Raw genomic sequence first — 247,916 nt, 5'->3', positions numbered from 1 at the left:
AAAAAGAAAGAAAGAAATGGCGTGGGGTCTCCTCCAGTCTATACCAGGCCCTTCGGGTCTGGTATGGATTTAGAAGGGTACCCTACGGCAAAATCTTTTTTTAAAATGGCGTGAGGTCCCCCCCCAAAATTCATACCAGACCATTTTCCTGGGCATGCAGCCTGGCAGGTCAGAAAAGGTGGAGGGGGCGAGCCATACCAGGCAACATGCCCTTTAACATGGGGGGGGGGGGCAGGTGCTTTGGGGCAGGAGAGCCTCTTTCCGACAACCATGGGCTGTGGTTGTTAGGGTCTGAGAGCGGGGAGCTTATCAGAATCTGGGCACGTGACGGCAGAAGGAGGCGGTAGCACCAGGTGACATAGCCAGGTGGCCCTGCCTCTTGTCTATATAATACATATCAAAGGGCAGGAGGCCTCCCAGGAGGCGGGAGTGTTTTTAATTCTTTTCTATTTTTTGGGTCAGCGAGCGACGTGATTGACAATGGATTTACATTGACGATGGATTGGTATCAGTAGGAGGACTAGTGCCCGTTCTGTCCACCAGACTTCTGTTCTGATTACTTGTGTTTATGTTGCTTAAAATAACATGTTGGGCTTTCTTGACTCACACAAGTTAGTTTTATGCAGAACGCAGGCGCCATCTACTGTTCCTTTCTGGTATAGCTTCAACTGTTCTGCAAAAATTGTAAACTCAGAATGTGTTTAATAAAGTTGTTAGGGAACCAGGGCTTTCTGGGTAGGATTTCTAAAGGAAGTGAATCAACCACCATTTTGAGAAGGTACAGCATGGCAGCAAGACATGTTTTCTCAATCTTTTGCTATCACCCCTGAGAGAGCTTAAAAAGTGGGTTCTTGTTATATCATCCTGTATTTTAACTCATTGTTTTTTTGTTGCATGCTATTTTGTACTGATTGATGTTTATTTTTATCATTATGTTTATTTATAATTTGTAGTTTCACCTGGCTTGTTCTAAGAAATTTGAGATCAAAGAAATATGGTATCTGAAGTTTATGGAGCAGGAAAGTTTAGCTCTCTGTCCTAGAGACAGAACAGTGCCCCATCATTGGTGTCAGTGGGAGGAATAGTGCCCCAACATTGGTATCAGTGGAGGAATAGTGCCCCATCATTGGTGTCAGTGGGAGGAATTGTGCCCCATTGTTGGTGTCAGTGGGAGGAGTAGTTTCCCATCATTCAGCTTCGGGTGTGGCTGCTGGAAGGTTCTCTTGCTGAGTGTCTGGAGCTGCTCCAGGTGATCTGTGAGTGGGGAGTCTGGAAAAATCTCTCCCAGCCCTGGCTCCTATCTGGGGAGGCCATGCAGGCCAGCGGGGCCTCTCCTGCTGGAAGCTCTCAGCCATCCCCTGGGCGGATGGATGACATGCCTGCTCCTGGACAAGCCATGGCTGGGGATCTCTCTGCCCATGGTGAGGATGAAGATACCGAGTCCATTCGGGAGCGAGTGGTGGCCGGGATCAAGGTCCTGAATAGGGAGAGAGACCAGCTCTACAAACTGAGAGCGGAGTTGAAGCGTCTGCGAAAGCAACGTGAAGGTTTGTACAGCCGCAACCGTGGATCTATGGATTCGGAAATCCAGTTGGCAAAGGTCCGGGTTCAACACCAGGAAACCATTGTGGCCATGATGGAAGGCAGAGAGGGGCCCTTTAAGGAAAAGTTTTGCAATGACAGGAGATTCGCAAGGATGGCAAAGATGGAGGTGGAGGAGACCCCCAGTTCTGACCCCCTGCCCCCCCAGGGTGAGGTAAGCAGCCCATTGTCTTCTCAGGGCTCAGGAGGCATGCTGAAAGTGATCCAGGCAGTGGAGTCTCCATTACGGGCGGATCAGTTGGTGTTTGGTGAAGAGAACTTACCTGATAATGTGCCTGATAAGGTAAAACCTAGCAAGTCACAAGTGACTGATAAAACTATTTTTGTGCCATTTAACACCTTGGCTATTGCGGATGTTTTGCTCAATGACACCCAGGCTGGTAATTTCATATCCAGCAATACTTTGTCTGCTGATGTTTCCTCGCAGGAAAAACTGTGTTTAAAAAAGGACATTGCAGCAAAGGAACTACAAGAGCCAGAGCAACCCATTAACCCCCCTTTTGCTGAGCCCAAGGCTGTTTGTCCAGTCACAGCTGTTGTTCAGGACTCTACACTGCAGCATCAGGCCACCTGTGGTACTACAGCAGACACTGTGATAATGAACAATCCTTGTGACATTTCTTCTATTTCAGGTGTTCTGAATAATCCTGCCAATATGTGTGTAATGGACAATCCTGCTGGCTCAGTACAAGAAGTTAGTAATAGTGATAATAATAATAGTAATATACCGGCTAAAATTACATCAGTGTGGGGGCCTTGGCCTTGATAAGTCTTCTTTTGCTCAGGTGGTATGCTCTGCCCCTGGTAATATTATTAAGCCAGGGCTGCAGCCAATGAGGAACCCTGCTTCCAGGCATAGATTTACACCACAAACTGCCACTGCCACTTTGAGCACCCCTGGTTCCGGTCTTGGGTCTCTGGCTTCTGCTGGGGGTCCAAGACGAAATGTGGTTATTCTCAAATGGGAAGGTGGTGCAATCCCTCCAGCACGGCGTGTGGTGGTGGATATGATTTTGGAGATGGGCTTTGGGGCAAAAGACCTTTATGCCCTAATACATGTAGCTGGGAGCCGGGAGTACACAATCAGCTTCACCAGGCCAGAGGGTCTTGACCTGTTCTGGGAACGATATGAGGCTCGGTGCAGGTCAAGGCCCGAATGGGAAGATCTGGCACCAGTTGCTGTTTCGCAAAAATCAACGGTTAAAAAAATAACCATCATCCTCACTAACGAGAGTGTTCCTGCTCGGGACTTAGAGGTCTGGTTAAGGAACTATGGTGAGGTTTTGACAACGCCAAATAAAATCCTTGATGAACGTGGCATCTGGACTGGGGTTGGTCAGTAACGGTCAGGTTGGCCAGGGATGGGAATGTTGTCCGTCACCTGCCCTCCTCGGCTTTCATAGGGAGGGATAGGATGACTGTTTTTTATCCTGGTCAGCCAAAGCTGTGTCACCGCTGTGGAGAAAAGGGGCATTTTAGCTCCTCCTGTTCAGCCTTAATATGTTCGGTATGTCGGGGACAGGGTCATGTGGCCAGGGACTGCACCCAGGCGATAAGGTGCAACCTGTGCTTGCGCCTTGGCCACCCCTACAGCCGATGTCCGGAGGCCTGGCACAATATGGAGAAGGAGGTAGTAGATGAGCTGTTGAGGCTGGACAGGATGGAGGATGAGGCCCCTGGTGTACAATCCTCCTCTGCGGTGACTGACCCCCCAGGTCCTGTTCAGGATCCCTCCCCAGTTTCTGTGGCCAACCCTCCTGTGTCTGTAGGTATTCCTTCTGTGGCTGTCTCTGTGTCCCCCCAGCCTACTGTACCCGCTCCTCTTGTGTCAGAACCTTCTAAGTCTGTGCCCCCCGAGTCAGTCTTGCCCCATGAGTCTCCTAGGTCTGACTTAAGGGAAGGTCCCCCCCCACCTGGAGCGGTGGCATGTGCCAAAAAGGGTGCTGCTGCTTCTTCTGTAAAGAAGTCTTCTGCGAAGACTTTGAAGAAAAAAACAAGAGATGAAAACATCTCGGAGTCTGACCTGCAGTACCTGGAGGAGAGAAGGAGGGTTGTGAGGCGGAAGAGACAGGCGGTGAGGACGGAACAGGGACAGGAAGCCCCAGTGTCTGTCCCCAACCGTTCTAGGGCTTCCGCTTGGGATATTTCCTCATCTGGAGCTTCCTCTGAACAAAATTCAGATTCAGAAATGGAGTTGGAGGAGGCCTCAAGAAAAAGAGAGGCTTCTGGTGATGAGCAGCAGAGGGGAGCTAAGAAGCAATCCACCCAATAACCCAAATGGCGGTTCCCCCTCCATTAAAAGTGGTGACAATAAATGTCGCCAGTATTAAGTCGGTAAGAGCTCGTTCTATGGCCTTCTTTTTGTTCAGCCAATTAGATGCTGAAATTTTATTTTTGCAGGAGACTAGGCTCACCTCCTTGGCAGATATTCATATGGCCAAGAGAGAGTGGAGGTATGGTCCATCTTACTGGTCTCTTGCGGCCGAGCCTTACAGCGGGGTGGCGTGTTGTTTAAAACCGGCATGGTAACTGTCCGGCGGGTTATTGAGGTGGAGATTGGGAGATGTATGGTCTTAGACGTCCTTGTGGGAGGGCAGGACCTGCGCCTAATTAATATTTATGGGCCGCACACAAAGTGGGACAGGAAATGCCTTTTTACAAGGATCAAGCCATTTCTTTTTACATCCCGGCAAGTGGTTTTTGGAGGTGACTTTAATACTGTGACTAGGCCCAAGGACAGGAAGGACTTCAATGACAGGCTGGGATATGATAGCGTTTTTTTAAATAGTATGGTTAGGGATGCTGGTCTTGTGGATGTGCACATTAAGCACCTTCCGGATGACACAGGGTTCACCTTTCATCGAGGTAATAGTCAGAGTAGGATAGATAGGTTTTTTCTGAAGGAGGCCTCAGAGGGGCAAAGGCATCTGGAGATTGAATTTGACTCTCCTTGAGGAAGAACATGTTAGACAATCCTTTGAGGAATTCTTTCAGGCACAGGTGACCATCCTGGACTTTTGTAGCAGCAAGGCTGAGTGGTGGGAGCTGACCAAAAAGAGGATTGCTGGATTCTTCAGGGGCCTAGCCAATAAAAAACAGTTTAATAGATACATGACCTACCAACGTTTGCGGAGGAAGCTGGATATTCTTGTCTCGAGAGGAGGAGATCCTGGGGCAATCTCTGAAGTGAAAATCCTCCTCAGGAAGTGTCAATATGATCGGCATACCTCTTTGGTTCTGGAGCGGGACTATGGGAAATACCACTCGCCTGACCCTTACCAGAACTGCAAACAGGGTGTAGCTGTTAAGATGGTCATTGGCCTTAAGGATAGTACAAGTTCCTTGACAAAGTCCAGGTCAGGGATCCTGGAGGTCGTGAGGTCTTTTTATGCTGAACTTCTTGGGAGGAAAGAGCTTGACCGAGACAAGAGGGAAAGCTTTTTTGACTCTACTCCAGGTCTAAATGGTGGAGATGTCCCTTTGATGAATTTGACAGAAGAGATCAAAGTTGAAGAGGTGACGAGGGCAATTGAACAGCTTGCCATCAAGAAGTGACCTGGACCGGATGGTCTGACGGCTGAGTTTTACAAAGCCTTTAAGTCTATTCTGGCCCCACATTTGGTAGAGATTTTTAACAGTTGTCTTGCTGAGGGGGTGCTTCCCCCTTCCATGAGACACTCAGCTGTGATTCTTCTTTCAAAAGGTAAAGATCCTTCGATGATTGAGAATTGGCGCCCCATCAGCCTTCTCAATGTCGATAGAAAGGTGCTGGCGAAGATACTTTTCTGGCGCCTATCGGCAGTAGCAGAGTCTTTGCTTTCTCGCCATCAGCACTGTTCGATCCAGGGTAGGAGCACCTTCACAGCGGTTTTAGCTGTCCGGGAGGCCTTGGAGCAGTGCAGGGCTGCAGGCTGGGGAAAGTATTTACTGGCATTGGATCAGGCAAAGGCTTTCGATCGTGTCAACCATGAGTACCTGTGGTTGCTCTTTAGTAAGTACGGTCTGCCGGGTGGTTTTGTCGATTGGTTAAAAGTCTTGTATAAGGGGGCAGAAAGCTTCCCTCTTGTTAATGGTTGGGTTGGACAGTCCTTTGAGGTTGGTTCTGGGGTGCGCCAGGGTTGTCCCCTGAGTCCCCTGCTCTATGTGTTTGCAATCGACCCCTTCATCAGGAGGCTAGAGAGCAGCATGTTGTGTGGGGTACCAGTGGGAATCCCGGGTGAGCCGCCTTTGAGGGTTGTTGCCTATGCGGATGATGTGTCAGTGATTGTCACTGGGACAGATGAAGCAGAGGAGGTGGTCTCTCTGACATCACGGTACTCTGAAGCATCAGGCTCCAAGATCAATCAGGAAAAGAGTAAAGTTTTTTGGATGGGAAAGGAAGGTGAGGGGTTTGATCTCCCGGACACCTTTCCAATGCCCCAGGAAAAAATTAAGATATTAGGCATTGAATTCGGACCTGGCGATTATGGCCTTAAAAACTGGGAAGGCAGGCTGGAAGTTGCCAATACTAAGGTGGTCAGCTGGAAGAGATGGAAGTTATCTCTGAGGGAAAGGGTTGATCTGATTAAGACTTACCTGATACCGATCTTCTTGTATGTCAGCCCTGTCTGCATCTTGCCAGTGTCTCTCTATGCTAGGATCTATAGTGTGTTCTTCCAGATGCTATGGGGGAACAGACTGAACCCCATCAAGAGGAATGTCACCTATCTATCCAGGAGGGAGGGTGGCTTAGGTATGGTCAACCCCGTTCTTTTCTTTTCACTGCTATTTCTCAAGTTTAACATTGGTAGTATGCTTGCAGTGGAACCTCCTGGATGGGCAGGCATGTTTAGATCTTGGTTTAGGCCTTTTCTGCGACTTTGGGAAGAAGGTGGCCAAGTGAAGAATCTCAGGGGTCATCGTGGTCAGCTCCCAGCCTATGTCGCTCCGTGTCTGAAGTTGCTGCGGCAGTGGCGACTGTCGGCTGAAGATCTCAGATCTGCTCTGAGGAAAGTCCTTATGAGCCGAGTCTTGAGCGAAGTCTTTCATGACCCACTGGCCTTAAGGGATTGCCCAGGCCCAATTTTGAGGGAAGGGTTAAGATTGATTAATTTGGCTAGAGTCCCCCTTAAATTCAGGGATCTGGCCTGGTTGTGCTTCCATGGGAGGCTCTATGTTCGGGGCAATTTGAAATTCCGCAGTGGGATGGATCGTGGTTGTCCTCGGGAGAAATGTTCAGGTGAGGAGGAGACTATGGACCATTTTCTGCTTCGTTGCCCTTTTAACATAGAGGTATACAAACAGGTGGGGCGGGCCCTCGGTGTTCCTTTCCTCTCCAGGCTGGGTTATGCTGAGTGGGTGTATGGAGCATTCAATACTGGTGGGGGCTTTTGTTTGGATACACTTTTTTTAGTTAGCTTAGTAGTCCGTTATTACACCTGGAACGCACGGTGTCAGGTCACCCTTCGGCGTAAAATCCTTCCTGTTCAGGTGGTGGTGTGTGACATTCTGCATGAGGTGGGGAAGATTCGGGTGCTTGAGAGAGACAAGTGGGGTCAGAGGGCTTGGTTGAAGGCGTGGAGGGGTTTCAAGCCTCCCTGACTGCCAGTAGTCTCTGTCCTGGGTGTGGCTTTCTGTCTCTTATCACCCTAGATTTTTTCTTAATGCTCAGTTTTTGATAAATGGCTGCATACATAGGTGATGGGTTGTGCCTCTTAGGCCCTCTCTGCTGCTTTATGTAAATAGTTTTCTAAAAATGTTGGAAGTGGATTATGTATATATTGTATATATTCTGCACATGGATGTGTATTCCTTTGTTTTCTGTTGGAATATTGTACTATAGTTATGTTTTTTACTTTTGTATAAAATATGTTGCTTGATTCTTTTCAATAAAAGATCAATAGTGTTCCACAATTAGTGTCAGTGGAAAAAATAGAGCCCCATCATTGGTGTCAATGCCCCATTGCTGGTGTATAAGGAATAGTGTTTTGTATCAGTAAGGGAAATAGTTTTCCAAAGGCCTTGTAAAATCAAGTAAAGGGCCACATTAGGCCCCTGGGCTGCACTTTGGACACCACTGGTCTAGGGGGTCAGTAACACCAGGAACAAAGGAACCCAAAAACCAGTAGCTCCTTCGGGAGTGAGCTCTACATGAATCTTAAGAAAATACACAGCAAAAAAATAGTTGAAGTTACTTTATTGAGTATCATAAATGGATTGGATGGTATTTAGTTAGCGGCAAGAGTCTGGTCCACCCAGGATCTGAGGACGGTGACGCGGGCGTAGACTCCGGGAGAAGATGTAGCACAGGAAGAGCTGCCCCAGGACACAATACCGGCCAGTCTCCAGGCTCCGCTCCTCTCGCACACAAGGGGTCCACCAGAGTCACCCTGAAAGAACCAAACCAGAGATTAGAAGAATTCTCATGTTGATGAATGTATGTGTGATATCAATGGTCAGCATTTCTTACAGAACGTTGGAGTCATGAAATAATAATAATGTATTCATTAATTCAACAGGACATAACTAACTCCTACCTCAATGGGGATTCAATTCATTGTAAATTAATGGAACCAGTAACACTTTAAAAAAAAGCTGTACATTTTAATTACAGTCTTTGTACCCACTGGGGGGATTCGCTTTCTCCATTTGTACTAAAACAGAAATTGATGGGAAATCCAACATTTTAGGGCCAGAGGGGATGGGAAATCCTCCAATGGGGACATAAGTTCCTGTGACAACTCACTGGCCTGCATTTCTTGCAGAACTATGGAGTCAAAAAATAATATCATCTACAATCGAGTGTAGACTCAATCCGGTATATTTGCAACATAAGTGGAACCAGTATTTGGATTGCAACGTAATTCCAAAGATTTTCTTTGAGGTTAAAGTGGTTCTATAGGCTCAAGGTATTATTACCTTCTATGCATTAAATTAAAAAACCTTCCCTGTGCATCAGCCCCCCCCCTTCCGCCCAACCCCTAATACATACCTGAGCCAGATCTTCCTCCAGCGATGAGCATGAGATTCTCTCCGGGACCTCCTTATTGGCTCCCGCTGCTTTCAATCACAGCCAGTGAGCCAATGAGGAGGGGGGGGGGGGAGCTGAGCCACGACTCTGTGTGTGAATGGAACAAGCCTTCTTGGGTGCCCCCATTGCAAGCTGCTTGCTCTGGGGGCACTCGGCGGGAGAGAGAGGCCAAGAGCGTGGCGAGGCACCCGAGAAGAGGAGATTCGGGGCTGCTCAGTGCAAAACCAACTGCACAGAGCAGGTGAGTGTGACATGTTTGTTATTTAAAAAAAGAAAGCCTTTAATATTAATTTAACATACATTTTAAGAGAAGCCGTAATTTGTGTTTATTATTATATTGGGTCTCATGGGTGTTAAGGGAATGTTACAGAAATGTGTATGGTTTTTATTGCTGTCTTTGTACCCATTGGAGAGAGTCACCCTTTATTTTTGTCCCTGAAACAGAATTTGATGGGAAATCCAATATTTTAGAGTTGTCACCAGAGCAAGAGGTGATGGGAAATCTTCCAATGGAGACATAAGTTCCTGTGGCAACTCTCTAAGAAGAGAAATCCATTCACTTTGATGAGATTTACTCTCACTTTCTGCTGTATCTCTGTAACAGAAAGTGAATGGAAATCTACCTAGCAAGACACAGACAACAAAAAATTATCCAATTCATCAACAAGTGACCTGATCTGTGTTTGAACTTGTAAGGGGTCCATTGAACCTGTTACCAGTTAAATCTCATGTCACATGCCGGTCAGCCTGTAGGAGGGGTGCGGTGGCAATAACTCACACAGCCAGTTGCAATAAAAAACATATTGAAGTAAGGCAGAAACAGTTCACACTGGGACAGCTACCCAGCCGGGCACACTCAGTGTCCCATACCGTGAGATGGTAGGTTCCAGCCGAACCAACAGCATCTGTTAAGAGGGGACAGAATGTAGCCTGACTGTCTAGTGCCCAATCATGAAGGTATCCAGAGAGATGTGACCCTGTGCTTTACCTCCTCACCAGAAACCTTTCCCTACCGCTAGTACTGTCCCTAACAGATGGGGTACCTTTCCCTACACTACCCAATCGCATAGAGCATGCCAAACCCAGGGGCCAGGGTCTTATATAGACTCTGCCACACCTAAGATGGCCACCAGAGTCACATGAATGGCCCACATCCAGTTGGATCGCTACCCCAGTGTCTCAGGAAACCATGGAGGAACCCTGTTCCTCATTAATTCCTCTCCCCCTGCATTGCCGCTAAGGTTGAGCGCCACTTGCAGTGGGGACAGTAGACTGCACCTGCCTTCAAGGCAATAAGTAGACCAGTAGGCAGTTGCATGGTACTTAAAGCATATGTCAAGCCATTTTATTACTTTTTCATAGGGGAAGGGGGGAGGATTTGACAAGATTTTACTGCTATTCAGAACTACACTAGAAGGATTTCGCCTCACTCCTGTTCTGCTAACAATGTTTCACCAGACAGGAAGTGAGGGGAACTCAAAAGGGACACAGAAAGAGATAAAGTCCTAGTCTCTTCCTGCTCTCCTGGAAAAAGTGATTTTAATTCTGTCGGTGTTGGAGAGTTCCCCTCTCTTCCTGTCCAGTAAACTGTCAAGACTGAAAGTGAGGGAAGACTTAATGAAGGGAGCCATGGATAGCTGTAAAATACTGACAGGGCTTCTAATCTTTCCCAACTCTTTACAGACTATCAAAAGAAAATGTTGGATGTGCACTTTAAGATGGCCTTATGTCATGATTGCCAATTTTTGGACTTTGTATAATCCACTTAAGGTCATCTACCTCATGATGGCACTGCTCAACCACCATGCCAAGCTTAATGCCATCTTATATATTCTTTACAATAAAACATCAACGTGTCTCATAGAAGAACTTGAACTTTGGAACAAATCATAAAACACATATATAAACAATTAAAGGGTCTAAAAGAACCCCCACTGGTCATAAGAAAGTGTGTATGTCATCGTACCATGCAGGAGGAGGCACCGGAGGCACCAGCGCAGATCATGGTGTCCCTGATTTGGGATCCCCAGTAGGACTGGCACTGAGTGTTGGTCAGAAGAGGAAGAGCCACCTGCTGGAGTTTAGCTGGCTTGGCTTGTGCTTAGGAGAGAGAGGGAGAAAAAATATTAACATTAAAAATGCACGGCAACTAGCATACTTAATCTCTAGGTTTGCCAGACATGCAACTTAGTAATTCGTACTACTACTCATCAATGTAGTTAAAAGTGGTCAAGGAGACATTGACACCTCATCAGATTTATCATTGCCAAAAAAGTAGATGTCAAACCAGGGACAGAAAGCCAAGGTTCCCAAAGCTTCTTAAATGTATCAGAGTATCCCTGGGCTGGTATATCAAATGCTCTTTAAGAAGGGTCAAATTGACATGTGCTAGCCAGTTCTCTAAAGGAGGTGGATATGGAGGTGCCCAGTTGAATGCAATGATTTTTCCACCGAGAAACAGAATCCTGGATATTGGCACCCCTATCTCATTAGGATACAATTCCTCGTCTACATTCCCTAGGATACACACCCAGGGGAACAACTTGTGCTTGATAGCTCTATTGGTGGTATCTAAAATAGACTGCCAGTACATAAATAATTGTGGGCACCGCCAAACTATGTGTACAAAGGTTTGCCAGGTCCTTGTCAGGTCCTTTGATATCTCATGCAATTGGGGCTTTCCCTCCGACCCAATTTAAATCATTTTGGTATAGTATAATATGTTCTATTGATAATAAAAAAGCTGTGATGATCTCTGCTTTTCCCATCCTTTTCTGTTAGGGATGGTAAAGGCTTCTAGGTAACTTCCCAAAAGGGCTTTATATTTATATCTTTGAAATAAGGCTCCTTATTTTATACTTTTATACTTTTCTCTCATCTCTGTATCCTTGAGTGGAATCTTTGTCAGGGAAATGTCACTTATATTGACTTGTGATGTAAGCACACGATGGAGCTGAAGATACTGAAAGAATCTTTGATCAGGTTTATTATACTCCTCCTGTAAATCACAAATTGCCTTCGGAGTGTTTCCAATATACAACTGATGAAGATACATAATATGGTCATATTATTTGTAATGTATTTTCATACCACACGCCAACCCTTGAAGTCTACATTATGGCCATGCCACTGTGACGCCTGTTCATACCAGACTGACAGCCCACCTTGGAAGTCCACATTATGGCCATATCATTGTAATGCCTGTTCATACCAGACTGACAGCCCACCTTGGAAGTCCACAGTATAGGCCATATCATTGTAATGCCTGTTCATGCCAGACTGACAGCCAACCTTAAAGGTCCACAGTATGGGCATGCCACTGAGATGCCTGTTCATACCAGACTGACAGCCCACCTTAGAAGACCACATTGTGGTCATGTCATTCAGATGCCTATTCATACCAGACTGACAGCCCACCTTGGAAATAAACATTATGGCTATATCATTGTAATGCCTATTCATGCCACACTGACAGTCAACCTTAGAGGTCCACAGTATGGGCATGCCACTGAGAAGCCTGTTCTTACCAGACTGACAGCCCACCTTGGAAGTCCACATTATGGCCATGCCACTGTGATGCCTGTTCTTATCAGACAGATATCCCATCTCAGAAGTCTATATTATGGCCATATCATTGTAATGCCTGTTCATACCAGACTGACAGCCAAGCTTAGAAGTCCACAGTATAGGCCAAGGTACTGAGATGCCTGTTCATACCAGACTGACAGCCCACCTTAGAAGACCACATTGTGGTCATGTCATTGAGATGCCTATTCATACCAGGCTAGAACTGACAATTTCCCCCATTTTCACTTTAAAAGTCTAAGAGTTTTTCCAACTTATGAAGCTTCTCTAGGTAATTCATCTGCTCACCAATATTTAAAGTAATAATTTACTCCACCAAAAAAACCTAGCATATTCCAAAGCATCCAGTGGAAGGGCTACACGTCACCAGATGTTTTTTATTTCTGTCAGGGACATGCAACAGTGGCCGGCAGCTTACCTTCTCCTCCATGTCTCCATTAGAGGCCTGACTCTCTTTCTGGCTGCCTTTTATCGTCTCTACTCTCTGTATGGCTCCACCCCAGGCCATTCCAGGAAGTCTATATTAACTAGTGCACTGCAGGTCTGCTTTGCTGTTCAACTTTGTTTGTTAGCTTGTGTTCCTGTCTGCCGTGTGCTACGTCTACCTTGCTGTGTACCGATTTTTGGCTCATCCCTGACTACTCCTGTTTGCCTGTGACCCTGACCTTTGGCCTGTCTCTCGGTTTCCCTCGTCTGTCTGTTTGCCCCGACCTCGGCTGACCCATCACTATTCCTTGTGTCCTAAGTGGCTGCTTCCCCTCTCTTCCTACGGAGCATGACCTGGGGGACTCCAGGGACCACGACCTGGGTTCAGCTGCAGTGAAGCCCATCCTCACCATTAGAGGCTCTGGTGTACACCTGCTGGGCCTTAGACACCGCGCCCTGGGGAATATTGGGTTCACGTTTCCTGTCCATCCGCAGCAGTCAACTATTGGGTTCACTACCTTGTGGTGCACCCCTGTCCCCAACAGGGTTCACGTGTCACCTGGCCACAGGTGACCTGACAATTTCTTTCTCCAACATTGTCTATATTTCACTCTTTTCAAAAAGAATGACCCTGCTCCCAAAATAACTGCTGGATCTCACCAACTAGATCTGCAGGATGGCCACAGCAGGAGAAGAGGACCAAAGCATACAAGGTATGCCCTAAAAATTTTGATGGAGGATTTTTAGGGCATGCTTCTTTTTCTTGAGGACTTTAACTGGTCAATATTGTATTTTTTAAAGAATATCTAATCCACTTACTGGCAGCATTGGTGTATCCCCATCCGGTAGTGACGCATCTTTCTCCTCCATTGAAGACATCAGAGGAAGCAGCAAGACACACGGGAGCCACACGGTTATTGAGGGTGGCAGCACTGGAAAGCTTGATCAGGGTGATGTCATTGACGATGGTAAAGGAGCTGTACTGGGGGTGTCTGAAGACCTGAGAAAAGTTATAAGGATTAATGTTTTTATAGATTTTAATAAATCAGAATCTACTACTGAACTTGTAATAAATGTCCCTCTTAATCTTCTTTGTAGTTGAATCTGCTTACTTGTCATCTTATAATCTACTATTAACATTATACTGAAAGTTGTCTCCACCTCAAGCCGCCATCATATGTTAGGGACCCAAACAGTTACTTTGGACATACTAGTGCTTTTACACCTGGGAGTACACCTGCATGCTAATTATATGTGAGAACCTCAGTGGGGGTTTCCTCCATTAACTGTGGGAAGCAGCCCTATTGAAAGCAATGGGAGGCTGCCTGCTCCTGCACCTAATTGGGACCAATCACGTGTAATCGCTCTTATAGCATTCACCCCTGCTGTGGATCTCACATCTAACCGGCAAACAGGTGCATTCCTAGGTGTGACTGTACCCTTAAACAGGGGTAGACAACCTTGGCACTCCAGCTGTGATGAAACTGCAAAATCCATGAGGCATTGCAAGACTCTGGCAGCCACAAACATGGCTCCCAGAGGCTGGGGCATAATGGTATTTGTAGTTTCATCACATCTAGAGATCCAAGGTTGCCTAACCCTGGGCTGTATGATTTGGATATTCTTCAACCCATTTATGAGGCAGGCTATATCCGACTTGCTGCAGCTTTTATGTAAATTGTGAGAAGCTCGCAGTGTGCAGTGAAATCAGAGTGAGTCGTTTCAATGCAGGAAAGGAGCCTGTAAAAGTAGAATTCTCATGTCTAATATTCCCTAAAAAATGAAAGTAATAAGAGCTTACTCTGCCGATAGTCTTGACCTGGATGGGCTCAGCACTGGAAGACTGGTCGAATTCACCCAGGATCACACGATGTGCAGTTCTAGATGGAAGAGAAACATGGCAGATCATTGGTAAATGGTTAGGGGTCGTGGTGACTATGGTTTTTAGACTCAATCCTATACCCACAGTTGATCCAGAGGAAGGTGAAAAACCCCAGCAAAGCATGATCCAATTTGTTACAGCAGGGGAAAATATTCCTTCCTAAACCCCCGAGAGACAATCGGATATTCCCTGGATCAACTTTACCTATAAATATTAGTACCCAGTTATATTATGTACACCCAGGAAAGAATCCAGGCTTTTTTAAAAGCAATCTACTGAGCTGACCAGAACCACCTGGATGGAGAGATGTGAAGCATTGCAGTGAATGATGATTTTGTAGTAGAATATTATCATATAAAACTTACGTGACTCCACAGTGGGCAGCAGTGACAACCCAGAGACTGTTTATAAGTGAACCACCACAGAAGTGGAATCCAGTGTTGTCCTGTGGAAGAAAAATCATGAGGTTATTGTGTTATATACAGATGACTTCACCTAACCCATGGAGAAAAGTACCAGCTGTTTTGGACTCTGACACTTCCCTTTACCTTCATATCACATAACTAATTGTCTAAGCAGTCAGACATGCTGGTAACACCGGAAGAATCCCAAAGCAGCACCTTCAGCTCTCCTGTTGCTATTATTTATCTATGCCAGCAAGACTGTAGAGTTTCCTTTTCTTGTAATATAGGTCAGTTTAAGGGCAGATTTACACTAGATGCGGTGTGAATTCACTTTGAATTCACTGCAAATCTGCACCGCATCAAAATCGCAACCTGTTCATGCAAACTGATTGCAGAGTGTAAGCTAACTTAACTACACCCAGCAATCAGTTTGCAAACTGCAGCGCGATTCCGATTCCGGTGCGAACAAAAAAAGGGTCCTGCATGAGTTTGGTCTGAATGCGATGCGAATTCAGCCATAAAGTTTGCACCCCTTTACTGAAGGTGAATAAAAACCAATGGAGGGATTTGCAGAAATGGGTGAAGGATGCTAAATTGAAGTGAAGGGATTGGAGAGAGTGGTGGAGGACACTGAATGGAAGCCAGTGGAGGGATTGGCAGAGAGTGATAGAAGACACTGAAGGGAAGCCAGTGGAGGGGTTGACACAGAGGGCTGGAGGTCAGTAGAGGGGTTGGGAGAAAGGGATGGAGGACACTTAATGGAGACCAGTGGAGGGATTGGTAGAGATGGGTGAAGGATACTGAATGGAAGCCAGTGAAGGTATGGGCAGAGAGTGGTGGAAGACACTGAAGGGAAGCCAGTGGAGGGGTTGACACAGAGAGGTGGAGGACACTGAATGGAGGTCAGTGGAGGGGTTGGTAGAAAGGGATGGAGGACACTTAATGGAGACCAGTGGAGGGATTCATAGAGATGGGTGCAGGATACTGAATGGAAGCCAGTGAATGGATTGGCAGAGAGGGGTGGAGGACACTGAACGGAAGCCAGTGGAAGGATTGGCAGAGAGAAGTAGAAGACACTGAATGAAAGCCAGTATAGGCATTGGCAGAGAAGAGAAGCAGACATGGAATGGAAGCTAATGGAAAGATTGGCAATGAGGGGCGAAGGACACCAAATGAAAGTCAGGATTGGTGGACAGGGGTGGTGGACACTGAGCAGTTGTTAAGGTAAAAAAAGTCTGGCAATAGCATTCATGAAAGATTGAAGAGGGAGCCTATGTGGAGGCAGTCCTATGAGAAAGCCATTGCAATATTCAAGGTGAGTGATATTAAGGGAGTGATTAATAAGCTTTGTTGTTTCATTGGTTGAGAAGGAGTAGATTTTGGAGATATTTTTGAGGTGAAGTCAACTAAATTTGAACATTGATTAGATTAGGGGCTGAAAGGACAGGTGAGAGTCTAGGATTACACCCAGTACTCTGGCATGAGCGGTTGGGACTGATACTTCTATTATATTGTGAGCTCAATTTTATAAAGATGGAGTTTGAAGTAGTGATGTGACATCCATGCTGATATATCAGTTAGTAATTTAGTAATGTGAGAGGAGATTAAAGGGGTGGGGTGGGGAGTATAGAGATAGATTTGAGTGTCATCAGCATAGAGGTGGTATTGGAAGGCATGGAAGGTTTTCAAGTGACCAAGGGAGTGGGTGTGGATAGAGCAGAGAAGGGGTCTGAGGACAGAGCCTTGGGGGACCCCTACAGAAAGTAAAAAATGATCTTACCTGAAGAGACACCTGCCATGGCCAAGAACCAGAGACGGCATTTTCACCATTCACAACCCTGGCGTAGCCGGAGATAACAGGCTTGATGGCGGGAACACCACAGCCTGAGAAAAAAAACACATTCTTAATACATTGTTACACACTACCATATAATAAACCAATGTGTTGGCTTTTCATTTTTTGGGGTTTTTTTTTAACGTCTTTGCACTTTGTCTACATATCATTGTTAATAAGGTAGATTTTCCTTTTTTTTTTTTTAATAGTTAAATAGGCGGAGCCAGGCTATCCCAGCCATATATTGCTCAGTAGTTTGCTTGCTTTATTGTCTTATACATATTAGATCAGAAGTTAATTCTGAAAACTGAATTTAAATTAGAATGGTTCATCGTTGTGATTAATAAGATGCAAATTGCCAACAATTTTCATTACAATCAGTTCAATATTCTATGTTTTACGTACGTTCTATCAATGTATGTGTCTAAAATGTTTGTTATATATATTTAGTATGTGCAAAAAATATATATATATATAACTGTTATATATAATACAAAGTGCCACAAACACACAATATGTGTACTCACCATAGGCTCCGCTGAGCAAGGCCAGGCAGGACAGGACCCACAGGATTGCCATTTTCTGCTTTTCTTTGCTATAGTGGTAATTGTAAGGTCTGATCAGCTTATATACGCTCAGTCAGCCAATCAAGGGAGAGCTTCAGGCTTGTGATAAGGACAATTTTAGCACACCTGTCCGGAAACTTGAGCATTTTTAGCACGCTTATCAGGAAACCTGGAGCAAATTTCACAAACTTGACCTAAAGGAAAAGATAGGAGGAAACAGGTGTTACAGGAGAACGTAGATTGTCAAGACTTTCATTGAGTGATGAAATCTATACATATTCCATATATTTCAGAATAGAAATGACACATTACTTTTATTAATATTATTATTATTATTATTATTATTATTATTATTATTATTATCATCCAACAGTTTTTACATAGCTTTACGAAATCAGAACAGGATAGGCCACTTTGAAAGGATGAGTTTTTAGAGATCACCTGGAAAAGGAGTAGGTGATAGTTGGACAGATTGGGGTAGGAAGTTCCAGAAGATGGGAGAGGCTCTGGAGAAGTCCTAGAGAAAAGCATGGGGGGAGATAACAAAGGAATTCGAGATCAGGAGGTCTTGAGAGAATCAAGGAATATGGTTTGGTTGGTATTTTGAGATGAGGTTGGTGATGTAGCTTGGTGATGTTGTGGACAACTTTGAAGTTTGTTGTTAGTATTTATAATTGTATTAGTTGGGTGAGCGTAAGCCAATGTAAGGACTGGTAGAGAGGGGTGGTGGACATTGAACAGTTGGTAAGATGAATGAGTCCTGCAGCAGCATTCATGATGAATTTGTAGGCAGGTTGAACTGTGTTTGGTTCTAGTGAGTTAGCGGCTGGCCCAGGCCAGGGGAAGGGGTTAACTTGTGGAAGTTTTGTTCTCAGGCTTTTTGCACCTAGCCACCCCCCCCCCCCCCCCCCCGTGATATAAAAACAGGCAAGGCTGAGGTCCTGTGCTCTTGTTGAGGTTTTCCTTCTTAGTTAAATCTTCCTAGCTGTCGGTACATGGAAGCAGGATTGAAGACACTGGGATTTTCGGAGCCAGCCAAGCCATGGACAATGCCACAATGGACTTTGCTTCACAAAGACATGCCTGGGCAACCACACTACTATAGTAAGAGTTGGAGAAAAGACATCGCTCATATTGAACTCTCATGCCGCACTTGTTCAGTAAAGTTATATTAATGGCTATGAGCCTATTCTGAAGTTATTCAAAGGGGTGCATGTTGGTTCTGGTGTATCTAAGGAACCAGGGTGTATGAAGTACTATGGGGTATGAAGTAACACCAAGACAAGAAGAGGAGTGTAGTTGCTAAGACTAACCAAGTACAATTTCAAGACACCAAGCAACCAATTTTTAGGCATGGTTCCCTTGTAAGGTGACAGGTCCTCCATTAGCGACGGGGTCATTGTTTGGCTCACTCCCCAACGGTCGGTATCCAATAGCAATTGGATCTAAACCCACATTACATTGATACAAGTGCATTCATGAGGTCCATGCTATGTGCATGGTAGGACCACATTCTGTTACCTGGGAGTGAGACAACAGAAGTACACTGGACTAGTGGACTGGGCGCAGGCTGAGCACATCCCTCTAAATGCAAACATACAAGTTACAGTGTGTAGTGACATGGGACAAGCCACTTGTCAGAGAAACTTGGCATTTATTGCTGCACACAGTGAAGGCTCATCTGTAATAGGGATGATCGAACGGTTTGGGTCGACCAACGGTTCGACCCGAATATTGGCTGTTCGAAATTCGGCCGAATTCCGAACTTTTTGCGGAAAAAGTTCGTAATTCGGCAACCAGAACCGCCCAAAATGCAATGGGACAGAAACTGGGCTTTAAAAGCCCGTGATTGGACCAGAACCATCAGTAAAAGCCAATTGAGGGGGCAGGAGGATGCTAGGAATGTGATTGGAGTGACTAGGGGGTCCAGAGGCCAATCAGTAGTGAATACGCTCCCCAGTATGTAACATAGCCCTGCAAAATCTCTAGCACTGTAATACAGGGATGTGGAAGAGAGTGGAAGCAGTTCTGTTACTCCTGCTGCAAAAGTGTCATTTAGCAATTATTAGTGTGAGGAAAGGGATATCTAGTGTAGTTAGGGTACTATATACCACTATAGTTAGATTCAATAATCTAGTTTCTGTAGGGAAAGTGTTAAGTGTCAGGGTGACCATAATGTAGTGTAGGGTGAACTGACTCTGACTGCTATGCCAGGGTGACCAAACCCTTCCATGTCAGGGTGACCGCCAGAGAAAAAAAACATTTTTTTCTTAGAATTATTAGTAGAGCAGGGATGGGGCTCCGCTACTTTCACACCTGGGCGTTTTTGTTTCAGGCATTTATTGGGCTTTTTTGTGGACGGTGTGATAGGAGCGGAACCCTATGCCTGTGCTAATGAAATTATTTTCAGGGATGGGGTTCCGCTCCTATCACACCAATATGTGTGCATGTGTATATATACATATATGTGTGTGTGTATATATACCCCTATACAGAAGTTCAGATGTCATGCCTGCCTCCCAAGACGCCCAAAAAATGCCCAATAAACGCCTGCAACAAAAACGCCCAGGTGTGTTGTTGCAGGCGTTTATTGGGCATTTTTTTTATATATACACACACACATATATCATCCAAAAACTAGATGCTAGATCCAGGTAGAAAGATATCTATTGCTTTAGTTGTTTTTCTGGGGACCTGCAGAGACAAAGAAAAGGAGATGTGAGCTGATAAAGCTTATGGAAAATGAACAGATGGGTGGAAGGAGGAAGTAGACTTGTGCAGAATGGAAAAATGAGTTTAGTTAAGGATAAATTCGTTATGTTACTAATTTCGTTTCTTTATGGAATTTGTTTAGTTTGGTTTCGGAATTCATTCAGTTTCGTTTTGTTTTCCCTAAATTAATAAAAAATGTTAAAATTTGTTTCATTTATTAATTTTCTAAGGAATTCCAACTTTTCAGAATGGTTAGAAATCAGATTGGTCGAAAAACAATCAACCTATTCAAATTCTGTGTGAGGAAATAGCTGGTTGTTAAGCAGTGGGTTGGGAAGCAAGCCACCCGCGTCCTTAACAACCTTGAGTCATCACCTGTCAGCGGGCTTCCCCACCGACAGATGAATGTAAAGAAAAGAATGCCGGCATTGCTCAGCAATAGAGAAATGTTATTTAAAAATAGCGTATTACAAAAAGGGCGTGGGGTCCCCCCCCCCCAGAATCCATACCAGACCCTTATCCAAACATACAGCCGGGAAGGTCAGGAAAGGGAGGGGATGAGCAAGCGCCCCCCCTCCTGAACCATTCCAGGCCCCTTGCCCTCGACATGGGGGGGAGGGTGCTTTGGGGCAGGGGAGGTTCTCACTGTCACTGGGAGTGAAAGACAGATACTTAATGGTTTGGATTGCTTCAAATGGGGTCTGTATTTACACTTATGCTAATGTGTATTATACTTCAATGTCAGACAGGCTCTCCCTATTGTTTGTGTAATGAGGTGGGATGTGTATTCTGTCCAGACAGCTAGATAATTAGTTCAGGTTAATTATATTTCTGTATACAATTTCATATGCACATGATAATGTAATCAGGCAGAGGGGAGGGATTGTGTACACTATATGGGAGTGACTGAGTGTAAAACTCTGTTTTTATTGGATTGTGAATTTCATGTCCTGTTCCCCACAAGGTCCACCTGGGCGGTAACCTTGTGGGGGAAAACTGTATAAAAGAGCAGCTGTACCATTAAACCTTGAGTTGTACTTCACCCTTAATCTAGAGTCCTGTCTCTTATTGAGGAATCTGCTACAAGGGATTGCTATGCTCTTCATACTCCCTTGAATTAGCACTAAGCTCTTGTAAGAGCTTGTTCCTGTTCCTGTTCCTGCTGTACTCTCTGGGGAAAGAGAGGTTCACCCACTGGAACCTGGAGCTTTGTCGTAGGTCCAGAGAGGGTAGGAGACAGCGAGACCCCAACCAAGCTGCGGCGGTTTGTGGGGTCTGAGGTGGTTATGGTGTCTGGTGGAGTGCTTGGAGCCCTCAGGAAGCACTAGGAGCATCCGTCAATGGAGGTACCCAGTCGGGGTGCCAGTTGATTCGTTACATAGCATAATGTAATCAGGCACCTGACCTGGTGGGGTAATCTGATCAGGAGAGGGCTGTCCTCTTGTGTGGTATATATTGTGTGTGAGTCTGTTCAATAAAGTTCCAGAACTTATACTAGCTAAGTTGTCAGCTAGCTTTGTATGGGGGGCAGCATTGATATCTGATATCTATATTCAAGACTGAAGGAAGCGGTACACTGACATAAGCCCACAAGAGCAGTGTGGGTCGCGGTTCCGTTACAATGTGAAAATGTGGAATAGACTCATACCTGGATTCTTTACTAGATACACATAATGCATCTGGGTACTAATATTTGTAGGTAAAGTTGATCCAGGGAATATCTGATTGCCTCTCGGGGGATCAGGAAGGAATTTTTTTCCCCTGCTTTGCTGGGGTTTTTTGCCTCCCTCTGGATCAACTGTGGGTATAGGATTGTGTATACAGGATTATACATGTACACTATGTGTGTATTTTCTTTTCCCTTTTATTGGTTGAACTAGAGGGACTTATGTCTTTTTTGTTGGCCAGATTACCTATAGCAGTGATGGCAAACCTTGGCACCCCAGATGTTTTGGAACTACATTTCCCATGATGCTCATGCACTCTGCAGTTTAGTTGAGCATCATGGGAAATGTAGTTCCAAAACAGCTGGAGTGCCAAGGTTCGCCATCACTGACCTATAGTGTCACTCTAAATAACAAATAAATGATTATATTGGTGGAGTAAGGTTCTTGTTGCTGTCTGTGTCCCCACTCCAGTCATCTTAGTGACCATTATTATTGGGAAATGTACAATTTTCGGTGTGTCACCATAGTGAGCAGTGATGGGAAATCCTCCAATGGTGACACCTGTTCCTGCGATAATTCTCTAAGGTAGAAGTTCTGTTCCCTTTATAGACTTTATAGAGATTTCCTCTTGTTTACTGTTGAGTGTCAAGGACAGGAAGTGGAAAGAAACTCTCTCTAGCACAACATTTGTAGAAAAAATTAGATTGGTGAGGATTTAACCATTCCCTACTCTATCCAAAACTGAAAAAAAAATGTTTTGACGTAACACTTTAAATATAAAGTATTAGGATGCTGTTTCCCCACTTTTCTGTGTTTTCCTATGTGGTCACTTTTGTTTTGTAATATGGGAAACCGGATTTTTGTGCTGGGTGCCGCCGTTATCTATGGCATCCTGTTGTGGGGATGTGTGTCTTTGGGGGCCCTGGTGCCTGTTGGTCTGGTGGCTGGAATCTAGGCAGTGTCGCATACAGTAACACCAGTGGTGGAAACAGCATCGTTTCTCCTGGGTCCAGTGGTGGGGCAAGATGGTGCCGTCAGTATGCACTCCAGCTTAGAGCACATCGCAAAGTGGCACATGAGCCCCAAAGCCAGAGAAAGGGGTAATAGCATGTTGGTTTCTTGGCACCTATCCAGAGCTGAGCTAAGGGATTAGAGACCACGTGTCAGCTGAGAAACTGCCCCAGAAATGATGTTGCTTCTGGGGCAGGTTCCCACATGGGGGGTTGGTATATAAGCCCCATGGAAGAGGACATTAAAAGGACGTTAGTCATTTCTGCAGGGCTTGAGAGAATAACAGCACAGGGTGGGATGTTTGAAGGCTTCTCTTTGGCATGGAGGAAAAAAAAAACTTCTGTGCATCAGCCCCCCTAATACTAACCTGATGAGGCGGCACTGATAGTCAGTGATGAGGTGGCACTGATGGACACTGTTGATGAGGCACTAATATGTAACACTGATGGGCACTGATAGGTGGCACTGATATGCAGCACTGATGGGCACTGATAGGTGGCACTGATGGGCACTGTTGGTGGCATTGATAGGCACTGATAGGTGGCATTGATGGGCACTTATAGGTGGCACTGATGGGCACTGATAGGTGGCACTGATGGGCGCTGATGGGTGGCACTGATGGGTGGCAATGATGGGAAGTGATGGGCAGCAGTGATGGGCACTGATAGATGACACTAATGGGCAGCACTGATGAGGCACTGACAGGCATTACTAATGGGCACTGATTGGAATCCCTAATAGGCACTGATTGGCATCTTTAATTAACACTGATTGGCATCCCTGGTGGCCATGGGTTGGCATTGCTAGTGGCATGGGTTGGCATCCCTGGTGGGCTCTAGTGGGCATCCCTGATGGGTCTGCACAGATAATCAATGCACTGATTATTAGCGCAGTCTCCCTGTCAGGAGTGCCCCCGATTGGCTCTTCTCTACTCGCGCCTTGTCAGTCCAAAAGAAGGGAAGCTGATAAACGGCACTTCCTATTTGTGACCAGCTGTGATTGGTCACAGCTGATCACATGATAAATAGCCTAAGTCATAGGCTCTTTACCGGGATCAGAGATGCGGTGTGTCAGAGTGACATACCGCACCACTGATCGCCGCTCTGTGTCCCCTCACGGGTGCCTGCGAGCGGCTTATCCTGCTGGACGTTATTTGACACCCAGTCAGGATAACTTAACCACTTTGCGGCCGTCATTCTGCTATATGGCGGGCGGGAAATGGTTAAAGAGTCATTGTAATAATTTGATGAAAACTTTTCTTTTGTTTGTTCACTTTGCCACATTTGAATCGAAAAAAAACCCCAAAAAAACGAAAGTTTGCGATTCGACCGAGTCAGAATTTATTGATTTGAACGTTTCGAATCAGAAAAATCAGTGGATTCGAGGAAAATCTGAAAAAAACATAAAACAAATTCCGAATATGAGTCCCGAATACGAATTGAGCGAATTAACCGAATTTAACAAAACCAAATAATGTAACTAGATTAACTAATCTAAACAAAACAAAACAAATGTTTTCGTCATGCACATGTCTAGATAAGGCTGCACTGATAGGCTGCACTGGTAGGCAGCCCTAATGGGCACTAATAGGTGGGGCATTGATAGGTGACACTGATTGGCAGCACTGATGAGTAGGAATGATAGAACTTTTGAAAAGTTTGGTTCGACCAGAACAACTGAACTTCCTGAAAGTTTGGGTCCGGATTCCAGAACCCCATTGAAATCAATGGGTCCCGAACTTCGGTAAACAAAAAACACAATTTTGAAGCCCTAAAACCCAATAAATGCCCCTAAAAAGTGCCTAGGGTTCTGGGTCATGCCCCAGGGACTATTAATCACACAAAAAAAAGCTCTTAAAAATTGTCGTTTTTGATAGAGAGACAATTATTGAAAAAAATTATTGAAAAAAAAAAATGAGATTTCTTTGGATTTAGTGTCTGGAGCGGAGCCCTATGCCTGCAAATTATTTCATTAGCGCAGGCATAGGGTTCTGCTACTTTCACACCTATATCTGTGTATGTGTATAGTTACATATATGTGTGTGTGTATATATACCCCTACACAGAAGTTCAGATGTCATGCCTGCCTCCAAAGACATCCACAAAAAAGCCCAATAAAACGCCTGCAACAAAAACGGCCAGGTATAACAGGAGCGGAGCCATATCCCTGCTCTACTGCAATTCTAATACAAACAATCTTTTTTCTCTGGCGGTTACCCTGACATGGAAGGGTTTGGTCACCCTGCCATAGCAGTCAGAGTCAGTTTACCCTACAGTCCCCCTGACACTTAACACTTTCCCTACAGAAACTAGATTATTAAATCTAACTATAGTGGTATATAGTACCCTAACTACACTAGATATCCCTTTCCTCACACTAATAATTGCTAAATGACACTTTTGAAGCAGGAGTAACAGAACTGCTTCCACTCTCTTTCACAGCCCCTGTATTACAGTGCTAGAGATTTGGCGGGGCTATGTTATATACTGGGGGGCGTATTCACTACTGATTGGCCTCTGGGCCCCCTAGTCACTCCAATCACATTCCTAGCATCCTCCTGCCCCCTCAATTGGCTTTTACTGATGGTTCTGGTCCAATCACGGGCTTTTAAAGCCCAGTTCCTATCCCATTGCATTTTGGTCGGTTCTGGTTGCCGAATTCCGAACTTTTTCCGCAAAAAGTTCGGAATTTGGCCGAATTTCGAACAGTCAATGTTCGGGTCGAACCGATGGTCGACCCGAACCGTTCGATCATCCCTACTGATGAGCACTGGTTGCCACTGATTGTAAAGTGCTAAATCTCAAATCCAATATCTCATACATCACTGCACAAAAAATAAGCTCTTAAATCCTAAAGCTATCTCTGACACGTTTGCAGACTATTACAGTTCTTTATATAATCTAAAGGATGATGCCTCTACTCCCCGACCTTCTGAGAAGGATATACATGATTTCCTAACTAAGCTACAGCTCCATACCTTAAATGATGACCAATTAGAAATGCTCAACTCCCCATTTACTACCCCCGAAATGATTGAAGTCATTACCTCCCTTCCCGCTGGTAAATCTCCAGGGCCAGACGGGTTCACAAATAAATATTACAAACTATTCAAGAATATCCTTAGCAATATTCCAAAAAGCAGTGTCTGGTCGGTCCGTTTCCGGAAGAAATGCTGAAAGCATATGTGGTCACTCTTCCAAAACCTGGCAAGGAACCTACATCACCTGCAAGCTTTCTCCCCATATCTCTACTTAACACAGATGTGAAAATTTATGCCAAATTGCTTGCACATCATTTAATTGATATTATCCCCACCTTATTTAAACTGGACCAGATGGGCTTTACCTGGTCGGTTGGGATCTCCACCATCAAGATGCACATTGGACCACCCCTGGGACAACCTGTCACTGGATTCCTTGCCACATCCTATGATGAGCCCAGTTATTTTAATGCTGGTAAGTGCATTTTTATCCTTTGGCAATAAAAGTCTTTTGTTTCCCGCACTAAGAGGTGCCTTTTGTTTGTTTTCTTTGTACCAAAAATAGACACAGACTACAGATGCAACCAGGCGCAACATCAATATTCTGCACCTTGTAGGGAAAACTCAGAAGCCTTCTCTGCTTCTATCTATAGATACAGAGAAGGTGTTTGACAGTTCATTGGCGCTATATTCAGCTAGTGTTAGAGAAATATGGTTTCCAGGGCCCTATCTTCTCCACTATCCTCGCTTTATACTCCCAACCCTCAGCCCAGGTTTATTTGTCTGGCCTTTTGTCTAAATCATTTAAAATATCAAATGCCCTCTTTCTCCATCAATATTCAATCTAATAATTGAACCCCTGGTGGAAGCAATCCATTCACAGCCCTTAATCTCAGAGTTTCGCGCACGCACCACCTCCCATTTCATCAATTTGTTTGCAGATGATGTAATCCTTCTACTCACCAAACCCCTGATATCACTACCTGCAACTCACTGAATTCTAAGCAGTTTTAGCAAGATTTCCTATTACAAAGTGAATTTCACAAAGTTCACGATACTAGACCTAGGTGTCCACCAATCTATTCAATGACACTTAACGAAACAACTACCCTATGCACGGGCTGACCATAGCATAGCATACCTAGGTATACTTATTACATCATCTACTTCTGCCTTAGCAGAAACCAATTACAAACCTCTTAAAGAGGACATTGGCAAAGAGTTCCACCGACTATCCAGATTTGAGCTCACATGGGCAGGCAGGGTAGTCACCCATAATTCTACCAAAAATTCTGTACATGTTTTGCACTTTACATTTACTAACAACAAGCCTCTATAAATCCATTTACAAAGTTTTAAATATGGAATAGGATATTCCAAGGCTTTTAAGGAGATGCGTATTTGATGTTTTTGCTGAGAGTAAAGGGATCGCAAGAGTAGCTTCCTCCAGACTAAAAGAGTGGCTTGTATGGGACGAGGAAAGGACCCCAGCATTAATGGTTTCCATGCATCGGCCAGAAGGAGTAGAGTTAGGTCAGAAGTCTCCGCTAGATATTTTTAAACATCAACCCATAGGACATCTAAATGAGGGTCATTCCAATCAAACCTAGACTTTTACGTTCCCTCTCGACATTACTCAGAAGATTCGTTTGGCAACGCAAAAGGGCAAGATGCTCCCATGCGCACCTAATCAAGCATAGAAATTCAGGAGGCATCGGCCTGGTGAACATCACAGATTATTATATAGACTCCCTGTTGACGCAGGTAAAATATTGGTTTACCCCTCATTTAGATGTGGGTATTCTAAGTCAATAGCTTTAATGACATGTCTGTTGAATCTAAGGTCCTGAAAAGTGAAGGTTTCTATGACTCTACTTTCCCCAAAAATTCTAGCGAGAACATTTCTCAGCCCAAAAAAACGAATCCCATAAGATCTATCATCACACACAGAGAACCTACTTTGCCGGGTGCAATAAAAGGATGTTGAATCCCCAAGAACACTCTATTATTCACAGTCTGGCCTTCTTTCAGTCTAGTCTTGACAAGCACTTAGCCCTGAGTACCCTTAAGGGACAGATTTCTGCTTTACCCTTTCTTCTCTAGAAACCTCTTGCTTTGCAATCCTTAATCCAGAATTTTCTTCAAGGAGTTGCTCATATAAATCCCTCAGTCCAATCCTGCATCACCTTTGGATCTCAACCTGTCCTTTAGAGACCCCCCCACCCTTTGAGTCTGTAGGAAGGTGCTGTCTACTTTTTCCACTGCAGGTGGCGCTGTTCCGCAGCAGCAGTGTTGTTGGAGAGGGAGCCAAGAGGAACAAGGTTCCTCTAAGATTTCTTTGGTCACTTGGGAAGCTATCCTATTAGATGCTGCCACCCCATGTGACTCTAGCAGCCATCTTGGGTCGGAGAGAGCCTATTTAAGGCCCTGGCTCCCGGGTTTGGCACACATTTTGCGAATTGGTAGAGTAGGGACTAGAACCCAACCTGTTAGATACAGCACCAGCGGTAAGGGAAAGGTTCCTAATGAGGGAAAGCATAGGGTCGCTACTGCTTGGACATCTTCTCGCTTGGGCACAAGGCGGCCAGGCCTAACTCTGTTCTCTATACAGATGCTTTCAATTTGACTTATACCCGCTCTCTTCACATTACTGGAAACAGTGATTGTACCCAGTTGGGTGAAATGTTGCTGTGTTATTTCAATACAAGTTTTCCATTGCACCTGACTATGTGAATTATTGCCGCCATACCACGCTGCACTCCACTTATAAGTTGATTAGAGATATTCCCTTGTAGGACCTCACATGTAAGTTCGCCTTGCTGATGGCCATTACATCTGTTAGGCATGTTCCTGAGTTAGTCGCTGGGCCTTTTTTTGTGTTACAAAGGGACAAGGTGGTCTTAAGGGACCAAGACCTTCTTTTCTACTCAAGGTGGTCTCTTTCTGTCACCTCAATGAGGATATTGTCCTTCACTCTGTTCTACTCAAAAATGGATGTTGTCAGTGATGTTAGGGTCTACTTGGCAGCCATGACTTCTATCAACAAGAGTGAGTCTCTTTGTCTTGCCTGTAGACTCCCATAGGGGACATCCTGCTTTTCAGGTTGAAAAGACAATCCCTTTCCAGGGCCTACGCCCTCAAGGAAAGCGTTCCTCTTTTCCCTATCAGAGCTCATTCTACTTGGTCTGTTGGTGTCTCTTTCCGGCATTAAGCACCTGTATTCCAGAATTTAAAGGCCACCACTCTGCCCCCTGTTCACATGTTCTCCAGGTTCTACCAGGTGGCTTCTTGGGCCTCAGCTGATGTATGCTATGGATGCAAGGTGCTTTTTTGTGGGCCTGTTGGTGAGTTCTGATTCCTATGTTGTTACCCATTCCTCAGGGTATTGTTTGGGGATGTTACCCTTGGTGTTACCCATCCCTCAGGTCATTGCTTGGGGACATCCCATGGTCTAGTCCAATGGACAAGTCCTGTGTCCTGTACAATTAAGATAATGATTTTGACTTACCTGTGTTTAGTTTTGGAGTATGGTATAGGACATAGCCCCTTCGGTGACTCATTTTTGCTTAAATAAAAACTGGAGTCTCATAAAGTGGGTGGTGTTATATAAGTGTGCATTTTGGGTGGCCCTAGCAAATGTCCAAATGAGCCTGCATATAACCCATGGTCTATGTGTCCAGTTCTGTACTGTACTCCAAGATAAGAAATGTGCAGATAGGTCAAAATTCCTTTTTTTTTTCCAACAATATATTTAATTGATGAATCTACAACAAAATAAAGGGTTCAAAGATACTTTATTGAGTATTAAAAATTGATTGAATTGTCTTTAGTTAGTGGCAACAGTCTGGTCTATCAGGGCTCTGAAAGCGTTGACGCGGGTGTAGACGGCCGGGTAAAATGTGTTGCAGGAAGAGCTGCCCCAGGACACGATACCGGCCAGGGTCCAGGCTCCGTTCCTCTTGCACACAAGGGGTCCACCAGAGTCACCCTGAAAAGAAGAGAATAGACGTCACAGGAGAATTCCCACATAATGAACTTTTCACTTGATGCTTCCTTTAGGAGACTTCAAAAGGTCCACGGAGAATGCCTTGGGCTCAGTTACATAGAATGGTAGCATTTACAGAACTTGATTTTGTAGCCGTTTATGGATACATTGCTATTATAATCAAACAAAGTTTCTAAATGAAATGTTGACGACTTTTAAAAAGGGAAGAGGTCATCTTTAGTGTCAGACAGCCAGTACCTTGGTAGCACCTGGAGGGAAACCTGGATGCTGTCCATACAGAGGACACTGGCTTCAGCTTCAACTCTAATCTAAGCCCCACACACTAGGTCCAAAGCCCCATTCTCCCATTCAATAATCCAGTGCCAGATCCTTGGATTGAAGAAGATTCTCTGGTATTGTAAATTTAAAAAATAAAATAAAATTGAACAAAAGCCATTATTTTTTCCTATTAATATTGCTATGATGTAGGCAGGTAGAGGAAGCAAAGAGTTAATTGGGTTTTTCCAGGGTTTTCTTCTTGATGAGTTTTGCTGGGTCCGGCCCACTGGTTGCGTGTATTGTACACATCCGTGTACATGTTCTCCAGGTTCTACCAGGCCTCAGCTGACATGAGCTATGGATGCAAGGTACTTTTTTGTGGGCCTGTTGGTGAGTTCTGCTTGCTATGTTGTTACCCATCCCTCAGATTATTGTTTGGGGATGTTACCCATGTTGTTACCCATCCCTCAGGTTATTGTTTGGGGATGTTACCCATGTTACCCATCCCTCAGATTATTGTTTGGGGATGTTACCCATGTTACCCATCCCTCAGGTTATTGTTTGAGACTGTTACCCATCCCTCAGATTATTGTTTGGGGATGTTACCCATGTTACCCATCCCTCAGGTTATTGTTTGGGGTTGTTACCCATCCCTCAGGTTATTGTTTGGGGATGTTACCCATGTTACCCATCCCTCAGGTTATTGTTTGGGGATGTTACCCATGTTACCCATCCCTCAGGTTATTGTTTGGGGATGTTACCCATGTTGTTAACCATCCCTCAGGTTATTGCTTGGAGACATCCCATGGTCTAGTCCCATGGACAAGTCCTGTGTCCTTTACAATTAACAGGGGGGCTGCGCCCATGAGGGGAGGGGGAGGAAAAAGAAAATAAAAGATAAAGGGAATAGGATGTAGCCTAGTAATGTGGGGGTTGGAACGCTGCTATGCTGTTTCGGAATTGCCAAAATCTAAGTTAAACCCACTATGAACTCATTCAAGAATGTTAGGAGGACATTTTTGGACTGTCATTGTCATTATGTTAATTTATTCAGTAAAGCTTTGAAACTTTGCTTTGCCTGGTCTGAAATTATTAAAAGGCGTGAAATGCAAGTAGCCGGCACACATGGTCTACATCGTGGGTCAGATAAAGCAAGCTGGGGTATGAAGACAACAATGCAAGAGTTCATCCAGTGTATTGATACAGTGGTTACCAAGGGTAACAAAGGTTTCTCTAGCAGTCTGTTGTTAGGCAAGTACATGTGACAGGTGAGGTTGCAGCAAGGGAGATGTTGTCGGCACTCCATGGGCCACAATCCAACTCCCATTGCAACAGGAGCAGATCTGCACCACCAGGCCCCTCTCCTGTACATAGGTAGGGAAGGTGAAGACTGCATGGCGGGACCCTATACTGATACTGGGAGTGAGGTAGCGGTGATACATTGGGCATGTGGAGAGGGTATTGACTCTGCATGTCCCTCCTAAATGCACAAGTAACCGTGGTGATGCTTAATACATCAAGAGAGTTTACTAGAGTTCATTCATGTTTGTCTTCTACTGGGTCGTGGATGTGGCTCAAGAAAAGGTACTCCATGTGTTGGGCAGTGACCCTGTACAAAGTGCCTAGCGTAGCCCAGAAGATGGGGTAAGCCTCTCATGTGACCCTGGGGTAGGCCTCTCATGTGACCCTTGCTTGGTGCCCAGTGAGGAGGGAAACATGGAGGATGTGTCACCCACCTACCTTCCCACCACAAACAGTTTTCTTTCAGTAATAATGTACTATATTGGTTTTTAGTGATCCCACGCACTCTTTCAAAAGTCTTAACCAGATGAGTATGGACCTCTCATTATATTTTAATAACAGAATATATCTGAGGATAATGCACTAGGCTGGTGCGCCCTTTGTTTGTTTTATAGTTGCAGATGGGTATGGACCCCGTAGCCATGGAATTAGTTGTGCCTAATGCAAATAGTAAGAATGGATGACCACACCCCATCAAGTCATAGCTAAAAGCCCATCTTTATTTCCATGGATTAAAAACAAGACACCAGCACACACTGCAAGGTTGACGCGTTTCACGTCCTACTGAGGTTATGATTAAGCACCAGTAAAAGGTGAAACACGTCAATCTTGCTGTCTGTGTGTGCTAATGTCTTGTTTTAACCAGTGAAAATAAAGAAGATGGATTTTTTTCTCCTCCCTGGGTCAGCTGATGGCTTGGCTTGGCCCATGGCGTCCAATACCATTTGACACCCAAATCTATCTCTCTACCGCTCAGTTAACCCCATCACTTTCCTCACATATTACTGATTTACTAAGAGACATATCTGACTGGATGTCACACCACTTCCCCAAACTAAATCTATCCAAAACCAAGCTCATAATATTTCCTCCCCCACGTGCCCTTCACCTGATTTTTCTGTCAAGATCAATGGCACAACTATCAGTCTATCCCCACATGCCAGGTTTCTAGGGGTAACCCTGGACCCTGAACTCTCCTTTCAGCCCCACATCCCTGTCCAAATCATGTCGCCTCAACCTCCGCAACATCTCCAGAATACACCCCTTCCTAACCAATGGCACCACAAAGCTCCTCAGAACATGCCCCTTCCTAACCAATGACACCACAAAGCTCCTCAGAACATGCCCCTTCCTAACCAATGACACCACAACACTCCTAATACACTCCCTGGTTATCTCTCACCTCAACTACAGCAACTCTCTCCTCATTGGGTTACCTTTACATAGAATACCCCCCCTTTAATCCATAATGAATGCTGCCTGCCATCAGACTCATCCACCTTACCAACCGTCCAGTGTCTAGTAACCCTCTCTGACAATCCCTCCTTTGGCTGCCACTCACCCATCAAATACCCTCCTCAAAAAAATGAAGGGAACACATTGAGAACACATCAAATCTCAATGGGGAAAAATCTCATGCAGCATATCTATACTGGTATGGACTGGGTAATGTGTTAGGATCTATACTGGTATGGACTCGGTAATATGTTAGGATCTATACTGGTATGGACTGGGTGATGTGTTAGGAACTATACTGGTATGGACTGGGTAACGTGATAGGATCTATACTGATATGGACTGGGTAATGTGTTAGGATCTATACTGGTATGGACTGGGTGATGTGTTAGGATCTATACTGGTATGGACTGGGTAACGTGATAGGATCTATACTGATATGGACTGGGTAATGTGTTAGGATCTATACTGGTATGGACTGGGTAATATGTTAGGATCTATACTGGTATGGACTGGGTAATGTGTTAGGATCTATACTGGTATGGACTGGGTGATGTGTTAGGATCTATACTGGTATGGACTGGGTAACGTGATAGGATCTATACTGATATGGACTGGGTAATGTGTTAGGATCTATACTGGTATGGACTGGGTAATGTGTTAGGATCTATACTGGTATGGACTGGGTAATGTTTTAGGATCTATACTGGTATGGACTGGGTAATGTGTTAATAGCTATACTGGTGTGGACTGGGTAATGTGTTAGGATCTATACTGGTATGGACTGGGTAATGTGTTAGGATCTATACTGGTATGGACTGGGCAATGTGTTAGAATCTATACTGGTATGGACTGGGTAATGTGTTAGGATCTATACTGGTATGGACTGGGCAATGTGTTATATCCATACTGGTATGGACTGGGTAATGTGTTAGGATCCATACTGATATGGACTGGGTAATGTGTTAGGATCTATACTGGTATGGACTGGGTAATGTGTTAGGAAGGAAAGGATGCCACATCGTTTGATGGAAATGAAAATTATCACCCTACAGAGGGCTGAATTCAAAGACACCCCGAAAATTAAAGTGAAAAATTATGCAGCAGACTAGTCCATTTTGGTGAAATTTCATTGCAGGAACACAGAATGGTCCTCAGTAGTTTGTATGACACCCAAGTGCTCGTATGCATGCCTGACAACGTCGGGACATTCTCCTAATGAGACGATGGATGGTGTCCTGGGGTATTTCCTCCCAGATCTGGACCAGGGTGACACTGGGCTCCTGAACAGACTGAGGTGTAACCTGGTGGCATTGGATGGACCCAAACATAATGTCCCAGAGGTGTACTATTGGGTTTAGGTCAGGCGAGCATGGGGGGGTCATTCAATGGTATCAATTCATTTATCCTCCAGGAACTGGCTGTCTACTCTCGCCACATAAGACCGGGCATTGTCATGCACCAGGAGGAACCCAGCACCCACTGCACCAGTGTAGGGTTTGACAACGGGTCCAAGGATTTCATCCCGATACCTATTGGCAGTCAGGGTGCCATTGTCTAGCCTGTAGAGATCTGTGCGCCCCTCCATGGATACGTCTCCCCAGACCATCACTGACCCACCACCAAACCGGTCATGCTGAACGATGTTATTCGAGTATAACATTCTCCACGGCTTCTCCAGACCCTTTCATGTCTGTCACATGTGCTCAGGGTGACCCTGCTCTCATCTGTGAAAAGCACAGGGTGCCAGTGGTGGACCTGCCAATTCTGGTGTTCAATGACAAATGCCAATCGAGCTCCGCAGTGCCGGGCAGTGAGCACAGGACGCACTAGAGGATGTTGGGCCCTCAGGCCACCCTCATGAAGTCTGTTTCTGATTGGTCAGAAGGTCATTTTGTAGGGCTCTGGCAGAGCTCATCCTGTTCCTCCTTGCACAAAGGAGCAGATACCGGTCCAGCCAATGGTTTGAAGACCTTCTACGGCCCTGTCCAACTCTCCTAGAGTAACTGCCTGTCCCCTGCTCTTGAGACTGTGCTGGGAGACACAGCAAACCTTCTGGCAATGGCACGTATTGATGTGCCATCCTGGAGGAGTTGGACTGCCTGTGCAGCATCTATAGGGTCCAGGTAATGCCTCATGCTACCAGTAGTGACACTGACCCCTCTATAGGGTCCAGGTATGGCCTCATGCTACCAGTAGTGACACTGACCCCCTCTATAGGGTCCAGGTATCTCCTCATGCTACCAGTAGTGACACTGACCCCCTCTATAGGGTCCAGGTATCGCCTCATGCTACCAGTAGTGACACTGACCCCCCTCTATAGGGTCCAGGTATGGCCTCATGCTACCAGTAGTGACACTGACCCCCTCTATAGGGTCCAGGTATGGCCTCATGCTACCAGTAGTGACACTGACCCCCTCTATAGGGTCCAGGTATGTCCTCATGCTACCAGTAGTGACACTGACCCCTCTATAGGGTCCAGGTATCTCCTCATGCTACCAGTAGTGACACTGACCCCCTCTATAGGGTCCAGGTATCGCCTCATGCTACCAGTAGTGACACTGACCCCCCTCTATAGGGTCCAGGTATGGCCTCATGCTACCAGTAGTGACACTGACCCCCTCTATAGGGTCCAGGTATGGCCTCATGCTACCAGTAGTGACACTGACCCCCTCTATAGGGTCCAGGTATCGCCTCATGCTACCAGTAGTGACACTGACCCCCCTCTATAGGGTCCAGGTATGGCCTCATGCTACCAGTAGTGACACTGACCCCCTCTATAGGGTCCAGGTATGGCCTCATGCTACCAGTAGTGACACTGACCCCCTCTATAGGGTCCAGGTATGTCCTCATGCTACCAGTAGTGACACTGACCCTAGCCAAATGCAACACTAGTGACAAATAATCAGAAAAAAATGAGTAGGGAAAATAAATTTCAGTGGCCTCCACCTGTAAAACCATTCCTGTTTTGGAGGTTGTCTTATTGTTGCCCATCTAGTGCACCTGTTAATTTAACACCAAAGCAGCTGAAACTTATTAAGAACTCCCTCTGCTACTTGTCTAACCAGATCAATATCCCAGAAGTTTAATTGACTTGATGCTATACGCTGATTAAAAAGTGTTCCTTTCCTTTTTATTGAGCAGTGTACATTTTAAAATACTAACAACTTACAACACCATCCACAACTCCCCAGCCCCCAGCTACATCACTAACCTAGTCTCAAAATATCAACCAAACCTCTCTCTTCGATCCTTCCAAGACTTCCCTTATCTCTAGCTTGCTTGTCATCCCCCCATGCTCGCCTCCAGGACTTTTCCCGAGCCTCTCCCAGCCTTCAGAACTCCCTACCCCAATCTGCCCGACTATCTCCTAATCTATCCTTCTTTAGATGATCCCTGAAATCCCTTTTCTTTAAAGAAGCCTATCCTTCTAACTAACTAACACACTGCATTTTTTACTTTCTCCATCAGCTCATCCCCCACAGCTATTACCCTTTGTATCACTTGACCCTCCCTCTTAGATTGTAAGCTCTAACGAGCAGGGCCCTCTGATACCTCCTGTACCAAATTGTATTGTAACTGTACTGTCTGCCTTCATTTTGCAAAGCACTGAGCAAACTTTTGGCGCTATATAAATCCTGTAGAATAATAATTGTTATCCTTTGCGGTATGTTCAGCATAAATCGGACCTGCACCCTGTGTTGTTGCTGGGTAGCAAGCAGTGGCGGCTGGTGCATTGGGGGCGCAGGCATCTGGCCCCCTAATCTACATGCGGGGAGCCGGGTGCCGAGTTCAATGGGGTTTTTTTTAATCCCCTGATTAGAGCCAGAGGCTCTAATAGGCTTCAGAAAAGGGTGGACCAGGGGCGCAGAGCTGTGCGCCCGAGCCCACCCATTGTGTGACACTAGCAAATGAAAAGTCGCTATTGTCATACGGATCCTCCTCCTGGCCAATCAGGAAGCGGGTCAGAGACCCGCTTCCCGATTGCCCGAAAGGCGAACGCATGCCACTGGCCGAAGAGGAGGGGGGAGGACTCGAGCAGACGCGGGGGACTGAGGACAAGCCGACACTGCAGGTAAGTCTCTCTGCATTTATGGGTGCATGGCAAGCTGGTCACTGCATTGATGGGGGCACGCTGGTCACTGCATTGAAGGTGGCACGCTGGTCACTGCATTGATGGGGGCACGCTGGTCACTGCATTGATGGGGACACCCTGGTCACTGCATTGATGGGGGCACGCAGGTCACTCTGCATTGAAAGGGGGCACGCTGGTCACTCTGCATTAAAAGTGGGCACGCTGGTCTCTCTGCATTGAAAGGGGGCTCGCTGGTCACTCTGCATTGAAAGGGGGCATGCTGGTCTCTCTGCATTGAAAGAGGGCACGCTGTTCTCTCTGCATTGAAAGGGGGCACGCTGGTCACTGCATTGATGGGGGCACGCTGGTCAATGCATTGATGGGGGCACACTGGTCACTGCATTGATGGGGGCACGCTGGTCACTGCCTTCATGGGGGCACGCTGGTCACTGCATTGAAAGGGGGCACGCTGGTCACTGCATTGAAAGGGGGCACGCTGGTCACTCTGCATTGAAAGGGGGCACGCTGGTCACTGCATTGATGGGGGCACGCTGGTCTCTCTGCATTGATGGGGGGGCATGCTGGTCTCTCTGCATTGAAAGGGGGCATGCTGGTCACTGCATTGAAAGGGGGCACGCTGGTCACTTCATTGATGGGGGCACACTGGTCTCTCTGCATTGAAAGGGGGCACGCTGGTCACTCTGCATTGAAAGGGGGCACGCTGGTCACTGCATTGAAAGGGGGCACGCTGGTCACTCTGCATTGAAAGGGGGCACGCTGGTCACTGCATTGATGGGGGCACGCTGGTCTCTCTGCATTGATGGGGGGGCATGCTGGTCTCTCTGCATTGAAAGGGGGCATGCTGGTCACTGCATTGAAAGGGGGCACGCTGGTCACTTCATTGATGGGGGCACACTGGTCTCTCTGCATTGAAAGGGGGCACGCTGGTCACTCTGCATTGAAAGGGGGCACGCTGGTTACTTCATTGATGGGGGCACGCTGGTCACTCTGCATTGAAAGGGGGCACGCTGGTCACTCTGCATTGAAAGGGGGCACACTGGTCACTCTGCATTGAAGGGGGCACACTATACATTGATTACTGAAGGCCCCTTTCACACTTTTGTGACCTCAAAGTCACGCAATTTTTGACAGCGTTTTTTGCCGCAAAGCAATGCATATTGCATTTTTATTTTTTTCTTGTCTTTCTAATTGCAGCTAATGCTACAAATCCATAAAGTTATATTACCATGCAGGAGGAGACACCGGAGGCCCCGGCACAGATCATGCTGGGCTGAATACTGGATCCCCAGTATCTCTGGCAATTAGCGTTGCTCAGGATAGGAAGAGCTGCCTGCTGGAGCTTCGCTGGGGTGGTTCTTGCTGAAAGAGAGAGAAATTTTACAAATTAGCAGCGGCATTATCATGGCGGTGGTTCTCTGTGGCATTTTGAACCCCCCAAAGTCCCAACAGAATCCCAACACCCCATCCTTGGTCACTCATTGCACAAAGGTTGAAATAAAGATTTCATTTTTTATGAACACTTTTTGGTTCTTTGTATTTACAGGAGAATCTCATAAAATCAGAATATCATCAAAAAGTTACTTTATTTCAGTAATTCAATTCAAAAAAAGGTAAACTCCTATATTTTCTATAGATGTGTTACACACAGAGTCAGAGATTTCCAGCATTTCTTTCTTTTTATTTTGATGATTATGGCTTCCAGCGAGTGACACCCCAAAATTCAGCATCTCAGAAAATTAGAATATTACATAAGATCAATAAAAAAAGGATATTTAATAGTGAAATGTTGGCTTAGTGAAAAGTCTGTCCATGTACAGTATAGGATGCACTCAATACTTGGTCGGGGTTCCCTTTGCATGAATTACTGCATCAATGCGGCGTGGCATGGAGGCGTGGCATGGAGGCGTGGCATGAAGGCGATCAGCCTGTGCCACTGCTGAGGTGTTATGGAAGCCCAGGTTGCTTTGATTGCGGCCTTCAGCTCCTCTGCATTGTTGGGTCTATATAGGAGTTTACCTTTTCGATTTGAATTACTGAAATGCTGTAAATTAACTTTATTCTCCCTGGAGAAGAGATGCCTGAGAGGCAATTTATAGCAATTTATAAATATCTCAATGGTGATCTCAGCATAGAAAAAAAGCTATTCAGTCGAAGGGATTGCATGAGGACTCGAGGGCACACAATGCGATTAGAGGAGAAGCGTTTTAACCTCAGGTAACGAGGGGGGTTCTTTACTGTTAGGGCTATAAGATTGTGGAATTCTCTACCACAAGAGGTGGTTTCTGCGGGAAGTATGGTGGCTTTCAAAAGACTCTTAGATGTAGATCTCAAGAATCAGAACATTCAGGGCTATGTGAGATGATTACGGCCACAAACACCTACACAGGTTGAACTGGATGGACTATTGTCTTTATTCAACCTCACCTACTATGTAACTATGTAACTATTTGATGATATTCTAATTTTATGAGCTGCTCCCGTATATCCCCAACCCCACAAAACTGGACAAAATTTGTTGACTGCTTAATTGATTCCCCCTTTTAGGTAGTAGATTGCTGTAGATTGTCGCTTTCAACAACCACCGGTATCATTTTCTTCCTTTAGTTGTAATAATCAGATAAAATATGACGTTTGGTGACCTTATTCTCGGTTATTTCATTCCCTTACTGGTGGCATTGATGTATCCCCATCCGGTGGTGACGCATATTTCTCCTCCATTGAAGACATCAGAGGTGGCAGGAAGACACACGGGAGCCACGCGGGTGTTGAGGGTGACGGGAGTGGCCAGCTTGATCAGGGTGATGTCATTGGTGATGGTCTGGGCGTTGTACTGAGAGTGTTTTAGGACCTGAGAAAAGTTATGACGGAATTAACTTTTTGGAGACATAGCTGAACCCAACAAGGGGACTACCAAGTCTACCAAGTCTTCCTATGACTCTACCAAGTCTACCAAGTCTACCAAGTCTTCCTATGACTCTACCAAGTCTACCAAGTCTTCCTATGACTCTACCAAGTCTACCAAGTCTACCAAGTCTTCCTATGACTCTACCAAGTCTACCAAGTCTCCCTATGACTCTACCAAGTCTACCAAGTCTACCAAGTCTTCCTATGACTCTACCAAGTCTACCAAGTCTTCCTATGACTCTACCAAGTCTTCCTATGACTCTACCAAGTCTACCAAGTCTTCCTATGACTCTACCAAGTCTTCCTATGACTCTACCAAGTCTACTAAGACTTCCTATGACTCTACCAAGTCTACCAAGTCTTCCTATGAAGAGCTTCTACTGTTATCTGTGTTTTTCTTTCTATCCATAAGGGCTCATTTACACTTTGCTTCTACTTTAACACACATTAAAGTGCCCACCACTCCAACATGCTTCTTTGGTATGTTTTTGGTGTTTCCGTGACGCTTCTGTGATGCTTTTTTTCAGCTTTATTCAAGCTTGGACATGTGGAGATTTTCTATTTGCTGTAAAGGTGCCCAGTAGAACCGTAGCTCAGTAGTAACCCCAGATAGCAGATTCCTATCTCATTATGACCCCTGTTCAGCAGATCCTCCTATTAGTACCCTTGTTCAGCAGATCTTCTAGTCAGTTGTACCCCAGCTCTGCTTATACCTTACTTAGTAGTACCCCCAGCTCTGCTGATCTCCTGCTCAGTAGTAACCCCCAGATAGCAGATCCCTATCTCATTATGACCCCTGTTCAGCAGATCACCAGCTTATTAGTGCCCTCGTTCAGCAGATCCTCTACCCCAGCTCTGCTGATACCTTGCTTAATAGTACCCCCCCAGCTCTGCTGATCTCCTGCTCAGTAGTAACCCCCAGATCTGCCGATCCCTCACTCAGTAGTAACCCCCAGATTTGCTGATCCTCTGGTTTGCTGATCCTCCTCTCTTTCCGGTCCCCGCTCACCTCCCTCTATATTGCTGCCATGCTGCTCACCATGTGTAACATCTGCTAGTTTCTCCTGCTCTGGTCCCCCACCTTTGCTGATCCTCTGGTTTGCTGCTTCTCCTCTCTCTCTGGTCCCCACTCACCTCTCGCTATATTGCTCCCATGCTGTTCACCACCTGTGACATCTGCTAGTTTCTACTGCTCTGGTCCCCCAGCTCTGCAGATCCCCCCACTCAGTAGTAACCTACAGATCTGCTGATTTTCTGGTTTGCTGAGCCTCCTCTCTCTCTCTGGTCCCTGCTCACCTCCTGCTATATTGCTCCCATTTTGCTCACCACATGTGACATCTGCTAGTTTCTACTGCTCTGGTCCCCCACATCTGCTGATCCCCCACTCTATAGTAACCTACAGATCTGCCGATCTTCTGGTTTGCTGATCCTTCTCTCTCTGGTCCCTGCTCAGCTCTCGCTATATTGCTCCCATTTTGCTCACCACGGGTGACATCCACTAGTTTCTCCTGCTCTGGTTCCCCAGCTCTGCTGATCCCCCCACTCAGTAGTAACCCCCAGACCTGCTGATCCTCTGGTTTGCTGATCCTCCTCTCTCTCTGGTACCCGCTCACCTCCAGCTCTATTTCTGCCATGCTGCTCACCACGTGTGACATCTGCTAGTGTCTCCTGCTCTAGTGCCCCAGCTCTGCTGGTCCCCCCACTCAATAGTAACCCCCAGACCTGCTGATCCTCTCATTTGCTGATCCTCCTCTCTCTCTGGTCCCCACTCACCTCCATCTTTATTGCTGCCATGCTGCTCACCACATGTGACATCTGCTAGTTTCTCTTGCTCTGCCCCCCCCAGCTCTGCTGATCCCCCCTCTCAGTAGTAACCCCCAGATCTGCTGATCCTCTGGTTTGCTGATCCTCCTCTCTCTCTCGTCCCCGCTCACCTCTAGCTTTATTGCTGCCATGCTGCTCACCATGTGTGACATCTGCTAATGTCTTCTGCTCTGGTCCCCCTGCTCTGCTGATCCCCCACTCAGTAGTAACCCCCAGATCTGCTGATCCTCTGGTTTGCTGATCCTCCTCTTTTTCCAGTCCCCACTTAACTCCTGCTTCTAAGCTGCTCACCACGTGTGACATGTGCTAGCTTCTCCTGTTCCGGTCCTCCAGCTCTGCTCATCCTCTGCCACTCAGTCCTTTCTCCAATCCCCACTCACTTGCCCCTATAGCATTCCCATGTTGCACGCCAGATATACTGACTGATAGTTGCTCCTCTCCAGTCCAGACCCCGCTCACCTTCCCGCTGCCACCAGATGTGACGTCTGCACCAGACACTTCGAGAATATATACACATGGGCCGGAAGAGACTGCTGATTACATTCTGGGATATCTCAAACCTGCAATACCTCCAAAACACAGCGACCCTAAAGCTGAATAAAAGCCCCTCAAATGCTGCAGATGCTGTTAGTGAACATTGTCATAGACTTCTATGGAGGCCTTGGAGACACTTTGAAGCACCAAGAAAGCCACACGGGGTATAATATGTGTAGCTAAGCAAACACAACGTGAAAACGTGACTGTAAGGTCACCATTTTATTTAGAGAGAGAAGCTTTGTTTGGCATTCAGCGCGCTTTAACAAAACGGCATTCAGTGCCACATTTTGAAGCAAGTGTGAACGAGGACTAATAGTCGATGACTGACTGTCTATCTTTAAGGAAAAAGTCCAGCAGGATAATTACCATTTACAGATTGTTATCTCATTGTTACAAAAAAAAAGTTCTTACTTTGCTGATCGTCCTGATCTGGATAGGCTCAGTCTTGGAGGAGAGGTCGAATGCACCCAGGACCACGCGGTGGGAAGTTCTGGATGGATGAAAAAAATATCATCTTTATTTGCCATAAGGCTGATTTGATTTTTCAGATTTCACAATAATTTTCAATCTCAAAACTTACAAGAATTTGTTTTTATGTATATTTAGCACCCCCTAGCTAGGTGCTGGTGTACATATTTTTTTTCTGTTAGTGTGGGTAAATTTGGACTGACCAGCAGCCAAGCCTGGGTTAAATCTGGGTCAGGGCTGAGTGACTCGGGGAGGCTGGATGACTCAGCAAGCAGCATCTCTGGTAACTCCCCCTGCTTTCTGGAACCTTTAAGAAGCTTCCAGAAGTAGAGGGTGGAGTTTAGGAGGAGCCGCTTGGCATATTTATGAGGGCCTTGGCCAATCTCCAGCAAAATGGGCTGGCAAGGAGCAAACTCCAATCATAAATGTGCATGAGTCATGGCAGTGGGGCAGTCGGGTGGAAAATGGAGGAGTTCTGAGGAGACTGTCAGTGGCTCTTGAGGGTGCCCCCTAGTCTGAGGGAGTGACTTCGAGCCTGGGGCTCGGGTGTTGGCGGGACCTTCTAAAATATGTGGAGGACGTCCTTCTTGGAGGCTCGGGAGCAAGTGTGAGGAAAGCAGGAGCAGGTCAGCACGTCCAGGCGTTCTCTAGGAGAAGTCAGCTAGGTTGGCTGGGTAGTGTGCAGTCTGGGGAGACTGTGGGAAGTAGCCAGGAGGGCTAGTGAGAGAGACAGCTGCGGCCAGGCGGGCTGACAGAGCCTAAGGATCAGTAGCCACAGGGATGTAAGCTGGACACAGGGACCTTTTCTCTACACACCAAAGGGACCCATGGTTCCTGCCTGTAAAGGGCTTTTGCTTGATCTGGCCAAATACCTTAAGTGTCCCATCTGAGTCTGTGTTTTCTGCAACCAAGTGAAATGCTGGAGGAAGAGGAGTGTATATAGGCTGTATATAGGAGAGATGTCCCTGAAGTTTCTGAAGTCGAGTGGGCATTCCATAATACCCCTACTCCCAGACCAAGCTCCAATCCCCTCAATAAAAATGTAAAAAAAAAACAAGCACTGGACTGTTTCCTGTCTCAAGTGAGCTGTGAAAATTCGCTGTGTCGGGCTGTGCAGGGTGGGGGATCCCATTTCACCAATGGCTCCTACGTGAGGGGCGCTGCAGATATTTACTATAGATAACTTTACTAACATCTCTGCATACATAGTTCATCCGCCAGGCTTTTATACTTGTTCAGCAGGAACTGCACATTACGTCCAGTAGCAGTATTTCTACTGTTAAATGGCCATATTTGGGTAAGGACATCAATTGGGAGCCCGGGCTTCTTTGTATATCTAGCACCCTCCTAGGTAGGTGCTAGTGAGGACTTGCCTCGGTTTGGTGGGGGGGGGGGTGAGTGTAGCACCCTCCTAGGTAGGTGCTAGTGAGGACATGGCTCGCTTTGGTGGGGGGGGTGAGTGTAGCACCCTCCTAGGTAGGTGCTAGTGAGGACATGGCTCGGTTTGGCAGGGGGTGAGGGTAGCACCCTCCTAGGTAGGTGCTAGTGAGGACATGGCTCGGTTTGGTGGGGGGTGAGTGTAGCACCCTCCTAGGTAGGTGCTAGTGAGGATATGGCTCAGTTTGGTGGGGGGGTGAGTTTAGCACCCTCCTAGGTAGGTGCTAGTGAGGACATGGATCGGTTTGGTGGGGGGGGGGGGTGAGTGTAGCACCCTCCTAGGTAGGTGCTAGTGAGGACATGGATCGGTTTGGTGGAGGGTGAGTGTAGCACCCTCCTAGGTAGGTGCTAGTGAGAGAGTATAGTTTTTGGCTCTGTCTGCCTATCAGGAGAGCAGCAGGCAAATCTATATTGCTTTATGCTTAACAGAGAGCAAGATCTGTAAGTTAGGGCTGCAAAGGGGGCTCAGTGTGTGATTCTTCTGGTCTAGGGGTTGTTTCACACTGGTCCAGTAGGGAGGCATATTGGAGGAAATCAGGCCAATGGGTACACAGGTTTTGATACAGCCTCATTGATTGGCACAGACTGGTTGTCTCGGTGCATTCTGGGATGTGGTATAAAAGCCAGGAGCACATGTGCTGCAGGGTCTTTGGCTGGAGAGCAGAGTCCCGGACGGAGGGTGACTCCTCCTCTGTAGCAGGTGGCACGTGGTCACAGGCGGTCGGCCTGGGGACCAGAAGGAAGGAGCTGAACCCAGAGGTCCAGGAGAACTGACTGGAGGGGTAGAGACACTGGAGACCCTGGAAAAACAGTATCATAAGTACAGGGGATCGTGTCTAGGGGCCTGACCTGAGAGGGGGCCACCCCGGAGTAATATAGTCAGAGGATGGGTTGTCAGCTGGTGGAGTGAAGGGGGGTGCTAGGTGAGTACCCTGAAGATAGTTACTCAATCAAGTCATCTACTCAGAGGCTTAATCCTAAACTTCATCTAGTGGCAAGATGAACCAGCAGCATGGCTGAATCTACAGATAGGAGTCCTCATCTTCTGTGAATAGTTCAATTCTGGAGTATCCCACTCTTCCCTTCTCCCATCCCTATTTAAAATAAAAACACAAAAACAACTACAACCCCTAGACTGATCATTGACTGAGACAGGAAGAAAAGTGTTAAATTGTGCATGCTGCAGTAACCCAGGGGGATCCCAAGGTGCAGATTCCAGCAGTCCTCAAGGGGGCAGTGCTACATATATGTTTAGCAGCAGCGCCCATTCAGGAAAAGTAAGCCATGAGAGTGGATAAGGTAGACAACCGGCAGGATTTTCTTCTTTAGGGACGGCGGGCGTCATTCTCTGTGATCGATGTGGATCTCCATTGCTGGACGTTGTGAATAATGATGGATTTACTTTGTGGGACGTTTTTGTTTTTTTTTTATTAAAGGATTTGTCAAAAAAATGCGGCCCTATTCTTTTCTGTTTATATTTTTTTATGAACCCCTTACCCTTTTACATGGATGGGGGGGTGGAATTTGAGGGCCCCCCATATTTTAAAGGGGGATTCCAGATTTTGATGAGGCCCATGTCCACAGAACCCTACATCCAATGGGCCAGGGATGTGGTAAAGGGGGTCCTTGTCCTCATCACCATTAGGACAAGATGCTTTGCCAAGGAATCTCCCCTGGCAAGATATCCTCCATGTTGAGGGTATGTGACCGTTGTAGTTCAGGTCGGAGAGCGCATGCTTGTCCCCCCTTTTTCTGGTCAGCCAGACTACATGCTAGGATCTGGCCTGTAAACCAGAGGCTCTGGATGGACAGTTGGATAAATGGTTCTATATTTAGGATGTATCCGGTCTATAAACCAGAGGCTCTGGATGGACAGTTGGATAAATGGCTCTATATTTAGGATGTATCCAGTCTATAAACCAGAGGCTCTGGATGGACAGTTGGATAAATGGTTCTATATTTAGGATGTATCCAGTCTATAAACCAGAGGCTCTGGATGGACAGTTGGATAAATGGCTCTATATTTAGGATGTATCCAGTCTATAAACCAGAGGCTCTGGATGGACAGTTGGATAAATGGTTCTATATTTAGGATGTATCCGGTCTATAAACCAGAGGCTCTGGATGGACAGTTGGATAAACGGCTCTATAGAATTATTAGAACACAGTAGACACAACATAACTGTACAGTCTTTGTATTGGAATAATATCATGTAAGACTTACGTGATTCCGCAGTGGGCAGCAGTGACAACCCATTGACGGTTGATGAGGGAGCCGCCACAGAAATGGAATCCAGAGCTGGTCTGTGGAAGAAGAGTCATCGGGTCAGCATTTTATCTGCCATTGCCTTCCCTATAAAGAAAGGTCTCGCCCATACGGGAAAACACTGCGGCTGATGGTACAGGTCAGATCTCTGGGTTAGTATGCTCTGTGCTTTACCCGTCCCCCAAACCCCTAAATGTAGCATTTTGGGTAAATTCTATAGGGTACGGCAATGGGAACCCACTCAGCACCAAAACCACATTTTGAAGGAATCCTAAAGAGCTGAATGCATATTTTGCTTAGTCAACTGTAGGGTCCCGATAACAAATAAGGCAAGGACAGTTGTCCTTGGACCACCAACAGAAGTATTATAAAGTGGACTGTTAAAGGGTATGTAAAGACAATTTCTTTTCTAGTTTTATAAAGAGATGTAAAGGGTTTAACCTCTATCTGGTTATTTTTTGCTGTGATTTTCCTTCATTTCCAGTATTGAAGACACAAGAAGAAATGAGAGGATATCTTTCCGCAGTGGACAGAATTTCCAGGTTTGGAATCCCCCCAACAGAGACACATACTGCATTAAAAACTTGACGAAGGTCCTAACCCTTCTCCAGGGTAGCCATCAGAAATTTTACACAACTTTAGGCCTGGGCCCCCAGGACCTGACCATCAGGTTACATCCTCCTCCTCTGCAGGGGCCTGTGAATGCATATGCTTGGCTGCTAGGACGCCAGGCGGTCCTAGCAACCAATAATTTTGACAGCGGTGACCAGAGGCAGGATGGGAGTCAGGAGCCAGTGCAGCGGGTGGCACCAGCGGGAGTCGGGACTAGTCAGTGTAGGGGTAAAAAGGAACAAAAGGGGAGGTGCTTACTTGGAGCCTGGAGCATCCCCGAGGGACTGGGCCCCTTTGGACGCCTGGGCCCCCTACATCTGTATGGGCTGTACCCCCCTGATGGCTGCCCTGCCCTTCTCCACTTCATCTGAAACTGAGAAGAAATTGCCTTTACATAGACTTGAATTGTTCATTCTCATGCCGGGAGGCCAGATCTTCGTTCCTGGCGTGGGAGCGCTCGATAGTAAATAGCAAACATTTAAAAAAGTGGAAGCCCCCCTCAAACATGACAAAGAGATTCAAGAAGCCGTTTTTATCATACCTGAAGAGACACCTGCCATGGCCAAGATCCAGAGACGGCGTTCACGCCATTTACAATTCTGGAAATGCCAGGTACAATGGGACTGATGGGAGGAAAACCACAGCCTGGGAGAAAAAATATGATATATTAGAATGTGTACTATACACTGCAATATAAACAATGTATACTATATTGTCAAAAGTATTGGGACGCCGGCCTTTACACACACATGAACTTTAATGGTGTCCCAGTCTTAGTCCGTAGGGTTCAATATTGGGTTGGCTCCGCCCTTTGCAGCTATAACAGCTTCAACTCTTCTGGGAAGGCTGTCCACAAGGTTTATGAGTGTGTCTATGGGAATGTTTGACCATTCTTCCAGAAGTGTATTTGTGAGGTCAGGCAGTGATGTTGGAGGAGAAGGCCTGGCTCGCAGTCTCCACTCAAATTCTTACCAAAATTGTTCTATCGGGATGGGGTCAGGACTCAAATTCCTCCACCCCAAACTCGCTCATCCATGTTTTTATGGACTTTGCTTTGTACACTGGTCCAAATCATTTGGTGGAGGGGGGGGGGGTTATGGTGTGGGGGTGTTCCTCAGGGGTTGGGCTTGGCCCTTTAGTTCCAGTTAAGGGAATTCTTAAGGTGTCAGCGTACCAAGACATTTTTGACTAATTTCATGCTCCCAACCTTGTGGGAACCGTTTGGGGATGGCCCCTCCCTGTTCCAACATTGTCCACAAGGTTTAGGAGTGTGTCTATGGGAATGTTTGACCATTCTTCCAGAAGTGTATTTGTGAGGGCAGGTGCTAATGTTGGATGAGAAGGCCTGGCTCGCAGTCTCCACTCAAATTCTTTACAAAAGTGTTTTATCGGGTTGAGGTCAGGACTCTGTGAAGGCCAGTTGAATTCCTCCATCCCAATTTCACTCATCCATGTCTTTATGGACCTTGCTTTGTGCACTGGTCCAAATCATTTGGTGGAGGGGGGATTATGGTGTGGGGGTGTTCCTCAGGGGTTGGGCTTGGCCCCTTAGTTCCAGTGAAGGGAACTCTTAAGGTGTCATCATACCAAGAACTTTTTGACTAATTTGCCTTGCTTTATGCACTGGTCCCAATCATTTGGGGGAGGGGGGATTATGGTGTGGGGGTGTTCCTCAGGGGTTGGGCTTGGCCCCTTAGTTCCAGTGAAGAGAACTCTTATGGATTCAACATACCAAGACATTTTGGACAATTTTATACTCCCAACTTTGTGGGAGGAGTTTGGGGATGGTCCCTTCCTGTTCCAACATGACTGCGCACCAGTGCACAAAGCAAGGTCCATAAAGACATGGATGAGAGAGTTTGGGATGGAGGAACAGGACTGGCCTGCGCAGGCCAGTCGAATTCCCCCATCCCAATCTCAATCATCCATATATTTATGGACCTTGCTTTGTGCACTGGTCCCAACTCCCAATCATTTGGTGGAGGGGGGATTATGGTGTGGGGGTGTTTTTCAGGGGTTGGGTTTGGCCCCTTCGTTTCAGTGAAGGGAACTCTTAAGGTGTCAGCATGCCAAGACATTTTGGACAATTTCATGCTCCCAACTTTGTGGGAGGAGTTTGGGGATGTCCCCTTCCTGTTCCAAGATGACTGCACACCAGTGCACAAAGCAAGGTCCATAAAGACATGGATGAGCGAGTTTGGGGTGGAGAAACTTGACTGTCCTGCACAGAGTCCTGACCTCAACCCGATAGAACACCTTTGGGATGAATTTGAGTGGAGACTCTGGGCAGGCAAGGTCCATAAAGACATGGATGAGTGAGTTTGGGCTGACACCTTAATAGTTCCCTTCACTGGAACAGGGGGCCAAGCCCAACCCCACACCATAATCCCCCCCCTCCACCAAATGATTTGGACCAATGCACAATCAAGGTCCATAAAGACATGGATGAGCGAGTTTGGGGTGGAGGAACGTGACCTCAACCTGATAGAATACAACATCAGTGCCTGACCTCACAAATGGAAGAATGGTCAAACATTCCCATAGACACTCCTAAACCTTGTGGACAGCCTTCCCAGAAGAGTTGAAGCTGTTATAGCTGCAAAGGGCGGAGCCAACTCAATATTGAACCCTACGGACTAAGACTGGGATCCCATTAAAGTTCATGTGTGTGTAAAGGCCAGCGTCCCAATACTTTTGATAATACAGTATATATATATATATATATATGTAGGACAGAAATACGGGATTTGTACTCACTTTGACCGTAGGCTCCGCTGAGCAGGGCCAGGCAGGACAGGAACCACAGGACGGCCATTGCGTTAGATCTACCCAACTTGGAGATGCTCAATCAGCCAATTAGAGGAGAGCCCTGGACCTGTGATAGAGAAAATGTTAGGTCACTCCATGGAGACATCTTGAACAATTCTAGAAGTTCCACCACTTGGGCTGGAGGAAAAGACACGAGGAAACGTGTTACAGGAGAACACCACATGCAGGACTAGGACAAGGGGTGGGGGGCGAGAGGAGCACCTGCCTGGGGCACAATGTGCTAGCATGGAGAGGGGGGCGCAAGTGGGCTGCTACAGTGTCAGTTATTGCTAGGACTGGAACTTGTCTCCAGCACAGCAATTGTCGATTACTGTGGGGGGAGGGAACTTTCCCATAGCCTCCTTCTCAGCTCTGAAATAAGAGGAGGAGGATCCTGGGAATAAAGAGATCACTTGGCGCTGAGGTCTCAGTCTGTGCTGGGGGCAGGAATAAGAAGAGGGAAGGGGAGATTTATGCTGGGGGGGGGGGAATTTGGAGGTGAGAGCATTTATTTTTGGAGGAGGGGGATAGGATCTGTGCTTCTAGGGGGGGGGGGGGTTGGGGAAGGGGAAGAGAATTTGTGTACGAACGAGGGGTTTGGGGGGATTTATACTGGAAGAGGGAATATGGAGGGAGGATTTGTGCTGGGAGGGGGGGTAGAGGGGAAGGGGTTGTGCTAAAGAGGGGATTTGTGTTTAGAGGGGAGATTTGTGCAGGAAGGGGTTGTATGAGAATGAGGATTTGTGCTGAGAGGGGGGATCTGTGCTGGGAGGGGGGATTTGAGAGGGTAAGCGAATTTGTGTAAGAAGGAGAAGTTTGGGGCATTTATACTAGAAGAGGGGGTATGGGGGAGGACTCGTGCTGGTAGTGGGAGATGGGGGAGGATTTCTGCTAAGAAGGGAGATTTTTGCTGAGGAGGGGACGGGGTGGAGGCAAGGGATTGTGTTCAGGGGGGATTTATGCATGGGTGTACATGGGAGGTTTTTTGCTGAGAGGAGGGATTTTTGCTGGGAGGGGGGAGTTGAGGGGGTAAGAGAATTTGTGTAAGAAGGATGAGTTTGGGGTTATTTATACTGGAAGAGGGGGATATGGGTGGAGATTTGTGCTGAGAGGAGGAGATGAGGGAGGATTTGTGCTTAGAGGGGACATTTGTGTTGGGAGGGGGATTTGAGGGGGTAAGATAATTTGTGTAAGAAGGAGGAGTTTGGGGGTATTTATACTGGAGGGGGGTATGGGGGGAGGATTTGTGCTGGGAGGAGATGGGGAGGAATTTGTGCTGAGGGGGAAGATGTGTGCTGGGAAGGGAGAGATGGAGGCAAGGGATTAAGTAGAGTGTGGATTTGTGCTGTAAGGGGGTATATGGGAGTGAGGATTTATGCTGAGAGGGGGCATTTGTGCTGGGAGGAGTTTAATTGAGGGGTAAAAGAATTTGTGTAAGAATGAGGAATTTGGGGGTATTTACACTTGAAGGAGGGGATATGGGAGGAAGATTTTTACTGGGAGGAGGAGGATTTGTGCTGAGAGGGAAGATATGTGTTGGGAGGGGGTATTTGAGAGGGTAAGTGTAAGAAGGAGGAGTTTGGGGGTATTTATACTGGAAGGGGGGGGTTTGTGCTGGAAGGAGGAGATGGGGGAGTGGAATTTGTGCTGAGAGGGAAGATTTCTGCTGGGAGGAGGGAGATGGAGGCAAGGAATTGTGCTTGGTGGGGATATATGCTGGAAGGGGGTATATGGGGGTCAAGATTTGTGCTGAAAGGGGGGATTTGTGCTGGGAGGGGGGATTTGAGGGGGGTAAGAGAATTTGTGTAAGGAGGAGGAGTTTAGGGGTATTACCACTGGAAGGGGGACATGGAGGAGGATTTGCACTGGGAGGTAGAGATGGGGAGGATTTGTGCTGAGAGGGAAGAGTTGTGCGGGGGGGGGGAGATGAAGGCAAGGGACTGTAGTGAGTGGGCATTTGTGCTGGAAGCTGGTATATGGGGGGTGAGGATTTGTGCTGGAAGGGGGTATATGGGGGGTGAGGATTTGTGCTGGAAGGGGGGGATTTGTGCTGAGTGGGGATATGTGTATGAATATCTCATAGATGGTTGGGAACTGTAGTTACAGCTTTTTTGAACCTTACACACCGGCCCATTCTAAATCCTGATCCTGGCTGGTCTCCTAAATACCCGTTACCAGGTCCCTCCCCCATACCATGATGAGGGACTGGCACCTTCTGGGCTGAGTCCCCCCCTCCGGTTGTCTATTATAAAGGGTTCCGTCTCGTATTATTTCTATCCTTGCCATTGATCCGGTCCTTCATTTGCAGATGTCTTCCACCCATCCAGGTTCTTCCTCTCCTGGTGGGAAGTTTCCCTCAATCAGCCTCTAAATGCCGAGACCTCCATTACAGCCGCCTTGTTCTGGAGATCCTGAGGACCAAGAACCGTGATCTGCCGTGTGTGCCGCCCCCGTACAATGCCTGGCAGCGTTTCCTTCCAGGGTGGGTCTCTAGGTGGCCTCTGGAACATGGGGGGGGGGGTTGATTTAATAAAGTTGGGGAGCGCAAAATCTGGTACGGCTCTACATAGAATCCGGGTTTTTGGTCTTTTTCATAGCTTAACCCCCTCCCGCCCGCTGTATAGTGAAATGACGGAGGGCGGGATCCCCTCTCATGTGATGTCACCCCAGTCTCACCGCTGTCCCGATCTCGGTAAAGAGCCAATGCCGCACCTCTCTGTGTCCAATCACATCCGATCACATGTAGACGTAGAAGTGCCAGCAATCGACTCTCCTTGCCCACATGGACAGAGTGTGAGGAGGGCAGAGCCAATCAGCGGCATCTCCTCACAGCAGAGATCTGTACAAAGCACATGTATCAAAGCACTGATCATCAGTGCAGCCCCAACAGTGCCCATCAGTGACACCAATCTGTGCCCATCAGTGATGCCAATTTTTGCCCATCAGTGATGCCAATTTGTGCCCATCAGTGACACCAATATGCACTCTTCAGTGATGCCAATTTGTGCCCATCAGTAACGCCAATCTGTGCCCATCAGTGATGCCAATTTTTGCCCATCAGTGATGCCAATTTGTGCCCATCAGTGACACCAATATGCACTCTTCAGTGATGCCAATTTGTACCCATCAGTAACGCCAATCTGTGCCCATCAATGATGCCAATTTGTGCCCACCAGTAACGCCAATCTGTGCCCATCAATGATGCCAATTTGTGCCCATCAGTGATAACAATCTGCGCTCATCAGTGATGCCAGTTTGCACTCATCAGTGCCAATCGGTGCTATCCATCAGTGCTGTCTATCCATGCCGCCTACCATTGTCCAAAAGTGCTGCCTATTAGTGCCCATCATTGCCCATCCATGCCATCTATCCGTGCTGCCTATCAGTGCCCATCAGTGACACCAATCTGTGCCCATCAGTGATGTCAGTCAGTGCTTATCAGTGACAGCTATCATTACCCATCAGTGCCGCCTATCATTACCCATAAGTGCCTACTATTGCTTATAACAATGATCATCACCGTTATAAGCAATAACAGTGTATATAAAAAAAAAAATCCCTCATCACCCCCCAGAGTAGTATAGTAACACTGATCTGATGACAGTCTGTACAAAAAAAAATTGTAAAAAATTTTTTAACAAAACAAAAAATGTAAAAAAACAAAATGAATAAATAATTATCTAAATGTTTTATTTATTTATTTATTTTGACATACTGTCACAAGTCAGTATGCCTGATAACTGCCACACCAGTCATATTATGATACTGTACTGCCCTGGTGACGGTATGTAAAAATAAAAAAAATAGTAGAAAAAAAATGTTAATAAAAGGAAAACAAAATGCAAAAAAAATAAATAAATAAAAATGATTTAAGGCCCCGTTCACATAGGGGCGACGCTACTTCGCACCGCGACCTCCGAGGTCACGGTGCGAGCAGCGCGCCGCGACCTCGGAGCGGCTGCCACGGACTTCATAACATTGAAGTCTATGGCGGTCGCCCTCCTGGTCGCCCCAAAGAAGCTCCGGACCCTTTTTCTAGGTCGGAGCGACTTGTGTCGCTCCTATTAGAACGGGTCCGCAGCTTCCCTATGGAAGGCGACCTACGGCGACCTGTGAGGCGACCAGGTCACCTCACAGATCGCCTCAGTGTGAACCGGGACTTAAAGATTTATTTATGTATTTAGTCAGTATGCCTTCCTAGTCATAGGATGATGCTGTACTGCATTGGTGAAAATATGAAAAAAAAAATGTGGAAAAAAAAAACAAGTTTTATTTAATTTCTTAATAAAATTCTTAATTAAGCATTTTACCGCAAAAAAAAAATTACAACTTCAAAAAACTTGCTTAATACTCTGGGTTGTGTAACTTCCTAAAAGGGGTCATTTGGGGGATATTTTTATTGTCTCAGCATTTTAGGGCCTCTAGAAATGAGAAAGATCGATATCATAGCTTGTAGACGCTATAACTTTCACACAGGCCAATCTATGTCTACAGTATATATATATATTGGGATTTCTTTTTTTTTACCAAAGACATGTAGCATGAATATATTTTAGTTTACATTTATGGTGAAGAAATATTATTTTATTGGATATGTCTTATAAAAGAAAAAAATATAGGGGTTTTTTTTTTCAAAATTTTTTGGTCTTTGTTTATTAATATAATAAAAAAGAAATATTATTTTATTGGATATGTCTTATAAAAGAAAGAAGAAAATATAATTTTTTTTTCAAAATTTTTTGGTCTTTGTTTATTATTATAATAAAAATGAAATATTATTTTATTGGATATGTCTTATAAAAGAAAGAAGAAAATATAGGGGTTGTTTTTCAAAATTTTTTGGTCTTTGTTTATTAATATAATAAAAAATAAATATTATTTTATTGGATATGTCTTATAAAAGAAAGAAGAAAATATAGTTTTTTTTTTCAAAATGTTTTGGTCTTTGTTTATTAATATAATAAAAAATAGATATTATTTTATTGGATATGTCTTATAAAAGAAAGAAGAAAATATAGGGGGTTTTTTTCAAAATTTTTTGGTCTTTGTTTATTAATATAATAAAAAATAAATATTATTTTATTGGATATGTCTTATAAAAGAAAGAAGAAAATATAGGGTTTTTTTTTCAAATTTTTTTGGTCTTTGTTTATTAATATAATAAAAAAGAAATATTATTTTATTGGATATGTCTTATAAAAGAAAGAAGAAAATATAGGGGTTTTTTTTTCAAATTTTTTTGGTCTTTGTTTATTAATATAATAAAAAATAAATATTATTTTATTGGATATGTCTTATAAAAGAAAGAAGAAAATATAGGGGTTGTTTTTCAAAATTTTTTGGTCTTTGTTTATTAATATAATAAAAAATAAATATTATTTTATTGGATATGTCTTATAAAAGAAAGAAGAAAATATAGGGGTTTTTTTCAAAATTTTTTGGTCTTTGTTTATTAATATAATAAAAAATAAATATTATTTTATTGGATATGTCTTATAAAAGAAAGAAGAAAATATAGGTTTCTTTTTTCAAAAAATTTTGGTCTTTGTTTATTAATATAATAAAAAATAAATATTATTTTATTGGATATGCCTTACAAAAGAAAGAAGAAAATATACTTTTTTGTTTTTTTTTTTTCAAAATGTTTTGGTCTTTGTTTATTAATATAATAAAAAATAAATATTATTTTATTGGATATGTCTTATAAAAGAAAGAAAAAAATATAGGGTTTTTTTTCAAAATTTTTTGGTCTTTGTTTATTAATATAATAAAAAAGAAATATTATTTTATTGGATATGTCTTATAAAAGAAAGAAGAAAATATAGGGGGTTTTTTTTCAATTTTTTTTGGTCTTTGTTTATTAATATAAGAAAAAGAAATATTATTTTATTGGATATGTCTTATAAAAGAAAGAAGAAAATATAGGGGTTTTTTTTCAAAATTTTTTGGTCTTTGTTTATTAATATAATAAAAAATAAATATTATTTTATTGGATAAGTCTTATAAAAGAAAGAAGAAAATATACTTTTTTGTTTTTTTTTCAAAATTATTTGGTCTTTGTTTATTAATATAATAAAAATTAAATATTATTTTATTGGATATGTCTTATAAAAGAAAGAAGAAAATATAGGGGTTGTTTTTCAAAATTTTTTGGTCTTTGTTTATTAATATAATAAAAAAGAAATATTATTTTATTGGATATGTCTTATAAAAGAAAGAAGAAAATATAGGTTTTTTTTTTCAAAATTTTTTGGTCTTTGTTTATTAATATAATAAAAATGAAATATTATTTTATTGGATATGTCTTATAAAAGAAAGAAGAAAATATAGGGGTTGTTTTTCAAAATTTTTTGGTCTTTGTTTATTAATATAATAAAAAAGAAATATTATTTTATTGGATATGTCTTATAAAAGAAAGAAGAAAATATAGGTTTTTTTTCAAAATTTTTTGCTCTTTGTTTATTAATATAATAAAAAATAAATATTATTTTATTGGATAAGTCTTATAAAAGAAAGAAGAAAATATATTTTTTTTTTTTCAAAATTTCTTGGTCTTTGTTTATTAATATAATAAAAAATAAATATTATTTTATTGGATATGTCTTATAAAAGAAAGAAGAAAATATAGTTTGTTTTTTTTCAAATTTTTTTGGTCTTTGTTTGTTTATTAATATAATAAAAAGAAATATTATTTTATTGGATATGTCTTATAAAAGAAAGAAGAAAATATATATTTTTTTTCAAAATTTTTTGGTCTTTGTTTATTAATATAATAAAAAAGAAATATTATTTTATTGGATATGTCTTATAAAAGAAAGAAGAAAATATAGGTTTTTTTTTTTCAAAATTTTTTGGTCTTTGTTTATTATTATAATAAAAAATAAATATTTTTTTATTGGATATGTCTTATAAAAGAAAGAAGAAAACATAAGGTTTTTTTTTTCAAAATTTCTTGGTCTTTGTTTATTAATATAATAAAAAAGAAATATTATTTTATTGGATATGTCTTATAAAAGAAAGAAGAAAATATAGGGTTTTTTTTTTTTTTTTTTGGTCTTTGTTTATTAATATAATAAAAAATAAATATTATTTTATTGGATATGTTTTATAAAAGAAAGAAGAAAATATAGTTTTTTTTTTTCAAAATTTTTTGGTCTTTGTTTATTAATATAATAAAAAAAAAAAAAACAAGGGGCGATCTTGATTAAATACCATCAAAAATGCTTTTATCTGTGTGGAAGAAAAAAAAATGATATCAATTTTATTTGGGTACGGTGGGGTTGATTTATTAAAACTGGAGGGTGCGAAATTAATCAGCTTCCAGGTTTTACGTTCAAACCTTCATCGAACGAGCTGAAGTTAGAAGCTGATTGGCTGCCATGCACAGCCTCACCACATTTTGCACTCCCCAGTTTTAGTAAATCTCCCCCCCCCCCCCCCGGTGTTGCATGACCGAGCAATTACCAACATCCCCTTTCCAACCCCATATCCCCCCAACTCTTCCAAAGATATTTAAAATATTGACTTCAGGCATGCTTTGGTAGGAATTGTCCAATGGTGGGACAGTATGTGAGTTCTTAGACAGGCTGTGACTAGAAAAAGACAAGGCCGAGTTTCTCCTAATCAATGTATCGGCGCTTTCTCTGAGTATCTTTATCAATAATCCATTAACACTGAAAATACACGCTATATTACCAAAAGTATTGGGACGCCTGCCTTTACACACACATGGACTTTAATGGCATCCCAGTCTTAGTCCGTAGGGTTCAATATTGAGTTGGCTCCACACTTTGCAGCTATAACAGCTTCAACTCTTCTGGGAAGGCTGTCCACAAGGTTTAGGAGTGTCTATGGGAATGTTTCACCATTCTTCCAGGAGAGCATTTGTGAGGTAAGGCACTGACGTTGCACGAGAAGGCCTGGCTCACAGTCTCTGCTCTAATTCACTCCAAAGGTGTTCTATGGGGTTGAGGTCAGGACTCTGTGCAGGTCAGTCAAGTTCTTCCACCCCAAACTCGCTCATCCATGTCTTTATGGACCTTGCTTTGAGCACTGGTCCAAAATATTTGGTGGAGGGGGGATTATGGTGTGGAGGGGGGATTATGGTGTGGGGGAGGGGGGATTATGGTGTGGGGTTGTTTTTCAGGGGTTGGGTTTGGCCCCCTAGTTCCACTGAAGGGAACTCTTAATGCATCAGCATACCAAGACATTTTGGACAATTTCATGCTTCCAACTTTGTGGGAGGAGTTTGGGGATGGCCCCTTCCTGTTCCAATATGACTGCACACCAATGCACAAAGCAAGGTCCATAAAGACATGGATGAGCGAGTTTGGAGTGGAGGAACTTGACTGGCCTGTACAGAGTCCTGACCTCAACCGAAAAGAACACCTTTGGGATGAATAAGAGTGGGGACTGTGAGCCAGGCCTTCTTGTCATATTATTAGACTGGCCTGCACAGAGTCCTGACCTCAATCTCAGGGATGGGTTGATCTTTGGGGTGAATTAGGGCGGAGACTGTGAGCCAGGTCTTCTCGTGCAACATCAGTGCCTGACCTCACAAATGCGCTTCTGGAAGAATGGTCAAACATTTCCATAGACACTCCTAAACCTTGTGGACGGCCTTCCCAGAAGAGTTGAAGCTGTTATAGCTGCAAAGGGGGGGGGGGGGGCAACTCAATATTGAACCCTACGGACTAAGACTGGGATGCCATTAAAGTTCATGTGTGTGTAAAGGCCGGCGTCCCAATACTTTTGGTAATATAGTGTATATTAAGATGTTACTGCTCACTAATGCTCATAAATCAATGAAAATGCATCAACAATCCAACAAATATAAAATCCATACTCTTTGGATACTATGAGGGTCATCATTTAAGTCTAAATAGTTGAGGGTGAGAAGGTATACTGCACCTGGAATCCTTCTACTCACCGATCCGACAGGTAACTTTGTAGCGGTGTATGGACGATCCTGGAGATGAGGAAGCCCAGCTCTTCAGATGATGGATCAGTGAATAGTCTGAGATTCTATCGGGGATCCTTCTACTGTCTTCTGGTGGTGGTTGTTGGTAAATATATACAAGACGTCACGGATGAGAGAATCCATACTATGCAGTTCATCCAGTGGTGAGATGACGAGCGAATCCTACAAAGACTACAGAAAATTCCTTTCTTGGGTCATCAGCAACTTTTTTTTGTTACCCACGGAAGTTTCTAAATCTGATTATATTGTAAAATAAAAAATGATGGTGGAACATCAAAGCTTTCTTGAAGAGTGAAGGAGAACGTCGACATATTCCGATTTTTTTTCTCTCCTAATATTTCCAAAGTTGGTGAGAGTTTCCATCCCTTTGGGAAGAAAAATGTTGAAAATTGTAGTAAATAGATGATGAAAATTCTGGGCGACCGATATAATGAACAGATGGAGGGAGCGGAGGAAAGGATTCATAAAGGGTTTTTTCTTTTTAATTGGAGCCCTTCAAGAATCTGCCCACTACCACCAGGAATCAGCCCCGCCACACATGAAAAACTCTGTATCTCGTTATATCTATATTTATCTGATTGTTTACATTTTCATATCATTTTTAGATGTTACTTGATCAGTGTTTCAGATTTAGACATATATGTTATTTTTCGATATTATTTATTTACTACTTTGGTGTGGCTAGAATATTTTTTCTTCTATATGTACATACAGTCTGTATAATTTATTGATGGTATTATATTTATTTTACGACTTTGAGTTTTTTCTAATAGGTGACACTGATAGGCACTGATAGGCAGCACTGATAGGTGACACTGATGAAAAGGGAATGATGGGCACTGATTGGCAGTACTAATGGGCACTGATAGGTGGCACTGGTGGGCACTGATTAGCAGCACTGATGGGCACTGGTAGGTGGCACTGGTGGGCACTAATTAGAAGTACTGATGGGCACTGGTAGGTGGCACTGGTGGGCACTGATTAGCAGTACTGGTGGGCACTGGTAGGTGGCACTGTTGGACACTAATAGGTGGCACTGGGGGGGACTGATAAGCAGTACTGATGGGCACTGGTAGGTGGCACTGGTGGGCACTAATTAGAAGTACTGATTTGCACTGGTAGGTGGCACTGGTGGGCACTGATTAGCAGTACTGGTGGGCACTGGTAGGTGGCACTGTTGGGCACTGATTAGCAGCACTGGTGGGCACTAATTAGAAGTACTGATGGGCACTGGTAGGTGGCACTGGTGGGCACTGATTAGCAGTACTGGTGGGCACTGGTAGGTGGCACTGTTGGGCACTGATAGGTGGCACTGGTGGGCACTGATTAGCAGTACTGATGGGCACTGGTAGGTGGCACTGGTGGGCACTAATTAGAAGTACTGATGGGCACTGGTAGGTGGCACTGGTGGGCACTGATTAGCAGTACTGGTGGGCACTGGTAGGTGGCACTGTTGGGCACTGATTAGCAGCACTGGTGGGCACTGATTAGCAGTACTGATGGGCACTGGTAGGTGGCACTGGTGGGCACTGATAAGCAGCACTGGTGGGCACTAATATGTGGCACTGGTGGGTACTGATTAGCAGCACTGGTGGGCAAATGTTGGGACCGATGTCCCTTTTACAGAAGCCGGTTACTGGTTTTATTCTTTTCTACTCACACTGACAGTGATAACTGGCTTCTGTTTTCATTGGCTGACAGCTGATCATGTGATAAAGGGCCGTGATTGGCCCTTTACCCTGATCTGTGATCAGCCGAGTCCAAAGGACTCGCGTTCACAAAGCACGCTGCTCCTGGGGGTGTACGGGTACCATGAGCACGAGAGGACATCCATGGAAACCCTCCCGGCATTTTACACCCTCCCGTTCATGGACACCCTCCCGGTATCACTGACTGGGGAAAATTTTGCATTTCATTTGGAAATGAAGGTCCCAGAGTCTGGAGGAGGAGTGGATAGGCACAGAATCCAAGTTGCATGAGGTTACATAGTTACATAGTTAGTGAGGTTGAAAAAAGACACAAGTCCATCCAGTTCAACCCATGATGCGTGTGTGTTTGCTTTTAACCGTACATTGTGTACCCCTGTATGTTGTGGTCTTTAAGGTGTACATCTAATAGTTTTTTGAAACTATCTATGCTCCCCGCTGATACGACTGCTTGTGGAAGAGAATTCCACATCCTTACCGCTCTTACAGTGAAGAACCCCTTACGCACTTTAAGGTTAAACCGCCTTTCCTCAAGTTTTAGTGAGTGGCCACGTGTCTTATTGTATTCCCTTTCTCTGAATAGTTTGTTCCTTATGCTAGGGTCGCCAGTACAGTATTTGTACATTGATATCATATCCCCCCTCAATCGTCTCTTCTCCAGAGAGAATAAGTTCAGTGCTTGTAGTCTTTCCTCATAGCCGATGTCCTCCATTCCCCTAATTATTTTTGTTGCCCTCCTCTGGACTTTCTCCAGTTCCAGCACATCCTTCCTGCGGACCGGTGCCCAGAACTGGACAGCATACTCCAGATGTGGCCGGACCAGAGTCTTGTAGAGCGGGAGAATAATCTCTTTATTTCTGGAGTGAATCCCCCTTTTTATACATCCCAGTATTCTGTTGGCTTTGCTTGCGGCGGCTTGGCATTGCATGCCACTGCCAAGCCTGTTGTCTACCAGTACCCCCAAGTCCTTTTCCATCCTAGACTCACCCAGAGGTTCACCCCCTAGTGAATAGCTTGCTTTCTGGTTTCTGGCACCCAAGTGCATTACTTTACATTTTTCTACATTAAACCTCATCTGCCATGTGGTTGCCCACCCCGTTATTTTGTTCAGGTCTGCTTGCAAGATTTCCACATCCTGCATAGAAGATATTGGCATGCCTAATTTAGTATCATCTGCAAATACTGAGATTGTACTAGATATCCCCTCCTCTAGATCATTTATGAATAAATTAAACAGGATTGGTCCCAGGACAGAACCCTGGGGGACCCCACTTTCCACACCCGCCCAATCCGAGTACTCCCCATTAATCACCACCCTCTGGACTCTCCCCTGGAGCCAGGTCTCTATCCAGGTACTCACCTTATGATCCATACCTACCTTCCTTAGTTTGTACAGTAAGCGTTTGTGAGGAACGGTGTCAAAGGCCTTTGCGAAGTCCAGATACACCACATCCACAGGCTTACCTTTATCTAGGTGGCAGCTCACTTCATCGTAGAAGGTTAACAGATTGGTTTGGCACGAACGATTTTTCATGAATCCATGCTGATTTCTACTTATAATACCATTTTCATTACTAAAGTCTTGTATGTGGTCCCTTATCATCCCCTCCAAAATTTTGCAGACTACTGATGTTAGGCTGACCGGCCTATAGTTACCCGGGATATATCTCGGCCCCTTTTTAAATATTGGTCCAGTGTGAAGTTTCCACAGTCAGTGATGATTTGGGGAGCCGTGTCATCTGCTGGTGTTGGTCCACTGCGTTTTATCAAGCCCAAAGTCAGCGCAGACTTCTAGCAGGAAATTCTGGAGCTCTTCATGCTTCCCTCTGCTGACCAGCTTTATGGAGATGCTGATTTCATTTTCCAGAAGGACTTGGCACCGCCCACACTGCCAAATCTACCAATACCTGGTCACATGATCATGGGATCACTGTGCTTGATTGGCCAGCAAACTGGCCTGACCTAAACCCCATAGAGAATCTGTGGGTTGTTGTCAGGAGGAAGATGAGAGACACCAGACCCAACAATGCAGAGGAGCTGAAGGCCGCTATCAAAGCAACCTGGACTTCCATAACACCTCAGCAGTGCCACAGGCTGATCGCCTCCATGCCACGCCTCCATGCCACGCCTCCATGCCACGCCGCATTGATGCAGTAATTCATGCAAAAGGAGCCCCGACCAAGTATTGAGTGCCTCCTATACTGTACATGGACAGACTTCTCACTAAGACAACATTTCTGGATTAAAAATCCTTTTTTTTTTATTGGTCTTATGTAATATTCTAATTTTCTGAGATACTGAATTTTGGGGTGTCACTCGCTGGAAGCCATAATCATCAAAATTAAAAGAAAGAAATGTGTGAAATCTCTCACTCTGTGTGTAACATCTATAGAAAATATAGGAATTCACCTTTTTGAATTGAATTACTGAGATAAATGAACTTTTTGATGATATTGTGATTTTCTGAGATGCTCCTGTATGAGGTATTTGTTTGTTACGTGTTGTTTTAGGTATTGCATTCGATGTATAGTTCCAGGCAGGGTCAGGCGCCCCTATGACCTTCTCTTTCACTTTCCCAGGTATCCTTTCTTGTGCTGGCGGTTGTAAGTAAATATAACCCCGAGCCGTTGGATGGAAGAATCTGAACTATGCAGTTCAGTCAGACGTTGGATGACAGGTGCATCACTGATCCATATACAACTGGGTCCTGTATGGTTCAAGTCTCAGAAAAGCAGTAATGCTGATAGGGGTTTAATAATAAAAAAAACATGGCTTTCATTCCAAGTCACTCCATGGGTGACGTCACTCAACATTAGAGCGTCACTTTTCTACAGGCCGGCCTACTTTTCTCAGGAAAAGCTGTGGGCTGACAAAGATTTGCATAAAATGTATTCCTCTTCCTACTGGGACCCCTAGGCCTTCACCAGTCATGTGAAGGTCAAACTCTTAAAAAAAAAATGCATTATTCCTCATCCTTTAACCACTTCACCCGGGTTCAGGTCATATGACAACGGGGGACTTGAAGTGGAGAAAATGTTGCATTTCATTTGGAAATGAAGGTCCCAGAGTCTGGAGGAAGAGTGGAGAGGCACAGAATACAAGTTGCAGGAGGTCCAGTGTGAAGTTTCCACAGTCAGTGATGATTTGGGGAGCCGTGTCATCTGCTGGTGTTGGTCCACTGTGTTTTATCAAGTCCAAAGTCAGCTCAGCCCTCTAGCAGGAAATTCTAGAGCTCTTCATGCTTCCCTCTGCTGACCAGTTTTATGGAGATGCTGATTTCATTTTCCGGCAGGACTTGGCACCACCCAAACTGCCAAAACTACCAATACCTGGTCACATGATCATGGGATCACCGTGCTTGATTCAGACAAAGAGAATATATGACCGCGCTCAATTTTAGTGAACTCAGTGCCAAACCAGACACCTATAGAATCTTTTGTATACCCGTGTATGCCCAAGCCGCTCCATGGGTGACGTCACTCAACCAGTAGAGCGTCACTTTTCTTCTATATGAAGATATTGCTGACAAATATCACTGTCCCATCTGAAGCAATTCAAACCATTAATTATCTGTCTTTCACTCCCAGTGACGGTGAAAACCGTCACATATCTTCCCCCCAAAGGTAGACAAACCAGGTACCAGACCTCCAACTGGTCTGTGCCTGAGTTAGTCGGGTAACAAGTCCCAAAGAGTCAATCCATCATGGCAGCTTCCTTGACAAAGTTCCACATAGTTTGTAAGTTTGTCCTGGCAAGGAGCATGGAGCTCTCATAGCCAATCAGTCTGTGGAAGTCTGGTTTGGGCAGGCTAGACTGGGCTTCTTAGTCACCTTGTGTCCCTAAGAGACACAGGATGACTTAGACATAACAGGGGCCTAGGGGGCTAAGAGAGCGATTTTCCACCCTCTCCAAAGTAGGTTGTGTTCCACGGGCCCTTCCAATGTCTGCACCCACCCAGTATTCCAAACAAATTGTCTCGAAAACAGCGTTGCTTACCCAGCCAACCTCTGCCTCTCTCGTAGAACATACCCGCCGCTGGGATAAGCGTGGACTGGCCCTTCTCCTGGGAGTCCTTTCAGCCACTGGAGAGAAAACTGGGTGGTGGGGCTCACTTCATCAGGGTAATGGGGATCTAGGCCGACTGTCCAACATCCCTGGGATATAATCGTGAAGACTGCAGTCCCATACACTACTACAGGAACTCCATCTTTTGTATGTTAAGGGCAGAGGCCAACTGCACTGTCAGGCCAGTTTGCTGGCCAATCAAGCACAGTGATCCCATGCTCCATCTTCCTTACCCTCATCTGGCGGATGGGACAACCTTTCTCTGGTACTGTCTCCCAGATGCACAGATCCTGGTTGGGGAGGGAAGACAGTTTCCTCCGCTCTGACTGACTGTTGGGAAGGGAGGACAGCAACCTCCTCTCCCTTCTCACCCTGGGCCTCCGGAACTGCCACAGGTGTGGGGCAGAGGCCGTTGACTCTCTGTCTGGCTGCCAGCGCTTCAGCTGGGTGTAGAAACTTTACTTCTTCAGCTTGTTGCTGTGGCAAGGGGCAGATTTCCCCAGCTACCTGGAACTCTGTAGCTTTTGCGGGTGCTTGGCAGAGGTTGGTAGCACTCTGCCCTGTTGCCAGCACTTCTGCTGGGTTGGGGTCGGTGAATACTACCCTCAGGACCTGGTTGGGGGTCTGCTGTAGAGAGGAGGGATCACTTACTGGTATTCCTGCGGGGTAGGTTGGGGATATGGAACGGCCGTCCAGCATCCCTGTAGGTCTGGTGCAGAGACTGTGGTCCCATCTGCACCATTGGGGTCAGGGCTGTTGTCTCCCTGTGGTTGGGGAGAAGGATTAGTTGTCTCCTCTCCCTGGAAGGTACACTGCTGCTGGGGAGGAAGGACAACACCTTTGGCTCCCTGTAACTCTGTCTGCCGCTGGGGAGTAGAACAGACCGTCTCTATTCCCAGTAACTCCTGCTGTAGCTGGGGATCTGGGCCAGCTGCTCAGCCTCCCTGTAGGGCCGTTAGAGAGACCTCGGTCCCATCTCCCCCTGCCATCGGTGAGTCTTCCCAGTACCAGTCTATAATGTCTCTCTGACTGAAGGGTTGTGGGTCTGTATCTGCCTCCCAGAACTCCGGCTCTGCTTGCAGGGTAGATTGGGGTGGAATGGAGCAGAGCAGGCATTGGTAGTCCTGCTCCAGCTCCCACTCCATTCTGACCAGATGAATCAGGTCTGACCCCAGGTCACCCGCTCTGGGGAGACCCAGTAGGGCTTCCCTGGTGTCGTGGATTTCCCAGCGTTGAAACTCTGCTGAACATCCAAAGTCATTGCTTTCCTCAAAGTCCTCCCACAGCAAGCCCAGGCCACTATAGTCCTCACCTTCTGGCATATTGTCGTCAGCCATCCAGTGGTCGCGCCGGGTGGTGTACCAATTTAATGCCCGGTAAGCTTCATCCAGCCACAACTCCTTCCAAATCAAGTTCCACAGCTCCGTCACCCACTCATCCAGGGGTTGCTCTCCTAGGAAAGGTAACCGCAGGGCAACGTATACCTGGAACTGCTCTTCTTCACTGGGAAGGCTCTCTCTCCGCCTCCACTGCACATCCTCTAAGGCCTCATACCACATTTCCTTTCAAGTGACATCTCTCCAGTCCATTTTGAAGAGATATTGCTAGAGATGAAGTGAGAGGCACCACATCCCGTAAATTGAGTAACTACAATAGAGGGGGGCAAGTGGGACTTTAACGGTGCTAAATGATGGAGAAAAATCTGAATTCTCAAAAATTGTACATTTTATTACACATAGAAAGTGAGGACAAGACAATACATCAATATAAAATGATAAAATCAAGAAAATGCACTCAAAATATCAACTCTACATGTTTCGCCATCTTCATAATAGCTTCTTCAGGAGTTTTCATAGACATTTCTCGAGAGTGAACATTTCTAGGTAACAAAGGGAAAAGACATAAAAAACATGACATGTGTATGTATATAGGGCTTATCTCAACGGTCCTAATGTTGAGTGCCCAATTGATTTGCATAATTGTAAAGACAATGATACCAATAAAGTACCTTAAAATGACCTGAGCCCTTTCTTATGCCGAAGGTGGAGGTAATAGAGGTGACGCCACCAAAGCAAGCACAGAGGGGGAGGGGAGCCGAGACCTTCAGACTCCTAGAGTTGACCCATAGAGAGGGTGACAGCCAGGCTAGAGATGATAGATAGAGATAGTAAAACCAGAGCATAGAAATACATTTCAACCAAAATTGCTATGTCTCCAATTGGTATGAGGCTAAATATCAGGTAAAAAAGTTACCAAGATAATCACCTGATTATGAGTAAATGTGCAGTTGATTCCCTAGGTACCTCAATGTAACAAAGACAGGAAGGGAAAATGAAGTCCCCTTAATATCCCCCAAATGGGAGGTATCCCTTGAAACAAAGAGAAATGGAATTTGTTGAAGATAGTAATAAATATAATGAGGATCTGTCAAGTTTTGAGGGTATAAGCACTTACCCAAAATTGACAAGATTCAGCACCTAAATTGTCATGCAGTATTCAAAAGTTCACCGCCATTTCAATTCAGCAAATCTTCCAGTAGTACACAAAAAATGAAGGAGACTGCATGGGAAGAGAAAGAAAAAAGCAAGGAAGGACATCATCAGCGTTAAAATCTACCAGAGATGTATGGAGAGAAGCAAGGTTTGAAAGATTTCATTTACCGCAAATGGTCTCAAAGATCATGTATCGTTCCCCGGTGGTCTAGTGTAATACTGACCTTGTGGCGCCGGCATTTATACACCCCCTCCACTCCCTCGCCGTCTGACGTCACCGAGGGAGTGAGAGCGAGGTACGCCCAGTGGTCCAATGGAGGCCAAAAAGGAAGTGCGTCATTAAGACGCGACCGCATCACGTGATTCCACCGGAACCGGAAGGTCGGGGGTGACAACATCCGGTCCGGACAAGAATGTAAGCAGAGGAGGTAACAGATTGCCGAAGGGCAATCTAAAAAAGGATCCAAGATGAAACTGACAGCATCGCCAAAGACCGGATTTCAAGGAAATATATCCGCAATGCCTATAAAGTGGGGAAAAAATTCCAAAGACACAAAAGGGTCATAAAAAAAAAAGGAAAATTGCCCCATCTAATAGATGAATCAGTGTATGTGATAAAGATGACAATTAAATAGAAAAGATGTTAGTAAAAACTCCATAAAAGGACAACTGGGCATTTTGAAGCGGTGCTGCTACTAACCAGGTTGGACCATTTTTCCTGGAAAATAAATGTAGGGCACCGCGGGTGCCCATATGGGCAACCATAATAGAGGCTGAAAATAGGCTCGAATCCAAGGGGTCCCCCAATGTGCCTGCCCCGGGGTGTGCCACCTACAATCGCCTCCACACAACGGCGGGGGTCAGGAAAAAATATAATGGACAATTCACAAAATATTCTTGTTCTTTAAACGGTAATTGAACCACATCTACAAAAAATAAACGCATGTAGGCAATTTTGCCAAAATATATAAGCTGTGCCAATAAAGGCACCTAGAAAGAGAGGACTTTGTAACATTGTAACAAGAGTACAAGATCCAAAATGCTGACCAGCTGCAGGAATCCTGTGCTGAATCAGCAATAAATACAAATGACATTATCTAGCCTAGAAAGGGTTTGAAACGAATGGATTCGTTTATACCTGGATACTGAATAGCTGATAAGTTAAATATCCACTTGGTTTCACGTTGCAATAAGTTTCTATCTACACTTCCACCTCTTTCATTCAGTGGAATGTGTTCCAAAGCAAAAAAAGTCATCATCCTATCATCAAAGCCATGGTATAAACCCATATGTCGGCTAATGGGACTTACGAACTTTTTGTTTTTGACAAGTTTGACATGGTCACGAATTTGATTAAAGAAAGGCCTTTTTGTTTTGCCTATATAAAAGGCTTTACAACTGCAATACATTATATAGACAATTCCTACTGTTTGACAATTCGCATAGAAATTCGGTCTATACAGTTTTCCATTTGGGAGAATGATTTCACTTACATTAGGTAGATATCTGCAGAAATTACATTTTTTGCAGGAATATGTGCCTGTGAGTATTTTTTTGGGTTTGTTTGAAGGAGCATAATGACTATGAACCAATTGGTCCCTTAAAGAACGAGACCTTTTAAACGTTATCTGGGGGCGGACATCAATAAATTTGGATACCTTTTCATCTGCCTCTAGGAGGTACCAAAATTTTTTAAGAATTGACCGTACCTGGTCATGTTGACCAGAATATCGTGTAATTAGACGTACCCCATCAGTATTGGTTTTATTCTTCTTCTTGCCAAAAATCAAATCAGTCCTATTCCATTTTTTCGCTCTATGGTAAGATTTTTTCAAACAGGCCCTACTGTAGCCTCTTCCCAAGAGTCTCCTCTGTAAGCTCTTAGCTTCTCTCTCGAAATCCTTAGATTTCGTACAATTACGTCGTAATCTTAAATACTGGCTGTATGGTATACTGGACACTAAAGATTGAGGGTGGGAGCTGTCTGCCCTCAATATAGTGTTGCCTGCAGTGGTTTTGCGGAAGAGGGTGGAACCCAAAATGCCATCCTCATCTACATAAATAGTAATATCCAAGAAGTCCAAAGACCTTTGGCTGTAAGTGTGGGTAAATTTGAGATTGAAGTCATTGGTTTTCAAAACCTCAAATAATCTCAAAAGCATACTCAAAGGACCTGTCCAAATCATAAAAATGTCATCAATAAATCTTCTCCACAGGAGTATATAAGATAAAAAAGACTCCAGGTTAGCCCTGGAAAAAAGATCACGTTCCCATCCCCCCAGGTGCAGGTTGGCATATGAGGGGGCACACTTGGTCCCCATAGCCACACCCTGCACCTGGAGGTAATGGGAGCCATTAAACAAGAAGACATTGTTGGACAAAATAAATCTAAGAAGTGAGATGACAAAGGCATTATATTCCACTGAAGAACCTCCTCTTTCTGATAAGAAGCCCTCCACAACTCGGACCCCACAATGATGTGGGATGGAGTTGTAGAGGGCCTCTACATCGATACCCACTAGCCACGCCTCCTCAGGGACCTGGATGCCATCAATGGCTTTGATGAGATCACTGGTGTCCCTGATATAGGAAGGTAAAGCCAGTACATGGGGACGCAGGTAATCATCCACCAGTTGACTTGCTCGTTCCATTAGGCAGCCGTTGCCCGAGACTATTGGTCTCCCAGGGGGTTTTTTGAGATTCTTGTGAACCTTGGGTAAGGCATACATAGTAGGGGTTTTGGGATCTTTGATGTTCAAAAATTCCCAAGTTTTCTTGTCTATCAGGGCTCTTGAATAGGCTTCAAAGATAAGCTGACGATATTTGATGATTATTCTTGCTAGGAAACTTTCAGAAATTTTTCTATACCAATCTTTGTTATTCAAAATATTCAAAACCATAGCTTCATAACCTAATGTATCCATTACAACGACATTTCCGCCCTTATCTGAAGGTTTAATTGTAAGGGAGGAGTCGTTTTGAAGTGATTGAATAGCCCTAATTTGGCTATCACTGAGGTTGGAGGAATTCACATCCTTCCACTTAGTCTTCTGAATTTCCCTAATCACTTGTTGGGTGAAAGCCCAAATGTTAGGGTTAGATTGCAATATAGGAAAAAATTGGGATTTGGATTTGTTGAAATGTATTTCTATGCTCTGGTTTTACTATCTCTATCTATCATCTCTAGCCTGGCTGTCACCCTCTCTATGGGTCAACTCTAGGAGTCTGAAGGTCTCGGCTCCCCTCCCCCTCCCCCTCTGTGCTTGCTTTGGTGGCGTCACCTCTATTACCTCCACCTTCGGCATAAGAAAGGGCTCAGGTCATTTTAAGGTACTTTATTGGTATCATTGTCTTTACAATTATGCAAATCAATTGGGCACTCAACATTAGGACCGTTGAGATAAGCCCTATATACATACACATGTCATGTTTTTTATGTCTTTTCCCTTTGTTACCTAGAAATGTTCACTCTCGAGAAATGTCTATGAAAACTCCTGAAGAAGCTATTATGAAAATGGTGAAACATGTAGAGTTGATATTTTGAGTGCATTTTCTTGATTTTATCATTTTATATTGATGTATTGTCTTGTCCTCACTTTCTATGTGTAATAAAATGTACAATTTTTGAGAATTCAGATTTTTCTCCATCATTTAGCACCGTTAAAGTCCCACTTGCCCCCCTCTATTGTAGTTACTCAATTTACGGGATGTGGTGCCTCTCACTTCATCTCTAGCAATATCTCTTCAAAATTTACGATTAGGGATTTTATTTCCCACTACCCCTGTATTGCTGGAGAAAAATGTGTATTCATTATATTAATCAAGTTTAGCTTGTTCTTGTTATATATATTTACAATTTTTGCTTTCTCTATGAGGTATTTTGACTTGTAGACATTCTTTAGCTACGTTTTAGTGGTATTGTGACTTAGAAACCTCTCCCCCAGTAGCCCCGGTTCTCATAACCATGGATGGCTACTGTGGGAAAGATTTCGATGGATTAATGGACAAGTTCCATCAGGCTCAAAGTTCATCAGTGGGAGGAATTACCCTTGACCACTTCTTCTTGAGATTGCGTAGATTATTGGAAAAAAAATCCAAGATATTTTGGAGTAAAAAATATATTGATGAAAAATTGGTCCCTTGGGGACTAAGAATTCAGATTTTTCCCCTAATTAAAACAGTCAATGCCGAATTAAAAAGTGAATGGGAATCAAATCTGCATACTTGCTCTTTAAAAATGATGAATTTATTGTGCTCACAATATACCAAAGATTTGGAAATTGTGAATAACGATATTAAACAACTCTACTTAGATAGTGCAACATTATTAAATGATCCCTCCTTTTCTCAGAGAGATAACAAAATGCAAAAACAATTAGAAATTTTCGTAGGCAATTTGATTAAGACCAAAGAAAATAAATTTGCCAGAGATAAGCAAGCATACCAACAGGATGAAGCTTATCACTGGACCAGAGAAAGAAATAATAAACGTATAACAAAAAATACATTTAAAAATCCTCACTCTAGCTCTTTTCATTCACAAACTAACACCAATGATGTGAGTGATTCGGACTTATCATCCCAATCATCTACATCATCTTCCCATACTAAATCGCAACGTCACATTAAAATGAATGGCTCTCACAAACGTAAAATAGAAAATAAAAAAGAATCCAACACTTCTTCTAAACGCACCCCACTTTTCCCTTCGGAACATCACCAACAATTTCACCAATCCCCTTCCCATTCATCACAAAATCTTGGTGAGTCAGCCATTGAAAATTCAGCTGCTACCCCAAGTCTTAATGCTACACATTCCTTTAAGATGAATCACAGCACAGTGGTGAACAATGAAATTCGCACTGCACCTATTTTTCAGCCCTCAAAAAACCCATCTAGTTAGCAACTATTCTCTGAGCTTCAGACTTCAGATTCTGATGCCTTAAAAGTTATCAACTTATCTAGTAAAAAACTTGATGAAACTCAAATATATGTTTTATCTCTTGGTCTAACTTTCTGTCCCACGCAAAAAATTGATACCTTCGAGCTAATTAAGGATGTTCACTTATTTGCTCGTAGGTTGATGTTTAAAGTAATTTATGACAAAGACAATCAATCCATAGCAGATCAACTGACCAAATCGAATTGTCTACCTGCACAAGACCAGGAATTATCTCTGGCCGAAATGCAGGCACTCAATGATTTGATGGAACTCTGGGAAGAAGGAGACTCATCAGGTTGGCCGTTTTCTGATGAACTAATTGATCAGATGGCCACTTCAGAAAATTGTGAAGTGAAATCCATCTTTCCTCCTCCATCTTCATACAAATCCAAATCCCCATTTTTTCCTATATTGCAATCTAACCCTAACATTTGGGCTTTCACCCAACAAGTGATTAGGGAAATTCAGAAGACTAAGTGGAAGGATGTGAATTCCTCCAACCTCAGTGATAGCCAAATTAGGGCTATTCAATCACTTCAAAACGACTCCTCCCTTACAATTAAACCTTCAGATAAGGGCGGAAATGTCGTTGTAATGGATACATTAGGTTATGAAGCTATGGCTTTGAATATTTTGAATAACAAAGATTGGTATAGAAAAATTTCTGAAAGTTTCCTAGCAAGAATAATCATCAAATATCGTCAGCTTATCTTTGAAGCCTATTCAAGAGCCCTGATAGACAAGAAAACTTGGGAATTTTTGAACATCAAAGATCCCAAAACCCCTACTATGTATGCCTTACCCAAGGTTCACAAGAATCTTAAAAAACCCCCTGGGAGACCAATAGTCTCTGGCAACGGCTGTCTAACGGAACGAGCGAGTCAACTGGTGGATGATTACCTGCGTCCCCATGTACTGGCTTTACCTTCCTATATCAGGGACACCAGTGATCTCATCAAAGCCATTGATGGCATCCAGGTCCCTGAGGAGGCGTGGCTAGTGGGTATCGATGTAGAGGCCCTCTACAACTCCATCCCACATCATTGTGGGGTCCGAGTTGTGGAGGGCTTCTTATCAGAAAGAGGAAGTTCTTCAGTGGAATATAATGCCTTTGTCATCTCACTTCTTAGATTTATTTTGTCCAACAATGTCTTCTTGTTTAATGGCTCCCATTACCTCCAGGTGCAGGGTGTGGCTATGGGGACCAAGTGTGCCCCCTCATATGCCAACCTGCACCTGGGGGGATGGGAACGTGATCTTTTTTCCAGGGCTAACCTGGAGTCTTTTTTATCTTATATACTCCTGTGGAGAAGATTTATTGATGACATTTTTATGATTTGGACAGGTTCTTTGAGTATGCTTTTGAGATTATTTGAGGTTTTGAAAACCAATGACTTCAATCTCAAATTTACCCACACTTACAGCCAAAGGTCTTTGGACTTCTTGGATATTACTATTTATGTAGATGAGGATGGCATTTTGGGTTCCACCCTCTTCCGCAAAACCACTGCAGGCAACACTATATTGAGGACAGACAGCTCCCACCCTCAATCTTTAGTGTCCAGTATACCATACAGCCAGTATTTAAGATTACGACGTAATTGTACGAAATCTAAGGATTTCGAGAGAGAAGCTAAGAGCTTACAGAGGAGACTCTTGGGAAGAGGCTACAGTAGGGCCTGTTTGAAAAAATCTTACCATAGAGCGAAAAAATGGAATAGGACTGATTTGATTTTTGGCAAGAAGAAGAATAAAACCAATACTGATGGGGTACGTCTAATTACACGATATTCTGGTCAACATGACCGGGTACGGTCAATTCTTAAAAAATTTTGGTACCTCCTAGAGGCAGATGAAAAGGTATCCAAATTTATTGATGTCCGCCCCCAGATAACGTTTAAAAGGTCTCGTTCTTTAAGGGACCAATTGGTTCACAGCCATTATGCTCCTTCAAACAAACCCAAAAAAATACTCACAGGCACATATTCCTGCAAAAAATGTAATTTCTGCAGATATCTACCTAATGCAAGTGAAATTATTCTCCCAAATGGAAAACTGTATAGACCGAATTTCTATGCGAATTGTCAAACAGTAGGAATTGTCTATATAATGTATTGCAGTTGTAAAGCCTTTTATATAGGCAAAACAAAAAGGCCTTTCTTTAATCGAATTCGTGACCATGTCAAACTTGTCAAAAACAAAAAGTTCGTAAGTCCCATTAGCCGACACATGGGTTTATACCATGGCTTTGATGATAGGATGATGACTTTTTTTGCTTTGGAACACATTCCACTGAATGAAAGAGGTGGAAGTGTAGATAGAAACTTATTGCAACGTGAAACCAAGTGGATATTTAACTTATCAGCTATTCAGTATCCAGGTATAAACGAATCCATTAGTTTCAAACCCTTTCTAGGCTAGATAATGTCATTTGTATTTATTGCTGATTCAGCACAGGATTCCTGCAGCTGGTCAGCATTTTGGATCTTGTACTCTTGTTACAAAGTCCTCTCTTTCTAGGTGCCTTTATTGGCACAGCTTATATATTTTGGCAAAATTGCCTACATGCGTTTATTTTTGTAGATGTGGTTCAATTACCGTTTAAAGAACAAGAATATTTTGTGAATTGTCCATTATATTTTTTCCTGACCCCCGCCATTGTGTGGATGCGATTGTAGGTGGCACACCCCGGGGCAGGCACATTGGGGGACCCCTTGGATTCGAGCCTATTTTCAGCCTCTATTATGGTTGCCCATATGGGCACCCGCGGTGCCCTACATTTATTTTCCAGGAAAAATGGTCCAACCTGGTTAGTAGCAGCACCGCTTCAAAATGCCCAGTTGTCCTTTTATGGAGTTTTTACTAACATCTTTTCAATTTAATTGTCATCTTTATCACATACACTGATTCATCTATTAGATGGGGCAATTTTCCTTTTTTTTTTTATGATCCTTTTGTGTCTTTGGATTTTTTTCCCCACTGTATAGGCATTGCGGATATATTTCCTTGAAATCCGGTCTTTGGCGATGCTGTCAGTTTCATCTTGGATCCCTTTTTAGATTGCCCTTCGGCAATCTGTTACCTCCTCTGCTTACATTCTTGTCCGGACCGGATGTTGTCATCCCCGACCTTCCGGTTCCGGCGGAATAACGTGATGCGGTCGCGTCTTAATGACGCACTTCCTTTTTGGCCTCCATTGGACCACTGGGCGTACCTCGCTCTCACTCCCTCGGTGACGTCAGACGCCGAGGGAGTGGAGGGGGTGTATAAATGCCGGCGCCACAAGGTCAGTATTACACTAGACCACCGGGGAACGATACATGATCTTTGAGACCATTTGCGGTAAATGAAATCTTTCAAACCTTGCTTCTCTCCATACATCTCTGGTAGATTTTAACGCTGATGATGTCCTTCCTTGCTTTTTTCTTTCTCTTCCCGTTCAGTCTCCTTCATTTTTTGTGTACTACTGGAAGATTTGCTGAATTGAAATGGCGGTGAACTTTTGAATACTGCATGACAATTTAGGTGCTGAATCTTGTCAATTTTGGGTAAGTGCTTATACCCTCTAAACTTGACAGATCCTCATTATATTTATTACTATCGTCAACAAATTCCATTTCTCTTTGTTTCAAGGGATACCTCCCATTTGGGGGATATTAAGGGGACTTCATTTTCCCTTCCTGTCTTTGTTACATTGAGGTACCTAGGGAATCAACTGCACATTTACTCATAATCAGGTGATTATCTTGGTAACTTTTTTACCTGATATTTAGCCTCGTACCAATTGGAGACATAGCAATTTTGGTTGAAATGTATTTCTATGCTCTGGTTTTACTATCTCTATCTATCATCTCTAGCCTGGCTGTCACCCTCTCTATGGGTCAACTCTAGGAGTCTGAAGGTCTCGGCTCCCCTCCCCCTCTGTGCTTGCTTTGGTGGCGTCACCTCTATTACCTCCACCTTCGGCATAAGAAAGGGCTCAGGTCATTTTAAGGTACTTTATTGGTATCATTGTCTTTACAATTATGCAAATCAATTGGGCACTCAACATTAGGACCGTTGAGATAAGCCCTATATACATACACATGTCATGTTTTTTATGTCTTTTCCCTTTGTTACCTAGAAATGTTCACTCTCGAGAAATGTCTATGAAAACTCCTGAAGAAGCTATTATGAAGATGGCGAAACATGTAGAGTTGATATTTTGAGTGCATTTTCTTGATTTTATCATTTTATATTGATGTATTGTCTTGTCCTCACTTTCTATGTGTAATAAAATGTACAATTTTTGAGAATTCAGATTTTTCTCCATCATTTAGCACCGTTAAAGTCCCACTTGCCCCCCTCTATTGTAGTATCTCTCCAGTCCAGTATGCCTTCCCCTGATACAGGCCCATCCTATTAGGCCAAGTGATGCTGCAACCTCCAGAGAAAAACTCCTCCTCATATGTGGACACTGCACGGGTGTTAGCTCACTCCATAACGTTACCGGTGTCACCGAGCTGCTTCTCCTCGCACTAGGACACTATCCCACCGCTTGCCACCAATGTAACTGATCAACCGTCAGCCCGACCTGGTACCTCCGTTGACAGATGCTCCTAGTGCTTCCCGAGGGCTCCAAGCACTCCACCAGACACCATAACCATCTCAGACCCCACGAACCACCGCAGCTTGGTTGGGGTCTCGCCGTCTCCTACCCACCCTGGACCTATGACAAGGCTCCAGGTTCCCATGGGTGACCCTCTCTTTCCCCAGGGAGTGAAGCAGGAACAAGCTCTTACACAAGTTCTTACAAGAGCTTAGTGATTATCCAAGGGAGTATGAAGAACTCTTTATTGAACAAGAATCATACTTTTATACAGTTTTCCCCCACAAGGTTACCGCCCAGGTGGACCTTGTGGAGAACAGGACATGACATTCACAATCCAATAGAAACAGGGTTTTACACTCAGTCATTCCCATACAGTGTACACAATCCCTCCCCTCTGGCTAATTACATTATCATATGCAGATGAATCTGTATACAGGAACAGAATTAACCTAAACCAATTATATAGCCATCTGGACAGAACAATGTGAGGTCATTAACATTTAACAATGAGACAGGCACAATCCACACTCCATCCCAATACACAAACAATAGGGAAGCCTGTCAATGACAGACAAGCACACAGAATACACTTTATCTAGAAGTCAGACTTCATGGCAATGGTCTATAACAGTCTAAGTCTCCCAGTGTAAAGTAGTATTAAATCTTTATATTTCTATATGAAGATATTGCTGACAAATATTACTGTCCCATCTGAAGTAATTCAAACCATTAATTATCTCTCCTTCACTCCCAGCTATATGCTGTACTATGTACTGGTATATGGAAGTCTCCTATTCCCCCCCCATCCCCCCCATCCCTCCCCTGATACGCGGCTGCTGTACCATGTACTGGTATGAGGAAGCCTCCAGCCCCCCCCCCGCCCACTCCCCCTCTGATATGTGTCTGCTGTACCATGTACTGGTATGAGGAAGTCTCCTGCCCCCCCCCATCCCCCCCTGATACGCGGCTGCTGTACCATGTACTGGTATAAGGAAGTCTCCTGTTCCCCCCCATCCCCCCCTGATACGCGTCTGCTGTACCATTTACTGGTATGAGGAAGCCTCCAGGTCTCCCCCCCCCTGATATGTGTCTGCTGTACAATGTAATGGTATGAGGAAGTCTCCAGTTCTCTCCCCCCATCCCCCCTCCTGATATGTGTCTGCTGTACCATGTAATGGTATGAGGAAGTCTCCAGTTCTCTCCCCCCAACCCCCTCCTGATATGTGTCTGCTGTACCATGTTCTGGTATGAGGAAGTCTCCAGCTCTCTTTGTATTGATTCCTTTATGTGAAATCTCTGATGATCCTGCCAGTCCCTCTGCTTTCCTATTAAAAATGACCACACTAAGCAGGAGAGCACACCGTGGCCAGTTCCCTAGCTATGCTGGGAACTCAGTGTACTCTCCTCCAATGACCAAACTCAGTGTGCTGTTGCTTCTCCTCCCCCCAGCTCTTATGCAGCTGAGAACAGAGATTATGTGATCACTTATACATAAGGAAAATAAAGGTATTTCAAGTGCTTTGAAAAAGTCAATACTTTGTAGAACCGCCTTTCCCTGCAATTACAGCTGGGAGTCTTTTTGGGGATGTCTCTACCAGCTTTGCACATCTAGAGAGGACATTTCTGCCCATTCTTTGCAGAATATCTCAAGCTCTGTCAGATTGGATGGAGAGCGTCTGTGAACAGCAATTTTCAAGTCTTACCACAGATTCTCAATGTGATTTAGGTCTGGACTGTGAATGGGCCATTCTAACACATGAATATGCTTTGATGTAAACCATTCCATTGTAGCTCTGGCTGGATGTTTCAGGTTGTTGTCCTGCTGGAAGGTGAACCTCCGCCCCAATCTCAAGTCTTTTGCAGACTCTAACTGGTTTTCTTCTACTATTGCCCTGTATTTGGCTCCACCCATCTTCCCATCATCTCTGACCAGCTTCCCTGTCCCTGCTGAAGAAAAGCTTCCCCACACCATGATGCTGTCCCCACCATGTTTCACAGTGGGGATGGTGTGTTCAGGGTGATGTGCAGTGTTAGTTTTCCCCACACACAGCGTTTTGCTTTTAGGCTAAAAAGTTTAATTTTGGTCTGATCTGAGCAGAGCTCCTCCCCCCACATGTTTGCTGTGTCCCCCACATGGCTTCTCCCAAACTGCAAACAGGACTTCTTATGGCTTTCTTCTTCTCACTCTTCCATAAAGGGCAGATTTGTGGAGCGCACGACTAATAGTTGTCCTGTGGACAGATTCTCCCACCTGGGCTGTGGATCTCTGCAGCTCCTCCAGAGTTCCCATGGGCCTCTTGGCTACTTCTCTGAAGAATGCTCTCCTTGCCCGGCCGGTCAGTTTAGGTGGACGGTCATGTCTTTGTAGGGGCCCGGGTGGTCAGTTTAGGTGGACAGCCATGTCTTGGTAGGGGCCCGGCCGGTCAGTTTAGGTGGACGGCCATGTCTTTGTAGGGGCCCGGGCGGTCAGTTTAGGTGGACAGCCATGTCTTGGTAGGGGCCCGGCCGGTCAGTTTAGGTGGAAGGCCATGTCTTGGTAGGGGCCCGGCCGGTCAGTTTAGGTGGAAGGCCATGTCTTGATAGGGGCCCGGGTGGTCAGTTTAGGTGGACAGCCATGTCTTGGTAGGGGCCCGGCCGGTCAGTTTAGGTGGAAGGCCATGTCTTGGTAGGGTTGCAGTTGTGCCATACTCTTTCCATTTTGCCATGATGGATTGAACAGCGCTCAGTGAGATGTCCAAAGCTTGGGAGATTTTTTTTATAACCTAACCCTGCTTTATACTTCTCCACAACTTTATCCCTGACCTGTCTGGTGTGTTCCTTGGCCTTCATAATGCTGTTTGTTCACTAAGGGTCTCTAACAAACCTCTGAGGGCTTCACAGAACAGCTGTTTTTATACTGAGGGTAAATGAAACACAGGTGGTCTCTATTTACCAATTAGGGGACTTCTGAAGGCAATTGGTTCCACTAGATTTTAGTTAGGGGTATCCGAGTAAAAGGGGTTGAATACAAATGCCCCTCCCCCCCCCCCGCACTTTTCACAGATTTATTTGTAACATATTTTGAAAACGATTTATCTCTTTCCATATTGATATACTAATTGCTGTTAAAAGGGGAAGAAGGCAATGCCCACATCCCTAGTAGCTGAACTGTACAGACATAACCCTCTAGTGGGATTTTAAGGGCATCAATTTCAACATAATTTAAAAGTTTTTACAATAAGCTTTATTGACATAAATATATAAAAAGACATTATTGTGCAGATAAAATACCAATGCGGTTACAGAAGTAATTACTGCAGTATACAAGGATAACCACATTTGTCTGCCAGAAGACTCATATAGACAGAAAAGAGCCCAATGCGTTTCAAAAACTTAAAGTTTCTTCTTCAGGGGTTTGTGGTTATAATACAAAACCTTTCCTGTGGACACAAACTTATCTTATGGGAGACCGCCTCATTTAAAAAACACAAAAGTTTGTTTGCCTCTGCATAATACCAAAGGTCAAACTGATGGAGACACTGGGGGGCCCACGTCAGTCTACTCACAAACAAGGGGTTAAGGCAGGGGCGTAACTACAGGGGTTGCAATGGCAACCGGGCCCCATGCTCCAGGGGGCCTGTGCGGCTCCCCTGTACACCTGGATAGGGTAGGATAGGATGACACAATAGAGAACTAGGAAGGGGTCGGTAAATATGTAATTTACCAGCTCCTTCCTTTTCTGAATAGACAGAGTCATAGTCAGTGACATTGTAAAAATAAAATAAAATGATAAAAAATAATACGATTAAAATACCAAAAAATAAAAAATACTGCCACCAGTGGATGAACTAGCAGGATCGCAAGGTCACACTTGCAACCGGGCCCTGGCATTCCACCACCGAGGGGAGGACCCAAGATGGCAGGAAGGGGGCCCACTGCAGAACTTGTGAAAGGGTCCCGCAACGAGAGTAAAGGGCCCAAGGATCAGTGGGAGAGCCCGAGGCTTGAAGGGAAGGGCGCCAGCCAGGGGTCCGGGGGGCCCTTCATGGTTTCTTGCACCGGGGCCCTGAAGGTTCTAGTTACGCCTCTGGGTTAAGGGTAAACCCAGAGATGCCACATCTTAACAGCCAAATGACCAATCTGATCTCCACAGTATTAGAGCCTGCCAGACATTCTCCGCGAAGAGGGGAGGGGGGGGGGACACCAGTCAGGGTACACAAATCCAAAAGGTAAGTGACTTTGATGGGATATTTTAATGTTGAACATCTAGATGGATCTCCCACATGGCAGGAAAAAAATGGCGGATTGAGACTTCTAAAAACAAAATTTGTGGTCACCTCAAATACCTTGGTCCAAATTTCTGGTGTCATCCAGTGGAGCTTGTGGGCAGTCAGATGAGCAGCTTCAACCAATCATTTTCTATCCACTTCACAATAATGTGCCACTTTATGTTGGTCTATCACAGCGATGGCGAACCTATGGCAAGCCTACCACAGCTGGCACGCAGAGCCCTCTCTGTGGGCACGCGAGCTTACAGCTCCATCGCCGCCAGGGTAAGGAGGGAGAAATCCTCCAGCCAGGCAGTCACTTGCACTTGCGGTGCTGGCATGGAGGAGCCGATTCACATCAGTGCGATCGGGCAGTGGGGCGGGTGTTGTCAGTAAATCCCTACCTGCATGTAGCCCAATGAGAAGCATTTATATTCTAAGCATAAAGCACTCCTGATCCCTGCATTCTAAGCTTAAAGTGCTCATGATGCCTGCATTCTAGGCGAAAAGCGCTCCTGATCTCTGAATTCTGAGTGTAAAGCACTCCTGATCCCTGAATTCTGAGCGTAACGCACTCCTGATTCATGCATTCTGAGGGTAACGCACTCCTGATCCCTGCATTCTGAGTGCAATGCACTTCTGATCCCTAAATTCTGAGTGTAACACACTCCTGATCCCTGCATTATGAGTGTGATGCACTCCTGATTCATGCATTCTGAGGGTAACGCACTCCTGATCCCTGCATTCTGAGCACAACAGACTCCTGATCCCTGCATTCTGAGCACAACGGACTCCTGATCCCTGCATTCTGAGCCTGACGCACTCCTGATCCCTGCATTCTGAGCACAGCGGACTCCTGATCCCTGCATTCTGAGTCTGACGCACTCCTGATCCCTGCATTCTGAGCACAGCGGACTCCTGATCCCTGCATTCTGAGTCTGACGCACTCCTGATCCCTGCATTCTGAGCCTGACGCACTCCTGATCCCTGCATTCTGAGCACAGCGGACTCCTGATCACTGCATTCTGAGTCTGACGCACTCCTGATCCCTGCATTCTGAGCACAGCGGACTCCTGATCCCTGCATTCTGAGTGTGATGCACTCCTGATCCCTGCATTCTGAGTGTGATGCACTCCTGATCCCTGCATTCTGAGTGTGATTCACTCCTGATCCCTGCATTCTGAGTGTGATGCACTCCTGATCCCTGCATTCTGAGTGCAATGCACTCCTGATCCCTGCATTCTGAGCACAACGGACTCCTGATCCCTGCATTCTGAGTGTGATGCACTCCTGATCCCTGCATTCTGAGTGCAATGCACTTCTGATCCCCAAATTCTGAGTGTAACGCACTCCTGATTCTTGCATTCTGAGTGTAACGCACTCCTTAACTCTGCAATCTGAGCATAACGCACTCCTTTGAAAAAGCACAAAATGTTTTTTTTTTTGGCAGAATCGTACGTTTTTGGTCTCTTAGGGCTCATTCAGAGGGGTGATCAGTCCCATTCTCTGTACTGAGCCGCTGGCAGGTTTAATTCAGTGTTGGCACTTTGAAATAAATAAGTTGGTTTTATGTTGCAGTTTGGACACTCAGGCTCAAAAAGGTTCGCCATCACTGGTCTATCATATAAAATCCCAATAAAATACATTGATGTTTTTGGGTGTAACATGACCAAATGTAGAAAATTTCAAGGGGTGTGAATACTTTTTCAGGACACTGTATACAGGAGCATCTCATAAAATTAGAATATCATCAAAAAATTCATGTATTTCAGTATTTCAATTTAATAAGTGAAGCTCATATATTTTATATACATGTAGCAAGGTTTCCAGGCCTATGGCCGGATGTGGGTCTGCTCTGCCATAGTACCGGTAATCCCTCCAGCCCATGTGAGCTGAGTCCCTGGGGGTGACAACTGAAGCAGCGACAACTCCGGCATCTTTGTTTGTGGTTTATTATTGGAATTAGAGGATGGGAGAAGGGAATGAGTGGGATACTCCTTACAGCTCAAATTAATTACAATTGGGACTTTTACTCCTGAAATGCCCGTTGGCGCTTCCGTGACGCCAGCTTGCGCCAGCCAACGCTCACTGACACTGAGAACACTCTGTAGAACAGAATAAGTGCTGAATCCTCGACTTATAGTCCAGAAGATCCAAGACTGAGAACTGTAGAACTCCTGACACTGATGTACTATGAAAGTCACTGAATACTTTCCCCCGCCTGGCACAGCTTGAGGTAGTATATTATAGAACTCTGTATAGCTGTCACTTTAACTGGCACGCTCTGTGCAATTCAGGGCCCAGACCGCAGGTGCCCCCTTTAACCTTGAACTCTTCAGGGTTCACTGACTATGCACCCCCCTCTGTAGCTTCAGGGTCCTCAACCTAGGTACCCCCTTTACAGCTAGCTGACACTTGATCCCAGAACCTCTTCTGAAGTGGTCCCCTCTAACTTCAGGCAGACCCCCAGGGGCAATCCTCAGTACTCACGACCTGTGTAGGCTTTCCTGGGACTGGACCCCTCTCGCTCTCCGCAGGCTCTCAGCACACCGGATCCCCTCAGCTCAACTCAGCACTCTCTGGATTCTCAGGCGACACCCAGAGACATCCGCCTTCCTCAGACAGGAGGAGAGACAGCCACACTCTCCTTCCTGGGACGATTCTAGAAAAATATCCCCCCGGACAATATCCCCCCCGGGACAACATCCCCCTGGACAATATCCCCCGGACAATATCCCCCTTGGACAATATCCCCCGGACAATATCCCCCTTGGACAACATCCCCGCGGACAATATCCCCCCGGGACAACACCCCCCCGGACAATACCCCCCCGGACAACATCCCCGCGGACAATATCCCCCCCGGGACAACATCCCCCTGGACAATATCCCCCGGACAATATCCCCCTTGGACAATATCCCCCGGACAATATCCCCCTTGGACAACATCCCCGCGGACAATATCCCCCCGGGACAACACCCCCCCGGACAATACCCCCCCGGACAACATCCCCGCGGACAATATCCCCCCTGGACAACATCCCCCTGAACAACATCCCCACGGACAATATCCCCCCTGGACAACATCCCCACGGACAATATCCCCCGGACAATATCCCCCCTGGACAACATCCCTGCGGACAATATCCCCGGACAATATCCCCCCTGGACAACATCCCCCTGGACAACATCCCCGCGGACAATATCCCCCCGGGACAACATCCCCCCGGACATTATCCCCCCTGCACAACATCCCCGCGGACAATATCCCCCGGACAATATCCCCCTGGACAATATCCCACCTGGACAACATCCCCGCGGATAATATCCCCCCGGGACAACATCCCCCCAGACAATATCCCCCCGGACAATATCCCCCGGACAATATCCCCCGGACAACATCCCCCCAGACATTATCCCCCCTGGACAACATCCCCGCGGACAATATCCCCCGGACAATATCCCCCGGACAATATCCCCCTGGACAACATCCCCGCGGATAATATCCCCCCGGGACAACATCCCCCGGACAATATCCCCAGACAATATCCCCCGGGACAACATCCCCGCGGATAATATCCCCCCGGGACAACATTCCCCCGGACAATATCCCCGGACAATATCCCCCGGGACAACATCCCCCCGGACAATATCCCCCGGACAATATCCCCCCGGACAATATCCCCCCTGGACAACATCTCCGCGGGACAACATCCCCCCGGACAATATCCCCCCGGGACAACATCCCCCCGGACAATATCCCCCGGACAATATCCCCCCGGACAATATCCCCCGGACAATATCCCCCCGGACAATATCCCCCCCTGGACAACATCCCCGCAGACAATATCCCCCCGGGACAACATCCCCCCGGACAATATCCCCCGGACAATATCCCCCCTGGACAACATCTCCGCGGACAACATGCCCCCGGACAATATCCTGCCTGGACAATATCCCCCTAGACAATATTCCCCCTCCAAACCTAACCCTATGTCCCGGGGGATGTTGTCCCGGGGGGATATTATCCAGGGGGATGTTGTCCTGGGGGGATATTATCCAGGGGGATGTTGTCCTGGGGGGATATTGTCCTGATACCCCTCGGACTCTGCTCCCGCCAAAGACGCAGTGCCACGCACTTCCCCCAAACGTATACCCACTCCCAGAATCCTTTGCAGCATAATCTGCCTTCTGGGGTAGTTACAAGCTGGGATGTGTCCCCTGATTGGGCTTCCTCCACTGTCCTATGAGAATCCTCTCACAGGAGCCAATGGGGATACCTCTCCCTGGAACCCATGACACCCTGACTAAACAAATCACAGCCCTGCTGTTAGGCAGACAAGGCCCACTATACATTTACCCTAGCACCTACCTGTAGGGTGCTACATACAGTATCTCACAGAAGTAAGTACACCCCTCACATTTTTGTAAATATTTTATTCTATCTTTTCATGTGACAACACTGAAGAAATGAGACTTTGCTACAATGTAAAGCAGTGAGTGTACAGCTTGTATAACAGTGTAAATTTACTGTCCCCTCAAAATAACTCAACACACAGCCATTAATGTCTAAACCGCTGGCAACAAAAGTGAGTACACCCCTAAGTGACAATGTCCAAATTGGGCCCAAAGTGTCAATATTTTGTGTGGCCACCATTATTTTCCAGCACTGCCTTAACCCTCTTGGGCATGGAGTTCACCAGAGCTTCACAGGTTGTCACTGGAGTCCTCTTCCCCTCCTCCATGATGACATCACATAGCTGGTGGATGTTAGAGACCTTGCGCTCCTCCACCTTCCATTGGAGGATGCCCCACAGATGCTCAATAGGGTTTAGGTCTGGAGACATGCTTGGCCAGTCCATCACCTTTACCCTCACCTTCATTAGCAAGACAAATAGAGGGGAGTTTGGGGTCGTTATCATGTTGGAATACTGTTCTGCGGCCCAATCTCTGAAGGGAGGGGATCATGCTCTTCTTCAGTATGTCACAGTACATGTTGGCATTCATGGTTCCCTCAATGAACTGTAGCCCCCCAGTGCCGGCAGCACTCATGCAGCCCCAGACCATGACACTCCCACCACCATGCCTGACTGTAGGAAGATACACTTGTCTTTGTACTCCTCACCTGGTTGCCCCCACACACGCCTGACACCATCTGACACCAAATAAGTTTATCTTGGTCCCATCAGACCACAGGAGATGGTTCCAGTAATCCATATCCTTAGTCTGCTTGTCTTAAGCAAATTGTTTGCGGGCTTTCTTGTCCATCATCTTTAGAAGAGGCTTCCTTCTGGGATGACAGCCATGCAGACCAATTTGATGCAGTGTGCGGCGTATGGTCTGAGCACTGACAGGCTGACCCCCCCCCCCCCCCCACTTCAACCTCTGCAGCAATGCTGGCAGCACTCATACGTCTATTTCCCAAAGACAACCTCTGGATATGACGCTGAGCACGGCACTCAACTTCTTTGGATGACCATGGCAAGGTCTGTTCTGAGTGGAACCTGTCCTGTTAAACTGCTGTATGGTCTTGGCCACCGTGCTGCAGCTCAGTTTCAGGGTCTTGGCAATCATCTTATAGCCTAGGTCATCTTTATGTAGAGCAACAATTCTTTTTTTCAGATCCTCAGAGAGTTCTTTGCCATGAGGTGCCATGTTGAACTTCCAGTGACCAATATGAGAGAGTGAGAGCGATAACACCAAATTTAACACCTCTGCTCCCCATTCACACCTGAGACCTTGTAACACTAATGAGTCACATGACTCCGGGGGGGGGGGTGGCTAATTGCGCCCAATTTGGACATGTTTACTTAGGGGTGTACTCACTATTTAGACATTAATAGCTGTGTGTTGAGTTCTTTTTAGGGGACAGCAAATTTGCACTGTAATACAAGCTGTACACTCACTACTTTACATTGTAGCAAAGTGTCATTTCTTCAGTGTTGTCACATGAAAAGATAGAATAAAATATTTACATAAAAGTGAGGGGTGTACTTACTTCTGTGAGATACTGTAGATGTGTTACACACAGAGTGATATATTTCAAGCATTTCTTTATTTCATTTTGATGATTATGGCTTACAGTGAGTGACACCCCAAAATTCAGCATCTCAGAAAATTAGAATATTACATAAGACCAATAAAAAAATAAAAGTATTTGTAATCCAGAAATGTTGTCTTAGTGAAAAGTCCATGTACAATATAGGATGCACTCAATACTTTTGCATGAATTACGGCATCAATGCGGCGTGGCATGGAGGCGTGGCATGGAGGCGATAAGCCTGTGGCACTGCTGAGGTTTTATGGAAGCTCAGGTTGCTTTGATAGCGGCCTTCAGCTCCTCTGCATTGTTGGGTCTGGTGTCTCTCATCTTCCTCCTGACAATCCCCCACAGATTCTCTATGGGGTTTAGATCAGGAAAGTTTGCTGGACAATCAACCACAGTGATCCCATGATCATGTGACCAGGTATTGGTAGTTTTGGCAGTGTGGGCGGTGCCAAGTCCAGCCGGAAAATGAAATCAGCATCTCCATAAAGCTGGTCAGCAGAGGGAAGCATGAAGAGCTCTAGAATTTCCTGCTAGAGGGCTGCGCTGACTTTGTACTTTGAGGGCTGTGCTGATATTTGCATTTTAATGAGTGAAATAAGTATTTGATCCCCTATCAATCAGCAAGATTTCTGGCTCCCAGGTGTCTTCTACACCGGTAACAAGCTGAGATTAGCAGTACTCTCTTAAAGGGAGTGCTCCCAATCGCAGCTTGTTACCTGTATAAAAGACACCTGTCCACAGAAATAATCAATCAATCAGATTCCAATCCAAGACCAAAGAGCTGACCAAGGATGTCAGGGAGAAGATTGTAGACCTACACAAGGCTGGAATGGCTACAAGATCATCGCCAAGCAGCTTGGTGAGAGGGTGACAACAGTTGGTGCGATTAATCGCAAATGGAAGAAACACAAAATAACTGTCAGTGTCCCTCAGTCTGGGGCTCCATGGAAGATCTCACCTCATGGAGGTTCAATGATGATGGAGAACGATGAGGAATCAGCCCAGAACTACACGGGAGAATCTTCTCAATGATCTCAAGGCAGCAGAAAAAAAAAAGCATGCTTTTGGGGTGTTTTTCTGCTAAGGGGACAGGACAACTTTACCACATCAAAGGGACGATGGACAGGGCCATGTACCCTCAAATCTTGAGTGAGAACCTCCTTTCCTCAGCCAGGGCATTGAAGATGGATCATAGATGGGTCTTCCAGCATGACAATGACCCAAAACACACGGACAAGGCAACAAAGGAGTGGCTCAAGAAGCACATTAAGGTCCTGGAATGGCCTTGCCAGTCTCCAGACCTTAATTCCATAGAAAATATGTGGAGGGAGCTGAAGGTTGGAGTTACCAAACAGTAGCCTTGAAACCTTAATGACTTGGAGAAGATCTGTAATAAGAAGTGGGACAAAATCCCTCCTGAGAGGTGTGCAAACCTGGTGGCCAACTACAAGAAACGTCTGACCTCTGTGATTGCCAACAAGGGTTTCTCCACCAACTGATTCAGAGGAGAAATGGGTGAAAGTGTTGTGGTCGGATGAGACCAAAATCAAGCTCTTTGGAATAAACTCGACTCGCCATGTTTGGAAGAGTAGGAATGCTGCCTATAACCCCGAGAACACCATCCCCACCGTCAAACATGGAGGTGAAAACATTATGCTTTTGGGTGTGTTTTTCTGCTAAGGGGACAGAAAAGCTTCACCATAACAAAGGGACTATGGACGGGCATCAAATCTTGAGTGAGAACCTCCTTCCTTCAGACAGGGCATTGAAAATGGGTCGTGGATGGGTATTCCCGCATGACAATGACCCAAAACACACCAAGGCAACAAAGCAGTGGCTCAGGAAGAAACAAGTTAAGGTCCTGGAGTGGCCTGGCCAATCTCCAGACCTTAATCCCATAGAAAATATGTGGAGGGAGCTAAAGGTTCGAGTTATCAAACATCAGCCTTGAAACCTTAATGACTTGGAGAGGATCTGCAAAAACGAGCATGATAAAAATTCCTTTCTGAGAGGTGTGCAAACCTGGTGGCTAAATACAAGAAACGTCTGACCTCTGTCATTGCCAACAAGGGTTTTGCCACAAAGTACTAAGTCCTGCCAAATACTTATTTCACTCATTTAATCACAAATCAATTTATAACTTTTTTGAAATGCATTTTTCTGGATATTTTTGTTGTTGTTCTGTCTCTCACTGGTAAAATAAACCGACCAATAAAATTATAGACTGATCGTTTCTTTGTCAGTGGGGCAAACCTACAAAATCAGCAGGGGGGATCAAATACTTTTTCCCCCTCACTGTAATGTTTGAGGGTTTTAACTAATTTTCAGGAGATTTGCAGATTAGGATGTATTATGAACAAACCCTTTGTCATCATTGCTGCCTTTCTTAGCCCTGAACCGTAGCAGACCTTAACCTGTATATGAATCAAGGAAATGCTCTTCATTTATGGTACCTGCGGGCTGAACTGCATAGTTTCTGTTCTGTCTCCATGGGAAGGAGGAATTATTGACTTTCACCTACCAGCATAAGTGAGTAGGAAGTTCCCGGCACCTTCAAAGTACTGAAAACTCAGACTGACCGTCGACTGACAAACCCTCTATAGAGTCTGGATTCCTTATGTCCCGGACTGTTGATGTATTTGCACACAGTTACACGCATGAGTGAGCATCTTAGCACGGTCTGTGTGTATGTAGAGTCATGTGAACGAGGGCTCACCTTTACATGAGATATATTTAGAAGTATTCCAGTCCTGTTACCGATTTAGGCTCAAACTGGATGCCGATCTACGTAGTATCTAAAGAACATTCATTTTTTTTTTATTTCCTGTATAACTAATATAGTAGGATTTGAATAGAGTTAGTTCAGTTTGGACTGGTTTGTTTTCTTTGCTTCAGTCCTCAGGTCAGGTGCATTCTGGACTTTGACTGATCCTAAAACTCTGTTAGAGGGCAGATCTCTGCAATCCCTGTCTTATTCAATGTCCCTTACTCATCCAATACTTTGATGGGGGGCTGCTTCTGAGACTCGAAGGAGAGCCAAGACTCTCAAGGAGGGGTATATTATTTGCTCTGGACTTCCTTGCCGACTCCAGATTAGATCTCTTTTCAGTCCAGCTTGGGTAAAGACTGAGCGATGAAGACATGCACTCTAAGGGCCATCTCTTCAGCCAGAAAGTTTGCCAAGATCAAAGCTGTAGGCTAAGAAGGATCCTTTGGTGACTTTCAGGTGTGATCCCCTCCAGTCCAGTTGGAGTAAGGATTGAGCCATGATGTCAGTCTCTCCAGGGCTACATCCTTACCAGGAAGCTTAGCCAGAGTCAGGGCCTTAAGGTACCTTGACAGCTTACTGCTCCAGGTGGAATCTTTCAGTCCAGTTGTCAGGTCACCTGTGGCCAGGTGACAACTGCACCCTGTTGGAGGCAGGGGTGCAGCGCAAGGTAGTGAACTTGATAGCAGACTGCTGCGGATGGAACGGAACGTGAGCCCAAGATTCCCCAGGGTGCGGAGTCTAAGACCCAGCAGGTGTTCACCAGACCCTCTAGTGGTGAGGATGGACTTGGCTGCAGCTGGGTCCAGGTCGCGGCCCCTGGGGTCCCCCGGGTCACGCTCCGTAGGAAGAGAAGGTAAGCAGCCACTCAGGACACACAGAATGGTGATGGGTAAGCCAAGGTCGGGGTAACAGGCAGATGAGGGTAACCAAGGGACAGGCCAAAGGTCAGGGTAACAGGCAAACAGGAATAGTCAGAGACAAGCCAAAGTCGGTACACAGAAAGGTACAGCACACGGCAGACAGGAAACAGGAAACAACACTGTTGAACAGCAAAGCAGACCTGCAGTGCACTGGTTAATATAGACTTCCTGTGATGACCTGGGGTGGGGCAGGAACAGGAAGGAGAGGTGATAAAAAGGAACCAGAAGTGAGGTCTGACCTCTAATACAGACATGAAGGAACAGGTAAGCTGCCAAACACTATTGGAAGTCCATGACACCAGTTTTGAGTAAAAAGGCAGTCATAAAGGCAGCCTTTCTATGGGTTCTTTTTCCTCAGTCAGGATGTTTGCCAGGATCTGGGCCTTGTGCCAAGAGGGATCCTTGTGGCTTTCTGCCCAGTATGGGTAGTGTTTATATCCAGTGCTGTATCTTGGCCTAGGCTGACAAGGCCCAGGCCTAGGGTGGCACTTTGCAGGGGGGCAGCAAAAAAAGCTGCACCCCGCATTAAAAATAAACAGCCTTCTCTCGGCTCCTGCATGAAAAGGGTCCCCACCTGCTTTGCGCTACACTTTTAGTATAGTGCCAGTCTCATGGGGCAAATTAGGCCGGAGGGCAGGGTCCAGGAGGCAAATCAGTCTGGCGGCCCTATAAGGCGGTCACACTACTACCTGCCGGTATGATAATACTGGCCGGTCAGGACATTCGGACAGACCGCAGGCTGCCAACCGCACTTAATACAACTGGCCCGACACGGGTGCTAATAAGTGTGGCACTGCAGCCTAATGCTCCTCCCCTGGGTATGGCGGGCATCATGTCAATATTATCATTTCATTTCTTTAAACATTCTTGTCCTTGAGTGAGAATACTGAATTCCATCACATACAATTAGGACTTTTAATTGTATATGATGGCCATAATATTGTGGACCTGCTGACCTCATATGTGCTATCGCAATATGTCACCAGATTAGTAAGATTACTCCAATTTTATAAGATATTGGACTTGTGTTTGTTGCCACTGATTATTCCACTGATTTGTATAATGACTCCGGACTTCCTATTTATTATACAAATACGTGAAATAATCCTATGATTACAATCAGTGGCAGCAAACACAAGTCCAAATATCCTAAAAGAAAGGAGCAATCTTACTAATCCTGTGACTTAAGGCTGTACTAATTGGCACTGATGGGCACTGATAAGGCTGCACTGATGGCCACTGATGAGTTGGTACTGATGGGGCTGCACTGATAAGGCAGCACTGATAGGGCAGCACTGATGGGCACTGATATGCTGCATTAATGGGCGCTAACAGGCTGTACTGAGGGGCACTAATATGCTGCTCTGATGGCCACTGATGAGGCGGCAATGGTGGGTACAGATAAACTGCACTAATGGGCACTAATGAGGCTGCACTGATAAGGCAGCACTGACATACTGCACTGATCAGCACTGGTGAGGCTGCACTGATGGGCACGAGGCAGCACTGATAAGCTTAACTGATAGGGTTGCACTGATATGTTGCCCTGATGGGCACTGATGAGGCTGTGCTGAAGGCCACTAAAGAGGCGGCACTGATAAGCTGCACTGATGGGGCTGTACTGATAAGGCAGCACTGATGGGCACTGATATGATGCATCGACAGGCTGCACTGGTGGTCACTGATGGGGCTGTACTGATGGCCACTAATGAGGCTGCACTGATATGATGCACTGGTGGGCAGTAATGAGGCTGCACTGATGGGCACTGATAAGGCTGCACTGATGGACACTGATGAGGCTGAACTTATCGGAACTGATAGGCACTGATAGACTGTGGTTGTGGTCTCTGGTTTACAGATGACAGGGTGGGTCATAAACAGGAAGTGGTGTGACCTTTACAGGAAGAAGTGGGTCATATTTAAATTAGGGGGTGCCCAAGTTTATTCAGGCCTAGAGCAGCACAAAACGTAAATACACCACTGTTTATATCCATATTGGGCAGCAATCTGGGGTGGCTTCGGCATTCTATGAGAACAAAAGATTTGCTCCTCCCATAGGCAGGACCACCAAGGATAACTGGTTCCATGCCATGGATATTAGGATACTCCGAGCATGCTCTCACGCTACAGCTTTGCTCAGAGTTTTAGGACATTTTTGTCACTCTCTAGCAGAAACAGCGGGATGGAGATGTCATCCAGAAATTTCTCTGGACGGGTCATTCCAGCTAGCTATCAGGCTTATAAAGCTTAGGGCTTGGTTCTTACAGAAGCAGTCAACACACATTCATCCACAGTCTAAGGAGGCCTTTAATGCACACAGAGCTCTGGAAATGGAAATTCTGAGGAGGAGGCCTGTAATGCATTGCACACAGTGCTCTGGACGGTGGTCTGAGGAGGTCTGTAATGCACAGTGCTCTGGATGGGAGTATGCGAGGCCTGTGATGCTGCACATGGCTGTGGCTGGTGGTCTGAGGAGGCCTGTAATGCTGCACAGTGCTCTGGATGGTGGTCTGAGGGGGGACCTGTAATGCACAGTGCTCTGGATGGTGGTCTGAGGGGGGCCTGTAATGCACAGTGCTCTGGATGGTGGTCTGAGGGGGGCCTGTAATGCACAGTGCTCTGGATGGTGGTCTGAGGGGGGCCTGTAATGCACAGTGCTCTGGATGGTGGTCTGAGGGGGGCCTGTAATGCACAGTGCTCTGGACGGTGGTCTGAGGGGGGGCCTGTAATGCACAGTGCTCTGGATGGTGGTCTGAGGGGGGGGAGGCCTGTAATGCACAGTGCTCTGGGATGGTGGTTTGACTCTGAGAGACCTGTAATTCTGCACAGTGTTGGATGGGGTCTCAGGTCTGAGGAATGGCCTGTCAGTGTGTTAGTGTCAGCGGGGCCACGGGCAGCTGAGCGGCACCCGCTACACACTTCCCCCACCAAAGAACGCCTGGTCTTCCAAAGGCGGAAAAGTCCTGAACCTGTTACAAGCTTGAGCAGCACCCGCTACAAGAATATAAGGAGGGTGTGTAGGGAATGGATCTCCATTGAAACCCATTCTTTGTTTCGGTAATATGGTGCAAATAATGTACTGTGTTACGTGGACTATTTCTGCACTTCACATCAACTGCCGTTCTGCTATAACACCTGTGTCCTCGTATCTTTTCTCTAGGCCAAGTTGGAGGAATATCTGGACTTGCTCAAGGTATCCTGATAAGGCCACCGAAAATAGTCCTTTTCATAGGCCTTGAGCTCTTCCCTGATTGGCTGATTTAGGGTATAAAATCTGAGCAGGCCTTCAGTCATCTACTCAACCGAGAAAAACAGAATGACAACCCTGTGGATCCTGTCCTGTCTGGCCCTGCTCAGCGGAGCATATGGTGAGTACACCTACTTTTTGTGCTACATTGTAATATATATAATATAATTCATAAAACTGTGCGTTTTAATACATATTTTTGCAGATAGAGTTATACACATAGATTCATAGAGTGCATGGAAAGCCTAGTTGGTTGATCTGTTTCTATCAAGGATGTGTGGAGGATGAAGTCTAGGGGTGGTCTTTTAAAGTTTTGTTGCCAGTAGAACTTGGGGTTGGGGTTTATGAGTGATGTTGGATGCTCCAAAATGTCAGATATTGTTGGCAGAGGACACTTCCCTCACAGTAGGAATAGCACTAGTGTAAGAAAAGCTGGAGCAGTCTACAATTCACAGCTGGGGATTTGGAAATTATTGGAGCACAGGTAAAGGCAGACTGGAACAGTGCACGACTCACGGCTGGGAATCATGAAGTAGCTTGAGAATGAGTAAAGAGGCTCTACTCATAGGATCCTGGAGCACAGTCAGTCCATATGTGTCACCTCTGGTAAAGTAGTCCAGTATTCAGTCCAAGGGGCAAGCAATCTCCTCCTTCCTCGCCTCTCACAGATCCATCCACTCAGAGGAAAAGAGACAATCTCCTTAGGGTTTCAGGCTATTTAACAGCAACCCAGCCACCATCTGGGCACACCTCCCCATAAATTAGCTCGGCACTGCAGAATACTCAGGCTGGACATTTTAATTCTCCCTCCCTAATTTCCAGAAAGTCTTTTAGAGACAGGGGAAAGCAATCAAGCCCTCTGATTACAGAGCAAGCCAAAAACTAAATTAACCTAACAGCCAAACTAAGTGGGTGCTACAGTTAAATAAAATGCTAATTATGAATGTAAGTAGACAAGATAAAGACTTAACATATATTGTGTTATATTGTATAGTGTATTGTATACAGTAAATTGTATACATTGTTTAAATATATGTTTTCTTCAGGCTGTGGTGTTCCCGCCATCAAGCCCATTATCTCCGGCTATGCTAGGATTGTGAACGGTGAGAATGCCGTCTCTGGATCTTGGCCCTGGCAGGTGTCTCTGCAGGTAAGACCAAAAGTTATTTGTTGTCCCTTGTCATTCTGGTCCAGAACCTTATTATACAATGTAAGAGAGGAACTAGGAAGGGTTTTGCAGCCCTACCCTCTGGATTTATAGATTAGATACAGACTCTGCAGGTACAACCAAAGCATCACTTTCATAGTCTCTGATTTCCGATAGGTCATTTTACAGAAACTAGACAGCATAACATTATATCATTATTATACCAAGTATCTGACCACCATGTTTGATGTGACCTTCACATTTTTAAATGTTTCCTCTTTGCCATCCAATACTCTGACTGCAGCTTTGGCCACCCAATGTTGGGCTAAACTTATAAAATGTTGAGGCTAGTGTTCTAAGTTTAGATGAAGTGGGAATGGGTTTAGAACCTTTGTCAAGTTTTTAATTGCAATACGAGACAGAAAGTGAGAAGAAATAAAAAAAATTGGAAATGGTCTCCATGGGGGGGAATCCGCTCCCATGACAGCCCTCTAGAACGGGAATTCTGTTTACTTTGGGGAGACTTCCTTTCATTTCCCACTGTGTCTCCAGGACACACAGAGAGCCATTATTAACCTAATAGGAGTTTAACCCTTCCCTATCCTAAAAAGTGCATAGACTTTAACAGTCTAATTTTTTAATAAATCTGTTGATGGTCACAGGGCAAATGTCCTTTCTCCATTTATTACCATGACTCTTCTGTGGCTGCTCACTTTTATGATGGGAAAAGTGTGCATTCACAGCAGTCAACTTTAGGATTCTTTCAAGCTTTGGTTTTCGAGTTGTGATAAGGTGTACCAGGTAGTTGCCCATTACTGCCCCCTATAGATTGCACCCAAAATGCTACAATCAGGAAATTGGGGCACAGAAAAAGCACCCAAAGATCTGACCTGTGCAATTACCTACAGTGTTTTCCTTTATGTGCACTGTGCAGGTGCAGTAAAAGCAAAAACTGCAATGATCTGGTCTGAGCGAGGCTTTACTTCCTAGGGAAGGTACAATTATCAGTAAAAAAAGCAATGATCTGACCACTCTTCTTCCACAGGATAACACTGGTTTCCACTTCTGTGGCGGTTCCCTCATCAACAGTCTCTGGGTTGTCACTGCTGCCCACTGCGGAGTCACGTAAGTCTTTTGTGATTATATTCTACTGCAAAGTCCACATTCACTGCAATGCTTAACTGGTAATCTGTCCATCCAGAGCTCCTGGCTTATAGACCGGATACATCCTAAATATAGAGCCATTTATCCAACTGTCCTTCCACAGCCTCTGGTTTATAGACCGGATACATCCTAAATATAGAACCATTTATCCAACTGTCTATCCAGTGCCTCTGGTTTATAGACTGAATACATCCTAAATATAGAGCCATTTATCCAACTGTCCATACAGAGCCTCTGGTTTATAGACCAGACACATCCTAAATATAGAACCATTTATCCAACTGTCAATCCAGACTTTCCGGTTTATAGACCAGATACATCCTAAATATAGAGCCATTTATCCAACTGTCCATCCAGAGCCTCTGGTTTATAGACCGGACACATCCTCAATAATATGACCATTTATTCAACTGTCTACCCAGAGCCTCTGGTTTATAGACCAGATACAGCACAAACATACAGCCATGTGTCCCCTGTCAGTTCATGCAGTTGGTTTTTGGTACAAATACAACTTACATACAGCTTCTAGTTCATGGCAGTCCATGGCATGTATAGCATGGCTTCTATAAAGTTGGGCTTTTTGGGAAATGAGACCGGATAAGCAGACAGATGATGGTGGTGGAGCCTGAAAGTACCACAATGAGTACATTGTTTTGTACAAGAAAGGCAATGTCAACTGTTACCATGGGTGTGTATATGTCAGTAAAGGTTTCTGCAGTCAATGTATGAATCCAAAAATATTTTCAATTTTCAGTTATAAATTTAGAAAGTTCTGGGAAGGGTTCTGGTCTATGAAAAGTTCTGAGATCAAAAATTAGAGCCGACATCTGATATCAGCCTTATGGCAACTATTGACCATTATTCTCTTCCATCCAGAACTTCCCACCGTGTGGTCCTGGGTGCATTCGACCGCTCCGTATCAACTGAGGCCACCCAGAGAATCAATGTCGGCAGAGTAAGTTTTTTCATAATAAATAAATAAAACATAACTGCTCTACTTGTCTTTTTGTCCTTTAAGCCAGGCGTGTACTATAAGGGATCACATGGGCAATAAAAAAAAAACTACAGGGTCTGTGTATGATGATTGGTTGGAATTATCTGGTTGGATTCACCTACATTTCCAGGAAGTTGATTCTAATATAACTTTTCTTAGGCCTTCAGACATCCCAGTTACAGCTCCTTTACCACCGCCAATGACATCACCCTGATCAAGCTGGCCACTCCCGCCACCTTCACCAACCGCATTTCCCCTGTGTGTCTGGCTGCTACCGCTGATGTCTTCAATGGAGGAGAGAGATGCGTCACCACCGGATGGGGATACGTCAGTGCCGCCAGTAAGGGAGTTTGATTTTGTTTAAAAAAAACATAATGCATTGCAATACATCCATGCACTGTAAACTGTAAAAATGTTCTAATGATTTAAGGGCTTTCTGTTCCATGCTGACCATGCTAAGCTTTGCACAGTGTGCCTGTAGTTCGATGGTCAACCTGTGACATCAGAAGCTGACAGGTCCCCTGCCCAGCCCTACTCAGGATGGATTGGCAGTGTCTCCTGGTAGGCGTCATGCTGTCCAAGCAGCTGAAGTTTGTGTGTAAGCAGAGGGGGTGGACAATCAGTAGCCAATCACAATTCAAATCAATGGCCGGATCCTTCAGCTGTAACCCCAATCCTCCACCCTAAAGAACATTGCAGAGAAGAAATTGTTTGCGGCCAAGTGACCTCTATATGCTACCTGATATATCAGGTGCTTGGCAGATTTTTTTTTTTTTTTTTTGACACATTGTAATGGCATTTTAAATAATGTGGAGTGTATATTATGTGATAGCTGTGGCGGCTGGTGCTCAAAATTTTTGGGGGGGCGCAAACAGAAAAATGTAATAGGCATTGCTTTGCGGCAAAAAAAACGCTGTAAAAAATTGCGTGACTTGCAAAAGTGTGAAAGGGGCCTTCAGTAATTAAGGTATAGTGTCCCCCCTTTCAATGCAGAGAGACCAGCGTGCCCCCTTTCAATGCAGAGTGACCAGCGTGCCCCCTTCAAAACAGTGACCAGCATACATGCCCCCTTCAATGCAGTGACCAGCGTACATGCCCCCTTTCAATGCAGTGACCAGCGTACATGCCCCCTTTCAATGCAGTGACCAGCATACATGCCCCTTTCAATGCAGTGACCAGCGTACATGCCCCCTTTCAATGCATTGACCAGCATACATGCCCCCTTTCAATGCAGTGACCAGCATACATGCCCCCTTTCAATGTCGTGACCAGCGTACATGCCCCCTTTCAATGCAGTGACCAGCGTACAGGCCCCCTTTCAATGCATTGACCAGCATACATGCCCCCTTTCAATGCAGTGACCAGCGTACATGCCCCCTTTCAATGCAGTGACCAGCGTACATGCCCCCTTTCAATGCAGTGACCAGCGTACAGGCCCCCTTTCAATGCATTGACCAGCGTACATGCCCCCTTTCAATGCAGTGACCAGCGTACATGCCCCCTTTCAATGTCGTGACCAGCGTACATGCCCCCTTTCAATGCAATGACCAGCATACATGTGATAGCCTGCTTGTTTGGTGTAGACTTCACAAGGTTTCATTTTGACCTTTTTTGCATATAAGCCCAATAATGACCATTCTCTGCTCCTCTAGTGCAAAAATAAAATAAGGCCAGGGATTGTAGAAGTTAGATGTGATGATAATGCTGTTACACATTTTTGACATTTTTGCATTCTCCCTTTTCTCTCTTTCAGCACAAACCACCCCATCTAAGCTCCAGCAGGCATCTCTTCCTCTCCTGACCACCGCCAACTGCCAGAGCTACTGGGGATCCAGAATCCAGGCCACCATGATCTGCGCTGGTGCCTCCGGTGTTTCCTCCTGCATGGTACGATGATCTTTGGATTTCTATTAGAAACTATCGCTCAGCTGGAGAATCAGAATCCATACCGAATGATTCCAAGGCCCCTTAGGGTAGGACTACCCGCTGGTAGTCTCTAGGTTCTTTCCCCAAACTAGTGTATCAGCAGCCAGGCACACAGCTTCAATTACTCTTCTGGTTCAATGAACAGTTTAGGGGTATCCTTTCTGATGCTTTATTATTAGTTGAACTTGGACAGGGTGTAGGGAAGCTGTGGGATACTTCAGTAACACAATGCAGAAACCCAATGAGACTTCTTACCTTCCTAAAGCTTCTTAGAAGGGTCATTGCAGCAGCAATCAGGGGCAGACTGGCAACTTTCAGCCCAGGGGGCAAGTACAAACCAGAGGCCCAGATGAAGCCTTGCTCCAGATACTCTCTACTTACCGGATGAATCCGGGTTTCCGACCTGGCCATTAGGGGGAGGTTGGGAAGGGCTGGGACGGGGCAGCAGAGTCTCCAGTGGGGCATGGAACTGGCCTCAGTTCAGACACAGTTTACACCATCCATGCTGGGGGGGGGGGGGGGCTGTGCTTTGTCCTTGCCTTCAACTTGCACTTAGGAATCCTTTAGGCATGTCTGTGGCAGAAGTGGGGCAACGTTTTTATAGGGCATCAGAGCAGCCCGGGGGCAATTGCCCCCCTGCCCCCTGGCCCAGTCCTCCCCTGGCAGCAATGAAGGGATTGAGCTACACTAGAACACCATAAGAATTGTCCAGACTTGAGCATAATCTGGTACTGAGGCGTAAGAGATAGTAGCAGCACTCACTAGGCAGCAGCAGTCACTAGGATCGTACGCACAGTTCTGTACTCACAAAAGTCCCTGGATACTTGGGATGCCTCCTTCCAATATCAGCCAGACATTTCCCCCATGATCTCACCGATCAAATCCTCAGTGAAATCCCTCCATCACTTTAGAATAGGCCCCATAGAGCTAACAAAGCTGGGACCTCAATGAGCACAAGAACAGCCCCCCTCGGTCTAGCCAAGCTGGGACCTCAATGAGCACTAGAACAGCCCCCCCCCTCGATTTAGCCAAGCTGGGACCTCAATGAGCACTAGAACAGTCCCCCCCCTCGATTTAGCCAAGCTGGGACCTCAATGAGCACTAGTATAGCCCCCCCCCCCTCGATCTAGCCAAGCTGGGACCTCAATGAGCACTAGTACAGCCCCCCCCCCTCGATCTAGCCAAGCTGGGACCTCAATGAGCACTAGTACAGCCCCCCTCCTCGGTCTAGCCAAGCTGGGACCTCAATGAGCACTAGAACAGCCCCCCTCGGTCTAGCCAAGCTGGGACCTCAATGAGCACTAGAACAGTCCCCCCCCTCGATTTAGCCAAGCTGGGACCTCAATGAGCACTAGAACAGTCCACCCCCCCTCGATTTAGCCAAGCTGGGACCTCAATGAGCACTAGTACAGCCCCCCCCCCTCGATCTAGCCAAGCTGGGACCTCAATGAGCACTAGTACAGCCCCCCTCCTCGGTCTAGCCAAGCTGGGACCTCAATGAGCACTAGAACAGTCCCCCCCTCCTCGGTTTAGCCAAGCTGGGACCTCAATGAGCACTAGAACAGCCCCCCCCCCGGTCTAGCCAAGTTGGGACCTCGATGAGCAAATACAAAAGTGCAGCTGAACTGCCCAGAAGGGCAGCAGCCCTTCAGGCCAGGAACTTTTTTTTCACCTGGAAATGAAACCCCTTGCTCCAGGCCTCAGACTATTAATGCAGTCCCCCAGCCACCTATTGGGCACCCTCCCCCAGGGACCACATAAATATTTTGGCTGCTGATTTGATTCTCCCAGCCAATGACATTCCAGAATCCTCCAGAAGGTAGGAGGAAGCAGCCAAACCCACAATCAGTGAAAACCAGAGCAGCCCAAAGTAATCACAAGCTGTGTCACTGATTACAGGGGGGCCAAGAGAATTACATTTACTTAATGGCAGCTTATCTAGGAGGGGGCTACACTAGTATACATTATTACCTCTCATGGACATTAATAGGGAGATATAATGGCTTTTGTACAATTTTGTTTTATATTGTTTTTACATTTTATTTAGTCTAATACCAGAAAGTCTAAATCCATCTAAGGACATGGCACAGGGCTACTGAGTCATGAGGGTGGAGCTTAGCTCTAGGGGGTGGGGTACAGATCAGCGCCCTCCTTATATATAGCATCCAAGGGTTCTCTAGGCAGAAGTATACATTTTATGTGTGTAGCACTGCCCCCTAGCCCCTAGAGGACTGCTGAGAATTGCACTTTCTGGATTCCCCTGGGTTACCCTCAGCAACTGATAGCAGACAAATGGCATTAAAATTTCTTGGCTCAGCTAATAATCAGTCCAGGGAATTTGGTGCTTGTGTTTTTTTTTAGAACTGGGATGGGAGAAGGGATGAGTGGGATACTCCAACTTTGAACTATGTACAATTTTGAGGACAACTGTAATGGATCATCCGGCACCCTGACTGGGTACCTCCGTTTATGGATGCTCCTAGTGCTTCCCGAGGGCTCCAAGCACTCCATCAGACACCATAACCACTTCAGACCCCACGAACCGACGCAGCTTGGTTGGGGTCTCGTCGCCTTTTACCCATCCTGGACCTACGACAAGGCTCCAGGTTCCAGTGGGTGAACCTCTCTTTCCCCAGAGAGTGAAACAGGAACAAGCTCTTACAAGAGTTTAGTGATTATCCAAGGGAGTATAAAGAGCATAGCAATCCCTTGTAGCAGATTCCCCCAAACATAAGTCGAGACTTCATGAAGGGGTAAAAACAGACTGTTTATTGAACAGACACACACTCAATTTATACACACATGAGCACCCTCCTCATCAAATTACTACACACAGGTCAGGAGTTGAATGATTACATTATCACATGCAGATGAAATTGTATACAGAAACTGAATTAACCCGAACTAATTAGCTGGCCTTCTGGACAGAACAATGTGAGGTCATTAACATTTAACAATGGGACAGGCACAATCCACATTCCATCTCAATACACAAATAATAGGACAAGGCTGTCTTTCACTACCAGTGGCGGTGAGCACCGTCACAACAACAAGCTGTAGTGTGCGGCAAGGCCGCTGCTTCACCTTGCCACAGAAGTGAAGATAGATAATGTGATCCTGTTTGATTTATTCTTCAGGGTTCTAACTTGGCACCCCCTTTCTCACTTGCTGTGTGCACTGACACCCGTCCACTGACTCTCCACTGGAGCGGTCCCTTTTCCTGGCTTCCCGACACTCACGGACACTGTTTTTCCCAAGGTTGCTCTGCCTCAAACTCCACTTGCCAGCTTCCTGGACCTCCAGGCTCAGCACCACACTCTTGGCTCACCAGGCCGACCGCCTGTGACCACCTTCCACAGGAGGAGAGACAGCCGTCACCCTCCTCCTGGGACCTGGCTTCCTGCCCCGAAGACACTCTGTCACATGTGCCCTTGGCTTTTATAACCTATCCCAGGATGCACCACTGTTTGTGCCAACCCACTGGGACAGTCATAAAAGCCTGTGTGTCACTGGCTGGGTTTCCTCCACTGTCCAACAGGCTTCCCTATTGGATGCAGTGGGGGACACTCCCTCAGCCCAGATGAATCACACCCTGAGCACATGTAACAGGCCTAACTACTGATCAGGCTCCCCTGATAAGCAGATGGAGCAGACTATGATTTACCTGCTACTCCCGGGTTAAGCAGGCAGAGGAAATTATTCTCCTTCCTAGCCCCTATCTAGGGGGGTGCTGCATGTGTTACCAAGGTACTGGCTGACTCTAAGAGTCGGTTCACACTATGACGACAAAACTTCGGGGGCGATTAGTGAAGTCGCCGTGCACCGCGACTTCGGCGCGACTTCCACGGACTTCACATAATGGAAGTCAATGCAAGTCGCTCCGACTTCGGTCAAAAGTAGTGCAGGAACCTTTTTCTAAGTCGTAGCGACTTGAGTTGCTCCTATTAGAACGGTTCCCATAGCACAGAATGGAGCATGACTTGTCAGGTGACCAAGTCGCCTGACAAGTCGCGGTAGTGTGAACCGGCAGTAAAGGTGACATCTTCTCCTTTTTGAAAGCCATAACATCTCCATTTATGATCTTCTTGTTCTATTATAACAACACTGTATAGTTATAAGAAATTTCCAAAATTACTTAAAAAAATTAGGATACATTTTTTTAAAAAACCTTTTTTTTATTCAGCTGAGACCGGGAAATTCTCAGAGGTCTCCAATGGGAAGCGCCATACCTTTCTCTGCTTCCATATCTGATCCCAGCGCCCACAGTCACTGCTGGGTTAATAATTATTCTGTGTCCTTGTCATAGTCAGAAATAGCTGTCAGCAGATGGAACTATTTCATGTTTGGATAATTGGGGGGGGGGGGGGGCACAAAGCTCAGACCAACAAATGTTCTTTAACCACTACTGGACTGGAAGGATTTCCCCCTTAACCACTTAATCAATCCAGGGGATTTGGTTTTTGTGTTTTTTTTTCCAAGGGTTCTCTAGGCAGAGGTATACATTTTTTGTGTGTAGCACTGCCCCCTAGAGGACTGCTGAGAATTGCACTTTCTGGATTCCCCTGGGTTACCCTCAGCAACTGAAACAGCAACAGAAAAATAGCATTAAAATTCATTGGCTCAGCCAATAATCAATCCAGGGGATTTGGTTTTTTGTGGGGTTTTTTTAGAACTGGGATGGGAGAAGGGATGAGTGGGATACCCCAACTTTGAACTATGCACAATCCTGAGATAACGCATCAACCGGCACCCCGACTGGGTACCTCCATTGACGGAGGCTCCTAGTGCTTCCCGAGGGCTCCAGCAGGCAACCGCTCCTGGGAGAATCGCCGTACATGTACGGCGCTCGCTCTCGGGAGTCAAGGGGGCAAACGCGCGCGCCGCCGGCGGAACGCTCCCGCCCCCCGCTCGTCAGCGGGGAAGCCGATGCCTGCGTCAGGCGGCTCTGATTGCAGCCTGACACCCGCGATCGATCCCCGCTGAGAGAGAAGAACGCTCGGCTGATATAAACACATCCGACCGTTCTTCTCTCTGGAATGATCACAGAGCTCCTGTGATCCTTCTATACAGAGTTGTATAAAGTACTCGAAACCCATACTTGAGTAGAAGTGGAAGTGCTCGATCAAAAAGTGACTCGAGTAGAAGTACTAAAGTATTCAACATTTTTTGTACTTAAGTATTGCAAGTAGTTTTTTTAAAAATGTTGCTACTCAAGTACTGAAAGTAAAAGTACAAGTACTGTGTTATGTAGTTATTAAAGAAAGAAGTCAAAAGTTTGAACATCATATTGTTTTTTATTATTTCAAATGCAGCTTTTATTTATACATACAGTAGCTTTTATCTTCGTATGCGCTGATAATACACAATGTTTTGAGCTTCATGAAACCTCCATCTACTGTTCTGGTAGTGGTAATTTTTATAATAGTAACGAGTAACTATGCAGCACAAAAAAAAAAAATATTGGAGTAGAAGTATTGAAATCATCGAAAAAATGTAGTGAAGTAAAAGTGGAAGTAGGAGAAAAAAATTCTACTCTAGGAAAGTACAGATACCGCCTTTCCGTACTTAAAGTACAGTAGTGAAGTAGTTCTACTTAGTTACTATACATCTCTGCTTCTATATAGGATCACAGGTCTCTATGGTCATTTCACAATTTCACAAGCCACCCCCCCCCACAGTTAGACACACTCCCCTAGGTACACATTTAACCCCTTGATCGCCCACAATGTTAACCCCTTCCCTGCCAGTGTCATTAGTACAGTGACAGTGCATATTTTTAGCACTGATTACTGTAGTAATGTCACTGGTCCCCCCAAAAGTGTAAAAAATGTCAGTTAGGGGTCCAATCTGTCCGCCGCAATATCGCAGTCCCGCAAAAAATCGCAGATCGCCACCATTGCTAGTAAAAAAAAAAACAATAAAAATGACAGAAATCTTTCCCGTGGTTAGTAGACGCGATAACTTTTGCGCAAACCGATCAAAATACGCTTATTTTTTAAACAAAAATATGTAGCAGAAAACAAATTGGCCTAAAATGTTAAAACATTTTTATTTTTTGAGAATGTCATATAGCAGAATGTGAAAAAGTAATTTTTTTTCAGAATTGTCGCTCTTTTTTTGTTTATAGCACAAAAAATAAAAAGCGCAGAGGTGATCAAATACCACCAAAAGAAAGCTCTGTTTGTGGGGAAAAAAGGACGTACATTTTGTTTGGGTACAGCGTCGCACGACCGCGCAATTGTCCGTTAAAGTAACGCAGTGCCGAATCGCAAAATATGGCCTGGTCAGGAAGGGGGCAAATCCTTCCAGTCTTAAAGTGGGTAATGACCAGGCCCTATTTTGCGATTCGGCACTGCGTTACTTTAATGGACAATTGCGCGGTCGTGCGACGCTGTACACAAATAAAATTGACGTCCTTTTTTTCTCACAAATAGAGCTTTCTTTTTGGTGGTATTTCATCACCTGTGCGATTTTTTTTTTTTTTTTTGCGCTATAAACAACAAAAAAAGAGCGACAATTCTGAAAAAATATATATATATATTTTACTTTCTGATATATAAAATTCCCAATAAAAAAAATTTAAAAATCGAATTTTTCATGATTTTAGGCTACATATTTTTGGGGAAAAAAAAATCCCAATAAGTGTATATTGATTGGTTTGCGCAAAAGTTATCGCGTCTACAAACTAGGGGCAAGATTTATGTAATTGTTATTTATTTATTTATTTAATTAGTAATGGTGGCGATTAGCGATTTTTAGCAGGACTGCGACATTTCGGCAGACAGATCGGACCCCTAACTGACATTTTTGGAGGGACCAGTGACATTACTACAGTAATCAGTGCTAAAAATATGCCCTGTCATTGTATTAATGACACTGGCAGGGAAGGGGTTAACACCAGGGGCGATCAAAGAGTTAAATGTGTCCCCTAGGGGGTGCTTTCTAACTGTGTGGGGGGGGGGGGTGGTCTTGCTGAATGAACACAGAGACATGTGATCCTAAATAGGAGGATCCCAGTGTTCATAACTGACACAATAGCGGTCTGCCGTGTTTACAATGGCAGACCGCTATTCTGTCTCCACGGGGAGCGATAGGGGGTGACTGGCAGCAATCACGGCTGCCAGACCCGCTGAGTATCTCCCCCCCTGCGGCCAATGGGCGCATGCGCGTGCCTCCAGCGGTGTGCGCGCGCCCCTACTAGCGGTTTTGCAGGACAGAGCTGACCATATGTACTGCTGGCGGTCGGCAGTTGGTTAAAGTGAAACGTTTGTTGTGTTGGAATTCTCCTGTGACGTCTCCTCTTTTCTTTTCAGGGTGACTCCGGTGGACCCCTTGTGTGCCAGAGGAACGGAGCCTGGACCCTGGCCGGTATTGTGTCCTGGGGCAGCTCTTCCTGCTCTACATCTACCCCCGCCGTCTACGCCCGCGTCACCGCCCTCAGATCCTGGGTGGACCAGACTGTTGCCGCTAACTAAATACCATCCAATGTCCAAATAAAATAAATTTGACACCATTGAGTTGTTGTGGATTCATTTCTTTCAATATATTGTTTGTTCACAAAGTAGATCATTTATTTTTTTAAGTGTTTTACATTTTGTTTAAGGAGATTAGACAGTTGATGAAGTGCAATTCTAACTGAGCACCCAATGAGAAGTCAGAGAGGCCCGGAGTAAAGGAGAGAAGAGACATGGACGGAGGGACGGCATGACAAGGGTTAAAGGGGATTGGGACAAGGAGGGGTTTTCAGCCCAGTACGATAGAAAATATAAGTGGTGGGACTTTTAATTGGTGTTTTGGCGAGGAAGGGGTGGAGCCAGTGGTGGGATTCAGCCGGTTCGCACCGGTTGTACCGAACCTGTTACTAACATTTTACAAGTTTGTGGAACCGGTGCAAGTCGGAGATCCAGGCGGCAATTTGAGAGGGGCGGCAGAGAAGGCTCTTTAATTAGGCAGTTGCTAATTAAAGAGCTGTCTCTGGGGGTGGACAGCAAAGCTTCCTGCTCCACTGCACTGGCTGCTCCTTGTCTTGAGTTCCCCGCCCGTGCGTTCAGCTGTCTCTGGGTGCCTCTCTCCTGCTCCCCCTCTCCGGCTCCACTCAGCACAGTCTCCTCCCCAGCCAGAGTCCCGACCTCCCTCCCCCCCCAGTCGGCCTTGCAAATTTGAGCCATAGAGGCTTGATGGCGATTTGCCCAAAGGCACCTACTCCTCTGGTAGAATGTGCCTTTACAGGAAAAGGTGGAACCTTCCCTTCTAAACCAGGGGTCTCCAAACTTTTTAAGCAAGGGGCCAGTTTACTGTCCTTCAGGCTTTAGGGGGGCCAGACTGTGGCCATTGGTAGTAGAAAATGCCCCGGCATCAGTACCTCATCATTGGTTTTAATGAGAGAAATAGTGCCCCATTGGTGTCAATATGGGAATGAATACAGGTGTGTAAGTGCTTCCACCTTCTCATATCCCAGTAGGGGGGATGATGCTTCATCACGGGTGTCAGTTGATGGAATAATGCCCCAAGGGCCAGATAAAAGCAAGCACAGGGCCACATCTGGACCCCGGGCCGCCATTTGGAGACCACTGTTCTAAACCATATGCCTGGGTAATAACCTGGCGAATCCAACAGGAAATCATAGATTTAGGTGCTGCCAACCCCTTCCTGGGGCATTCTGGCAGCACAAACAAGCTCTTGGTCTTACAAATCTGAGCTGTTTCCTGTAAATAAAATTTAAGTGCATGCATTACATCAAGAGAATGCAAATCCTTTTCCTCCTCTGAGTGAGGATCTGAAAAAAACAAAGGTAGTATAAAGTCCTGATTCAAATGAAAGGCGGACACCACCTTGGGCAAAAAAATCTGGGTGTGGACGTAAAATCACCCTATATTGATAAAATATCAAGAATGGCTCTTTACAAGAAAGAACTGTTAGTTCCGATACCCTTCTAGCCGAAGATATCGCAATCAAAAAGACCAGTTTTCTGGTCAGAAGAACCAGGGGACCCTGCCTCAGAGGTTCAAAAGGCTGTTTTTGCAAAACTGCCAACACCAAATTTAAGTCCCAAGGACACAACAGTGGCTTCACTGGTGGAAGCAAACACAATATTCCCCAGACGAAGGCTTTAACCAATGAATGGGAAGTGATCAGTTTCTGAAAAAAAATTATAAAGCTGAAATCTGCCCTTTAATCGTGCGCAGGGGTAATTTCATATCTACCCCTGCTTGCAGGAAGGATAGAATTCTCCTGATAATATATGTGCGGGGATGCCATTTCCTGGCTTCACACCAGGCAATGTAGGATTTCCAGACCCTGTAGTAAATATTTCTAGAGACTGGTTTCCTGGCGTTTATCAGTGTATGAACTGCGGGGCCAGACACACGCGGCTCTTCCAGGATTAAGGCTTCAACAGCCAAGCCGTCAAATTTAGAGACTGCACAGCAGGGTGGAATATCAAACCTTGAGAGAGCAAGTCCGGATACAGTGGAAGGACCCAGGGCCTCGTCAATACCAACCTCTGTGTTTGTGCATACCAAATCCTCCTCGGCCAAGTCGGTGCTACCGGAAATTACTGGTCTCTTCTCTAGCTGGATTCTGCGCAAGAAACGCAATATCAGCTGTACAGGAGGAAAGTGCAATAAATAATGTCCATAAGGTGCATTCAAAGTACAGTGCATAAGAGTCCACTAAAATAAAAATATAACCGTGGATTAAAATTCAATAAAGTGCTTGATAGATGTTTCATATAAAAGTGCAAGTGACACCACCGCCATTTAGCCACCAGATGGCCTCTCACCTCACTGAAGCATTAAACCAGCATTGAATCCTCAATATGACCACTTCCTGAATCGATCTCTCACCATCCCATTCACATTCAAAGTAGAATTGCACTCACATGAATCGGCACAATGGGCTTGTGCGGACCGTACACGCCAAAAACAGTAGCTGTCGGGAGCCGTGCTGGTGGGTCGCTGCTCGTCCGCCCAGGTCTCCTCCGCCTATACGCGTGGCGTATATAAAAGTGGAGCCACCCCTACTGAGGAAGTCGTGTCGCGAAAGCGTAAGACGCCACGCGTATAGGGGGAGGAGACCTGGGCGGACGAGCAGCGACCCACCAGCACGGCTCCCGACAGCTACTGTTTTTGCCGTGTACAGTCCGCACAAGCCCATTGTGCCGATTCATGTGAGTGCAATTCTACTTTGAATTTGAATCAATTAAAGGATAATAGCAGTGTACACTTAGATGCCTCATTATCTTTATTCACATATCATGTCCATGGGATGGTGAGAGATCGATTCAGGAAGTGGCATTCCTTATACTGGTCACATTGAGGATTCAATGCTGGTTTAATGCTTCAGTGAGGTGAGAGGCCATCTGGTGGCTAAATGGTGGTAGTGTCACTTGCACTTTTATATGAAACATCTATCAAGCACTTTATTGAATTTTAATCCACGGTTATATTTATATTTTAGTGGACTCTTATGCACTTTACTTTGAATGCACCTTATGGACATTATTTATTGCACTTAAGAGGAATATATATTGCACTTTAAGCGAGTTTATTGATTTATATGATGCACATTGTCACTTTATTTGATTTTATATAGCGCTGTATTGTAAGATTCTGGTACCTCCGGTACCCTTAATCACCACCTTCCTCTGTAATGCGTCCCACCTTTCTCTTCAGGTGGTACGCATATACCTTTAAGAACAATGATGTCACTGCTGAGCGCCGCAGAGCGGCTATTTCAACCGCCGGCGGTCTCACTCCCATTGTTCGTTCAACCTGCCTTGTTACCCACATGCTTTCAAGCCTGTCTCTCGATCGGAACCTCCAGCCATTCCCTTTACCTGGAGCAGACCGGAACCTCGCTACTGATCCCTGTATCTCGCTACCGGATCATTCCTCATCTACTGGACCTCTCTAAACTACTAACATTACAAGTGATAAGTACACCGCAGGGGAACCCTCCATAACCTTATTGCACTATCTACCTATGCACATTAAGGACTGTTACTACCCATCTATACTATCCTATCATCTGCACTGTTACATAGATTGCTAGCTCTTCAGCCTACTACCATCTATCATGTGCACTGCTGCATAGATTGCTAGCTCTCCTGTCTACTACTATCTATCCTTGCACTGGGTTAGTCTATCCTGTATTTGTCATCTGCTGTCCTCACCACCTGTTAGCATACTCAATACTAACCTATCTGCATTCCTAATACCATCTTGAACTCTCCTATACAAAACCTGTGCTTACCATCCTTGTCACTGTTCACACCTGTCCCTTCAGCACATCACCTTCATACTAACATATACATCCTATCACTCCAGGAACATCTCATTGAGTGTGTATATATCTGTATGTTGAAGCTGACAGGCCCACGGTGATGAGTCCTGGAGAGTTGGATCTGGTATTCAACACATCTCTACATGACTACTGAGTGGAGATTTTGCAGCTGCAAATCCAGCCTATAATAAAAACGCAGGAGCGTTACATGTATACATATCTATTTATAGACCGAACCTGACCCTTTCTTGCTGGCAAGGATATCTTTTCCTGCACCATGTCGAAAAGAAGAACCAGGTATTCCAGACGCTGGACTGGCTGTAATGCTGACTTTGCTAAGTTCAGTATCCAACCCAGACGTTTAAAAAAATGTACAGTCTAAAGGATAATTTGGCTTAGAGCCGACACCGATCGATCTATTAGTAATAGATGGTCCAGATATCGTATTATCGATATCCCTCAGGACCTTAGAACAGCCAATACTGGAGCTAGGATCTTTGTGAACACTCTTGGTGCTGTGGCCAACCCGAAGGGCAGGGCCACAAACTGGAAATGATGGTTTCCAATCGCAAAACGAAGGATCCTTTGATGGGTCTGAAATAGAGGCACATGAAGATATGCATCCTTGATGTCTATGGATGCTAGAACTTCCTCTCCCTACAGGGAGGCTACGACTGAACGAATTGATTCCATGAGGAAAGAACGAACGTTCAGAAACGGATTCAGTGCCTTGAGATCCAAAATAGGTCTCACATCCCTGTATGGTTTGGCGATTATGAATAGGTTTGATTAAAAACCTTTGAACCTTTCATTTCCTGGAACCTCGGTTATCACCCACTGAGCTCTCAGCTGGTCCAATGCCTGAAAGAGAGATCTTTCTTTTAAGGGATCTGTTGGTATACTTGACCTCACAAACGGAGGATGCAGGAACACCCGAAATTCCAGCTTGTATCCCTGTGAAATGGTGGAGACAAACCAGTTGTCTTGAATTAACTCCCCCCATGCCCCTGAGAACTGCAGGAGGCTTCCCCCCACCCAGAAGAGTGAGGGCGCCCCTTCCCTGAGAGGGCTTAGAGGAAGACTTGGCTGATCTCTGGGCCCAGGGCATTATCTGACCTTGCCCTGAAGGCTTGGGTCCGGATGCAGACAATTGAGGCTGTCGCCACTGCCTGGAACTGGAAGCACTGGTATTACGTGTGCTGGGGATCTTAAAGGAAGGATGCCTGCTCTTCCTCTTTACAGGTAGCAACGTACTCCCCCCCCCCCCCCCCCGAGATCTTTTGGATATACAGTACTTATCCAGATCATCACCAAAAAGGCGTTCTCCTTGAAAGGGGAAGCTAGGCAGTAATTTTTTACATGGTAATTCCGCAGACTAGCTCTTTAACCATAGGATTCTGTGCATATGCATTGTCATCAGAGCAAACCGTGACATTTGCCTTATGGAGCATCCACTGCGAAACACAAAGTGCGAGGTAGATCTGACAGATCTTCCACAGACTCCCCTTGAGAGAGAACTGTCTTGGATACTCGCTTTATGCGGTCTTTCAAAGACTGATACACTCCAATGGCTGCTACTGCTGGTTGTACTGCAGAACCTGCAACCGCAAAGGAGGCTTTCAATAAAGATTCCAACTTTTTATCCACTGGATCTTTAAAAACCTGGGCATTATCCACAGGACAAGTTCAATTCTTGTTAACCGAAGAAGAGCCTGCATCCACAGTGGGAATTTTCCATCTCTTAGAAAAGGTATTCTCCATAGGATATAACAATGAAAACCTTTTAGGAGGTACAAACATCCTGTATGGATGATCCCAATCATTATATACTTCTTGCTCCAAGAGTGGATGCATGGGAAATGACCGAGGACTCTGAGGAGGGCGCATTGAGCCTGGGGAGGAAAAAGAGGTTTCAGTTGTCTCTAAGGGTGAGAGTTTAAACTCAGCCCGAACGATCTCAGTAAGAGACCGGATAAACAATCTCTGGGATTGAGAGGCTGATAGAGAGTCCTCTGACTCTGACTCCCCGGAAGTGACTCTGACTCACTTAAAGGGTGTACTCACTTTTGTTGCCAGCGGTTTAGACATTAATGGCTGTGTGTTGAGTTATTTTGAGGGGACAGCAAATTTACACTGTTATACAAGCTGTACACTCACTACTTTACATTGTAGCAAAGTCTCATTTCTTCAGTGTTGTTGTCACATGAAAAGATAGAATAAAATATTGACAGAAATGTGAGGGGTGCACTTACTTTTGTGGGATACTGTATATATTTATTTATTTATTCTCTCTCTTCTCTCTCCCCCGTCTTGTTTTCTACTCCCTGCCTTCTCACTTTCCTGTAAATATTGGGAGGTTTTCTACTTCATATAGAGTTCGTATGGAAGTTACTCCATTTCGGGATTACCTCCCGGAATTACATTATAACATGACAGATTGTTATCTCTGGGGGGCGTTTCCCAAAGCTCCCTTTACCGGTTCCGGTTTACATTATGGCTGATATTTGTCAGGATCTCTGCATTTTGATGGTCAGCATTGGTCCTCTTTGTTGACTTTTCTGGCACTAACAGTAGCGGCTGGTGCTTAATTTACTTGGGGGGGGTCGGCCCACAGCCCCCCCCCAGCCAGTCAACCACATACCCCCTATCACTCGATCGATCCCCTGTCAGGCCCCCCCCCCCCCCGCCCCTGCTTCCTGTATGTACAGGCTGCCAATGGACACTAATCCATTGTATTTGTAACTTACTTGTGATGGTGTTCACCGTCACTGGAATTTAAGGACAGATGGGTGATGGTTTGGATTGCTTCATATTTGTCAGCAAGGTCTCCATGTAGAAATATTGAGATTTGTTCCCATTTGCCATGAGGTCTCTGACCAGGAAGTACAACTCCTAATATGGTCATTCCAGGAAGTTCAATGAGGAAAATTGACTGTCTAACAATGTTGCTTTTGTCTGATGTGGCTTTCCATTCACCTATTGTCAGGTGTGCTAATGAACTCACCTGTTGTCTACTAAGGGATGTATTGACACTCAGAGTAATGTGTATTGGGGGCTCGTTATGGAACCATTGTTCTGTATCTGGCTGTTGTGTGCATTGATTGCCCCCTGGGGGCTTCTGTCTCATTGCACATAACAGTCCTTCTGGTCAAGCTAAACGGACCAATCCCTGCTGACTCATTTTTAAGTCCTCATTTGCATGGCTAAGGAGGACCTGAAGGAGAACGGCATGTACTTTGCAATTGACCAATGGGAAAGCGGTTGTTGGGGGCAGGATGTTCCAAATTCTGTATAAAAGTGTGCTGTGTGCTTCCAATAAACGTCTTCCTGTTTGAACTTACATACAGACTGCCTGGTGTTTGTTCTAATGGATTCCGAAGGGCACATAGCTGTAGTTCGGATCCCGGAGCCTTCGTTGACCGAACCATCAGACGTTGCGATCTGCAAGCTGACTCACTAGAAACAGAGGAGTGTCGGGAGAGCGGAAGCGAGCGAGCAAGGGTCACGTAATTTTACTGTTATTGGATCCTTTGTATACTTCCTATTTTGTATACGTTCATCTATTTGGAAGCTTTCTTATTATTTTTGTTGTAGACATTTCTGGTTGAGACTCTAAATAAAAGTTAACTCTGCAATTGCAGAAACAGATTCAGAGGATGCAATCTCTGCGTTAAAAATGTCCATTCATGACAACATTTTTTATAAGTGTAGCACCAGCCTAGATAGGTGCTAGGTTGGAAAAATCTTAGCAGCTCTATCTGCTTATCAGGGGAGCCTGATTGTTAGTTATGCCTGTTACATGTGTCCATGTGTGATTCACTTGATCTGAGGGAGTGTCCAATGGGGGGAGCCTGTTGGACAGTGGAGGAAACCCAGCCAGTGACACACAGGCCTTTGTGGCTGTACCAGTGGGAGGGCACAACCACAGTGCATCCTGGGATAGGACAGAACCCGAAAAAGAAACAGAACCTGCATGAACAAATCCCACCCTGAAAAAACTAATGTCAGGGAGGTGGCACTCTGTGCCCCCCTCCCCCCCACTAATTTAACACAACTTGAGGATGATGAAATGAAATGCAATCAGTATACAGAGGTTTAATTTTTCTCAGAGATATTAAAGGAACACTCCTTCAGTGATTGGAAGTGGTGATGGTGGTTGGAGTTAGAAACACTGCACATGCTGGGATATTTACAATTATGTGCTGGGGGATAGTTGCACTGCTGGCTGGTACTGCTGGTGGTTACTTCTGGCTGGTACTGCTGGGGGGTGCTGCTGGCTGGTACTGCTGGTGGGTACTGCTGGCTGGTACTGGTGGTGGGTACTGCTGGCTGGTACTGCTGGTGGGTACTGCTGGCTGGTACTGCTGGGGGGGCTGCTGGCTGGTACTGCTGGTAGGTACTGCTGGTGGTTACTGCTGGCTGGTCCTGCTGATGGGTACTGCTGGTGGGTACTGCTGGCTGGTAATGCTGGTGGGTACTGCTGGCTGGTACTGCTGGAGGGTACTGCTGGCTGGTACTGCTGGTGGGTACTGCTGGCTGGTACTGCTGGGGGGGCTGCTGGCTGGTACTGCTGGTAGGTACTGCTGGTGGTTACTGCTGGCTGGTCCTGCTGATGGGTACTGCTGGTGGGTACTGCTGGCTGGTAATGCTGGTGGGTACTGCTGGCTGGTACTGCTGTGGGTACTGCTGGCTGGTACTGCTGGTGGGTACTGCTGGCCGGTACTGCTGGCTGGTTACTGCTGGTGGTTACGGCTGACAGTTACTACTGGCTGGTACTGATGGAGGGTACTGCTGGGGGGTACTGCTGGCTGGTACTACTGGTGGTACCGCTGGCTGGCACTACGCTGGCTGGTACTACTGGTGGGTACTGCTGGCTGGTACTGCTGGTGGTACTGCACTGGCTGGTACTGCTGGTGGGTACTGCTGGCCGGTACTGCTGGCTGGTTACTGCTGGTGGTTACGGCTGACAGTTACTACTGGCTGGTGCTGATGGAGGGTACTATTGGTGGTACCGCTGGCCGGCATTACGCTGGCTGGTACTGCTGGTGGGTACTGCTGGCTGGTACTGCTGGTGGGTACTGCTGGCCGGTACTGCTGGCTGGTTACTGCTGGTGGTTACGGCTAACAGTTACTACTGGCTGGTACTGATAGAGGGTACTGCTGGGGGGTACTGCTGGCTGGTACTACTGGTGGTACCGCTGGCTGGCACTACGCTGGCTGGTACTACTGGTGGGTACTGCTGGCTGGTACTGCTGGTGGGTACTGCTGGCTGGTACTGCTGATGGGTACTGCTGGCTGGTACTGCTGGTGGTTACTGATGGCTGGGTACTGCTGGTGGTTACTTCTGGTGGGTACTGCTGGCTGGTACTGCTGGTGGTTACTGCTGGCTGGTACTGCTGGTGGGAAATTTAAGGAGCGGTGCTGGAGGCAAGGAAGCATGCAGAGCCGATGCTTCCTGTATCTCTCCTCCTCTCACAGGCAGAATGCATTTTATTTCACTCTGCTTGTGACAGGAGGACGGAGCCGAGCCGGAACTATTCAGGAAGCATCGGCTCCATTCTGACAGCTGAGCAGACAGCCAGGGCTGCTGGCTGGTACTGCTGGTGGGTACTGCTGACTGGTACTGCTGGTGGGTACTGCTGGTGGTTACTGCTGGCTGGTACTGCTGGCTGGTCCTGCTGATGGGTACTGCTGGTGGGTACTGCTGGCTGGTAATGCTGGTGGGTACTGCTGGCTGGTACTGCTGTGGGTACTGCTGGCTGGTACTGCTGGTGGGTACTGCTGGCTGGTTAGTGGTTATGGCTGGCGGTTACTATTTTTAGCACTGATTACTGTAATGATGTCACTGGTCCCCCCCCAAAAGTGTCCAAAATGTCAGTTAGGGGTCCAATCTTTTGGCCGCAATGTCGCAGTCTGCAAAAAATCGCAGATCGCCGCCATTACTAGTAAAAAAAAGAAAAACAATAACAATTACATAAATCTTTGCCGTAGTTAGTAGACACGTTTATTGCGATTTTTTTTTTTTTTTTACCAAAAATATGTAGCAGAAAACAAATTGGCCTAAAATGTTAAAAAATGTTGATTTTTTATTTTTTTTTTTGAGAATGTTATATAGCAGAATGTGAAAAATATTTAATTTTTTTTTTTTTTCAGAATTGTGGCTCTTTTTTTGTTTATAGCACAAAAAATAAAAATCGCAGAGGTGATCAAATACCACCAAAAGAAAGCTCTGTTTGTGGGGAAAAAAGGACATCAATTATATTTGGGTACAGCGTCGCACAACCGCACAATTGTCCATTAAAGTAACGCAGTGCCGAATCGCAAAAAAATAAGGCCTGGTCAGGAAGGGGGCAAATCCTTACAGTCTTAAAGTGGTTAAAGTCCCATGGGTATTGGGGGTCGTGGCAACCACCTAACAGCATGGCCGCATAGAGCCTGAGCTCCGCTCCACGCCAGGGAACCCGGGACCATATCTCCTCTCCTTACCCCGCCAGAGCCTTGAAACTGAGCCTCCCGATATCTACTCCTCCCGCCGATCCTCCGGGCATGCGGAGAAGACTCGCTGACCTGCTGCTAGTCCAGAAGCTGTCGGTCTTCTTCCCGACAATGCAGTGCGCATCAAGCCAAGATGGCGGCCGGACCTCATGCACTACAGCAAGCGTAAGTACACCTCCTACCTCCGTGACACTGGGCTCTCCCTCTGCCTCTCCTGTCCCCCCTGATGGCAACCCTCACCACTCTCCTCACCACTCCAGCCCGCCATCCCCAGCATTACGAAGCCCTGTGAAATCCAGGCCGCGGATGGATCATACCCCACAGGAGGCCTCAGACCTTTCTATGGACATTAACCCCCCACCCTCCAGCAATTCTCTGATATCAGCACGGGAACTCATAGCACTATTTCCCACCACAGGCAAGGCCCTCTCTGATATCACCATGAAGGAGATGCTATTCTCTCTCCCTAAGAGTCTCACTACACGCTGACATAGTTACATAGTTACATAATAGATGAGGTTGAATAAAGACAATAGTCCATCCAGTTCCCCCTGTGTAGGTGTGTGTGGCTGTAATCATCTCTCATACCCCTGAATGTTCTGATCCTTGAGATGTAAGTCTAAGAGTCTTTTGAAAGCCACCATACTTCCCGCAGAAACCACCTCTTGTGGTAGAGAATTCCACAACCTTGTAGCCCTAACAGTAAAGAACCCCCCACGTTGCCTGAGGTTAAAACGCTTCTCCTCTAATCGCATTGTATGCCCTCGAGTCCTCATGCAATCCTTGCGACTGAATAGCTTTTTTTCTATGCCGAGATCACCATTGAGATATTTGTAAATTGCTATCATGTCCCCTCTCAGGCGTCTCTTCTCCAGGGAGAATAAATCAAGCGGTTGCAGACGCTCTTCATAATAAAGGTCCTCCAATCCCCTAATTAGTTTAGTTGGCCTTCTCTGGACTCTCTCCAGCTCCAACACATCCCTCCTGAGGACTGGCGACCAGAACTGGACAGAATACTCTCTGCATCCAGCAATGCAGGACTGAAATCCATGATATTGGGGACAGAGTACACAAAGTAGAAAGCCAGATGTGTGACTTCTCAACCTCTTTCAACTCCCTCGTGGACTCCCACGATGCCCACCAGGATGCCTTAACCACCCTCCAAGCCAAAACAGCAGACCTGGAAGACCGTTCCCGCCGGAACAATCTAAAAATCAGAGGCATCCCAGAAACTGTCTTACCGCAACAGCTGCCTCACTATGTTAGGGATTTGTTTTTGGCCGCCATACCATCCCTATCATCTGCTGATCTCACAATAGATCGCATCCACAGAGTCCCAAAGCCATCCTTTCTGCCATCAGAATTCCCTCGCGATGTCCTCATGAGGATCCACTTCTTCCAGGTCAAAGAGAGTATCCTAAATGCATTCCGTCGCGCGGCTGAAAAACCCGCACAAGCTTCTAACATCCAAGTGCTCCCTGATTTCTCCCAATTTACGCTACAACACCACCGCAACCTCTCATCACTCACGAAAGCACTGAGGAATTACAAAATTATTTACCGCTGGAAGTACCCAGCCAAACTGTATATCACCCACAATGGGGCCACACACCTCATCTCCTCCACTGCTGGAATATCCTTCCTGACGACCGGGGGGTCCAACCTGCACCATCCCGCCCACCGCCAAATCACTTTCAGTCCAACTGGCAGAAGGTCTCCCACCGCAAGTTCTCGAAGAAAAAATCTGGGGGTAAGGAACCCTCACAACACTTTCCGGCAAGATCTGTTCCCTGAGCGTCTGCGGGTACTGTATTGGGTTTTGTTTCTTATTGTTTCACTCTTCACATCCACAGCAACAGTTTTCATTGCCGCTGGTTTAAACTTACCCCACACATCACCACCTGTTCTACTAACTCTTTTTTGGTCTGCATTTAACTGTCCACATAGTCCCTTCGTCTGCAACTACTTCTCTCCATGGTCCTCGAACAACCTGCATGCTTCTGCCTGCTTGTTCCAGTCCTTGCTCACACCACCTCTGATGTCCCCTTTACTATGTTTTTGCCGATCCACATTCTGGCTCCATATGACGTTCCCTCTACTACCCCATATCGTTTGGCACCGCTCCCATGACTATTAGGTTTATGACCATCAACGCTAGGGGCCTTAACCCCCCAGCCGAAAGACGCTCTCTCTGGCAGATGACTCAACAACACAAGACCGACATTGTCGTGGTCCAAGAGAAGCACTTCCATAGCCAAGCTACTCCTAAATGTTCACACCTGAGCTTTCCCACCAGCATCTGCCTGAGCAAAAAGAGAGGTGTCCTTATCGCCATTCATGACTCTGTCACGTTTGAACTTCAAGACTCCATCATCGATCCGGATGGCCGGTATCTAATTCTTGTCTGTACAGTTAATAATTTGCCTATGACATTGGTTTCTGTATATACACCTAACACGTACCAGAGAAAATTCTTGCGCAAACTCCTAAAGAAAGTTTCTCTGATACGTCCAGGTAACCTATTGATGTGTGGTGACTTTAACACGAGGGCGGACCCAGGCCTTGACATGTCTTCCCCCATGGGGGTTTGCTCCTTCTTTTTGGGCAATCTTTTTGGGAGGGGGGGAGGACTTGCATGATGCATGGCACTGCATTCATGCCTCTGAACAATCGTATACTTACCACTCTCCTTGTCACAACTCTTACTCTCGCCTGGACCTTTTCCTGGTCAGCAAAGGGCTGCTGCAGAGAACATCCGACTCCTCCATTCACAATATCACTTGGTCAAACCACGCGCTGGTGACTCTACAATTGGAGGGGAGGGGGTGTCCTATGTACCAGCTAGAGTGTGCAACAACGCGGTGATCCCTTCGTCTGGAACCACTTCTCTCCATGGTCCTCGAACAACCTGCATGCTTCTGCCTGCTTGTTCCAGTCCTTGCTCACACCACCTCTAATGTCCCCTTTACTATGTTTTTGCCGATCCACATTCTGGCTCCATATGACATTCCCTTTTTGGGCAATCTTTTTGGGAGGGGGGGAGGACTTGCATGATGCATGGCACTGCATTCATGCCTCTGAACAATCGTATACTTACCACTCTCCTTGCCACAACTCTTACTCTCGCCTGGACCATTTCCTGGTCAGGAAAGGGCTGCTGCAGAGAACATCCGACTCCTCCATTCATAATATCACTTGGTCAGACCGTGCACCAGTGACTCTACAAATGAGGGAGGGGGTGTCCTATGCACCAGCTAGAGTGTGCAACAACGCGGTGATCCAAAACCCCAAAATCAAAGAGAGATAACCAACCTTTTGCAGGAATTTATTTGCCTTAACAGCCCTGAAGACACAAATCCATTTAACTCCATGGAACTCTCACAAAGCCTTTATTAGCGGTATCATTCTCAAATATAGCACCCAAATGCGGAAATCCTACACAGCTAAACTAGACTCCTTGCTCTCTGAGATCCGTAATCTTGACAAACAAAACCAAGACGCTTCCTCACACCACCTAGCGGGGAAAATTTCCCCCCTCCGTCATGACCTTAGAGAATTACTCTGTGCCCGGCATGACGATTACATGACCAAACTTAGATTGAACTATTATGCTAATAACAACAGAGCGGGTAAACTACTTGCTCACAGGCTCCAAACCCATAGATCCAAAACTAAAATCCCCTTCATCATTCACCCTAAAACCCAGACCAAACGCTATAACCCCCAAACTAATGCCGACTCCTTTGCCAACTATTATGCCTCACTCTACAACCTAAACATAGACCCGACAACCCCCCAACCTTCAGAACGCGACATTGCAGATTTCCTATATAAACTCAACCTGCCCTCCCTTTCTCCCTCGCAACGCCAATCCCTAAATGAAGCATTCACTGTGGGAGAAATAGACCGTGCAATTCAGTCCCTTCCCAATGGCAAATTTCCCGGGCCGGATGGCCTTTCCAATGAATATTTCAAACTGCCTGACCCCTCATTTACTATCAGTTTTCCAAGAGGCAGCCACTTCTGGCTCCTTCCCCAAAGAAATGCTTAAGGCACACATCGTTACCTTACCCAAACCTGGGAAACCTCCCACCACGCCCTCCAACTTTCGCCCCATTTCTCTACTGAACGTAGATGTGAAGCTTTATGTCAAACTTCTGGCCAAGCGACTGCTTGATGTGCTGCTGTCCTTGGTGCATCCCGATCAGTCGGGATTCACGAAAGGGCGTCAGGCATCTGACGCCACTAGACGTTTGATAAATATCGTCCACAGGGCGGAATCCAGTCGAACTCCTTCTCTGCTCCTATCTGTGGACGCGGAGAAGACGTTTCACAGGGTCCACACTGGGGTTATATGTCAGCAGCATGGGCGTCCGCAAGGGGGGGCAAGGATGGGCACTTGCCCAACCCCCCCCCCGGAATCTCAACTTTCTTTCCCATTAAATTCCTGTGTGTTTATTTATTCAGTGTGTGTGCCTGTGCAACGGTAACCCTGTCACTCACTGTGTCTGTGTTTAGTGGTTCTTCTCAGTGGCATACCAATCCGCACCAATCCACACCCCCTCCTCTCTCATTGGCCCTGGAGAAGCTCTGCATTTTGGCCCCATTTCTGAGTCCTGACCTGGAGATGAGCTGGCTGGAGTGAGCAGAGGGAAATGTCAGTGGTGACAACTACCGGATTGGACACTGAGATGTCACAGGACTGACTGAGGGAGGGAAGGAGGGAGGGAGGAGGAGGAGTGCAGCACCCCGGGAGCAGCCTGGACATTGCCACTGTTCAGATAAGACGCCCCTTGGGTCCATGTGCAGAGGAATGTCCATAACTAGTCTCCACCAGGCTTTTGTTCCTGAATCCTGATCATCAGAGCTCTACTCAAGGCTTAAGGAAGATAACAGGAAGATGGCAGACTGCATTCTTGTTCTGCCTTTCACAATGTACAAATCTGTGCTGTAAACTTGCCCTGTACCTCAGCAGGACAGGTATGGTGAAAGTAAAATGACCGAATGTGTTAGGAATATACTGGGACTTTTCATGTGCTACATAAATGCATTTCACAAAATCCTTCTTTCTAATATCATATGTGTATGTAGAATATATCAGGGGCGTAACTACAGGGGTTGCAGGGGTTGCAATTGCAACCGGGCCCCATGCTCCAGGGGGCCCGTGCGGCTCCCCTCTGTACACCTGGATAGGAGGGGCGGCAGGGGCAGCATGTAGAGGAATCGCTGTCCCCCTTTTTCCTCCTGTAGCTGCAGGAGGAGATTGGTTCCTCTGTATGCTGCCCCCGCCACTCCTCCTATCCAGCTCACTTGTGTTCTGCTGTCTCTGGGCCCCTGTGTGCTTCCCTTGCCCCCCTCCCCTCTACTGTGCTCCCCCTCCCCCGTGCTCCCTTCCCTCTCCTGTCGGCTGCTGCAGAGGATGTGTCACAATAGAGAACCAGGAAGGGGTCCGTCAATATGTAATTTACCAGCTCCTTCCTTTTCTGAATGGACAGAGTCATAGTCAGTCACATTGTAAAAAATCACATATCATGCAGGAACATTAACCCAGTATGGTATGATGAGGGGGCTGGAGTCAGGAGACTTTGCTCTCCTTGCTCTCAATGCTGCAGCTGCACATTTGCTGCCCCTGCCGGCCTCAATCTTACTACCATCTTTTCACACCACCCTCCCTCCCATCACCATATACAGTATGTGGTAGTGAAAGAGATGATTGGGGACAATGCTGTGGCGCTCTGCAATGATTGGGGACAATGCTGTGGCGCTCTGCAATGATTGGGGACAATGCTGTGGTGCTCTGCATTGATTGGGGGCATGCTGTGGCGCTCTGCATTGATTGGGGGGCACACTGTGGCACTCTGCATTGATCGGGGGGCACGCTGTGGCATTCTGCATTGATTGGGGGGCACGCTGTGGCATTCTGCATTGATTGGGGGGCATGCTGTGGCATTCTGCATTGATTGGGGGACAATGCTTTGGCACTCTGCATTGATTGGGGGGCATGCTGTGGCACTCTGCATTGATTGGGTGGCACACGGTGGCATTCTGCATTGATTGGGGGGCATGCTGTGGCACTCTGCATTGATTGGGGGCACGCTGGTCACTAATTTTTCTGTTTGCACCCCCCCCAAAAATTTTGAGCACCAGCCGCCACTGCTCTCTCATACTACCGCCTGTAGTGTAGTGCCGCCTGTAGTATGAGGAGGCGGAGTGTCTCCTCCTGGGAACGTCTCACATAATCGTGGTGTGCGTAATGACAGACATCAGACATCGGCGCACTCCATGTCACTCAGGGCAGGCTGGATCTTCTAGAGTGGCCGCGGCAGACACAGGAGTGACAGGGTAACTTAGGACAGACATGGGTGTTTTGTGGACTAGTCTGGTGGTGAGTTATGGAAGAAGGTAACAGTATACATAATATTTTATAAATGTTACACTTATATAAATTAATGGATGTGGGGGCCTTTTGGTGGGCGTGATTTTTTTTCTTTTTTGGACCCAGGCAGCACAATGTCTTGGGCCAGCCCTGGATATGTCGCTTACTGTCTGTATCAAGCCTGCGACCTGGTCATGATCATCCCTCCACCACCTCACCAGACCCCAATTCTTGTCCCGATCTCATCACTGTACCTCATTTCCATTCCTCCCTTATATTGCTTATATCCCTGTTCCTGCACACCACTCACCTGCTTTTGCAATTGCACTTGCCTATCAGACGCCTACTCTTGTCACCATGCATGCAAGTCACCCACCCAGGGCCGCTGATAAGCAAGTACAATCGGTCCTCCTGTACCGGCCCGGCCCCCCTGTTAAGTTGATGTTAACCCTCAGCTGCCGCTGCCGTACTGTATACTATGGTGGCAGTGCCTTTGTAGCATAAGGGGGAGTTGCTGAGTTGTGATAAACGTGGCTCAGCCAAGCATTTTTAATGCCCTGAAGCAAAGTATGATCCCCTCCCTTCAGAGACTGGGCCGCAGGGCAGTATTCCAACATAACGACCCCAAACACCTCCAATGTGACCCCTGCCTTGCTAAAGAGGCTGAGGGTAAAGGTGATGGACTGGCCAAGCATGTCTCCAGACCTAAACCCTATTGAGCATCTGTGGGGCATCCTCAAACGGAGGGTGGAGGAGCGCAAGGCCTCTAACATCCACAAGCTCTGTGATGTCATCATGGAGGAACACAAGAGGACTCCAGTGGCAACCGGTGAAGCTCTGGTGAACGTCATGCCCAAGAGGGTTAAGGTGGTGCTGGAAAATAATGGTGGCCACACAAAATATTGACACTTTGGGCCCAATTTGGACATTTCCACTTAGGGGTGTACTCACTTTAGTGAGATACATACATTTACTGCGTGGAGGCGGCTCCTTCACCCAGAATCAGGTACAGGTACATCATTCTGCACTTCTAGGTCCTGGTCCGCCGGCAACCCGCTCCCCGTTGTAATTGGACACAGTGGAAGCCAATCAGCAGGTCCGGAAGATCCGATTTCTGCCAAGACTCGCCGATCATTCCCGACAGAGGCAAATGGCCATTCTGTTGGTAGGGAATTCTAGAGATCCTGTGTTCCTGCTAAGCAGGAACATGTATCTCTGCCTTCTCACAGTACAAGCACCTCCCCCACAGTTAGCAAGCACCCCCTAGGGACACATTTAACCCTTTGTTCGCCCCTGATGTTAACCCCTTCCCAGCCAGTGTCTTTAGTACAGTGACAGTGCATATGTTTTAGCATTGATCACTGTATTGGTGTCACTGGTCCCCAAAAAAATATCAAAAGTGTCACCCCGTGTCTGATTTGTCCGCAGTCCCGCTATAGGTCGCTGATCGCCGCCATTACCAGTATACACATAGTTTGTAGAGGGTATAACTTTTTTGCAAACCCATCAATATAAACTTATTAGGATTTTTTTTCTTTACCAAAAACATGTAGCAGAAAACATAAGGTCCTCAATTGATGAAGATTTTTTCTTATTGGATGTGTTTTATAGCAGAAAGTAAAAAATATTGTTTTGATTTTTTTCAGATTTGTCGCTCTTTTATTGTGTAGCACTACTCCCTTGGGAGCTGCTGGTTATGGGTTCTCCTGGGTTACCCATAGCAACAACAGAACAGTCTGGCATTTTCCAAGTGTTTTACCTCAGTCAAGAAGCAGTCCAGTATCTTTGGTTTTTATGTTTTATTTGGAACTTGGATAGGAGAAGGGAATGAGTGGGATACTCCAACTTAAAAGAACTGTGCACAATAGGCTGGGAGGACTTGAATGAAGCTGAATGGCGTTGATTAACGCTGAGTTACGCTGAATAGAGCTGGTCACGGCTAGGCCGCTGCTTCACTTTGCCCTTGGCTGTGAAAGGAATTAGTTGAGCTTCCTGAGGTAAACTGTGTCCTAAGGTAAGCTGTACTCTGAGGTAGACTGTGTCCTAAGGTAAGCTGTACTGCTGAGGTAGACTGTGTCCTAAGGTAAGCTGTACTCTGAGGTAGACTGTGTCCTAAGGTAAGCTGTACTGCTGAGGTAGACTGTGTCCTAAGTGTAGTATGGTAAGCAACGGGTTAAGTTGCTGTCTGCAAAATGTTACAATTATGTATATGTCTGGGAGCTGGGTGTGGCTGAAGTTTAGTTGCATGCGTGATGTTCAGTGAATAAAGAAGCAACCTGTACAGCCTGTCTGTGTTAATATACTACATTTTGGCGACGAGGATGGCTAGTTTTCTGGATTTACCGGCTATCGGACCGTTTGATGTTTCTGGAGACCACACTAGTCTCTCACAGCGCTGGGACAAGTGGAAGAAGGGATTTCAGCTCTATGTTATAGCCACAGGAGTGACTGCACCTGCTCAGAAGAGAGCCATGCTGCTGCATCTAGCTGGACCTCAAGTTCAGGACATTTTTGAAACCCTGGGAGCAACAGGGGAAGATTCAGACTATGAGACAGCTATGAATAGACTGAGTGAGTACTTTGAGCCAAAGAAAAATATTCCCTATGAAAGATATAAGTTTAGACAGGCTGTGCAAGAACCGGGAGAAACCACAGACAGTTATGTGACTAGGCTGAAATATCTGGCAAAGTCTTGTGATTTTGGGACTGTAACTGAGGAGATAATCAGAGATCAGGTCATAGAGAAATGCACATCTGTGCACCTCAGGAGGAGATTATTGAGAGAACCTAGTCTCACACTTACTAGTCTGCAGGAGATTGCAAGAGCCATTGAACTGTCTGAGCTCCAGGCTCTGCATATTGAAACCAAGGACACTGCATCTGTCAATACAGTCTCCAAACCTACCTATAATAATAGGAATATCTGGAGTAGGAAAGAGAGTTTTCCAAAGAGGACTTTACATATAACCTGCAGTAAATGTGGCAGAGAGGGACACACAAGTCAGGACTGCACTGTGGTACAGAATAAAATGTGCTTTGCTTGTGGAAAGACAGGTCATTTTGCAGCTGTGTGTAGAAGTACAACCAGAGATAACAAAACCAAAGGACCATCAGCACAAGTAAATGTTATAGCTGAGGATAAAGAGAGTGCTGTGAATTTATATTCTCCCTGTGTTCTCTGCAAGCTGGGACATTAACCATTAAGATTGGAAATACAGATGTGTCAGTGTTGATTGACTCTGGAGCTACATGCAATGTTATGGACTTGGCTTCTTGGCACAGTCTTAATGGCAGAGAAAATCACCTTAAATTGTGTAACACCACTAAACAGATTTATACTTATGGCTCCAGTACACCACTACAACTTAAAGGCAAATTTTATACCTCTGTTCAAACACATGAGACTGGTCCTCCATTGCAGACCGAATTCTATGTTGTAGATGGCACAGGGTCGCCTCTGCTTGGTCGTCAAACCGCAATGGCACTAGGGGTGTTAAAGATTGGCCGTGATGTAGGCAGCGCAAGAGTGAATATGCTGTCTCCTGCTATTTCTGCATTGAAAGAGGAATTTAAAGATTGCTTCTCTGGGTTTGGAAAATTAAAGGATTTTCAGTTGGAGCTTCACATTGATCCACATGTAAAGCCTATTGCACAGCCGGTACGCAGACTTCCTTATAGCCTGAGATCACCTGTTGAGCACAAACTGGCAGAGCTGCTAGACCTTGACATTATTGAACCTGTGGAAGGACCCACTCCGTGGGTATCGCCGTTAGTTGTTGTACCAAAGGGCACAGATATTCGGATTTGTGTGGACATGAGATGTGCTAACCAAGCTGTGCAGAGAGAGAGACATCCAATTCCCACTATTGAAGATGTTCTACATGCAATGAATGGGGCAAGTGTCTTCAGTAAACTGGATTTGAAATGGGGTTATCATCAGATTGAATTGACCCCAGCACCTAGAGTCATCACTACATTTGCAAGCCATAAAGGTCTTTTTAGATACAAGAGGTTGATGTTTGGCGTATCGTCAGCACCGGAGGCCTATCAACATGTGATTCAGCAAGTGCTACATGGTTGTGAAGGCACGCATAACATTTCTGATGATATAATTGTGTGGGGAACAAACACACAGGAGCACAATGAACGTCTCCGTGCAGTGCTAAATCGCTTGAAGGAGAAAGGGTTAACATTAAATGAGAAGAAGTGCACATTTCAAATGAATAAAATGACTTTTATGGGCCATGTGCTGTCTGACAGGGGCATTGGTCCGGAGGACTGTAAAATTAAAGCTGTGTCTGATGCCAGAAATCCTGAAAACCCTGCAGAAGTACGCAGTTTTCTTGGGCTAGTGAATTACTGTGCCAAGTTTATTCCAGATATGGCGACTGTCAGTGAACCTCTGAGGTTGTTAACTCGCAAAGCAGTCCCTTGGAAGTGGGGCCTTTTGGAACAAGGTGCATTTGATGAACTTAAGAGACGGCTGACTTGCGCCACAACTTTGGCTTATTTCAATCCTACTGCACACACCCAAGTTATTGTCAATGCTAGCCCTGTGGGGTTAGGTGCCATCTTGGTTCAGAGACAATGCACAGGCGATTACAGGCCTATTCAGTATGCAAGCAGATCCCTCACTGATGTAGAGAGACGTTATTCTCAGACCGAGAAAGAAGCTTTGGCTGTTGTTTGGGGATGTGAAAGGTTTTACACCTATCTCTACGGCCTTGATTTTGAAATCATCACAGACCACAAGCCTCTGGAAGTGATATATTCGCCACGCTCAAAACTATCCGCCAGAATTGAAAGATGGGTTCTCAGATTGTTACCGTACCGATTTACAGTGCGGTACAGACCTGAACCGACTAATGCGGCAGATGCACTTTCCAGATTGCCTCAGTCTTCTGCACCTGTTCATAACCTAGCAGAAGAGTACATTCGTTTTGTGGCTACTAACGCCATGCCTCAGGCATTGACACCACGGGAGGTTGAAGAATTGTCATCTGTGGATCCGGACATTGCTCGATTGAGAAAATGTGTAAGACAAGGGGTTTGGGTGGATTGTGACCCAAGTTATCACAGAATCAAACATGAGCTGAGTATTGCTGGACAACTAGTTTTACGTGGCAATCGTATTGTGATGCCTAGAGACTTACGGAAACGTACATTACATTTAGCCCATGAGGGCCATCAAGGCATTGTACGCACCAAACAAAGATTACGTGAGAAAGTCTGGTGGCCAGGAATTGACAAGGATGTGGAACGTTTGGTTTCTTCATGTCGAGCATGTCAGTTGGTGGGCAGCAAACCTAAACCAGAACCAGTAACTCACACTGTTCTACCTGAGGGACCATGGGAAGATTTAGCCATTGATCTGTGTGACATTCCATCTGGACACCATCTTTTAGTTGTTGTGGACTATTATTCAAGGTGGCAAGAGGTGGTAGTTCTCACTAAAGCTACATCATCAACTGTAATTGAGGGGTTGGAGAGCATTTTTGCGTCTCATGGGTTGCCTAAACGGATTGTGAGTGATAATGGTGCCCAATTTACTTCTCAGGAATTTCAGGACTATCTGAAATCAAATGCTATTGAACATCATCGTACAACTCCATACTGGCCACAGGCTAACGGGGAAGTGGAACGCCAGAATCGAACCTTGCTGAAAGCTTTGCGGATTGCTCATTTAGAGAGAAGAGACTGGAAAAAGGAACTGTGGCGTTTTCTTTTGGCTTATCGCACAACTCCGCATACTGTCACTGGAGTTAGTCCTGCGGAACTTCTTTGTGGTCGCAAATTCAGGACAAAATTGCCAGACATTGGGGGTCCTCCTACGAGTCAGAAACCTTTTCGGCATATTGATGAGGAAAGGAAGATCCGGGCTGAACAGTATGTAAACCACCGCCGCCATTGTCAACCTAGTGGCCTTCGACAGGGTGATAAGGTGTTGCTTCAAAATGATCGGTTTAACAAACTGGCTCCGTCCTTTGAACCTGAGCCTTATGTTGTAAAGGAGAAAAGAGGTACTCAAGTGGTTTTAGAGGATTTAGATGGACACACAAAAGTGCGTAATTTCTCATTTGTGAAGAAATTTATTGAGTCAGAAGGTTAAGTATCGGAAGATGGCGAACAGGCAAAGAGTAGTGATGATACTGCCAGTGATCCAGACTTCAATCCACAACCATCCACATCGGAATGGCCAAGAGAAAAACGAGCAACTAATCCACCGGCCTACCTTAAGGACTATGTGTATAGTCAGGAGTTTATAGTTTAAATTTCTAGTTGTTCATCCATGCATTTGTGTTAATATACTACACTAAGGTAAGCTGTACTGCTAAGGTAGACTGTGTCCTAAGGTAAGCTGTACTCTGATGTAGACTGTGTCCTAAGGTAAGCTGTACTCTGAGGTAGACTGTGCCCTAAGGTAAGCTGTACTCTGAGGTAGACTGTGTCCTAAGGTAAGCTGTACTCTGAGGTAGACTGTGTCCTAAGGTAAGCTGTACTCTGAGGTAGACTGTGTCCTAAGGTAAGCTGTACTCTGAGGTAGACTGTACTGCTGAACAACTTCAGGGCCCTTCCTGGCACCCCCTTTGTCCCTAATTTTCAGAGATAACTACACGGCACCCCCTTTATGGTTACACTGTGTTAGCTGGCTCCTTGATCCCCTGACTTCTCTCTGGAGTGGTCTCCTCTCCTAGGCAGACCCTTGAGCAGATCCCTAGGTACTCACGATACTGTTTTTTCTAAAGTCTTCTGCCCAACAGCTTCACTGGTCAGCACACTGGATCCTCTGCAGCTCAGCTCCACACCTGATTCAAAAGGCCGACTGCCTGAACCACCTTCCTCACATCTGCAGGAGGAGAAACAGCCATCCACCTCCTCCTGGGACTTTGCTCTGGCCAAAAGACACCCTGTCACATGTCCCATCACTATTTATGGCTAATCCCAGGATGCATTGCAGGAATGCCCTCCCACTGGGACTGCCATAAAACCTGATGTGTAACTGGCTGGGTTTGCTCCACTGTCCAACGAGCTCCCTCATTGGATACAGTGGGGAGACTCCCTCAGACCCAGTGAATCACACCTGGAAACATGTAACAGCAAACCTAACAGATCAGGCTCCCCTGATAAGCAGAAAGAACCACCAAGTGTGTTTTCCTAGAATCGGGGGCCTACACTAACCCAGCTTGTAATGCTAAACTAAATAATACACCTCAGGAAGTACCCCCATGGCTAACAGAAGATAGACTTAGAGCTAAACTAGAGAAACTTAACATAAATAAATCACCGGGACCAGATGGCTTGCACCCGAGGGTTCTTAAAGAGCTCAGCCAGGTGATTGCCAGACCATTATTCTTGATCTTTAAGGATAGTTTACAGACGGGTATGGTGCCAGCTGATTGGAAAAAAGCCAACGTGGTACCAATATTTAAAAAAGGGCCGAGATATATCCCGGGTAACTACAGGCCGGTTAGCCTAACATCAGTAGTCTGCAAGATTTTGGAGGGGATGTTAAGGGACCACATACAAGACTTTAGTAATGAAAACTGTATTATTAGTAGTAATCAGCATGGATTCATGAAAAATCGTTCTTGCCAAACCAATCTATTAACCTTCTATGATGAAGTGAGCTGCAACCTAGATAAAGGTAAGCCTGTGGATGTGGTGTATCTGGACTTTGCAAAGGTCTTTGACACCGTTCCCCACAAACGCTTACTGTACAAACTAAGGAAGGTAGGTATGGACCATAAGGTGAGTACCTGGATAGAGAACTGGCTCCAGGGGAGAGTCCAGAGGGTGGTGATTAATGGGGAGTACTCGGATTGGGCGGGTGTGGAAAGTGGGGTCCCCCAGGGTTCTGTCCTGGGACCAATCCTGTTTAATTTATTCATAAATGATCTGGAGGAGGGGATATCTAGTACAATCTCAGTATTTGCGGATGATACTAAACTAAGCATGCCAATATCTTCTGGGCAGGATGTGGAAACCTTACAAGCGGACCTGAACACAATAATGGGGTGGGCAACTACATGGCAGATGAGGTTTAATGTTGTGAAATGTAAAGTAATGCACTCGGGCGTCAGAAACATGAAAGCAAGCTACTCACTAGGGGGGGAACCTCTGGGTGAGTCTAGGATGGAAAAAGACTTGGGGGTACTGGTAGACAATAGGCTTGGCAGTGGCATGCAATGCCAAGCCGCTGCAAGCAAAGCCAACAGAATACTGGGATGTATAAAAAAGGGGATTCACTCCAGAATTAAAGAGATTATTCTCCCACTCTACAAGACTCTGGTCCGGCCACATCTGGAGTATGCTGTCCAGTTCTGGGCACCGGTCCTCAGGAAGGATGTGCTGGAACTGGAGAGAGTCCAGAGAAGGGCAACAAAAATAATTAGGGGAATGGAGGACATCAGCTATGAGGAAAGACTACAAGCACTGAACTTATTCTCTCTGGAGAAGAGACGATTGAGGGGGGATATGATATCAATGTACAAATACTGTACTGGCGACCCTAGCATAAGGAACAAACTATTCAGAGAAAGGGAATACAATAAGACACGTGGCCACTCACTAAAACTAGAGGAAAAACGGTTTAACCTTAAAATACGTAAGCGGTTCTTCATTGTCAGAGCAGTAAGGATGTGGAATTCTCTTCCACAAGCAGTGGTATCAGCAGGGAGCATTGATAGTTTCAAAAAACTATTAGATGGGCACCTTAAAGACCACAACATACAGGAGTATACAATGTACAACATACAGGGGTATACAATGTACAACATACAGGACTATACAATGTACAACATACAGGGGTATACAATGTACAACATACAGGGGTATACAATGTACAACATACAGGACTATACAATGTACAACATACAGGGGTATACAATGTACAACATACAGGGGTATACAATGTACAACATACAGGGATATACAATGTACAACATACAGGGGTATACAATGTACAACATACAGGGGTATACAATGTACAACGTACAGGGGTATACAATGTACAACATACAGGGGTATACAATGTACAACATACAGCGGTATACAATGTACAACATACAGCGGTATACAATGTACAACATACAGGGGTATACAATGTACAACATACAGGGGTATACAATGTACAACATACAGGGGGTATACAATGTACAACATACAGGGGTATACAATGTACAACATACAGGGGGTATACAATGTAAAACATACAGGGGGTATGCAATGTACAACATACAGGGGTATACAATGTATAACATACAGGGATATACAATGTACAACATACAGGGGTATACAATGTACAACATACAGGGGGTATACAATGTACAACATACAGGGGTATACAATGTACAACATACAGGGGTATACAATGTACAACATACAGGGGGTATACAATGTACAACATACAGGGGTATACAATGTACAACATACAGGGGTATACAATGTACAACATACAGGGGGTATACAATGTACGGTTAACAGCAAACACATATACACATCATAGGTGGAACTGGATGGACTGGTGTCTTTTTTTCAACCTCACTAACTATGTACCTAGGAGGGCGCTACATTTGATTAAAGCGCAACAAATAAAAAACTGCAGAGATGACCAAATGCCACCAAAAGAAAGCTCTATTTGTGAGGAAAAAAAAGATACATCATTTTATTTGGGTACAGCGTCGCACGACCACGGAACAGTCAGTTAAAATAACGCAGTGCTGCATCGCAAAACATGGCCTGGTCATTAAGGGGGTAAAACCTTCCAGAGCTGAAGTGGTTAAAGGAGAAAATAAAGACTCACAGCAGTCAGGGGGAGCCGGGAAAAGCTCCAATTTTTAGGACGTCTTAAGTTCAGCATAAACTTTTTGTTTAGAGAATTCGACTAAAGTTTACAGACTTCATTATTGTATGATCAGTTTGAATTGTAACTCATTTGTTCCTTTTCCTTAAAAAAATGAAGACATTAAAAAAAAAAAAGTGTCTACTATGAGAACAAACAATATATTTAAACAAATTAATCCACAACAAATTAACAGTCACAAAGTTACTTTATTGAGTATCAGAAGGACATTGGATGGTATTTAGTTAGCGGCAACAGTCTGGTCCACCCAGGATCTGAGGGCGGTGACGCGGGCGTAGACGGCGGGGGTAGATGTAGAGCAGGAAGAGCTGCCCCAGGACACAATACCGGCCAGGGTCCAGGCTCCGTTCCTCTGGCACACAAGGGGTCCACCAGAGTCACCCTGAAAAGAAAAGAGGAGACGTCACAGGAGAGTTCCTTCCAACACAACGAACGTTTCACTTTAAAGAACATTTGTTGGTCTGAGCTTTGTGCCCCCAAACATGAAATAGTTCCATCTGCTGACAGCTGTTGCTGAGTATGACAAGGACACTGAATAATAATGGACCCAGCAGTGACTGTGGGTGCTGGGATCGTATATGGAAGCAGAAAAAAGTATGGTGCTTCCAACTGAGGAACTCAAAAGTTCTTCGGAGAATGTCCCGATCCCAGCTGAATAAAAGAGGTTTTTAGAAATGTTTCCTAATTCTTTACGTAAATTGGAATTTTAAAAATTTCTTATAATTATACAGTGCTGTTACAATAGAAGAAGAAGGTTCTAAATGGAGATGGCCTTCAAAAAGGAGAAGATCTGGGGCGTAACTACAGGGGGTGCAGTTGCAACCGGGCCCCATGCTCCAGAGGGCCTGTGCAGCTCCCCTGTACACCTGGATAGGAGGGGGTGGGGGGGGGGCAGCATGTAGAGAAATCACTGTCCTCCTTTTTCCTCCTGGAGCTGCAGGAGGAAACTGGAGGAGATTGGTTCCTCTGTATGCTCCCCCCGCCACTCCTCCTATCCAGTCCACTTGTGTTCTGCTGTCTCTGGGCCCCTGCGTGCTCCCCTGCCCCCCCCCCCCACTGTGCTCCCTCCCCTCTCCTGCCGGCTGCTGCAGGGGATGTGTCACAATAGAGAACCAGGAAGGGGTCGGTAAATATGTAATTTACCAGCTCCTTCCTTTTCTGAATGGACAGAGTCATAGTCAGTCACATTGTAAAAAAATAAAATAAAATGATAAAAAATAATACAATTAAAATACCAAAAAAAAAAAACGACTGACACCAGTGGGTGAACTTCCAGGATCGCAAAGGTCAAACTTGCGACCGGCTCTGGCATTCCACCACCGTGGGAAGGCCCCAAGTTTGCAGGAAGGGGGCCCACTGCAGAACTTGTGAAAGGGTCCTGCTGTGTGACCGTAAACAAGAGTAAAGGGCCCCAGGATCAGTGGGAAGAGCCCCAGGCTTGAAGGAAAGGGCCCTGACCAGGGGAATGGGGGGCCCTTCATGGTTTCTTGCACCAGGGCCCTGAAGGTTCTAGTTACGCCTCTGTCGAAGATGTCACCTTTAGAGTCAGCCAGTACCTTGGTAACACATAAAATCCACTCCTCTGCCTAGAGAGCCCTTGGATGCTATATATAAGGAGGGCGCTGATCTGTACCCCACCCCCTAGAGCTAAGCTCCACCCTCATCACTCAGTAGTCCTGTGCCATGTCCTTAGATGGATCTAGACTTTCTGGTATTAGACTAAATAAAATGTAAAAACAATATAAAACAAAATTGTACAAAAGCCATTATATCTCCCCATTAATGTCCATGAGAAGTAATAATGTATACTAATGTAGCCCCCTCCTAGATAAGCTGCCTTTAGGTAAATTTAATTCTCTTGGCCCCCCTGTAATCAGTGACACAGCTTGTGATTACTTTGGGCTGCTTTGGTTTTCCCTGATTGTGGGTTTGGTTGCTTCCCCCTGCCTTCTGGAGGATTCTGGAATGTTGTGGGTTGGGGGAATCAAATCAACAGCCTAAATATTCATGTGGTCCCAGCCAATCCCTGGTGGAGGGTGCCCAATAGGTGGCTGGGGGACTGCATAAACAGTTAAAGGCCTGAAACAAGGGTTTTTTTCCAGAAGGAGAAATTCCCAGCCTGAAGGGCTGCTGCCCTTCTGGGCCGTTCAGCTGCACTTTTGTATTTGCTCATCAAGGTCTTAGCTTGGCTAGACCGGGGGGGGGGGGGGACTGTTCTAGTGCACATTGAGGTCCCAGCTTGGCTAGACCGAGGGGGGCTGTTCTAGTGCTCATTGAGGTTCCAGCTTTGTTAGCTCTATGGGGCCTATTCTAAAGTGATTGATGGATTTCACTGAGGATTTGATCGGTGAGATCATGGGGGAAATGTCTGACTGATATTGGAAGGAGGCATCCCAAGTATCCAGGGACATTTGTGAGTACAGAACTGTGCGTACGATCCTAGTGACTGCTGCTGCCTAGTGAGAGTTGCTACTATCTCTTATGCCTCAGTGCCAGATTATGCTCAAGTCTGGACAATTCTTATGGTGTTCTAGTGTAGTCGGCCATTTGGCTAAGATCAAGTGTAGCTCAGTTCCTTCATTACTGCTGCAATGACCCTTCTAAGAAGCTTTAGGAAAGTGAAAAGTCTCATTGGGTTTCTGCATTCTGCTTCCCTACACCCTGTCCAAGTTCAACTAATAATAACGGTTTAAAGAGGATACCCCTAGACCAATGATGGTGAACCTTGGCACCCTGATGCTTTGGAACTATATGCAGTGTAGTTGAGCATCATGGGAAATTTAGTTCCAAAACATCTGGGATGCCAAGGTTCGCCATCACTGCCCTAGACTATTCATTGAACCAAAAGAGTGATTGAAGCTGTGTGCCTGGCTGCTGATACACTAGTTTGGGGAAAGAACCTTGGGACTACCAGCGAGGCCCTTTCAGGGGTCAGCTCTTCGTTTATTTGTAGAGCTACCCGAAACTGCTCTAAGGAGCCTTGGAATCATTCGGTATGGATTTTGGTTCTCCAGCTGAACTAATAGAAATCCAAATATCATCGTACCATGCAGGAGGAAACACCGGAGGCACCAGCGCAGATCATGGTGGCCTGGATTCTGGATCCCCAGTAGCTCTGGCAGTTGGCGGTGGTCAGGAGAGGAAGAGATGCCTGCTGGAGCTTAGATGGGGTGGTTTGTGCTGAAAGAGAGAAAAGGGAAAATGCAAAAATGTTTAAAATATATAACAGCATTATCATCACATCTAACTTCTACAATTCCTGGCCTTATTAATTCTTTGCACTGAGGAGCAGAGAATGGTCATTATTAGACTTATTTATATGCAAAAAAAGGTCAAAATGAAAGCTTGTGAATTCTACAAAAAAAACACGCAGGCTATCACATAATATACACTCCACATTATTTAAAATGCCATTACAATGTGTCAAAAAAACTGCCAAGGCGGCGTTGCCTGGCGTGCGCACTGAATGGATGCATAATGGCTGAACTCCGGAGCATACTCGGCTAGTATCGGCGAACGGGGGACCCAACTGACACCTGACACATAGCCGCACCTGCCTAACCACTGCTGCCAGCCCGCTGCCATGTCCAGGAAACATAAGGAGGACAGGCGCCCTCAAAACTGACAGATTTCTTCCTCTAGCCCGCACGAGGCAGCCATCAAGATAGCGCCGCTGCTCCGGTCCCTGCCTCCTCCTCTCATCCACAAGGCTCACACATAGATCTGCCAGATGACCAATCAGGAGATGAAGGAGCCCAGGGAGAGAACCTCTCTCCTGAATCACCCTCTTCACCCAGCCAGCTGTGTGCCAGCCCTGCGAAAACCAGAATGCGTCTTGATGACAACACTGAGGAGAACAATGAAATACAAGAGGCCCTTTGGCCTACTCCACACAGATCCTCCATAGCCTCTGTGACAGGAGTCACTTTGGGCATTGGGGTTGTGGACCCCAAATTCCTTTAAAGAGGTTGGGAGACACCATGTCCAGCCTTGTGTGGCTTTCTTATGTTTAAGTCACCCTGCATCTTTAATGGATGCAGGGTGACCGGGAGGGTGGTGTACACTGAGAATATGGTTTGGACTATTTCAAATGGGACAGTATATGCATTACCAATATCTCTCAGGAAATATGGGGATCTATCTTATTCCTATACACTGTAAGGCACAGGAAGTGCAACTCCTAATTTGGGCGTCCAGGAACTATGAGAGACACCATGTCTGCTAATCAATGTGTATTTGCTGCAGAGAGGGGGGGGGGGGTTGTCTCCAGCAGCCCCTCCTAAAGAATGTCTACTGATTAACTAAGTGCTTTTGTCTAAAATAGGACAGTATGTTAATTGGGTCTGAGACTATTGATAAGCATGTTAATGAGCTCACCTGGCTGTCTACTAAGGGAGGTAATTATACAGTCATTGTTCATGTGGTATTCTAAAAGTATATATAAATGCTGTGTTTCTTTCAATAAAGGAGAAGAGAGTTACTCTTGATCAAACCTCACTACAGAGCCTTGTCTCGTACTAGGGGGGAAATTATTGATGGGCTTCATGTATGGCGGATTGGAGTGGTCGATAGCTGTCCTGGTGTTCGGGAGCGGATTATCCTAGACGACTGTAACCCCTTTCATACTTGGGGTGTCGTTTCAGCCTCCTTTCCCACATTGAATCAACCGGTGATGGACACCTTATTAAAGGACATCCTATTATCACTACAAAACTCCCTGCGCAATGATTTTACTATCTTAACCAACAAATTCTCCTCGGAAATTAACTCATTAGGAGACAGAGTGAACCACATAGAGAACTCTATGGGGGAAATCACCACCACAATAAATGATTTGGTGGATGCATATGATGACACTCTAGAAGACAGGCAATGGATGAAAGCAAAAAAAAAACTGCCAAGCGCCTGAAATATCAGGTACTATACAGTGGTCACTTGGCCACAAACAATTTCTTCTCAGCATTATTCTACTGGGTGGGGGGTTACAACTGAAAGATCCGGCGATTGACTTTGAATAGGCTGTGATTGGCTACTGATTGTCCACCCCCTCTGCTTACACACAAACTTCAGCTGCTTGGACAGCATGACTTCTACCAGGAGACACTGCCAATCCATCCTGAGTAGGGCTGGGCAGAAGACCTGTCAGCTTCTGATGTCACAGGTTGAGCATCGAACTACAGGCACACTGTGCAAAGCTTAGCATGGTCAGCATGGAACCGAAAGTAGGACATTAGAAGGATCACCAGGTGTTTACAGTGCATGGATGTATTGCAATGCATTATGTTTTTTTTTAAAACAAAATCTAATTCACTTACTGGAGGCACTGACGTATCCCCATCCGGTGGTGACGCATCTCTCTCCTCCATTGAAGACATCAGCGGTAGCAGCCAGACACACGGGGGAAATGCGGTTGGTGAAGGTGGCGGGAGTGGCCAGCTTGATCAGGGTGATGTCATTGGCGGTGGTAAAGGAGCTGTAACTGGGATGTCTGAAGGCCTGAGAAAAGTTATGTTAGAATCAACTTCCTGGAAATGTAGGTGAATCCAACCAGATAATTCCAAACAATCTTCATACACAGACCCTGTGGTTTTTTTTATTGCCCATGTGATCCCTTATAGTACACGCCTGACTTTAAGGACAAAAATAAAAGTAGAGCAGTTATTATTTATTTATTTATTTTAAAAAAACTTACTCTGCCAACATTAATTCTCTGGGTGGCCTCAGTTGATACGGAGCGGTCGAATGCACCCAGGACCACACGGTGGGAAGTTCTGGATGGAAGAGAATAATGGTCATTAGTTGCCATAAGGCTGATATCAGATGTCAGCTCTAATTTATAATCTCAGAATTTTTCATAGACCAGAACCCTTCCCAGCACTTTCGAAATTTATAACTGAAAATTGAAAATATTTTTGAATTCATACATTGACTGCAGAAACCTTTACTGACATATACACACCCATGGTAACTGCTGACATTGCCTTTCTATTACAAAAGGGTATTCATTGTGGTACTTTCAGGCTCCACCACCATCATCTGTCTGGTTATCCGGTCTCATTTCCCAAAAAGCCCAACTTTATAGAAGCCATGCTATACATGCCATGGACTGCCATGAACTAGAAGCTGTATGTAAGTTGTATTTGTGCCAAAAACCAACTGCATGAACAGACAGGGGACACATGGCTGTATGTTTGGGATGTATCTGGTCTATAAACCAGAGGCTCCATATGGACAGTTGGATAAATGGCTCTATATTTAGGATGTATCCGATCTATAAACCAGAGACTCTGGATGAACAGTTGGATACATGGTCCTATATTTGGGATGTATCTGGTCTATAAACCAGAGGGTCTGGCTGGACTGTGGGATAACTGGCTATAAATGTAGGATGTATCCAGTCTATAAACCAGAGGCTCTGGATGGACAGTTGGATAAATGGCTCTTCATTGCACTTTTGAATCTTCTATATTTTGGACTATCTTATTTGAACTTTTAGGCACAGGCTGTGCCATATGTCTCGACATTTTTATAAACTATTTTTATGAATCATTGTTTATCTGTTATCTGTCAATGTGATACAGTTATTATCAGTTATAGCGCAGCTTTCTGTTTGCTATTTATATCTATAGTGTTTTCCCACTACAGCAGCTGCTTATACTTTTTAGTGCTCAGCGCAGTTATTTATAATTTTACATTTTATATTTAGTTGGATAAATGGCTCCATATATAAGATGAATCCTGTCTATAAACCAGAGGCTCTCGATAGACAGTAGGATAACTCGCTCTATATTTCAGATGAAACCGGTTTAAAAAAACAGGGGCTCTGGATGGACAGTTGGATAAATGGCTCTATATTTAGGATGAATCCAGACTATAAACCAGAGGCTCTGGGTGGAGAGTAGGATAAATGGCTCTATATTTAGGATGTATCCGGTCTATAAACCAGAGGCTCTAGATGGACAGTTGGATAAATGGCTCTATATATAGGATGAATCCGGTCTATAAACCAGAGGCTCTAGATGGACAGATTACCAGTGAAGCAGTGCAGTGAATGTGGACTTTGCAGTAGAATATAATCACATAAGACTCACGTGACTCCACAGTGGGCAGCAGTGACAACCCAGAGACTGTTGATGAGGGAACCGCCACAGAAGTGGAAACCAGTGTTATCCTGTGGAAGAAGAGTGGTCAGATCATTGCGTTATTTACTGATAATTGTACCTTCCCTAGGAAGTAAAGCCTCGCTCAGACCAGATCATTGCAGTTTTTGCTTTTACTGCACCTGCACAGTGCACATAAAGGAAAACACTGTAGGTAATTGCACAGGTCAGATCTTTGGGTGCTGTTTCTGTGCCCCAATTTCCTGATTGTAGCATTTTGGGTGCAATCTATAGGGGACAGTAAAGGGCAACTACCTGGTAGACCTTATCACAACTCTAAAACCAAAGAATCCTAAAGTTGACTGTTGTGAATGCACACTTTTCCCATCAGCCACAGAAGAGTCATGGTAATAAATGGAGAAAGGACATTTGCCCTGTGGCCATCAACAGATGTATAAAAAAATTAGACTGTTAAAGTCTATGCACTTTTTAGGATAGGGAAGGGTTAAACTCCTATTAGGTTAATAATGGCTCTGTGTGTCCTGGAGACACAGCGGGAAATGAAAGGAAGTCTCCCCAAAGTAAACAGAATTCCCGTTCTAGAGGGCTGTCATGGGAGTTGATCCCCCCCCCCCCCCCCTCATGGAGACCATTTCCAATTTTTTTATTTCTTCTCACTTTCTGTCTCGTATTGCAATTAAAAACTTGGCAAGGGTTCTAAACCCATTCCCACTTCATCTAAAACTTAGAGCACTAGCCTCATATTTTTAAGTTTAGCCCAACATTGGGTGGCCAAAGCTTCGGTCAGAGTATTGGATGGCAAAGAGCAAACATTTAAAAATGTTAAGGTCACATGAAACATGGTGGTCAGATACTTGGTATAATAATGATATAATGTTATGCTGTCTAGTTTCTGTAAAATGACCTATCGGAAATCAGAGACAATAAAAATGATGCTTTGGTTGCAGAGGCTGTATTTAATCTATAAATCCAGAGGGTGGGGGTGCAAAACCCTTCCTAGTTCCTCTCTTACATTGTATGATAAGGTTCTGGACCAGAATGACAAGGCACAACAAAGAACTTTTGGTCTTACCTGAAGAGACACCTGCCAGGGCCAAGATCCAGAGACGGCATTCTCACCGTTCACAATCCTAGCATAGCCGGAGATAATGGGCTTGATGGCGGGAACACCACAGCCTGGGGAAAACATTTATATTTAAACAATGTATACAATTTACTGTATACTATACACTATACAATATAAAACAATATATGTTAAGTCAGTATCTTGTCTACTTACATTCATAATTAGCATTTTATTTAACTGTAGCACCCACTTAGTTTGGCTGTTAGGTAAAATTAGTTTTTGGCTTGCTCTGTAAGCAGAGGGTTTGATTGCTTTCCCCTGTCTCTAAAAGAGGTTTCTGGAAATTACGAAGGTAGATTTCATATGTTTAGCCTGAGTATTCTGTAGCGCCTAGCCAATTTCTGGGGAGGAGTGCCCAGATGGTGGCTGGGATGCTGGTAAATTTCCTGGAGCCCTGAGTAGATTGTCTTTTCCCCCCCCCCCCAGTGGATGAATCTGTGAGCTGTGAGGAAGGATGAGATTGTTTGCTCCTGGAGCCCATTGTACTGAATACTGGACTACTTTACCAGAGGTGGCACATATGGACTGACTGTGTTCCAGGATCCTATGAGTAGAGCCTCTTTACTCGTTCTCAAGCTACTTCATGGTCCCCAGCCTTGAATCGTGCACTGTTCCAGTCTGCCTTTACCTGTGCTCCAATTATTTCCTGATCCCCAGCTGTGAATTGTAGTCTGTTCCTACTGCGAGGGAAGTGTCCTCTGCCAACAATATCTGACATTTTGGAGAATCCCACATCACTCAAAAACCCCAACCCCAAGTTCTACTGGCAATAAAACTTTAAATGGCCACCCCTAGACTTCATCCTCCACACATCCTTGATAAAAACAGACCAATCAACTAGGCTTTCCATGCACGCTATGAATCTATGTGTATAACTCTATCTGCAAAATATGTTTTAAAATGCAAAGTTTTATGAATTATAATTTATATTACAATGTAGCACAAAAAGTACGTGTACTCACCATATGCTCCGCTGAGCAGGGCCAGACAGGACAGGATCCACAGGGTTGTCATTCTGTTTTTCTTGGTTGAGTAGATGATGGTAAGACCTGCTCAGCTTTTATACACTAAATCAGCCAATCAGGGAAGAGCTCTAGGCCTATGATGAGGACTATTTTCGGTGGCCTTATCAGGATACCTTGAGCAAGTCCAGATATTCCACCAACTTGACCTAGAGAAAAGATATGAGGACACAGGTGTTACAGGAGAATGGCACTTGATGTTTACTCTTGCTGAGGGCTGAAGTAGAGAAATAGTCCACGTAACACAAGTACATTAGTTGCACCATATTACAGAAACATAGAATGGGTTTCAATGGAGATCTGTCATGGAGTCTCATAGATCGTTCCAAATTGTTGTTCTTTTACCATCCTTACATTCCAAATTTCAACCAACACTTCTCAAATGTCCCCTATTGCTGGTCCTAACACTCCGCTGCTCTGGCCATGTTTCTTCTTCCATTCTCTGATCTGCCTTGCTTCCTCAACCATAGGTGAGTAATATCCTCTTCTTTATCTTTATCTTTATCTTTATCTTTACCTTTATCTTTATCTTTATCTAGCCCTTCTGCCAATTTTCTCCTTTACTGCTCAGCAGCCTTGCATCACAGATAGTGCTGACTACAGATCCACCTAAACACAATCGGTTTTGTGGATATTAAGTATGCCCCTAACATTCTAAAGAAAAAATGGTAGCAGGCCATTTTTGTTCTGATAGTTGTCAGATAAAAGCCTTTTCCATTAATTTCTCCTAACCCCTCTTCCCCCAGCATATTTTTTACCATTGGCAACTGATGGACTATATTAGGGCTTGCAGCCTCTTCTCTTCATACATCATTAACCACTTTACCACCGGAGGATTTTGCTGTCTTACGTCTGAGCCACTTTTTGTGATTCGGCACTGTGCGATTTTAACTGACAATTGCGCGGACGTGCGACGCCGTACCCAAACGAAATTGACATCCTTTTTTTCCCACAAACAGAGCTTTCTTTTGGTGGTATTTGATCACCTGTGCAATTTTTACTTTTTGCGCTATAAACAAAAAAAGAGCGTAAATTTTTAAAAAAATAACAATATATTTCACATTTTTTTATATGAAATTCCCCCCCAAAAAAATGTAAAAATCTAAATTTTTTTAAATTTTTGGCCAATTTGTTTTCTGCTACCTATGTTTGGTAAAAAAAATTGCAATTGCAATAATTATTGTGTTTACTAACTAAGGGAAAGATTTCTGTCATTTTTGGTGTTTTTTTTCACTGGCAGGGAAGGGGTTAATTTTTATCGGTGATCAAGGGGTTAATGTATGCCTGTGCTTACTGACGTATGTGGGGGGAGGGGACTATGTGACAGAAGGACAGATCGTAGGTTGAGCTATGCTGAACCCTGCAATCTGAACCTGCCTGTCACATAGTCCCCTCCTAGTCTGACCCTGCCTGTCACTTAGGAGATCCGCCAGCTTGTGTAAAAAATCTCCACACTCGATTCCCCGATGATCGGGGAAGAGCAGCGGTGATCACCGCCGCACCTCCACTGGCCCGACTCCCGCTGTGACTGAATACAGCAGGAGCGAGCCTCCGGTGGCGAGAAGGGGGAATGTCTGGTGACGTAGGTCTACGTCGCCAGACGTTATTGAGCCACTTTGCCGCAGTACAGCTCTAGTGAGCAGTGCGGAAGGGGTTAATCGACAGTGTGCTCAGGCAGGAATCCAGCTCTATATCAGTTCTCTACTTGAAGCTCTCTGTCCACCTGAATGCCAGCTCCTCTCACACTTTGTTACAGGTATGGTCTAAATATATTTCTGACATGGCCCCTGACCTTTTTTTAATCAGATTATTTTTATTGAATTTTTTTCACACAATACAGCACAAAAACAATTTGTCGATTTGTGGTGCCTCAAGTCAAGTATGGGATTTTAAGGGCAGGAGTAAGGCGAGTAAACAGTAGTAGTACAATTTGTAGATAAAATTTATTCACATGTATAATTATATACAGAGATTTGAGTGAATTAATGGGTAAAGTCCCATTGTGATAGTGAAGAGAAAAGAGTAGTAGGTGTGGTTACACGTGAAAATAGTGACTTAGACAAGAAAGGTAGATGGTCCTGCTCTGCTGTTCCTCATATCAAAGAATGGGAAATGGTTGCAGAGAGGGGCCTGATCGGTATTCCAACATGTTTCGGCCCAGTAGCGGCCTTTATCAAGGATGTTACCGATTCTAGGAATAAGTACAGTGAATTGTCAGAAATAGTAGCATATATTTGCTCAAGTTTAAGTTATATATAGAATAGTAGATAAACATACATATTTTTTGTCCACTTTCTGGAGTATTGCTTTCCCAGACTTTTTCCAGGAGCTGCAGGAACAATGCTGTATTGGGTGAGAAAAGTGCGGTATAGTTGTAGTTGGAGCCACAGGTGAAACAACCTGAAGAGTTGTTGGTAATAAGTAGTATAAAAATAATAATAATAATAATAATTACTTCTTGGGCCACGTTTTTTATTGGCTTTCTTCCGTGTCGGCGGCCGCAGGGGCACGTCCGCACGGCTACAAGGGATGCCGCATCTGCCGCGTGCAGACGCATCTCACGTCAGACCACGGACACCGCCCATAGGCGTCACACAGCGCATCACTGCGCATGTGCGACAGCCTTTAAAAGGCCGGGGAACACCTCCAGATCCTCAGTCTCTCCCGGATCGCAGGAGGACAGGACCTGGAGGCAACATGCTGCAACACCATACCAATACCTTCTACAAAACGTAAGCATAGACTTGAAAAGATGTACCAACATCTCTCCACCAAGTCCTTACTTTTCAAACCCTCAGTACTGCATTCAAGGATGTTTATTTATTTTTACCTCAAACCATCCTTTACTTTACTATGCATCTTTCTTATATATCTTGCACCTCAGATGACTCCCATCAATGTGCAAACACCACAGATGATCTCCATCAATGTGGAAAGTTATACACTATAGCCACATTGAACTACATTGGACCAGAAAAAACGTGGCCCAAGAAGTAATTATTATTATTATTATTATTTTTATACTACTTATTACCAACAACTCTTCAGGTTGTTTCACCTGTGGCTCCAACTACAACTATACCGCACTTTTCTCACCCAATACAGCATTGTTCCTGCAGCTCCTGGAAAAAGTCTGGGAAAGCAATACTCCAGAAAGTGGACAAAAAATATGTATGTTTATCTACTATTCTATATATAACTTAAACTTGAGCAAATATATGCTACTATTTCTGACAATTCACTGTACTTATTCCTAGAATCGGTAACATCCTTGATAAAGGCCGCTACTGGGCCGAAACATGTTGGAATACCGATCAGGCCCCTCTCTGCAACCATTTCCCATTCTTTGATATGAGGAACAGCAGAGCAGGACCATCTACCTTTCTTGTCTAAGTCACTATTTTCACGTGTAACCACACCTACTACTCTTTTCTCTTCACTATCACAATGGGACTTTACCCATTAATTCACTCAAATCTCTGTATATAATTATACATGTGAATAAATTTTATCTACAAATTGTACTACTACTGTTTACTCGCCTTACTCCTGCCCTTAAAATCCCATACTTGACTTGAGGCACCACAAATCGACAAACTATACTCTCGGGATGGTGGCAGAAACTATTTCTTTCCCTTCCAGCTAAGATCCAAAAAACATTTCTTCAACTAATACCCCGGATGGATAACACATCCACAGCCTCACGGATCTCTGGAAATACTTATTATTTTACAAACTTATTTTATGGTCGCTAAGCAGCAATAGCACCAAACCTACTACTCCCAGGCAAACATAGCTTGCGCTGTGGTACTATCCACAGTCTCAGCTAAGCCCTGTTGATTGCCTGTCTCTTAAAGCAACATCCTCCTTTTACTCAGCGAGGATGACCGAAGAAGAAGGAGAAAAAGATGTGGGGGACCTGGTTGGTGATGAATGGGAGACTCTTATGTCAGGCATCCACACCAGCTTCAAAGCCAAAGAACAAACAGAATCCGACATCTTGGCATTATTCCGAACATTACAAAAACACTTGGAGAGAAAGTCGGCACTACACTGGCACATTAAAACATTTGAACGCTATATTAGCGAGAAGATCAACCCGGTGGGATTAAGAATCCAAATTTTTCCCACTATGGAAAATGTCACAACTCAACTTAAGAAAGAATGGGAAAACCAACTTAATGAATGTTCTAGGAACTTAATGATTCTTCTACAAGAAGAATATCTGAGACAAATAAAAACCCTAGATCTTGACATCAAAAAAACCTACGAACAACTGGCCCCTCTCAAAAAAGCTCAATTATACAGTGAACAGGAAAACAAACTTAAATCACACCTGGAAGAATATGGAAAGGACATCTTACGGAAAAAAGAAAGAAAATACTGGCGGGACAAGAATGCTTTCGCCCAAGGCAGAGCTTACAAATGGACAAATCAACGAACCAACCGCAGAACCCAATATGGCAGACCTTCAGATAAAACAGGACAACATTATTATTCATCAGACTCATCCTCATATAATTCTGGCCCTGACTATCATAGAAATAGAAGAGGACCACCTCCAAAACAACAAGAACCACAACGTAGAACAGATGAGGAAAACACTCAGGAAAATGAACCCCATTTCCAAGGAACCAATATGGCATATGAACAAACCACACAATCAGGGAACACAGACCAACCCCCCAAAGCCTACAACATGTTTACACGATCAAAGGTCGACCAGAAACAACAGAGTGTTTTTTTAGGGAAAACGAACCCCAAACCCCCCAGGAAACACCAATCGGAGAAGAAACAGGAGGAAGAAAAACGGTAATAAACCTATCATCCCACATACTAACCAAGGAACAAAATGAAGTGCTATCTCTAGGCCTTTCCTTTTGTCCTAATACATGCCTAGACAAGTTTGAAACCATTAAAGACGTCAACTTATTTGCCAGAAATCTACTACTCAAAACTCTTTATCACAAACAACCCCAACCACAAGCCACACCTACACTTACAGCGGCTGAGTTCAGAGCCATCCGGGACCTCAACCTACTACTCCAAGAAAGTGACCTAGATGACTGGGATGATCCCAGTGAACCAGACCAAGACTCTGACAATGAGGAACCAGAAGCAACTACAGACATACCTACTTTCAAAAAGAAATCAAATAAATTCCCTTCCTTTAACACCAACCCAGCAATCGCACTGTTTGTGCGACAAACCACAAAAGACATAGAAGCAATCAGAGAGAAAAAACATATGTCTAACCTGACCAACAAACAAAAACGAGCTCTTCAAGAACTCAAAAATAACGACACAATTATCATCAAGCCATCTGACAAAGGAGGCAATGTAGTTGTTATGAGCAAAGAAAAATACAAAAATATGTGCCACACAATACTCTCTAACACCAAATGCTACAAACAGATTGCCCCAATTATGATCAAATCATATGATCAAATCTTCTACACCAAAGTGGATAATGCATTCCGGGAAGGTACCATTTCCCAGAACCTATGGGAATATATAAGGACACCACACCCCAAAACTCCGACATTATATGCACTACCCAAACTGCATAAAAACATGGATGACCCACCTGGAAGACCGATTATATCCGGGAATGGAAGCATCTCAGAGTCCATGAGTAAAGTTATTGACCGATACTTACGCCCTCATGTCAAAGACCTGCCTTCTTATACTCAAGACACACTTCATCTTCTCAGGATACTTAATGACATCACCATACCAGAAGAAACCTACCTAATCACGATTGACGTGGAATCTTTATACAACAACATACCTCACACCAAAGGAATACAAATTATCGAAAAAACACTTCGCTGCCACAATCAACGTGATCAAAAATTCAACCTGTTCATCACAGACATGCTACAATACATACTCAATTATAATGTCTTCACATTCGGTGGCAACTACTACATCCAAACGTGCGGGGTTGCGATGGGAACCAGCTGCGCGCCCTCGTACGCCAATATTTACTTAGGCTCATGGGAGCAAGAATTTCTATCAAGTGAAGTAAACACCATCTATACTGACAAGATTCTCATATGGCAAAGATATATTGACGATATATTGATTATTTGGAACGGACCAGAACACATGATACTTGAGTTATTAACCAAGATGAATCAAAACGAATACAATATGTTTTTCACAATGTCATATAACAAACATCAAATATCGTTTCTTGATACCCTAATATATAAAGACCCCACAGGAAAAATCTCCACCACTCTCTATAGAAAGGAGACAGCAGGCAATTCCATTCTTCATGCCTCAAGCTTTCATCCACAACCCCTCATTCACTCCATACCCTATAGCCAATACCTCAGAATCAAGAGAAATTGTAATGACCCAGCCAACTTCAAATTGGAAGCTGATGCACTCACTTCCCGATTCCTAGAAAGAGGCTACACCAAAACCTCTCTACGCAAGGCATACAATCGGGCCAACAACAAAGATAGAGAAATGCTTCTCTTCAAAAACAAGCAATCCAGCAAAACCGGAATTGATACTCGCATCATCATCAGATTCACCAACGAACACCAGGAAATTAGAAACATCTTTACTAAGAATTGGCCCATCCTCATGGAAGAACCCAGCACCTCGAAGTTCCTACCACACCACCCACCTATTACTTTTAGGAAAGCAGGCTCCCTCCAACAACAACTGGTACGTAGTGAATTCCAGGAAGGATCAAAAAGAGACCCATGCAAGAACAAAGGCACCTTTCCATGCGGAGACTGCGCCCAATGCCCTGTCATCCGCCAAATAACTAATACTATCTTACCGAACGGAGAACCATTTCAACCCAAGCACTTTTGCAACTGCAAAACCAAAGGAATAATATACATGATGACCTGCGAATGCGGGTCCTTCTACATAGGAAAGACCCGACAGGAATTTGGGAAGAGGGTCAACCAACACCTCCAAACCATGCACATTGGCAATTTCTATGTGCCTTTAGGCAGACACGTAAGGGACAACCACAACTATAAAATGCCCAAAATCAACTTCATGGCCCTGGACAGGATCCACATCCCACTACGTGGGGGGGACTGGAACAAAACGTTATTACAACTAGAAATGCGTTGGATTACTCTTCTCAAGGCCACCATCCCACCAGGGCTAAATGAAGCCCAAAGTTATCGTCCATTCCTCCCAGGTTTCTCTTCCGGCAAAAAAGACTAAACTCATACCAAGGAAATCCACCTCCATTTAGACCAACCTACAATTGGCCATTTTTTGGCCATCCTACTCCCCAATACATGCCGAAAACATGATACCGGGATACCTGACCATAGAATACCCTCCCTACTCGGACCCTATCCAGACCGTCTCACATCCCCTCTCCCTTCATGATTATATTGCTGCAACTATATATATCAATATATATTATATCTTGTTTATTTATTTAATCTTCCTCATATGTACTTAATTGGTATTTACACGTCTGTACATATACTGTCATGACACTGTTCATCCACTTCTTTTGCTTATTTCCTGCACTCCAGGAACTCCCGGCACGGAAAGCCCCGATTCCCCTTTTGGATCGGGGCATTTTTAAGCCAATCGGTCGGTCCTGCACCCTCCACTATCCCCCTTGGGATTTATTGGCTTTCTTCCGTGTCGGCGGCCGCAGGGGCACGTCCGCACGGCTACAAGGGATGCCGCATCTGCCGCGTGCAGACGCATCTCACGTCAGACCACGGACACCGCCCATAGGCGTCACACAGCGCATCACTGCGCATGTGCGACAGCCTTTAAAAGGCCGGGGAACACCTCCAGATCCTCAGTCTCTCCCGGATCGCAGGAGGACAGGACCTGGAGGCAACATGCTGCAACACCATACCAATACCTTCTACAAAACGTAAGCATAGACTTGAAAAGATGTACCAACATCTCTCCACCAAGTCCTTACTTTTCAAACCCTCAGTACTGCATTCAAGGATGTTTATTTATTTTTACCTCAAACCATCCTTTACTTTACTATGCATCTTTCTTATATATCTTGCACCTCAGATGACTCCCATCAATGTGCAAACACCACAGATGATCTCCATCAATGTGGAAAGTTATACACTATAGCCACATTGAACTACATTGGACCAGAAAAAACGTGGCCCAAGAAGTAATTATTATTATTATTATTATTTTTATACTACTTATTACCAACAACTCTTCAGGTTGTTTCACCTGTGGCTCCAACTACAACTATACCGCACTTTTCTCACCCAATACAGCATTGTTCCTGCAGCTCCTGGAAAAAGTCTGGGAAAGCAATACTCCAGAAAGTGGACAAAAAATATGTATGTTTATCTACTATTCTATATATAACTTAAACTTGAGCAAATATATGCTACTATTTCTGACAATTCACTGTACTTATTCCTAGAATCGGTAACATCCTTGATAAAGGCCGCTACTGGGCCGAAACATGTTGGAATACCGATCAGGCCCCTCTCTGCAACCATTTCCCATTCTTTGATATGAGGAACAGCAGAGCAGGACCATCTACCTTTCTTGTCTAAGTCACTATTTTCACGTGTAACCACACCTACTACTCTTTTCTCTTCACTATCACAATGGGACTTTACCCATTAATTCACTCAAATCTCTGTATATAATTATACATGTGAATAAATTTTATCTACAAATTGTACTACTACTGTTTACTCGCCTTACTCCTGCCCTTAAAATCCCATACTTGACTTGAGGCACCACAAATCGACAAACTATACTCTCGGGATGGTGGCAGAAACTATTTCTTTCCCTTCCAGCTAAGATCCAAAAAACATTTCTTAAACAGCACAAAAACAAAACCAACAAACAGGCGATAAAGCATCAAGATTGCATAAATAGTCAGAGTAGCCTAGAATAAGCAGTGATAACATCATAAGGAACAAGGACCAATAGAAAATGATGCAAAAACACACCCAATGATCAGTGTACTGTAGCATTATCTCTACAATTTATGCATGATACTTATCAACCACCAAAGTATACAGAATGACGCCATCGCCAACAGCAAAACAAAACAGGGGAATTCTAGTGAACTACCTACAGGGAGGGCGCTAATAATAGTGTCCTGCTAGCAAACTCAAATTAAATATGGGGAGCATCGAGCAGAGTCCCCCCTTGTCTGCCTGATCAGAAAAGTAAAACACACGGCCATACTATGTTGAGGAAAGTACCCCTCCCATAAGCCTGTTAGAAACCAGATGAAGGGGAGCTAGGCCTGGAACGTCAAGCCAAGGGCCCCAGTTGCGATCAAATTTCAGCGCATTCCCTCTGTGTTTATATGTAAGATGTTCCCTATTCAGGAGCACCTTAACTTCCTCTATCCACTCAGTATGAGAAGGTGCGAGGGCGGAAATACATCAGTTTCCTGGCAAGAAAAAGAACCCCGAGGACCGCAGTATGTACCGTAGGAGGATAGAGCTCTTCATCCAGCCATCCCAGAATACACAGTTTCGGTTCCACAGGCAGATTCAACCTCCAAATGTCATTAATTGAGCGCATAACTGCATGCCAGTAGCGATGCAACTTCGGGCACCTCCAAAGCATGTTCAACAGGTCGCCTGTGTGCACCTTGCATCGGGAGCAATGGGGGGAATCCCTCCTTTGCCAGCTATGCAAGCGCTGCGGAGTCCTATACGTGCGATGTAAAATAAAAAGTTGCGTACGCTTTTGCGAAGAGGACAAAGAGACCCTAAGTATATTATCTAGAATGCCAGTCCACTCCTCAGAGGAGATGGGACCCAGATCCTCAGCCCAAGCCTCCCTGCATTTAAATGACATAGCCCTAGAAATTTGTTCCATAAAAGCTGTGTATAGTGAGGAGATTTGCCCCTTTTTAACTGTAGAGCTCACCAAATTAATACGTATAACAGGGTGGCATAGACCCCAGGGAGAGACTGGGAGGTAAGAGCGTGCCGCAGCTGCAAGTACTGAGAAAAGAGGGAGTTGGGTAGTCCAAACTCATCACGAATAGTTTGGAAGTCCTTAAGAACACTCCCCTGTACAACTGCGAGATAAATCGCACTCCATAACCGTCCCATCTCAGAGAGCTCCGTAGTTTATCCAATTCGGGATAATTAGCATTGTTTATAATGCGGGAGTACTTTGAGAAACCATCATAAGCAAAATGTTTCTTAGCTCTCTGCCAAATCCTATCAAGGAGCACCAGGGTGGGACAGCCAGGAGAGTCCCGCAGGACGCCTGCTTCCAAGGGTTCCACCAGCGCCCCACCTGCCAGATGCGTCTGGATGACCCACCTGACAGGATCAGAGTCACTGTCCAGTAACCAACCTGTAACGTGTTGCAGCTGGGACGACAAGAAATAATAGTAGGGGTTTGGTACAGCCAATCCGCCACTATCCTTAGCCTCCTGAAGTGTCTCTAAACAAATTCTAGGTGACTGTTTTCTCCAAATGAGCGCACGGTAGACCGTGTTGAATTGTTTGAAAATGTGAATGGGGATCCACACCGGTGCGTTATGCAATACATACAGCAACTGCGGATTCCAAATCATCTTGATCAGATTGCATCTGCCAACCACCGACAGAGGCAGCTGGCCAACTTCTCTCGGAACTTATGCAGTAGAGGGAGAACATTAAGTTTAATATATTGCCCCAGATCAGGGTGGATCACCACTCCCAAATAGCGGAACCGGTCCACCACCAGAATCTGCGACGCCACAGGGGGTAATGCGACCTCAAGGGGGTCCAGCGGCAGCAAGACACATTTGTACCAGTTGATCTGAAAGCCCGAGAAGCATCCGAATCTGCCAATCAGGTGCATCAACGCAACCAGAGAACCCGAGGTGTCACCTAAAAATAATAGCGCGTCATCAGCATATAATGCAATTTTGTCTTCTCCCGCACCCCTTCGAAAACCAATGATAGCCAGTCGGCCCTGACAGCCGCTGCCAGGGGCTCCACAGCTAGGGAAAACAGCAGGGGCGACAGCGGGCACCCCTGCCTAGTGCCCCTGTGTAAAGGGGAACAACTGAGAAATTGTTAACCCGGAGACAGGCTGTAGGTGCCCTATACAGCAATTTAATCCATTTAATAAAGGAGGGACCGAAGCCAAAGCGCTCAAGGGCCGCCCATAGGTACTGCTACTCCACGCTATCGAAGGCTTTAGCAGCATCAAGTGATAGTATCGCTCTATGACCACAGTTATCTGGAGGTAACTGCATATTCAAGTATAATCTACGAATGTTGGTAGCTGTGGACCTGCCCGGTATAAACCCAGACTGGTCCCCATGAACCAATTTAGCAATCACCTTAGACAAGCGGGTAGCCAACACTTTAGCTAGTAATTTCAAATCAGTGGGCAATAAAGAGATTGGTCTATAAGATTCAGGACGAGTCGGATCCTTCCCGGGCTTTAAAAGAACCACCACCACCGCTTCATACATAGATCGGGGGAGCTCCCCCTCTTCAAAAGAGGCCTGAATAATGGTAAGCAGCTCAGGCAGCAAGACCCCACCAAAGGTTTTTTACAGCTCAACAGTGATCCCATCCGTCCCCGGCGATTTAGATTTGGGGAACGATGCCAAAGCCTCCTGGAGTTCCTCCAACTTAATGGGGGAGTCCAGCATAGTTTGTTCTCTAGTGGAAACCTGTGGCAACTGAAGCTCCCGAAGGAAGGTCTGTAGGTCCTCCGGGTCATAAGACACCTTGGAGGAGTGCAGATCCTCAAAAAAAAGACCGGAATCCCTGCAAGAAATCAGCCGTGTCATCGACCACCCGAGCTGGAGGAAGAACCAACCGATGGATTATTGATGGAGGGCGCTGCGCCCGGGAAATAAGAGCAAGTATGTGACCGGTTTTCTCCCCCTCTTCAAAATGAGCCTGAGATGTGAAGAAACGCTTATGGTCCACCTGCTGTTGTTGTACAGAGCGAAAGAAACTCTGTTCTTCCAACCAGCAGCCCTCAGAGTCTGACGTGGGGGAGTTTAAGTAATCAGGTTCGGCGCGAAGCACTGCCTCACTGGCATCCTGTGCCCAGCGCCGACTCTTAGATTTAATAGTAGACACCTTTTTAATGCATAAACCCCGTAAAAACGCCTTCATACCGTCCCACACCACACCATGAGCTGCAGAGTGTCTGTTGTCAGTAAAAAAATGTTCCAGGTGGGTATTGAATGAGGCATGATCCGAGAACAGTGGCAGCCAAAACGGATTCCGCTTCCAGTGCATAGGCAGCCTGGTCCCTGGGAAACAAAGACAAACCTGTACCGGGGAATGATCGGATAGGCCCCTGGCTAAATAAGTAACCTCGGGTGTGAGGGTGTGAACTAGATCCGAGCCAAAGGCTAGGTCAATGCGGGATCATTTAGAATGGGACAAGGAGTGGCAGGAAAATCCGGCCTCAAGGGGATGCTTACTGTGCCAAAGATCCACAAGATGATTAAAACATAATAAAATGTATTCCAAACCAGATCTGTGGCGTTGCTGGGGGTCACAGGATGACCGAGCTGCTGGGTGAGCCGGAACTGTGTAGATGATCACAGCAGGGAACCAGGCATAAGGGAGAAGGATCTTATGTGCCAAAAGCAGACCGGACCAGCCGGTAAGGTGGCGTGGCTTCCTCCCACCCGATAGTGTGGCTGCTCGCACTGAAGCAGTATAGACGTGCCGCGGAGCCGCCAACCAGAGGTATCCACAGCGGAGGCCGCTACTCGTAAGCGGCGTCAGCAAGCGTCGGGACCTGGCCTGGAAAGCATCAGAGTTGCCGTGACGACATGTTTCGCACTGCTGTGCTTTGTCAAAGTCACGGGAGGAACAGCAACCTGAACATTTAAGGTGGAGGAGGGGGCGGGCACCCAGTGTCTCGATATCATCATTAACCCCTCAACATCCACTCTTATAAAAGATTTTTTAAAAAGGAACATAGATAAAAGCAATTGCTACTGCATAAACAGTTGGTAATGCTAGTGGACATATGCATTCAGTACTGGTACAAACATAAAACTGCAGATATGAGAAAGAATAATAAAAAAAAAAAAAAATAATAAAAAAAACGCCAAAATAAATAAAAAAAAAAAAAAAAACGCATAATAAAAATGCATAAAAAAATAAATAAATAAATGCAAAATAGAAACAAAAATGACCGGATGCAAGGACAACAACAACAATGATGAAATATATGTATAACAAAGAAAAAAAAAATGCATAATAAAAACGCATTAAAAAAAAAAAAAAAAACCCACAGACAGATTACACAATTGTGTGTACCTCCAACTCCTCATTCAAGCCCCCAGGGGCCAAAGACCCAAATTTAAATATCCAAAAAGTCTCCCTCTTACATAGGAGGGAGAATCTCTCATTGTCAGTCAAGGTGCCTTTAGGGATGGATTCTATAGCCATTACCTCAAGCGCCTTAAGATCTTTTTTGTGGACTTGTAGGAAGTGGCGAGGGACGCTATGTTTATCGCACCCTTTGTGGATTAACCTCCGGTGTTCACCTATTCGGGTTCGCATTGTTCTTATAGTCCGTCCTACATATAATAAATTACATGGGCACTTCAAAACGTACACCACATAGTCAGTGGAGCAAGTGATGAACTGCTTGATCTGGTATTCCCTGCCTGACCCATCGCAGATCATGGTCCGTCCATGTTGGATGAACTGGCATGTTAGACAACCCCTCTTCCTGCATTGGAACACCCCTGTTCGATTGTCAAAGAATGTTCTAATGTCCGATAGGGGGCCAGTCGTTGTGCTCTTGAGTTTGCTTGGTGCCAGAATGTTTTTTACCGTTCTGGCCCTGCGGAAGGTGATCTGAGGTGTAGGTGGTAAAAGGGGAGCCAATCTTTGATCTAATTTTAGAATGTTAAAATGTTTCTTTATAATTTTACCAATTAAAGAGAATTGGTCATTGAAGGTTGTGATAAACCTAACGCCATTGGTGTTCTTATTGGACGCTACAGATTCCTTGGGACGGCTGGAAACAATCTGTTCGTCAAACGCCTTCTTAACCAACCCAGATGGATACCCTTTCTCTAGAAATTTTTGAGACATATGGACTCCCTGAGAGAGGTACTCACTATCTTTAGAACAGTTTCTCCTCAACCTATTAAACTGGCCTCTCGGAATGTTATTCTTCCATGATGGGTGGTGACTAGTGTTGAGCGAACACGGACTGTATTATTCGTGTTCGTACCGAATAATTGGATTTTTTGTACCCGAACACGGACACGGACACTTTACTGTATGTTCGGGTAAAAATCCGTGTTCGGTCGTTTTATTTCCGGGTTTTGCATGCTTTGGCGCTCTTTTCATGGCGGGCTTTCAACAGCCAATCAACAATCGTTTAACTGGTGTGCCTTAAGCCATCCCAGCCATGCCTGCAAATGTCTCAGTAGCTGTGATTGGCCGTCTGAAGCATGTGACCAAGTCTTTATAAGTTCGAGGCAGCCGCAGCGGCGTCATTATGCTGCTTAGATTCAGGGACAGAGCACACATCAACGTGCTGGCTGCTGATTAGGGAAAGATAGGCAGGAAAAAACCATTTGTGTCCGGATAGAATTGAGGGACAGGTCGGAGTGTTTAGGCAGGGCGAGTTGTAGGCATTTTAGGGATAGAGTCTGCTGAATTATAGGGTCAGTGTCTTCTACAAACTACAATCGATATTGCTGTGTGGGGGGTGGGGTGAATCTGCACTCAATCCTGATCTACGATCTCTTCTCAATCCTGTTAGGGACAGAGTCTGCTGAATTTTAGGGAAACTGTGTTCTACAAACTACAATCGATATTGCTGTGTGGTGTGGGATTGGAGATAGGCAGGTGTCAGTGATCCACATCCATTTTTCTGTGTGTGAGCTGCAGTGAACACAATCTTTTTGGGCTGCAGTGAACACAATCTTTTTGGGCTGCAGTGAACACAATCTTTTTGGGCTGCAGTGAACACAATCTTTTTGGGCTGCAGTGAACACAATCTTTTTGGGCTGCAGTGAACACAATCTTTTTGGGGTGCAGTGAACAAAATCTTTTTGGGGTGCAGTGAACACAATCCTTTTTGGTGTGCAGTGAACACAATCTTTGTGGGGTGCAGTGAACAAAATCCTTTGTGGGGTGCAGTGAACACAATCTTTTTGGGGTGCAGTGAACAAAATCCTTTTTGGGGTGCAGTGAACAACATCCTTTTTGGGGTGCAGTGAACACAATCTTTTTGGGGTGCAGTGAACAAAATCCTTTGTGGGGTGCAGTGAACACAATCTTTTTGGGGTGCAGTGAACACAATCTTTTTGGGGTGGAGTGAACAACATCCTTTTTGGGGTGCAGTGAACAAAATCCTTTTTGGGGTGCAGTGAACAAAATCATTTTTGGGGTGCAGTGAACACAATCTTTTTGGGGTGCAGTGAACACAATCTTTGTGGGGTGCAGTGAACACAATCTTTTTGGGGTGGAGTGAACAACATCCTTTTTGGGGTGCAGTGAACAACATCCTTTTTGGGGTGCAGTGAACACAATCTTTTTGGGGTGCAGTGAACACAATCTTTGTGGGGTACAGTGAACAGAATCTTTGTGGGGTGCAGTGAACACAATCTTTGGGGGGTACAGTGAACACAATCTTTGTGAGGTGCAGTGAACACAATCTTTGTGGGGTGCAGTGAACACAATCATTGTGGGGTGCAGTGAACTCAATCTTTGTGGGGTACAGTGAACACAATCTCATACTTCTGAAGGTTTGAGGGTGCTGCCTGTTCCATACTCCCCCTACTCCTCATCTAGCCTTTTAGGGGTACAAACAATAGTAATTGGGGCCTAGTGTGGTTGTGTACGTGTGATATACATACACTTTTTTGGGATCATATTTTCTATTCCGCTATTTAATCAAAAACCTTTGGGGATCAGTTAAATTGGGGGATAGTCTGTGTTGGTACGTGTGAGAGAGATCCACCTTTCCAAGTTGTTGGGGTTCATCTCATACTTCTGAAGGTTTGAGGGTGCTGCCTGTTCCATACTCCCCCTACTCCTCATCTAGCCTTTTAGGGGTACAAACAATAGTAATTGGGGCCCAGTGTGGTTGTGTACGTGTGATATACATACACTTTTTTGGGATCATATTTTCTATTCCGCTATTTAATCAAAAACCTTTGGGGATCAGTTAAATTGGGGGATAGTCTGTGTCGGTACGTGTGAGAGAGATCCACCTTTCCAAGTTGTTGGGGTTCATCTCATACTTCTGAAGGTTTGAGGGTGCTGCCTGTTCCATACCCCCCCTACTCCTCATCTAGCCTTTTAGGGGTACAAACAATAGTAATTGGGGCCTAGTGTGGTTGTGTACGTGCGAGATACATACACTTTTTTTGATCATATTTCCTATTCCGCTATTCAATAAAAACCTTTGAGGATCAATTGAATTGCGGGATAGTCTGTGTCGGTACGTGTGAGAGAGATCCACCTTTCCAAGTTGTTGGGGTTCATCTCATACTTCTGAAGGTTTGAGGGTGCTGCCTGTTCCATACTCCCCCTACTCCTCATCTAGCCTTTTAGGGGTACAAACAATAGTAATTGGGGCCCAGTGTGGTTGTGTACGTGTGATATACATACACTTTTTTTGGATCATATTTTCTATTCCGCTATTTAATTTAACTGGGCCTCCATGCGAGACCTGTGTGCCTTGTTGCGCTGTTTTGAGTACTCCACCAACATGGCCAGTGGCAATGACGCCGTTCTCAGCTTAACTATCCCACTTCTATGCCTCCTTGAAAAAACAATTCGGGCGATGATGGAAGAGGATGTGGCACAGGATGAGGAGGAGGAGGAGGATGAAGAGGTAACATTTCCAAGGCTTTCAGGGCAGTCATTCGCAAGGGGCTCCGAGGGTGGGTTCCTGCACACGCAAACGCCAGGGACGCAATTGTCCAGCAGGGGCACAGTTCTGGAGGATGAGGAGGATGAGGAGGAGGAGGAGCTGGAGGAGGAGATGGAACCATGTTCACAGCAGGGTGGCACCCAGGCCAGCTCATGGCCATCACTGGTGCGTGGCTGGGGGGATACAGAGGACACGGACGATACACCTCCCACAGAGGACAGCCTTTCGTTGCCTCTGGGCAGCCTGGCACACATGAGCGATTACATGCTGCAGTGTCTCCACAACGACCGCCGAGTTGCCCACATTCTAACTTGTGCTGATTACTGGGTGGCCACGCTGCTGGATCCCCGTTACAAGGACAACGTACCGTCCTTAATTCACTCACTGGAGCGCGATCGCAAGATGCGCGAGTACAAGCGCACGCTGGTAGACGCCATGCTGCTGGCATTCCCATCTGACAGCGGGGCCACAGTGGAAGCACAAGGCAGAGGAGGAGGAGGAGGAGGTCGCCAACGCAACCAGGGCACCGCCAGCACCTCAGAAGGCAGGGTTAGCATGGCCGAAATGTGGAAAAGCTTTGTCAGCACGCCACAACAAACAGCAGCACCAGCAGCTCAGATGGAACGTCTTAGCAGGAGGCAGCATTTTACCAACATGGTGGAGCAGTATGTGTGCACACGCCTACATGTAGTGAATGACGGGTCTGCCCCCTTCAACTTCTGGGTCTCCAAATTGGGCACATGGCTTGAGCTTGCCCTTTACGCCTTGGAGGTGCTGGCGTGCCCTGCAGCCAGTGTATTATCTGAACGGGTATTTAGCACGGCTGGGGGCGTTATAACAGACAAGCGCAGCCGCCTGTCCAGAGACAATGTGGACAAGCTCACGTTCATTAAAATGAACCAGGCATGGATCCCACGGGACTTTTCCGTACCTTATGCAGAATAGCAATGGATACCGACCTTACCCACCCATTGTTTCATTTTTGCTCTTTCTCACTCTTTTGGGGTGTACCCTCATTTAAAATTTTTGAAAAGAAGCAGTGTTGGCTACCTCGTCCTCCTCCTCAGGGCCAGATTAATGTAGGGGCTATTGGAGCTGCAGCTCCAGGCCCCTACCTTTTATATAGGCCCCGGGTTGGCCATATTCACTGTGACCGCTCTTCTGTCACTTGTAAACACAGAAGTCTGGCTTCTATGCTCGCTTCCCCAGGCAGCACCCTCAGAACCTCCCCACACAGCGTGAAGGCCGGACAAGGAGGGACAGTTGGCGATGCATGGATGTGTTTATGGGCTTCAGAGACAGCATCCCATGTTGAATTAGGCATGCATGGCTGCACCCTTCCTCCTCTGGGTGCATGGCAAGGCACGGCCCTTAAGGCCCTTCAAAATCCTCAGCACCAAGCCCATGATGCTGTTAATCCGGCCCTGGTCCTCCTCCACCGCCGCTTCCACCTACACCGCCCATAGGTGTGCGCAGCCTATTGCATTAAGGTGTGCACCCCAAAGTTGAAATACACATGCATGTGTTTGCCAGCAGGGAGAGTAATGTATCGGGGCCATGTACCTGTAGGCAAGGAGAAATAGAGCAGAGCAGGTCCCAGGGAGATCTTTCCCATCTCCTCACTGGCAATGCTATGTGCCCTAGGTGATTAGGGTGTGCCCAGGCACACCCAGCACACCCTGTGCGCACGCCTATGTCACCGCCACATCCACCACCACCTCAACCTCCCTCCTACTCCATATGGGCCTCGTCCTTCAGAGATGAAGAAGAACATTGTTTTATTTTTCTGTTTTTTTTTTGTTGTTTTAAGTTATTTCCCTATCCACATTTGTTTGCAGAGCACTTGCCATGCTCTTAATTACGTTTTGCTGCCATTTGCAGCACTCTAGCCCTTTCCTTTGGTGTTTTAGAGCCATTTTAGTGCCTTAAAGTTCGGGTCCCCATTGACTTCAATGGGGTTCGGTGTCCGGGAAAAGTTCGGTAAAAGTCCGGGACACGGACCCGGACTTTTTTTTAAAGTTCGGCCGAACCCGTCGAACACGGACATCTAGGTGTTCGCTCAACCCTAGTGGTGACAGCTGGAAAAATGGAGGTAAGAATTACCTCCCACCGACTTCACATGATTCTTACTGATGATGTTGCCATCCTCATGCAATAGGACCAGATCAAGGAACACCAGCTCATCCGCATCCAGAACATGGGTAAAAGTCAAACCCATTTCGTTGTTATTGCAATGGGCCACAAAGGAGGAGAAGACATCCGGACCTCCATCCCAAATGAGCAGGACATCATCTATGTATCTGCCATAGTACACGAGATGTCGAGCAAAGGGATTGTTGGCCCAGATGTACAACTCCTCCCAGTGGCCCATGGTCAGGTTGGCATAACAGGGGGCAAAATTAGCCCCCATCGCTGTTCCTTTGAGTTGGAGATAGAAACGGTCCAGGAACGTAAAATAGTTATGTGATAAACAAAAATCCGTGCAGTCAACTATAAAATTGGCCTGCTCGGAATTGATGTTACCACAGCTAGTTAAAAAATGTTGAATAGCCCTCAGACCTATGTTGTGCGGGATCGAGGTGTACAACGAGGATACATCCAGGGAGGCCCACATGTAGTTATCCTCCCACTTGTAGTGGCTCAGGGTATCAATCACTTGACTGGAATCCCTAATGTAGGATGGCAGGTAGCTGACAATCGGCTGAAGAAAATGGTCTATATATACTGACAGACCCTTGGTAAACCCATCCATGCCCGCTACTATCGGTCTGCCAGGCGGGTTTGTCAAAGATTTATGGACCTTGGGCAGGTGATAGAAATACGGAGTACTAACAACAGGGGGAAGCAAGAATGCTCTCTCTTTTTTGTCCAAAAGACCCTCTCTCCATGCTTTGTTGACCAAGGTCTGGAGTTCAAGTTGAAAGGCAGGGAGGGGATCAGATCTAAGCAACATATATGTATCAGGGTCTGACAGCAGACGATAACTTTCCTGTATATAATCGAGTTTATTCATGACCACCAGGCTGCCTCCCTTATCTGCCTGCTTGATAATGATGTTTTTATTAGCTGTAAGGTTTTTAAGTGCTTGTTTCTCTAGGTTGGTTAGATTTGGAGATCTTCCATTCTTGTGCGAATCATCACACAGCTGGGCAAGGTCTCTATACACAGCCTGATAGTAAGTCTCTATATAGGGACCCTTGGACCGAACGGGAAAGAAAGTGGATGCAGGCTTGAGATTGGTGTGAACAACCTCTGGATCCAAACTAAACTCGAAAGAACCCTCTACATTCCCTTCTACCCATAGTTCCTGTAGGACGGACAAAATTTCATTATCATTTACATTGTTAGGCTCTGTGATTACCGGAATTTCTGATGGTATATCCTTACCTTTCCCATATTCAGAGTAATGTCTCTTTAATGTCAAGGTACGGATGAATTTATTCAGATCCTTAAACAGACCAAACTTGTTTGGTGCTGCTGAAGGGGAGAAACTGAGTCCTTTTTTCAGCAACGCCAGTTCAGCACCTGTAAGAGAATACGATGAAAGGTTGTAAATTTTCATCGTATTTTCTATCCCTTCACCTCTGTTTTTTCTTTCTTGCTTCCTCTTTTCTCGTTTACCTCCTCATCTACCTCGTCCAACTTTCTTTTTTCTTTTATAACTCCCCTTGGAGGTTGGACTAAAAAATTACCTTCAGCTCTTAATACATTTGACGTGTCCCCAGTATGACTCCCTTCCAGCATGAAATTATCAAGATCACGTGCTAAGGGGCTGTATTTGTTAGATAAGGGTAGGGAAAAATTAGTATTAAGGTCATCCATTACCCTCGGAAAGCTAGCCTTCGGGGGAGTTCTGACCTGTTCCATATTGGGTAAACCCAGTAGATTAACTGTCGGTATGATCTCATCCTCCACAGTAATGACAGGGTCTGTATTCTGTGTTGTGGGGGGATGGCTTGGTTCATGATTGTCAGGAACAACAGGAACTGACTGTTGGTCTGTTACCTTGTCTACTGGAGCCATATTGGTCTGTCGACTATAGGGGACCTTGGTGGATTTGTGGTTCACCTTTCTCTTGGTATTATGATTACTTTTAGTTGGCTTTACTGAAAGGATATCTTGAGATTTTTTGGGCCTCCCAGTAATCTGTTGTATAGGTCGCTTCCATTCAAACACTCGGCCTTCCTGGTAATCGGAGATGTCCCGCTCCAATTTCCCAACCTTTTTATCAACCAGAGAGTCCTCATTCTTTTTGACATTCACATCGAGTACCTTTCTCCATTTGTCAAAAAGACAAGATGTGCTAAATTTACTTAACTCCTCCTCTTTCTCTAGAACCTTTTGCTGTGCAAGCACAAGCTTCTTTTCCCTCTGTTTGATAATCACCTTAATCCACTTCATGGTGCAAAATTCAGCCAGGAATTGCCACTCCTTCTTGAGGTCTTCGTCCAAGAAGCTGCATTGCTTCTTGATACGGAGTCCCCTAGGAGTGATGCCTAGCTGAATATATTTCTGCAGAAACGATAGATCCCACCATTGTGTGGCTTCGTACTGTTTGGCATTTTGGAGTTGGAAAAAAGCCTTCCTCATTTCCAACTCAAAGGCCTCAGTATGGGGGAGATTATTCCTACCTCCCAAGGTCTTGATACTACCATGATGATCATCATGGTGTCTCTCGTGTGACACTATGCGATCAAAAATGTATTGTAGTCTGTCCGTGCGGTCCATGGCAAACAATCATCATCACTATATATAATTTTTATAAATAAACTTTTCAAGGTTTTCCATCAAGCCTGCCTGAGTTACATTGTAGACTATGTACCGTGGGATAGCGCTGCTGCCCCTCCCCCCCATTCACTGACTTATGCTGAATCAGCATTAATTAGCAGCAGCACCACACGGTAATTTGACTTTATTCATTCCTGAGAGTGAGAGATATCACAGTTAGCGCTGGAAGTCCCTTTGTTGAAAGATCCACAAGGCCCAACTCCCCCATAAATCTGGCAAAGGGAGTGGGCGTTCTGGAGCCTCCTGGGCAGAATCTTTTATATACATCCAGGGTCGGGTCAAGGACGTTATTAAAATCACCCAACACTAGTACTGGTACCTGGGGATGTTTCCCAATAAACCGAGACAGACACTCTAGCACCTCAAAAGAGAACGGGGGAGGAAGATATACATTTGCGATAGTACATTTAAAGACATTCCACATTCCAAACAAAAAGATGAACCTGCCCTAAGAGTCTATCATGAAGTCCAAAGATTCAAATTTAGCAGAGGCTGAAATCAAAATAGAAACCCCCCCTTGAATACTGGCTGTGAAAAGAGTGAAATTGAACCGGAAACCTCCGAGAGCGGAGACACCCGGTCGTGTCCAGTGTAAGGTGAGTTTCCTGCAGGCACACCAGGGCAGGACCATGGTGCGACAGCAAGGTCATCACTGCAGTGCGCTTACGAGAGTCCCCCAGTCCCCGCACATTCCATGAGAGCAGAGAGTCTTTAGTGTCAGCCACGGGGAATGTTCAGCATAGGATGGTGGCATGGGAAGCCACCAACAAGCCGGTGGGCCAGGTCCCAGCGGGGGAACTCGCCCTGCAGCAAAAGGAAAAGTGACCAGTGGACACAAGTAGCAGTACCCGGATTAGGAGGTAGATCACCATGGGGGAATTCACCAAAAAGTAGGCCAGACAACAAAAAAAAGAAAGAAAACCACACAACAAAAAAAAAACTGTAACAACGAAACCTGATGGAGAGCAGCCAGCAAAGCCACATCCATCCATGCCCCACAGGGAACAGCCAGCAGGCTACAACGGGGCGGGGGGGTAGGAGAAGAGGGCCTGAACTCCGACAAACTCAGAAACCCAGAACTTCCCTTCCACGGGCTTCAAAAGGTGAGAGAACAGTAGAGCCAGGGCCGGTGCTAGATAATTTTACGCCCTAGGCAAGACCAGCTACTTGCGCCCCCCCCCCAAAAAAAAAGAAAAAAAAAAGAGAAATGGTTAAAAACTCCTCTATGTCATACCCAGTGACCCTGATCTGATGCTTCCTCCATGTTATGCTCTCATATCTAGTGACCCCCATATTCCTCCATGTCACACCCGGGGATCCTGATGTCCCTCCATGTCACACCCAGGGACACTGATGTTTTTGCATGTGACACCCTGATACCCCAATATTCCTCCATGTCATGCTGTCATATCCACTGACCCCAATGTTCCTCCATGTCACACCCAGGGACCCAGTGTTTTCCTCCATGTCATGCTGTCATACCCAGTGACCCCAATGTTCCTATATGTCAGACCCTGATGTTCCTCCATGTCACACTTTGGGACCCTAATGTTTCTCTGTGTCACATCTGGGGACCCCATTCCCCCATGGCACACCCAGGCACCCCAATTCCTCATGGCTCACCTGGTGACCCCGAACCCCTGTTACACCCAGTGACCCCTATCCCCCATGTCACACCTAGTGACTCTGATTCCCAATGGCACACCTGATAACCCCGATTCCCTTTCATACCAGGGATGCTCCATGTAACACACAGGGACCCCAATTCCCTGTTCTGGGCACACTCACTGGGCGGTATGAAGAGAGTGGCCCGCACTCTGTCCTCCTTCACCATGATCCTGCTTATTCCTTCTCCCAGGACGCTCCTCTCCTGGACCACAGTGCTCACCACAGCTCCAACCTGCTCCTGGTGGAGGGAAAAGCAGCAGTCAGAGAGCTCCACACTTATTTCATCACCAAACTCCTCAGACCCTTCTGGTGCCTCGTCGCTTCTGCTCCAGTATAAGGTTCTGCCCTCCAGTGCCGAGCTCTGGCTCAGGCTCAGCTCTCCTCAGCTCCCTGCTTAATACCAACCCAGGGAAATGAATGGCTGCCCATCAGCTCAGTGCAGAGAGTCACTTCCTGCTTGGGGTTAAGGCCGCTTAGCTCCAGCCGAAGAGGATCATCATTCAGGCAGCACGCTGGTGGACTCACTTCCTGCCTCTTAGGGCCCCCCCACAGTGGTGGAAAGCCAGGGCCTGGTAGTTCCACACTGCCCAAGACACCTGGCATCTTCCACTGCCCCTTCTTCTTCCCCCACAGCCGCCCCTCCCCTCAGCTAACAAGGATCATTCATGATGGAGAGAGAGTGCCGACTCATGGCTGCGCCCCTAGGTGGCAATGCGCCCTAGGCGGCTGCCTAGTTTGCCTAGTGGAAGCACCGGCCCTGAGTAGAGCCATAAAACTTCAATCAGAACACTGCACTATGGCTCCAAACAGGGGACTAGTAGACCCAGTCAGAACAGAAATCCTCATACTTGCTTGAAGATAGCATCATTCCGCAGCCGCTCTAAGGTGCAGTTCCTGGCAATCCAACCAGTTAGCTGCCAAGGTGGGATTCTCAAAGAAGTGAACTGTGCCATTCGCAACCACGCACAGTTTTTCCGGGTACATCATGGAATACACCAAGGGGATGGCACGCAGGCGTTTCTTGATGTCAATAAATCTCGCCCTCTGCTTCTGCAGGGCTGCCGAGAAATCAGGGTATATAGAGATCCTGGCGCCCTGTATCGAGGTTGCTGTCGGGCAAGTTTTAATATAATGTCCCTGTCCTTGTAGTGCAGCAGCTTCAATAGAAATGGTCGATCAGGGCCCCCTGGTGGTGGAGCCCTGAAAGGCACCCTGTGTGCCCGCTCCACAGAAAAGAATGGTGAGAGGTTGTCCTTCCCAAAAGTAGAAATCAACCACTGTTCAATAAATTCCACTGGCGCTTTGCCCTCAGATTTTTTGGGGATGCCCACTAAGCGCAGATTACTGCGGCGTAGTCGATTCTCCATATAACCTATGCATCGCCTCAGTAACCCCTGAAGAATTCATACGTACGTCTTGAATAAGGGGGGGTAAATCATCCTCTACAGCACTCACGCGGCCTTCCAGGGCCGTGGTTCGCTCCCTCATCTTCTGCATGTCCTGCCTGATGTGCAACAGGCCCTCCTTCATGCTTTTAACTTCAATGGACAGTTCATAGAGGGATGCACCATAAGTGTGCACAGCTGTTAAGACATCCTGCATGGTGAGGGTAGCCTGTTCAGCGTCCCCCAGTGGTCCAGAGCCTTCTACAGTCCCTGATGGAGTACTCACTGTGTTCCCCTGAGAAGACCCGGCCGGGTGCTCAAGGCGCGGAGACATCGCTGCCGAGGGAGGAGATGGAGCAGTCCGGGAAGCTGGTGAGGAGGCCGACGGTGAGAGGTTGGTGCTTCGTAGGGTCGCGGGCGAATTTCCCCAGTTTGGCTAGTGCAGTTGGTTGTTTATCGCGGCCCGCACGCTGAGGGAGCGGGGCGCCGCCATCTTGGGCCTGCTTGGTGTTAGAAGCGCGGTCCTCTTTCTTCTTGGTCATGGCAGATTGAGGCAGCCGGGTGCTCGGAGCGGTCACTGGGGGGAGGCAGACACGGGTGCAGAGCAATCGGGCAATTGTAGCGGGTAAGCGGGTCCAAAAAACAGGATAATTGCAGTCAGGATTACAGAGCCGGCTCAAGACACGTCTGCTCACATTAACGTTTCAGCCACGCCCCCATGGCCCCTGACTTTACTGAAATGCTGCTGGAAGGTTATCCCTAAACCCAAAAAATTATGATAAATGAGGTATGACGAGAAACACACTTTAGGATTCTACATAGAGCCTATATCCCATCCTTGATTGTTGCAGATGATCATTTGTTATCTTTTTGCCCTTGATGTGGCACCCATCACCCCAGGCTAGCACCGCCATCGCTGCGTTTTGTGGTCACCTGCTGTCCTACATCCATGGCATCACATCTATTACACTCCCCAAGGACCCGCTGCTTTGCGTTTTTGGCTGCGCAACCTGAGCCACAGTAACTCCTTCGCCCTCCACTGCCCGACTTTCTTAATGGGTGTACCATTGCCTATTACCGACATGCAGGACTATCTTGAAGGCTTGCACCTAGCCATTAGAGATGTCCCGAACAGTTCCTGGCGAACTTCGCATGTTCGCGTTTGCCTCTGCGGGCGAACATATGCGATGTTCGGTCCGCCCCCTATACTTCATCATTGAGGCAAACTTTGACCCTGTACCTCACAGTCAGCAGACACATTCCAGCCAATCAGCATACCCTCCCTCCCACACCCTCCCACCTCCTATAAAAAAGCAAGGGCAGCATCCATCTTAGATTCATTCTGAAGCTGCAGTGTTAGTTAGAGCAGGGAAAGTGCTGCTGCTGAATTAATAGGGAAATCATTAGCTAGGCCAGTGTTCTGTGTCCACTCCTGCTGTAAGGACAGCATCCTGACAGCACCCCAAAAAGCCCTTTTTAGGGCTGGTATATCAGTCTGCTTTTATTTATTTTTTTTTATATATATTTATCAGGCATTTTTGGAGGCAGGCATGACTTTTTTTTTTTGGATTTAGTGTCAGGGGGGTCTAAAAAGTGTACCTGTGAAGTTTCAGCTCTGTAGCATGTCCAGAACCAGAAAAAAAAGATCATATAGGTGTAAAAGGAAGGTTCCACCATCCCTGCTCTACTAAAAAATGATCTTTTTTTTTTCTGGTTCTGGACATGCTACAGAGCTGAAACTTCACAGGTACACTTTTTAGACCCCCCAGACACTAAATCCAAAAAAAAGTCATGCCTGCCTCCAAAAATGCCTGATAAATGCCTGCAAGAAAAAACGCCGTAGAGAAGCCGTATTCCTGTTCTAATAAAAATTATAAGAAAAATGCAAATTTTTGGGGGGTTCTGGACATGCTACAGAGCTGAAACTTCACAGGTACACTTTTTAGACCCCCCAGACACTAAATCCAAAGAATTTTTTTTTTAATTTTTCCAATAATTGGCTCTCTATTAAAAATGACAATTTTTAAGAACTTTTTTTTGTGTGATTAATAGTCCCTGGGGCATGACACAGAACCCTAGGCACTTTTTAGGGGCATTTATTGGGTTTTAGGGCTTGGGTTTATTGTGTTTTTTGATTACCGAAGTTCGGGTCCCATTGATTTCAATGGGGTTCTGAAATCCGGGCCGAACTTTTGGGAGGTTCGGGTGTTCTGGTCGAACCAAACTTTTCAAAAGTTCGATCATCCCTAACTGGAACCCTAATACTATGTATCAAATCCGTACCCTAACCCTATGTATATAACCCTAACCCTCTATATCTAACCCTAGCCCTGACCCTAACCTAACCCTAACCCTCTAACCCTAACCCCCTAATGCTAACCCTAGGTATCTAACCCTAACCCTATGTATCTAACCCTAACCCTAAGTATCTAACCCTAACCCTAACCCCTAACCCCCAATCCTAGCCCTAGACAAGCCCTAACCCAAACCTCACCCAACCCTAACCCTAACCACTAACCCCTAACCTTAACCCCTAATCCTAACCATTAACCCTAACCTTAACCCCAACCCTAACCCTAACTCTAACCCTAACCCTAAACTATAACCCTAACCCTCTAACCCCAACCCTAACCCTCTAACTATAACCATAAACCTAACTGTAACACCCTAACCCTCTAACCCTAATCCTAACCCTAACCCTTACCCTAACCCTAATCCTAACACTCTAACCCTAACCCTAAGTATCTAACCCTATCCCAAACTCTAACCCTAACCCTAACCGTACGTATCTAACCCTAACCCTCACCATAAGTATCTATCCCTAACCCTAAGCCCTAACCCTCTAACCATAACCCTAACCCTCGAACCATAACCCTAACCCTTACCCTAAACCTAACCCTAATCCTAACGCTCTAACCCTAAGTATCTAACCTTAACCCTAACCCTCTAACCCTAACCCCCTAACCCTATAACCCTAACCCTAGCCCTAAAAATAACCATAGCCCTAATTCTAACCCTAACCCTCTAACCCTAACCCTAACCCTCTAAACCTAGCACTAAAAAAAAACCCTAACCCTAGCCGAAACCATAGCCCTAACCCTAATGCTAATCCTAACTCTAACCCTAGCTCTAGGCCTGACCCTAACCCTAACGCTAACCCTAAGCCATAACCCTCACACTAACCCTAACCCTTAACCCTAACCTTAACCCAAACCCTAAACTCTAACCCCAAACCCTATCCAACCTTAAAACAAACTCTATCTAACCCTAACCCCCTAACCCTAACCCTAAATTCCTAACCCTAAATTCTAACCCTACCCCTACCCCTAACCCTCTAACCCTAAGCACTAAAAATAACCCTAACCCTAGCCCTAACCCTAATTCTAACCCTAACTCTAACCCTAGCCCTAGGTCTGACCCTAACCTTAATGTTAAACCCTAAGCCATAACCCTAACCCTTAAAGCCCAGTTCCTGTCCCATTTTGGTCGGTTGTGGCCTGTTTGCGGTTGTTTGCGGTGCGTTAAACGGGGAGTTTGGTCTGTCTCTGTGAAGCGGGCGTAACCCTTACACTACCTGATCGATACAACATCATACCTGATCGTATTCACACACTGGATGTTTTAAAGCACGTTATTCCAAACAATTTAGGAATGTTAGGTGATTTATGCCCTTTATGGATTAAAACCCGACTCTGCGTCAACTACGTAATTTTCCATGGGAGTTTTGCCATGGATCCCCCTCCGGCATCCCCTTCAGTCCAGGCGTTAGTCCCCTTGAAACAACTTTTCCATCACTATTGTGGCCAGAAAGAGTCCCTGTGTCTTTTAAAATTCGCCTGCCTATTGAAGTCTATGGCGGTTCGCCGGTTCGCGAACATTTGCGGAGGTTCGCGTTCGCCGTTCGCGAACGGCAAATTTTAGGTTCGCGATATCACTACTAGCCATCGATCCCTATGTAATACTGCCCCCTAGAGGACTGCTGAATATAACACTTTCTGGGTTACCCATAGCAACTGCTTGCAGAAATGTATCACTTTAATTACTTGGCTCAGTCAATGATCAGTCTAGGGGTTGTTGTTTTGTGGTTTTATTTGGAACTGGGGTGGAAAAGGGATGAGTGGGATACTCCAACTAGTAACTATTCACAGTATTGAAGACAACTGACTTGAGGATTCGGCTAAGCCGCTGCTTCACTCTGCCACTGGAATGAAGATAGAATAAATGTTCCTGCTTGTAATTATCTTCAGGGTTCTATCTTGGCATCCCCTTTCTCTCTCACTGTGTGCTGACACCCGTCCACTGACTCTACACTCCGGAGTGGTCCCCTTCCTGGGCAGACCCCCGGGCAAGTTCCTCTGTACTCACAGACACTGTTTTTCCAGAGTCACCGTTGCCCTCAGCTCCACCAGTCAGCTTCTCCTGGACCTCTGGATTCAGCCACACACCACCATCCACCCTCCCTCTGGGACCTGGCTTCCCGCCCAAAGACCCCCTGCCTCATGTGCTCCTGACTTTTATACCCTATCCCATAATGCATCACTCTCTATGCCAAACCCATGGGATAGTATCAAAGTCTATGTGTCATTGGCTGGGTTTCCTCCACTGTCCAACGTGCCTCCCCATTGGACACAGTGGGGACACTCCCTCAGCCCAAATGCATCACACACTGAGCACATGGTCTAACTACGAATCAAGCTTCCCTGATAGGCAGAGGGCATCTATGTTTGTTTTGCCTGCTGCTCTCCTGATAAGTAAGCAGAGCCAAAACCACTCTCCTACCTAACACCTATCTAGGAGGGTGTTACACCTATGGTACCAGCAGTTTAAAAAGGAGCTCAAGGCACTCATGTACATTGAATGATTAAATGATATAACCCAGAAATTCGGGCCTGTTGTTTCAAATGATGGAAGTCATTCTTGGATCGCTCTTTCGTCTTCTAACAAAACCATCCCAGTTTATCAAATGGTACGCTAAAGTGAACCTTACCAACTCTCTGGGAAGACCTAATATACCCGATACTGTCCCTACGGATTTGCTCATCATGTCTCCTTAGTCCCCCCTTGTGCACATCTGTTATTATTTTATTGTTTTGCTCGATTATTTACTCACTTTGCTCAGATACAGTGCCTTGAAAAAGTATTCACACCCCTTGAAATTTTCAATATTTGGTCATGTTAAAACCAAAAACGTAAATGTATTTTATTGGGATTTTATGTGATAGACCGACACAAAGTGGCCATAATTGTGAAGTGGAAGAAAAATGATAAATTATACAAATAAATCTGTGAAAAGTGTGGCTGCATTTGTATTCACCCCCCGGAGTCAATACTTTGTAGAACCGCCTTTCCCTGCAATTACAGCTGCAAGTCTTTTTGGGGATGTCTCTACCAGCTTTGCACATCTAGAGAGGACATTTCTGCCCATTCTTCTTTGCAGAATATCTCAAGCTCTGTCAGATTGGATGGAGAGCATCTGTGAACAGCAATTTTCAAGTCTTGCAACAGATTCTCAATGTGATTTAGGTCTGGACTGTGACTGGGCCATTCTAACACACACATGAATATGCTTTGATGTAAACCATTCCATTGTAGCTCTGGCTGGATGTTTCGGGTCGTTGTCCTGCTGGGAGGTGAACCTCCGCCCCAGTCTCAAGTCTTTTCTTCTAAGATTGCCCTGTATTTGGCTCCATCCATCTTCCCATCAACTCTGACCAGCTTCCCTGTCCCTGCTGAAGAAAAGCATCCCCACAACATGAAGCTGCCACCACCATGTTTCAAGTATGTGATGGCGTGTTCAGGGTGATGTGGAGTGTTAGTTTTCCACCACACATAGCGTTTTGGTTTTGGTCTCATCTGACCAGACCACCTTCTTCCACATGTTTGCTGTGTCCCCAACATGGCTTCTCACAAACTTATGGCTTTCTTCCACCAATGGCTTTCTTCTTCTCACTCTTCCATAAAGGGCAGATTTGTGGAGCACAGGACTAATAGTTGTCCTGTGGACAGATTCTCCCACCTGAGCTGTGGATCTCTGCAGCTCCTCCAGAGCTCCATGGGCCTCTTGGCTGCTTCTCTGATGAATGCTCTCCTTACCCGGCCGGTCAGTTTAGGTGGACATGGTAAATTGGGGAGGTAATATGGCGCTGCAAGGTGTGATGTCACAATAAATGAGAGGTGATGAATAAGATATGGTATGTGATATAAAGAATAAATATAGTAAACCAATGTCTAAAAACCATGTGTAGTACAATATATAAAAAACCCAATAATAAATATTAATAAATAAATACATAAATATGCATATATATAGTGGATAAGTGCAGATAAGTGACAGTGACTGTATAAATATGAATAGATTATGGTATAAGGAATGTGACCATATAGATGTAAATGTGACCATATAAATTATACTGTAAAATGCGTTTCGTCATCAAATGACGTCATCAAGAGCAGCCTGATGACGTCATTTGATGACGAAACGCGTAGAGCGTAGCTACGTCAGTTCCGCCTGAGTGACACGCAGATCCGGTCGCTACACGAGGGGTTTGCGGTCCCTATTACCTGTGAGCACAGATCATTGCTTTTAAATGTGAGTAATTTATGTTTTCATTCAATAAACAATTAGTATAAACAGTACTTCACTATATGGAGTTTATTTTCCTTACACTGTCTGGAATCTGCTTATGCTGATGGATACACTATACTTATGAGGAATTATCGTCCATAATATATATCTATGGGAGAGTGAAAATATACCTAATCTGAAGAGAGTGGAGTACGCGACCTGGTGGATTGAGGGGCTTATTCCAATATCTTATACGCTGGTTACCCCTGTAGGGGTGCTGCCCTCTGGTGAGTGCGGGTGTAAGATTCTGGTACCTTCGGTACCCTTATTGCCCATTTTCCGTTACATATTGCGTCCCACCTTTTCAGTTAGGTGGAACGCATATACATTTAAGCCGCATGACATCATCACTGAGCACCGCTCTGAGCGGCTATTTCAATCGCCGGCTTTCTCTCACAGGTTGTTCGTTCAAAACGCATGCTTAACAGCCTTGTCTTATGCTGCCGGAGCCTCCAGCTATTCTCTTTACCTGGAACAGACCGGAACCTCGCTACTGATCCCGTATCTTGCTACCGGATCACTCCCTTACTACCGGACCCTTCTACTTACTAACCTCACTAGTGATAAGTACCCCACAGGGGATTCCTTCATAACAAACTTACACTATCTACTTCTGCACTTAAGGACTGTTACTATCTATGCATTACTAATTCTATCATCTGCACTGTTACATAGATTGCTAGCTCTTGAGTCTACTACCATCTATCCTTGCACTGGGTTAGTCTCTCCTGTATGTATCATCTGCTGTCCTTACCACCTATTACCATACATGATTACTAACCTATCTGCATTCTACCTATTACCATCTACTACTCTCCTGAACATTACTATCAAGTGCTTATCATTGCTATCACTGCTCACGCCTGTCCCTTCAGCACACCACCTCTATACTGTCATATACATCCTATCACTCCAGGAACATCTTATTGAGTGTATGTATATTTGTATGCTGAAGCAGGCGGGTCCACAGTGATGAGTCTGGAGAGTTGGATCTGGTAATTCAACACATCTCTACATGACTACTGAGTGGAGATTCTGCAGCTGCAAATCCAGCTCACTATAAAAACGCAGGAGCGTTACAGCGGGAAGTTATAAGAGGGGAGCACTGGTTTCCTCACCCAGCACCTGTGTTTTTTTAGACCACCTCGTGATTCAATCCTTTTTTTCTCTCTCCAGAATTTATTCACTGGAATATGGACTTTCACAAATTTTAAAAGGATGTCGCTTCACATTTAATTTTTATCATGAACTTTTTAACAATTTTTATGAATTATATACATCACTTGTGTACATTTATTATATAGCTCAATATATACAGTATATATTTTTTTCACTATTCACCTATCACCAAGAAATTATTTCCTCCCCTGAGGTCACATTAATATATAATTTATTAGTATTTCAATTGCTATACCTAGCTAAGTGGCTAGTTTCACGTCTATTTATTCACATTTGATAATATTCACCTATATATTTATATGGTCACACTTTTTACAGTATAATTTATATGGTCACATGTACATCTATATGGTCACATTCCTTATACCATAATCTATTCATATTTATACGGTCACTGTCACCTACCTGCATTTATCCACTATATATATATGCATATTTATGTATTTATTAATTAATATTTATTATTGAGTTTCTTATATATTGTACTACACATGGTTTTTAGACATTGGTTTACTATATTTATTCTTTATATCACATACCATATCTTATTCATCACCTCTCATTTATTGTGACATCACACCTGGCAGCGCCATATTACCTCCCCAATTTACCATATTTTAGAATATAGCTTCACACTATATTTTGAGGTAGGCAGCAGCCATTTTTATTAAATGTTTCCATTAGCGCGGAATTCCTAACATTATATACACAGTTTAGGTGGACGGCCATGTCTTGGTAGGGGCCCGGCCGGTCAGTTTAGGTGGACGGCCATGTCTTGGTAGGGTTGCAGTTGTGCTATACTCTTTCCATTTTCCCATGATGGATTGAACAGCGCTCCGTGAGATCTTCAAAGCTTGGGAGATTTTTTTATAACCTAACCCTGCTTTAAACTTCTCCACAACTTTATCCCTGACCTGTCTGGTGTGTTCCTTGGCCTTTCATGATGCTGTTTGTTCAGTAAGGTTCTCTAACAAACCTCTGAGGGCTTCACAGAACATCTGTATTTACACTGAGATTAAATGACAACAGGTGGACTCTATTTAGTAATTAAGTGACTTCTGAAGGCAATTGGTTCCACTAGATTTTAGTTAGGGGTATCAGAGTAAAGGGGGCTGAATAAAAATGCCCCCCCCCACACTTTTCAGATATTTATTTGTAAAACTAATTTTGAAAATCATTTATCATTTTCCTTCCACTTCACAATTATGGCCACTTTGTGTCGGTCTATCACATAAAATCCCAATAAAATACATTTACATTTTTGGTTGTAACATGAGAAAATGTGTGAAATTTCACGGGGCGTGAATACTTTTTCAAGGCACGGTACGTTTGGTGGATATCAGCATCTTAGGAAAGTCTCCTTAAGTTATCCATGATTTTGGTACTCTCTGTGGCAAGCCATAACCGAGTAGGGTGTACCTCATCCACGCTTCCTGTATGTGTTATTGTATTTCCTATGTTCCTATATGATGCGTTATCTGTGTGATTTCCCCAGATGTTCCTTTGGTGGGGTCGGGACACGTATCCTCTGGTTTTACCTTTATTGTCCAGATTTTCCTTTGGTGGGGCCTGGACACGTATCCTCTGGTTTTACCTTCATTGTCCAGATTTTCCTTTGGTGGGTCGGGACACGTATCCTCTGGTTTTACCTTCATTGTCCAGATTTTCCTTTAGTGGGTCGGGACGCGTATCCTCTGGTTTTACCTTTATTGTCCAGATTTTCCTTTGGGGGGGCCTGGACACGTATCCTCTGGTTTTACCTTTATTGTCCAGATTTTCCTTTGGTGGGGTTGGGACACGTATCCTCTGGTTTTACCTTTATTGTCCAGATTTTCCTTTGGTGGGGTCGGGATGCGTATCCTCTGGTTTTACCTTTATTGTCCAAATTTTCCTTTGGTGGGGTCGGGACACGTATCCTCTGGTTTTATCTTTATTGTCCAGATTTTTCTTTGGTGGGGTCGGGACATGTATCTTCTGGTTTTACCTTTATTGTCCAAATTTTCCTTTGGTGGGGTCGGGATGCGTATTCTCTGGTTTTACCTTTATTGTCCAGATTTTCCTTTGGTGGGGTCGGGACGCTTATCCTCTGGTTTTAACTTTATTGTCCAGATTTTCCTTTGGTGGGGTTGGGACACGTATCCTCTGGTTTTACCTTTATTGTCCAGATTTTCCTTTGGTGGAGTCGGGACGCGTATCCTCTGGTTTTACCTTCATTGTCCAGATTTTCCTTTGGTGGGGTCAGGACGCGTATCCTCTGGTTTTAACTTTATTGTCCAGATTTTCCTTTGGTGGGGTCCGGACATGTATCCTCTGGTTTTAACTTTATTGTCCAGATTTTCCTTTGGTGGGGTCGGGACGCGTATCCTCTGATTTTACCTTTATTGTCCAGATTTTCCTTTGGTGGGGTCGGGACGCGTATCCTCTGGTTTTAACTTTATTGTCCAGATTTTCCTTTGGTGGGGTCGGGACGCGTATCCTCTGGTTTTACCTTTATTGTCCAGATTTTCCTTTGGTGGGGTCGGAACGCGTATCCTCTGGTTTTACCTTTATTGTCCAGATTTTTCTTTGGTGGGGTCGGGACACGTATCTTCTGGTTTTATCTTTATTGTCCAAATTTTCCTTTGGTGGGGTCAGGACACGTATCCTCTGGTTTTATCTTTATTGTCCAGATTTTTCTTTGGTGGGGTCGGGACACGTATCTTCTGGTTTTATCTTTATTGTCCAAATTTTCCTTTGGTGGGGTCAGGACACGTATCCTCTGGTTTTATCTTTATTGTCCAGATTTTTCCTTGTTGGGGTCGGGACACGTATCCTCTGGTTTTACCTTTATTGTCCAAATTTTCTTTGGTGGGGTCGGGACACGTATCCTCTGGTTTTACCTTTATTGTCCAGATTTTTCTTTGGTGGGGTCGGGACACGTATCTTCTGGTTTTATCTTTATTGTCCAAATTTTCCTTTGGTGGGGTCAGGACACGTATCCTCTGGTTTTATCTTTATTGTCCAGATTTTTCCTTGTTGGGGTCGGGACACGTATCCTCTGGTTTTACCTTTATTGTCCAAATTTTCTTTGGTGGGGTCGGGACACGTATCCTCTGGTTTTACCTTTATTGTCCAGATTTTTCTTTGGTGGGGTCGGGACACGTATCTTCTGGTTTTACCTTTATAGTCCAAATTTTCTTTGGTGGGGTCGGGACACATATCCTCTGGTTTTATCTTTATTGTCCAGATTTTCCTTTGGTGGGGTCGGGATACGTATCCTCTGGTTTTACCTTTATTGTCCAAATTTTCTTTGGTGGGGTCGGGACACGTATCCTCTGGTTTTACCTTTATTGTCCAGATTTTTCTTTGGTGGGTCGGGACACGTATCTTCTGGTTTTACCTTTATTGTCCAAATTTTCCTTTGGTGGGGTCGGGATGCGTATTCTCTGGTTTTACCTTTATTGTCCAGATTTTCCTTTGGTGGGGTCGGGATGCGTATCCTCTGGTTTTACCTTTATTGTCCAGATTTTCCTTTGGTGGGGTCGGGACGCGTATCCTCTGGTTTTACCTTTATTGTCCAGATTTTCCTTTGGTGGGGTCGGGACGCGTATCCTCTGATTTTACCTTTATTGTCCAGATTTTCCTTTGGTGGAGTCGGGACGCGTATCCTCTGGTTTTACCTTCATTGTCCAGATTTTCCTTTGGTGGGGTCGGGACATGTATCCTCTGGTTTTACCTTTATTGTCCAGATTTTTCTTTGGTGGGGTCGGGACACGTATCTTCTGGTTTTACCTTTATAGTCCAAATTTTCTTTGGTGGGGTCGGGACACGTATACTCTGGTTTTATCTTTATTGTCCAGATTTTCCTTTGGTGGGGTCGGGATACGTATCCTCTGGTTTTACCTTTATTGTCCAAATTTTCTTTGGTGGGGTCGGGACACGTATCCTCTGGTTTTACCTTTATTGTCCAGATTTTTCTTTGGTGGGGTCGGGACACGTATCTTCTGGTTTTACCTTTATTGTCCAAATTTTCCTTTGGTGGGGTCGGGATGCGTATTCTCTGGTTTTACCTTTATTGTCCAGATTTTCCTTTGGTGGGGTCGGGATGCGTATCCTCTGGTTTTACCTTTATTGTCCAGATTTTCCTTTGGTGGGGTCGGGACGCGTATCCTCTGGTTTTACCTTTATTGTCCGGGTTTTCCTTTGGTGGGGTCGGGACGCGTATCCTCTGATTTTACCTTTATTGTCCAGATTTTCCTTTGGTGGGGTCGGGACACGTATCCTCTGGTTTTACCTTTATTGTTCAGATTTTCCTTTGGTGGAGTCGGGACGCGTATCCTCTGGTTTTACCTTCATTGTCCAGATTTTCCTTTGGTGGGGTCAGGACGCGTATCCTCTGGTTTTAACTTTATTGTCCAGATTTTCCTTTGGTGGGGTCGGGACGCGTATCCTCTGATTTTACCTTTATTGTCCAGATTTTCCTTTGGTGGGGTCAGGACGCGTATCCTCTGGTTTTAACTTTATTGTCCAGATTTTCCTTTGGTGGGGTCGGGAAGCGTATCCTCTGGTTTTATCTTTATTGTCCAGATTTTCCTTTGGTGGGGTTGGAACGCGTATCCTCTGGTTTTACCTTTATTGTCCAAATTTTCCTTTGGTGGGGTCGGGACATGTATCCTCTGGTTTTATCTTTATTGTCCAAATTTTCCTTTGGTGGGGTCGGGACACGTATCCTCTGGTTTTATCTTTATTGTCCAGATTTTTCTTTGGTGGGGTCGGGACACGTATCCTCTGGTTTTATCTTTATTGTCCAGATTTTTCTTTGGTGGGGTCGGGACACGTATCTTCTGGTTTTATCTTTATTGTCCAAATTTTCCTTTGGTGGGGTCAGGACACGTATCCTCTGGTTTTATCTTTATTGTCCAGATTTTTCTTTGGTGGGGTCGGGACACGTATCTTCTGGTTTTATCTTTATTGTCCAAATTTTCCTTTGGTGGGGTTAGGACACGTATCCTCTGGTTTTATCTTTATTGTCCAGATTTTTCCTTGTTGGGGACGGGACACGTATCCTCTGGTTTTACCTTTATTGTCCAAATTTTCTTTGGTGGGGTCGGGACACGTATCTTCTGGTTTTATCTTTATTGTCCAAATTTTCCTTTGGTGGGATCAGGACACGTATCCTCTGGTTTTATCTTTATTGTCCAGATTTTTCCTTGTTGGGGTCGGGATACGTATCTTCTGGTTTTACCTTTATAGTCCAAATTTTCTTTGGTGGGGTCGGGACATGTATCTTCTGGTTTTACCTTTATTATCCAGATTTTCCTTTGGTGGGGTCGGGATACGTATCCTCTGGTTTTACCTTTATTATCCAGATTTTTCTTTGGTGGGGTCGGGACATGTATCTTCTGGTTTTACCTTTATTGTCCAGATTTTCCTTTTGGTGGCCTGTGGTTCCCTCTATTCAAAGTGCTAATGTATGGACGTGCCCTGGGTAGTTGTAATCTGTACACCTTCACCCTGCTTTGTGGGGCTAAGCCTGACAAATGAATGTTGAGCATTGTGTTTCTGTATATCTGTAATTATTTCTATTTTTCAGAAACCCCAAAAATTTACATCTACAGGTCTCCTAAAACTAGAATATCATCAAAAAGTTCATTTATTTCAGTAAATCAATTCAAAAAATGAAGCTCCTATATTTTCTATAGATGGACTACACACAGAGTGAGAGATTTCACACAATTCTTTCTATTCCTTTTGATGATTATGGCTTCCAGCGAGTGACACCCCAAAATTCAGTATCTCAGAAAATTAGAATATTACATAATACCAATAAAAAAAAAAAAGGATTTATAATCCAGAAATATTGTCTTAGTGAAAAATCTGTCTATGTACAGTATAGGATGCACTCAATACTTGGTCGGGGCTCCTTTTGCATGAATTACTGCACCAATGCGGCGTGGCATTTTTGGGGGATCAGCCTGTGGCACTGCTGAGGTGTTATGGAAGTCCAGGTTGCTTTGATAGCGGCCTTCAGCTCATCTGCATTGTTGGGTCTGGTGTCTCTCATCTTCCTTCTGTGTACTGAGCGAGCATTAGCCTCGCCAGCTGCAGCATGGAGCGGCACGCACTGGATAGGGGGATCAGTGGAGTGAAGTACCGGAACTTGTTCCAGTACTTGGCTCCCCTGCTGGACAGTGCAGATTCGCAGGACATTGGGATTTACTTGAAATTCCGGGATGGTCCAGGCGAATCAGGAATGGTTGAGAGGTTTGGGGTCTGGTGTCTCTCATCTTCCTCTTGACAATACCCCACAGATTCTCTATGGGGTTTAGGTCAGGTCAGTTTGCTGGTCAATCAAGCACGGTGATCCCATGATCATGTGACCAGGTATTGGTAGATTTGGCAGTGTGGGCGGTGCCAAGTCCTGCTGGAAAATGAAATCAGAATCTCCATAAAGCTGGTCAGCAGAGGGAATCATGAAGTGCTCTAGAATTTCCTGCTAGAGGGCGGAGCTGACTTTACTGCTATAAATTAACTTTTTGATGATATTCTAATTTTATGAGATGCACCTGTATATATCCTGTATATATATATATATATATATAAAAGTGCAGTTTGTATACTGCCCAGAGCTCGGAGCTCAGAAATCCAGGCCAGTCTGTAGTTGAGAATATCAACATCTGCTGCTTGGGTTGTTCATTAACAGATATCACCTGTTAGCACTGGCTGGGTCACACTGTGTGCTTTGTTTTTCAGGTCTCACATTTGAATCGTTGACTTGTTGATTATGGATTCAAGTTGCCGAGGGTTCAGTGAATCCTGATCCAAAATTAGCAGCAAATCCTTTGGGAAGGCACAAGGTTTAGGAGTGTCTATGGGAATGTTTGACCATTCTTCCAGAAGAGCATTTGTGAGGTCAGGTATTGATGCTGGACAAGCAGTCTCCACACTAATTTATCCCAAAGGTGTTCTATGGGGTTGAGGTCAGGACTCTGTGCAGGCCAGTCAAGTTCCTCCACCCCAAACTCCCTCATCCATGTCTTTATGGACCTTGCTTTGTTCACTGGTATAAATCATTTGGTGGAGGGGGGATTATGGTGTGGGGGTTGTTTTTCAGGGGTTGGGCTTGGCCCTTTAGTTCCTGTTAAGGGAACTTTTAAGGCATCAGAATACCAAGATATTTTGGACAATTTCATGCTCCCAACTTTGTGGGAACAGTTTGGGGATGGCCCAGGCATGTGCAGGCCAGTCAAGTTCCTCCACCCCAAACTCGCTCATCCATGTCTTTATGGACCTTCCTTTGTGCACTGGTGTGCAGTCATGGTGGAACAGGAAGGGGCCACCTCCAAACTGTTCCTACAAAGCTAGGAACATGAGGTATGCCAATGCTTTACAAAGGAAGTCAATTCCGTTTTTTTTTTCCTTACCTGCAAAGTAAAGGCATAATGTGCTAGTATCCATCAGCCTGCTAGCACATTATGTGAAACTTACCTACAAAAGAAGCCTTCGTTGTCCCTGCCGGAGGCCGCATCCATCTTCCCCCGTCTCCCTTTCGGGTTCACAGACTCCGGCTGTGCTACTGGCAGAAGCCGCGTGACGTCCCTCGTGTGCATGGGCGTGGGAGCCGCCAATCACGGCACAGGGCTCTGAAGAAACGGCACAGGCGGCTGTTCCTTTAGAGCCCTATTGCTGATGACATCATCAGCGCAGTACACAGTAAATATCTCCTAAACGATGCAGGTTTAGGAGATATTCACAGTACCTAAAGGTATAAACATTATACGGAAGTTTACAACAACTTTAAGAGTTCCCTTCACTGGAACTAAGGGGCCAAGCCCAACCCCTGAAAAACAACACCACACCATAATCCCCCCTCCCCCAAATGATTTGGATCAGAGCACAAAGCAAGGTCCATAAAGACATGGATGAGCGAGTTTGGGGTGAAGGAAGTTGACTGGCCTGCACAGAGACCTGACCTCAACCTGATAGGATACCTTTGGGATGAATGTGGCCTTCTCGACTAACATCAATACCTGACCTCACAAATCCACTTCTGGAAAAATGGTCAAACTTTCTCATAGACACTCCTAAGTTGAAGCTGTTATAGCTGCAAAGGGTGGGCCAACTCAATATTGAACCCTACGGACTAAGACTGGGATGCCATTAAAGACCATGTGTGTGTAAAGGCCGGCGTCCCAATACTTTTGGTAATATAATGTATATTGCTACTGGTTGTTTCCTATGTAATCACAGCACCACTGCTATCTTAGTTAGGGGTCTGTGGCTGTGTTGGCCATCGTAAAAAAGAGGGAAAGCTTAACCTATAACAGTGATCTTTTATGTATTACTACTTCGCTACCTAATATAGTATTTTTTATGAGGACATCGCCAACCACACCGCAAAAAACAATGGAGTAATGAGGTCTAAGGACTATAATATATCAGACCAAAGTTTTCCTATTCCTCAACCATTTACCGGCTACTCTGGACGCCATCTTGGAAACCAATGATCATGTGTATTGTACTTCAATGTCAGAGACAGGCTCTCCCTATTGTTTGTGTATTGAGGTGTGATGTGGATTCTGTTAAGCCTGTCTGTCCCACTAATTGTTAATGACCTCACATATTGTTTCTGTCCAGATGGCTAGATAATATGTTCAAGTTAATTCTATTTCTGTATACAATTTAATCTGCATATGATAATGCAATCAGGCAACCCCTGACCTGTGTGTGGTAATCTGATCAGGAGGGGGAGGTCCATGCTGTATATAAACTGTGTGACTGTTCAATAAAGGAGAAGATTCCAGTACAAGCTAAGTTGTCGGCTTGCTTTGTATGGGGGCGGCTTGAAAATCTGATATCTACTGTATGTTCAAGAGTGAAGGAAGCCGTATACTGAAGTCCACAACGCATTGTGGGTCGCGGTGCTGTTACAAATATGGACGCCATCTTGGAAACCAAATAGCCAACTAGTCTAGCCATGGTACCGGTGCCATGTTGGAAATGGGATGTAATATACCACCTCCATTTTGGGAAAGGGCAATCCTGCTGGAAAAAGCGATTAGAACAGCCTCCTTATCCACCATATTCCCTAATATGTAATTTGTTTAAAGGCGCCGTACATGAGACCAGAAGTGAGTTACCAGATGCCGCCTTTCTTTCTTTGCCTAATTAAAAATGTAACCAAATACATTGTGTGACGGTACTCACCATCACTGGGAGTGAAAGACAGATACTGGACACTGAGAATATGGTTTGGATTGCTTCAAATGAGTTCTGTGTTTACACTTTTGATAATGTGTATTGTACGTCAATGTCAGAGACAGGCTTACCCTATTGTCTGTGTATTGAGGTGTGATGTGGGTTATGTTAAGCCTGTCTGTCCCATTGTTAATTGTTAATGAACTCACATATTGTTTCTGTCCAGATGGTTAGATAATCAGTTCAGGTTAATTCTATGTCTGTATACAATTTCATCTGCATAGGATAATGTAATCAGTCAACCCCTGACCTGTGTGTGGTAATCTGATCAGGAGGGGGGAGGTCCATGCTGTATATAAACTGTGTGACTGTTCAATAAAGGAGTAAGTTCCAGTACAAGCTAAGTTGTCGGCTAGCTTTGTATGGGGGTGGCTTGAAAATCTGATATCTATGTTCAAGACTGAAGGAAGCCGGATGTTTTTTCTCTGTTTTCTTTTCCTAAAAACTGAATAAAAATAATTTTCAAAAAAAAAAGACTGAAGGAAGCCGTATACTGACGGAAGTTCACAACGCATTGTGAGTCGCGGTTCTGTTACAAATATGGACGCCATCTTGGAAACCAAATAGCCAACCAGTCTAGCCATGGTTTCCGGTGCCATGTTGGAAATGGGATGTAATATACCGCCTCCATTTTGGGAAAGGGCAATCCTGCTGGAAAAAGCGATTAGAACAGCCTCCTTATCCACCATATTCCCTAATATGTAAATTGTTTAAAGGCGCCGTACATGAGACCAGACGCGAGTCATCAGATACTGCATTTTTTTTGTTTAACTAATTAAAAATTTAACCAAATACATTGAAATATTCAACTTTATTTATTATATAAAAACTGACCTTAAATAATGTAATATAAATACATAGATCTGTCCCGACAGACGGCGGTTCCTTATATGTGAATTTGAACCCAATATTTTACATTTGATATACACTACAAATGACACTACAGTATACACCATACTAAAATTCTATTTATTATAGTGCTAAAAAAAAAAAAAAAAAGAAAACAAATAAAATCCTGCTAAAACGACCTACATAAAATAAATACCCTTAATATAAATTTTTATAAGGCTTTAGGAAATAATTGATAGATTTAACTCAGGGAATAGATATAAAAATTATATCTTATATAAAAATATCCACCTAATGACAATCAACACACCCATACCTCACTGGACTTTCGGTGGTTGGTCTTTCGGTATCGTTTTTTTTAGAGCCGGCTGTGTTCTGTCCACCAGACTTTTATTCATTATACTTGTGTTTATGTTCTTTAAAATAACATGTTGGGGTTTCTTGATTCGCACAAGTTAGTTATATATGCAGAGCTCAGTCGCCATCTACTGTCCTTTTTTGGTATAGCTCTAGTTCTGCATATATTGTAAACTCAGGATGTGTTTAAATAAAGTTGTTAGGAAGCATAGCATTATGGGTAGGACTTCTACAGGAAGTGTATCAGCCACCATTTTGAGAAGATACAGCAGGGCAGCAAGACATGTTCTTCCCAATCCCTCGCAATCACCCCTAAGAGAGCTTAAAGAGTGAGTTCTTGTTATCCCATCCTGTATTATAGATCAGCTCTCTGTCCTAGAGATGGCATAGGCTGTTGGCTCTCTTGTAATAGCAATCAGATCAGCTAACTAGCTGCTGGATTTCTATTACAAGCAGCAGGATGCCCCCCCCCCCGCCCGCTGCCTTCCGCGGCTTGTTTGGGCTCTCCTGTCCCACCGGGGATCGGCTTTGATTGGCTGTTCATGATGGTAAACCAGAAGTGATGACATGAATTCACTTCTGGTTTACTCGGAAACCAACGGCACCATTTATTTTTTAAAATCGCAAGTATTCAAAATCACCGATCTGGGTGTTTTGAATGCTTTTAAGGGCAGCGGAGGGATTGGGGGTCTTATAGACACCCCCAGATCGCTCCATAAAGAGTACCTGTCACCTGTCACATGCCCATTGCTGTCATAACGATGTTCACATTCTGTTTTAACCACTTGCCGCTCGCCCACCATCAAGTGACGACGGAGTGGTGTGGCTCTCGTTCAAGGATAAAGTCATATGATGGCACCCCAGAACAGCAGCTCGGGGGCACAGAGCGGCAATCGCAGCCAAGCCGTGTCTTAGGAACCCCCGATTTTGGTAAAGAGCCAATTACGTGGCTCTTTACCCATGGGATCGGCTGTGTCCAATCACAGCCGGTCCCATGTAAATGAGGAAGTGCCGTTTTTCGGGGCTCCTCCTCTCACACTGTCAGAGTGTGTGGTGAGGAGAGCCGATCAGTGGCTCCTCCTCGAAGTGGAGTAGAGGATAAGTAATCAGGGCACTGATTAAAATACAGTAAAATAAATGCACATCAATGACAGCAAACATGGCACATTAGTGACCCCAATCAGTGCCAATCAGCGACCCCAATCAGTGCCAATCAGTGACCTCAATCAGTGCCCATTAGTGATGCCAGTCAGTGCCCGTCAGTACCTGCTCACCTGTGCTGCCCATCAGTGTCCACCAGTGCTGCCCATCAGTGCCCATCAGTGCTGCCAGTCAGTGCCCATCAGTACCTGCTCATCTGTGCTACCCATCAGTGTCCACCAGTGCTGCCCATCAGTTCCCACCAGTACTGCCAGTCAGTGCCCAATAGTGCAGCCAGTCAGTGTCAGTCAGTGCTCTTCAGTGCCGCCTATCAGTGCCCATCAGTGCTGTCAGTCAGTGCTCATCAGTGCCACCTATCAGTGCCCATCAGTGCGGCATATTAGTGTCTCCTCATCAGTGCCACCTAATCAGTGCCCTGCAGTGCTACCTCATCAGTGCCCATAATTGCCACCTCATCAGTGCCCATCAGTGCCCATCAGTGCCGCCTCATCAGCCCAAATGAGTGAAGGAGAAAAACTGCTTATTTCCAAAATTTACTGACAGAAAAAAAAAAAAATTCAAAATTTTCTGTTTTGTTTTTTTTTTGTAAAAAATAAAAACCCCAGCGGTGAATAAATACCACCAAAAAAAACTCTATTTGTGTGAAAAAAATGATAACATTTTCATTTGGGTACAGCATTGCATGACCGCGTAATTGTCAATCAAACTGTGAGAGCGCTGAAAGCTGAAAATTGGCCTGGGCAGGAAGGGGGTGAAAGTGCCCAGTATTGAAGTGGTTAACCACTTAAGCCCCGGAAGATTTTACCCCCTTCCTGACTAGGGCCTATTTTGCGATTCGGCACTGCGTGAATTTAACAGACAATTGGGCGGTCGTGCGACGCTGTACCCAAATGAAATTCATGTCCTTTTTTCCCACAAACAGAGATTTCTTTTGGTGGTATTTGATCACCTGTGCGATTTTTACTTTTTGCGCTATAAACAAAAAAAGAGCGACAATTTTGCAAAAATAACAATATTTTACACATTTTTTTTATATGAAATTCCCAAAAAAAAATGTAAAAATCAAAATTTGTTAACATTTTTGGCCAAGTTGTTTTCTGCTACATATGTTTGGTAAAAAAATCGCAAAAAGCGTATTTTGATTGGTTTGCGCAAAAGTTATTGCGTTTACTAACTAAGGGAAGGATTTTTGTCATTTTTTTTAATAAGTAATGGCGGCGATCTGAGATTTTTTTTGCGGGACTGCGACATTGCGGCGGACAGATCGGACCCCTAACTGACATTTTTGACACTTTTGGGGGTACCAGTGACATTACTGCAGTAATCAGTGCTATACATATGCACTGTCACTGTAAAAATGACACTGGCAGGGAAGGGGTTAACTTTATTGGAGAGGGAGGGGTTAGGTGTGTCCTAGGGGCGTGCTTCTAACTGTAATGGGATGTGGCTGTTTGTGTAACAACAGAGAAATACAATCCTACATAGCAGGACCGTATGATCTCTGTTCTTACACAGGGGAGAATGACAGACTGCTTTGTTTACATTAGCCGCCTGCCTTTCTCCCTCTGTAACGGACAATCGCGAGTGACCGGCGGACATCGGGTCCGCCGGTCACATGCGTGGGGGGATCCACGAACGAGCGGGGGTGGGAGCGCGCCTCCGGCGGCGTGCGCTCGCCCCCTAGAGCCTCACAGGCTAGTGACGTACCCATATGGGTAGTCGGCAAGTGGTTAAAAAAAAAAAACAGTCTACAAATGAAAATAAAAAAAAAATATGTAAATGTCTCCGTCCTCCCATGCTAGAGCGTGAAGACACGTCGGTCCCGCACGCATGCAAACACCGGTCGTCCCACACATGTGAGGTATGGCCGCGGACGTCACATCATGGGCAGTCATTCTAGAACCCGACCTCCTCTGTAAATCTGAAGCGGTGACCTGTAAAGGTAAAGTGTCGCCAATGGATAGTAGAATTGACCTCGTTTGTCGCGGTTGCACAGGCGTGCGCAATTTTAAAGCATGACATATTCGGGAACCTATTTACCCCGGCATAACATCATCTTTTATATCTTACTAAAAATAAAATTGGGTTACGTATTGGGTTTTCTTGCATTAAAATTCAGAAGAGTATTTAAAAAAAAAAATGCGTTTGAAAAACCGCTGCGTAAATATCGTGTGACATAAAATACTGCAACGCCCACCAATTTATTTTCTAGGGCCTCCGCTTTAAAAAATATACACAGTGAGGGAAAAAAGTATTTGATCTCCTGCTGATTTTGTACGTTTGCCCCACTGACAAAGAAATGATCAGTCTATCATTTTATTGGTCGGTTTATTTTACCAGTGAGAGACGGAATAACTACAAAAATATTCAGAAAAACGCATTTCAAAGCGGTTCTAAATTGATTTACATTTTAACAAGTGAAATAAGTATTTGATCCCCGATCAATCAGCAAGATTTCTGTCTCCCAGGTGTCTTCTATACAGGTAACAAGCTGAGATTAGGAGGAGTCTCTTATAGGGAGTGCTCCTAATCTCAGCTTGTTACCTGTATAGAAGACACCTGTCCACAGAATCAACCAATCAGATTCCAATCTCTTCACCATGGCCAAGACCAAAGAGCTTTCCAAGGATGTCAGGGAGAAGATTGTAGACCTACACAAGGCTGGAATGGCTACAAGACCATCGCCAAGCAGCTTGGTGAGAGGGTGACAACTGTTGGTGCGATTATTCACAAATGGAAGAAACAGAAAATAACTGTCAGTCTCCTCAGTCTGGGGCTCCATGGAAGATCTCCCCTCGTGGAGGTTCAATGATGATGGAGAACGGTGAGGAATCAGCCCAGAACTACACGGGAGAATCTTCTCAATGATCTCAGCTGGGACCATCGTCACCAAGAAAACAATTGGTAACACACTACCCCATGAAGGACTGAAATCCTGCAGCACCCGTGAGGTCCCCCTGCTCAGGAAATCCCATGTACAGACCGTCTGATGTCTGCTAATGAACATCTGAATGATTCAGAGGAGAACTGGGTGAAAGTGTTGTGGTCAGATGAGACCAAAATTGAGCTCTTTGGCATCAACTCAACTCACCATGTTTGGAGAAGGAGGAGGAGGAATGCTGCCTTTGACCCCAAGAACGCCATCCCCCACCATCAAACATGGAGGTGGAAACATTATGCTTTGGGGGTGTTTTTCTGCTAAGGGGACAACTTCACCGCATCAAAGGGACGATGGACGGGGCCAATGTACCATCAAATCTTGGGTGAGAACCTCCTTCCCTCAGCCAGGGCATTGAAAATGGATCATAGATGGGTCTTCCAACATGACAATGACCCAAAACACATGGCCAAGGCAACAAAGGAGTGGCTCAAGAAGCACATTAAGGTCCTGGAATGGCCTAGCCAGTCTCCAGACCTTAATCCCATAGAAAATATGTGGACGGAGCTGAAGGTTGGAGTTACCACACAGCAGCCTCCAAACCTTAATGACTTGGAGAGGATCTGTAATAAGAAGTGGGACAAAATCCCTCCTGAGATGTGTGCAAACCTGGTGGCCAACTACAAGAAACGTCTGACCTCTGTGACCTCTGACCTCTGTGATTGGCCAACAAGGGTTTCTCCACCAACTACTAAGTCAGGTTTTGCGAAGGGATCAAATACTTATTTCACTCATTAACCACTTGCCGACTGCCGCACGACTATTTACGTCGGCAGTCAGCCCCTCACAGGCAAAGCGACGTAGGGCTACGTCGCTAGCCTGTAAGGGTTTTGGGAGCGAGCGCGCGCCGCCGGATGTGTGCTCCCGCTCCCACTCGGTCACGGACCCCCCGCACGTGTGCCCAGCGGACCCGATGTCCGCCGGGCACTCGCGATCGTCCGTGACAGCGGGAGACAGGCAGGCGGCTGATGTAAACAAAGCCGCCTGTCAGTCTCCCCTGTGTAAGAATGGAGATCAAACAGTTCTACTATGTAGGACCGTTGATCACTGTTCTTACACATCAAGCCACAGCCAATCACAGTTAGAAAGCACGCCCCTAGGACACACTTAACCCCTCCCTCTCCAATACAGTTAACCCCTTCCCTGCCAGTGTCATTTTTACAGTGACAGTGCATATTTATAGCACTGATTACTGCAGTAATGTCACTGGTACCCCCAAAAGTGTCAAAAATGTCAGTCAAGGGTCCGATCTGTCCGCCGCAATGTCACAGCCCCGCAAAAAAAATCGCAGATCGCCGCCATTACGCTTTAAAAAAAAAATGACAAAAATCTTTCCCTTTGTTAGTAAACGCAATAACTTTTGCGCAAACCAATCAAAATACGCTTTTTGCAATTTTTTTTACCAAACATATGTAGTATAAAAAAAATTGGCCTAAAATGTTAAAAAATTTTGATTTTTACATTTTTTGGGGGGGAATTTCATATAAAAAATGTGAAAAATATTGTTATTTTTGCAAAATTGACGCTCTTCTTTTGTTTATAGCGCATGATCAAAAAATCGCACAGGTGATCAAATACCACCAAAAGAAAGCTCTGTTTGTGGGGAAAAAAGGACGCCAAATTCGTTTAGGTACAGCGTTGCACGACCGCGCAATTGTCCGTAAAGTCACGCAGTGCCGAATTGCAAAATAGGCCCTGTTCAGGAAGGGGGTAAAATCTTCCGGGGCATAAGTGGTTAAAATGCAAATCAATTTATAATTTTTTTGAAATGCATTTTTCTGGATATTTTTGTTATTCCATCTCTCACTGGTAAAATAAACCGACCAATAAAATTATAGACTGATCGTTTCTTTGTTAGTGGGCAAACTTACAAAATCAGCAGGGGATCACATACTTTTTTCCCTCACTGTAATGTTTGGGGGTTCTAATTTTCTAGATAAGGATTGTTACAAAACAAAACTTACAGTAAGTGTCAAAAAAAGTCCTGAAGCTAAAGTGGATATAAAATAAAAAAAACTTTGCCACCTAGTGGTGACTTGACAAACTAGCAGTGTGTTATTAACCATTACTATTAACATTTCCAAATTTCCACTAAAAAGATAAAATTTTTATAATAATTTCCCCTGAGCTTAATCCAAGGAATTCTTATGGTTTTATAACAATTATATATAAAGGGTATTTATTTTATGTAGGTAGTTTTAGCAAACTTGTATTTGTTTTGTATATTTTAGCATGGTGTACAGTGTCATTTATATATTAAATGTAAAATATTGGCCTCAGATTTAGATATAAGGAATAGCAGTCTGTCAGGACATATCTATAGATTTTATATTACATTATTTAGGGTCAGTTGTTATATAATAAATAAAGTTGAATATTTTTATGTATTTGGTTATATTTTAAATTAGGCAAATAAAAGAGGCAACTGGTATGTGAACTCGCTTCTGGTCTCATGTATGGTGGCTTAAGAGTTCCCTTTACTGGAACTAAGGGGCCAAGCCCAACCCATGAAAAACAACCACATACCATAATCCCCCCCTCCACCGAATGATTTGGACCAGTGCACAAAGTAAGGTCCATAAAGACATGGGGTAGTTTGGGGTAAAGGAACATGACTGGCCTGCACAGAGTCCTGAACTCAACCCGATAGAACACCTTTGGGATGAATTAGAGTGGAGACTGCGAGCCAGGCCCTCACAAATGCTCTTCTGGAAGAATGGTGAAACATTCCCATAGACACTCCTAAACCTTGTGGACGGCCTTCCCAGAAGAGTTGAAGCTGTTATAGCTGCAAAGGGTGGAGCCAACTCAATATTGAACCCTACGGACTAAGACTGGGATGCCATTAAAGTTCATGTGTGTGTAAAGGCCGGCGTCCCAATACTTTTGGTAATATAGTGTACTTGTCCACGATCCTGGTCTGGTACAGGTAAATTAATGAAGTGTTGATTTTGTGGACCAGTAGAGTTAGGCTCCATGCACACTTGTAGAACTCCAAAGTTGGGCTGACTTTGGAGTTCAACTTTGGTGCAACTTTGACGCAACTCTTGATGGGTGCAACTTGGATCTAACTTTGACTTTGATCAGTCAACTGTTATAACATTCAGGTATGACTTTCATGCAACTTTGGAGGTCCTCAAGTAGTGCATGAACTACCTTGAAGTTGCTACAACATGCGGAGCGACTTGTCACTTGACTTTGATGTCCAAACAGGGCTGGTGCTAGACTATTTAGCGCCCTAGGCAAGACCAGTTACTTGCACCCCCACCCCCCAAAAAAACTGTACATATCCCCCCCCCTTTAACCCTACACCCCCTTCCTGTACACACTGCCCCCCCTTCCTGCACACTGCCCCCCTTTAACGCTACACCCCTTTCCTGCACACAAAGCACCCCTCTCTAGAGGTGACATCCACCGGGGATGAGGAGGTGACAGGAGAGGAATGTGGCACTCGCCATAGCTGCGCCCCCTAGGGGGCAGTTTGCCTAGTGGTAGCACCGGCCCTGTGTCCAAAGTTGCATGACAAGTCCCACAAGTATGAATGGAGCCTTAATTAAATAATAATAGCATTTGTGGAAGTTTTGGGTTGAAATCTTTTTTTTTTTTTAACAGATAGAGTTAAAATCATTTTAATTTTGATTTCACAATTTTGTATGATTTGGAAAAAGTCAAATTTTTGGACCTGATCACTAAAAAGTAGTGATGAGACGAACACACCTGGGTCCAGTGACCATTAAAGTTCATGTGGGTGTAAAGGCAGGTGTCCCAATACTTTTGGTAATATAGTGGATATTGCTACTGGTTGTTTCCCTTTGTAATCACGGCACCGCCGCCATCTTAGGTAGGGCGTCCCAATACTTTTGGTAATTTAGTGTATCTGCTTTATGAACACATTTAGGCAAAAGAATGCAAAACAAAATATTGACTATAATGTTACTTTATTGAGTATCATAAATGGATTGGATGGTATTTAGTTAGCGGCAAGAGTCTGGTCCACCCAGGATCTGAGGGCGGTGACGCGGGCGTAGACGGCTGGGGTAGATGTAGAGCAGGAAGAGCTGCCCCAGGACACGATACCGGCCAGGGTCCAGGCTCCGTTCCTCTCGCACACAAGGGGTCCACCGGAGTCACCCTGAAAAGAAAAGAGGAGACGTCACAGGAGAATTCTCATACAATGAATGTTTCACTTTATAGAAGTTCTGTCGGTCTGAGCTGTGTGCCCCGATATGTAAATGCATTAAATCCAGGGCTTATTTTCAGCTGGAACTTGGTGGAACTCGGTTCCACCACCTTTGGCTCAGGCCCTCAGCTCCCTGCTCATCACTATCACTTCTAAACACAGGGTCAGGGTTGAGTTCCTGCACCTTTTTCTGAGAAAAAAAAGCCCTGATTAAATCAATCGATCTGCTCATTGCAATTAATTAATTAATAAACCATCCAGTGACCACCAGGCCTGGGATTGTATATTGAAGCACGAAAAAATGCTTTCAAATTGCTGTTTAATGATGTAACTGCTGGTTTCTATAGTCCTCCAGCTGCACAGCAAGCTTATTCTTTAAATAGCCAGCCATGGTAATGCCCCTCTAGGCCTGTAGGAGGAGCCAATTGCTCAGAGCGCGTAGCCTTGCTTCCTGGTTCTCATCTGATTCCTCTGATTCTTTAAGTGACGTCACTTCCGCCCTGCGCTCCATGCTGGCCAGCGTGGCATCCAGGGGCTCTCCAGGTTCCTGAAGCAGCCATTACCCTGCCCTAGCTATTGGAACTGATGACAGTGGTCCTGCAGGATGGGCTCAGGAGGACACACATCCCTACACAACAACTACAGAGGAGAAATAATAATTCATGTTTCTTGTGAGTGTTTTTATTCCTTTTTTATTAAAATCTTCATTGGGATACTACACTTAGCTGGCGCTTCCTTCCTTTCTGCTTTCTTCAATTGATCCATACAGAGTTGGTCACAACTCTGAGGATAGCAGCCACAGGTGGTCCCATGTCTTTCCTATTACCCCCAACCATTATGGACTAGAGACCTTTATGTGGATTTCTTTTACCCTGACCATTGGTTTAATCCTTTTTTTTTTTATTAAAAACGTTATTGGGATACTACATTTAGTTGGCGCTTCCTTCCTATCTGCTTCCTTCCAGTATCTTCAGATTTGACTGTTTCCCCCAGTTGGTCCAGGAATGTTCTGGAAGCTAGTGGGCAGGAAGAGTCCAATCAGCAGCTGAATATTCATTCAGCCCTGGCCAATCCCTGGGGGGAGGTGCCCAGATGGTGACTGGGAGAGTGTATAAATACTCTGAGACAGTGAGAAGCCTTGTCTTTTTCCCTGAGGAGGGGATCACAGCCCCTTAGGCCATTCTGCCATGTGCCTGCAGGTGTTGAGGCCTCAGTTGGGTTACCTGGAGGCCTTCTGCTGAAAGCTGACTGATGGGCTGGCATCTGAGGATCTAATCTGGTATCACGGGGAGGTGTACAGACAGATTCCATCCTAGGATCCTAGAGACTCTTGTGCTAGAGTCAGCAGGTTTAAAGGAGACATTGGGGGAGATTTACTAAAAATAGTGCACACAGAATCTGGTGGCAACCAATCAGTGTCCAGGTTTTATTGCCAAAGCTTAATTGAACAAGCTGAAGTTAGAAGTTGATTGGTTGCCATGCACAGCCGCCCTAGATTCTGTGTGCACCAATTTTAGTAAATCTTCCCCATTGTGTCTGGTGTCCTGAAGAGCTCAGTACATTTAATTCTTAGTGAAAGGACTGTCCAGAGAGAAAGATAATTCTCCTCAAGCGCTACTACAAAGCCCAGTTCATCCCTTACTTGAGCGAGGACTTGGCTCGCAGTTTTCCAAGAGAAAGTTCAGCTTCCTCAAATCATTATTGGGGGTTCCGGAGTATCCTAGCGTTACCAACTACCTACCCAATTTCTCATTAAAGCATTCCGCCAAACAATAAAATCAGACAAAAGCTTCTATACATTCCCAATAATATCTCTGGCAGGTTTCCTTTCAGTAAAAATTGTTATTGGTTTGTAGAAACCCCAACATGATCCTTCAAGGGGTTGAACCACACGGGCTTGGGATCACTTAGCCATTGATTCCGGTACCCTAGCTGAGCAATAATAGCTAATAGCAAAAGTCATTGTACCATGCAGGAGGAGACACCGGAGGCACCGGCGCAGATCATGGTGTCCTGGATGTTGGATCCCCAGTAGCTCTGGCAGCCGGCGGTGGTCAGGAGAGGAAGAGATGCCTGCTGGAGCTTAGATGGTGTGACCTGAACTAAAAGAGAGAAAAGGAAGAATTAAAAAATGTGCAACAACATTATCATCACAGCGGTTCCATGTGGCGTTCTGAGCCCATAACAGCTTCCCAATAAGATCACATCTAACTTATATGATGACATGGCATTATTCCTTCATGGCACTGTAGAAGAGCACAGTCATGGGCATCCGCAAGAGGGGGCAAGTCCCCCCCCCCCCCTGGAAATGTCCTGGCCTGCTCGAAAAGGGGAATCTATGGGGACCCTGGTCTAAAGGGAGATCTATGGGGGACCCTGGCCTGGCCTGCTCTAAAGGGGATTCTATGGTGACCCTGGCCTACTCTAAAGGGATCTATGAGGACCCGTGCCTGCTCTAAAGAGGGATCTATGGGGGACCCTGGCGTGGCCTGCTCTAAAGGGGGGGATCTATGGGGACCCTGTTCTAAAGGGGATCTATGGGAGACCCTTGCCTGCTCTAAAGGGGATCTATGGGAGACCCTTGCCTGCTCTAAATGGGATCTATGGGGACCCTGGCCTGGCCTACTCTAAAGGGATCTATGAAGACCCGTGTCTGCTCTAAAGAGGGATCTATGGGGGACCCTGGAGTGGCCTGCTCTAAAGGAGGGGATATATGGGGACCCTGCTCTAAAGGGGATCTATGGGAGACCCTTGCCTGCTCTAAAGGGGGATCTATGGGGGTGAAAAGGGGCTGAGCATTGGTGACCTTAAAATAATGCCCCCCCGAAAAAAGTTCTGCGGACGGCCATGAGCACAGTATGATCGTTATGGGGCTTATTCCTATACAAAGAAGGTCAAAATGAAAACTTGTGAAGACTACAACCAACCAAGTCATCACATAAAATACTCTCCACATTATGTAAAATATCATAAAAATGTGCCGAAAACAAAAGCTGGAAATGAAAGCTATTATACAGTGGTCACGTGACCACAAGAGCTTCCTTCCCAGCGTTCTTCTGCTGGGTGGACGGTTGGGATTAAAGACATAGGACCCACCCATTGACTTGAATAAGCTTTGATTGGCTACTGATTGTCCACTCCCCTGCTCACACACAAATGGCAGCTGCTTTGACGGCGCAACTTCTACCAGGAGACACCTCCAATCAAGCCTGAGTAGGGCTGGGCAGGAGGCGTGTCAGCTTGTGATGTCGCAGGTTGACCTTCAAAGTACAGGCACAATGGGGGAGATTTACTAAAACTAGTGCACATGGAATCTGGCACAGCCATGCATAGTAACCAATCAGCTTCCAGGTTTTATTGTCAAACCTTAATTGACCAAGCTGATTGGTTACTGTGCACAGCATAGTAACTCTCTGTGCTCCAGTTTTAGTAAATCTCCCCCAGTGTGCCATATATAACATGGTCAGTACAGAACAGGAAGCCCTTGAATCAGAAGATTGGCAGGATCACCAGGAATTTACAGCACATGGATGTTTCTATATAGAAAGGAATATAAATGTCCACTATAAAGGACCAAGGAATGTAGTAATTTTGCTTGAGATACACTTTAATATCTCTTTTTTTTTTTTGGGCTGGGGGGCAATTTTTGGTTCTGAGTATTAGTATCCCAAATGCATTATATTTTGTTTATTCTAATTCCCTTACCAGCGGCATTGGTGTATCCCCATCCGGTGGTGACGCATCTTTCTCCTCCATTGAAGACATCAACGCTAGCAGCAAGACACACGGGGGAAATGCGGTCGGTGAAGACGGCGGGAGTGGCCAGCTTGATCAGGGTGATGTCATTGATGATGCTCTGGGAGTTGTACTGGGGGTGTCTGAAGGCCTAAGAGAAGATATGTTAGAATAAAATTCCTGGAAATGTAGGTGAATCCAACCAGATACATCCAACCAATCTTCATACACAGACCCTATAGGTTTTCTATTTTATCTATAAGAGTAGCTCATTGACTAACTTTATAGAAAGGGACAAACAGAGCAGTTAAGTAAGTGGGAGGAGGAAGCCTTTATTTCCAATCAACCTCCCCAACTCAGGATTTACCAGAGATACATAGATGATATATTGACTCCCTTAGAGATTTTATGACCTTTATTGAGAACAACCAGTATGGCATCTCATTCTCAGAAACCTTATTGGATTAATTTATACCCATTTGCACCAAGCACTTTATGTATATGTATAGTAATTATTACTATGAATTGTTTTGTTTGATTGATTTTTATCTTCATCATATATGCACTTTAGGAAATACTGTGATATTTGGTACTTTATAAAAATTTAGTTTTTTGCACCTTATTGGATCACTATTAACTATACACTTCAGCAATTTTTGCACATATGGACTTTTATCTTATATTTAAAATGTACTGATTAGATTTATTATTTACTCTGCGAGCGCTGCTTTCCTGGTTATTCAAACAGAGCAGTTACTCATAACTCCCGACTGTCCCTGATTTGGAGGGACTGTCCCCAATTAGGGGGGCTGTCCCCGATTTGGGGGGGGGCTGTCCCTGATTTGGGGGGAATGTCCCTGATTTGGGGGTACTGTCCCCAATTTGGGGGTACTGTCCCCGATTTGGGGGGGCTGTCCCTGATATGGGGGGATTGTCCCCAATTTGGAGGGACTGTCCCCAATTTTGGGGGGCTGTCCCCGATTTGGGGGGACTGTCCCCGATTTGGGGGGGAATGTCCCTGATTTGGTGGTACTGTCCCCAATTTGGGGGTACTGTCCCCGATTTGGGGGGGCTGTCCCTGATGTGGGGGGACTGTCCCCGATTTGGAGGGACTGTCCCCAATTTTGGGGGGCTGTCCCCGATTTGGGAGGACTGTCCCAGATTTGGGGGGAATGTCCCTGATTTGGTGGTACTGTCGCCAATTTGGGGGTACTGTCCCCGATTTGGGGGTGCTTGCCCTGATTTGGGGGGCTGTCCCCGATTTGGGGGGCTGTCCCTGATTTGGGGGGACTGTGCCCGATTTGGGGGGACTGTGCCCGATTTGGGGGGGCTGTCCCTGATTTGGACCGACTGTCCCTGATTTGGAGAGACTGTCCCCGATTTGGGGGGGGCTGTCCCTGATTTGGGGGGAATGTCCCCAATTTGGGGGGGCTGTCCCTGATTTGGAGGTACTGTCCCTGATTTGGAGGGACTGTCCCCTATTTAGGGGGGCTGTCCCCTATTTGGGGGGGCTGTCCCTGATTTGGAGGGACTGTCCCCGATTTGGGGGGCTGTCCCTGATTTGGGGGGACTGTCCCTGATTTGGGGGGACTGTCCCCAATTTGGGGGGGGCTGTCCCTGATTTGGAACAAAGTCCCCATGTCCCTCTTTCCTCCTTATTTGTCCCTCAATTCGAAAAATAAAATTTGATATGACCCAACTACCCGCGCAAAGGATATAAATGGTGAATAAAAAATAGTGAGTAAAAATAAATAAAATCGATATTATTAGTGTAGGAGAATCTTAAATTAAAAGCAGCAATCAACAACGTGATCCGTGAAAAGTGAAAAAATAAATAATTATTAATAATTAAAAGATTGCGCTCAACTAAATCACTAATATGAACAAAATACAATATTGTGCAGATGGTGCAAAATAAAGTGCAGATATTTATTTATATTTATTTATTATTTATTTATTTATATTTATATCTGCACAATATTGTATTTTGTTCATATTAGTGATTTAGTTGAGCGCAATCTTTTAATTAGTAGTAATTATTTATTTTGTCCCTCATTTTGGTCTGGTCTATATAGTTGTATATAAACGTTACTTTTTTTATCCTTCAAAAAGTATTTCCCAGTGCTAAACCTTTCATCCAATTTCTAAATTGCTTCAAAAGCCAATATAAAGGAATAATAGTGACAAAAAAAAAAAAAAAAGCACTTATGGGTTTACCCTATTTTTTCTTAATTCTGCTTTAAGGGGGCGGGGCAGGGGGTGTGTCCTATGCCTGCAGACATTTCCTAATAGATGTCCCTCGTTCCCATCTCAAAAAGTTGGGAGGTGTGCAGTTATTGTCTATGGCTGATTATCCCTCCATATTGAAAAAAAAGAACTTACTCTGCCGACATTGATTCTCTGGACGGCCTCAGAGTTGGAGGAGCGGTCAAATGCACCCAGGACCACACGGTGGGAAGTTCTGGAAGGAAGAAAAAATCGATCATAATTTCCAATAAGGCTGATTTGATATTTCAGATGTCTGCTCCAATTTTTAATCTGATAATCAGAACACTTCCCAGCACTTTCTAAATTTATACCTGAAAATCAACAAAGATATAGACATAGCCTGCAGACACATTTACTGAGGAAGGCACGCCCATTTCAGAGTTAACTTTGCCTTTCTTGTACAAAAGGGTCAAAATTGTGTTCATTTCAAGCACCATCACCATTACTTGTCAGGTTATCTGAAACACCCAACTCTATAGAAGCCATGGAATACATGGGACTAACTGGGATGAATAAACAGTTGGATAAATGGTTCTATATTTAGGATGTATCCGGTCTATAAATCAGAGGCTCTGGATGGACAGTTGGATAAATGGTTCTATATTTACGATGTATTGGGTCTATAAACCAGAGGCTCTGGATCAACAGTTGGATAAATGGTTCTATATTTAGAATGTATCTGATCTCTAAACCAGAGGCTCTGGATGGACAGTTGGTTAAATGGCTCTATATTTAGGATGTAATCCAGTCTATAAACCAGGGGCTCTGGATGGATCGTTTGATACATGGCTCTATATTTAGATTGTATCTGATCTAAAAACCAGAGGCTCTGGATGGACAGTTGGATAAATTGTTCTATAGTTAGGATGTGTCTGGTCTATATACTAGTGGCTCTGAACAGACAGATTACCAGTAATGCATTGCAGTGACTTTGTCATATAAAACTCACGTGACTCCGCAGTGGGCAGCAGTGACAACCCAGAGACTGTTGATGAGGGAACCGCCACAGAAGTGGGATCCAAAGATGTTCTATAGAGTAAGAAGAGTCACCAGATCATTGCTTTATATACAGATCATTTCACACTTTCTATGAAACTTCTGTTTTCTATATACATTACATGAATACCATTTTGGAATCATTTTAGGCTTACAATAAAGAAAAATATTCAGGGTCATGACATATAACATATATTATGTCACTGGCTATGAGCTGTTTAACAAAGCTCCTTTGGAAAGCTAAGTCTTTGGTCTCTGATCTAAGCCCCAAAGAACAGAATAGCAGAGGTATCCCTGCCCTGTTCCTCTCCACCAGGAACCTTTCCCTATCTCTACACACGGCCCCTAACCAGCGGGAGCTCTATCCCTATGCTGTCCACTTTGCAAAGTGCGTGCCAACTGCAGTAAGGCAGTGCTATTTTTTAGCACTGCCCTCACTAAAGATGGCCACAGAGGTTCTCCAGGGTTGCAGCGCCCAATCGGACAGTTGCTTCCCTGACAGCAAAAGAAGCTCCAGAGGAACAAAGCTCTTCTTAGCTTCCATTTCTCCCCCCTGTAGAGCAGCCTCAACACAGCCCCACCTAAACCACCTACAAGTATAGGACATAACACTATACTTGGATGCAATATGCTGTACCTGTGCCAAAATAGTGTGTTTTAAAGGGTGCGGCAATAGGCTCCCACCGGGTCCACCTGATAATTTAATTAAGTAGTCCAATTTTAAACCTGAGCAGGGCAGTCAATTTAACATGCCTACACATAGCAGGTGGAAGGTAGAAAACTGGTTTGTAGTATACAGGTCATAGCTCTGTGCTTGGATGCAGCATGCTGTGCCCGCACCAGATTTTCTGCATGCAGGTGTGTGTTTTATAAGGTACAGTAATGGGCACTCACCATGTCCACCATATCATTGTATTAAAAATCACACTTTAAAAACCCTTGCCATTTTGTTTACAGTGCAGAAGTCTGAAGGAAGTCTAAAGTTCACTGTAGCCAATGCACAATGTACCCCTCAGACTGGTCCTTCAGCATCTTTGCCACTTCAATGTATATATATATATATATACATATAGGGAAAAGGCATTAGACCTGGGAACACTAAAAATGAATGCAATAAATTGGACTGTTGTATCTTAGAAAGGCTCAGACCTTCTTCAGAGGGGTGCTGGTTGGCATGTAAAAATGTGTAAACTATTATTACGTCACAATAATATATGACTTATAATATAAGCTGTTGGACAAGAGTAACAAGGAAGAAATGTTTGGTCGTACCTGCAGAGACACCTGCCAGGGCCAAGATCCAGAAACTGCATTCTCACCGTTCACAATCCTGGCATAGCCGGAGATAATGGGCTTGATTGCGGGAACACCGCAGCCTGGGGAAAACATAAACTGTTAGCAAATGTATACTGCACAATGCCATAATCCAATATATTTCTACTTATGTATGGATGATGCTATATTTATTTGGATTTTAACTTTATTACTTTTAGCACTATAACCTTACAGAAAATATTAGGATCAGAGGAGCCCGAAAATCTCAGACATACCATACTTTCTTCTGCTTCGTATAAAGTAAAAGTTACCCCCCCCCCCATTCAATTTTTTTGCTTCCCATGTCCTGTTGGGAAGATTTCTCTATGCTTTTGGTTTTAGAGATGCAATAGGAAGTGAGAGGAAATCACTATAAAGTGAGGGGTGGAGCCCCTTTCGAATGTTGTATTTGGAAAAGGGATCCCCATTGGAAGGTTTACCCTTACCCTTTGTTCTGGTGGATTTCCAATCTCTGTCTTGGTGACAATTGAAAGAAAGAGAGTCTCCCCAATGGGGACACAGGTGTTTTGTTCCTTCCCTAATATATCCACCAAAAAGAAAAAAAATGTTGGCTTAAAAAAACTATTCAAAAATGTTCTTATTATATTGTGCAAAGTGGAATAAAAGCATTATATACTGTATTCGTTTTATATTCTGCAATGTAATACAGAGAGGAAGTTGATGATCTCCAGTTGGTTTCCATTACGTTTTATGAACTTTGCACTGTTATACTCCATGTTTCTGGTGCCTGGCAACAAAAAAAATGTGGAAGGCCTGAGGGATGAAACATATCAGGAGAGACTTCAGGAACCTAACAGGTCGAGTCTGGAGGAAGGAAGGGAAAGGATGGTCTTAATTGTAACCTTTAACCACTTGCCTCCCAATCCTAATCTGACACTTCTCATATAAATGTAAAAATCAGTTTTTTATTTTTTTTTCTAGATAATTAATTAAAGCCCTGAAACATTATTTATTTTTTAATGCAGAGGCCCTAAAGAATAAAATCATGGATGCTGCAATTTTTATGTCACACGGTATTTGCTAATTTTTTGGGAAGAAAATACACTTTAATGAATTTTAATGTGCAAAAACACTATGTAATACCCAATTGTTTGTTAAAATATAAAAGATAAAAAGATAATGCTACGCTGAGTAAATATATACCTAACATGCTTTAAAATTGCACATGCTCTTGGAATAGCGACAAATTAAGGAAATTAAAAATCTCGATAGAGAATACAGCTTACTAATTTATAGTGACATGGGAGGTCTGGTGCTAGAATTATTGTTCTCGCTATAATGTTTGTGGCAATACCTCACATGTGTGATGTGAACAGTGTTGACATAATCGGTTTGATCAGATGCTTTCATGGGGCGGCAACGGCCTGTCCACATTAGGCCAAAACCAGAAGTGACAAAATACTTATCACTTCCGGTTTCTTAACCCATAGAGATGATTGGGGATGTTCTGGACCTTAGTCATCCATATGGTAAGCCATTGAAACTTCCAGCTTCAGTTCCGAGGCTCCCTGGTGAGACAGGAAAGTCTGGGAAAGCAGCTGAAGGCGGTAGGGTGGGGGGGGGGAGATGATTGGGGAAGTTCCAGACCTTCGTTATCTTTATGGTAAGCAATTGGAACTGCCATCTTCAGTTCAGGGACTCCCCAGTGGGACAGGAAAGCCTGGGAAACCAGTTAAAGGCGGCAGGGGGGAAAGATGATTGGAGAAGTTCCGGACCCTTGTCATCTATATGGTAGGCCATTGGAACTGCCAGCTTTAATTCCCAGGGCTCCCCAGTGGGACAGGAAAGCCTGGGAAAGCAGCTAAAGGCAGCAGGGGTGAAAGATGATTGGGGGTGTTTCGGACCTTGGTCATCTATATGGTAAGCCATTGAAACTTCCAGCTTCAGTTCCAGGGCCCCCTGGTGGGACAGGAAAGTCTGGGAAAGCAGCTGAAGGCGGTAGGGGGAGGAAAGATGATTGGGAAAGTTCCAGACCTTCGTTATCTTTATGGTAAGCAATTGGAACTGCCATCTTCAGTTCAGGGGGTTCCTTGGTGGGACTGGAATGCATGTGAAGGCAACTGAAGGCGACAGGGGGGAATGATGATTGGGGAAGTTCAGGACCTTGGTCATCTATATGGTGAGTCATTGGAACTTCCAGCTTCAGTTCCGGGGCTCCCTGGTGGAACAGGAAAATCTGGGAAATTGGCTGAAGGTGGTGGGGGGGGGGGGAGATGATTGGGGAAGTTCCAGACCTTAGTTATCTTTATGGTAAGCCATTGGAAATGCCATCTTCAGTTCAGGGACTCCCCAGTGGGACAAGAAAGCCTGGGAAACCAGCTAAAGGCGGCACGGGGGAAAGATGATTGGAGAAGTTCCGGACCCTTGTCATCTATATGGTAGGCCATTGGAACTGCCACCTTTAATTCCCAGGGCTCCCCAGTGGGATAGGAAAGCCTGGGAAAGCAGCTAAAGGCAGCAGGGGGGAAAGATGATTGGGGATGTTTCGGACCTTGGTCATCTATTTGGTAAGCAATTGGAACTGCCAGCTTCAGTTCCAGGGCCCCCTGGTGGGACAGGAAAGCCTGGGAAAGTGGCTGAAGGTGGCAGGGGGGAAAGATGATTGGGGAAGTTCCGGACCTTGGTCATCTATATGGTAAGTCATTGGAACTTCCAGCTTCAGTTCTGTGGCTCCCCGGTGGGATGGGAAAGCCTGTGAAGGCGGCTGAAGGCAGCAGGGGGGGAAAGATGATTTGGGAAGTTTCAGACCTTAGTCATCTATATGGTAAGCCATCACTGTAGCTGCAGCCATGGCCCTGGTATACCTACTTCAAACCTGGTAAGTATGGGTAGGTCCAATTGAGGGAAGTGTTTAAATGCATGAAGGGTTTGCACAAGGTTCAGTAGGTTCAATAGGAAGCTAAGGTCCAAAACAGGGAGACATGACCTCAAAATAGAAGGAGGAATTTCAAAACTAATCTTGGAAAGTATTATTTTACCAAAAGAGTAGATAATAGTTGACTGAGCTAGTGAGTCAGCCAACAGTAAGTGAAGTTAAACACGCTTGGGACAAAATATATCTATACAAAAAGGTTTTAAAAACAAATTAAAAAACTAAATAAAAAATAAAAAAGAGGCACAAGACAAATCTACAGGAGGAAAGTCAGTACTCACCATAGGCTCCACTAAGGAGGGCTAGGCAGGACAGGAACCACAGCATTGCCATTCTGCTACAAATCAAGTTTGACATAGTATGGAAATTATCAGGCTTATATACACCCAATCCACCAATCAGATGAGAGCTTGTCTGAGACAAGAACAATGTTAGCTCTCCATATCAGGACTCCTTAATCAAACTATAATATTTTTTTTTTTTACCTTGGCCTTCAGTTAACAGGTGTCAGAGGTGCCACCACTTGGTGACGTTCCCACGGAATATTTAGTTATTGCTATGTGAAATTATTCATATAAACATATTGATAGGTTACTAACTACGCATTAAAAAAAAAAAAGAGAAGCTCGGAACTGTGGTCTAGGAATTTTTATTAATTCAAGACATACTCTGTCCTTCATTCTGCAAGCTCTTCGTTACCCTTTATGGAACACCAGATAGGTGTTCACAAATCTTCATGGGCCCTTATAATAATCAATTAATGTGCAGATTGGCTCCCATGATACCACCTCTACTGAGGATTGATCTTTACCTAGGGCTGCATTCACACCTGAGCGATGCGTTATTGAGCGTTTTTTCAGCTTTTTTTTTTTTTTTTTTTTAGGGCATTTGTGCGTTTTGATTGTTTTTGTACAGCTTTTTTAAAGTGTTTTTGAGCTTTATTTTTTTATTAGCCAATAGTGAAAAGTGTCATTTGTTTCATCATTTGTTACTATGTTTTTCAGCTTTTTCATCTGCCTTTATTTATTTTTAATTTATTATTATTTATTTCTTTTTTTTACTTATTTTTTTATGGTTATGGTTATGGTTAGGGGTTGATTTATTTATTTTATTTATTAATTAATTACTTATTTTTATGTATTTAGTTTGTTAGGATAGGGGTTAGGATTAGGGTTACAAGTTAATAGTAGGGTTTGTATTAGGTGTTAATATTAGGGTTAGGGGTTAGAATTAGGGGTTATTATTAGTGTTAGGGGTTTGGATTAGGTGTTAATATTAGGGTTAGGGGTTAGAATTAGGGGTTATTATTAGTGTTAGGGGTTTGGATTAGGTGTTAATATTAGGGTTAGGGGTTAGAATTAGGGGTTAACATTTAGGGATTAATATTAGAGTTAGGGGTTAGAATTAGGGGTTATTATTAGTGTTAGGGGTTTGGATTAGGTGTTAATATTAGGGTTAGGGGTTAGAATTATGGGTTATTATTAGTGTTAGGGGTTTGGATTAGGTGTTAATATTAGGGTTAGGGGCTAGAATTAGGGGTTAACATTTAGGGATTAATATTAGGGTTAGGGGTTAAAATTAGGGGTTAATATTAGTGTTAGGAGTTAGGAATAGGAGTAATATTAGGGTTGGGGGTTGGAATTAGGGATTAATATTAGTGTTAGCAGTTAGGATTATGGATCAATATTAGGGTTGGGGGTTATGATTAGGGATTAATATTAGGGCTAGGGGTCAACATTAAGATTAGGGGTTAGGGGTCAATATTAGGGCTAGGGATTAGGATTAGGGGTCAGTATTAAGGTTAGGGGGTCAATATTAGTGCTAGGGGTTAAGACTAGGGTTAGGGGTTAATATTAGGGTTATGTGTTAGGATTAGGGGTTAGGATTAGGGTTAATATTAGGGTTAGGGTTTTTTTTTAATTTATTATTTAATTTTTGAAGGGGGCAGACCCGTCATTCAGAACGTCTAGGCGTGTGCACACATACTGCTCCACCATGTTAGTGCTGGGTCGTGGTGCTGCTGGTGGAGCTCCTGTTGCAAGGAGAGGACGTGGTCGATCTGTGGCAGCTACACGCACAAGTGAAACACCTTCCTCAGCTGCAAGTAGGCGACAGAACCTGCAGCAGTATTTGGCAGGGCCTAATGTGCCTCTACAAATGTTGAGGCCAGAACAAGTACAGGCGATAGTAGATTGGGTTGCTGACAGTGCCTCCACTTCCTTCACATTGTCTCCCACCCAGTCTACTGCAGAAAGGTCAGAGTTGACACCTGCAGCCGATGTCCACCAATCTTTCACCTCACCCCCTTGCAAATCAGGCAAGCAGTCTGAGCCCCAAGTCATGCAGCAGTCTCTTCTTCTTTTTGATGACTCTGTCAGCAGGGTTTCCCAGGGCCATCCACCTAGCCCTGCCCCAGAAGTGGAAGAGATTGAGTGCACCGATGCCCAACCACTTATGTCTCAAGAAAGATGAGTACATGGGAGGACCATCGCAGCACGTCTCGGATGCAATGGGTGTATGTCACTGTAACATATGCAGACAGGGGCCACAATAAACTCTTTTGTCCCCTAAATAGTTTTTTTTATTGCAAGGTGCAATACAACAGTATGCAAAGGGTGTATCTCACTGTAAAGTATGAATGAAAAACTGAAAAATAATTGTCCCCTTACTTGGTGCTTGTTGAATAGCAGATTTGAAATGCAGTGTCTGTCTAAACGCTGTAAAGTAAAATAGGAAGGAAAAAAGTTTTTTTCTTTTTTAAATGCAGATTAAGCAGACACATATGCACTGAGGTTGCAGGAAATGGCCGCTACACACCGCACGCCTAACAGGTTGGATACTGTTGTTGTTCTATTCCGCTATTGAATTAAAAAAAAAACCATTTGAATGAAAAACTGAAAAATAAATATTTTCCCCTCACATTGGTACTTTTTGAAGAGGAGGTTAGAAAAGCAGGGTCTGTCTTATATACAGTCTTTAAAGTTAAATATGAAGGAAATTTTTTTTTTCTTTTTTTAAATGCAGATTAAGCAGACACATATTCACTGAGGTTGCATGAAATGTGCAGCACCACACGCCGCCCACCTAACAGACTGATAAAAAAAATCTTTTTCTCCTTTCTCCTCCTCACTGGGCTCAGGTCAGGGCATAAAGATCGTGCACTGCACCCCCACACAATACAATCAATGTAGATGGCTGTCTGATTAAAGCAGATTGTTCCTATCTATGCTTTCCCTACAAGTAATCTCTCCAGCCTGGCCCTACAGTAATCTCCTATCTCTCCCTCCAGGCAAAAACATAGTTCACTGCACCCCCACACAACCAAATCAATGTAGATCGCTGTCTGATAAAGCAGATTGTTCCTCCTATGCTTTCCCTACAAGCAATCTCTCCAGCCTCGCCCTACAGTAATCTCCTATTCTCCCTCAGCAGTATCAGGAACCTCTCCCTAGTATAGTTATAGCAGAGTGACGCGCAGCGATACGTAACTCCAGCTTATATAGACTCTGGGTCACATGCTGCACTGGCCAATCACAGCCATGCCATTAGTAGACATGGCTGTGATGGCTTCTAGGGCACACTAGTTAAACGCTTGCTGATTGGCTGCCTTGCACCTGTTGAAAGCGCGCCATTAAAACCGCGACAAAACATCAAATAACGTTACCAAACAACAGACAGTACCCGAACATACAGTGAAATGTTCGGGTTCGGATCCGGGTACCGAATACCCAAAAGTCCGGTACAATCCCGAACAATACAGTCCGGGTTCGCTCAACCCTACTCCTGACTCCCCATGCACAGACCTCCTGTCTGTTGGGTGGAGTAGTCTCCAACTGGGAGCCCTGAGGTATTCCTATACTGTGACAGGAGTAAATTTTGGTTGGGGGCCCATGGGACCCAGCTTCCCTTGGAGATGTTTGGAAACCCTTCTTCAGCTCCCCATGCCCCTCTTATGTGTAAGTCCCCCTGTGTCTATTAGGGACACAGGGTGACTGAGAAAATGATGGACAACTACTTAATGGACACTGAAAATATGGTTTGCATTACTTCAAATGGGACTGTAATATTTATCCACAATATCCCTCAGGAAATCTATGATACATTAATTTCACCTATCAGAATGATGGAACATTGTATGAGCTTTACCATATAATCTGTTTTACACCGTTGCCATGCCATCTGATATTCCTGATTAATCAAAGTATTGCTTAGATGTGGATTCCATAGGTAATTGGAACACATATTGTATCTGCTAGAAAACCTACAGTATCTCACAAAAGTAAGCACACCCCTCACGTTTTTGTAAATATTTTATTCTATCTTTTCATGTGACAACACTGAAGAAATGACACTTTGCTACAATGTAAAGTAGTGAGTGTACAGCTTGTATAACAGTGTAAATTTACTGTCCCCTCAAAATAACTCAACACAGCCATTAATGTCTAAACCGCTGGCAACAAAAGTGAGTACACCCCTAAGTGATAATGTCCAAATTGGGCCCAAAGTGACAATATTTTGTGTGGTCACCATTATTTTCCAGCACTGCCTTAACCCTCTTGGGCATGAAATTCACCAGATCTTCACAGGTTGCCACTGGAGTCCTCTTCCACTCCTTCATGACGACATCATGGAGCTGGTGGGTGTTAGAGACCTTGCGCTTCTCCATCATCTTTTTGGGGATGGGTTTGGGGATGCCCCACAGATGCTTAATAGGGTTTAGGTCTGGAGACTAGTGATGTCGCGAACATAAAATTCGCTGTTCGCGAACGGCGAACGCGAACATCGGCGAATGTTCGCGAACCGGCGAACATTGCGAACCGCCATAGACTTTAATAGGCAGGCGAATTTTAAAACCCACAGGGACTCTTTCTGGCCACAATAGTAATGGAAAAGTTGTTCCAAGGGGACAAACACCTGGACTGTGGCATGCCGGAGAGGGATCACACAAAAAAAAGTTCTTAAAAATTGTAATTTTTTGATAGAGAGCCAATTATTGGAAAAATTAAAAAAAAATAAAAATAAAAAATTTCTTTGGATTTAGCATCTGGGGGGTCTAAAAGGTGTACCTGTGAAATTTCAGCTCTGTAGCATGTCCGGAACCAGAAAAAATTACGAATTAGGGTTAGGGCTAGGGCTAGGGTTAGAGGGTTAGGGTTAAGGTTAGAGGGTTAGGGTTATGGTTAGAGGGTTAGGGTTAGGTTTAGTGTGCTAGGGGCTAGGGTTACGGTGAGATACTTAGGGTTAGAGTTAGTAGCCCTACCCCTACCCCTCTAACTCTAACCCTAAGCACTAAAAATAACCCTAACCTTAGCCCTGACCCTAACCCTAGCCCTAACCCTAACCCTGATTCTATTTTTTTTCTGGTTCTGGACATGCTACAGAGCTGAAACTTCACAGGTACACTTTTTAGACCCCCTAGACAATAAATCCAAAGAAATTTTTTTTTTTTTAAGTTTTTTTTTTTTTTTCCAATAATTGGCTCTCTATCAAAAATGACAATTTTTAAGAACTTTTTTTGTGTGATTTAGGGCCGGATTTAAAGAAACTGCAGCTTCAAACATCTATGACGTGTTTCAGTTTCGCCGCGTTCAAATCAATTAACTGGCGCTGCGGCGAATTGGCGAGTAAAACAGCAATAATGAATTCCGCCGTCAGCGGGATTCACTTACGATCGCGGCTTCGCCAATTCGCAAACTTATGTCTTCCTGCTTATAGCAGTTTCACATAGCGATGTGGGCTAGTGGATTAGTGCACACATCACATGTCTGTAATTCATCTCCCTCTGCTGTAGGTTCGAGGCTTACCATCTCCACCTACTTTTTTTATTTTCTTTTTTTGTTTATATTGCTAAAATGGAACGGATTACATCATATATATTGCTAAATAATGTTACACTCAGAAGCGCTTGCAAGCTTACACCATTTTAAGTGTTTTTTTGATCTTGTCTGTGTGTCGAATCGATCTTATGAAGGAAAGTACCAAAGGCAAGTGACCAAACCCCTACCCTACTTCAGGGCAAGATGAAACCTCACAATTTTACCATGGTCTTCTTCCCACATTCCATACAATGTTTAGTTCTTTAGCTATATGTGCTTTTTAGCCTTAACACACTCCATTTTTTCCACCATACAGCTTTATTCTGCACAATAGCTAAGTGCTTTGCAACTTCACTGCAGTTCACAACGTCATGGGTTCAAATCACATCACTACACTTGGGATCTCTTTTCACTCTCATTTTTTTAAACAGTTTTTTTAAACTATCTTGAATTTGGGGGGGGAGGGGGGTGTCCTACCCAAATTTCAAGCACATCAATGGAAACAACACAATTTTGATTTTATGAGTGTGGTCCTAGTTTTATCGAGATGCAATTCTTTACATATTTACCATGGTTCTTACAATTTCTTGACCAATAAACATAGGTGTCTGATATTGGACTCTCTCCATATTTCAACAACACAGGCCCTCATAGTCCAACACTACATTTGCCTCACACCTCAACACAACACTGTCACATCCCTACTCTACATTACAACCCCTCACATCACCAGTACAAGCAGCATGCAAAGTGCAAAACTCCGGCCTTGGCAGCTTAATGGGCCATACACTAACAATTTGTCTAGACTTTTTCCTGTAGACTTAACCAAACCATATAATAGAAGCTCAAACCTCAACACTTTCAATTTGGATGCAATCAGGCAGGCCCTTGCACTACATAGAAAATGTCAATCGGAAGGATAAAGTCTTCTCTAAATCTTACAGTGTGGATGGCCCTTTTGTCTGTAGGCACCCACACAAAACAAAAAAACACATGTTCAATTCTAATGTATTTATTTATTTGAGAATGACAGCAGAAGGAGGGATGCAGCAAAAGAATATTGTCACTCTCCAGTCCGTGTGCCTTTACAGCGCCAGACCACGATCTTTGCTCCATGGCTACGGGATTCTGATGTCTTCCACAACTTCCGGCAGAGTTCAGAATCCATTCTGCACCTCTACCAGCTCATAGGGGACAGGCATGGCAAGGTTGCTGGGCAGCTTCCAAGCCACTTTCGAAGTTCCAGGGTGTTCATGTTGGTCATTGGCCATGTGCCTTACCAAATATCCACTGACCACAAAAGAAAATGAGTGGAGTCCATCAAGGTGGGTTTCTACCACCTACACCCGCAAGCAGTACCACTCCTGGAAAAATAAAACAAAGGATAAGACATTTCATTATGAAAATCACATCTTAATGCCTGTTTGCTTCATTCTGAACTTCATTTAATTTCGACATCACGAGTGAAATAACACATTTTATGCCAACTTACACAAACCAGAAATCATTAATGTAAACATTTGAATACACACCTGTGACGCCAGACAGCCCATCACCACAGGCTTCCCATGGTACGTGCCATGATTCCAAGATGTTGATGTTCTGGAAAATTACAACACCATAAGATACCAAGCAGCCGTTCATGTTATCAATAACTACACAGGTGGCATAGACACAAATAAACACCTGCCAGCTCTTCTCAGCCCTTTACACTATTCACAATACCAACATGTTTATGGTTAGAGGTGCATGTTTTTGCTCAAGTAACACAATTTTAACAATGTTGACTACACTTTATCTACAATGGCAAGTGTCATTGGCAGATGATAATCACCCTCTGTCTCCCTGTGAGTGGCACCTCTGCTAACTAGCTAATTAATACACATGCCCTATCTTGACCGGTTACAGTACTTACATGTAAAGTGGCTAGCAACCAGGGTATTCCGGGTGGCCATACCGGCAGCGGTGCTCCGCCGCCTGGGGGCCGCCGGCTGACGGACCTCTGGCTCCCTCTCCTCCGTCAGCTCCCAAGAATCATCCCGGGCAACGCACATGTTGTGCAACACGCAGCACGCCAGGATGATCTTGGAAGCCTTTGTAGGAGAGTACAGGAGTTCACCCCCAGGCCGGGCCAAGCAGAGAAACCGGGACTTGAGAAGACCTATGGTCAACTCAATGATACTCCGGCTTCTCCGCAAGGCCCTGTTGTAATTCCTCTCTGCTGGGCCCTGGGGGTACCTGATTGGAGCCATCAGCCACGTCAGCTGCGGGTAACCAGCATCCCCTGAAAAATAAGAAAAATATACATTAGTTATTCATATCATGTGACTTTAGATGACTCCTCAAAATGGGAGACAATTAGGCATTTTACTAAACAACCTGCTCGTCTGTTTGCAAAAAATCATATGAAACATCTCAACTCTGTCTAACTGCCTAAATCACTAATACAAATGGGAAAAAGGACACACAAAGTGGTGGGTTTCTCTTGCAAGTTACAACTTGGCCCCTATTCTGTTCCTATTACATTAGCCTAGGTCTTACTTCTGGAATATATCTGCAACTAGAGTGAGGAAACCAATATTGACTCACTTATGCAAAGTACTTTGGGGATATGGCAATACCATTGGAATCATTTGTAGGTTTTCTTTGGGTGGCTAGAGGACACCATTTACACATTGGTTAACCACCTTCATTGGACTCAAAGACAACTTTGCAAATCTTTCTTTTGTGAGCTGCTAAGCTGCTGATCTGGTTGTGTGTGAACAGCCTGACAACTAATAACACATCCATTTTAGGTAGGCTTTGCTTAAATCAGGGTGTACACCGATGTAGCTTATTCCTATGTCTATGTAATCTTACAGTTTATGTTGTTAAGACAAAATACTTTACCAATAAGCCACCCTTCGGGCATTTGTCCACTTTCAAACACCTCGTACAGAGTACTTGTTCTTAACATACTGGAATCATGGCACGACCCTGGGTGACCAGTGTTGACACTCATGATGCGCTGTTTGGCGTCACACACTAATTGGACGTTCACAGAGTGGTACTGCTTGCGGTTCCGGTATTCACTTTCGTGGCTCCTTGGGGGCCTAATGGCTATGTGGGTGCCATCGATTGCCCCTAGGATTTGCGGCATGTGTGCCCGCCGGTAGAAACCCAACTTGACTTCATTCCACTCATTTTCATTCTGTGGCCAGTGGATAAAATTGGGCACTATATCCACTATGGCATTAATGACCAACATGAACACCCTTGAAACTGTGGGCTGGCTAATGCCCATGATACTTCCCGAAGTGGCTTGGAAGCTGCCACGCCCTAAAATATACAAAGTGGCCAGCAATCTGGCCATGCCGGGCACCGCATGGCCGCGCTGTGTGTCCGGGTCAATTTTCTCTGCTATGAGCTGGTAGAGGTGTAGAATAGTTCCTCGCTCGAGCCGGAACTTCCTCCTGACATCAGAATCCCGCAGCTTGTCCAAATAGATCCTTGGAGCAAAAATGCGTGGCTGGCGAGGTAAGGGCACACGGACTGGAGGTGCTGCTGCTGAAGGTGCTGCTGCTGCTGCTGCTGCAGCTTCCCCACCTTCTGCTGCCTCCTGTGCCAGGGCCTCCTCAAACAAGGCACCAATAAATGCCAGCATTGCACCATCTAATGCGTCTGGGATATCGTCCTCCATTTTGAACGCGCAAATTCGCGAATGCGCAGATATATATAGAAACGGCCGCTAATTATCACACCTGTGAGCCAGCTATAAAAGGAGCACATGGCCAATATGGCTGCTGGATGTTATAGATCGATGTTTCTTATGTGCTAGCAAGACCCTGTGACCCACAACCTACATTATCTGGAGGTAAGACAATTGTATCTCTCTCTCCCAAAAAAAAGGAAGGAGACAATTTGTACTTATCTTGGGTGTGCTTAAGTTGTCTATGGTGAATCCCCTCCAACCCACAATAGCTTGGGAACCCCTCAAGTGTCTTTTAATCATTGGCAGTTGGCCCCATGTGCATGTGGTTTGGACATGTGTTTTCTCATGTTTGTTAAAGGTGTGCAGTCTAGATTTGGCATCTAAACCTGCCCCCTTACCTTCCCAGCTTCCAAAGACACCATTTTTGCTTTCCTGATAACTGTAATTTATTATGTGCACGTATGTAGGTCATGCGATTTCTCATGTATGTTTAATGTTTGCAGCCTCCTTTTGCCTATAAAGGATTACACCACCACCACCACCACCACCACCACTGTGTTTGTGACATTAGGTAAGTGTTTGGAGGGCCTCGTGTGATTTGTACCCCTATGCGTTTTCTTATGTGTTTTTTTTTTTACATTTCTTTGCAGCCTCTTCTGCTCTTTAACACCACCACCACCACCACCACCACCACTGTGTTTGTGCCATTAGGTAAGTGTTTGGAGGGCCTCGTGTGATTTGTACCCCTATGAGTTTTCTTATGTGTTTTTTTTGTACATTTCTTTGCAGCCTCTTCTGCTCTTTGCCACCACCACCACCACCACCACCACCACCACCACCACCACCACCACTGTGTTTGTGCCATTAGGTAAGTGTTTGGAGGGCCTCGTGTGATTTGTACCCCTATGAGTTTTCTTATGTGTATTTTTTGTACATTTCTTTGCAGCCTCTTCTGCTCTTTGCCACCACCACCACCACCACCACCACCACCACTGTGTTTGTGCCATTAGGTAAGTGTTTGGAGGGCCTCGTGTGATTTGTACCCCTATGAGTTTTCTTATGTGTTTTTTTTTTACATTTCTTTGCAGCCTCTTCTGCTCTTTAACACCACCACCACCACCACCACCACTACTGTGTTTGTGCCATTAGGTAAGTGTTTGGAGGGCCTCGTGTGATTTGTACCCCTATGAGTTTTCTTATGTGTTTTTTTTTTACATTTCTTTGCAGCCTCTTCTGCTCTTTAACACCACCACCACCACCACCACCACTACTGTGTTTGTGCCATTAGGTAAGTGTTTGGAGGGCCTCGTGTGATTTGTACCCCTATGAGTTTTCTTATGTGTTTTTTTTTTACATTTCTTTGCAGCCTCTTCTGCTCTTTAACACCACCACCACCACCACCACCACTACTGTGTTTGTGCCATTAGGTAAGTGTTTGGAGGGCCTCGTGTGATTTGTACCCCTATGAGTTTTCTTATGTGTTTTTTTTTTACATTTCTTTGCAGCCTCTTCTGCTCTTTGCCACCACCACCACCACCACCACCACTACTGTGTTTGTGCCATTAGGTAAGTGTTTGGAGGGCCTCGTGTGATTTGTACCCCTATGCGTTTTCTTATGTGTTTTTTTTGTACATTTCTTTGCAACCTCTTCTGCTTTTTTTGCCACCACCACCACCACCACTGTGTTTGTGCCATTAGGTAAGTGTTTGGAGGGCCTCGTGTGATTTGTACCCCTATGCGTTTTCTTATGTGTTTTTTTTGTACATTTCTTTGCAACCTCTTCTGCTTTTTTTGCCACCACCACCACCACCACCGTGTTTGTGCCATTAGGTAAGTGTTTGGAGGGCCTCGTGTGATTTGTACCCCTATGCGTTTTCTTATGTGTTTTTTTTTTTTCCTTTTCTTTGCAGCCTCTTCTGCTCTTTGCCCACTACTACCACCACCACCACGACCAAGTCTGTTTGTGCCATTAGGTAAGTGTGTTCTGTAACTGTTCACTAATTATACTGTATATGAAGAGCAATCTGCAAATCCTGTTTTTTCTGTTTTCTCTTTTGTCATTTCAGATTTAGGAGTTTGGGGCTCTTTGCTGCTGCTGGACAGCCAGATTCTCTGCCCACCTCGTGCTCCCATGGCCCCACCCACTGGAAGGATGAGAAGGGCCAGGGGGGCCAGGGGGGCCAGGGGGGCCAGGGGGGCCAGGGGGGGCAGGGGGGGCAGGGTGGGCAGATCGTCTGGCTCTGGTGTGAGGGAGGCTCCAGCTGTATCCATGAGGGAGTCCACCATCCCCATCCCGGAGGAGGAAGCCGGGGGAGGTGTTAACACACCAAGTGGACAAGCTGGCTCTTCTGACAGTAGTCCTGGAGAGGGTCCGTCCACCAGAGTCAGCTTGTCCACATTAACCCGGCTTCCCCGTTTCACCCACAATCAGTGCTGTGCCCTGGTCCACGCCTATATGGCCAGATATCAGGCGATACATGGGACCAGGGCCGCGTCTTACTCAGTAACAGAGAAGAACAGATTGTGGGATGAAATCCGGGATGCTGTAAATGCACTGGGTGAAGCACCTCGCCACCGTGACAGTGTGCGGAAGAAGGTCAACGACATCTGTGGGTCCGTTCGGAAGAAGCTAATTGCATGGGCTGCGGAGGGTCTTTATGACCGTCAAGGTCGGCTGGATGAACGTGCACGAAGTTCTCTCTGGGATTATCAATTACCTTTCTTGAACATCATAGGACCCGATACCATCTTTACCAGAGAGGACTTAGATTCGGATGCTTTGCACCGAGGTAGGATATTATCTTGGATGTCAATTGTGTGAGTTGTTTGGAAAAGATTAACTACTATCCTATGTGTGACATTAAGAGAATGTGATACTTGCCCTTCCAATTGTCCTTTTTTTGTTTTCCCCAACCTGCAATTTGTTCATCTGTAGCACGGATCTCAGCCCCTCCACAGCCCATGCAGCTTGGCGAACCAGACGGACTCACAGGTGTTGACATCAGTGCTGACCCTCCTCCTGGTAGGTCCAATATCATACTGTGCCAAACAATGTAGATGTTTTTTTTTGGCCAAGATAGCTCATATTGCTATGTCCTTTACAGAAGATCCGCAGCAGGGAACACACCCAGTGCAGCTAGGCCTGGAGGAAGGTGTTGGTATGTCTAGTCAAATAATGTTTTTTTGAATCTTATTAACCCCATTAACACACATGTTTTTTCTTAGGAAAGAGTGTTGCCTTTTAGATGTTTACCCTGCAAAACACAGTTGACAGCATTAATGGGTGCCGTCATTAGTAGGCAGACCAAGCCTTCTTAACCTTTGGGAGGGTTTAGCAAGTGTCCTATGAGCCCAGGAAAGCACTTTAGAATGTTTGGCCTCAATGCTTCATTCATGAAGCTAGGAGGGCAATCTGGCCATAATCATTACTGACTAAGGTTATGTACTAAACATGTTTTTTTTTTTTTTTTTTAAAAGAACATCAGGCCCCTCTTGACGTTGCAGCTGGAGTTGGATCAGGAGCTGGCGACGATTCTGCATCCAGTGCTGTGGTATGTGATATAAGGGAACAAGGTGCACATGTAACATTTCAATGGTAGCATTGATTTTGGACTAGATGTGGCTTACATTGTGTGTGTTAAATTAGTGCTATGACATTCTGACGATGCACCAGCACAACAAGAGTTCTATCTTGAACATCAGGGAATTATGTTATAATTTGGTGTGCCACTAATGTTCCAAAAACATCCAGGATCTTTAAAGTCCGGCCCGTCTTTGATTTTCCAGGTCCAAATTCATGGGTATCGTTTGGTTGGGTTGTCCTCTAGCCGATTGATGGCAAGATTTTAGACAACATACGTAGATGTATAAAGTCATTGGTGTAGTAACAGATTTACCAAAAGCATAAACAACCTACCACACCAGGGTTAATTGGGAACACCTTCATGTTGAATCTTTTTTGCCTTTGTCATATTAGTCCTACCAATATAATATGTACCCATTATCAGAAGTGTTGCTAGCTTGGATAATCTTACAATGAACAAGTACTCATTAGAAGCACATCAAACTTTTCAACGTTCTGCTTGGGGTGTTAAGTTGTCAAACTAATCTGAAATATTTAGTCATGATGTTTGATAATGATTTGGTCTATTTCTTCTGCTTTCAGGTAGCCTTAGATGCAGAGGGATTGTCACCTACCCAACTTCGTCCATCTATGCTGGATGTAGCCGAGAGGCTGCTTGATGAGTATCAGGTCCAAAATGAGTTAAGGAGGCGTACTCAGCAATCTACTGAGGCAGTACGTCTGCTCGGGCTCATACAGGAATCTGTAGCAACAATGGTACAGGTTCACCAGGATATGTTACAGGTTCAACAGGATATGCGTAACAGCTTGGTAAGTTTAGCAGACCAGCATCAACGGGATCGGCAAAGTGTTGACACTCAGGTGCTGGCCACACGCCAATGCCTGTTTGGATCTGAAGATGCCCCATTGGCAGAGCCCTCCCAAACATCTCACTCACCTGCCACTGCAGGTTGTGGTAGTGGGAGGGTAATGCCAGTGTTGGCCACTTGTCAGGCAGCTGGGGATGGGACAATTCCTCCTGTAGCCACTCCTAGCACTTCACACTCCGTTCGGACTCCCACACCCCTCAATGAGCAATCCTCCTGCACAACCTCAATGCGCACTGGTTCCACAGTACCCCTTCCACCTGACTACATTCCCTCCACACCTTTATCACTTCACTCCTCCCCAGGCCGTTCTTCTTTTTTGTCACCAATGCGACATGTCGTTTGCCCCCGCACCGTGGACCACAACAACCAATCAACCACCACTCCCCACACATCTTCACAACCCTTGCACCACCAGCAGCATCAAATAGCCTTGGAGCAGCAACGATCCCATCTCATGGTAATGGCACACGTTACCCAAATTCTTAGGCTGAGCACAGAGCAGATGGGACTATTGGCACAAGATCTTCAGTCTGGGACATTTCCAGGGTTCAACACCCTGCATCAGCAGCAGCCTCAGACACGGGATCTGATTCTAATGGGCCACTTTACCAGAACTCTAAGGCTAACCCCAGAGCAGATGGGACTATTGGCCCACCATTTGATGGCAGGAACCTTTCCATTGCTCACCACACTGCTTCAGTCACCACCACCACCACCAACTTAATTTCTATTTTTTTTTTTTTTTTGGTTTTGTTAATGATTGTTACATTGGCCAATTTGTGGGGCCATTTTTTTTTTAAATTTGAGGGTGGCACAATATGATTTCTTATAGTGCTTTTTTTGGGGATGAAATAAAATTTTATGCAAAATGATTAGTTTGTGTTTGCTCTTTGGTTTTTTAGGAGTGTTGGTGGCCAAGTAATGGCCCTGGTTAATGTAGGCATTTATACACACGTGCTTCTCGATCTCCAAACATATGATTTCATGTAAATTTAGATAACTCAATGTTCACATAACGACCCAAGAAAAGGTCTCCCTTCAAATGTAGCTTCAAAACAAGTCTCAAGGCTAACATAAACCAAAGCCAACATACTAACAATTACAGACCACACCACTCAAGTAAACAAATACAACACAAAAGACATTCGATGTGTACACCAAAAAGAAAACTTGGGTAATAAAATAAATGTTTTAATAACACATGTGGGTGTCTACCAACTGTAGCGTACAAAAAATATATTACAATATATAATAGAATGAACTAAATTGCCAATGTAACATTTGTGTTGCAAAGAGCAACATACTTAAATTTAATTTAGATAAACATTTTAAACATTTTTTATGTTTTGACATCATTTTTTGGAAGGTTTTCACAAAAACAATTCTTTTTTGTAAACATTTTTGGTTTTGTCCGTTGCCATAAAAACAACAAGGCTTTTTTGTAAACATTTGTGGTTTTGTCCGTTGCCATAAAAACAACAAGGCTTTTTTGTAAACATTTGTGGTTTTGTCCGTTGCCATAAAAACAACAAGGCTTTTTTGTAAACATTTGTGGTTTTGTCCGTTGCCATAAAAACAACAAGGCTTTTTTGTAAACATTTGTGGTTTTGTCCGTTGCCATAAAAACAACAAGGCTTTTTTGTAAACATTTGTGGTTTAGTTTGTTACCAAAAACAACAAGGCTTTTTTGTAAACATTTTTGGTTTTGTCCGTTGCCATAAAAACAACAAGGCTTTTTTGTAAACATTTGTGGTTTTGTCCGTTGCCATAAAAACAACAAGGCTTTTTTGTAAACATTTGTGGTTTTGTCCGTTGCCATAAAAACAACAAGGCTTTTTTGTAAACATTTTTGGTTTTGTCCGTTGCCATAAAAACAACAAGGCTTTTTTGTAAACATTTTTGGTTTTGTCCGTTGCCATAAAAACAACAAGGCTTTTTTGTAAACATTTTTGGTTTTGTCCGTTGCCATAAAAACAACAAGGCTTTTTTGTAAACATTTGTGGTTTTGTCCGTTGCCATAAAAACAACAAGGCTTTTTTGTAAACATTTGTGGTTTAGTTTGTTACCAAAAACAACAAGGCTTTTTTGTAAACATTTGTGGTTTTGTCGGTTGCCATAAAAACAACAAGGCTTTTTTGTAAACATTTTTGGTTTTGTCCGTTGCCATAAAAACAACAAGGCTTTTTTGTAAACATTTTTTTTTTGGTTGCCAAAAACAAGGCATTTTTTGTATTTTTTTGGTTTTTTTGGTTCCCAAAAAAAGGGTTTTTTATAAATTTTTATATTTTTTTTGGTTGCCAAAAACAAGGCTTTTATTTTTTTTTTTTTTTTTTGGGTCCCCAAAAAAAGGGTTTTTTATAAATTTTTATATTTTTTTTGGTTGCCAAAAACAAGGCTTTTTTTGTTTTTTTGTTTTTTTTGGGTCCCCAAAAAAAGGGTTTTTTATAAATTTTTATATTTTTTTTGGTTGCCAAAAACAAGGCTTTTTTTGTTTTTTTGTTTTTTTTGGGTCCCCAAAAAAAGGGTTTTTTATAAATTTTTATATTTTTTTTGGTTGCCAAAAACAAGGCTTTTTTTGTTTTTTTGTTTTTTTTGGGTCCCCAAAAAAAGGGTTTTTTATAAATTTTTATATTTTTTTTGGTTGCCAAAAACAAGGCTTTTTTTGTTTTTTTGTTTTTTTTGGGTCCCCAAAAAAAGGGTTTTTTATAAATTTTTATATTTTTTTTGGTTGCCAAAAACAAGGCTTTTTTTGTTTTTTTGTTTTTTTTGGGTCCCCAAAAAAAGGGTTTTTTATAAATTTTTATATTTTTTTTGGTTGCCAAAAACAAGGCTTTTTTTTTTTTTTTGTTTTTTTTGGGTCCCCAAAAAAAGGGTTTTTTATAAATTTTTATATTTTTTTTGGTTGCCAAAAACAAGGCTTTTTGTTTTTTTTTTTTTTTTTGGGTCCCAAAAAAAGGGTTTTTTTTTAAACTGTTTTTGATTTTTTTGTTAGATTTTTGTTTATAATGGGCAACAATTACAAATGGGACATTTCTTTGTGTTGCAACGTGCAACATAAGTAAACAAACCACAAAAAAAAAATACTAGGATCTTTTTAAAGGTGTGACATTCCTAACGAATGGCTCCTTAGGGTCTGGATCCACGCCACAAAGGTGTTCCAAATATAGAATTCGGTCTCCGCACCACCTCATATAATCCAGGAGGACCTCGTAGGTGAGGTGGGTGTGCCCTGGGTAGAAAAAAACATGACAATTAGTTTTAGGCAAAATGATCCAAACAAGGATTGTAATTAATGTGCCTCAACAAATATGCTTAGGAGTCTATTGGTTGGCTTTTATCAACACTCTGAAGCAAATATGCTAAATTGCTGTTGTAAACCTTAAACTCAAACTTTCACAGCAAATTGTTCAAAAGGTTACATAAGATGGCTTGGAATGTTAGTAGCAGTTCCACCAAAGCTAAGTAAAATGCTTTTCTGCATGTAAACACAAGCAATCATTTTGAAGAATGTAAGGTGTTTTGGGTTCAATTGGTCAACACGATACATGTGCACACATTTATCTCTATCACCATTGGAATCTGTGGAGCGTTCTCTCTCACTCTTACTGTCTATAGATTGAACCTGACACATAGTAGAGACTCACCCTTAGGAATTTTGAGGGCCAGTTCTGGACGGAGCAGATGTGTCTGCTCCCCTGATCTCCTTTCCGCCATCCCAGCTGTGTTAAGAGAGAAGAAAAAGTTTATCAACAAATGGACTCACGCTAACTGTAGGTTACGCAGTCATGAAAACGCTCTAACACCCACTCATTACCCCTCCACATTTCCCTGAAAGTTTTATTTAGACATTGATATGGTGGTGATGCAGATTTGTACAGTGCAAGCGTCATTCTTCTGGGTGAAGCTTGTAGCGTTAAGGATACGTACTCCCTGCTTTTGTGCTGATTGTGTTTTTCTGATGTTTTTGGTGCCTCAGCCCTGCCTGTTCTAAGTGTTGGAAACATATCATTTTGGGAGGGCTGCGGAAAACTAATCAGGTTAGACTTACACTCTCTAGGTTTTTGGGGACAAGAGAAATAACAATCCTCCTTTTTACATGGCCCCTGTACACACCTCTAGGCACCTCCCTCCTGTTGTTTGACCCCACAGCAGGCAGCTTGCTATGGAGGCACATGAGATGAAGCCAAGCACCCTGTGCCTGTTCAGGCACTAGGCTGTGAGCCAGCCTTGCCCCCCTCCCTTCCATTGGTCTCAATGATTAGGAGTGACAGCATCAGGAGGCAATATTGGCATGCTGTCACCTCAGTTAAGGAGGAGGGGGAGTCTGTTCCAGACAAGTATTAGTGCAAACATTTGGACCGTAAAAAATGGTCCCAGTAAGTCTTAGGGGGAATATGCACACCTATCACTTGGAATACTAATGCATAGAATGCATTCACATAAAGAACCCGCTGCCTTTAGAACAACTTGAAGCCTGAGCGGGGACATACACAGTTAGCATTTCTCCACTTACTAAGTAGACACATTACTGGAAAAGCACACAACTTACCATCATCAGGTTTTTTTGGGGCCCCTGAAGTGGATGGCGTTGCTGGCTCTGGAGAAACTGCACAAAAAGAACACAAATTGTGAACTGGAATGTGGTACATTACCGAGGAAGAGTATTTATGAAAGATTGACAAACACACATTTTCAGTGTTGACTAAATCAGGACATGATTAAATTACAATGTCCCCTAAAAATTTACAAGTACAAAGCACACCATTTCCAATGTAGAGAAACTAACACCAATTTAGAATAGGGTGGCTTGAGATAACTTACAAAAGATAACATGTCCTGTAAAGCTCCCCAAAACCACCTTTCAAACATGAAGGTTAAGCAAGAGTGTTTCATGACCAACCTTCCTGTCACATATAGCAAAACTACACTTGCTTTGACTCCAACTTAGATTATCCTAGATACACATCATCCTAGCACACACAATTCATGTGAGAATCTAATTTTAGGTACTTACAGACTAGTTCAGGGGAGCCTGGAGTGGGGGAGGATGGGGGAGACCCTACATGGGGGGATGGTGTCCCTTCATGGGGGGATGGCGTTGTATCTCCTAGAAACACAAAGACACAAATACAATCCTTGAACAAAAGCTATTTGATAAAGGCACACAGAAAGTAGTCTGGAAACATTGAAGGTAGTAGTTACAGTGGACTGGGTAAGCAGTGGCCCCTCTTCCCCAGTCCTCCACAACAAACATCCTCAATGTCAGCTGCTACAAAACCCCAATGTCAAAATATATATATTACAGCCCTTATATTTACCAGGACACATTGAACACACAAACACATGTAGAATACTTACTTCCCCTTTGAGGAGAGCCCAGGTCCTCATCCGAGTCGGACCAATTGGCCTCTTCTTGGCCAACAGTTTGTTCCTGGCCCGGATCCAGGCGACTCGGCCCTGCCTGAGGCTCCTCTCTTGCTGAAGTTACATCAACCACAAAAGAAAACAAAACAAACAATCATTCCTCCAAGTTCGACCTAATACACAACACACCAGCACATCCACATTACTTACAGGGGGCCTGAGAAGGCTGAGCCGCAACATCCTGATCACTGGTTTCTAAAATAAAAGAAATACATTATATATTATTTATGGACACAAATAGGCAGTAACCTCTCATCATGCTAGCACCATACTCAATGCCCCTACAATTCAGAACATAGAAGTGCACTTACACCAATGAGATGCATTGACCATGTTTTAAAACAGGAGGGCACCATGCAAATTAAGCGGGCGCCTAAGGCCTCGCACCTACAGGGGCCTTGCGGCCAGTGGCGGAGCACCAACATTTCGAAGGGCGCAGTCAGGGAAATCTCCCAAGTAAAAGATTGCTTTCAATCCTCGGATCAAAAAGTTGCAGCAGTGTGCTGCAGTCCCTTCACTGCGTCTGCCAGGTGTCTGTTGTCCGCTGACACTTACTCCTCCTTCTCTGCCTGGGGATTGGCCGTCTGATCATGTTATCCTAAGATGTGGAGGAATCGGTAGGTGTGTACCTGCACCAGTAGGAAGTGACTGGCCGGTCAACTCACTCTGCTATCATCAGTTGTTGCTCTGGGAGGAGAGCTCCGCCCTGGACCCGGAACATACAGGTAACCAGGCCCAGACTTGATATTTTGCAGGCTGGTCATAGATTTGTTGTGTCCACTATGCAAAGTGGTTGAGTAGCCCCAGGGAAGTTGGAAGAGTCTGAAAATGGTTGGTGGAGGAGGAGGAGAAGAAGGCCCTGGGTGGCTGGGGGACAAGGAGAGGGCCCCTGGGGGTTTTCTAGAGGAGGAAAGATCCACAATGACGCCAGAGTCAATTGCCAAGGAAGAGAGTGGAGCTGAGCAAGTCCTGCCTATCTGACATGAAAGCCAAACATGGTGTAGATGGAGCCCTTTGCCCTACACAATGACAGCACCAGAGGTGGAAGGTGAGTGGTAGCGGGTCTTTGACATTATAGAGCATATGGACTCTGTCCATTATTGGTAGTTTTGTTTGGAGTTGTCCTTTAGATGTTTAACTGTGTTGTTTTTGACCCGAGCTGTGAGGGACTGAGGTATGACAGCCCACTATGCTGAGACTTATAGTGCCCTAGAATGTTGAGGACTGAGGAATCCTTAGTCCCTAACAGAGGGCACTACAAGTCTTAGCATAGCAGGCAGTATTTCCTCATTCCCCTACAGAGAGGATTACAAGTCCAAGCAGGTAGCCTTCTGCAGTGGGACTTGTTGTGCCCTTGACTGTGGTGGACTGAGGAAGGGAAGTGTAAGAGGGTCTCTGTAAGCTCAGATGTATGGGGGAGCTTTGGGGAACACAGAGTTCCCTTTTACACCAGAGTCCCCAGCTTCCCCCCTCAAATAATGGTTCCCAAACTCTCCTTATATCAGAGTCTTCACACTTCCCTCTTACAGTGTAGTAAGTCTGGAGACTCCGATGTAAAGGGGGCTCTGTAAAATGTGATTAGAGATTAGAAATTTCTAACATTTTTATTTTCTACTTACGATCCACAATTTTCAGCTGCTCAAATGGCTCGCTGCCTCTGACTGCATATTGGAGTGTGGCCGTCCTCCTCCTCCCCTTCTTCACCAAAATCACAAGAGGGTGCCGTCCGTCCGCTTTGGCTAGAAGCAGAAGAAAAAAAAAAACATAAAAAATACGAATGTACATAGTAGTATTAAAGGTTGTGAAGAGACACTTGATGGAGGTAGGAAAGGTAGGAGCGAGAGGGAGGGGGGGGGGGGGGGTGTTGGTATTAGTGTTGTTGCATAGCTAAACACATGTCCACCTACCCAAAAAATTGTAACCTATCTGGTCACATGTAATGTATATTTTTACTTACCGGAGATTTGCTCCACAGCCTTTCGCAGGAGCCTGGGTGAGCGCCTTTTGGCATCACTCCAGGCCCGCTGCAGATCCACTATATCAGCCTGGAACTGAAATCTCCGCTGCAGCCTCATCCGGAGACGACACATCATCTTGTGCTTTTGGTGAAGATGCGTATAAACTTTATCATACCCCCAGAGGAGGAGGAGCTGTGGAAAGAGCAGTGTATGTTTGAGTCCAAGTATGTCCAAAATAGTACAGTCTTCAAATAACATGCTAGGTCGTCTTTGAGATATTGTAGAACAAAGAATTCCATTTCTGGTGATACATATACATCGATGTCCAAATCTACCTCCATGACATAGGTTGCCCCACACTGGTGATTTCCTCTACATGATATAGCCATTTTCTCAATTGGCCTTTCATGACACACCCAGGGCCGCCATCAGGGGGGACAGGCAGTCACTGTATTTACAACCTTATTGCTGTCCATTTAGCAGGGTGCAAGTAACTTTACACACATGTAGCATAGGTATCAACTTTTGTCACCATGTTAAAAGGACAGCAGTATGGGTAGCATTACAGTGACTGTTATTAGTCCAGGCTCACTAAACTAGCCAATGCTTGGAAAAGCAAGCCATGCAGATTGCTTTTCAGGTCCCTTTTAACACGAGCTGTCTGATTGGGTGTGGCTGTTAATTTTTGACGCAGACCTGATAAGCCCCTCAATTCTCCTTTATGGAGTGTTATATGTAAATGGGATTGCTTCATTTGAGATGCAGATTTAAACTGTGTATGGCCAGGCTGAAGGTACCCAAGTTGATTGGTCGATCACCTGGAGGACAACGTACAACCAGTCTGTCAGATTTTACACACACTTATCGCTAGCATCTCTTGTAGCCACTAGCAATAATCACTGTGTTTTCCTGGCAGGGGCAGCACCAGGAGAACACAATGGCTCCGCAGGAGGGTTTCCCCTGTCTGTGTTGATGGTGGAATCAAGGCAAAATGTTTTTCCTGCAAGCCACGGGACAAACAAAGATATTTTTTTAATGAATCCATGATTTTGCCAAAATGGAAAAAAAAAGATGTTTGCTTTGTATATTCTTAAGTTTGCTACATAACTAGAACATGTAACAGTGTTATATCATTGCAGGAGATTTCCCTTCACTTCCTGTCTTGGTGTCACCAGGACAGGAAGTGAGGGAATCTCCCGTGGGGATACAGCCAGCAATTCTTTCCTTTTATATATACTATGGACATTATAAGGCAACAATTGCAAGCTATTTCCCCACAGTGATATTCCCCTCACTTCCTGTCTTGGTGTCACCAGGACAGGAAGTGAGGGAATCTCCCGTGGGGATACAGCCAGCAATTCTTTCCTTTTATATATACTATGGACATTATAAGGCAACAATTGCAAGCTATTTCCCCACAGTGATATTCCCCTCACTTCCTGTCTTGGTGTCACCAGGACAGGAAGTGAGGGAATCTCCCGTGGGGATACAGCCAGCAATTCTTTCCTTTTATATATACTATGGACATTATAAGGCAACAATTGCAAGCTATTTCCCCACAGTGATATTCCCCTCACTTCCTGTCTTGGTGACACTAAGACAGGAAGTGAGGGAAAATCTCATGCAATGATATCACCCTACTAGAAATTGTAGTTCCGTCTAAAAAGTATACATAAAGTAAGCACTTGGTTTCCAAAGTGGCAAAATTATGGAGGAGTTAAAACCCCATAGTGTGATCGGGTAATCTGACGGTGTGTTCCTACACTCCTCAATGTGTCTGTTCATTAAGCTGTGCTGAATTATCCTTGATTCACAATTCCTGCAAGAGTTGCACATGGTATGTGGGAGATGCAAATTTAAGGTGGCATAATTATCCACACAATCACACATAATCCTTTTTAAAGGTCACCAGCAGAATTTGATGGCATAGTGGTTCACAGCAGTGCCATCAGATTCCAGTTAGATCTGTAAATTAACAAAGCAATGGGATCTGGGGGTGTATTTAACTTGCAATGGACACCCCCATTCATTATCATATGGCAGTGTGAGATGGGTCTGTTGGGAATGTGATCCATTGAGACAAGTGATTATACACTCATGTGTTTCTTTTAGAGGTGATTTGTTCAAGGCAATCCTTTGAAGACATGACCATTCCAGATTTTTGTGATCACTGATTCCATCTCAGGTGAACCAATTAGCTGCTGTGTGCAGATCCAGCTTATGATGGTAAGAGTGTCAGACAAGACAAACGGGGCCGAGCTTGCAGTGTGTATGGATGTATGTAAGGCAATAATTTTTTGCATTATGCATTTAGGGAATATAATGTTTCTAATCTTGCATATATGAAAAGGGTCAATACATTTGTCTTTATCTAGATAGATTCCAAAGCGTCAGAGCAATCTGTCACAGATAATTGGGTTTCATTTTGTGTAAAAGTTGAAACGAATCAAATCTATCTATATACAGGCATAGCCCACTTTAAGTACACAATGGGACCAGGGCATGTATGGAAACTGAAAATGTACTTAAAGTGAAGCAATCCCTTTTTTCTTTTCTCGATGCATGAAAATACACCAGCTCCATTGTAAATTTTGGCCACATTGACATAGCCTTACTCCCAAACCATGTGGGAGCATGTTAAGGGGATCCAGGACTATGACATGATAGATTACCTAGGCAAGCTGGCCAGCCACAAAATGGATATGGTGTAGTCCTGGGTACCTGGGTACCCTGTCGTTGCTCCCTAAGTTTGTTATCCCTGTCACTTATGGTTTGTGAGCAGTGTCATGGCAAGCTGAACAAGCTGTGTCCTTACTCACGATTGTATATAAAGTGAGTGTACTTAAAGCAGGGTATGCCTATCTATATCTATATAGAAAGTTCAGAGATGTGAACCTGTTCCCTATTATATACACTAATATATGGTATATAACATTCTATAATGTATCTAATGTATATATATTGTATATAATATATACATAGTATATATATTGTCTAATATATATATTTTTTAGATACACATACATACATCTATATATATACACATAATATATATATATACATATAATATATATACATATATATACATATTATATATATATATATATACATATTAATATATATATATATATTAATATATATATATATATATATATATATATATATATATATATACATATACACATATAATATATATATATATACACATATAATATATATATATATATATATACATATAATATATATATATATATATATATACATATAATATATATATATATATATATATATATATACACATATAATATATATATATATATATATACACATATAATATATCTATATATATATACATATAATATATATATATATATATATATATATATATATATATATATATATATACACACATATATATATATACACACATACATATATATATATATATATATATATAGGGAACAGGTTCACATCTAGGAAGTTTCTATAACAGGAAGCTTCTAGATCACGTCTAATAGGCAGAAAGTGCATGCGCAGATCAGCAGACCAAAAGTTTCTTGCACACCCGCTAGATAAGCGACCCACCCTGCCACCATCCCCCATCCCCCATCCCGCACCCTGCACACTCACACCCCCTCCTTACCTTACACACAAATGCCACGATTTCGTCTGTAAACAGTGCAGGAGCCATGATGCACACTTACGACAGGGCCTGGACAATTTCCGGAAACGTGTGCACGCAGCAAAAGTTTCGTTTCCGGTTTCATGTATAAATGTGAGAACGCGGTTTTGTATATTCGCGAATTCGCGAATAGTGAACATACACAACCATTAAGCAGATTTAACTTAGAAAAAGAAATACAAATACATACATTTGTGGACACCAGAAAACTTTATTTAGACACATGAAGACATTTTAAAAAAAAAATTGGAAACATGCTGTTTATTACATTTGTATTTTTCAAACCAAAACAACCTTTGTACAACATTTAGACCATATACATCGACAAAGAGCCCATAATCAACAGATGCATGTGCAGATTGACAGAATTATGTTAACAGCAATAAATACTTACAGAGAGTCAACACACAACACAGCCAAATCTCACCTCCATAAATAACAAAGGGCCAAAAATGTTACCCATAAAACATGTGACACACAAATATATTGGACCTCTTCGTAGGTCAAATCTTTCCTGATGTCTGAGTGAGCTATATATAATCCAAGCAAACACACACCCAGAATGGTAACGCCCAGTCCAAAAATTAACTGTGTGTGTCCTGTGTGTTTTGGAGCATGCTCAGTTGCCAAAACAAGGGAAATAGAAATGAGGAATAGAAATGTATGTAGGTGTGTATAGTATATGTGAATTGAAAAAATTCTCTATTGAAGTTTGCTAGTCATTATTTAGAATGTTTAGATACAGGAATACATACATATATATACAATTACGTGAGAGAGAGAGAAATATATATTTAGGGAAACAATTGAAACACACCTTTTGGGATTTGAGAAGTGAGATTGTGACGATTGACCAGATATGTAAGCCAACAATCTGACTCATCACTCATGAACATCCCTAAATTTGGCGTGGCAATTATATCAGGCGTTCTTATGTGCATTTTGGCTGGCGTTTTCCCAGGCGTTTTGACATGCATTTTTTGGGCAGGCATTGTTATATGAAATCACCTACAAAAGCCCCAAAAACAGACCACAAACACGTACATGTGAACGTAGCCCGTTTGGGGGCGTTTGAGGGGGATTTGTCCAGCTCAAGGATCAGCTCCCAAAACAGGCAAAAAATCCAATCCTATTCAGTTCAATGGCCCCTGTTCCCATGTGAGCATTTTGACGGCATGAGGAAAACACCCAACGCTCACTGAGAAATAGCACAATGATTAGGGAGTCTGCCTTCCTGCTGTAGGTTTGTAAGTTCGAATCCGGAAGGTGCCCTCTGTATGGGCAACACTTGGATATCTCCAATCCTCCAAATGTTGACATCATTAATTTTGTTCATGTTTGAAAAAGGCATGTGTATCAGCAAACTTTTAATCCAAAGACATGAACAAAATACAAAAGATGCCCCATAAAGTCAATATGTAGCAATATTGTGAGCTAAAGCTCTATTTGTTTGTTGGGCATACTTTGCTAATTAGCCAAGTATAAGGGATATATATATATATACCTTCAGTTAAATGTGTAGTAAAATGGTAACACTTGGCCATACCCATATGGAAGAAAAGGTAGTATTTGCAATATATTTCTAAAAACATTCTTTGGAAACACATAAAATATTGTCAAAATTGTGACATTTCCTTGATATGTGTGAAATGCTAATAATCTTTCTTTGAAATATGTTTTACATCTATTTTTTTTCTATCTGACGACCAATTCCCCAATGTAATATTTTGTGGGTTTTTTCAGAGAATGTGGAGGTTCTATATAAACACTGTAGATTTGACTGCTATGATTTCGGAGTTAGCAGGAAAGGTGTATGGAATGTGATGGTGTTTACTAAAGGATCCCTTGTTGGAAGTGTGCATGTTTTTCCAATTCCGCCGGTTTTTGCCATTTTCTATGGGCGAGACAGCGGATTTGCAAGCGGTATTCAAAAAATAATTGACCCAAAATCGCGCTGGCGAAATTTTTTGAGCCAATTTGACGTTGCGCATGCGCACATTCGCGAGTTCGCAGCTCGCGGCTGGAGGAGCTGTTTAACCTTTCCACACTTTCGCAGATATCTCTCTTTCTAAGTCAGTTTTTGAGATTTTTTAAACGCAAGTCATCTCCAAATTGACTTCCACACCTTCCACAGTGATTTGGGATTTTTGGGGGTACAGGGGAAAATTTGGCTAAACTTTAGTCGAGCTTTTAGCTGGCGTGGTTTTAAGTCGCGCTCTGACCATATTGCATCTTAATGAATCTCACACTAGGCGCTATTTTCCGCCCGCCGTTCTTTGAATGCCAATTTCAGACTTAAATAATCGCCGCTTCGCAAAATCACGCCGAAACGCCAATTCGCCGTACTATGAATCAGGCCCTTAGTGTCTAGGGGGTCTAAAAGGTGTACCTGTGAAGTTTCAGCTCTGTAGCATGTCCAGAACCAGAAAAAAAAAGATAATTTTTCAGTAGAGCAGGGATGGTGGGAACCCCTTTTACACCTATATGATCTTTTTTTTCTGGTTCTGGACATGCTACATATATATATATATATATATATATATATATATATATTAAAAAAATACTCAAATACCAGCCCTCAAAGGGGCTTTTGGGGACAATATATATATATATATCACTGAACAAAAAAAATTACACAAATACCAGCCCTCAAAAGGGCTTTTGGGGACAATAGATATATATATATATATATATATCCAAAAAAAACCTCAAATACCAGCCCTAGGAAGGGCTTTTTGGGGTGCTGTCCTTACAGCAGGAGTGTACCAAGAACACTGGCTAACAAGACCGGGAACTGTCCCTAGCTATAACAGCAGCAGCAGCACCAGCACTTTCCCTGCTCTCAGTAACACAGAAATGATCTAAGATGGATGCTGCCCTTGCTTATTTATAGGAGGTGGGAGGGTGTGGGAGGGAGGTATGCTGATTGGCCTGGAATGTGTCTGCTGACTGTGATGTTCAGGGTCAAAGTTTGCCTCAATGATGATGTATAGGAGGCGGACCGAACATCGCATATGTTCGCCCGCAGCGGCGAACGAGAACATGCGAAGTTCGCCGGGAACTGTTCGCCGGCGAACAGTTCTGTACATCTCTACTGGAGACATGCTTGGTCAGTCCATCACCTTTACCTTCAGCTTCTTTAGCAAGGCAGTGGTTGTCTTGGAGGTGTTTGGGGTCGTTATCATGTTGGAATACTGCCCTGCGGCCCAGTCTCTAAAGAGAGGGGACCATGCTCTGCTTCAGTATGTCACAGTACATGTTGGCATTCATGGTTCCCTCAATGATCTGTAGCTCCCCAGTGTCGGCAGCACTCATGCAGCCCCAGACCATGACAGTCCCACCACCATGCCTGACTGTAGGAAGACACACTTGTCTTTGTACTCCTCACCTGGTTGCCCCCACACACGCCTGACACCATCTGAACCAAATAAGTTTATCTTGGTCTCATCAGAGCACAGGAGATGGTTCCAGTAATCCATGTCCTTAGTCTGCTTGTCTTCAGCAAACTGTTTGCGGGCTTTCTTGTGCATCATCTTTAGAAGAGGCTTCCTTCTGGGATGACAGCCATGCAGACCAATTTGATGCAGTGTGCGGCGTATGGTCTGAGCACTGACAGGCTGACCCCTCCCCCACCCCTTCAACCTCTGTAGCAATGCTGGCAGCACTCATACATCTATTTCCCAAAGACAACCTCTGGATATGACGCTGAGCACGTGCACTCAACTTCTTTGGTCGACCATAGCGAGGACTGTTCTGAGTGGAACCTGTCCTGTTAAACCACTGTATGGTCTTGGCCACCGTGCTGCAGCTCAGTTTCAGGGTCTTGGCAATCTTCCTATGGCCTAGGCCATCTTTATGTAGAGGAACAATCCTTTTTTTCCAGATCCTCAGAGAGTTCTTTGCCATGAGGTGCCATGTTGAACTTCCAGTGACCAGTATGAGAGAGTGAGAGCGATAACACCAAATATAACACACCTGCCCCCCATTCACAGCTGAGACCTTGTAACACTAATGAGTCACATGACACCGGGGAGGGAAAATGGCTAATTGGGCCAAATTTGGACATTATCACTTAGGGGTGTACTCACTTTTGTTGCCAGCAGTTTAGACATTAATGGCTGTGTGTTGAGTTATTTTGAGGGGACAGTAAATTTACACTGTTATACAAGCTGTACACTCACTACTTTACATTGTAGCAAAGTGTCATTTCTTCAGTGTTGTCACATGAAAAGATAGAATAAAATATTTACAAAAATTTGAGGGGTGTACTTACTTTTGTGAGATACTGTATGTGGGATGTGTTTATACTTGTAATAATGTTGTTACACTTTTGTATGGGTGGGATAGTCTAGTCATCCAGGCTGGGTTAAGTGACTAGTTAATTAGCTCATATTAATTATGTTACAGTTTGTAATGTTAGGGTAATATGATCAGGAGGGGGATGTCCTCCTGTGGGGTACATATTCTGTGTAAGTTTGTCAAATAAAAGTTCCAGATCTCATACAAGCTTTTTGTCGGCTAGTCTTGTATGTTATGCGGCTATAATATTAGACCAATTTGATGCAGTGTGCGGCGTATGGTCTGAGCACTGACATGCTGACCCCCCACCCCTTCAACCTCTGCAGCAATGCTGGCAGCACTCATACATCTATTTCCCAAAGACAACCTCTGGATATGACGCTGAGCACGTGCGCTCAACTTCTTTGGTCGACCATGGCGAGGCCTGTTCTGAGTTTAACCTGTCCTGTTAAACCACTTTATGGTCTTGGCCACCATGCTGCAGCTTAGTTTATGGGTCTTGGCAATCTTCTTATAGACTAGGCCATCTTTATGTAGAACAACAATCCTTTTTTTCCAGATCCTCAGAGAGTTCTTTGCCATGAGTTGCCATGTTGAACTTCCAGTGACCAGTAGTGAGAGAGGTAACACCAAATTTAACACACCTGCTCCACATTCACACCTGGGACCTTGTAACACTAACGAGTCACATGACAGGGAAAATGGGAGGGAAAATTGCTAATTGGGCCCAATTTGGACATTGTCACTTAGGGGTGTACTCACTTTTGTTGCCAGTGGTTTAGACATTAATGGCTGTGTGTTGAGTTATTTTGAGGGGACAGCAAATTTACACTGTTATACAAGCTGTACACTCACTACTTTACATTGTAGCAAAGTCTCATTTCTTCAGAGTTGTCACATGAAAAGATAGAATAAAATATTTACAGAAATGTGAGGGGTGTACTTACTTTTGTGAGATACTGTATGTGGGATGTGTTTATACTTGTAATAATGTTGTTACACTGTTGTAGGGGCCAGATATTCTAGTCATCCAGGCTGGGTTAAGTGACTAGTTAATTAGCTCATATGAATTATGTTTTTAGTTACAGTTTGTATTGTTAGGGTAATATGATCAGGAGGGGGGTGTCCTCCTGTGGGGTATATATTCTGTGTAAGTTTGTCAAATAAAAGTTCCAGATCTCATACAAGGTTTTTGTTGGCTAGTCTTGTATGTTATGCGGCTATAATATCTGATCTCTATGTTCAGACTGGAAAAAAGCGTTATACAAATTTTTTAAATACTTTCTTCAGCCCTGTGTATACAAAGGAGCATGGGGGAGCTCATGACCATAATGAGGGTGGTAGTGACTTAGCCCCAAATAATCCACAATGGCTCAAAATTGATATGGTCCAGAAATATTTAGACAAAATAAAGGTGGATAAAGCGCCTGGACCAGATGGCTTCCACCCACGCATCCTAAAAAAATTGAGGGCTGTAATTTCAAAGCCTTTGTTTCTAGGTAGGGCCTCCCAATACTTTTGGTAATATAGTGTATCTACTTTATGAACACATTTAGGCAAAAGAATCCAAAACAAAATATTGACTATAATGTTACTTTATTGAGTATCATAAATGGATTGGATGGTATTTAGTTAGCTGCAAGAGTCTGGTCCACCCAGGATCTGAGGGCGGTGACGCGGGCGTAGACGGCTGGGGTAGATGTAGAGCAGGAAGAGCTACCCCAGGACACAATACCGGCCAGGGTCCAGGCTCCGTTCCTCTGGCACACAAGGGGTCCACCAGAGTCACCCTGAAAAGAAAAAAGAGGAGACGTCACAGGAGAATTCCAACACAATGAATGTTTCACTTTATAGAAGTTCTGTCGGTCTGAGCTGTGTTCCCCCGATATGTACATGCATTAATCAATCGATCTGCTTATTGCAATTAATTAATTAATTAACCAGCCAGTGACCACCAGCCCTGGGATTGTATATTGAAGCACGAAAAAATGCTTTCAAATTGCTGTTTAATGATGTAACTGCTGGTTTCTATAGTCCTCCAGCTGCACAGCAAGCTTATTCTTTAAATAGCCAGCCATGGTAATGCCCCTCTAGGCCTGTAGGAGGAGCCGATTGCTCAGAGCGCGTAGCCTTGCTTCCTGGTTTTCATCTGATTCTTCTGATCCTTTAAGTGACGTCACTTCCGCCGTGCATTCTACGCTGGTAATGCGTGGCATCCAGGGGCTCTCCAGGTTCCTGAAGCAGCCATTACCCTGCCCTAGCTATTGGAACTGATGACAGTGGTCCTGCAGGATGGGCTCAGGAGGACACACATCCCTACACAACAACTACAGAGGAGCAATAATAATTCATGTTTCTTGTGAGTGTTTTTATTCCTTTTTTATTAAAATCTTCATTGGGATACTACACCTAGCTGGCGCTTCCTTCCTTTCTGCTTTCTTCAATTGATCCATACAGAGTTGGTCACAACTCTGAGGATAGCAGCCACAGGTGGTCCCATGCCTTTCCTATTACCCCCAACCATTATGGACTAGAGACCTTTATGTGAATTTCTTTTACCCTGACCATTGGTTGTTTAATTCTTTTTTTTATTAAAAACGTTATTGGGATACTACATTTAGTTGGCGCTTCCTTCCTATCTGCCTTCATCCAGTGTCTTCAGGGTTGACTGCTTCCTCCTGGTTGGTCCTGAAATGTTCCGGAAGTTAGTGGGCAGGAAGAGTCCAATCAGCAGCTGAATATTCATTCAGCCCTGGCCAATCCCTGGGGAAAGGTGCCTAGATGGTGACTGGGAGAGTGTATAAATACTTTGAGACAGTGAGAAGCCTTGTCTTTTTCCCTGAGGAGGAGATCACAGCCTCTTAGGCCAATCTGCCATATGCCTGCAGGTGTTGAGGCCTCAGTTGGGTTACCTGGAGGCCTGCTGCTGGAAGCTGACTGATGGGCTGGCATCTGAGGATCTAATCTGGAATTATGGGGAGGTGTACAGACGGATCCCATCCTAGGATCCTAGAGACTCTTGTGCTAGAGTCAGCAGGTTTAAAGGAGACATTGGGGGAGATTTACTAAAAATATGTACACAGAATCTGGTGGCAACCAATCAGTGTCCAGGTAGATTGGTTACGATGCACAGCCGCCCTAGAGTTTAGTAAATCCTCCCCATTGCGTCTGGTGTCCTGAAGAGCTCAGTACATTTAATTCTTAGTGAAAGGACTGTCCAGAGAGAAGGATAATTCTCCTCAAGCGCTACTACAAAGCCCAGTTCATCCCTTACTAGAGCGAGGACTTGCCTCGCAGTTTTCCAAGAGAAAGTTCAGCTTCCTCAAATCATTATCAGGGGTTCCTGGAGTATCCTAGCGTTACCAACTACCTACCCAATTTCTCATTAAAGCATCCCGCCAAACAATAAAATAAAATCGGACGAAAGCTTCTATACATTCCCAAGAATATCTCTGGCAGGTTTCCTTTTAGTAAAAGTTGTTACTGGTTTGTAGAAACACCAACATGGTTGTGACGGTGTTCACCATCACTGGTAGTGAAAGACAGATACTTAATGCTTTGGATGGCTTCAGATGGGACAGTAATATTTGTCAGCAATATCTCTCAGGAAATGTATGAAGATGAATGGTTTGACTTTTCAGATCGCTAGAATATTGCAGGAGTGTCTCATAGACCTATGCTAGATAGTGAGATGGGGTGGGGTTTGTTATTGGTAAGTGCCTGTATTCCATTGTTCTATTGTTTCTTTTTGCCTTAAGATAAACTTATTATGGGATGTATATGTGTATGTGGATTGACTGCTAAGGGAGAGGGGGGATTGTCCTACAGTGTATATCTCTTATTGCCTGTGTTTGAATAAACAGTTTGAGTTCCTGCTTACCCTCAATCTAGTGTCCTGTCTCTATTTGGGGGAATCTGCTAGAAGGGATTGCTATGCTCTTCATACTCCCTTGAATCATCACTAAGCTCTTGTAAGAGCTTGTTCCTGTTCCTGCTTCGTTCTCTGGGGAAAGAGAGGTTCACCCACTGGAACCTGGAGCCTTGTCATAGGTCCAGGGTGGGTAGGAGACGGCAAGACCCCAACCAAGCTGTGGCAGTTCGTGGGGTCAGCAGTGGTTATTGCGTCAGGTGCTTGGAGCCCTCAGGAAGCACTAGGAGCATCCGTCAACTGAGGTACCCAGTCGGGGTGCCGGTTGATCCGTTACAATGATCCTTCTAGGAATTGAACCACACGGGCTAGGGATCCTTTAGCCATTGATACTAGTACCCTAGCTGAGCAATAATAGCTAATAGCAAAAGTCATTGTACCATGCAGGAGGAGACACCGGAGGCACCGGCGCAGATCATGGTGTCCCTGATGTTGGATCCCCAGTAGCTCTGGCATCCGGCGGTGGTCAGGAGAGGAAGAGATGCCTGCTGGAGCTTAGATGGTGTGACCTGAACTAAAAGAGAGAAGAGGAAGAATTTAAAAAATGTCCAACAACATTATCATCACAGCGGTTCCATGTGGCATTCTGAGCTCCCAACAGCTTCCCAATGAGATCACATCTAACTTCTATGATGCCATGGCCTTATTCCTTCATTGCATTGTAGAAGAGCACAGTATGATCGTTATGGGGCTTATTCCTATACAAAAAGGTCAAAATGAAAACTTGTGAAGACTACAACCAACAAGTCATCACATAATATACACTCCACATTATGTAAAATATCATAAAAATGTGCCGAAAACAAAAGCTGGAAATGAAAGATATACAGTGGTCACGTGACCACAAGAGCTTCCTTCCCAGCGTTCTTCTGCTGGGTGGAAGGCTGGGATTAAAGACATAGGACCCACCCATTGACTTGAATAGGCTGTGATTGGCTACTGATTGTACACACAAATGGCAGCTGCTTTGACGGCGTGACTTCTACCAGGAGACACCACCAATCAAGTCTGAGTAGGGCTGGGCAGGAGTCAGCTTGTGATGTCGCAGGTTTACCATCAAAGTACAGGCACAATGGGGGAGATTTACTAAAACTAGTGCACATAGAATCTGGCACAGCCATGCATAGTAACCAATCAGCTTCCAGGTTTTATTGTCAAACCTTAATTGAACAAGCTGATTGGTTACTGTGCACAGCATAGTAACTCTCTGTGCTCCAGTTTTAGTAAATCTCCTCCAGTGTGCCATATTTAACATGGTCAGTACAGAACAGGAAGCCCTTGAATCAGAAGATTGGCAGGATCACCAGGAATTTACAGCACATGGATGTTTCTATATAAAAAGGAATAAAAATGTCCACTATAAAGGACCAAAGAATGTAGTAATTTAGCTTGAGATACACTTTAATATCTCATATTTTTTTTTTTGGGCTGGGGGGCAATTTTTGGTTCTGAGTATTAGTATCCCAAATGCATTATATTTTGTTTATTCTAATTCCCTTACCAGCGGCATTGGTGTATCCCCATCCGGTGGTGACGCATCTTTCTCCTCCATTGAAGACATCAACGCTAGCAGCAAGACACACGGGGGAAATGCGGTCGGTGAAGACGGCGGGAGTGGCCAGCTTGATCAGGGTGATGTCATTGATGATGCTCTGGGAGTTGTACTGGGGGTGTCTGAAGGCCTATGAGAAGATATGTTAGAATAAAATTCCTGGAAATGTAGGTGAATCCAACCAGATACATCCAACCAGACTTCATACACAGACCCTATAGGTTTTTTGTTTTATCTATAAGAGTAGCTCGTTGACTAACTTTACGGAAAGAGACAAACAGAGCAGTTACTCATAGCTCCCGACTGTCCCTGATTTGGAGGGACTGTCCCTGATTTGGAAAAAAGTCCCCATGTCCCTCTTTCCTCCTTATTTGTCCCTCATTTTGGTCTGGTCTATGTAATTGTATATAAAATGTACTTTTTTATCTTTCAAAAAGTATTTCCCAGTGCTAAACCTTTCATCCATTTTCTAAATTACTTCAAAAGCCAATATAAAGGAATAATAGTGGTAAAAAAGCACTTATGGGTTTACCGTATTATTTTTTTGTATAATTCTGCTTTAAGGGCAGGGGGTGTGTCCTATGCCTGCAGACTTTTCCTAATAGGTGTCCCTCGTTCCCATCTCAAAAAGTTGGGAGGTGTGCAGTTACAGTGTATGGCTGATTAACCCTCCATATTGAAAAAAGTACTTACTCTGCCGACATTGATTCTCTGGACGGCCTCAGAGCTGGAGGAGCGGTCAAATGCACCCAGGACCACACGGTGGGAAGTTCTGGAAGGAAGATAAAATCGATTGTTATTTCCAATAAGGCTGATTTGATATTTCAGATGTCGGCTCCAATTTTTAATCTGATAATCAGAACACTTCCCAGCACTTTCTAAATTTATACCTGAAAATCAACAAAGATATAGACATAGCCTGCAGACACATTTACTGAGGAAGGCACACAATGTTAACTTTGTCTTTCTTGTACAAAAGGGTCAAAATTGTGTTAATTTCAAGCACCATCACCATTACTTGTCAGGTTATCTGAAACACCCAACTCTATAGAAGCCATGGAATACATGGGACTAACTGACATGAATAAACAGTTGGATAAATGGCTCTACATTTAGGATGTATCTGGTCTATAAACCAGAGGCTCTGAATAGACAGTTAGATAAATGGCTCTATATTTAGGATATTTGGTCTATAAATCAGAGGTTCTGAATACACAGTTAGATAAATGGCTCTATATTTAGGATATTTGGTCTATAAACCAGAGGCTCTGGATGGACAGTTGGATAAATGGCTCTATATTTAGGATGTATCCGGTCTATAAACCAAAGGCTCTGAATAGACAGTTGTATAAATGGCTCTATATTTAGGATATTTGGTCTATAAACCAGAGGCTGTGGATGGACAGTTGGATAAATGGTTCTATATTTAGGATGTATCCGGTCTATAAACTAGAGGCTTTGGATAGACAGTTAGATAAATGGCTCTATATTTAGGATGTAACTGGTCTATAAACCAGAGGCTCTGAATAGACAGTTGGATAAATGGCTCTATATTTAGGATATTTGGGCTATAAACCAGAGGCTCTGGATGGACAGTTTGATAAATTGTTCTATAGTTAGGATGTGTCTGGTCTATAAACTAGTGACTCTGGACAGACAGATTACCAGTAATGCATTGCAGTGACTTTGTCATATAAAACTCACGTGACTCCGCAGTGGGCAGCAGTGACAACCCAGAGACTGTTGATGAGGGAACCGCCACAGAAGTGGGATCCAAAGCTGTTCTGTAGAGTAAGAAGAGTCACCAGATCATTGCTTTATATACAGATCATTTCACGCTTTCTATGAAACATCTGTTTTCTATATACATTACATGAATACCATTTTGGAATCATTTTAGGCTTACAATAAAGAAAAATATTCAGGGTCATGACATATAACATATATTATGTCGCTGGCTATGGGCTGCTTAACAAAGTCTGGCTTAACTAATAGGATTTGTGAGATGTTTTAAGCTCCTTTGGAAAGCTAAGTCTTCAGTCTCTGAACTATGCCCCAAAGAACAGAATAGCAGAGGTATCCCTGCCCTGTTCCACCAGGAACCTTTCCCTATCTCTACACACTGCCCCTAGCCAGCGGGAGCTCTATCCCTATGCTGTCCACTTCGCAAAGTGCGTGCCAACAGCAGTAAGGCAGTGCTATTTTTTAGCACTGCCCTCACTAAAGATGGCCACAGAGGTTCTCCAGGGTTGCAGCGCCCAATCGGACAGTTGCTTCCCTGACAGCAAAAGAAGCTCCAGAGGAACAAAGCTCTTCTTAGCTTCCATTTCTCCCCCCTGTAAAGCAGCCTTGACACAGCACCACCTACAAGTATAGGTCATAACACTGTACTTGGATGCAATATGCTTTCCTGTGCCAAAATTCCTGCATACAGCAGTGTGTTTTAAAGGGTGCGGCAATGGGCTCCCACCAGGTCCACCTGATAATTGAATTTAGTAGTCCAATTTTAAACCTGAGCAGGGCAGTCAATTTAACATGCCTACACATAGCAGGTGGAAGGTAGAAAACTGGTTTGTAGTATACAGGTCATATCTCTGTGCTTGGATGCAGCATGCTGTGCCCGCACCAGATTTTCTGCATGCAGGTGTGTGTTTTATAAATGGCAGTAATGGGCACTCACCATGTCCACCATATCATTGTATTAAAAATCACACTTTAAAAACCCTTGGCATTTTGTTTACAGTGCAGAAGTCTGAAGGAAGTCTAAAGTTCACTGTAGCCAATGCACAATGTACCCCTCAGACAGGTTCTTCAGCATCTTTGCCACATCAATATATATATATATATATATATATATATATATATATATATATATATATATATATATAGGGAATGGGCATTAGACCTGAGAACACTAAAAATAAATGCAATAAATTGGACTGTTGTATCTTGGAAAGGCTCAGACCTTCTTCAGAGGGGTGCTGGTTGGCATGTAAAAATATGGAAACTATTATTACGTCACAATAATATATGACTTGTAATATAAGCTGTTGGACAAGAGTAACAAGGAATAAATGTTTGGTCGTACCTGCAGAGACACCTGCCAGGGCCAAGATCCAGAAACGGCATTCTCACCGTTCACAATCCTTGCATAGCCGGAGATAATGGGCTTGATTGCGGGAACACCGCAGCCTGGGGAAAACATTAACTGTTAGCAAATGTATACTGCACAATGCCATAATCCAATATATTTCTACTTATGTATGGATAATGCTATATTGATTTGGATTTTAACTTTATTACTTTTAGCTCTATAACCCTGCAGAAAATATTAGGATCAGAGGAGCCCGAAAATCTCAGACATACTATACCTTCTTCTGTTTCGTATAAAGTAAAAGCTACCCCCCCCCCCCCCATTCAATTTGTTTGCTTCCCATGTCCTGTTGAAGAGATTTCTCTATGCTTTTGGTTCTAGAGATTCAATAGGAAGTGAGAGGAAGTCACTATAAAGTGAGGGGTGGAGCCCCTTTCTAATGTTTTAATCAGAGAAGGGATCCCCATTGGAAGGTTTACCCTTACCCTTTGTTCTGGTGGACTTCCAATCTCTGTCTTTGTGACAATAAAAAGAAAGAGTCTCCCCAATGGGGACACAGGTGTTTTGTTCCTTCGCTACTATATATACCAAAAATAAAAAAAAAATGTTGGCTTAAAAAACTATTCAAAAATATTCTTATTATATTGTGCAAAGTGAAATAAAAGCATTATATACTGTATTCGTTTTAAAGTCTGCAATGTGATACAGAGAGGAAGTTGATGATCTCCAGTTGGCTTCCATTACATTTTATGAACTTTGCACTGTTATACTCCATGTTTCTGGTGCCTGGCAACAAAAAAATGTGGAAGGCCTGAGGGATGAAGCATATCAGGAGAGACTTCAGGAACCTAACAGGTCCAGTCTGGAGGAAGGAAGGGAAAGGATGGTCTTGATTGTAACCTTTACCCACTTGCCTCCCAATCCTAATCTGACACTTCCCATATAAATGTAAAATTCAGCTTTTTTTCTAGATAATTAATTAGAGCCCTGAAACATTTTTTTTATTTTATGCAGAGGCCCTAAAGAATAAAATGCGGTATTTGCTAATTTTTTGGGAAGAAAATACAATTTAATGAATTTTAATGTGCAAAAACACTATGTAATACCCAATTGTTAGGTAAAATATAAAAGATAATGCTACGCTGAGTAAATATATACCTAACATGCTTTAAAATTGCACATGCTCTTGGAATAGCGACAAATTATGGAAATTAAAAATCTCTATAGAGAATACAGCTTACTAATTTATAGTGACATGGGAGGTCTGGTGCTAGAATTATTTTTCTCGCTATAACGTTCGTGGCAATACCTCACATGTGTGGTGCGAACAGTGTTGACATAAGCGGTTTGATCAGATGCTTTCATGGGGCGGTAACGGCCTGTCCACAGTAGGCCAAAACCAGAAGTGACAAAATACTTATCACTTCCGTTTTCTTAACCCATAGAGATGATTGGGGAAGTTCGGGACCTTAGTCATCCATATGATAAGCCATTGAAACTTCCAGCTTCAGTTCAGGGGCTCCCTGGTGAGACAGGAAAGGCTGGGAAAGCAGCTGAAGGCGGTAGGGAGGGGGGGGGAAAGATGATTGGGGAAGTTCCAGACCTTTGTTATCTTTATGGTAAGCAGTTGGAGCTGCCATCTTCAGTTCAGGGGCTCCCTGGTGGGACAGGAAAGTATGTGAAGGCAGCTGAAGGCGACAGGGGGGAATGATGAGTGGGGAAGTTTGGGACCTTGGTCATCTATATTGCGAGTCATTGGAGCTTCCAGCTTCAGTTCCGAGGCTTGCTGGTGGGACAGGAAAATCTGGGAAAGTGGCTGAAGGTGGTAGGGGGGGGGGGGGATGATTGGGGAAGTTCCAGACGTTAGTTATCTTTATGGAAAGCCATTGGAACTGCCATCTTCAGTTCAGGGGCTCCCCAGTGGGACAGGAAAGCCTGGGAAACCAGCTAAAGGTGGCAGGGGGGAAAGATGATTGGAGAAGTTCCGGACCCTTGTCATCTATATGGTAGGCCATTGGAACTGCCAGCTTTAATTCCCAGGGCTCCCTAGCGGGATAGGAAAGCCTGAAAATCAGCTAAAGGCATTAGGGGGGAAAGATGATTGGGGATGTTTTGGACCTTGGTCATCTATATGGTAAGTCATTGGAACTTCCAGCTTCAGTTCCGGGGCCCCCTGGTGGGAAAGGAAAGCCTGGGAAAGTGGCTGAAGGTGGCAGGGAGAAAGATGATTGGGGAAGTTCTGGACTTTGGTCATCTATATGGTAAGTCATTGGAACTTCCAGCTTCAGTTCTGGGGCTCCCCAGTGGGACAGGAAAGCCTGGTAAAGCGGCTGAGGGTGGTAGGGGGGAAAGATGATTGGGGAAGTTCTGGACCTTGGTCATCTATATGGTAAGCCATCACTGCAGCTGCAGCCATGGCCCTGGTATACCTATTTCAACCCTGGTAAGTATGGGTAGGTCCAACTGAGGGAAGTGTTTAAATGCATGAAGGGTTTGCATAAGGTTCAGGAGGTTCAATAGGAAGCTAAGGTCCAAAACAGGGAGACATGACCTCAAAATAGAAGGAGGAAAGTTCAAAACTAATCTTGGAAAGTATTATTTTACCAAAAGAGTAGATAATAGTTGACTGAGCTAGTGGATCAGTCAACAGTAAGTGAAGTTAAACACGCTTGGGACAAATTAGATCTATACAAAAAGGTTTAAAAAAAAAAAATTTAAAAACTAAATAAAAAATTTAAAAGAGACAGACTTGATGGACCTGGTCTATTTGGACTGGTCATGTCACTTGGTATTTTTCTGCCATTATTACCCTCTTTTGAAATAAAAAAAAGAAGACCATACACAAGACAAATCTACAGGAGGAAAGTCAGTACTCACCATAGGCTCCACTAAGGAGGGCTAGGCAGGACAGGAACCACAGCATTGCCATTCTGCTACAAATCAAGTTTGTCAAAGTATGGAAATGATCGGGCTTATATACACCCAATCCACCAATCAGAAGAGAGCTTGTCTGAGACATGAACAATGTTAGCTCTCCATATCAGGACTCCTTAATCAAACTATAATATATATATTTTTTTACCTTGGCCTTCAGTTAACAGGTGTCAGAGGTGCCACCACTTGGTGAAGCTCCCACGGAATATTTATTTAATGCTATGTGAAATTGTTCATATAACATATTGATAGGTTACTAACTATGCATTAAAAAAAAAAAGAAGAGGTTTCAAAATATAATATTTTTGATTGCAAAAAAAAAAAAGAGAAGCTCCTTTTCGGAACTGTGGTCTAGGATTTTTTATTAATTCAAGACATACTCTGTCCTTCATTCTGAAAGCTCTTCGTTACCCTTTATGGAACACCAAATAGGTGTTCACAAATCTTCATGGGCCCTTATAATAATCAATTAAATTGCAGATTGGCTCCCATGATGCCACCTCTACTGAGGATTGATCTTTACCTAGGGCTGCATTCACATCTGAGCAATGCGGTATTGAGCATTTTTTCAGCTTTTTTTAGGGCGTTTTTTTGTGTTTTTGCACAGCATTTTTAAAGTGTTTTTGAGCTTTGGTATTTTTTATTAGCCAATAGAGAAAAGTGTCATTTGTTTCATAATTTTTTACTATGTTTTTCAGCTTTTTCATCTGCCTTTATTTATTTTACATTTATTATTATTTATTTATTTTACTTTTTTTTTTTAAGGGGTTAAGAGTTATGGTTAGGGGTTATGGTTAGGGGTTGATTTATTTATTTTATTTATTAATTAATTACTTAATTTTATGTATTTATTTTGTTAGGATAGGGGTTAGGATTAGGGGTTATTATTCGTGTTAGGGGTTTGTATTAGGTGTTAATATTAGGGTTAGGGGTTAGAATCAGGGATTAACCTTTAGGGATTAATATTAGGGTTAGGGGTTAAAATTAGGGGTTAATATTAGTGTTAGGAGTTAGGAATAGGGGTAATATTAAGGTTGGGGGTTGGAATTAGGGATTAATATTAGTGTTAGCAGTTATGGATCAATATTAGGGTTGGGGGTTATGATTAGGGATTAATATTAGGGCTAGGGGTCAACATTAAGATTAGGGGTTAGGGGTCAATATTAGGGCTAGGGATTAGGATTAGGGGGTCAGTATTAAGGTTAGGGGTCAATATTAGGGCTAGGGATTAGGATTAGGGGGTCAGTATTAAGGTTAGAAGTTAGGGGTCAATATTAGTGCTAGGGGTTAAGACTAGGGTTAGGGGTTAATATTAGGGTTATGTGTTAGGATTAGGGTTTGGGGTTAATATTAGGGTTAGTGTTTTTTTTATTTATTATTATTTAATTTATTTTTAATTTATGTATTTTATTTATGTATAATTTATTTATTTAAATATTATTATTATTTTATTTTTTTTTATTTAATTATTGCATTTGAGCAGAAAAATGTGCAACAAAATGTGCCAAAGATGCCTAAATCAAGTGTTTCCATGCATTTCTATGAGAAAAATAAAGGCTTCATAAACACACCAATCTGCCTGATTTGAGCTACCAAAGAAGCCCCACAACTTTTTGAAGCTTCAGGCATCAGGCATTTGGCTTCAGGTGACTTGAAGTGGAAATGTGAACCGTCACCATAGAAAATAATTGATTTTTTTCTCCTCCAGCATTTTGGAGCTTCCAGCTACAAAACTGAGAATGGGGGGCTAAATTGTGTTTGATATTTTATGACTTGAACTATTAAAAAAAAAACTCCAGAATTGCTTATGAAAGCTGAATTCCAGGCATTTCAATGTTTACATATTTGCAGCTTGGACCAATGTAAGTATAGATATCCCATATCTGTAGGAATCCCGTGAAAGCTGGAAATTACCGTAGTCGGTGCCGCTACTAAAGTGTTGTCCATTAGCCGAGTGCCTGGATTGTGTGTAAAGGAAGATGCTTACTTGGCATGGGTGCCATTTATGGAATATTAGCATTTTCTCAATGAATGCAAAGTGTCCTCTGATTGAACCAGGTGGAGATCCAGGGTGGTGATGTCAAGACCTCAACTTCTTCCAATCTTGCATTTACTGAAAGAATGGAAAGTATTCCATGAATGGCACCTGTGCCAAGTGTGTTCAGTAAGCGTCAGGGCAGCCGCTCGGCACAGGACCCAGAAGCTAACGGTGGTCACTGTAGTGGCGGAACCTACTACAGTGATTTCCAGCTTCTAGAGGGCTCACACAGATATGGCGCATACATACTTACAGTACATTGGTCCAAGCTAGACCAATGTAACTATGTAAAGCTCCTATATCTGGAATTCAGATTTAAATACCTTTCAAAGGCTTCATGAACATTTTAAGGAGAACTGTAGTGAAAAAGTATGGAGAGTACCAGTGCTGACTTCCAACTCTGAAATGTCACACATACATCCAGCATTGGTGGTTTGGTGCTAAAGGTGGCTTA

The 247,916-nt window shown here is 44.6% G+C and overlaps 3 protein-coding genes across 3 annotated transcripts; 1 reads left to right on the top strand and 2 right to left on the bottom strand.

The window, feature by feature from the left end:
* Window positions 1-7,776: 7,776 nt before the first annotated feature.
* LOC309559535 (chymotrypsinogen A-like) lies at window positions 7,777-17,328 on the bottom strand. Its single transcript, XM_082262828.1, has 7 exons — window positions 17,270-17,328; window positions 16,689-16,792; window positions 14,870-14,949; window positions 14,424-14,502; window positions 13,442-13,622; window positions 10,578-10,711; window positions 7,777-7,970 (listed from the first exon to the last, which is right to left on the bottom strand). Exons 1-7 carry the CDS (start codon window positions 17,319-17,321, stop codon window positions 7,809-7,811), a joined length of 792 nt encoding a protein of 263 aa, XP_082118954.1. The 5' UTR covers window positions 17,322-17,328; the 3' UTR covers window positions 7,777-7,808.
* Window positions 17,329-29,504: 12,176 nt separating this feature from the next.
* On the bottom strand, window positions 29,505-245,419 carry LOC309551104 (uncharacterized protein; the record flags this gene model as incomplete). The annotated part of the gene is made up of 31 exons (XM_082251550.1): window positions 29,505-29,666; window positions 38,021-38,154; window positions 39,463-39,643; window positions 42,472-42,550; window positions 46,190-46,269; window positions 47,385-47,488; window positions 49,601-49,676; window positions 133,143-133,289; window positions 135,954-136,087; window positions 138,223-138,403; window positions 138,600-138,678; window positions 139,999-140,078; window positions 141,101-141,204; window positions 142,117-142,203; window positions 142,293-142,325; window positions 161,125-161,321; window positions 161,994-162,546; window positions 162,714-163,572; window positions 193,206-193,340; window positions 195,357-195,490; window positions 197,094-197,274; window positions 199,506-199,702; window positions 199,838-199,894; window positions 201,707-201,763; window positions 235,547-235,706; window positions 238,225-238,358; window positions 239,346-239,526; window positions 240,090-240,168; window positions 241,101-241,180; window positions 242,485-242,588; window positions 245,368-245,419. The coding sequence occupies 31 exons, from the start codon at window positions 245,417-245,419 to the stop codon at window positions 29,505-29,507; spliced, it is 4,821 nt and encodes a 1,606-aa protein (XP_082107676.1).
* Window positions 93,725-106,392, top strand: LOC309559527 (chymotrypsinogen A-like). Its single transcript, XM_082262816.1, has 7 exons — window positions 93,725-93,781; window positions 94,707-94,810; window positions 95,853-95,932; window positions 96,848-96,926; window positions 97,125-97,305; window positions 98,719-98,852; window positions 106,205-106,392. The coding sequence occupies exons 1-7, from the start codon at window positions 93,730-93,732 to the stop codon at window positions 106,364-106,366; spliced, it is 792 nt and encodes a 263-aa protein (XP_082118942.1). The 5' UTR covers window positions 93,725-93,729; the 3' UTR covers window positions 106,367-106,392.
* Window positions 245,420-247,916: the final 2,497 nt, after the last annotated feature.

Source organism: Pelophylax lessonae, assembly GCF_965119305.1.
Source record: "Pelophylax lessonae genome assembly, chromosome: 1".
NCBI classification, from domain to species: domain Eukaryota; kingdom Metazoa; phylum Chordata; class Amphibia; order Anura; family Ranidae; genus Pelophylax; species Pelophylax lessonae.
Note: the sequence above shows the minus strand (reverse complement) of the source record. Positions and strands in the feature narration are given on the sequence as shown.

Coding starts and splice junctions, on each gene's coding strand:
- LOC309559535 (XM_082262828.1), bottom strand. CDS start 17,321: ATGGCAATCCTGTGGGTCCTGTCCTGCCTGGCCTTGCTCAGCGGAGCC. Junction 16,793..17,269: donor CTTGCTCAGCGGAGCCTATG/GTGAGTACACAT, acceptor TTTTTTTCTCAG/GCTGTGGTGTTCCCGCCATC. Junction 7,971..10,577: donor CCGGTGCCTCCTCCTGCATG/GTACGATGACAT, acceptor TGGTTCTTTCAG/GGTGACTCTGGTGGACCCCT.
- LOC309559527 (XM_082262816.1), top strand. CDS start 93,730: ATGACAACCCTGTGGATCCTGTCCTGTCTGGCCCTGCTCAGCGGAGCA. Junction 95,933..96,847: donor GCTGCCCACTGCGGAGTCAC/GTAAGTCTTTTG, acceptor TCTTCCATCCAG/AACTTCCCACCGTGTGGTCC. Junction 97,306..98,718: donor GGGATACGTCAGTGCCGCCA/GTAAGGGAGTTT, acceptor TCTCTCTTTCAG/CACAAACCACCCCATCTAAG.